The 288,358-nt window shown below is 44.7% G+C and overlaps 1 protein-coding gene across 1 annotated transcript; it reads left to right on the top strand.

The window, feature by feature from the left end:
* Positions 1–91,937: 91,937 nt before the first annotated feature.
* GAS2L3 (growth arrest specific 2 like 3) lies at positions 91,938–281,101 on the top strand. The gene is made up of 10 exons (XM_069229601.1): positions 91,938–92,073; positions 125,070–125,281; positions 139,391–139,440; positions 167,522–167,687; positions 228,617–228,732; positions 235,619–235,760; positions 253,738–253,801; positions 254,338–254,476; positions 263,238–263,345; positions 278,903–281,101. The coding sequence occupies exons 3-10, from the start codon at positions 139,408–139,410 to the stop codon at positions 280,238–280,240; spliced, it is 2,106 nt and encodes a 701-aa protein (XP_069085702.1). The 5' UTR covers positions 91,938–92,073; positions 125,070–125,281; positions 139,391–139,407; the 3' UTR covers positions 280,241–281,101.
* The last annotated feature ends 7,257 nt before the right edge of the window (positions 281,102–288,358 follow it).

Below are 288,358 nucleotides of genomic sequence, written 5' to 3'. Positions count from 1 at the left end.
GGTGAGGGATTAAGGATACAGATTTTCTCTTTTCCAGCATTTTTGTTTACAATTTGAATGTCTTTTAACTTCTCAGCAGTGTGCACGCCCAAACTGGAAAGCTGTTGGACACTTCCACACAGTTTTTTGTCCAAAGCCGTTTTTTGTCACAGCATTACATTTGCCACCAATATACTGACCTAGGCTTGTTAGACTTGGCATCCTTGGTGTGGTCTCCCCTAACTTTTTGCCTCTGTTTGCCAGGTTGTTGATGTATGCTGGACTCTGTTTTTGCTGTTTTTGTTACTCTGGGCACTTTACCACTGATATCCAGTGCTAAAGTGCAAGTGCTCCTATGTAATATGTATATGTAATTGTACAGTGCACTAGAGGTGCCCACGGCCTGTAAATTAAATGCTACCAGTGGGCCTGCAGCACTGGTTGTGCCACCCACATTAGTATCCCTGTACACATGGCTCAGACCTGCCACTGCAGTGTCTGTGTGTGCAGTTTTAAACTGCCAATTCGACCCAAGTGTACCCTTTTTATATATGTAAGGCACCCCTAAGGTAGGCCCTAGGTAGTCCCATGGGCAGGGTGCAGTGTATGTTAAAGGTGGGACATGTACTTATGTGTTTTACATGTCCTGACAGTTAAATACTGCCAAATTTGGTTTTCATTGTTGAAAGGCCTATCTCTCTCATAGGTTAACATGAGGACTGCCTTTAAATATTATTAAAGCGCAAGTTCCCTTTGGGAGAAGATAGACATATGGACTACAGGGTCTCTGAACTCACAATTTAAAAATACATCTTTTAGTGAAGTAGTTTTTTAGAAAATGCTACTGTTAGAAAGTGGGCATTTTCTTGCTTAAATCATTCTGTGACTGCCTGTTTGTGGATTCCCTGTCTAGGTCAGTTTGACAGTTGGGCTGTTTGCACCTCTCTCTAGACAGTGACATAAAGGGAGCTGAGGTGTAGCCTGCATATCCTGATAAGCCATCTGTGCTAGAATGGAAGGGAAGAGTGGTCACTTACACCTGAAAGGACTGTGCCCGCCCTCACACAATGCAGTTCTGTCTCGGGCGTGGCCTTTGCAAGGCAGGATCTTGAAAACAACAGAGACTTTCCTTTGAAGTAGGCTTACTTCAAAGGCAGAAAGGGGTATAAGTATTGGACCCAAAACCCATGAAAATTAGATCACTTCTGGAATCATGAGGAACCTCTGCCAAGGAGAAGAGCTGAAGAGCTGAGGATAAGTGCGTCCCCTGCCTGTGACTGTGCTTTGTTGGGCTATCCTGCAGTTTCTGCTTCTGCCTGTGAAAGGGGATAAAGACTGGACTTTGTTTTGCATTCCTGTTTGACAAGAATCTCCAAGGGCTTGAAATGAGCTTGCCTCTTTTTATTGAAGTCTCAGGGCCATCAAAGACTTCCCCTGCCAGCAACTGGACTCTCTGCTGAGACTCCTGCCCTATCAAGTGTGGCCTATCCAGTTCCTGAGCCCTTGAAAGGTGAAGCTGGCAGACAAGGACTGAAAATCCACGACCAGACAGCTGTGTGGTGAAATTTTCGATGCACGACTGATAAACGATGCGCCACCGGCTTCACGGCTGTAATCAACACTCCACTTGCATCGTGGCTGGAAGATCGATGCAACGTGGCTGGAGAAACGATGCGTAACACCTGCTAATGGAGGCTGATAACGCATCACGGCTTCTTGATACCGTGCGGCTGGATTTCCCACGCATTGTCCCTGGGCATCAAAGTCAACCCGTCTCTGCACGGATTCGATGTGCCCAGTCTGGAAATTGACGCATCGCTCTCATGCGGGAGAAAATGATGCATCGCCGACCCAACCGGAAAAGGAAACAACGCACGGCCTCACTTGCGAGTAAGGAATCGACTCATCGCTACCCTTTTCTGAAGCACACTCGCCCATGCGTCTTTATTTTATGACGCTAACTAGGTACTTTGTGTAACCACAGCATTCTCACTGTTTCCTAAGGATTAAGACTCTTATTTTTTTTTAATTCATATCTTGACTTGTGCATGTTGGATTTTTGTTGTTTTGGTCTTGTTTTGTTTAGATAAATATTACCTATTTTTCTAAACCTGCGTTGTGTCATTTTGAAGTGTTTTCACTGAGTTACTGTGTGTGTTTGTACAAATACTTTACAACTGATTAAGGGTCCGACGCACAATTGGGGCCACACGATTGATTTCGTTTTCTCAAATATCATAGAACTGACACCCACGTCTCCTCGCCCTTTGGCTTTATCTGACCACTTCCTGATAACCCTTAAGTTAGCCACTCTCAGTCCCAGAAAACTTACTCATAATACACCCTTACTTATCAGACGATGGCGTAATCTTAAAGCCAGTACCTGGAATAATACTCTGGAGAGGTTAAAACCATCTACCAACAATAATATTAGAGACATATCAGAGTCTATTAATAGCTGGATCACTGGCAGCCTAGACGTTCTTCTGCCCTCATCCACTAAACTCAAAGGACGCCATAGGCAGAGCCCCTCTTGGTTCTCCCTGCACCTTCTTCATCTCAAAAGAGAATGTAGAAAATTGGAAAGGAGATGGCGAAAGTCCTATGATGATATATAAATTAAGCTACAGGAAAGCCATCCGGTCCTATCATACTGAAATCAAAATTGCCCAAACTGCGTATTATTCGGCAAAAATTGAGTTGGCGTCAAATTCTCCTAAGGAGATTTTTCAGATATTCAATGAAATTACCTAGCCTCAGAAGGAATTGGCACTCTTGGATGCTTCCCAGGAGCATGTCAATAATCTTGCAATGTACTTCCAACAAAAGGTACAAGACATCTATTCCACCCTCCCTACAGCCGCGGCCCAGGCCCAGGAGGTGATGGAACAGAGGTCTCTGGGCTCCGCAACTCTTTCAGAATTTCTACCGATATCCGAAGAAGCTGTGACTAAATACCTTACATCAATCAAATCAGGATCCCCCTTGATCCTGCCCCTCCTCAGGTGCTGACATTGGGTGCTCCAGTGATGGTACCTGTTATGACGAACCGTCAGAATTCTTCACTGTCCTCGAAGACAGTACCAGAACAATGGAAACATGCCATTGTTAAACCAGTTCTGAAAAAACCCAACCTTGACGCCACACAGCTTAGCAACTATAGACCTATTTTGTTGCTACCTGTTCTCGCCAAAATGGTTGAAAAGCATGTCAACACTCAACTTTCCTGTTTCTTGGAGGACAATAATATTCTACACACCATTCAGATGGGCTTCAGACCGCCCCATGGTACAGAGGCAGCTTTAATTGCTGTCACAGAAGAGGCTAGAAGGCATCTCAATCAGGGTTTGGAGACAGCTATCATCCTTCTGGACCTCAGCGCCTCCTTTGACATGGTGGACCTTGATATACTACTTGGCAGGATACAAGAGACTGGAATATCAGGGCACGCCTTAGATTGGATCACATCCTTTATTAAGGATAGATCGTATCAAGTTCTAGACAGATCATATTTTTCTCCCTAATCTCCTAAACCTCCTAACACTCACCCCCCTCCACCCTTAAATCCCCCTCCCCAGCTCTTCTCACTCTACCTGTCCCCCCCTCCCTCGCGCTTTCCCGCCGCGACCTCCTGCACGCCCCCGCCCCCCAGCTCCCATTCGCCCCCAGCTGACCAAGCGGGGGCGACATGGATGTCAGTAAGCAAGTTGAAACTTAATGACAATAAGACGGAAGTGATGATATTTGGAAATCGCACACAAACCATTTCGAATCCATCTATTATGGAGAGTCTGGGAGACTTGCCACTCCCAAAAGCACTCATTAAGAGTTTGGGTGTATGGCTTGACCCGCAACTATCAATGATGTATCAAGCCAATAAGTCACAGCCACCTTTTTTGGTCTCCTTAGGCTTTTAAGGAAGGTTTTTCCAATGCTACCTTTAGTAGATAAAAGGATCATTATACAGGCCTTGATTATTTCTCGTTTGGATTATGGAAATGCGTTGTATCTTGGAGCAGCTGGATATGTGATCAAAAAGTTGCAGGTAATTCAGAATGCTTCAACCCGCCTCCTTTAAAATATACCTAGACATGAATCAGCAAAAGCAAGAATTTCCTCTCCCCACTGGCTGCCTGTGGCCAAACGGATAGAATTCAAGACGCTGTGTCACATTCATAGACCGTTGCCCAATAGAGGTCTGACACTACTGAGGACACTGGCTTCCTTCTACTTTCCAAGCAGGTCGCTTAGGTTCTCCACAGCTTTTTTAGTGGTGATCCCCAAAGTGATGATGGCCAGGTGGCGGGGGAAGATCCCTGACCTATCAGCGGGCACAGTTATGGAACTCCTTACCACTGAGCTTACGTATAAACAGCCACAAATTAACTTTCCGGAAGGCTCTGAAAACCTGGCTGTTCAAAACATAATCCTCTTCTTTTCCATATATCGACTTCTAAGTGTCCTAGCCTTCAGCGCTGGGAGTCCTTCGGGTAGCCATGCGCTCTATAAATCTACATATTATAATATAACATAACGGGGGGCGTGGCCAGGGTCCGGAGCATGGCGGACGCCTAATTTTCCAGCTCCGGAGGGGCCTGCCGGATTAATCCTTCCCAGCCTGCCTGCTCACAGAGTGTGGGCTCCCTGCGGCGGACCGCCGGGAGGCGCGACTAGGCCCCCAGCGCAGTCCTGGGGCGAGAGGCGGGCGGTGCTGTTTGCCCTGTTGCGGAGAGAGGCATTCGGCCCCTCCCCTGCTGGAAGCCGCGGCCTGACGCCTCGCGGTCGGCCGCGGGCGGAGCGAGGCGAGTGACCCGAGACCATCGGCGCTCGCATCGGAGGCTGAATTTACTGTTGCGAGGGGAGGCTGGCGGCCCCTCCCCTCGCTGAAAGCCGCGGCCTGGTGGTGAACGGCCGACAGCAGCAGGAACAAGGCGGGCAGACCAGGTGCGGCTGTGCTCGCAATTGCAGCGCGAGTCCAGATCGCGGACCCTGGGGCCCCTGACGCAGTTGGAGGGAACTGGGGGCCCAGGAGGGACCCCTCCCTGGTGTAAGCCCTCAACGGAAGCGATGGAGCGGGCGCAAGGGCCCCATCTTTGCCAGAGCCGACCTGAGGGCATTGTACTTGGCCCAATTGGAGTACCTGGGCACGGAAGAGGCATCGGGATGGGCTGCCTAGCGGAGTGTGTCATCTGTGGAGGTCCGGTGGCTGAACACGGATCCACAAGTGTTGCGTCTGGAGAGAGGTGCGCATAACGGACGGCCCCAGGCCGACTGTCCGGCGTGGGGAGACCGCGGAGCCGGCGGACGTCTTGGGGCACAACTGACTCCGGAGAGAAGATTACGAACACGATCAGGTGAACACCCATGAGCACGGAAAGAGGACTGGAAAGTGGGTGAGTGCCCCATTGGATGGATGACTGGGCCTTGGCAGTGGCGGGCGCCTGGATCTGGCTGCCGGGGTGGGGCCTGACTGGAAGTCCAAACATAGGCACCGGGGCTGAAATAGGGAGTAATTGGCAGCGACCTACTGCAAGAGTGCCCCTCATCCTGGGAGCCGCAATTTAGACACAACCAGCGGCGCTCTTGGAGTTCGGCCAAAAAGAGCCGAGAGTAGAAGTTTGAGCTCCAAAGCCCGAAAAGAAGGGACAATCCCAGTTGTGGTTCACACAAACGCACGCGGGCCGTCTGCCGGGGCCTCCGAGGCGCGCCCGCTTGCCGGACCGATGCCCCCCAAGGGCCGTCACAAGAATAGAACCATGGACCCCGAGTTGCCGCCTGGGGTGAGCGAAGCGGACTCACTAAACCAATCACAAATTAAAGTTCAGGACACCCTAGACAAGATACTGGGGGCCATAGAGGATACCAAATTAACATTGCAATGTGACATCAACCAGGTCGCGATTGAGGTGGGGCTCCTGAGAGCTGACAATCACAAGTTGGTTAACAGGGTCAAAGAAGCGGAAACCACATTAGCGGACATTGTACCAAGGCAGAAAGACATATCGGCGGAGGTAACTTCATTGACCGGCAGAGTGGCAAGACTTGAACAACGTGGCGAAGACGCGGAGGGAAGAAACAGGAGGAACAATGTGCGCGTGGTAGGCCTCCCTGAAGGGACCGAAGGGTCAAACTTGGTGGGCTTTCTGGAGAAATGGTTGAGCGAGGTGGTTGCGCCGGGATGCCTGACCCCCTTCTACACCCTGGAGCGTGCCCATCGTGTACCATCGAGACCTCTAGCCCCTGGCAGACCCCGTGCTATAATCGCTAAACTTCTGCACTACAGAGACAGGGACATCCTCCTGCAGAAAGCCAGAGAGACGGGCCCATTCAAAGTAGGGAACAGGGAAGTTACACTGTTCCCGGACTTCACGCTGGAGGTCCAGAACAGGCAAACCTCATTCCTAATGGTCAAAAGAGCCCTGCGAGACAAAGGGATCCAGTACTCGCTACTATACCCGGCCAGGCTAAAAGTGATGGTGGAGGGTAAGACCACATTCTTCCAATCGCCGGAGGAGGCATGGGAATGGCTTGAGAGGCGTGGATCCCAAAATGTACGACCTGCAAGTGAAAACCCTGGAGCGAGAAGAGCCCGCCGAGCCCCGAAGGGGAAGAGATCAAGTGACCGCCCTCGGTTGGCACCAACACAAACGCAGAGAGAAACGGACAGGAGGGCGGCCCTAGAGGCAGCGGCTCGGGTGGGTGGTGAGGTGCCCCCACTCCCCCGAGGAGGGTCCAAAGAAGAGTCCGATGATACAATGTTGTCCTCTGCCGAGGACTCGGAGGGCCTGTCGCGAGCACCGAGTGTGACCCCACAGACAGCCGATGAACTCATATAGCCCGGACGGGTAGCGGCGCCCAGAGACATAGCACACTGTTTGAACGAGTGGCCCCTCCGGACCTGGCTCCCCCCCCTGACTCAACTCTTGCCTGTCCGACTTGGCTGGCGAGTACTGCAGTTATGTGTTTGAAAAAGTTGCATTATAGCATAGTTTATTGGGCAACCTACAGTTCCGTAGGCGCCCTGGGGTTGGGGAGTTGGGGTTTACATTTACAAGTTAAATCGGCTAAATGGGTGGAGAAATCTGACTACAGTAGAGGAGTGGGCATGTGGGGGAGGATATTGAGACCAAGGGCGCGCCAGACCGGCCACGAGCAGGTCCCAAGCACTGGATGGCAGACTACAATCTTATAACCTGGAATGTCAGGGGGATGGGCACTCCGGCTAAAAGACATAGGCGGTCATTCTGACCGCGGCGGTCGGCGGTCGCCGCCCGCCAAGCGGTTCCCGCCAAAAGACCGCGGCGGCCATTCCGGCTTTCCCGCTGGGCCGGCGGGCGACCGCCAGAAGACCGCCGGCCGGCCCAGCGGGACAGCCCCTTCAACAATGAAGCCGGCTCGGAATGGAGCCGGCGGAGTTGAAGGGGTGCGACGTGTGCAGTGGCACCTGTTGCGATTTTCACTGTCTGCACAGCAGACAGTGAAAATCTTTGTGGGGCCCCCAGGGGCCCCATGGCACCCGTTCCCGCCATCCTGGTTCTGGCGGTGGACACCGCCAGAAACAGGCTGGCAGGAAGGCACTCGGAATCCCCATCGCGGTGCTGCAAGCAGCGCCGCCATGGCGGATTCCCTGGGCCAGCGGGAAACCGCTGGCTCCCCTTTTCTGACCAGAATCTCCCAGGAAGATGGGCCTCCAAGGTCAGAATGACCCCCCTAGAGTTTTATCATTCCTCAAGAGAAGGGGGGTGCAGATAGCAATGTTGCAGGAGACCCACCTGGCAATGGGCGAGGGAGAGAAACTAAGACGGAGGTGGAGGGGGCGGGTGTTTGCCACGGAGTACTCAGCTTATGCAAGAGGCGCGCTGATCTGGATTAGAGCGGGGGTCCCACTCACAGTTGAGTCTTCCAGCATTGACAAAGAGGGAAGGATTGTGATACTGGAGGGGAAACTACAGGGGATCCCATTAGTCCTGAGTTGCATTTATGCCCCCAACCAAGATCAGATCCCATTCATGATCGGCTTATCAAGTCACCTCACCCGCCAGAGCACAGGGGAAGTACTAATAGGAGGGGACTTCAACGCAGTACTAGATATAAACATGGATAGGTCTACCCCACCGCTCCAAGGGGCAACATCAATTAAAACAGCACAAAATTTAACTGAGTGGTTGAGTACTTGGGGGTTAGTGGACGTCTGGCGGCTGCAGCACCCAACCGCCAGGGACTATTCATTTTACTCGGGCCTCCACCGACTGCACACCAGAATAGACAGGGTGGTCTGCCCTCCAGGGCTGGCTCGTGATATGACCCAGTCTGAATACCTTGCTCGCACAATATCGGATCATAACCCTCTACTACTAACGATGAGGGTATCACGGGACAGGCCGCCCATCCCGTCATGGAGACTGGCTCCTGCGACACTCGAAGATCAGGCATATAGAGAGGCACTGCGCAACCACCTAACAGAACACATTGAAACAAACAAGAGATCCACCCCCTCCTGGGCCGTGGAGTGGGAGACACTCAAAGTGGTGACGAGGGGTTTCTGTCTCGGGCAGTCGGCGGGAGTGAGGCGCACACTAGAGAGGGAACTGACCGCCCTGGAGGAGGTCATACACGAGGGGGAGCTAAGACAGGGCTCTGCAGAGCAAGAGGATGAAAAATATAATCAAGCACGCAGAGAACACTCACAGGCTGAAGAAAGACTAAGATGCCATGACATGCAAAAATACCTAGCATCCATACAATCAGAGGAGGGGAGGTCGGGTAAACTGTTGGCATGGTTGGTGCGCCCAAACGGAGATAGTGAACCCATCACAAGTGTGCTGGATAGAGGGGGAAACCGCAGACTATGCCCAGGCCCCATCAATGACGCATTTAGGGATTACTACGCACACCTGTATAGAAGACCTAACGACTTGGAGACGGCGACATTTGACAATTACCTGTCACGGATCCCCCTACCGGTGCTGGGTCTTGAGGATAGGGATAAGCTAGGAGGGCCAGTGACCATGGAAGAGATAAATGATGCCATAACTCAGCTGGCCTCTGGGAAGACCCCTGGTACGGATGGCCTTCCTATGGATTTTTACAAGAAATATAAATCCTTACTGACTCCCTGCTTGGCGGAGATGTATGTGGAGGCAATACAAAAGGGGGAGCTACCATGTACACTACGTGAGGCGCTGGTAGTCCCACTCCCCAAGACAACCAACAGGGAGACCTCGGTGTCCGACTTCCGCCCGCTATCCATGCTAAATAGTGACTTCAAGATCCTCAGCAGGATCTTAGCCGACCGACTACTTCCCCACATGTCCACACTGACACATGCTGACCAAAATGGCTTCATTCCCGGTCGCAGCACCTCTTTAAACCTTAGGCGATTCTTCTCTGTATTACACATGCCCGAAGAACTAAGGCAGCTGACGGGGACCCTGTTGGCGGTGGATTTCGAGAAGGCATTTGACTCGATTCGGTGGGACTACCTGAGGTCGGTGATGTTAAAAATGGGTCTGGGAGAAAACTGGGTTAGATGGGTGGACCTGATGTACTCGTCCCCGCTAGCAAGATTGAGGACGGGTAGAACAATCTCCAGAGCGTATCCGGTGTTTCGTGGCACTAGACAGGGGTACCCCATTTCCCCACTACTGTTTGCCCTGGCTATCGATCCCCTGGCGACTCGGTTGCGGGAGGGGGGTGTGGTTAGGGGGGTCGAGTGGGGGCCAACTGAACACATTGTCTCCCTTTACGCTGACGATATATTAATTTATCTTAGGGACGGTCCCAGTGGTATCCCTTGGGCACTTGGGGCATTGGAGGACTTCGGGGTGGTTTTGGGACTGCGCCTAAACCGTGGCAAAACATACGTGTTCCCTTTGACTGCAGGCTGCGAGCGCCCACCAACATGCCCGACAGACGTGAACTGGGCCCCCCGGTCCTTCAGGTACTTGGGTATTCAAATATTCCACGAATTGGAAAATCTCAGGGAGGGTAACCTTGGCAAAGCGACTCGATCCTTGAGGTCCTCGGTAGGGTTTTGGCGCTCCCTGAAGTTATCAATAATGGCCAGAGTGGCACTATCTAAAATGATCATGCTTCCAAGACTCCTCTACTACTTTGTCAATTTACCATTGTTGATCCCTCCGGCATGGTTCCGTAACCTGAACGTACTGCTCAGAGAACTAATTTGGGATGATGGACGTAGACGCACTGCACTCACGACCACTTGTAGGCCGACTCACATGGGAGGACTGGGCGCCCCCGACTTCGAGGCTTATTACCTGGCATCCCAACTACAGTGGGTAGCCGGCTGGCTGGCGGGCAAAGGACACCTGGACCTGTGGACAACCCAGGGGGTAATGGACACGTCATGGATTGCGACACACATAACAGGCAAGAAAATAGTCCTGCCTGGAAACAACATAATGTTAAAAGTCGCAATGGCATGCTGGAAGAGATGCGCGAAGAGAGTAGGAGTGGGCCCACCATACTCTCCGACCTTACCGCTCTCAGCACTGATTATGGAGTCTGAGGGGAAAGGACCGAAAAGCCTGGGACTTGGTCCCTGGACGGGTGCTGGGATTGAGACAGTGGGTGGACTATTCGAGGGGGGGGGTACTGAGGGGCTTCGCTGATCTAACGGGTGTGGGTGTTCCCCAGGGTCAGTTCCTGCTCTTCGGGAAGTTAATGCATGCACTGAAGGACCACTGGTGCACGATAAACGCTGAACCCACTCCTCACGGAGTGTTGCACCTCCTACTGACATCGGGGGAGGGCCCCACTTGATAACAAAATTATACCGAACCCAGTTACAATCCATATTAGATCCCTTGCAGTCATTGAGGGAGCGATGGGGAGGCACGATTGGGCGGGACTTGTCTGACTCTGAGTGGAACAAAACGTTGGCATACCCCCGGACGATCACACGGAATGTGCGGTTAAAATACATCCAATATAATTATCTGCATAGAACGTACCTAACACCGCACCGACTATTCCGTATATACGGGGGCCCCCCCAGGGCGTGTCCAAGATGTCGGGGGGGTGAGGCAGACTTTGACCATATGGTGTGGGGGTGCCCAGTACTTCAGGTTGGTTGGAAGGAGATATTGTCTATTCTGTCCCAGCTATTCGGTGGGGAGTTACTCCCTACCCCGGAACTGTGCTTACTGGGTCTCAGGCCAGCAGCATTAAACGGGAAAGTAAGAGGGCGTTTCCTGGACCTAACCCTGGCCCTTTACAAAAGACTGATCTCAAAGGGCTGGAAATCCTCAGACCACCCCTCACTGGCTGATTGGAAAAAAGATGTTACAAAATGGTCCAGGGCTGAACTACAGGTCCTGAAGGCGGAGGAGGCCAAGGGCATCCGTCAGGTTCCTATTGCCCCGGCCTGGGAAGACTTAGTGGCGAACTGGGATGGACTATGCAAGAGAGCAGCAGCCCTAACAGGAATGGTGGGAGATACTTAGCACACCTTGGTGGATTGACCTATAGGATGGGACCCCCAGGGAATTCCATGGGGTAACTGAACACTCGCAGAGCCCACACTGAGGAGCGCGAGACAGAGACCAACGAGCCACCAAATACTATATCACCAATGGATGCGGGGATGGGGCGAACGGCCTATTGTGCTCCTCTCGCGATGGTGCGCCCGGCCTCCCCCTACATGCTGACATGCTTTAACTCCTCAAACACCGTTAGCTACAAATCCCACCCACATAACGCCGTAAAGTTGTTCTCCTATCTTGCTTATTTTCTTCCCCCTCCCTTTCTTTTCTTTTTTTTTTCTCTTTCTCTATCCATTTTTGTATTTTTCTTCTTTTCTCTTTTTTCTTTTTCTCATTTTGCTTCGCTCTCATTCTCCTATTCAAAGTACAGAGTAGAACGGGTTTAAGTTGACTGATCACATACGTGAGTTAAATTGATAGTATAGGATTGCGAAGTGTATAGCACGGTTCATCATAGGGTTGGGTATATCAACACCAAGTATTAACGAATGCATAGAAAATGTTAACAATACCAAAGTAATAAGCAACTAAACTTGAATAATGTGTGTCACAAATGCAGACTGTTTAATGTTCACATACAACAAATGTAAGTTGTTAACTCGAGCAAACGTATAAATGTAAAGCAACAAAAGGTTAATAAAATATATTTAAAAATATATATATATATATAATATAACATAACATTGCTTCTGAAGTTAAGCCTTACTGCTCATGCCAGGCTACCAACAGGGTGAGCGGGGGTTAGCTGAGGGTGATTCTCCTTTACCCTGACTAGAGTGAGGGTCCTTGCTTGGATGGGGGTAACCTGACTGGCAACCAAATACCCCATTTCTAACAGGCCCTCATTACAAGTCTGGCGGTCCTAGGACCTCCAGACTCGTGGTGGCGGTCTGACTGCCACCAAAGCAGTCGGACAACCGCTTTGGCGACAGTCAGACCGCCACCACGAGTCAGACCGCCATATTAAGACCATGGCAAAAGCCGCATGGTCGGACCTCCGGCAGCACCAGTTTCCTTCCACAGGAGGGGCTGGCGGTGCCGGCGGTCCTAAACAGCCAGGTCATCGCTGCATGCAGCGCCGCCCTGGGGATTACGAGTCCCCTCTCTGCCAGCTTTTGCATGGCAGTAGCACCACCATGTAAAAGCTGATGGAGACGGTGTGTAGGGGCCGCCACGGACAGCCCTGTCGCGCTTTTCACTGTCTGCTTACCAGTCCTTATATAAATGTGTTACTTTAACTTTAAATGTGGAAAAACTTTGCTATTCGTTTTGAATTGGGTTGGCAGAGGGGGAGTACGTCCAGAATTTAACACAGTTTCCCTTCTCAAATGTTGTAAACTCAGGATGTACACAAGTTCCACAGTCTGCAGCTCTACATTGTATGTCACATCCACTTTGCCAAACCTTTTGTATTATATTATATTATTTTGTGCCAACCATAGCAAAGCTTTCATTTTGCATCACATGTGTAATAAGGCAATCTCAAAAGAAAGCGTGTTGAAATAATGTAGTGACTGATGTAAATATTATGTTATTCATGGGCTTGGCATGTTTGGCTGGGATTTTGTGACAGCATTGTTGGTTTTACAGTTGGTGAGTAATTTTGTGATGGTATGGCATGGTATACCTTATGTCATATTGTTGTGAAAACAAGCAGATATTTCACATAATATAAAAAAATACATAACTGAAATGCACCAACGCAAGCTTTAAATAAAACAGAAAACAGCAACCAATTTTAAAAGCTGCTAGTGGCACAGCTATTGTGATGTTGGAGTATGTTGCACACTGCTGCAATGTTGCTGTATGTGGCACAGCTACTGAGATGTTGACGTATGTGGCACAGCTACTGCAATGTTGACATATGTTGCACAGCTATCGTGATGTTGAAAAAAGGTGAATAGAAGTGATTTAGTTGTATCCAGGGCCACTGGAATTATGTGGAAGGAAAAGACCAAATTATGAGGCAGGGCTTACCAATTTATGTGGTAAAAAAATCCAGTTATGAATTTACAACGCCAATAGCTCTAACTCTCACAAAAGCAAGACGTACCTCATTCAAATGCTTGTCAGATTAATATAGTCATACGACTGTAAAGAATCTGGATTCAGGTACTAGCAGGCCAAGTTGGTACCCTAGCAACATTTTTCCCCACATCTCTTGGACAGAAAATCCATAACTCCTCTAGCACGGATAGGCCAGTGCCATAGGCAGCTGAGTGTTGGTAATCGAAGGAGGCTTGCTGAAATTAAGTCTCATCCTGGTGACACTATCCTTCCTTCCTCTGAGGAGGAAGCTACAACCAGATGTTACTTAGCTAAACAGGTTTTGTCTTTCTCTTCCCCTAATTCTGTCTTTTGGGCAGAGCTAGGATGGAAATGTAAATAACCAAATATTCAGGCATTTTAGTTCTGGATACCAAGAGCATTGGCTTTTGGCAGACCTGATTAAATCAATAAGAGTACCAAGGTAGTACCCATTCAGCCATTGCTCTGTATGTATTTTTTGTGGTTTGTCTAAGCTTGGATGGGCTGTCAATCACGGCCAGATCCTGTGGCCAGATTTTGGAAAAAAAATTTGCGTAAACATAGAAGTAGGACTAAAATATTGCATTGGCTGAGGGGTAGAAAATAATGTGGGAGAGCATAGCCAATGTGGCACTCAGAAGAATTAAATGCAACTTTTACTCACAGGATCACGTGGGCTAACTGTATTGCTTTTTGCAAAAGGCAGCTAACACACTTAGGTGATCATTACAACATTGGCGGTAAATGCCGCTTACTGCTGTGCAGAAGACCGCCAACACACCGCCGCGGCTGCGGAAATCCGCCACAGTTATTATGACCCACAGCTCGGAATAGGCCAAAATTCAGACACCCACACAAGTCCGCCACACCAAAGGTTAGTGATAAACTGGCGAAAACAAAACCTCCACCGTCACGCCAACAGAAATACGCTCACACTATCATGACACACGAATCCACGCGGCGGTCTTTCAACCGCGGTATTCCATTGGCGGTACACACCGCCGCGCTCAAAATACACACACGTTTACAAAACACAGCCACATTGGACAATTCAAAATACACACACCTGATACACATACACACACCACTCCCACACACCCATTACAATATAAAACACACACACCCACACCACCCACAAACCCCTACGACCACAATTACTGAGAGAAGGCCAGAGAAGGACACCACAAACAACTACCAAACATCCACAGGCACACAATACCATCACCCACATAACTTCCACGCACCTCACACAACACACCACAAGCATCACTACACACACCACCCCACACATCACCCACACCACCCCATGGCACGGCAAAGACACCCCAGGTTCTCTGAGGAGGAGCTCAGGGTCATGGTGGAGGAAATCGTCCGGGTAGAGCCACAGCTTTTCGGATCACAGGTGCAGCACACCTACATAGCTAGGAAGATGGAGCTATGGCGCAGAATAGTGGACAGGGTTAACGCAGTGGGACAGCACCCAAGAAATAGGGATGACATCAGGAAGAGGTGGAACGACCTACAGGGGAAGGTGCGTTCCGTGGTCTCAAGACACCACCTTGGGGTTCAGCGGACTGGCGGCAGACCCCCACCTCCTCCCCCACAACTAACAACATGGGAGGAGCAGGTCTTGGCGATTCTGCATCCTAAGGGCCTCGCAGGAGTAGATGGAGGAATGGACTCTGGAAAGTCAAATCTTAACTATTACATCCCCCACCCTACCTGCATGCCAACACATACCCCCACCCTTACCCTCACCCCCATCACTCCAACTCCTCACAAATGTCCTAACATCACAAACCACACATCCTAACACCAAGCCCTGCATCCAACAACAAAGCATGGACACCCATCACCAAAGCATGGCCACCGTACATACCCATACACCCCCCTAAACCACCATCACACAAGGTCCCACACAGGAATGCAAGAACTGGGGTACACGGTCACCCACCTATTGCACACCATGGCACACACAGATTTAATAAACATCCTTTTATACCCCTGCAGGACCCCTACCCAACGTCACGGGACAGGAGGGTCCACACATGTCCACACCACCAACAGAAGAGGCCCACAGTGATGACAGCAGCTCTGTCCAACTGGATCTAGATGACCAGCCCGGCCCATCGGGGACCTCTGGACAGTTGGTTCCCCTGACACAGTCACAGGCCACTACAGAGCTTCCCCCCTCTGGAAACACCAGCACAGCACCCACCCAGCAGGCCCATACCTCTGTCCCCAGGACACGTCAATCAGCAGTGTGTCCACCACTACAGGGAACCCAGGCTAACCCAGGCTAACCCACCACCCCAACAACAACAGGGACCTGGCGGCAGTGGTAGTGGGCACACGGTCCAGGGGATGGAGGCCCAGGAACACAGGGGAACTGGGAGGGCTGCTGTGCGACAGGGGGAGGACAGGCCAAGGGAACCCACTCTCCACGAGTCCCTCTCCAACATCATGGGAGCCTACTACCACTCCCAGGAGACGATGGCAACGGTACTGGCCGAGTTTCAGGAGACCCAGCGCCTGCAGGAGGAACAGTATTTGGGCTTCAGGGAGGAACTCAGATCCATCAATTACACCCTGGGCAACATCGTAGGGGTGCTGAAGGAAGTACTCAACACCAGGAGGGACACTGTGGCACAACAAGGGGCCCCTGACACTAGCCTGGATGATGAACTGCCCACCAACTCCGCCGGCGCTAGTGGACAGGAGGCACCGCCATAGGACCACCACACCAGCACCCCACCCCCTGCAGAGGGAGAACCACCCCGCAACCGGTCCCTGAGATCCAGGACAAAGACAGAGAACGATGCCAAGACCCCCGCCAAGAAATGAGACCACCCTGAATGTCATCCTTCTGTCCCACTTTGTCACCCTGTCCATCTTCAAACTGCCCCAGCTCCACTTCCTATGCCCATTTGGGCAATGCACCTGTGAGACTAATAGACTGGACTCTGACATGGACATTCCTCCACCATCACCCCTCACCATTTTACAACCCCCTCCAATATTGAGCACTGAAATAAACACCCTTGAAGCACAAAACAATCTGGAGTCAGTCTGTGATTTCGAAATAGTGTATTAGAAATTACAGTGTCAAAATGCTCTTTCAAATTTAATGTCAACATACCTATGTCACACAGCTCTAGTCCATGAGGAAACAAAGCAGATGTCACACTGTGGGACCCACATCTGTGAAATCGTAAGGGAAACTGAAAACTCAGTGACCATACACTGGGTGTCAGTAGAGAGGGAGTAGTGTTAAAGTACATGTAGTAGGCAGGTTTGTATTCTTACCTGTGTCTCACTGGAAATATTGCAGGATCACCGAGTTCCTGTTGTCAATGTCCTCTTCTTCTGCTTCCTCTTCTTCACTGTCCACAGGCTCCACAGCTGCAACAACACTGCCATCTGGACCATCCTCCTGCAGAAAAGGCACCTGTCGTTGCAAAGCTAAGTTGTGAAGCATACAGCAGGCCACGATGATCTGGCACACCTTCTTTGGTGAGTAGAATAGGGATCCACCTGTCATATGGAGGCACCTGAACCTGGCCTTCAGGAGGCTGAAGGTCCGCTCTATTATGCACCGAGTTCACCCCTGGGCCTCATTGTAGCATTTCTCTGCCCTTGTCCTGGGATTCCTCACTGGGGTCAGTAGCCATGACAGGTTGGGGTAACCAGAGTCACCTGCAAATGGCGAGGGACAACTGTTAGACACACACTAACCTGTAGGGATATCCCCAGACCCAGACAACCATTCCCACTGACTTGCTTCCAAGTGCTCACCTAATAGCCACACACGGTGCCTCTGGAGTTGACCCATCACATAAGGGATGCTGCTATTCCGCAGGATGTAAGCGTCATGCACTGAGCCAGGGAATTTGCCATTCACATGGGAGATGTACTGGTCTGCCAAACACACCATCTGCACATTCATGGAATGAAAACTCTTCCTGTTTCTGTACACCTGTTCACTCCTGCGGGGGGGGGGTACCAAAGCCACATGTGTCCCATCAATGGCACCTATGATGTTGGGGATATGTCCCAGGGCATAGAAGTCACCTTTCACTGTAGGCAAATTCTCCACCTGAGGGAAAACAATGTAGCTCCGCATGTGTTTCAGCAGGGCAGACAACACTCTGGACAACACGTTGGAAAACATAGGCCGGGACATCCCTGATGCTATGGCCACTGTAGTTTGAAAAGACCCATTTGCTAGGAAATGGAGTACTGACAGCACCTGCACTTGAGGGGGGATTCCTGTGGGATGGCGGATAGCTGACATCAGGTCTGGCTCCAGCTGGGCACACAGTTCCAGGATTGTGGCACGATCAAGGCTGTAGGTGATGATCACATGTCTTTCCTCCATTGTCGACAGGTCCACCAGCGGTCTGTACACCGGAGGATGCCGCCACCTCCTCACATGTCCCAGCGGATGGTGCCTATGAAGGACAACAGCGAGCACAGAGTCAACCAACTCAGACGTACGTACCCACAGCTTACACAGATCACGAATCATAATCCGAAATTTGGCCTGTATGAGTGTTGATGCAAGGCCTAGGTATGTGTGACGCAGTTAAAAATTAAGCCATGTGGGCCCCTGAAATGGCGGCTGCCTGACTTGTAAAATGGGACGATGGGATGTGAGGTAACTGCGCTGGCGTTGTACACCGTCACGGTAGGCAGTCGAAGACTGCGGCGCAATTCTGCATTGGTTAACATTGGACCCTATGGGTCCCAGGAGCCAATGAAGATGTACGCCGGCGGTGACGGTACGCACCGCCGTGGACGTGACTGCCATTTTCTATCTGTTCAATCACTTGATACCTGATCTTCGACAGGAGAGGACCTACACTGCAAGTGCTGCTGTCACCTTGACCTGGAAGAGACAATGGCTCGTGCGTCTGGGGAATGGGCTCCTGCCTTCACATCGGAGGATTTGGAGAAACTCGTGGATGGGGTCCTCCCCCAGTACACGCTACTCTACGGTCCTCCAGACAAACAGGTAAGTACACTGGGAGCATGCTGTATGGGCTATGCCTGTGTGGAGTGGGGTGGATGAAAGATGGGAGGGGAGATTGATGCGTGCATGAAATGACGGTGAGTGCATGTGCATCATGGCAAGGGTAGGAATGGGGGCCAATTACTGTGATGGTCCATTTGGTAATAACTTTTCTTTTCCCCCTGTACAATTCATGTAGGTCAGCGCCCACCAGAAAAAATATATTTGGTGTTCCATCGCCAAGGACGTCCGGACCCTGGGGGTCTACCACAGACGGAGCTCCCACTGCCATAAGATATGGGAGGACATTCGCCGCTGGAGCAAGAAGATGGCGGAGGCCCAGCTGGGGATGGCCTCCCAATGTGGGAGGGGTGCCCATCGCACCATGACCCCCCTGATGTTCAGGATCCTGGCGGTGGCGTACCCGGAGTTGGATGGGCGCTTGAGGGCATCACAGCAGCCACAAGGGGGTGAGTACACTCTCATTCTGCTGATTTTGCACACAGTGGAGGTGTCTGGGTGGGGGAGGTGGGATGTGGGTTTCCCTAGGCCAGGGCGAGTGTGCTAGTTAGGTCCCCTTGTTCTGGCAGACCCTGTGGCACCCCACCCCACCGGTGTACAGTGCCAAGTACACCTAGTCAGGCTCCTATGTCATCCATGTGTGCAGATGTCGGCCATAGCCTTGTAGGCAATGTCCCAGGGATTGAACAGTGAAGCCCAAGTGCGCGGCGTAGTGCAGGGGGCTTCTGTGCCTGTTGTGTGCGCCAACTGTAGCGGTAATGCATGCACTCAACATGTCTTTCTTCTGTCGTCCCTTCCCCTTTTTGTGGTATCCCTGTTCTTGTGTGCATTAGCATCATCAGGCGGAGGAGCAGTGGCACCGGAGCAGGAGGGAGCTGCATCCCACATGGCCCTGGAGGGCGACACTACAGACTCGGAGTTCACCAGTGGGACGGAGGGTGAGGGGAGCTCCACGGCGGGGACAGGAGCTGACACCAGTGACACGGACTCGTCCTCTGATGGGAGCTCCCTTGTGGTGGCAGCAACATCTGTGCCCCCGCTTCTACAGGTACAGCTGCCACCCCCCCCCTACCAGCACCGCCCTCCCAGCAGCCCCTCAGCCTTTGCCCTGTGCCCGCTCACCCAGGAGGGTGGGCATCACCTTCGTCCCAGGCACCTCAGGCCCTGCCCCAGTCAGCCCTGCTGCCCTCAGTGAGGAGGCCATTGACCTCCTCAGGTCCCTCACTGTTGGGCAGTCTACCATTTTGAATGCCATCCAGGGTGTAGAAAGGCAGTTGCAACAAACAAATGCATTCCTGGAGGGCATTCATTCTGGTCAGGTGGTCCTTCAGCGAGCTTTTCAGACTCTGGCCTTGGCACTGATGGCATCCATTGTCCCTGTCTCTAGCCTCCCCCCTCCAACTTCCTCACCCAGACCCAATCCCTTGTACCTCAGCCTATCCCAAGCACACCTTCAAACCAGCATGCACACACGTCAACACACAAGGGAAGGTCTGGCAAACATAAGCACCACACATCCCACAGGCACTCACGCAAGCATCACACACATGCAGACACACCAACATCCACTGCCTCCACTGTGTCCCTCTCCTCCTTGTCTCCCTCCTCCCTCCCAGTCTCGTCTACACCCACACCTGCATGCACTACATCTACAGCCACTACTTCCATCACCAGCACACCCACCACCACACCCCGATCACGTGCAGTCACCACCCCCACTGCCATTCACACGTCCCCTGTGTCCTCTCCCAGTGTGTCTCTGACGCCACCTCCCAAGATACACAAACGCAGGCACACACCCACCCAATAGCTATCCACCTCACGACAGCCTCCAGCGCATGCACCTTCACCCAAAGTCACCAAACGAACACCTCCTACAACCACAACCTCTTCCTCCACTCCCAAACCCCCTCCAGCTACCCGTCCCAGTGTTCCCAAGAAACTTTTCCTGTCCAACGTTGACCTCTTTCCCTCACCTCCCCCACCCCGTCCGTCTCCTAGGGCCCGACTCTCCAGGTCCCAACCTAGCACCTCAGCCACAACATCTCCGGGACCAGTGGTGCCTGTAGTCACCTGAATCTAGAGTGCACCGGCCACCAGAGTAGCCAGTGTGGCACCCAGCCACAGCACGTACAGTCCCTCACCTGTGAAGCATCAAAAGATGGCCAATGCCCGGCGGGAGAGGGGGAAGACTCCAGCCACCAAAGCCGCTCCCAGGGGTACAGGTGGGAGTGTGGAGTCAGCTGCAACACCTTCCAAGGTGGGGAAGGGCCACAAGAAAGTCAGCAAGTCTGGGTAGAGCAGCACGGCGGAGAAGACCGCCATCATCCCCGCTGCCCAGGAGGCCACCGCCAGCACCAGCCCAGCTGCCCAGGAGGCCACCACCACCAGACCTGCTGCCCAGGAGGCCAACGCCTCCAGCCCTGCTGCCCAGGAGGCCACCGCCACCAGCCCTGCTGCCCAGGAGGCCAACGCCACCAGCCCTGCTGCCCAGGAGGCCACTGCCACCAGCCCTGCTGCCCAGGAGGCCACCGCCACCAGCCCTGCTGCCCAGGAGGCCGCCGCCACCAGCCCTGCTGCCCAGAAGGCTAACGCCACCAGCCCAGCTGCCCAGGAGGGGACCGCCATCCTCCCCGCTGCCCAGGAGGCCAGCACCATCCCCGCTGGACCAGACAGGACCGCCAGCACCAGCCCCGCTGGGCCAGACAGGGCCGCCAGCACCAGCCCCACTGGGCCATGAAGGACCGCCAGCACCAGCCCCGCTGGGCCAGACAGGACCGCCAGCAGCTGAGTCACTGCAAAGGACCCCGCCGCCACAAGCACCGCTGAACAGGGCACCGCCGCCACAAGCACCGCTGAACAGGGCACCGCCGCCACAAGCACCGCTGAACAGGGCACCGCTGCAACAAGCACTGCTGGCCCATGAGCACCAAGGGCACTGACGCTACTGAGTCCGTCACGAGCAGGATGAAGCACTCTGGGCACCAAGCCCCCTCCAGAACCAGTGGAGTATCACATCCACTACCTCTGTCCTTGGCAGGATGAAGCACTCTGGGCACCAAGCCCCCTCCAGAGCCAGTGGAGTACCACATCCACTACCTCTGTCCTTGGCAGGATGAAGCACTCTGGGCACAAAGCGCCCTCCAGAACCAGTGGAGAAAGGCATCCACTTGAGAGACTGTGCCTTTGCACTCCCCAGGATGGAACAGTGGGCAAACCACCCACTGTAGAGACTTGAGAGACTGTGGCTTTGCACTCCCCAGGATTGAACAGTGGGCAAACCACCCACTGTAGAGACTTGAGAGACTGTGGCTTTGCACTCCCCAGGATTGAACAGTGGGCAACCCACCCACTGTAGAGACTTGAGAGACTGTGGCTTTGCACTCCCCAGGATTGAACAGTGGGCAAACCACCCACTGTAGAGACTTGAGAGACTGTGGCTTTGCACTCCCCAGGATTGAACAGTGGGCATGTGGCCCTCTCGTGGATTTGGCGTCGTGCACTCAACCGGCTGAGGTGGCCCCCCTTTCCCTTCCCCCTGAGGTGCCTGTTTTATTGCTATCTGATGCCATTGCAGTGTTCTCTCCATCATGCTTGGGGATTGAGTGTGGGCCTCGCCCATACCGTGTGGGCCCAGTGTTCCACGGACTTCAATGGAGCACTACCTGGACTACTATTCTTGGTGTAATATATTACAATGGTTACACTCATTTTCTTTGGTCTTTGCATTCTTCCAGGGGGGTTGCGGGGTGTAACTGTAATGTATCATGCTGTATTAGTGTTTGTGTTGTCGTGGGTGAGGGTGGGGGTGGGGGTGTTGCGTATTGCGTGTGTGTGTCCCTGTCTTTTCCCTCGCCCCTCCCCTGTGTCGTAGGTGCAGTACTCACCGTTGTCTTCGCCGCCGGCGTTCGTGCTCCTGGTAGAGGAGCAAGAAGATAAGGGCTGGCAGGATCTGGAGCTCGGGTTCCATGGCATCCGGATTCCTCATGGGGTGTGTAGAGGTGAGCGTTTTCCCTTCAAAGTCCTGTTTCCGCCGTGTTTTTGTCCGCGGTGAATCCGCCCCGGAAAAGGTGGCGGATTGGTAGGTTGTGATACTGTGGGCGGTACATTGTCCTCCGCCTGTCTGTTGGCGGTGACCGCCAAGCTGTTTGTTTGTACCACTGTGGCGGTCTGAGTGTTAAAGTGGCTGTCTTTGTTGGCGGTTTCCGCCACGGTCGTGATTCCATTTTTTTTCCCGCTGGCCTGTTTGCGGTTTTACCGCCGCTTTAACACCAACCGTCAGGGTTGTAATGACCACCTTAATCTGTTTTCAAATGACCAGCTCTGAAAACCGGGACATTTATTATATTTACTGAAATTGCCAGGACAGACGGAGGAATAGTAGGCCTGTCCCAGCAAATACATCGTGCCTGTGCCCCCTATTACATTGCTCCTGTAGTGTTTCCATTACAGATAGGTAATAAGGCATAAAGTAATGCTTGTGTTACACTGCAAATGCGACATACGCGTAGCTTGTAATTAAGAGAGTGTGTGCATGTATTTGATGTATTTATTTTGCTGACAAGACAACATTTTAATTGCTGTTTTTTATTTAGAAAATGTATGCGGGTTGGGTTTCTTAGATTGTCATAAACATACAGAGCTATTCACTAATCACCTCTACATGCTCATTTGTTTGACTTTGCTGCCATGTTGTTGAAATTGCAGCTTTGTTGTCCATAAAGTAAATGTGCTCACGTGTATAGGTTTTCTTTAAGATTCAACAAAATACTGGCCATTTGTCGAAAGTATTTATTGTACAATATTTTGCTACACCCTCTACAACACAAACTTCAAATTCTGACTCCTTTTCATGACAATTTTCTTTGAAGGTTCAGATTAACTCTGCTATTGCTGTTTTGGGGGATCCTATTGGGGTATTGAGTTGCTGTCAACATTCACCTCCTGTCCCCTCCTGTCAACTTGAACTAAGTCTAAGATTTTTCTTTCTAGAGAATTTTGCTATTCCTTACTACCCAAAGGCCAGGCAGTAATTGTGATTAAGGGGATATCGCTCTAGGTATCAATAGACACAGTCAGAAAGAAACCTGAAGTGCCTGTAATGGGCTGTAATGATCAAATGCATTATGAGCACCAATGGGCCATCTCAAATTAACCATTAAAGTCCCTTGCAATAGTAAATATCAGCCTTCCATAACAATAGCCCCAGGATAAAATTAGCACTAATAGTCTGTGCTAATAATAAGAGTCAATGAACCTCAATGTACTCAGATAGTAATGAGCCTCAAATTCTCTAGTCAGTAATGACTATCAATATGCCCAGCAAATAAGTAGCATCAATGTTGACTCTAGGCAGTTAGCAACATCAATATTTCGAGACACAGAGAAAGCTTAATAAGATGCAGGCACTAAGAAGGTTTAATAGACCAAGGTATCAAAATGCATCAATGGTTTCAGCTACAGCTATTAATGATTGTCAGATGCCCCATACATGAACATCAAATGGCAGTAGCATTAAGGAGCATAAAAGGCCCAAGCAGTAAAGAGCATCAAAAGCCCCTGCAAATAGGCAGCATAAATGGACCTATGCATTGATGAACATTAACATCACCATTCAGGACTGAATATTAATGGCACCTCAAAGTCATAAGGCTTAATAGAACAAAGCATTAAGTATCGTCAATGGTCCCAGGTTGTAATTGTTTCATATGTTATTAAGCATTAATGTCCTTATTCAGTAATGAAACCCAAGACATTAGGAGCATCAATGTTCCCAATAGATACATAACTGGCCCTAGTCAGTACTGACGGCGAATAGTGGAATTACATTAATAAATTAGCATTAATGGACCCCCAGTCTCATCCTTTGCTCAGTCAGAGGTCAGCTTTCATCTGTAACTTCACAAACATTGGGATTATTTTTTACAAATGGGTTGGTTTACCCTCATGAAAAGAGCATGCTACACTATGGGTAACATTTTCTTTCCCCTAATGTATCTTGCTTCGGAAGCTAAAACAACCCATTGGTCTTGCTTTGATTTATGAACATCTTGATTTTCATTATGAAATGCAATGAAATAGGATCTCTGGGAGCCCATCTAGACCTTCTGGTGAGGTTTCTCACTGTCATGTATACAGAGATTGAGCAGGGATTGGATTGGCTACATGACGGTGTAATCTTGCAGCCTATAGATGAGCTTTTTGGGAGCCATCTGTAGATCACAAAATATTAGTGTTGTCGGCCTATCACTGGGGCCTTTGTCAGTTACACTTAGTGACTGATTTACATAACTGGCTGTGTCTTTATGAGAAAAGGCAGTTGGAGGTTAACACCACTAATTACATTGTTGTTTTGAAAAGCAAAAGAAAGATCTGCAGCAAATATTATATCCTGATTGGTAACTTTCTATGAGGTAGACAGTTGAACCCAGAGTCTTAGACCATTCGAAAGAAGTCTTGTCATTGTGGGGATCACTACACCTAGTTCCATTCAGACAATCTGATAGAAAGGGTAGTTTATGCATGTTACAGTTTTACTTTTGACCAATCTCTGTCACATTTGATAGGTTGAGAGTCTGTTTTCTGTACTGTGTTTTCCAAGCCCTCTTGCAAATCAGTTAATGAGGGAGCAACTGGTGTGAGACTTTTTTTCTGTTGTGTTTCCACTTTATTATTGTATGAGTTCTGCATAAATACTTAACACTTTGCCTCTAAGTTAAGCCAGACTGCTTTTGTGGCCAGCTAATAGAGGGTGAAGCACAAGATAATTAAATGACTTTTGTGGTTCACCCTGACAGGGATTATTGTTTCTACTTGTAAAGGGTTCTCACCCTAGACAAAAAAAAAACTATTTCCTACATGTTACATTAATTACGTTTCTTGTTCTCATGTTATTTCTAAAAATTCTCAGAATCTGCACTGATTAGTAGGTGTTATGTTGTTATTTGGGACTAGGTCAGAGATGTTTCTCTCAAGTTTAGCAAGATTTTTATGTCTATTTTAAAAATTGTCTTTAAAAATACTGCCAGGTGGTTATGTAACATTTGATTAGGAACTATATTTGTTTGTCCCGCATCAGGATCACTGAGTTCGTTAGTGATTGTAAATAAATATTCTGCAGGGTTCTTATTACTAACAAGTGTGGTGAAGTAGTTAGCTCTTGCTAATTAATGTAGGACTTGAAAGTGAGCCAGGGTGAGGCTCCCTCTGCAGCCCCCAACTGAATGCTAACCTGTGGGTGTCCCCGGGTGGAACCAAGACACCCCAAAAAAATAAACATGTAAAATAAATAATAAATGAGTGGCCGGAGCTGCTCATTGATTATTCATTGCTCCTGGCAAGGAGAGCTCCATAATGCCCTTCATGAGTTAATTTTTATATGTTTTCCTGCTTTATGGTGCCACTAGTTAGGCAGCTGCACCATCAACATGTTACAAAAATGTGGGCTGCTGCAGGGAGTGCAACCGCCCCCACAAGTAACTCTGTTTTGCTGAGGTGTATATAGCATAACTGCAGGAAAAGATTATGGTGTTTGTAAGCTTTCCCATAACTGGCAATTTTGCTCTTCAGCTAAGGACTACATGGGCCCATTGTGGTTGGTCTTATGGTTATATTATGTGGCATGAGAAGTGTAAAAGAAAGACTTTAACAGTTTAACATTGTTCATATACTGATGTGGTCACTCCTTGACAAACTCAGTGGGTTTACAGTGTCTATTGATGTGATCGACCCTTGACAAAGATAACAGGCCTTCCTACGTATAATGATGTAGTCATTCCTAGATGAAGCCAATAATCCCTTAACAAAGCCAACAGGCTTGCCTTGTATATTGATATGGCCACCCCTTGACAAAACCAATAGATTTGCATTCATAAAATTGTGTGGTGACCCCTTGAAAAAGCCAATGAACTTGCTTTGTGTATTGATGTGGTACCTCTTGACATAACCAATAAGACTGCCTTTTATATATTGGTGTGATCATCCCTTGACAAAGACAGTAGATCAGCATTACTTAAATATACACCGCTTTACATTTCTGTCCTTGTCTTGACATGTACATGCGGGGATGGTTTAGACGCCCCTGCAGTGGTTGCATGCAAGGACTGTCTGCCACAGGCAAGTGATTTTATAGTTAGGTATGGTAGTAAGATAATTCTTTGTGTTGAAAAAAAACTTTACATTCACTAAAGAAAACAAAGGATAAAGTGACGCTATAGTTAGGCAAGGTAATAAGATCTTACATTACGTTGAAAAAACCTCCAATATTCACTGAAAAAAAACAAAGGTTAATGTAACTTTATAGTTAAGTCTGGTAACAGTATCTTACTTTGCGGGAAAAAAAAAACTTAGAAATCCACTGAAAAAACTAAGGTTAAAGTGTGGCTATAGTTAGGTTACAATATCAGTTAAAATACAATTTTAAACTAGAATAACACTGAAATGTATCAGTTATTGTTTAGTGAACTAACTATAACTTGTGCCCCTTCCATGCACTGCTTATGACCTCACATATTACTTCACTCATGACATGTTCAAAACATTATGGGGGTCATTACGACCCCGGCGGTCGTCGATAATGTGGCGGTAAGTACCACCAGCCACATTATGACATTGGCGGGCTGGCTGAAGCCAACCCGCCAATGTACCACTCCGACCGTCACAGCGGTAACAGCCGCCAGGCTGGAGATATCCATCTCCAGCCCAGCAGCTGCCATTGTGCCGGCCTGCGGGATTATGACGCTGCCTACCACCATGGTTTTTGTGGTGTTCATAATGCCACGAAAACCATGGCGACAGGCCATATCAGTGACAGGGAATTCCTTCCCTGGCACTTATAGGGGTCTCCCCCCACCTCTCCAGATACCCCCTACCTCTCCAAACCTCTCCCCAACATCCACACCCCCTTCACACCCACACACACACATGCATACACACACTCATTCACACATACATACACGCATGCATACATCCAATCGCAGACACATACGCACACACTTCCAAACATACACGCAGACACATATTCACATTTCACAACATACACCCACTCACACGTCCGTACATGCACACACGCATTCAACACTAAACACACACCCGCATACACGCACACACATACATGGACACACCCACGCACACACACACAACACCCCCCAGTCCCCTCCCATGTCAGAGACCCAACTTAGCGGGATCCAGGGGGTCTTCTGGCAGGAGACAGAACGGGGCGCTGCTACCGCCTGCAGCGCCCGCCAGCAGAACACCGGCAGGCCATATTATTTCTCATAATACGGCTGGCGGTGGTCTACTGGCGTGGCCCTGCTGCTGGTAGCAGCGCCACCTTACCACCATCCGCCAGCATGGCCACAGCCAGATTTCCGCCATTCTTGTGGCGGAAATACAGCTGTGGTCATAATATGGCAGACGGCTGATAGCCGCAGAGATGGTCTTTTGGCGACCATCACCGCAGCGGTAGGCTGTTTTTACCGCCGTTCTTAAAATGAGCGCCTATGACTGTTTTTGTTGTATATGGGCACTGTCGCCCTCGTCTCCCCCCCATGTTCTATGACAACATCTATGCCCACCCTGGGCAACCATATGCAGCCACACTGTTGAGGCCACAGGTGGAAAGGGGAGCCACAGTGCCCCTGCGGCCCAAGCCAGATCCCCAGCCAGCACTCATTGTTGTACTGGCATTAGCTGGTTCCATTTATTTGCTCCCCACAAGGCAGGAGCAGCATATTTCTGTTCCTCTGTCTAGGCAGGTGCAGAGTTGTGTTTCCTACCCAGAAGAGTGGAGGCTATACCTTCACTCTCCAGGGCAAGAAACAGTCATTTCCAGGGGATGGGGTCACTGGGACACTGCTCTCATCAGCCCCGGGGTATAGAGTTCCTAGGGGCAGTAAGCAACATGGGGATGGGTCCTTGAGAACTCAGTAAGGCTCAGGGGAGAGGGGGTTGCATCCCCCCTCCCCTAATTATAAGTATCAGCCCCTGGGGGACTGAATCACTGGGGTCTCAATAAGGCTTGGGGAGGGGGCCGCAAAACTCCTTCCCTATAAAATATATAAAAACTACCCCCACTTGCACATCTTTGTTGAGCTGTTGGCAGCCAATCATATCTTATCTAGAGATCTGTCAGCTCTGCAGATCCTCCACAGTGCGAAATGTACATAAATGTTGAACTTTAATTACTCAAACACTACCCTAAGGATTTACACAAAATAACAAAAAGCCAAATTTGGTGTAATTCCTTCAGCTGGTTTGGCTGTCGTTGGGTCTAATTTTCCAATGAAAAAATTAATAGGGAAAACATGTTTTAAGATCTCCCCTTTCTCTCGGTCCCCACTTGACAGATCACCCTAAAACTTTGCAGGGTGTAGCTGAGGTGAATGAACATGGTAAAGCTTCATGAAGATTCGTCAAATGACACCAAAGTTATCAGCAAACCAAAAAGTAAATTTCCTGTTGAAATTTAGTCCTAACTATAACTACCAAGTGTTGACCGCCAGTGGGTAATACATATTATACATATATATTTATGCAATGGCAGTGAAAGTAAATAGTGTCCCAATAACACATATCATTTAGAGTTGCTGTATTAATAAATAAATACACACATTCACACATTTAGTATTTGAGTGCTGAGCTCAGATTTGAGTTTATTACCATAGCACAACTGATATTGAAAAATATTTTTTTCCTGCCTCAGAGATTGCGTGTAACAATTACTTAACACAACTCTCGTAATAGTCATAAGATATCTTCAGTGTACTTTTACCGTACTGCACAAATCTAACCCCTTCAATCTTGGTTTTTGTGAAATACCTTTTGTTAAAACAAGTACACATGGAAAAAAATATCATGACACAAAAAATATATATGCAGATGTGCGGAGTGTAATGTTCTGTTTATTACCATTGTTGAGGGTGTAGGTGGGGCATGATTCACAAGAGGCGAAGTTGCAAGTGCCCCTCCCCTCCCTCAACAATGGTAATAGTATATTGGACTCACTAGATCTACATGTATGATTTATGCCATGATGTTTTATTCATCTGCAGTAAACAATAAGCAGCAGTGTTTAACCATAAATTAGGAGGTTAAATCCATGCAGAGAGGTAAAATCACTATAACTAGGCCTTGTGAGTACAGACCCTGTTGGGTTCTTCTGTAGAGTGTTTTTAGAATGAAATCTGTGAGGCGTTAAGCAATGATTTCTCAAGTCATTTTGGTTCTACTGTGGTACTAACACACTTAACACCGTAGAACTAAATGAGTGAGTCTGTGTTTTATCAGTACACTTGTTCCGAATAATTTCCTATGTGTTATTGGACCCATTCAACACATGCAGACCTTTTTCAAATGCGAATATTTCAAAAGCTACTGAACAGCTTTACACAAAACCAGCCATGGCCCTCCTTGAAGTAAAATTATCATTCAGTCAAAATTTAGTATAATTCCATTGAGTGTTTTCCCTTGGGAGTTAACATGTAAATCACACTGTTTTACAGTGCTCCTTGTTTATTTTTCCCTCTGGATGGATACAAAAAATTACAGTGGGTGGTTTTGGACTCTTTTGACTTTTTGGGTGGTTTTGTGCAGATTCTCCAAAAGGCACTAAGGTTGTAATCAAAAGCAAAAAGAACAGATGACATACAGAATGCTGAACAAATCAAACATTCACCCCCAGACACAGATCTGGGTTTAATCCACTGTTTTTTTGCTCATCGTCCCACCCTATTTTGGACACAGCCATATGCAAATCAGCCTTGACCCTGTTCCCCATGGGAAATGTCCACCCCAAACTGCGGGGCCAGGTCCATCCTGGACCACAAACAATCATCCAAGGACTGGTTTTAGGGAATCACCCCTCATCAGCCATGCTAGCTTGAATTCAGTAGCACAGTGAGCACTGGACCCACGTCTGGGCATACCCTTCACACTCAGGGTGACAAAAGCAAAAAAAAAGATGATGGACGGAATACTGAACAAATCAAACATTTACCCCCAGTCACAGATCTCTGCTCAATCCATCATTTATTTGCTCACCACGCCACCCCATTTTGGACACAGCCATATGCAAATCAGCCTTGACCCTGCTCCTCATGGGAACAGTCCTGCCCAAACTGTCTGGCCAGGTCCTCCCTGGACCAGAAAAAAGCATCCTGGGACCGGTTTTGGGGTATCACCCCTCATCAGCCAGGCTAGCTTGAATCCAGTGGCACAGCAAGAATCAGACCCACGTCTGGGTATACCCTTCCCACTTAGGGTGACAAAAGCAAAAAGAGCCAATGATGGGCAGGCTTCTGAACAAATCAAACATCCAGCCCCTATCACAGATCTTGATTTAATCCATCATTGTTTTGCTCATCACACCACCCCAGTTCAGACCCAGCCATAAGCAAATCAGTCTTACCCTGATCCCCATGGGAACAGTCCAGCCCAAACTGCCAGGCTAGGTCCTCCCTGGACTGAAAACAAGCATCCTGGGAGTGGTTTTGGGGATCACCGATCATCAGCCAGGCTAGCTTGAATCCAGTGGCACAATGAGCCCGGGACTCATGTCTGGACATACCCTTCCCACTTAGGGCGACAAAAGCAAAAAGAACAGATGATGGATGGAATGCTGAACAAACCAAACATTCAACCACAGACCTGGATTCGATACATCACTTTTTTGCTCACCACACCACCCCAGTTTGGACCCAGCAATATGCAAATAAGTCTTGACCCTGCTCCCCATGGGAACTTTCACGAATGCCAGGCCAGGACCTCTCTGGACTGGAAACAAGCATCCTTGGACCATGTAGGGGTATCACCCCTCATCAGCCAGGATAGCTTGAATCACAATGAAAGCACAGTGAGCAAGGGACCCCTGTCTGGGCATACCATTCCCACGTGGAGTGGTAAAAGCAAAAGCAAAAGCAAAGCAATAAAAATCCCTTTTCAATGAAAACTGTGAATTACCCATAACTACAGTTAAATGCTAAATCTCTTTCGCATATGTGTGTATATACACCTATACATGACAAAATATCTCTATATATAAGTATAGGCATACATATAGGTATAGATAAACAGATATAGAGTTACACACTTAGAGTTACACACTTATAACACAATAGTAAATATAACACAATGTTTAAATCCGTTTCCACTTAAAAATGTGTTTTTGATAGCTTATACGTTTGGTGCAATTGGACAAAAGTTCACAAAACTTGTAGCGTACGTGACTACGTTTGAGCGTTTCAACTTTCATGAAAATCTATCCCCCGATGAATAAAGAGAGGGACAAAAGTCAACTGTCCACTTTAACTCACATTCTAAACTGGGGTCACAACTGCAACAAAATGAACTGAATTGCTTACATCAATCTTGCCATAAAAATAAAGCCTTTCTCAAAGGACTGTCTTTGGTTTGGTGTTTATTCATTCCGTTGTATTTGCATTACATATATTTTTGAGTGGGCTTCCAGGGTTAATAAGCCAATTAAGTCTGTTAGTACGTAGATTGTTTGTGCATTAGGATCCTGAAGTCCTCCCAGAATAATAAACATGAAAAATACATCCTTTTGGCAAAGTATTTTCCCTTCTTCTGATTCGGGTTTTCAAGGTCCTCTGACTGGCTCTCAACTGAAATCTCCTAGTGCTACGAACATTACAGGATACCAGGTACCGTAGCCTGCATACAGAAATAAAGTGACATAGGGGATATAGGAGGGCTGGACGAGTGTCGCCTAGGTACACATAGGATGTGGAGGGTTTCATACAGCCCCCAAAACAACAACAAAAATAACAAAAATGCCCCAGTTTTAGTAACATGATTTGTAGATTCAAATTCAGGTCCACGAATTCTCAAATTCGCAGGAGGATTCTCAAATTTTATATAATTTTTCGATATCCTTTACTGTTTCAAAAACACACAGGTAAATTAAAATAAATAAAAAAATTGCAACCATACATGGCAAACACCATGCACAGTGCACGCTGTGGGTCCCGGGCCTGGATTAGGAACTTGCAACAGGCCACACCTTGTGCCTAGAAACTGCTATGCATGGCCAAAGGGCATGCATAGTCAGTTCAAGTGCCTGGTACATTCCAGGCCTTATGCGCACTGTATGTAGTCACTGAGAAGGCCATATGCAACTGGTTCAGTGTCAATGATGCTTGTGCAGAGCCTGCAACCAGAGCACATCATGAATTGTTAAACGCAGGCAAATTGATTATGCAACACAGTGGGACTGAGTGTACCGTCTTGGACAACCTCCACTGCGTATGCTTGAATGCAATACATAATAAAGTTGGGAGCAGGTCCTGCACAAAGATTAGGCCCTATGACCAATTGCTACTGTCTGTGGCCAAAAGTTATGTACAGTTGGAGTTAGGTGGTTGGGAGTTGGACAAAGGGCTTCTTCACAGGCTATGCACAACTGTACTTGGATGTGTTTGGTTTTGGCCATAGGGCTTGGCCATGCTCTGTGAGGATTTGGCACACAAGATTATGTGCACAACAGGGTTGAATGCAACAATATATAAGTATGTAATTAAAAAAGCAAATACTTACTGTCAAACTTCGTTAATGGTAAGTTGGTTTCTTTAGCAGAGATTTTTAAAAAACTAGAAATTCCCTTAACATCTTGTGTGCGTCGGGCAGCTCCTAGCCGTCCTCTCACACGAGTCAGGAAATCCCTCTGTTGCGGGCACCAGAAGGATTGCTTGCTGCAAAAAACAGCTTTGGGAGGTGGAGAACAACATTCACACCTCCCAATGCTGTTTTTTGGTTTTTAGGGAAATGACGATCAGCGCGTGCAGCACGCAAACGTAATTTCTCTGAAAACTAAAGTGAAATGAGACGATTGGCTCATTTCACTATCTCTGCAGTGGTATTCATGGGGCTATCTCAGCCGTCTGAAAACCGATTCAGATGGGAGAGGTATCATTGGAAAGGGGAGAATCTCCCTTCCCAAATTGGATCCCTGCTTGGGGATCGCCCAAGGAGAGCAACCCCCGCAGGGATCCACTCCACTAGACACCAGGGAGGGGAAGCGGAGCCTTAGGCAAGGACTTTGATTCCCCTTTAATTGTTTTGGCCCAATTTAGTCCTCTAAAATAGTAAGCACAGTTGTTCTGCCCCCCAGGAGACAGATCAAGTTATTACCCCCAATCTGCCCCCCCCCGGGGGCACTGGACACCAGACCACATATAAATGGGGACCAAAGTCTTTCTGCTGCCCCCCAGAAGTAGCCCACTAGGCACCTGGGATTTTTTTTAATACATAGGGGTGAGGACTGCCCAAAATGGGCATGCTAACGCCTCCCCCCCTCGGAAGGCAGATAGGGGTTATTACCCCCGATCAGCACCCCCGGGGAACAGAAAGCCCACTAGACACCATTGACTAATTTTTGTTGGTGTAGGGGCGGGGCTGCCCAGAATAGGCATGGCTATGCCCCCACCTGCCTCCCCAAAAAAGGACTACAATTTTTGTGCCCCCTCAGAGGTGGGCAGGTGGGGATTATTAGGCCCGATCTGCCCCGGCCGCCTCCCACCCCAAAGGAAGAGGGTAACATTCTTTCTACACCCCCTCCAGACTAAAGAATCTCATCTCAATGGCAAAGAAGAGGACATTTGACTCTTGTGGGTTTTGATTTTACATATGGGCCAAGAGACCTTGGCTAACTCTAAATATCGTCCCACTTTCAATGGTGAGCGGCTGCAATTTTTGGACTTCGGTACACTGCTATCTGGAAAAAACTACCAGACCCAGACACTGGGTGAGTCCAGTGCTTTACATTCACCCCACACCATTTTCTTACCCACTATGCCCTGCAAACCTCCAATTTTGCCTGAAATCAAGCATTTTCCCCACTTTTCTGTGATGGAAACTTCAGGAATCCACAGGAAATCACAAAATTCCTACCACCCAGCATTGCGCTATGTGATAAATATTCTGCCCCACTTGTGTGGGTACCCAAAGCAGAGTCAACCTAAAAACGTATGGAAAAATACTGCCTTTTTGGATCCACTTTGGTTCCCCCTCAACTCTACTTGTTTTTGTCCCTTTCCTGTCGCAGGCACTTGGCCCACCTACACAAGTGAGGTATCATTTTTATCGGGAGACTGAGGGGGAATGCTAAGTGGTAGGAAATTTGTGCCGGTGCAGTGATGCCCCACAGAAATGTGAGGACAATTTGATTTTCTAGCTACCTTTGAGCCTTGCAGGGTATTCTGGGTAACAAAACTTTGGGGTAACCACATACCCCTGGCCTCCCTCGGGTGTCTAGTTCTCAGAAATGTCTGGGTTTAGTAGGTTTCAGGTACCCTCTTGCAAAATCAGGTTATTTTGTGATAGATAATTTTGATATGTCCACAATTCATTTTAGGCCCTTCCTTGTCGTGGGCACTTGCCTCACCCACAAAAGTGAGGGAGCATTTCTATCGGGAGACCTGGGGGAACAATGGGTGGTAGGAAATTTGTGGCACCCCTCAGGTTGCAGAACTTTCCACCACAGAAATGAGAGGAAAATGTGTTTTTTAGACAAAAACTGAGGTTTGCAAGGGACTCTGGGTAACAGAACCTGGTGAGAACCACACAAGTCAGCTCAGCTTGGATTCCCCTGGGTGTCTAGATTTCCAAAATGTACAGGCTTGCTTGGTTTTCTGTTAGAAATGGGGTCTCTAGTTAGCAGTGGTTTGCACCCTGAACACGTAGGGTTCCTTACTCTAGTCAGGGTAAGGGAGTCACACAAAGATAACCCCTGCTCACCTCCTTGGTAGCTTGGCATGAGCAGTCAGGCATATTTCAGAGGCACTGTGTAAAGTGTTTGTACACACACACAGTAACACAATGAAAAGACCACAAAAGTACTCCACACCAGTTTAGAAAAATAGCCAATATTTAATTGAGTAGAACAAGACCAAAACAACAAAAATCCAACATACACAAGTAAAGATATGAAATTTAAAAGATGACATCTCTGTAAAGTGTCTAGAAACACAGTAGCTCCAATTGGGGCTATTATGACATCTTGAAGGAGTCGTTCCCAACAGTCCCATGCCACTTGCGAGGGAGTGCGGGCCGGTCACGGAGTCACACGGCCCTCAGGTACAGTGTCTTTGGAAAATGAGGAAACACAGACATTGCATGGAGTCAAGGAGGTGAGCCTGTGCGGCGTCGGTTCCTTACTGCTACCGGGGAGGTGAGGCATCGGTCCCTTACTGCTAGGCAGGGGAAGTGAGGCGTTGGTTCCTTACGGTTGCAGGGGAGGTGATTGGGCATCAGTGGCGAGGCATCGGTTCCTTACGATCTGGTGAGGTCAATGAATTCAGCAGGTCAAGACGCAATTCGTCGACTTTGCAGTGTAGCGATCACACCACGGGGGCACAAGTGCTGCAGTGGAGTCGGGTGTCACGGACGCCAGTGATACGGCACTCAGGACTCATGCTGTGGTACGAATTCAGAGGCGCTGCAGCACTGTTGGGCCCGTAGCGGTGTTCCCGATTGTTGCACTCAGCAGGAACCACGGCTCTGGTGCCGGCAGCGACACAGAGTCGAACAATGGCACCGGTTCTGAACTCGCTCTGAAGTCAATGTATTTGGTTTCCTCTAGGTAACACCAGAAAGTACTCCCAAGGACCCACTTGGTGAGTCAGGACTCTCAGCAAGAGAGCCCAGGTGCCTGCAGATGAAGCCTTTGGTGTACCTGAGTCTTCTAACAAGACACAAACTCAGGCCAAGTCCTTGGAGAACCTTTGGAAGCAGGATGCAGAAAACAAAGTCCAGTCCTTTTACTTCCAGGACAGAAGCAGTAAGCAGAAGACCAGCACAGCAAAGTAACAGGCAGAGTGGCAGTCCCTCCGGCATTTAGCTCTTCTTCCTGGCAGAATGCCCTCAATCTAGATGCATTATAACTTTGTGGGTTTAGAGGTATAGTACTCATACCCAATTCTGTCTTTGAAGTAGGCAAACTTCACAGAAAAGTCTTTGTAGTGCACAGGGCACTGCCTTTCCTGCCCTGGCCTCAGACACACTCTAGCTTTGTGTAAGGACAGACACAGCCCTATTCAGGTGCAAGTGTCAGCTCCTCCCACCACTCTAGCCCAGGACGACCCATCGGGATATGCAGGGCACACCTCAGTCCAACTGTCATCCTGACCCAGATGTGTATTCCACAGCCAGGCAGAGGATCAGAATGGTTATGCAAAAAAATGCCCACTTTCTAAAAGTGGTATTTTCAAACTTACAATTTAAAAACCAACTTCACCAAAATATGTGTTTTTAAATTGTGAGTTCCGTGAGTTCAGTTTGCAATAGAGAAAACTGAGTTTAGCAGTATTTTACTATCAGAACATGTAAAACACACCAGTACATGTCCTACCTTTTAAATACAGTGCACATAGCCCTTGGGGTTGTCTAGGGCCTACCTTAGGAGTGACTTACATGTAGTAAAAGGGAAGGTGTGGGCTTAGCATGTGGGCACACTTACCATGTCGACATGGCAGTTTAAAACTGCACATACAGGCACTGCAATGGCAGACCCGAGACATGTTTACAGGGCTGCTCATGTGCTTTGCACAATCAGTGCTGCAGGCCCACTAGTAGCATTTGATTTACAGGCCCTGGGCACACCTGGTGCACTATTGTATGGCCTTACTAGTCAATCAAATAAGCCAATCATGGAGAAAGCAATCACCAATACAATTTAGACAGAGAGCACTTGCACTTTAGCACTGGTCAGCAGTGTTAAAGTGCCCAGAGTCCTAAAGCCGGCAAAAACTAAATTCAGCACAGGATCAAAACAGGAGGTCAGAAGCCAAAAAGACAGGGAATATCACGCCAAGAACTGACAGGTCTAACATTTCCCTAGGTACTGGCTGATGGTAGAACCCAAAATCCACAGCTAGGTCATTTGCAGAAAAAGGGTCAATTTGGGTGGAAAAATGTGATGTGTCCACATTGCGTTTTGGGCTGTTTCCTGTCACGGGCACTAGGCCTATCCATACAAGTGAGGTACCATTTTTACCAGGAGAATTGGGGGAAAGCTGTGTGGAAGGAAGTTTGTGGCTCCCCGCAGACTCCAGAACTTAACATCACAGAAATGTGAGGAAAATGTGTTTTTAGACACATTTTGAGGTTTGCAAGGGATCCTGGGTAACAGAACCTGGTGAGAGCCATGCAAGCCACCAAATCCTGGATTTCCCTAGGTGTCTAGTTTTTAAAAATGTACAGGTTTGCTAGGTTTCTCTGGTGCTGACTGAGTTACAGACCAAAATCCACAGCTAGAAATTGCAAAAAAGGGTCAGTTTAGAGTGGAAAAATGTGCTGTGTCCACTTTGCATTTTGGGCCGTTTCCTGTCGCGGGCACTAGGCCTACCCACACAAGTGAGGTACTGTTTATATTGGGAAACTTTGGGGAACACAGAATAGTAGAACAAGTGCTATTAGCAATTGTCTTTCTCTGCATTTGCGCCTTCCAAATGTAAAACAGTGTGTAAGAAAGAAGTAATTTCAGAAGTGCCCTCTAATTCACATGCTAGTATGGGTACCCCCAAATTTAGAGATGTGCAAATAACCACTGCCTCTAAACTCTATACCTTGTGCTCATTTTGGAAATACATTTGATACATATTTTTCACTCTTGATATTTTACCAAATTAATTGCTGTATACCCAGTACACAAAGAAATACCATTGCATGGTGCAGCTCAGTTATTGACTCTGGGGAGCTTGGGTTCTTTCCCACAAGCCCTTTATATCCCTGCAACCAGGAGAGTCCAGTGGACATAACAGTATATTGTTTTCAGAAATCTGCCATACTTAGAAAAAATTACATATGAAAACTTAGACACAATTGGCTGTTTTTTCAGCTCAATTTCAATTTTTTTATTTCAAGTGTTATTTTCAATTAAAAAACGTTAAAGGGCCTATGCAAATTACCCCTTCGTGAATTCAGAACTTTGTCTACTTTTCAGAAATGTATAGCTTTCTAGAATCCACCACTGGTTTCACACCCATTTCTATCTCTAACTGGAAGGAGGTTGAAAGCACAACAAATAAGGCAAACTGGAGTATGTCCCAGTAAAATGCCAAACCTGTGTTAAAAAATGTGGTTTTCTGATTTTAGTGTGCCTGTTCCTGAATGCTGAGAAGATGGTAATTTTAGGATTGCAAACCCTTTGTTGATGCCATTTGTGGGGGACAACCAGATGCTTTCTTCTACCACCCTTTTTTCCTATTTTCCCAGAAAAAGCAAAAATGTAGCGATATTTTGGCTAATTACTCGGTCCCCTTCAGGGGAATCCCAAACACTGGGTACTCTTAGACTCCTCAGGATCTTGGGGAAAAAGGATGCAAATTTGGCATGGATAGCTTATGAGGACAAAATGTTATGGGGGCCTAAGCGTAAATCACCCCGAATAGCAAAAAAAGGCTTAGCACGGGGCGGGGGAGGCTTAGCAGCAAAGGGGTTAAAAACAGTGTTAAAATGAAGATATAGTTAGTAAACAAAATCAATAAACTCCTGAAATGTCCACGTATCATCAGATGAACAAATCATAACTCGCACCCTGCCATGTAAAAAATAATTTGCACCCAATGTAATGTAATTCTTTTGACTGCTTATTGCTTATTCTAATAAATAATAATAAATTAATTACAATGTTGTATTTTATTATGCAAATGTTAAGATGATTTGTAATGCCTCCTGTCATGTTACCAACACCATCTGTGATGTTCTGTGATGCACCTCAACAACCTTCAAGACCCCAGCACTGCATCCCTCCTAGACAACCTCCACAACATAGAGCTTTGACAGATCGTGACAGAACCAACGCACTCAGCAGGACATACCCTCGACCCCATCTTCACAACAGGAACCTCCATTACCTTCAGTCACACCTCTAAACTCCCATGGACGGACCATCAATGCATCCATTTCACCTTCACCATACCCACCGCCATCAGACCCCAGCACCAACCATCACACAAAAGCTGGACCAAAATCACCAACGACCAGCTCACCGTCATCCTAGCCAACTGCACCCCCACAATCGCACACAACGACGACCCGAACACCGCAGCACGTACCTTTCACAAATGGATCGCCAACTGCGCCAACAGCATAGCCCCCATCAAAAAGCACCAACGCACTTGTCGTCACCTCGAGCAAATCTGGAGAAACACCAAATCCACAAAAGCCCAAAGCAACTTTAGAGCTGCCACCACAGCACACCACCAACCCATCAGGAGCACCAGAAAGAAAGCTATACAAGAGAGAATCTCCTCACACATACACAACAGCAAGGAACTCTTCAGCATCATCAACCAGTTCGCCCAACCCAACAGCGAAACAATGGACATCCCACCCTCACAAGACCTCTGCGACAGACTCATCACCTACTTCCACCACAAAATCAAGACCATCTATGACAGCTTCAGCGAAGACAACCTACGCGCAAAACCCCCTCCACCAAAACCCGACTCCAATAAACCATCAATCACCAACTGGACCCCATCACATCTGAAGACACACTGAAAACAATGAAGTCCAGACACTCCGGGGCCCCCATGGGCCCATGCCCCCACCACATCTTCAACAGAGCTGCGGACACCATCGCCCCCAAGCTCTGCCTCACCATGAACCGTTCCCTAGCTGCCACCTCCTTCCCCGACAACTGGAAACAGGCTGGGATCAACCCCCTCCTCAAGAAACCCTCTGCATACCCCACTGACCTAAAAAACTTCAGGCCCATCTCCCTACTCCCATTTCCTGCGAAAGTCATCAAAAAAGCTGTCAACAGCCAACTCGCCACTTTTATCGAAGACCACAATATCCTCGACATCTCCCAATCCGGCTTCAGGAAAAACCATAGCACCGAAACGACCCTCCTGGCTGCAAAAGACGACATCCGCTCCCTGCTGGACAAGGGAGAGATGCGGCACTCATCCTCCTAGACCTCTCGGCGGCCTTTCGACACAGTCTCCCACCACACTCTGATATGCAGACTTCACGAAGCCGCATCAGAGACAAGGCCCTCGACTGGATCCAATCTTTCCTCTCCAGCAGAGCTCACTGATTGAGACTCGCCCCCTTCCTTGCGAACCCCACACCTACCATCTGCGGAGTTCCCCAGGGATCCTCTCTCAGCCCCACACTGTTCAACGTCTAAATACACCCCTGGCCGCCATCGTCAGAAGCTACGGAATTAACATCATCTCCTATGCCAACAACACCCAACTCATTCTCTCCCTATCCAACAAAACCAATACAATCAGACCCAACTCCCACGAAGGCATGGAAGCAGTCGCCAACTGGATGAGAAACAGCTGCCTACAACTCAATGCAAACAAGACAGAAGTACTCATCATGGGCCCACAGCCCGACGCGTGGAACGACTCCTGGTGGCCACCCACCCTCGGAAACCCGCCACCCCCACAAACAAAGCCCGCAACTTTGAATCATCTTGGACTCCAAACTCAACATCAACTCAACACCAAATCAACTCAGTCACTTGCACCTACTCCGCACCATACGCCTCCTATGTAAGGCTTTCAAATGGATGCCTCTTGAACACAGAAAGACCATCACACAAGCCCTCATCACCAGGATACTGGACTACGGCAATGCACTCTACGCCGGAATCAACAAGAATTTCACCTGCAAACTACAGAACATCCAGAATGCTGCCGCCAGACTGGTCCTCGACCTGCCTGGACATAGCCATATCTTGCAACACCTGCACACACTACACTCGCTTCCCATAGAGAAAAGAATCACCTTCAAGATCCTCACCCATGCACACAAAGCCCTCCACAACACCGGACCAGCCTACCTGAACAGGTGACTCAACTTCCACGCAGCCCAGCTCTCTCTCGCCGAAGTACCCTACATGAGGAAAACCAGAACAGGGGGACGCTCCTTTTCCTACCTCGCTGCCACCGCCTGGAACTCACATCCACTATACATCAGACAAACCACCCCCTCCTCAACTTCACAAAGGTGCTGAAGACATGGCTTATTTAAGAACCACCTCACCGGTGGATGTTACACTCCCCCCCCCCCCCCCCCCCCCCCAGCGCCTTGAGACCCTTTGGGGTGAGTAGCTGCGCTTTACAAACACTAATTGATTTATTGATTGATTATGGGTGAGGTCATTGACATATCTTATTTCTGTTGGCAGCCTGCCAAATTTCTGTGACTAACTGGGGCGTAGCTACAATTTGCACCACAGGTGCAGTGGCATGAGGGCCTAGAGCCTAATGACCCCAGACAAAGCTGTAGCATTAATACCCCAACAGCAGTCAAAGAGGCCATTTTTCGTGTGTGCACCAGGGCCAATGGCATCCTTCCCACACTACTGGATGGTAAATTAGAACGATTGCACAACACAATCTGACTATTCACTCTTCGCTACACCATGCATGGCTGGCTATCTATTCTCTTTTGCTCCCCCGTGCTTCTTCACTTGACTCCACCTAACTACATGATTTTAAAGGGAAAGTGTGCCCACCGGTTGAGGGAGTGTGCAAAGTCTAGACTCTAAAAAGAAGGGACTCATTTGCCAGACATGCCACACACACTGAGCCCCGACCATGCAGTCATGGACCGACTGCAGCCTCAGATGGCTGACGACAGTAAAAAAAAAATAGGAAATGAAGTACAAGTTAATAAGACAATATATTTTATAATACCTTCTTCATATACCTAAATTGGCACTTATAAATATCAAAATATAATAACTGGTTGTATAGGTTAATGTGACCAATACCTTAAAGTTTAATTAATAAATGAAAAAAGCGCTGAACAAATTAACGAATTAATGATCCCAAAACACTTTAAGGAGTCACTGTGATCCGAGAATACAAAGCCTACAATGAACATATGTGCCCAGCAGGTGCAGGAGGTATGTTTACTCACACAGAACGTGCCCAAAAACCAAACCCAACACCATTAAACAGCCCAGTCCCTGGATATTCAAACAAATTGTCAGTGGAACTTGCATTCTCCCCATCAGTATCACCAGCATCAGCAGTTTTGATTACATCAGCGCTATACATCGGCGAAGCTTTGGTAAAGCGTACAGCCTGTCTTTTTGAAATCCTAATTCCCTCGGTGTATTAAACATGACTTAGTTTGACAAAAAAGTTCCAGGATAATTGGCAAAGCAATAATGCAATGGGCCTTAATGTAAGCATGGAAGATGCTCGTCCATACTCTGATTTAGTATCAAAAACAGTTGCAATTGGTAAACTGGAGTGTAGCAGGCGCTCAGACCCCAGAGCCCAGTCTCCACAGGACCCGCTGCATTATTGATGGCTTGGTTCCTTACCAGCGTAGTGACCTAGCTCTAAGTACCCAGTGAGCCCTGGACTTGCACCCAAGACTCTGGAGGCCTCACTGCACCTACACACCTTGAAGGCTGCGATGATTCACTACGCAATGCAGACTCCACTCAAGATAGAAAAGTTGCTAATAAGTGTGATGGCGCAAAAAACGAGGTTTTTCATGTATTTCTGGGTCACCACTTGAATGTGCTATAAAGCAAGGGAGTCGGTGGAAACGCTGCATTCCACAAGTCCTTGTTCTTTCCTGTGCATATGAAGTGGAATGGTTTGAGCTTATCGTGTACTAAAATGATCTCTATGCTGGTTAAGCCAGAAAACGTTTACTACGACTTTACCTAAAACTCATAGGTTTTAATAATTAGTGTAGTGCATTTGCTTAATCTGAGGGCCACCAGACCAGAAGAGAGAGACTGAACTGGTGGCCGTCGTGACAATTTCTGGCTTTGGAGAACCACTTGAACTGGCTGGATTTCAAGCATTTAGAGGACAAAAAGGACCCTTTCAGACAGACCTCTGTAAAGCAATAGTTATGATTCAAATATATCCCACTAAATAAAAGACAACTAAGCTTGTCTTAATAGTTCAAATAACATATCCAGTAAAAACGCAAATCTAGGACTTCATAATCTATGTAGTTGCATACTCTATTGTTAGTTATGATGGCGGGTCTCTTCTATTGTTCAGTTTTCATCCATTTAATTCAAACAGTAAAGCCAGCACTAAAGTCATGTTTCCTGCTCCACCTTCCTACTTTTGTTCTGTTATTCTGACAAACTCAAAAGGAATGTGCCGCATGGGAAATTGGAGGAGAAGGTTAGAATTTCAATAGAATAAGAAAATCCACTGTTCTGCTCAAAGTGCACTGGGAAAATAAGTTCTTCCACACTGAGCCTCAGCAACTTGAGCTCTAGGACAGTGGTTCCCAACCTGTGCTCCGGGGACCCCTGGGGGTCCGCGAAGCCTCCTCTGGGGGTCCGCGATTGCTTAGAAAATTAAATCATATTAACAGATTAGGTCCCCAGCTTTTTCATAATTACTCAGCAGGGGGTCCCCAGATTCCAATAATGATCCAGTGGGGGTCCCCGAGTTCCAGTAATGATAAACTGGGGATCCACAGATGTCAAAAGGTTGGGAACCACTGCTCTAGGACCTCTGTGATGTCTGTGGTGCCGGTGAAGCATGAAGTATGGTGCAAGTACTGCCCGGCATGCCCATCAAGTAAGAAATATAGGGGTGCAATGAAGATTCACTTGTGACCACTGCCACTGGAAGAGGTCCTCTGCTTCTTGGAAAAGAAGGGCAGGAATGTAACCAAAGAAAAGTCGTGTTTATAAGATGTACTCTCTCATATCAAAGATGGCGCTTCACATTTTGAGAGTCAAAGTGTATTATACACATGCTGATGGTGCTTTTAATTTGACGTTTTGGCTTGGCAATAGTGTGTTACATGCCAGGGAAAAGGTGGAATACTGGGCTGCTGTGAAACTTTGCCTTCATTATTCCATGCTTCTTACTGGTAATGTAATAAAGCTTTACAAACTCGAAACAATATTTATACCTGTATGACAATGTGTGCATTACACAGTGGGAACCATGCGGATATTGGTATGGCAATCTCTACTTGCACACTAAGGCAATGTGAAAACAGTCATGGCACTTGGTGCTTCACAGGCTGGAGCAATGTGAACATCAACATGGAAACATCTCTAACTTGATGGACACAACTGTCTGAGGTTTGAGTTATATGATCACAAAACATAGGATTATTAGAAACATGCTAATCAGGGTGCTTGCAGGCTCTTGGCACAATAACACAGTAAGCAGCCCCTTTCCCAGCCTGAGTATCAGTGTTTACCCTGACAGCCCATACACAGAGCATCGTCTTATTAGCACCATGAAATATTTGTACAGTACAATGAATGTGATTGGCTGCACCATGGAATATTTTATCATTGTGTGTGTGTGTTTGGTGGGATGCACACTACCATACAATGACAGTGCCCTGACATATAAGTACATCAATGTTGATGGTATTATATGCACACACAGCCATTTTGATGGGCTATTAAATGGCACAGGAACCGTGCTAGATACTGTGTTTCAGCACTGTACTTAAAACTAGTAATATTTATCTTTGTGTGAGCCTTTTAATGACCTTTTTCTCCTTTTGGGTTAACTGTATCAGAAATGTACTGCTTGTCCTAAAGTGCAAAATTCTGTTTGGTTTGGAGCCACTGTTTTGTAATGGGTACATAATGTTCTTGAATGCGCACCCATGGCTTGCTGTTGTGGATCAATATAGGTTCTGGGATGTGGTATGCCTTGAAGCACTGAAATATTTTCCTAAAACCTATATCTTATTTCTAAGAGACTGAAAACTAATACAACTGAGTTGAACAAAAACCTAGTTCTTTTTAGCCAGCATATTCAGATATTTTGCAACCAAGTGCACAAATAGACTATACTTTTCACACATATTCTTGGAAAAGAACTTTCTAAAAAAATACTTGAAAGGCTGTGTTCATTAGCTACACACACTCACTCTTTCCAAAGAATATATGGCTGGCACAGTGCTTAATTTGTGCATGTTGTTTCCGGTGCTGAGCACTGGCATTTTCAGGGCCGGTGCTTACTCTTCTGCCTCAAGCATTTACTGCGAGCGAAAGGCACGTATGAGAAAGACGGAGGAAGACAAAAACATAAAAGCGTCACAATGGGAGAAAGCAGAAAGCTGCAAGAGTGAGCTGAAGGAGCAGGTAGTGGCTTTAAATTAATTAAAGGGGCCAGAAATGGCTTCAGGATTATGGTGGCTCAGTATTCCGTGCTCACACATTAAAATGCAGCAGCTGCGTGTTTAAGAGGAGAGCTCTGGGCACCAGTAAGTTTTTATTTACATATTAAGCACTGGGCTGGCACTAAAACAAGGGTTGCCTTTGGTTAAGGGTTGGCAGTGTCTGGGAGAGTAATAGCTAGTAAACCAGCACTATTGCTTTACTTGAGTTACCACCTCTGTTTGTAGGGAGAGTAGAGGTCAAAGTGGCTGGTATCAGAAGGGCACGACGTGCCCATTCTTTTCTGATATATGAAAAACCATTCGCCTACTTTTCGCATTCTTTTCTGATATATGAAAAACCATTACCCTACTTTTCATAGTTTAAATGCTTCAGCTGTAGTGTCATTCAGTGAGTCTTCTGCGCTGTGAAACCAAAGCTGGGCAAACAGCTAAACAAGCCTTCCTAAAAGGGTGCCTGCTTGTGTGAAAGAAATGCAAATTTGCTCAATGAGTTAATCTGCAAATGGAAAGGGTAATCTGCAAATATAAAGGATGCTTGAGACTAGGGAATGGCTTTAATAAATCAAATCACTTGAAGCTTATTGACAACAAAGATTTATTCCTTTTGAGTGGTAGTGCAAAGAATTACCAACTGAGCTGTGAAGTGTATGCTTTTCATTTATTTAGCGCTTACTACCCCTGGAGTATTGTACAAAAATTGCATGACATACAGTCTGGGTATTACTAAAATCTATATTTTGGAAGCACCATTTTATCCTAAACCTTTTTGCTCATTTTGTACCTGTCTATGTTACACTATGTGTGCTGCAAGCTTAAAATAATGACTTACCTAGTCATAGTACTTTCTGTCGCAGGCTTTGACACCAACGCACTAAAAATACACAAGTCACTATTCTCCACTGCACCAACCAAGATTTCGGCCCTCATTATGACTTTGGCGGTCTTTTGCAAAAACTGCCAAAGCTGCGGGTGCCAGAAGAGCACCAGTGCTGACGGTCTTCCGGTCACCATATCACGAGTACTGAAGGATTTACGCCACATTTTGGGTAGAAATCCTTCAGTAGTCGGGCTGGCGGTCAGAGGCGCTTGGGCGGTTCCATCACCGTCCCCACCCTGCAAAAAGGACTCCACCAGCTGTATTAGGACCTGTAATACAGCCTGGCGGTGTGCTTATGGTGGGGCGCTGCCAGCGGTGGAAGTGCCTGTTCCCGTTCCCTGCCGGACGACCTCCTCGCCAGACAAGGTAAGTCGGGCATTTCACAGGGGAGGGTGTTGGGAGGATGGGGGTGTTGTGTGTGCGTGTGTATTGTCTGCATGTGTGAATGTCAGTGTGTATGCGTGTTTGTATGCATATTTGTATGCTTGTTTGTATGTGTGTGTATGCGTGTTTGTGTGCGTGTGTGTATGGGTGTGTGTATGCATGTGTGAATGTATGTGTGAATGTATGTGTGTATGCATAGTTGAATGCGTGTATGAATGTTGAACTAAGTGTGTGTATGAATGTCGAGGTGAGTGAGTGTATGAATGTTGAAGTGAGTGCATGTATGAATGTTGAGGTGAATGCGTGTATGATGCTTGTGAGTGAATGTATGTATGGATGCTTGTGAGTGAATGTGTGTATGTCAGTGCTGGTGCATGAGTGTAGGCGGGGTGCGTGTGGGTATCTGTGTACATACATGCGAGGGTGGGGGAGGGGGTGCTGTACTAGAATTTGGGGTGGGAGTTTGGGGGAGGGGCATTGTTCTGGTAGAGGTTTGGAGGGGTTCTGGTATGGAGGGGGGGTGGGGAGGGTATTTGGGCTTGCAGGGGGGAGTCGTCCGCCGGTGACAGGAAATAAATTTCCTGTCACTGGTAGCCTTTCCGCCAGGGTTTTCGTGGCGGTGATACAGACGCAGAAACCCTGGTGGAAAGCCGGCTCCTAATACCACCACCAGTCTTCATTGGACCGCCTAGTCGGAGATGCTAATCTCTGGCCCGGCTGGTCCAATGACCCAAGTGGTACACACGGGGATGTGGCGGGTTGGCAGAGGCCAACTCGCCACATTCATAATGTGGCAGTCTTCACCACCAGCCTGTCGGTGGTGAAACCGCCACCGTGGCGGTCAGAAGACCACCAGAGTCATAATGAGAGCCTAAATTCTGTGGCTCTCTGGTTACACAGGGATCTCTGCAGTGCATTATTTAAGAGAGGTTTAATAGTACTCTATTATGCATTTTCCACCCAGTAACAACTTTTTTATTTATTTTCTGTATGTAGCTATCTGACGTTGAAAGACCTAAAAACTTGCTGAATATTTTGTTTTTTAGCCACACCTTTGACTCCGCCCCCACTGCATGCAGCATTACAGTACATACTTTTTTAATGCGCTTCGACCACTGAGGGAGAGAGAGGTTGGGTTGCAATGGCAACCATGGGCATTTTTCACTGGAATAAGCCACGCTTCCTGTATCTCCACATCTAACTGTGCCCGCAGCGCCACCGCCTGATTGCGTAAGTGGCGATAAGAAGGAGCCGTGGGCCTGGGAGAGCAGTGGATTTATTTCTGGGCTCTGGTCCCTGGCATGGAAACTGTCATCTGTTACCTATGCCCACTAGCAGAATACAGGGCGAATGGAAAGTGAGAGCAGCTTCCCTTCCGCTTTTCTCATTCTCGTTCCTGCCTGGGTGTGAATGCAGAGCCAGCCCTCATCCCTCTGCACTCACTGATGGAGACTGACTCTTCAGCAGCCAATCAGATCGAAGTATTCAGAGGTCGCATGTTGCCTTGATTTGCAATATACGGCCTCGTGATTTAATTTCCTTTCTTGTTGTTTCGCATGAACAATAGACATGAGATTTGACCTGGAACTAGGCTGTATTTCTCCCATACCATGTGCTAGTTTTTGTTCGCCTTTTTTTCTACAGTACACCTCTTGAAAAAATCCAGTTATTGTTTGGCCAAGCTTTCACAGTACAGTCACAGTGTTTCTTGTGCACTGCGACAAAGTTTCTGGCTCACAATGTCCCGACAACACATTCTGCTTGACTGCTTAAATTCCCCTCTGTGCAATGATGTAACAAGCCATTGCTGAGGGATCGCTACATTATCCTCAATAAGGGGTTCTGAAGCTGTTTGTTATGTAGTGAACAGCGTGTGCCCATAATGGTACTGAATATTTTCACAACAATGCTGAAAGTTTCCGTGTTAAAACATAGACCACAAAACAGGGTGAAATACTTACACTGCAAAAATAATGATCAGAAAGCAAATAACAAACAGACGTGGAGTGGGTCAATCTGTTTCTGCGAGAGGGTGTGATGGAGAGACGCACTGACAACTATTTCCAGAGCCCCTTTGCTGGCTTGTGTACAGAATTGTGAAACCCTCTGTTTTATGAAAATGCTCCCACCCCCAGTGCTGTGTTGCAGGGATGGACTGGGGAACGAACCAAAAGCAGGAAGGCAAAAATGTTTATCTACCTGGCTCCCTCCACGCCCTGTGCAGCCTCTCTCTTCCCATCAATCCATTCTCTCTCTTGCCTTTTCTCCTCTTTCTCGACCAGTCCCTCCCTCCCTCCCTCTTGAAGCCTCATGGGCCACCAGGACATGGCGATGGGAGTGAAAGGCCTGCCTTGCCCGCTGTTATGCGTCCCAGGGCCGGGTTGATTAGCCAGTGGGCCCCGATTCACTTGCTGTTGTAGCTGAATAAGGCCGGAGAGCACAGCGGGCGAGGCCGGCGAGAACGTGACCATGCACTACAATTTAATGTGCACGCTGCCCCGACCCTCACTCCAAAAACGAGACATGCACTTTACTCAAACAAAAAGTGGCGGGTCGCCAGGACACTGCTTGAAAACGCGGTAGTGTCCTGGAAATCCGGGATGGCTGGTCACTGTTCTTTAGAGCCCACCAGGCTCTAACACTGGTGGACACAAGTTTCAGGGAGTCAGTCACAAGGAGAGTAAACTATACAATTCCCTGGAGCCTACCGTGGCCACTTTGCAAGCAGCATCAGCCGCAAGAAGTTGCGCACCAGCGGCGTAGCCAGCGCGTCATGGGCGCCAGTGCAAGGAAGGAAATGAGCCACCTGGTCACTGTTTGAGCTGTGAAATGCAGCACTATTCGGCGTTCAATGCCCCCGCCCGCACTCCCCCGGCCTCTGGTGCCACTGCACCTGCGGCACAAATGCAAACCACTCCCCTGCGGAGCAATGCACACGTATTTTGCAGATGTGACCCTGCCAATGTCCAACCTGGTGGCCTTCCCTCTCCTCTCCTGCCTGGGGCTTCACCACGGAGCAGTGGCAGCTTCGCCACTGGACTATCACACAGTGTGAAGCTGACACAATAGCAGTGTAATTAAGCAATCCACAAACAGAGAGCAGGGTTTAAGATGACCTCTGGGTACTACTGCATAATTAATTTCGAATCCAGTACAATGGGGCCTATCTGAGCGCTACGGCATCTGTTGGTGTGCTGAATATTTTAATCAGCTCCATAACATTATGTTACTAGCAACTGGAGGTGGGGATGTTGTTCACGCACAATGAAAATCGGATTACACAACTAATTAGACCTCGAGCTTCCGATTCAACAACATGAATGTGTTCGCCGCCTTTTTGTTCCAAAAACTGACATTCACATAAAATATCAGTTTCAACAATACATTAGTAATAGAAATGATTAATTATACATTCATTGATGGCATCTATATAGATATTCATTATGCATGCGAGTTCCGTGTTTGTGTTTGTGTTTACGTACGTTCTGCATTGATGCAAAAATTTAGCAGAATTAATATGTCTTTTTTTGTTTTTACATAACGAAAAATAGAAAAATACATTCCCCCCCCCTCTTATAAAACTGGAAAGATAAAGTTATGGGGCAAAACCACCTTGCTCGGTTTCTTGTTAAGAAGGTGGCATACACAGAGCCCTGGTAATTGCTTTAACAAGTATTATCCACGGAATAGATTTTCCCTTATATAAAAAAATGTGCATCAAGTTTTTTAGCACATTCTTTACACTCTAGTTGTTTACATTATTACCCATATGGAAAAATTATTATGTAATGTAGAATGGAGAAAAAACTTTTTTTTTCCATTTCCTGTGGTATACGCAGCAAAAACAGTGCAAAAGTGCCTTAATTTTTAAAAAAGGTGCAGGGTCTACATAACATATCCGCCGGTGGCAAAACCTTTTCTCTTTATTTAAATGTTTTGAGGCTGGAGTTTGCAAGCTGTACTCATTCTAGAGCTACGAAACAGCCAGCTACATGTATGACCACGAAGGTGCGTAATTCTCTGTCAGCATCTTATTATAAATCAATTCTTCAATCATGTACCATAAAAAAAAAAAACTGAAAAACAATGCTACTCTAAATCATTGGTTGCAGCTTTTTCCTTTAAACTCCGGCCTTTGCTGCTATTTTATCTTTTATCCGGCACTGTGTTAGTTTATGCATAGGCAAAATCCATTACAGTTTTTAGCTCTGATTATCCTTTTTGGTATTTATTCCATCACACAGAAATGCCTTTGGCCTTCATTAGTGCTGCAGGAACATTTGACATAGATTCACAAACAAGTAGAAATCGTGTGCCAAACTGTAATTAACTGAGGCGCCCCAAGGTAAGATAATGAAAAGATATCTCCTGTGGAGTGCAGTGAAACCAGGTTCACTGGTCCAGAGTAGACATGCTACTGCCATTGAATGACTCACTGAAGATAACAAAGACAAAATCACTTCTTTGAAATTGTGAAAACAATTGAATTTCCAAGACATACCTATCGCACAAAGGTGGCACAGGTTACAAGAAACTAACATGAGTCACCTAGTGACACACATGGAAGGGGATCTACATACGATGCGGCATTCACTACCTGCTCTTTCAGAGGACATTAGGTATGAAAGAAAAGGGGTAACTAGCCCAAAATGGCTATGTTTTTACTCAGTTCCCTCGCTTTAAAAAAGATATACTGTACAGAGCTCGGTGAGTGGCTCTGGAATTGTTTGTGGGCAGAAAGAAGATCTCATTAAACCTAATGCGCCTGTAAGGCGCTTAGGTGGTGGGTGGACGTTCAATACCCGGTCCAGAATCATGTTCATGGCTTCCCATCAGTCTAGAATAGCTAAACATAAGAGGAGGACACAGACAACCTATGTGAGTGGAGACATACCCTAAACTGCAGGTTGCCTTTAATATGCCACTGGGGCTCAGACACAAGTTGGGGTTGCGGAGATTTCACCCTAGGTGGCTATAGAAGGATGCTGAACGTTAGAATCGTCTAAACAGCTGATCTGACAAAACCTCACACTCAAGGATGGAGGGAAAACTTTTATGGTGGAAGGAATGGAACAAAAATCATACACTAAGGCCAGATAATACAGAAATACCAGGCCTGAGAGGTTTGAAAGGCTACTTCTGTGGGTGGCGCAAGCTGCGCTGCAGGCCCACTAGAAGCATTTAATTTACAGGCCCTGGGTATAAGGGATACCACTTCATTAGGGACTTACAGATAAATTAAATGTTCCAATCAGGTGTAAGACTATGCTACCAAGTTTAGAAGGGACAGCACATGCACTTTAACACTGATCAGCAGTGATAAAGTGCCCAGAGTCCTAGAGCTGACAAAAGAGGGTCAGGGAAACAGGAGGAGGAAGGCAAACGTTTGGGGATGACCCTGCAAAAAGGGCCAGGTCCAACAATTATAAAGAGAAGGGAAAAGGATTTTGAACAGGATAAGGCCAGCTCTCCTAGTGGTCATTTTAGGATTCTACAGTTTTATTTTCTGCAGAAGACGTACTTTACCCCACATGGATTGGCACAGAAATATCGGGATAAGCAGGACTCTTGTGGGCGATGTGCAGTTGCAGTTGCAAACTTCTTACACATGACCTAGAGCTGCCAAAGATTGGTGAATTTTGGGGTCCAAGTATACACAGTAGCTTGACACACATATGAAAGGGCCAGAGTTGGATGCATGTATAAAGAAATGTTTGCTAGGTATATTTCCTGTACCAAAAGGTATACAATGAGGGTACAAATGCTAGCACCTGGAATGGTGTTGGCAAGGAGGCGAATTGTAATCCACAGTGCTGCATCAAGAATATGGATATTGTTAAAAGAGATTTACAGGGATGGGCTCAGGCAGATGAGCAACATGTATATTAAAGTGACAAGAAAAGATTAAAAGGTTACTAAGGATGTGGCTGAATGGGCTGAGATGTTATCTATACTGTTGGAGCCTCCAAATAATAGACCACCTTGATTGGTGAATAAGAGTTGTAACTTCTGGGGAATGCAATGCCTCACTGTGTCGGGACGGAGGGGTTTTACATGTGTTTAAAGGCGCATAAGGTACTTGTAACTGGAGATGACTGGGTTTTTGTGGATTGTACATGGTTGACTGTGGAAATGCCAGCCCAACTCAAATGTGATGTAAATGATAAGTAAAAGGGGGTTTTCAGTTTCCTTGGCCGGATCCGACCTGTCACTGATGTTTTAAAATCAAGAAAAAATTAAAAATGACATATTGAAGAGAAGTACTTTCTATTCATTAGAGATAAACGTTTTACGTAACTTTTAAAACCTTATCAGACTTGGTCCTGCATGCAGTGCTTGTGGAAGTAGATTCCAGTCCTTTGCTGCACCAACTGTGAAATCTCTGTCTCAATAAGTGACAGATCTTGTGTTTGGGACCTGGAGTAAGGATTGTTGGGCATACCAAATATACAGCAGAAGGATGCACTTAGGTGAACCTATGTTTTATGAGCAGACAAAGAAACAATCTGAGAGCCAGTACAAAATCACAATGGCATTAGCCCAAACTACCTGCAAAAAATAATACCACATTACATCCTCACTTGTAATCTGTAGTCAATTAAGGCAAACTTGATTGCAAAATATATAGGTATATAGGTTTAATCAAAAGACTCAGAGAGGCAGAACGGTTAGGGTCATGGGCTGACAACTCAGGAACACACAACAACATAACCCAAGAAGACAACCAAATAGCCTGTAAAATACTGAAAACAAGCATTTTATCATGAAAGTCTTCTCATCCCTTCCAGATGGCACTGGGAATACAACCCTCCGTCATGAGGGACAGAGCCCCTCCATTCATACTATGTCGAAGGCCACAGTAAATGATTGGCATCCCACATTTCCATGTTGACTCTCATTGCCTTACTCACCAAGAAGACATGGGCAATATAGTCTGGCCTTCTTTGCCTCTAGCGCTGCAAATTACAACTGGTCACAACTTCCTGCTATATAAACAATAAATAAATATGCTTAAGTCTAATCTAACTTACAATAACTGTAGCCTTGAAGCCCACAAGTGGCAGTTTCAGGCTTGAAACACAAATGTGCTAATTTGCTTTGTTTATTTGTAAATCATCAAAGTAGTGCTAAAGCCTAAGACCTATGGCAGCTTTTTATTCACAAAGCTTGCATTATGCTTACAAAATATATTGACGTATCTTAATTTAGGATAAAGTTGTTTCTTTCAGCATGTTTCTTCATTAGTGAAAATCTAATTCTATGGTGACTGTAAAAGTAGTGTGAAATGTAACAAACAATGGTGGTCATTATGACATTGGCGGTGAGTGATAAAGTGGCTGTCATACTTCCAACAGGCTGGCAGTAATTACAGCCAAATTATGACCATGGCGGTGATACCTCCCACAGATAGCCAATGCACCACACCAGACGCCAGGGCGTTAACACCACTGACCACAGCGCTAGCTGTCAACAGCCAGGCGGATGTCAAGGTACTGCCCACCATATTATGACATAGCAAACCGCCACAATTTCTGGGGCAGTACCAATGCCATCAAAAGCTTGGCGGAAATAATGCACAGAAAATGAAAGACTCACCAACAAGTACACATATGACTCCCAGCTGCCGCCATGGAACCGGAGCTTCAAGTCTTCCCGATGCTCTTCTATGCCATGGCCCTCCTGGAACACCAGGAAACGGAGAGTGACACACACATGCACAACACACAACATACACAGAACCAGCTACAGAGTTAAACCAATGTCACAGGACACACATTAAAATAAAACAAGGACCACCATGAGAATCAACTGACACTGTAATTTGATGCCAACAGCCACCATATTATCCATTTGAATTCAAATGCAGGCAATAATGTCCAGAATGGGCCAATGGCCAGTCCAAAGAACAAAAGGGCCACATGGCCACAGGGCACAGACCAAGGCCCAACTTGACTCCTGACACAATCCGGAATCCACTGTTCAGGGGCATCATGTTGGAAATGGGCAGGCACCTCAAGGGGAAGTGGGGAGGGATGGGGGGCACCTCAGCTGAAGTGGGGAACTTGCCCACTGGTTCTGGAGGGGGCTCCATGCCCATTTGTCTTTGGTGGGGAGTGCAAGGCCGCAGTCTCTGAAGTGGGGACCTTGCCCACTGGTTCTGGATGGGGCTGCTTACACAACAGTCCCTGGAGGGTGGCCAACATGCCCTCCGTTGGAAGTGAGGGCTACTGTGTCTCAGCTGGAGGTGGGGGCTGCTGTGCCTGTGCTGGAGGAGAAGGCTGCTGTGCCTGTGTTGGAGGTGAAGGCTGCTGTGCCTCAGCTGGAGGTGAGGGCTGATGTGCCTCTGCTGGAGGTGAGGGCTCCTTGCCCTCTGCTGGAGGTGGGAGCTCCTTGCCCTCTGCTGGTGAAGTGGGCCTCTTGCCTTTCATTAGTGGTTGAGCGGGCCTCTTGCTTTTCATTGGTGGTTGAGTAGGAACCTTCCATTTCATTGGTGGTCAAGTGGGAACCTTCCCTTTCATTGGTGGTGGAGTGGGAACCTTCCCTTTCATTGGTGGTGGAGTGGGAACCTTCCCATTCTTTGCTGGTAGAGGGGGATCCATGTGTCCCCTCTTGTGACAGGCCCCCTTGGCCTTTGACATGTCACTTGTGTCCTTGCCTCCAGGACTAGGAGTTGCCTCCACTGTCCCTGTCTCCTGTCCCTTGGTTTTCACCACCCTAGTCCTCCCTTTCGGAGCCAGAGGTGTGCCCTCAGTAGGAGTGGCAGCCGTCACACTTTGGGGCCCCTTTGTGCCAGCAGCTGATGATTTGATGGGAGCAGTGGCAGACTGTTTGGCTGAGGTGCTGGGCTGGATCATTGGGGCCCTCCTTTTACAGGCAGGACGGGGGTTGAGGGGAAGGGAAGAGGTCAAGCTGGGCAAGAAAAAGCTCCTTAGGGATGTTGGGGCGGGATGTGGGGGGAGGGATGGGAGTGGAGGTTGAGGGAGTGGTTGTAGGAGGTGTACGTCTGCTGGACTTGGGTGCATGGACAGTGTGCATGTGTGCGGTGGATGGCTGTTGGGTGTCTGAGTGCATGCGTTTGTGTCTCTGAGGGGTGCAGACAGGGTGGGAGAGGACAAAGGGTACACGTGGATGGATGTTGTGGATGTGTCTGCAAGTGAGGTGTGTCTGCTGCTTGATGTGGTGATGGTGGCTGTTGATGCAGTGCATGGAGGTGTGAGTGCGTATGTGACTGTGAGGGAGGAGAAGGAGGGAGACAGTGGATGTGGTTGTGTGTGCAACTGTCTGCTTGTGTGAGTGCTTAAAGCCTGAAGTGTGCTGCCTGTGTTTGACTGTGCTACTCTTGTGTGATGTTTTGTGTCTATCTGTGCCTGGGATGGGTTGGGGTTGAGGAGACTGAGACTGGGAAGTGGTAGTTGGAGGGGGGCGCTAGGAAAAGGGACACTGGCTGCCATCAGAGAGAAGGCCAGAGCTTGAAACAATCTCTGTAGGGCCACCAACCCACCGTGGATGTCCTCAAGGTAGGAATTGCATTGCTGCATCTGGGATGCCAACCCCTGGATGGCATTCACAGTGGTTCACTGCCATACATACATGGATCTCAGGAGGTCAATAGCCTCCTCACTGAGGGCAGTAGGGCTCACTGGGGCAGGGGCTGAGGTGCCTGGAGCGAAGGAGATGCCCACCTTCTTGGGTGAGCGGGCATGGGCAACTCGGTGGGTGGCTACTGGGAGGGCGGTGCTGGTACAGTCGGTGGCGGCTGTAACTATAGCTGGGGTGGTTCCAGAGGTGTCCACAACCACCAGGGAGCTTCCATCCGAGGAGGAATCAGAGTCAGTGTTGTCACCTCCTGTCTCTTCTGTGGTGCTCCCCTCACCCTCCGCCCAACCTGGTCCCCTCGGCGTCTGTGGACTCTGCCTCATGGGTCCTGAGGGATGCAGCTCTGTTAGTCACTGGTGCCCCTGCTCCTCCGCCAGATGATGATAATACTCACATGGACAGGGTGACAGAAGAAAATAGGGAGCAGAGAGAGAGAAAGGGAGCACTGGGTCAATTATAGAACCAGTACCACAGTTGGCATACACATTACCATCACACACGGGGATCAGGATTGATCACTATGCATCGCACTGGCATTCCATTGGCTAGATGCCACAGCAAGATGAGAGCCAACCACCACCAACTCCACTCCTCCTGGGACCCACTAAGCCCTGTCTGACATGGAATGCAACCTAGCTAGGTTATTAGATTTTGCTATACACCCATTTACCTTGAGCTGGATCACGCAGCAATGGCTGAGCTGTCATTAAGGGGCACCCACTAACTGAAACCTGCAACCAGGATCACATGCCACCGAACAATAATTGTTGTCACACTCACTTTATTCACCCCCTTTTGGCTGCTGTGCTGCCCTCAAGCGCCCATCCAGCTATGGGTAGGCCACCAACAGTATGCGGGCCAGGGGGGTCAGGTTCCGATGGGCACCCCTTCATCGTTCGGAGGCCGTCCCCAGCTGGGCCTCCGCAGTCTTTGGGCACAGCGTCTCAGGCCCTCCCACCTTTTCCTACAGTGGGTGCTCCGCCTGCTATAGACCCCCAGGGTCTGCACGTCCTTGGCCACAATCCCTTCTTCTGATGGGTGCTGACCTGCAGAGGTAATACAGGCAGGAGGACACCATTAATCATACAATCCAGCCTGTCACATATATGGCCCACAAATAACATTTTCATCTCTATTGGCACACACATCACCCGGAGCCCTGCATGTACACAACCACCAGGCATAACCCCCACCCGGATGACACACTGCCAGCACACACATCTCCATGCAACCTTGTCACATGCATTGTGCCAATGGTGTACTCACCTGTTGGTCTGGAGGCCCATACAGCTGTCCATACAGGGGTAGGACCCCATCCACCACACATACCATGCCAGGATCCAGACACAGGTCACAGCAGCACATGCAGTGGAGGTGTTGACCTGTGGAAAGTCAGTAATTCAGTGAGGTTTTAGACAGAAAATGGTGGTCACATCCGCTGCGGTGTACACCGTCACCGCAGCCGGGGATCCTCATTGGACACTGTACTCCATAGAGCCCCATTTTAGCCAATGGGGAATAGCACAACGTTGCAAGACCGCCTTCCGCCATGACACCCAATGCCAGCAGATCTACATCACTTCCACCTGTCCATACTTACAGGACAGGCGGTCGCCATTTTATGGTGGTGGACAACATTCAGAAATTGGAAACTGTATCATTGCGGTAAATTGCACATTCATTGCCATTCAAATTGTCCGATTACATACATGCTCTATGTACACTGAGGTGGTGATTCCATTGTTCAGTTTGTGACACCCTACTCACTCTTGTGTCCATAGATACCTACCACTACAGAGGAATAAGAGGAGACAAGACCCCGTGTTCAGACACCTTGTGGACTTGGCTACACTGGAGGATGGGCACATAATACTGACCTACAGACTGGACAGGGCCACAATCACAGAGCTGTGTACTCAATTGGAACCTGATCTGATATCAGCTATCCGTCATCCCACTGGGATCCCCTCTCTTGTGCAAATTCTATCAGTGCTTCATTTCCTGGCAACTGGTTCTTTCCAAGTGACAGTGGGCTTGGCAGCAGGAAATGTCACAGCCAATGTTCTCAATCGTGCTGGCAAGGGTTTTGTCTGCCTTGGTGAAACACATGTGCAGCTACATTGTTTTCCCCCAAGTTGAAGATTTGGCCACTGTTAAGGCTGGATTCTATGCAACGGGACATATACCCAATATTTTTGGGGCGATTGACTGAAAACATATTGCATTTGTCCCCCTCCCCAGCCCGGCACAATGAACAGGTGTTCAGGAATAGGAAGAGTTTCCACTCACTCAATGTGCAAATGGTGTGCCTGGCGGACCAGTACATCTCCCACGTCACTGCAAAGTATCCTGGGTCGGTGCATGATGCCTTCATCTTGAGGAATAGCAGCATCCCAAATGTGATGGCACAACTACAGAAGCACAGGGTGTGGCTAATAGGTGAGCCAGAGTCCCCACCCAATGTATATCAGTGTATGCCTTCAGGAGCCATCCCCCATACCATTGTGTAAGGCTAATGTTTGGCCCTCAATACTAGCAGTTGACTCTGGCTACCCAAACCTATCGTGGCTCCTGACCCCTGTGAGGAATGCCAGGACAGGGACTGAAAATCGGTGTAATGATGCACATGGATGAACCAGGCGGATCATAGAATGTACCTTCGGCCTCCTGAAGGCCAGGTTCAGATGCCTCCATCTGACAGGTGGATCCCTCTGCTATTCCCCTGAGAAGGTTTGCCAGATAGTTGTAGCATGCTGCATATTGCACAACCTGGCCCTCAGATGACATGTGCCTTATCTACAGGGAGGAGGAGATTGGAAATGCCCCTGTGGCAACAGCGGACCTTGAGGACAGTGAGGATGAGGAGGCAGAGGATGAGGATGTGGACAACAGAACATCAGTTATATGTTAGTACTTCCAATGGCACAGGTGAGACAGTGGTACTGACCATTCCTCTGATTAATTTTATTTTCAGTGTGGCTGTAGCAGGATAGCATTCACTTCCTTTGCATCTCATCTGACTGTCACCTATGCCTTCTCATTTTGCAGATGTTGGTGTTATAACAACTGTGTACTGATGTGATGCCTACAGACAACTACAGGTCAATATTTGTATGCTATCACAGAATTCAGGTAATTTGCACAAGATGTAACTGTTACCATAATTGCACATTTGCACTCTCACTCAAGTTGTGTTCAAGGGTGTTTATTGTAGTGGCATTAATAGACGGAATAGTGAAATGGAATGGGGTGATGGTAGAGATAAGTCCAGGGTATTGGTCCAGTCTGTTTGTAGCACAGGTCCAGTGTTCAAGGGACCATAGGAAGGGGAGCAAAGGCAGTTCAAAGTGGACAAGGTGAGACAGTGGGTCACAAGCAGGACATTCATGAGGGACTCATTTACTGGCGGTGGTCTTGGTCTTGGCAAGTGTCTCTGGCATCTGTCTGGGTCACAGGGAACGTTTGCAGGGTGGTTCACTTTCAGCAGGGGAGGGGTGCTGGTGGCCAGTGGGTCCTGTGTCAGGGCCTCCTGTCCACTAGCTGCAGCAGATATGGTGCGCTGTCCAGTTGACTGGCTAGTGGAAGGGGCCCACTGGTTTGCTGTATATTCCCTCATTATGTTGGACATGTCAGTCAGCATCCCTGCTATGGAGACCATGGTGGTGTTGAAGGCATGCAAATCTTTCCTGATCTCTTGATGGTGTACTTCCTGCAGCCACTGGTTCTCCTGCATGATGTCAGGAATCTGGCCCATCTTGTCCTGGGATTGTTGGTAAGCCCCCAGGACATTAGTGAGTGCCTCGAGGACAGTCAGTTCCCTGAGCCTGTCCACCCCTGGTGCACAGCTGTCCTCCCAGTGTCCCTGTCCCCCTGTGCCTGTGTCCCCTGAACAGTGTGCCCACTGCCATTGACCCCAGGACCCTGATTGTCTTGGCTGTAAGGTGTGGACTGGGGTCCCTGTACAGGTGGGCACACTGCTGATTGACATGTCCTGGGGACAGAGGTGTGGGGACATTGGGTGGGTGCTGTGGTGTTGGATACTGAGGGGGGAGGCTCTGTGGTGGACTCAGAGTGGGCTGGGGTGGCAGACTGACCAGTGGTCCCTGATGGGCCAGGAAGTTCATCCAGATCCAGATGTCCAAAGTTATTGTCATCACTGGGGGCATCTTCTGTTGGGGGACTGGATAGCCGTGGCACCTCCCCGCTGGGATTGGCTGGGGCACCTGCGGGAATGTAAGTGATGTATCATGCTTCATGTCTGTGTCATACTCTACATCCCTAGCTTCCCCTATATTGTTACTTTTGCCCTGACCCCTTTGTTTGTGTATGTTGATGGATTGTGGGATTGTTAGTTTTCCATGCTGTGCATGCATAGGTGGTGGGTGCACATGCAGGGCTGGGAGGGCTGTACATGCAGAGGGTATGGAATTCAGGGCTTGGCATTGGGGTTAGTCGTATGTGTAGGTGTACTGTGTGGGATGCAGTGGAGCGGTGGGAGTCAGGGTGAGATGGCATGCAGGTATGGGGGGTGATAGGTCGTAAATGTTGACTCTTCAGTGTCCAGTCCTCCAGCTACTTCAGTGAGTCCCTCAGAATGCAGTATTGCCAAGACTTGCTACTCCCTTGCTGTTAGCTGTGGGGGAGGAGATGGGGGTCCACCACCAGTTCTCTGGATGGCGAGCTGGTGCCTTGCTGCCAGGGAACGTAGCTTCCCCGTAGTTCATTCCACCTCTTTCTGATGTCATCCCTTGTTCTTAGAGGATGTCCCACGGCATTCACATGGTCCACAATTCTCCGACATAGCTCCATCTTCCTTGCAATGGATATTTGCTGTACTTGTGCTCCAAACAGCTGTGGCTCTACCCTGACTATTTCCTCCACCATGACCCACAACTCCTCATCTGTGAAATGGGGGTGCCTTTGTGGGCTCATGGGTGTTTTGTGGTGTGTGTTGTGCAGTGGGTGTTGAATAATGTGGTGGGGTGTGGGGTGCGTGACAGATGGCTGGGTGTTAGTAATGTGTATAGTTGTGTTTGTGATTTGCATGTCTGTCTCTTGGCTATTTTTCGTGTTCGTAAAGGGTTGTGGGTAATGTGGGTGCGTGTTTTATAGTGCGGTTGGTGGGTGGGTGTGGTGTGTGTATTAGTGTCAGGTGTGTGTTTTTGGTATTGACCAATGTTGCATTGTTTTGTATTTGGGTGGCCATTCTGACAGCGCTGGTGTGTACAGCCAATGGTTTACCGCCGTTGTATTTCTGCCGTGGTGGTTTGTGGGTCATAATGTGGAGGGCATTGTTTTGTTGGCATGATGGTGTGGGTGTTCATACCAACACTTTACCACTTACCTTTGATCTGGCGGATTTGTGTTTGTGGCAGTATTCTGTCGGTTTAGTGTGTGTGTGTGTGTCATAATACGGCAAATGGATGTTCGCCTCCACAATGGTATGTTGGCGGCCGTCACCTCGGCGGTAAGTGGGATTTACCGCCAATGTCACAATGAGGACCAATATGTCTTAGTAGGTTTTATTGTATGCCTTCACTGGTTTGTGGTGAAAAACAGTTCTAGCAGCCCAGTGAGTATAAATTGATTTCCACCCGGCCCAGAGCTCGACCCCGAAAGGTGTAAAATAGTGTAATTAAGTTCTCGGCCTGGACAACAATGGTCGATTTTGGTCACAAGACCATTACTTAAATGAACCCACTATCAACAAGAAAAGAAAATATTATTATCGCAGCCAAGATTGAGTTGTAGTGGGAAGAGGAAATGTGCTCATCTAACCAACAGATAGGCAGGCATGGCCTTCTGGAACTTTAACTCATATTTCAAAGAAAGGAAACAATGGGAAAGGGCTTTTGAAGCAAGCATTCCCATAAACACACTAGAAACTCTTTCCCTGGAGGGCACTAAGTAGGTTACTAGTCTAAGGGTGAGACGTTTAAGTGATAGGCTTAAGGGTCATCACCAAGAAGTGCGTAGGTTCTACTACGAAGAAGTCTATCCACTATCTGGGAATCATAATGTTGCTTGAAGCTGATGAAGTCCAGAAACAATTACAGAAGACATGCCAGTGACACCTGAGGAAGTGTGTGCACCCTAAATATTGATCTTAATATCGATGTGACTGAATATTGAGGACAACATATTGACAGGTATTTAGATATCTTATACCTAACTCTAAATACATATGCCCACATGGGCCACACATTTTCAAGGTATGTAGATGTTGATTTGGGAATAGTAAACCTATACTTCTCTATATGCTCTTACCTTTCGATATTTGGTCCATCAACATTATGTTCACGATATTCTCGCATGACAGTATTCTGGGGGTCAATATTCAGAAAGACAATCCCAAGGAAGAAATGAGGGACTCAAGTTTCCTCCTCAATCGCCAAGGATGGCAGTCATTCTCATTTAAAAAGTTCAGCTAAAGTCCACGAGGAGACAAATGACTAAGACCATTTTGGAAGAACAAGTAAACCAGTGGCAATGGCTTTGAGTGGAGCCCTTCTGGATTAAGGTGCTTGAGATTCTGTCTTCCACTGCTGTCTGTGGATTGGTCTCTGGAAATTATTTGTGAAATGATCATACAGTAATTGTAGCAGTGACCAGAAAGGAGATGCATCTGTTGGTGAAACTGTGACCTAAAAATGTTTCTACTCCCAGGTGACCAGGACAAGGTGCCAAGGATAGTCCATAAAAGTGCACTTCAGACAGACAAGATTTCCTAGATCATTCTGCTTGTAGGGAAATGTGTAGCTCATTTAAGACAGTGAAAATTATACATGCCTGTCACAGCTTCAAATCCTGCTCCACTGAAGTGACTAGAGCTCAATGTAAAGCACAAGCCTTGAAAAGCCTGAAAAGTAATGACAGTGGTGAAGTATCTTCAGCAGCTACGATTCAACCTAATCTCACGGAGGCCATCGAAGTCACAGCATCCTGTCTTGCCCCATTGGAAGAGTTTGGCTTTTGAAAATGAGGCTACCAGGGTAATTTAGTTTTGACTGGAGGCCTACCAACCTGCAATAATGTGAGATCCAAGCCTGCTGGTTGCAGCGTGACAGCTTTCAAAGCACCCACCGTTGTAGCTATGGGCTGAATCCACAGGAGTATGCATTCTAGACACTATGGTCCCTATTATGAGTTTGGCAGGTGGCCGAGGCCACCCGCCAAACTCATCCCACCAGCAAGGCACCTGTGCAGCCTGAACCACGCCAGCCCTAATTTGAGTTCCCCGCTGGGCAGGTGGGCGGAAACAGTTTTTCCACCCACCGGCCCATTGGGGAACAGGACCTTAACATTGCAGCTGGCTCCTAGTGGAGCCGGCAGCAATGTGGTGGTGCAGCTGGTGCAGCAGCACCTGTCGCGCATTCCACTGCCTGTAATTAGGGCTGCGGAATGCGTGACAGGGCAGTGCATGGGGGCCCCTGCACTGCCCATGCCAAATGCATGGGCAGTGCAGGGGCCCGCAGGGGCTCCCTGAGTCCCCCATTCCACCAGGACAGGCTGGCGGATGGGACTCATAATCCCCAGGGCAGAGCTGCTTGCAGCGCTGCCCTGGCGGATTACAACCACAGGATTGTCAGGCTGCAGGCTGGGGCAGCCTTGCGGTGTTGCGGTGGGACCGTGGCGGCTCTGCCACGGTCATAATGTGGCTGTCGGACCCCCATGACCGCGGCAGTCCAACCACCACCGTGACCTTAAACACCCAATAAATACCAAACTATTTACTTCATCGAAGACCATTAAGTACAGGTTGGTGGATGAATGGTTTGAATAATTAGTATAGGTCTGAATTGATTTATTGGATATGGGACTTTGACGGTTCTTTTTTACAGACTTGCCGTGGTTTCGCAAGAAATTTGGAAATTCCTTTTTGAATAGAACTGAACAAACTTAAAAAGAATGAGGTATATATAGTTCTAATATAATGAACATGCATGCGAAATTATTGATTATATATTTTTTAACTCTGGTCTTTTGAGGCACCACTCACAATTTCTCCCTTTTGATAATGATTATTATTCATTTGAATGAGGGTATTGTGTTTATTGGTTCACTTTTTTGTCACTTCTGGTTTCGCACTTGGTCCTTAACAGTATTGACACTGATTGGGGTCACCTAGAAGGATGGTTGCTGTATTTCTTGAATTTTATCTATAATTTGGTGATTGTTGTGGCATCATGGTATATTTTAATTACTTGCATACTTTTATTATGTGGAATGACACTCATAGTGTCATTACTATGTTGTTGTATTGTGGTATTTGTTTAATGTTGTGGTGTTAATAAGTCGAACAACCAGTAGGAAAACAGGTTGTAATAAGTGACTGTATCATTTGTTTTGTCAGCCTTGATAAAGTCCTTCACAGGACGAAACACGTGTCGGCTGAATTTGGTTGAATTTCAAGATCAATTCTTTCATTTGGATGGAAAGGAAAAAGATGAAATGTTTCACCATTGACTCAAATATGCAATGTGTGAGAAAACACTGCCAAGATTTTATGTGCAACACCAGTTTTGTACAGTAGTAGTTTTGTCATAATTTACTGTATGTTGTTTCGTGGAATTGTGTTATATTTGTATTATGTATATTAAATTTGCTAATGGGATAATATACTTTTCATAATTATTACTTGTCATATTGATGCCACATTTGCTTCACATTATGTTTTTTGCTTAAAATCTCTAAATTGCTTAAAACTCTCTAAGTTTAAGGATCCATGAACAGAATTGAGAATTTATTAACTTTATTCGTGTGTGCTCCATTCTCATCTTAAATATAAAATGTTATTGGTACAAGTTTTCTTGTTCCATTATACATACTGGACAACAGTTATGTTTAGAATGTATCGAGCACCGGTACAATACCTCACATTATAGGAAAGTGCGGCCTCATATTAGGTTTTCTGTTGTCAACCAGCTTTTCTAATGAAATAGATTTCATAAACTGGCCAGCACTTCTTGAAAGAGGTTAATAACTTAATAAACTTAGGATAGATTTACTAAAATATTACATTTTTCCAAATGATCAATTCAATGATGATAGAGAACAAATTTTCTCAACCATGTTTTCACGACAAACAGAACCAGTCAGTACATTAATAAGAAATAATCAATCAGAGGGAATGAAGAAGCAATATATCAGACTAGAAAAACTACGCAAACTAGAGGTTATCCCGGTGGTGGGATGCCACAGTACTGAAGAAGTATATTACGGACAAAAAAGTTCCACGGGGACTCAGAATAGTAATTTTCCCTTCCTTTGGTGATCTATCACCTAAACACTTACAGGAATGGGAGCAATTGCTCTTTGAAGCATCAAAGGGAATGATGACAATATTGATACAACATGCTGAACAAAAAAGAGAAAATCTACTTAGAGAAATACAAGATCTAGAATTAGAGATAAGTAATTTGAACTTACCGGAAGTGAAGGAAAAAAACGACAAGATACTTAAGGAAGTTCTAGATAAACACCAATCATATACCAAAGATAAAAAAATGACTAAGATAAATAGAGATGAGAGAGATTATAAGGAAGGACGTATTTACACTTTTGCTAAGAGGTTTGATGGCATTTCAATTAAGTCTATAGTAAATGACACCACTGCTAACAGACAAGTGTCGGAAAGCGAATCTGAGGTCTCTGTTACATCTGGTGAACAGGAAAGAGAAACACAAAGTGATAGTTCAAGTTTACCCTCCGATGTAGATCTAAATGCTCCCTCAGGTTTTTTACGAGAGGCCAAGAGATACCGACTAGGCAACAGGAGAAAATTTCCCCAAATAAAACAACCAAACCGAAAAGAACACGTAGAGGAAAGAGAAAGAGGGGCGGTTGGGACAAACAACACAATGGGAGTGCAAACCAGAGCGTCCAGGAACAAATTTTCAAAAACGTAGGAACAGTATACTCTTGTGATGGATGTACAAATGTCGATGATGTACATAATTATGGTATTTCAATTGTTAATTTGTCGGATTATATGCTATCTAGAGAACAAATAAATGTATTAGAAAAAGGCTTGGGATTTTGTCTTGCCAGTCACTGTAATATGACTCAGATACACATTGACTTGTATAAATTCTTAAGGCAATTGAAGCTCAAAAAATACTTTGCAGAAAAAGGCAATAGTGTACATATAACGTTACCAGACGTATCATTTAGCACCCATACTATAGAGATATAGAGGATATTCAAATTCTACTTTCCCTAAGCAGTATGGATGATGAGACTACCAATACACAACAAGTTCTAAGTGATCTAAACATCACACAAGATTTATCGCTAAGTAGTGGATTCAAACCTAAATCCATTTTTACACCTGTGTTATCTAGTGACAATGCTATAGACACCTTTCATAGGTTAGTTGTGAATGACCTAGACAAATTAGAGAAAAATATTGATGGGGGCAAATCACATATTTTATACAATATAACTAAGAGAGAAAGAATGGCACTGAAAGATCTGAGTGACAACCAGGCCATAGTGATAAAGGAAGCTGACAAAGGAGGCAATATAGTCATCTTAAACAGATTAGACTATATTAATGAAATCAACCGACAGTTGGCGGATAATACGTCATAGTTAGAATTGAAGGAGAACCCCCTATCTCGGATTGTCCGTGACTTGGATATATGACTACATTGTTGGCTAGAACAGTGTCTAATCTCTGACGCAGAATATAAATATATTTTCAATGCATATCCTAGGGCACCATGTATATACATACTGCCTAAAATCCATAAACACAAGACATCGCCACCAGGTAGACCCATCATTTCAGGCATAGGTTCGCCCACTGAAACACTCTCAAAATATATAGATAGCTTCTTGCAATCGTTTGTTAGAAACCTTCCTTCCTACTTGCAAGATACACGGGATGATCTGATGAAATTAGAAGACATTACATGGTCAACTGAAATGACTTGGGTAACCTTAGATGTCAGCTCCCTATATACTTGTATACCCAAAAACAGGGGCATGGAAGCTATTCGACATTTGTTGGCGAATAGATCGGCCTCTTATCTGGAACACACAAATATGTTGTTGGAGATGATTGGGTTCATACTTGAAAACAATGTATTCATTCACGAAGGGAGATAGTATAAGCAGGCACAAGGGGTTGCGATGGGCTCTGGGCTTCTCGCCCTCATACGCAAATCTATATATGGGTCTCTTTGAAAAAGTACATGTGTGGTTGAATGGTCCTTCCTACTTGACAGACCATATTTTCTTTTGGCTAAGGTATATTGATGATAACCTTAGGATCTGGACTGGTGATGAACAACATTTGGTGGAACTTATAGACTATATCAACCTCAACGATTTTAACATTAAGTTGACTCATGAATATAATAAGGATCGGATCAATTTTTTGGATCTGGAAATATTTATAGAAAAGAATTGTGTACACTCGAACTTATATCGTAAATCCACTGCCTGCAATGCATTATTGCATGCGAAGAGCTCTCATCCCGCCACACAAATAAATGCTATCCCTTTTGGGGAAATGATTCAGGTAAAAAGAAATTGCAGTAACAACAGACTTTGTGAATTAGAACTTACTAAGTTAGAGAATAGATTCATCCAGAGAGGTTACTCTAGATCAACCATAAGTAGTGCTAGGAAAAAGCTCAATAAGTTGCCCAGATCATCCCTTTTGAGAAATTGTAGGAAAAAGTATCTTACATTGAAGAGATCATTGTCATTCTGCACTTCATATAGCCAAAACAGTCAGGACATTTACAAAATCCTTTTCAAACATTGGGATGTCCTACACACTGACAACACTTTGAAACATGTTTTATCTGCCAAACCTATTATGATCCATAAGAAAGGTACCACTATTAGAGATTTAGTATGTAAAAGCTTTTTACCACTCCCCAAAGAAAAATCGACACAATGGTTACCTGACAAACCCAGCGTTTTTTTCAACTGTAGTAGATGTAATATATGCAATTTGGCTTTACATAAGACCTTCACCTTTAATTTCAATGGTAGCAAAACATATAAGATTCAAGATTTCATTAATTATAATACCAGATATGTAGTGTACATACTGATATGTGAATGCTGTAAGATCTACGTAGGGAGTACCATCAGACCCCTTAAGGAGAGGATTCAAGAACATGTACGTGCCTTGAGAAACAATGATCCATTATCACCTATAGTGCGTCATGTCAGTAGGGAACATTCTACATTGGAAATCTCCAGGCTCAAATACATGGGCATTAGCCAGACACGGGCACAACCCAGAGGAGGGAATCGAGAATTGGAACTCAGAAGAAACAAGGCTAAATGGATACTCAGGCTTAGGAGTATAAAATTAGGCATGAATCTAGACCATGGAATGCACTATTTCCTATGACTGTATATTACCTTGCAAACTTGTTTCTTTAGGTAGATCACGCTACCATAATATGATGTATGTGAATAATATGTATCAAATTGCCTAATACAGCAAACATTCACATATCTAGGCATGCTTCACAACCGTCTGCATGACATACTACCATCCAATTTCACTTCACATATATGGAATGTACTAGTGACATCTAATGGATGCTAAATATATATAATAAAGAAACAATATGTACTTATAAACACCTGTGCACCGGGGCCACCTGTTCATATACTAATGTTATCCTTATACTAAGTTCTGTTCACTAACCTATACATTATAAATGCACTGGCTAGGTCTTTGTCATGAATAATACTGTCAGTAACGTACACTTTATATCTTTGGCTACTATTCGGACTAAAGTACCTTAATCTCATATTGGTACGGCATTTGGCTAATTTTTGGTTTAATAAGGACGTTACTATACGCAGGGGGTTATCATAATAGATTCCTAGATGGTCTTGTGTGACCTTTGTGTGCTTAGGATGTTCCTTTTTCAACTCTCTTAGTGTGACTTAATAGGCTTTGGCTCTGCTAACATAGACGCGACTGATCCAAGATGGCGGCTCAGTTCGTGTATGTTTTCATAATCAGGCTCATCTCTCTTCTGTACATGGCCTGGCAATGTGGCCGGTCTCAAATGGATCTTGTGTTGGGTTCTGGATAAAAGTATTGTGGGGCATGGACAGAGACATCGGTATGGTCCCGTAATCTTGTGGCATTTACGGGTCCTTAAGAGATGGCGCCCGCACCTGTTAAGACGCATTATACATACGTATTGTGATTCAATAAGTTTAGTGCCAGCACTCCAGTATTCTTTTTGTGTGAGTATAACTTTTCTATCTAATTTGGCCCCGATTAGGGTCAAATGTTCTCTTTCGTCTCTCTCCTTCTACATGTCGGCATACTTACTAAGATGCCGCTTTGGGATTTCCAAATGGCGGATGGTTTTCATAACCACCTCTATGGACTCACAATGAAGGGTAAAAAGAATTAGTCCTTCCTCCATTTCCGTCTATTACAAAAAGATGGATTTCGAAACGCTTTGGCTTTTTGATGCCGGTACCCCAGGGCTGGATTACTCGATGCAAGGATGATGGACAGGACATAAAGGTAATTTACCAAGTTAGGGAGATAACGATATGTAGAACTCATATGTCTACATATTTTAAGTTATTTTCTAAATTTTCTTAGCTCTGTTACTCTAAATTACATGGGGAGAGTCTATTGGACTCACCTCTTTAATTGAATGCTCATTAAAATACTTTCTATTTTCGTTTGATTTGTTACAGATACCATACATTTTTTACCTCTGACCAATTCCTGCCAATATAGGTTGCTTTTGTGACCTTAAACACCCAATAAATACCAAACTATTTACTTCATCGAAGACCATTAAGTACAGGTTGGTGGATGATTGGTTTGATTAATTAGTATAGGTCTGAATTGATTTATTGGATGTGGGACTTTGACGGTTCTTTTTTACAGACTTGCTGTGGTTTTGCAAGAAATTTGGAAATTCCTATTTGAATAGAACTGAACAAACTTAAAAAGAATAAGGTACATATAGTTCTAATATAATGAACATGCAGGAAAAATTATTGATTATATATTTTTTAACTCTGGTCTTTTGTGGCACCACTCACAATTTCTCCCTTTTGATAATGATTATTATTCATTTGCATAAGGGTATTGTGTTTATTGGTTCACTTTTTTGTCACTTCTGGTTTCGCACTTGGTCCTTAACAGTATTGACACTGATTGGGGTCACCTAGAAGGATGGTTGCTGTCTTTCTTGAATTTTATCTATCATTTGGTGATTGTTGTGGCATCATGGTATATTTGAATTACTTGCATACTTTTATTCTGTGGAATGACACTCATAGTGTCATTACTATGTTGTTGTATTGTGGTATTTGTTTAATGTTGTTGTGTTAATAAGTCGAACAACCAGTGGGAAAACAGGTTGTAATAAGTGACTGTACCATATGTTTTGTCAGCCTTTATAAAGTCCTTCACAGGACGAAACACGTGTCGGCTGAATTTGGTTGAATTTCAAGATCAATTCTTTCATTTGGATGGAAAGGAAAAAGATGAAATGTTTCACCATTGACTCAAATATCCAATGTGTGAGAAAACACTGCCAAGCTTTTATGTGCAACACCAGTTTTGTACAGTAGTAGTTTTGTCATAATTTTCTGTATGTTATTTCGTGGAATTTTGTTATATTCGTATTATGCATATTAAATTTGCTAATGGAATAATATACTTTTCGTAATTATTACTTGTCATATTGATGCCACATTTGCTTCTCATTATGTTTTTTGCTTAAAATCTCCAAATTGCTTAAAACTCTCTAAGTTTAAGGATCCATGAACAGAATTGAGAATTTATTAACTTTATTTGTGTGTGCTCCATTCTCATCTTAAATATAAAACGGTTTTGTGACTGCTAGGGTCATAATCAGTCCTAATGTTTTTGGCCCCGCTCAGCTTATTTTTTAACCATTTTACTTTGATTTTCTGAAAACCAATAATTAACATAACAGATCTTTGGCTTTCACATATCGATACACTACATTTACTGCACAGCCACAAGTGCAGGATTTGTTACAATATTTGGAGTGTCTTCATCAGAGGCACTGCTTGCATTGGACTCCATTATATGGAGGCCAACTTTTCGGATCAGTTCCAGAACCTGGCTAGGGCCTGTCTCTAACAGTCTATCCCTCCTGATAAATGTTTGAAAAGGAAGCCATGTGGCTTCAAATGTATCTATCCTGTCGTGAAGCAACATGGTTAGTCTCTCAAATGGATAGATAGTCCATAGTTTTCCCACCAAATATTAAGTGGAGGCGTGGTGGGTTACTTCCAAAATTGCACAAGCGCCAAACATGCCGCTACTAACAGATGAGTGATAAGTTTCCCACATGGTGTGGTTAGTGGGTATTCACTGTGTTCCCCAGGGTCATACAGCAGTATTATTAGTGGTTGTAAAAGAATTGTTATCTCCAACATGGCCCAATAGGCTTGGGAGAATATGCAAGACCACCACATACGGAAAAAGGTGCCTCTTTATTCATAGTTGTTCCAGCAAGTCAATGGGCTACCACACATTACACTAACCCATGTGGGGGAATAGGTACCACCTTTTGAGTAATTTGTATACATTCTTTTTGTGCACTGTACAAATGGAGAACTTCACAGCTTTCTGCCAAATTCCATTCCTTGTGTCATCTGGTATCACTCTACCAAGATTCCATTCCCAATATTTGTGTGACTGTGTTTAGATGCAGTGCCATTGTCTGAGATTGTGCACTGCAAGCATCTGATTCCCTTCTGCAGTACTTTGTTCCGGAATATGGCCTCTAATGGGGTTTTCCTATGGTTTGCTCCATTTTTCACCTCTCTGGGGCTAGCCCATTGCAGTAGTTGTGTTAGTTGTAAATCCCCTTCTCTGTCAAGGTGTCGACCCCTTCAATTTCCTCCCGTGAGAGTATCTCACCACCGGAACAGAGATCGCCCAAAGTGAGAGGAGTTTGATTATTCCATCCCCTAAAGCTTTGGTTACTAATTCCTGAGGGAAATTTGGATTATAAATAATAGGAGTTGGTGGTGAAAGCAATGTGGTTGAACCCTTCTTGCTTGTGATTTGGTGCTAAGACTCCAATAGGATCTGTGTTCTGGTAAACATTTGTGATCTCCATAAATGAGCCCATGGAGGGTGGGTGGGAGCCAGAGTAGGATATGTAACAGTATCTGGGAGAAATATTGCTCAATATAGACCCAACCCTTATTTCCAGAATTATGGTTCCAGTCCAGGGCTGGCTGGAGCGACCTGCTTGAATGTAGGATTCCATGTTTGGGAGGCCCAGGCCTCCTTCTTCTGTCTCTCTGTACAATGTTATCTTTAGAACTCTGGGAGATTGACCCCTTCAAACAACAGAGAGACGTTTTAGCTGAATTTGCTCTACATTGGGTTTTGGGAAGCTCAAAGGCAAAGTCTGCATCACATAGAAGAAACAAGGATGGAAGTTAAATTGTACTGATGTCAATCTCCCTGTAACCGTATTGGCGCGTGGTAATCACACATGGACCGGTTGCTCCATGTACAAGGTGTTTATTTGAGGTATTGTGGGTTAGAGTCTGGGTAGTTTTAGGTCTTTCTTCTTTTGTGTTTCTTTCTTCTGGTTTGTTTTAGATGGTTTAGGTATCGGATTATGCTCTTCACACTTCTCTTTTGTCTCCTCGTCTCACAGGTTCCCCGGGAAACGTATGTGGAGAGAAAGAGAGGAACAGGGGTAAGTGATTTATTTAAAGACTCTCTGGGCTTCTTTCTCTTTTCTGTCTCCTTTCTTGTCTTTCCTTCTTTTGGTTCCTCTCCACTTTTGATATCTTTTCATCTTTATATTCGTTTTATAAAACTCTGTTCTATCTCCTTAGGCTGGGATTCTTCCTAAATCTATCCTTTTCCCTTTTCTTCCTTTGTAATGAATTATAACAATCTAGTATTCTCCTATTAGCCTACTTGGCTAGTTATTCTCTGTGCGCGGTGCCTTGGTGCTGCCTCTTACTGGTATTGCTTCTATGCTTTGTGCTCGATGTTTCAGTGATTTCATGCGATGGTACTTTCCCACCCTTTTCCCCTTCGTTCTTTTAGCCTTCGGTTGCCCTTTCTCTTTCTTCCCCCCCCCGCCTTTTCTCTCCTCCCTCCCGCTCCCTCAGGGCAGAGCCCTCATGCACCTGGAACTGCCACGCTTCTCCGGAAGCGTGGCGGGGTGCAGCTTTCCGTCTTCTTGGATTCCTGCTGGTAGGGGTCCCGTCTGTGGTGCCCGGTCCCGGCCCTTGGATGGACACTGCTCTTCCATCTCCAGGCGCCTCTCGCTTCTCCAATCTTCTTTGTCCTTCTCCGCGTCGTCTTCCTTGCCGTCTTCTCCTCCAACTCCGGTTCCGTCTCCACCTCCGACTTCCTTTCCGTCTCCTCCGACCCCTTCTTGTTCTGCTACTGGGTCTTTTGACCTCCCGGCTTCCCGCGTCGAAGGTACCGTCAGCCAATCACGGGAAGGGAAGCCGGGGAGGTCCGGAACAGCACAGGCAACGCCAGCACCAGTCAGTTCTATGTGCGGGAGATCCACAGCTAGCCCGTCACACTCCCTAGCAAAGATATATCAAGTTTGCCTCAATGATGGAGGTCTTTGTTTGAAACCTGCAATAGAAATGGGATATTATTCTGGTATAAATTAGCCATAGTGTTCTGTAAATTAATACCAAGGTACTTTATGGACTCACGAGTCCAAGCAGAGGCGTATTGAATGAGGACTGCCTGGATATCCTCAATATTGGCTGCTAATTCCACACCACAGGATTTTATGTAATTAATAAGGAAGCCAGAGACTTCACTAAAGGGTGCCAGTTCCTTCTTCAGTGCTGGAGCGACATTTCAGGCTCAGTGAGGAACATTAACACATCGTTAGAATAGACTGCCAACTTAAATTCCTGCATTCTCACCCTAACTAAATAAGCAGGTTCATGGTAGTGAGATCAGCGGGGATAAGGGACAACGTTGTCTGGCCCCCCTCATATTGCGTATCTGGTCAGAGAATTCTCTATTGACTTTTATGTGTGCAACTGGTGTTTGAAAATTCAACAGAAACATTTGTTTAGCTATAGAAGGCCAATCTAAGACCTTCTATGTGCCAAGCGTCAATCAAAAGAAGGACTATCAGAGTTTGGACTTTTCAGCAAATCCATGAGGGACACCACTAGTGTGATGTTATCCCTTGTGTGACAATCTTTATTAAATCAGGCTTGTTATGGGGATGTCTGTGTTGAGCAATGCGATTGGATGGTAAACAAAGCAATTTGTCGGATCTTTTTCAGGTTTCAACAGCAGTGTTAGTTGTAATTCCAACAAGTGTATGTGTGACTATTCCTTGGTTTAAAATAGCATTAAAAACTGCTGTTAGTGGTTCCACTAAGATATGTATGAAAGCCTTGTAAAAAGATGCTGGAACTCGAACGGGTCCTGGTGTCTTTCTGCAAGGAAAATTGCTTATTGCTGTCCTGACCTCTTTGACTGAGATTTCTTCGTCCAAAGCAGAGCAGTCATTCTCTGACAATGTAGTCCAAAAGTCCACCAAATAGGCCTCATGCGCTCTGATGACAGATGCTCTTCAGTAATGAGAGATTTGTAGTAGTCATTAAAACAATTTGAGATAATCTTGGTGTCAGAGTGCAGAAAGCTCTTTGTCTATTTAATTTTATAAATTTGATTTTTTGTGAGGACCTGTTTGAGTCTGTAATCTAACAGAATGCCTGCCTTGTCTCTTTTCTAATAACAGGATTGCTTAATGTATAATAATGTCTTGCCAGCGTCACGCATTAATAATTGTTTATTATTCTCTCATGCTTTTCTTAAGGATGCGGGTTGAATTTCAGATCTATTTCAATGTTGATTATTTTTGGCCTCAACACCCTCGAAGTGAAGAAGTTGTATATTTGATTACCAGCTCTACGTATATTTGAATAAATAATCTTATTCTCTCTGGTGTTGGTTCCTCCATTCATCTTCGATGTTGAGGACTACCAAACCACGCAGAATGTAGCGGGGAGCCTTGAGACACTAGGCACACATGGGTTCTATTCTAATCCGTGTAAGGATACAATTAAAGCCCCTCCCACCCCACTATGACATGCCCCAGAGTAGAGTATACTATCTTTGCCAAGAACTCAGCATAAAACTGTTCCTTTCCCTCCTTTGGGGCATAAAGTGAGTATATAGTCAACCCTGGATGCCTAGCCACTTCCCACTCCCTATCCGCATGCCTAGAGTCCAGCCCAAAGGTCAGCCCCTGATAAGAATACCAGTACTATTCGTTTTCGTGTTTTTTGTTGCATGGAACTGAGATAGTAACCAATAATAATGCAGCCTACGGACGTCTCTAGAAAACAGATGGGTTTCTTGAAGAAAGGCAACATCTACCTCATCTGCTTTGACAGGCTTATGGCCCCCTTCCCTGTCGCCGCCATTGAGCCCAGTCAGCATATGTTTTGAGCTTTACAGAAGTAAACTCTCTAAGTGAGAGTTTGTTTTACTAAAACAAAACATAACAAAGGACCTGACACAAAGGTGACTTTTCTCCCTGAATGTGGGGGCTATTCTGAGTTTTTTTCTTCCAAGGTCCACTTTCCCTCCATTAGCGGACATGGCCGGGGACAATGGAGGAGGGTCACCCCGCTCTAAGTGTTAAGAGGTAACCATTGCTGTGACCCAGCTGTCCAGTATTGGTGGGCCATCGAGTCAATAGTTTCTGCGAGCAGAGACTGCTGAGGCTCTGACATCAGAAGCCCTGTGGTTCCGCATCCATTAAAGGGGTAATTGAACTGCAAGCCAAACTCTAAATAAGCCCCTAAGTCAATTGTTACAACTGTTGACCATGGTGAACCTCAAGGCTTTATTCCACCCTCTTTCCATCACTGTCAGCCTCAAAAGGCAATTAGAATGCAGCCACCCGATGCCCATTAGACTAAGATTAATTTTTGAGATCCCATTGTTTTCGATAGACACTTATGGCTTTTCCCTTAAAAAATCATAAGAGTTAACAAAACAAAATTTGGTATTTCATTTATTAGATTCTTCTTCTTTTTATTAGTTTTGGCAATTTTATCTGATTATCTTCCTGACTTTAATGCTGTTTTGTTGCTTCTAAAATGCTTCATATCCACTTTCTCTGTGAGAAACCTGTAACTTGTTCCAAGCTATCAAAGGTAAGTCCTAGATCCACACAGAAACTCATTTTACTCTCTAGACAAAATATTTTATTATCCTACTGGAGTCCAACGACTGATCATATCAAGCCATTTTACAATCTTATTAGTATAAGAATCAAAAACCTCTAACCACATTTAGCACAGATTTTTATTTAAGTGTAATTAGAAAACGTTATTTTTGTTTGACCATATTGATGATTTGTTTTATGCATCATGTTCATGACCATAATGTATTAGTCCATGCACCATTGGTACACAGCCGTGGGGTTCACAAGATGCCATAGTTAATCATTCTTCTTCAATCCTGGACCCGATTGTGGTGGTCCTCCCACCATGTTTACAGTCTACGGCATCTGCCACAAATTTTGCTGAAGCATCTGAAAATTCTTTGCTGAGATCTCCTTTAACTGTTGCTGTGCCTCATTCTCTGATAGCGCTCCTCCTAACTACAAAATCTCTGCACCTCTCTACAGCCCGTATGCCCTGGTATGAAATGATACTGTTGTCTGTTTCTCATATCACCATGACCAGGTGTCCAGCTCTGAACCCTGCTTTTTCAATGCCTACTAGTGAGGAGGTGAAAACCCATGATTGCATCTTCATCATTGCCCATGTAACCAAAGTTTTTGGTGGATTTAACAGATGTGGCCATTCTTAATTGTGAGTTAACATATTTTGTTTACGGATCAGGACTCAGAAACAATGATCGTGTCCTGGTTGCTAATTATGCTGCACGTACCATGTTTCAGATAGCAGAAAGTTGTCATTTTCCACAAATGATATCTGCCCAAGTTGTAGTCAACAGGGCCCCTGACTGTGTACCTGGACTCAGAGTATGCCTTTGAAGTAATGAACAACTTTGGGCTCCTATGGATGCAGAGATGTTTCTTTTTTTATTCATCATCTTTGGTATATACTCATAACAAACATACAACAATCTACATATGTGGGGAAATAAGCATGTACAGATGTAAAAGGCAACATTACATTATAGGGAGGCCCATCCATTCCGGATTGTGACTCACACAGCAAAAAAGGAATATACGCTACAAAGCAATTGTGTCATGATAAAAAAGAGGGGGGGTCAAAGACTACACCTGATCAAGAATAGTTAATCACCGTGATGGGCACATCAATATCAAAAATTTAGAAACACAATAGTGTCCTGAGAATAGCTGTTACTGTTCAGTGGATTCACCATCTGCGCCTTCTTGGTCTCATTGCAGTAGATAGTCTTGTAAAATTGCCATATATTTTTACGTCTGGCAGTAGATGGCTGTAGCAAAAAGTAGATTTCGCTGGTGGTGTTGCAGAAAGAAAGACTTCGTATCCAACCATGGACCGCAGTGAAACGCTTACCGCCCCATTACAGGGCAACTTCACATTTTGCAAACAATAGCGCTAATGCAGTAAAGCGTCTAACCACTTGTGGGAACATCTCGAAGACATCCAACAGTGCCTGGAGTTGGTCTGGCATTAAATTGGACACCACCATGATTGAGAGCTGTGTAATAACTACTGTCCAGTATCTCCCTAAATATGTACATGTCCAAGCAAGATGTAAAAAATCGGCACATTCCGTATGGCATTTTGGGCAGCAAGAACACCTGGTAGGGTTAATTTTGGCAAGGGAGCTTGGTGTGAAGTATGCTCGCCTAAGGACTTTGACGTATATAAGCTTATGTCTGTGATTGGGAGCAATAATACCAGACCCGATCTGATACAGAGTGCTGCAGATCACGTTACCAGTATTCCCTAATACACCAGCCCTGATTTGGGAGAAGGGCAAGATTAGTGTGGTATAGTCTGGAAACTAGTTGCCCTCCCTCTGCATTATCAATCACTGCGGTTAATGGGATAAATTCTGTAGGGACGAATGGATAGGAGAGAATCTGAGCCCATAACGCACTGTGGACGTGGTGCAATACGAGATGGTCCATTCTGGCATCCATTGCAAAATGTACATCGTCTGCATGTGTAAGGACATGGCCATGCGGAAAAAGATCACCAAATGTGAATAATGCATGGCACGTTAGGGTGTTCTTAACAAGAGTCTCCAACATAGGTTGAAGTCACAGGTTATTTGTGATGGGTAGAGATGGAGAACAAAACAGGGTCCCAACTAGTACTCTGATGAGCTTCCGCCATGCCCAGCCGGTGGTAGAAAGTGTCTGGATGTCTGTGAAGTCCAAGGGGATCCCACGAGGTAGGAGGGTGCATAGCTGTGTTTCTTAACATTGTCCGGAACCGCAATTAAAAATGAAGAGTATGTTCAAAATCTTGTAAATAAATGAGAGTTACCTAAGAAGGTGTGGTGGTAAAGGCTGCTGTGCACCAGCATCCTCAAGATGATGGCTCAAGAGTAACATCAAAGCTCAGTGATTCTTAACCTGTGGAACACGGACCTCCAGGGGTCGGTGATGGCCATTCAGGGGTCCCAACTGTTTATAAAATGAAATAAAAATTAGATTAATTAAGGGCATAATAGATACATATAAAAAACGTTTAAAGTAATTTGAACGTTGATATCCTTAACTTGACTTGTGGAAGCAATGCAAGTGCATTAAAATTAAAATGTTCACATATTTTGTGCTTGTAAATTAAAAATAATATTCCATAATTTGTGTATGTGTTTACATATTTTTGTGTACGTTTTGAGGTCACAATCATGGAAATTCCTAGGTGGTATCCCTGGCTTCCAGTAGTGATTCACTGGGGGGTCCACAGAAGTCAAATGGTTGAAAATCGCTGCTCCAGCTGATTCAGAGACTAAAATGCTGTTTTCACTAAAACAGCTAATGTTGTTATGCATGTTAGAAGAACTGACTTATTTCCTGAACGAATACTAAAATACTTTTTTCGGTTGCAGGAGCATGCCTCCAGAACAATGAACTGTGCTGGGTCAAGCAGAAATGTAAATGTGACGCTAAACAGATGTGGAAAGACAGCACTAGGAGTGCAGTTGCACCAAGATTTCTACTCCCCAAACTCACCGGGTTCTATCATGGAGCAGCCCCTATTGCTAGGGACAGCATGATGTCCTGCAGCAATCCATTGGTATGCTACCTTCTTTTTTTTCCATAGCTCAGTTATTTCCACTTCTATGCCATCGGCTCGTCACATAATGTTGGAAAGAGTATTAAGACCACCCCACTGTTCACCCTCTTCCATAGAGCTCTTTTGTGCACCTTCAGATGGATTTCATCCTGATGCTGAGGTGTTGAAACTACTTATAAGTCTTATGAATATAGGACGGGGGAGGCTTATTCTTGTGCCTGTGCAGATGACATCACAGTAGCTAAGCAGTTACTCAGAGATTGTATCCCTAGGTTTGCTATACCGTATCTGATTGCAAGTGAACACGGAACACACCTTGGGCTTAATTAAGAGTTTGGCAGATGGGAAAGCCCGTCTCCCAAACTCCCGACAGGGTGGCCACCGCCTTCGCGGCGACCACCTCGCCGGAGTAATTAAGAGTTTCTTGCTGGGTCAGCGGGCAGAAACCTCTGTTTCTACCCACTGGCCTAGCAGGAAACGGGCTACAACATTGTCTCCGGCTTGCAAATAAGACAGTGAACACTACGACGGTGCTGGACATGAGGGCCCCTGCACAGCCCATGCCAAGTGCATGGCCAGTGCATGGTCCCCCTGTGGCCCTCTGCACCTGTTCTCCACCAGCCTTTTCATGGTGGTATTACCAACATGAAAAGGCTGGCGGAGAACAAGGATACAATCCGCCCCTGCCAGTCTGACCGGCAAGGAATTAATATGGTCGTCGGGCTGCCTCAACAGCAGTGGTCCTGACTGCCACCATGAGTGTGTCGGTCTGAAGACAGCCACACTCATAATGAAGCCCCTAGTGTCAACAAAAGTACAGTCAGTTTGCAAGAATTGAGGAATAGGCCAGTGTTTCCATTGTTCTTATCACCCAGCATCGGCTATTCCCTCCCAGAAGACAAAACTGAACTCATGAAATAGTCATGGGCAGATCCATGATGCTGCCTTCAAATTCCCCAGTCTTAGTCTAAGTTAGATCGACAGTTGAATGATGATGCATTCTTACAGTATTGTAGAAAGCATATACAATGTCTCTACAAGCAACGTTCTCAAGTTCAAGCTACCTTAACTATGTGTCCAACAGAGGCCTGCCACTGTCTCTAGCCCAGTGTCTGGGTGTATATATGCATGCTTCAGAGGAAGACCCATTGCAGCATTACTAGTGTGGATCCTACCAGGTGCTACTCATCACTAAAACAGGTGTTAATATAGTGGTAACACAACGTGGATCCAGTCATCTCACTGCAAGCAAGCTGCTCCTCCTAGATTTAACAGCATTTCTAATTCTGGACCTGACCCTGGCCCAGATCTGGACCGCCTGCTGGAAGTGTTTTTGCTGCTATCCTTCTACCTGCCAGTGGGACAAGTTCACTGTATCCACCATCTCTGCCTGTTCTATCACCACCATGCAATGCTGCCAATGCAGCATACACTTACCTATTGATGTAAAGTGTCCTATCAATTTGATTGTTTTTCTTATCAGTTATAATGAGTTGCAAGTAACAAAGAAACCTGAGGATCACCTAGGACCTTGTAAGTATATTTACAAGAAACACTGGTCCTACAGTTGAAAACAATACAATCAATACAAATGAACCAAATGGTTAGTTTGATCATTAGTTATAATAATTCATTTATAAATAACTTTTATAAAAAAATGTTTACTTTGTTATGGCACTGTGGGTGTCTAGTGAGAAATGTGCTTAGTGCTCCCACCAAAGTGATATACACATGTGAACAAATACAGTGATCAAAGTTGTGCATCTCAAAACAAGAACATATAATATAATCTATCTAGGGTCCGTAGGGGAGTCAATGATATTTTGATCCCTCAAGAAGATGGGTGCACCATCATGGAGACTCGTAAGATAAAGAGGAACGCAAAACAAGGAGAATGAGGGCTGAAAGAAAGAGTAATAGACATAGTACAGAAAGAACAGTGTTACAGTGTGAGGTGTAAGCCTTTAATAAGGGAGTGTATACTCGCAGAGTGAAGACTGAAAGCTTCTGTGGAGAAGAAAGGCAGCCGTCCCTGAAATAAGAGGTCTGAGTTAAAATATGTCTGGTAGGCTGCCCAAAAAAAAAAAATTGCAGAAGTGGGGAGAACAAGCTTTACCTAAATCCCGGTAGGTCAAATGAACAAGTAACAATATTATAACTGTGACATCTGTGCCACCGGTTATCAAAGAATCAGTATTATTTCCTTACCGTTATAATTTTTCTTCTGGAAAATCTGAAAGGTATGGCCTTTTACATTTTATATTTTTTTTATCCACACTTCTTCCCTCAAGGCACTTGTAGACCTTTTCCCTCCTTTCTTATAATTGTCTTTTTCAGCTACACTCCAGTGGGACAGACATCACAGTTACAATATTATTACCTGCTCATCAAACCTATTCCCACTCCAGTCTAAGCAACAATTGGGAAAGCGTAGGACATTGGATGGGTGAAATTCACTAATCCCACTTCAAACAGCGCAACAGTTAGGAAAGTGTTGGACTTCAATGGAGTAAAATTTGCTATTTCCTCTCCGGTCTGTGCAACAGCAGAGAAAGTGTTGGATTATGGATGGGTTTAGTATTCCCAATCCAAACAGTGCAACAGTAGGGAAAGTGTTGGACTTCATGGGGTAAAATTGACTATTAACACTCCAAACACTGCAACGGTTGGAAAGTGTTGAACTGTGATGAGGTTAATATTATTATTACTACTGCAATCAAAGCAAGTGTCAGTGAAGTACTTCACTTCAAACACAATACATATCTAAGTAAGCCTGTGAATGTAGAAAAAATATTAAACTCTTTATATAAAAATTATTAACTAACAAGAATATATATATATAGTATTAAAAAACGAAACACACCTTAAGACAGCCAGGGTCGCAGTGGCGGTCGGACCGCCACATTACAACCGTGGCGATAGCACCACGGTCGGACCGCCAGCACTGCCAGTTTTCCACCACAGGAACGACTGACGGTGCTGGCGGTCCTAATCCTAAACAGTGCCGCCCTGGGGATTACGACCCCCTTCTGCAACAGCTGTTACATGGCGGCAGCACAGCCATGTAACTGCTGGTGGGGATGGAGTGCAGGGGGCCCCCCTGACCTCCCATCGCGATGTTCACTATCTGCTTTGCAGACAGTGAACATCGCGATGGGTGCTGGTGCTCCTTATGCACTACAGCATTGCCATTGGCTCTATTATGAGCCGGGGTCGATGTTGTAGGCTGTTCCCCACTGGGCTAGTGGGCAGAAACGCTGACCCAGCAGGAAACTCTTAATGGGGACCACGGTAATGTGGACGTACTGGCGGCAACTTGACCATTGGGACTTTGGCGGACAGCCTTTTCCGTCCACTGAAGTCATAATCGACCCCTAAATCAATTTACATAATTTTAATTAAGTAACTTCCCATCCTACAAGCCCCTACCCCTACAAACCTAGCAGTCCATATATAAAACATAGCTACAAAAATAAGTATTCCATAATTTACATAATTAAAATCAATGAAATAATGTAACTGTTAATTATTTGTTAATTAATCAATGCTTAATTAACTTTGCACAATAGACCCCTACAAACCTAGCAGCCAGCAACTAAAATATAAGTAAAATAAGTACTAAATATTTAAAATTAGTTAAATAAATAATTAATTATTTGTTAATTAATACTTAATTACTTCTCACCCTAAACTCCTACAAATCTAGCAGCCCGTAACTAACATATAGGTGAAATAAATCAGTATCCCATAATTTACATAATAAAAAATAAATTAAATAATTATTTAACAGTTAATTATAAATTATTAATGAATTAATACTTGGTTAGCTTTCCAAACTACACCCCTGCAAACCTAACAGCCGCAAATAACATATGATGAAAATAAATCAGTATTACATCATTTACATAACTCATATCAATCATAAAGTTACATAAACTGTATTAAATAATTAATAGTTATCAAATTAACTTCCCACCCTATCCCCCTACAAACCCAACAACCTGTGAAAACACTATAAATTATTACTAATAATGCAATAAAAAATTATAATTCCCTCAAAATTACAAGTTTTATATTTGTTTAAATAATATCTATATAAACAATTGTAACACAAAATCAGTATATCAACTAAAACACATCAAAATAATTAAAACAACAACATTACTGAAACAATAATAAAAACATTGATATTCATTAAAATGTTATTACTTACCTCAAAAAACCCATGGTCTTGTCAACAATATTTGTGCATCATGATATTTGTGTATCACAATATTTAATTTCTGACATTTATGTCTCCCAATATTTTAAACTCGATATTTTGTCTAATCATCCCTTTGGTGATCAACCTGTACAGTGGAGTTGGGGTAGGAAGGCAAAGTCTACTACTGCTAGATTCTTGTCTGATTTAATTCCAATATATAAAGGCTGTTTTGGATGAAGTGAGAATAAATGCATATGTCTTTGAAGAGGTTGCTAATACCACTTCATTAGGTTTAGGAACATTGGTAGACCAACTAGATGCCCATGCTACGATGATGGTTCAGACTAGGATGGCTTTAGATTACATTTCAGCAGCCAAATGAACAGTGCTGCCATTGTAGATTTTGAAGGTTATACTCATCTTCCCATTATCTAACTTAGCATTCGTGAGTAAATCGACTACATTAGGGAGATAACTAAGAAGCCACATGAGTTAAAGAATGGGCTAGATATTAATCTCAGTGGCATCTGGACGTGCCCAAGGTGAATACTGGGGTCCTGGGAAATGAAACCATTTAAAATGATCATTGCAATCATATGAATATGTTTTTTATATATGTATTGATAAAATGACTAATATGCAGTTGCGGCTCGCTCCTATTTAAAGGGACGGGTGCAGCGCGGGGGAGAGAGTCTACTGCGCATGTGTGTTTGGCCGGCCCGAGACGGCCAGCCAAACACACATGCAGTCCGAGGGAAGTGCTCTGTGCACTCCCCTCCACGGCTGTCATTCCCAATGCCCCACCCCTTTCACCACGAACAGATAATAAACCTAGTTTACTATCCCTTCCTGTTGAAAGGGTTGCAGCTTCTGCTGCTGGCAGGGGGCCGACTCCCATCCGCCCTAATGGAGGGGTCGCCCCTGCTAATATGCATCATCCCACACATTTGTGGAAGTAAAGGCAATGCAACATTTTTCCACTTGTTAATTTTCAGGATAATGAAGAAAGTGATAATGAAGATGTGAAAGTAAAAGTATTGAGAATATTTGTGATTCAACTATTGAAAAGAAATATTGCCACTAGGAAAAAAAGGGAGAATTCAGAAAACATAATCATATATTCCTACTATTTTAAAGTTAATGATACCTGCACATGATTATTGATACGTGCACTAATATATTTTATAATCAAGCGTGGATGTTGTTTTCTTAATACTTTTAAGTGCCCTTCAGCCTCAACATGCTTGCTAAGCTTCCTGACCCTAGTTAGACTAGAAGCCATTTTTTTCAGGATAGTATATTTGCCCATTTCTTGCCTCTGATAGTAAAACATAGACACATATTCAGTATTCGTAACAAAAGGCATGATTTTAGAAAATGAGTGAAATTAGCTGTGTATCCATGTATTGTATTTTAGTCTCAAGGACGTCTCACATTTTCTCCATGAGAAAATCCTGACACCTGTTCATTAAATAGGTATTGCTGAAGTAACAAGGTTCTGTCATGTGTTTAGTCTCCAAAGATGTATATTAAAAAAACTGTTCGAAACTGAATGCATTTAGCATTACATGCTCCAACTTACCTTTCTGGGTGAGTGCACTGGTCTGTAGAAATGACAATTGTCCTCTCAATGTTCTCTCTGCTGCTTGCTATTTTTGCATTAAATGCATGACAGATGTTTGGCTTCCTGACATATTGTGTCTTATTTTAACACTTTGTGAGAGCTCAACAATAGTTCATATGAAGACTGAGTTTTCTCACCATCCATCAGCAAGTTATCCAAAATAATTAGCTGTCCATAAAACTAAAGATAATAATTGTTCCCATTTACATATCAAAATCATGTACCAAGTCATGCCACCTCCGTGCAACAGGTATTGACTATCCAGCCATTAATAAAAGAAATATATTGTGCAACACATTAATACTACATGATTTGGGCCCCTTTCCTTATTTTGGCTGCTGAATGGTCTCTCTCAGAACCTGAGCACAAGTGGTCACGTGGTGCAGTGAAACTAAATCTCAAAACACATAGGAGAGACATATAACACAAAACACAAAGGAGAAACATATAACAGAATATGCTATTAGTTCAATCAATCAATCAAAAACTTCATTCAGCTGCCATGCAACCATAAAAGTACAGGTTATCAATATTACATAAAACATCCTAAGTATAGCAGCAATAGTTCTTTGTACATCATCTGTCATAATATACAAATACAATCTAAAAAAAGGTTAAAACATGTATAAAATGAACCTTCTACAGTACATTATTCAGAACTTACATAAATACAGATAAAGAACAGCAACTTAAACAAAGTGCACTGAACGTCCAAAGCGTAAAGCAGCCCATTAAAAAGAACTCACATCAAACACATTTTGTCATCAGGAAGCTGCTTTAAAAAGAGTAACGACTGAGAGCCATGTGTTAAAATTCAACTTTTATTAAAAGGAATTAAAAGCATCTTTGCATATTTGTTACAAATGGGGTCTTTGGTTGGCAGTCAGGTTACCCCCTGTCCAAGAAAGGACCCTCACTCTAGTCAGGGTAAAGGAGAATCACACTCAGTTAACCCCCGCTAACCCCATTGGTAGCTTGGCACGAGCAGGCAGTCTTAACATCAGAAGCAATTTGTAAAGTATTTGTACCAACATACACAGTAACTCTGTGAAAACACTACAAAATGACACAACACAGGTTTAGAAAAATAGGTAATATTTATCTAAACAAAACAAGACCAAAACGATAAAAATCCCACATACACAAGTCAAGCTATGAATTTTCAAAGAATGAGTCTTAAATCCTTTAGAAAACAGTGAGAACATTGTTAGCGTACAAAAGTACCTGGGTAGCGTCAAAATAACACTGCATGGGCGAGTATGCGTCAAGAAAGGCCAGCGATGCGTCAATTTCTCACTCGCAAGCAAGATCGTGCGTCGTTACTCCTCCGGTCGGGTCGGCGTGCGTCGTTTCTTCTCTCCAGCAAGAGAGTGATGCTTCGATCTGGACAGGCACCTCGGGTCCGGGCAGGCATTGCATTGTTTTTCCGCGCCCAGCGATGTTGCGTTGAAAATCCAGTCGCACTGTATCACCAAACCACGCTGCGTGGGGTTAGCGTTGTTGTCAGCCTCCGATAGTAGATGTTGCGTGTCGTTTCTTCAGCCACGTTGCATCGACTTTCCAGCCATGATGCAGGTGGAGCGTTGATTTCAGCCGCGAAGCTGTCGGCACGTCATTTATCAGTCGCCTCATGGAAGGTGCGTTGAAAATTTCCCCGCACGGCAGTCTGTGCGTGAATTTTCAATCTTTGTCTGCCAGCTTCAACCGTTCAAGGGCCCAGGAACTGGATATGGCACCACTTGGCAGGGCAGGAGTCTCAGCAGAGAGTCCAGGTGCTGGCAGGGGAAGTCTTTGATGGCCCTGAGACTTCAACAACAGGAGGCAAGCTCAGTTCAAGCCCTCTGAGATTCTTCACAAGCAGGAATGCACAACAAATTCCAGTCTTTGTCCCCTTTCACAGGCAGAAGCAGCAACTGCAGTATAGCTCCACAAAGCACAGGCAGGGCAGCACTTCTCAGCTCTTCTCCTTGGCAGAGGTTCCTCTTGATTCCAGAAGTGATCTAATTTTCAGGGGTTTGGCTGCTCTGCTTATACTCCTTTCTGTCTTTGAAGTAGGCCTACTTCAAAGGAAAGTCTCTCTTGTTTGTGAGATCCTGCCTTGCCATGGCCAGGCCCCAGACACATACCACGGGGTTGGAGACTGCATTGTGTGAGGGGAGGCACAGCCCTTTCAGGTGTACTCCACTCCCTCCTAGCACAGATGGCTCATCAGGATATGCAGGCTACAGCCCAGCTCCCTTTGTGTCAGTCTAGAGAGAGGTGTAAACAGCCCAATTGTCAAACTAACCCAGACAAGGAATCCACCACAGGCAGAGTCACAGAATGGTTGAAGCAAGAAAATGCCTACTTTCTAAAAGTGACATTTTCAAACTATCAATCTAAAAACCAACTTCACTAAAAGATGTATTTTTAAATTGTGAGTTCAGAGACCCCAAACTTCACATGTCTATCTGCTCCCAAAGGGAATGTACGCGTTAATCATATTTAAAGGCTGCCCCCATGTTAACCTATGAGAGAGATAGGCCTTGCAACAGTGAAAACCGAATTTGGCAGTATTTCACTGTCAGGACATATAAAACACATTAGTATATGTCCTATCTTGAACATACACTACACCCTGGCCATTGGGCTACCTAGGACCTACCTTAGGGGTGTCTTACATGTAAGAAAAGGGAAGGTTTGGCCTGGCAAGTGGGTACACTTGCCAAGTCGAATTGGCAGTTTAAAACTGCACACACACACACACTGCAGTGGCAGGTCTGAGCCATGTTTACAGAGCTACTAATGTGGGTGGCACAACCAGTGCTGCAGGCCCACTAGTAGCATTTGATTTACAGGCCCTGGGCACTTCTAGTGCACTGTACTAGGGACTTACTAGTACATCAAATGTGCCAATCATGGAAAGCCAATTACACATACATCTTACATAGGAGCACTTGCACTTTAGCACTGGATAGCAGTGGTAAAATGCCTAGAGTAACAAAAACAGCAAAAACAGAGTCCAGCACACATCAAAAACCTGGGAAACAGAGGCAAAAAGTTAGGGGAGACCACACCAAGGATGCCAAGTCTAACAATATTTATGGTAAAATCTACAATACAAGGTAACATGTAGCATAGATTGTTTGGAGGTGTTATTACAAGGACATACAATGTTCTGAAAAAGCCAGGTGGAAACCATAATAAGTATTTTATTGTGTTAGCGCGAAAGTGAAACAATAAAGAGCATTCCCACCTTCCTCTCCCACTGTGTAAGTAGTTGCTAAGGGTATTTTCAGGATTCACTAACAAATAACTTGAAATAGATGATTTTAATGTATCTGTGCTTAACCTTTTTTTCCTGGGCATAAGTTAGCAATAAAGTTCGGACTTGCTTCCTGCTCACTGTAACATGTTTCAATGTTAGTGAATGCCTGTGGTAAACCAATAGCAACACAATATATATTTTTTTCTTTTTTACAAATGCTAGCCACGGTTTATTGAGGCCTCTGTCACATGCTAGGCAATCTTTAATTATATCCCTTGTTAGCGAGGCCTATTCATTTTTCCAGATCGAAAGCTATAGCATCAGGGGCAAATTTAGATGCTATTAATTGAACTCTCTTAGTACCTCAAGTCCATTTTATGTGAACAAACTATAAATACATTCAGCAAAATAATAATCTAGTTGTGTATGTGTGACTGACTTTCTCTATTAAAGGCATCTTGCATGTGAAAATTGCTATGTTTTATTCCAGTAAGTGTTCACTCTTCATGCACCTTAATGGGATCACTCTTTTAAATGCCTGGTGTTGCCCCCATTTTAGATTCAAGACGTTGACAGGTATGAGGTGTGTTCACTTGTTCGTTGTAATCTATAACCCCATCCATCAACGGTCTGAAGCTGCTGTGGTAACATAAGGGAGAACACGTTAAATAATTAAACATACATTAAGGCCCTCATTCTGACCTTGGCGGTCTTTTCGCGAGACCGCCGAGTTACCGCCGCGGTGAAGACCGCCGACCGCGGCGGTATGCCGCTGTGCGCATTCCGACCGCTGGGAGCGTTCCGCCGGGAAACCGCCAGCAGCCACACTGGCGGTCGGCGGAAAAGTGGAGACTGGTCAACCTCCACCGCCACGCCAGCAGAACACCGCCCACAGAATTACGACCCACATATCTGTGTGGCGGTCTTCTGTTGGCGGTGTTCTGTTGGCGGTCACCTCCCCATGGCTCCCGTCGCCTCCCGGAGGACCAACGCACAAGGTAAGTTGACCGTCCATGAGGGGAGGGGGAGGGGGGGTGTTGTGTGATGTGGGCGTGCATGGGGGTGTGCGTGTGAGTGTGTAGAGGGGGTGTGTGAGTGCGTGTATGCGGGCGGGGGGTGCTGCTGTGTCTATGGGTAATGTGTGCTGTTCGGCAGGTGCGCATGTCTGCATGTATGTGTGCGGGTATGTGTCCCCGTTGTGTATGTGTGTGTAGGGGGTGTGTATATGTGCATGTTGGGGGTGTGTGCATGTCGGGGTGCATGTATGTGCATGTCGGGGTGGGGAGGGGGTTCGTACCACCTCTGGGGGGTGGCAGGGGGGTGGAGGGTGTGGGGGGAGGACTCGGGTGGGTAGTGGGGGGTGGGGGAGACCCCTATCAGTGCCAGGGAAGGAATTCCCTGGCCCCGATAGTGCTTACCGCCATGGTTCACATGGCGGTTCCCGACCGCCAGAAACCGCGGCGGTAGGCAGGGTCATGATACCGTTGGCGGTCTTGGGACGACCGCCGGGCCGGAGTGCGCAAACTCCAGCCCGGCGGTCATGACCGCCGTGGCGGTCGGAGTGGGGAAGTGGCGGTCAATCGCGGCGGTGACCGCCGCTGTCAGAATGCCATTTTTCTGACCGCCGGTCTGTTCGCGGTCCGACCGCCGCCTCTCCGCCAACCGCCAAGGTCAGAATGAGGGCCTAAATGTTCGTGTCCATTTAAACAAAATAAAAGAGAATGCATCGTCATATATAGATACATGAAGTGCAGCTACAGGCATTTAGGGCCTGATTACAGCATTGGAGGAGGTGTTAATCCGTCCGAAATGTGACGGCTATACCACCAGCCGTATTACGAGTTCCATAGAATATAATGGACTCGTAATACGGCTGGTGGTATATCCGTCACTTTTGAGACGGATTAACACCTCCTCCAATGTTGTAATCAGGCGCTAAGTGTTTTAGTTCACGTCTGAATTTGGAGAGAAGATACACATTTTATTTACAACAGGGATGATGCGTTGATAACGGCCGTCATACATATATTTGTGAGTATTCTGTATGTCTCTAACAGGCACATACACAAAATTGATTTAAGGGAGGATTCTGTACAAGCCACATAGGTCTACTATATCCACTGATTTACAAGACGCCATTATGTGCACCACCCCATCCCTCCAGGTTTCTAATGAAAATAATGGCGAATTAATTCAATGTTCCACCCACCGTACCTTAATTAAAACTATCTTCCACTTTTTATTCGGTCTGTTTTCAAAAAACAAAAGGTAAACCGTGAAACTGACAGGAAATCCAATCCAAAAACATAGCAGTTTTCAGAAACACGGAACAGGAGAAACAAGCTCTATTCCAAATGTGCCTACCCCTTTGCTAAAAAAAACAAAAACCCAACAGCTGCATTACAGGCACCAATGTATGAGTAATAAACGGATGAATCACTTCCTAATCAAATGTTTCCACAGTTAAGAAAACGTTAGAAGCATGGAGAACGGCCCCGGGCCAGTAAAGAGCACAGCGAAGTATTTATTTCTGTGATTCTTTCAGCGCGTCCCAAATGACAGCGCATCTGTTTTATGCTAAACACGGTAAAAGGAGTAGAATGGCAGATGTAGTTAAAATTTGGCGGCCATCTTTGTAATGAGAATTACCGTTTAGAGGCAACAGGGAATAAGTGTGCCTACCCATAGTAGCAACATTATTTGTTATAGTATTATTTCTTTCTTTTTAGTGGAAATATAATGCTTGTACATACTGGAAAATAAGATGATTTCCTCTACACTATTGGTTCTAGATTTATGTGCTTGGTTTTTGCATATCGACGTATATGATTATTCAATCAGTGTAAGAAATTAAGCTGTGGAATGCTGTATCCCATCACAGGGCTTCTGCTGTTTCAGATCTGGTATGTTAACTCTGTGTAATGGCCGACAGGTAGATCCACACTCAAGCTGGGGCGGTGTGGCGACTGTCGTTTCAATCGTTGCTCAGTCCTCCAGTCCTCCAGGCAAAGCACGGCAGCTCCACCCACAGCGCCCTCCTGATTGGCTTTTTCGAACTTCGCTGAAGTGAGGAGCAAATGAGTGGATCCTGGGGATGAGCGGCGGGGCATCCGAAGAGTAGCTTAGGACATTCAAACAGCTGATCAGAGCCCGCATGGCAACATGTGAGGGCTGCATCTGGATGTATCACCCACCCTGGTGTTCTTGCGAGCAGAAGAGTAGCACGCAATAGCAAAACAGTAAGTACTCTGTGCTGCAAGCCTGTGCCTCTGGATCACTGCCGCGCACTCGGAAACCAGGGACATCTCTGACACTTATCAGTACGAACCAGCAGTCTGCATGCGTATCGCACTCAGTAGGGGATGAAACTTGCAGGAAGCTGAACAAGCAACAGCTCACAAGGGCAGTGATTTGGGCTGTTAGATTTTCGTCTTTTCATACACAGACTCTGTCATGGATCGGGTCCGTGCTTTTAATGGAGATACAGAAGTGTCGGTAGTCACTCTGGAGTACCTGCTTGCTTCTGAGAGCTGCCGGCACTATCCCATTAAATGAATTAGACCAGTGCTTAGAACAGCAAGTACTGGCCCTTTCAAATTAAAGAAGTACAGGTACTCAGTACCTGCCCGTTTAAATCACTGGATCGGGAGTTATGTGGAGGAGGTATAGAGCACAACTGGAATTGGGAGTACTTACCACAAGTCGGGGTGGGGCGGTAAGACAAGTTGTTTCATGAAAAACAGTCTTTTTGAAAAAGGTGGGCGTAGTCGATGTGGTATAAACTGTAGCTAGGGAGAGGCACTGCATTTAAACATAAGGGAGGGTCACGTGTAAACGGAGGCCTGGGGACTTAAGGGAAGTGTTGTGGGACATGGGAACTGAAGGCAGAGAAGAGCAGAGTATAGGGTCATCACCGTTTGACGCAGAGGTTGGTAACTAGAGCTGCACGAGGTGGTATATGCAAAGGAGAAAATGCACAGGGGGTTACATATGCCTTAAGTAAGATATTGTTGTAAACTGGGGTGTGCACTGGGAGCAATTTGCGAGAGATGTCTTGGGAAACAAATATGAACTTGGGTGGGCTGGGTGGGCGTTCAGAGACAGTAATGTGCCCTTTGGGGGATGATGGAGGGGCTGGTAATGGCAAACGCTGCAGGCGATGTTGTGCTTAGTGGAGGAGTGAGAGCCCTGCAGTCTACTATGTTAGTTGAGAGAAAGAGAAGCAAACATGAGGTGTCTCGGTAGAGAAATCTGCAGGCTGGATGTCCCCTGGGGCCGGAGCTGTTGCATGCAATGGTGTGTTTTAGGAGAAAGGTGCAGTGGGTGGACTGCAATGGGAGAGAAAACTTCAGGGGGTGTTGTGCCAAAGAGGAAGCAGCTAGAAAGGAAGAGAGGTTCCTTCGAGATTGACCCAGAAGAGTTGTGGACGTGTCCATGAGATACACTTCTGCAAGGTCGATGTGCTTTGCATGAGAGCTCCACGGGGAAGGCACTTTGGGAGCTAGATCTGAGTGGTGAGAGCTGCGTGTGCCCTAAGAACGAAAGACACAGGAGGCGAGGCATGTCATGGAAGAGAGATCTGCAGGGATCGGTGCTGCCTAAGAGGGGTCTGCGCTTGGAGATGCACCCTGAGTGGGAGAAACAAATCTTTAGGCTGTGAAATAACCTAGATAGATATCTAAAATGAGTGGGGTTCCTTCAAGAGAGATGCAAACAGTTACAAACAGTTGTGAAGCAGATATGTGGCTGAAAGGAGAGCCAAATAGGTTCTGAGCCTTAAGAGAGGTGCATGGCTGGTGTCTCTTGTGAGAGCTGCAGCTGTAATGTATTTTGAGACCGTTTTGAAACAGGTGGAATATGCCTTGAAAGGGACACCTGCATGGAGTGGCGCATACCGGTAAATACCTCATTGAGCTGCCTTTGGTGTCCGCACACTGTAGACCAGAGGTCTTCAATCTGTGGGGCGCGACCCCCGATGGGGGTGGTGTCCTGGGAAGGGGTGCTTGCGCATTGCCCAGCCTTACTGTCAGCACAAAAAGGATTTATGAAAAACTGTTCTCCTACTTTTTGAAAAACAACTTTCAGGGGACAGTTAATTCAGATATTGTAAATGCTTCAGCTGAAGTGTCATTCAGGGAGTGTCCTGCGCTGTGAAACTGAAGCCGGGCAGACAGATAAACAACTTCCTGCCAGGGTGCCTGCTGCCTGAAAGAAATCCAAATGTGCGCTAAGAGTTAGTCTGCAAATGTAAAAGGTAAGCTTCAAATGCAAAGGATGCTTGGGAGCCAGTACTGGCTTTATTTGATCTAATCTTTGTGATAACAAAGATTTATTCGTTTTGAGTGGTAGTGCCGTTAACAACTGAGCCGCGATGTGAGTGCTTTTAATTGTAATTATATCTACATAGCGCTTACTACCACAAGTAGGTGTTGGAGGGGGAGGTATGTAAAAAAAAAAAAATCATTACACAATCAGGGTATTGCTAAAATCTATATTTTGGAAGCACCATTTTATCGTAGGACTTTTAATACATTTTGTAGCAGTATATTTCATACTGTGTGTAATGCAAGTTTAAAATAATAACTTGCATATTCACGGGGCTTTCTGTCTCAGGTTGTGACCTCGTAGCACTATAAATACACAAGTCACTATTTTCCACTGCACCACCCAAGAATTATTTGTGTGGCTGTCTGGTTACACACAGACCACTGTAGTGCATTAACTAATACAGGTTTCATAACATACTATTGTGCATTTCCTAATGAGTAATAACTTTTTTAAATTTAAATTTCTTTTAAGCTGTGTGTTATTTTATACGTAGCTCACCAATGATGAGACCCCTAAACAAAATATTCTGTACGTTTTTTTTGTCCACACCTTTTACCCCGCCCCCACGCTCACTGACATCACCCCTATTGCATGCAGCATCTCAGTTCCCATATATATTTTTTTAATGCACTTTGACAGCTGATTGGCCTGACTGCCCATTCCTGTGTGGATGGTGGAAGGCTGACAAGAATAGGAGCAGTGCACTGCACACAGCACTGAAACCTCAGTGAGTACAGTTCACTCATCACAATATAGCTGGTACTGGTCGCACTGGTCTGAGGGCAGTCCGACCACAGCTGAGACTCACTCAGCCCGGGCGGCAAGGGCAGTTATGTTTCTTTTTTTGTGCTGCTGCCTGTGCCTCCAGTTTGGTGCATGCCTCATTGACAACGTGCAACCACTGACGTAGTTTTGGGCTACATTGAACCCTGTATATGTGTTTTTTTTTAATGTGAGTGGCACCTCACCTTTAAGTCGTGCAGACATGCACTGTCTTACAGTACTGTGCTCGATGCTGCCGCAGCTGCTCTCGGCCCAGACAGTGCCTGCCTCAGCAAAAGGCTGCACCCAGGCCAGATCTCCCTCCCAGGCAGCAGCAGAAAAAGAAAGTAGTATGTCACAGATGCACACATTAATTAAGCCTATAGTGCATGGGGGCACATCACAGGATATTATACCACTGGGTGGGGAAGCGCTATCACATGGTTCTCCATGTCCAGACTTTCAAGGCCCTCCAGCCCCCCACCCAAACATGACTGAAGTCAACAACAGGAGCAAACCAACATAACTAGGAGTCACCCACAAAACTTTGGTTTGCTAAAAACTGGCTGATATTATTTCTCTACAGTAAAAATGATTTGCTGTGGGAATTGGAGGTGTTTATGGTTGTCAATAATGATGAGTACCAGGTTCTAGAAAGTTTTGTCAGGAGGGGGTCCTTACACCTAAAAAAAAAATTGACAGGGGTCTCAGAATCAAAACGTTTGAAGACCTCTGCTGTAGACAGTTTTACAGTTGTGACATCAAACCTGAAGCTGTCTTCCCTGCCGCATAGAAGGCCCCCTAGAGTGCTGCTTTTGGCCACAGTAGGACAGTGTCTGGTGCGGTGCACAGCAGGGGTATTGTTGGTGATGTTTATTTATTCTTAATTATAAGGCATGTCAACTAGAAAAGTACACAGTAACGGCGAACATTCGCAAACCAATAGGCTTCGTAACAGTTGGGCACCTGTGTGCTTGGAGTACTCATTCAACCCACACTTTAGAAAGAAAACTAAATCAGAATCAATTGTGTGTGTGTCCTGTAATTTGTCTTAGTGTTTTTGTGCCGTTTTCTGTGCCTTTTTCAGGTTTTTTTTTTTCAGACTCTGTCTTGTGCCTTCCCTGTTTTGACTCTGTTTATTTGCCTTTTTTCTATTTCTGACCTTTTGCTGGTTTTCTTCCTTCTCCCGTTCCCGCTGCTGCGTTCCCTGTGGCCCTGCCCCCCTCGTGCCCCCATTTGCCATCGCCTCCCAGCTGCTCCTCCCTCCCACCTCCCCTTCTTAATGGAGACCGCTGTGCGGTGCTGAGAGGGACCCCTGACCTGCCTTAAGGCCAGGCGTCGCTCTACATGCTGAGGAGTTCCACCAGCCTGCCTCCGTGTCTCCGACCCCGCTCTCGCTGCACCCGCCTGCGCCTCATCCCTGGTGTCTAGTGGTTGCCTTAAGTATTGTGTGTTTGTCCTGTAATTTGTCTTAGTGTTTTTGTGCAGTTCTCTGTGCCTTTTTCAGTTTTTTTCAGACTCTGTCTTGTGCCTTCCCTGTTTTGACTCTGTTTTTTTTGCCTTTTTTTCTATTTCTGACCTTTTGACGGTTTTCTTCTTTCTCCCGTTCCTGCCGCTGCGTCCCCTGCAGCCCCACCCCCCTCACACCCCTTTTGCCACCGCCTCCCTTCCCACTTACCCGTCTTAATGGCGCCCGCTGTGCGGCGGCGCCGGAGGCTCGACAGAGGCAAACCCGTCTGCGCCCGCCCGCTCCCAGCGCCAGTCCCCCTGCCCCTTGCACCTCGCATGCTGCTAGATGCCGCTACACCGCAAAAGAACTCCTCGCACTCAACCCCGGCCGCCCCACCGCCTGCGTCCAGACCTCCCCTAGGCACACCCACTGACCCTTCTCATGCCAAACGTGCCACTTCACCTGCGTTCAAGCCACCAAGCACCACAACAACGCCACCCACCTCAACCACCTCAGCTGCATCCTCCTTAACACCCGCTCCGTCCACAAGTACGCCATCGAACTCTGGGACCTGCTCACATCAACATCCCCAGACATCGCCTTCCTCACCGAAACCTGGATGAACCCCTCATCGGAACCCGACATCGCCATAGCCATCCCTGAGGGCTACAAAATCACCCGAAGAGACCGCACCAACAAACCAGGAGGAGGATTCGCCATATTCCACAGAAGCTCCATCAGGATCTCAACCAACACTCACGACGCCCTAGATGCCTCTGAACACCTGCACTTCCAGATATACGTCAACGCCAACACCACCCTGAGAGGAACCCTCGTCTACAGACCCCTGGACCCCCGCCTGCAATTCTGCAACGCCATCGCCGACACAATCACACACAATCAGCGCCCTCGCCTCCACGGACGACATGCTCCTTGGCGACCTGAATTTTCACCTGGAGAACAACGGCAACAGCAACTCCTTAGCCCTACTGGACAACCTCGGCCTGAAGCAACTTGTCACCACGCCCACTCAATCAGCCAGCCACACAGTCGACGTCCTCATCTCCTCCAGCAGCCACGTCACCTTCACTCACACCACGGAACTCCACTGGACCGACCACCGTTGTGTTCATTTTCCTTCCAGAAACCCACCACCCACCACCAACAGCATCGGATCCCTCACCGCAAGTGGAACAAGATCTCCAAAGACCAATTGATCTCCAACCTCACCCACGCCCCACCACCCAACACCAGCGACCCAAACACCGCTGCCCTCAAACTCAAGCAGTGGCTCGACAACTGCGCCAACACCCTCACTCCACTCAGGAAAACCACCAACACCCGCGCCAACAAAAAAGCTCCCTGGTTCACCACAGACCTTCAGGCCTCCAAACGGGAATGCCGAGAAGATCTGGCGCCTAGAACAAACAGAAAGCAACCATGCTGCCTTCAAATTTGCCATCCGCAAACATCACCAGCTCATCCGGACCACCAAAAGAACAAAGAACGAATTGACAACAACGCACACAACAGCAAGGAGCTCTTCGGCATAATCAAGGAACTCACTAACCCCAAGTCCTGCTCTGCCGACCCCCCCTCCCCCCCCCACACACACACACACTCGCAAGACCTCTGCGACTCCCTCGCCACAGTTTTTCACCGCAAGATCACAGACATCCATGGCAGCTTTGCACCGCCGTCCCCCACCACCACCACCGCCAAGGACAATTCCAATGCACCCACCCACACCAACATCCTGAGTTCCTGGGCCCCCACCAACGACGAGGAAACCACCAAGACCATGAGCATCATCCACTCCGGCTCACCCGCCGACCCCTGCCCTCACCACGTATTCAATAAAGCCAGCCACATTATTGCTCCCCAGCTCCGGACCATCATCAACAGCTCCTTCGAGACCGCCATCTTCCCGGAGAGCTGGAAACACGCGGAAGTCATCGTCCTGCTCAAAAAGCCCAAAGCCGACCCCGAAGATCACAAAAACTACCGGCCCATCTCCCTACTCCCCTTCCCTGCGAAGGTCATCGAGAAGATAGTCAACAATCAACTATCTCGCTTATTGGAGGACAACAGCCTACTCAACATCTCCCAGTCTGGAGTCCGCAAGATCCACAGCACCGAGACCACCCTTATCACTTGCACCAACGACATCAGGAGCAGGCTCGACAAAGGTGAAACTGTTGCCCTCATCCTCCTTGACCTTTCCGCAGCCTTCAACACCGTCTGTCACCACACCCTTCGCACACGCCTCCACGACGCTGGAATCCGCCACAGAGGATTGGCTCACATCCTTCCTCTCTGGCAGAACCCAAAGAGTCCACCTACCCCCGTTCTTGTTAAAAGCCAACAAGACCATCTGCGGAGTCCCCCAGGGATCCTCACTCAGCCCCACCCTCTTCAATGCCTACATGGCACCACTCGCCAACATCGTCCGATCCCAAGGCCTCAATATCGTCTCCTACGCCAACGACACTCAGCTCATCCTCTCTCTCACGAAGGACCTCGCAACCGCTAAGACCAACCTCCACACCGGACTTCATGCCATTGCCAACTGGATGGAAGCAAGCCACCTCAAACTGAACTCGGAGAAGACCGAGATCATCATCTTCGGCTCCGACAGATCAGCATGGGACGACTCCTGGTGGCCTACCACTCTGGGGTCTGCCCCAACGCCCACCACCCATGCACGGAACCTCAGCTTCGTACTGGATTCATCACTCTCTATGACCCAGCAAGTCAACGCCATCTCATCCTCATGTTTTAACACCCTTCGCATGCTTCCCAAGACCTTCAAATGGATACCCGTTGAAACTAGAAGAACGGTCACTCACGCCCTCGTTAGCAGCAGACTGTACTACGGCAACGCCCTCTACGCGGGAACAATGGCCAAGCTCCAGAGGAAACTCCAGCGCATCTAGAACGCCTCAGCACGACTCATCCTGAACCTCCCTCGCCACAAACACATCTCAGCCCACCTCAGAGACCTCCACTGGCTCCCCTTCAACAAAAGGATCGTCTTCAAACTCCTGATCCACACTCACAAAGCTCTCCACGATGCCAGACCTGCCTACCTCAACGAGCGTCTCAACTTCCACATCCCAACACGCCAACTCCGCTACGCCAACCTCGCCCTCGCAAGCGTCCCCCCATCCACTGGACCACAACAGGCGGCAGATCCTTCTCCCACCTTGCCGCCAAAACCTGGAACTCCCTCCCCGTCAACCTACGTCTGACCCAGGACCTCCTGACTCTTCGAGCAGTAGCACCCCCACGCCTTGAGACCTTACCGGGTGAGTAGCACGCTTAACAAATTACTGATTGATTGATTGAATATCTTGGTCTAACACAGTATGTAAGCTTGAAGTATAGCTTCTGTGCTGAAGAGACTGCATTAACAAAGGTAAGCTGTACCCTCACAGAAGAGTGCTGTGCAGTGAAATGAAAACATTAAGTTGGCATTGTAGGCGTCAAACTTTAATTTAAAAGGCACACACAAAAGAATGTAACATTGTAGATGCATTTGTCCGAACTGCCATGCAGTTCAAACAAACAATGTCGATGAAATGTGTTGATGAAACCGTGTATTGCCACAGTGAATTAAATTGTGTGATAATTCTGTTTTTTGAGGAGGATGCTGGTGATTGAAAAAGGATTGTGTCCTCACTCTCTGTCACTGCCTCTAATACTAGATCAAGCATTTTGAGTTCACATGCAAGACTGTGGGGTCCAAGTGTTTTCTGTGTTAGGGAAGGTAGAATTGTAAATTAACTTTCAGGACCCCGAGTAGCAGCTAAATAGTGAAAGGATATGCTGGGTACAGGTTGCAAGTAGGAAAAACATGACAACAATCAAGTTTAGGTGCACACAAAGCAGCATAATAGATTGATGAGTTTCAGGTACCGGTGCATCTCACTTCCTCTGTTAATAAAGAAGGAAATTACATTTGGTAATTCTGCAGGTTCTATATAAAATGCTGATGTGAAGTAGGGCACCTGACACAAATGTGTTAATTAATTCTGCAAGGATACACAGATATGCTACTGTGACTCCCATTCAGATGACCAGTGCTGCTATTATTTTGTAGGCACATTAAAGTGGTTTATGATGTATCACACAGAGATGAAAGAAAATTAAAAAGCTATCTGGTTTGGGTAGTACTTTATTTTGCTTTAGCTATTGTTATATGCTATTGGTATGGTTGTTGCCAAGAAAGCATGTTTGTTTTTTTTGACACCTTTATGTAACTTGGTATACAAACCGATGTGAATTGCTTAATGAGTAGAAGAACAATTTAAAAAGAAAGTATAAGTTTCTGAAAAGTAATGTAAAAGGAGTATGGAAGAAAGTGTTTATACAGCACGGCACATGTATGAGATAGTAAAATAGTTTTTACAGTTTAAAAGGTGTATATCTGAGCTATTAGTGCTAGAGAGTTGGTTGTACATTGGATGGTAATACTTTTTCTGCTTTTGAAAACAAATCGAGGTAGACAAAGGTTTTAGCATGTTTGAAAATGCTCAAACAAAATGCGATTCTTTGGATCCCACCATAATACACGTTTTTCAGACTAGGTGTGGATCCAGTGTTAAAGGTGACAAAACTGGTTTGGGTTGATTCTCTTTCAAATGTATTTTTCAGGCTTTTGTGCAGGGTAATGGCTCTCACCACAGGTAGAAATGGGGGTGGCTTCAAGTAAATGGGAGGATCCTTATCATAGAAGTACTTACATATAACTTGCTGCATGGCAAGTCAAATTTGCTTCTCTACAAATAAATAAGCAGCAAATTCTTGCCACTTTTCTCTGTTTTACCCTTCAGTTTTAGAAAACACATGTACATTTGGTGTTTGGCTTTTGAAGTAAGTGCACCTACAGCAAGTACAAATATGGTTTGTTTTTTCAGAACAAGCTGCAGTAAACTTTATTATCTCTTCTTCAAAATTGTCAGTTGAAATACATGTGCTCTGCTCCTCAATACCTGCACCTACAAATTCCTCATTCTCCCTAGATTCCTGTTCAGGACCAAAGAATTGAAACTGAGCATCCTAACAAACTTTTTCTACCTCTTGTACAGTACCATGCAAAACTACTCTATTAATTTCCCCTAAACGTAACACTAGAGTCTTCACAAAGTAAAGTCTCCTAACTAGAGTTGGTATTTTTGAATGGTGAGCTGCCAACATTCTAAAGTGACGAAATGTGCTTTGGCACACTTTCTTCGATAAACATGCTAATGAATGTCCTTGTAGATTTGTAAACTTCCTTAGTTTACATGGATCTAATCCTTGCAAAATTGAAATGTTTTGCTTGACCGTTCTATGGAAGGCCATATACAAAAGTGTGTAACAAATCAATACATTACTGCCAAATGCTACAAATACTAGTGCAGTTCCATTTGTAAAAATGAGCCTGTTTACACCTTCCTTGAACCTCCTCAGCTACAATTTCTTCCACATTTGTCGGAACATTCTCTTTTTTTTTTCAACGGGCCTCACTTCCTTCTTCTCATAACATCAACCAATTGATTCAACTGTATGCACTAATGTGTTCTCTTTTAAGCACCCTTCTTCGCTAAATAAAGGCTCTATACTGGAGGCATGCTTCCATTCATCTCTGAAGATTTTTCTTTTCCTTTGACTGCATTTCTTTATACATAACACTGTTTTATCCAGTGTTCTCATTCAAGTGAGAATCAAAATAAAAGGCTTTGTCTTTAAGGCATGTGCCCTATCAATTACAGCCTGAAGACAATCTTTTTCCTTCACTACTTCCCTCCTTCTTTTGCACTTCTTCATATTTTTTAAATGATTCTGAATGACTCTGGAACGAAACATTCTAACTCTAATTTCTTTGATCTGTTGCTGCCTTCTCTTTAACCTATCTGATTTCTTCAATGATTTCTTACTCTTTATGTCACATGACTTTTCTCCTTACTTGCTTGACTTCAGACTTCCTTTATTATTTACATCATTTTCCACACTTTGCAATTTGCCACTTATAGTTTTAAGACATTTTCTGCTTCTCTCTTTTAACCACAATCTTCTCATCTTGCACCTTTTGTTTTTGTGTTGCAAGTAGATAGTAGTCCTGCCTCCAGTTTTTTTTTTCTTCCAGATTTTTTGGGCATCTTAAAGTCTCTTCTTAGTGAAAATAAATATCTAAAACACAAACATAACTACAGATTTACATTTACAATATGCTCTTAATAGAATCAGTTGCATAACTATATTGAAGGCACTGTACATCATGTTTTTTATACATTGGCTGGCTGTCTCACCATATGTATGAGTATCTCTCTCCAAGTCTCTTTTTATGCAACAATATGTATTTCTGTCTATTACTGTATACATTAGTGTGAAAGTCGACTCTATATGCATTAGGGTACACCTGATACTATTGGTGTATATATCATCATACAGCCCACATGTAAACAGTAAAAGACCTCTTATGTTTGGATTTTATGCATTAAGGTAGGCCTTCCAGCACAAAAGAACATTTCCACAGAATGCAAGCACCCTTGTACCATATTACAGGGTGCCTGCATTGGCGGTAGGTAATAATTTATGCTTCAGCACACAGAGAAACAACATGAATATGTCATATCTTGTGGAAACAGCATACTTCTCCCCTTTCCCAGTGTCACAAGGCAGCACAGCAAGATACTTGCTGCACTGCCCTGTGCCTCATTAATAAATTCTATATCTCTCTCTCCAGAACATATACATTCAAATTTAGACGCAATCTCTATGTACTAAAAAAGTAACTGTATGTTTATCTAAGTGGATGTAAATACCAACTCAACTTGCACCATAAAGTGTAAGTATAAAATCTGTAGTTCTAAACAAAAGGTATGATGTTAAACCTTCTACTGGTAATAATTTTCTAAGCATTAAGTCCATTCATATATATGAATAAAAGTGTCAATATCTCTCTAGTGTAAGTCCGTTAATATTGTTTTAGCTATATGATAGACACTTTTATCATACTTATTTACAAACAGCTTGCTTTTCAAACTAATACTTTTAGTGACATACCTGGTAATAGCTTCCGTTGACAGGTAAAATACTATGACAATATCGCTTTGGGCCTTTTTTTATAATGAAATCTCAGAATAAGAATGGTACACCACTCTCAGTCCAAGGAACTAGTAATGGCAACCTATTCACCTTTGCTCTCAGTGAAACTGTCCTACTTATCAAATCAGAAACTGTGTTTCATGATTTACTCATGTTATCCCACATCTTGATGGCTAGTGACTGTTAACCCTTTTTTGGTATTTTTGGTAAGAAGCCCAATTTCCTACTGTGTGCTGCTGGGTTCGCGTCTCCGTTGCGTCCCTCCCATGTGGCTTTGCCATGGAGTCGCGATTCCAGTCTGGGGTTTGAAAATATATTTCCCAATATTTTCTTGTATATTTTCTGACTACATTATAAAATTCGACATGATAATAAATTGGAATAATTATTTATTTGGAGTTCCTACTCCTCAATAAGCGCTATTTTTATAAAAAAATGTTTGCCTCCTTTAAGAGCTGCTCTTCCCTCCACAATGTATGTCCACAGGTGCCATAGCAACCTCCTGCAGAACACTCTACGGTATCAGGAGTTCAAAAGGTCATAGCATTTTTAGTTCGAGTGTGCAAGAGCTTTGACCTGTTGTAAATATTGTGGGATCTTAACCACCCCCACCTCATCCCAATCACTCTCACTCGTTCGTGGGCTTGCCTTTCAAGAATCTCTTAATGTCATTGGTAATTGCTTTATGTTTGTTCTGCCTTGGAGGGGGGGGGGGTTGTTACCGCCTTGCAAACTGACCCTGTTACATGGATAATTGCACAATTGCAAATATACTTCAGAGTGGATGAACTATTTTTTCTTTAGTCTCGCCCCTTAGTGCTTCATGGCAGCCATGGCCCTCACAGTGCAAACTCCATTGGCGGTATTGGGGCACTAGTCACATTGTTCACCATTTTACCTAATCCAAGTAATTTCTTTTGGCTTTCCCCTTCACTCTCGATAGCTTTCCCAAAAACACTTATAATTGATAAATGCTTAGCTAAAAAACACTAATCGATGGTCTCTCCAAGAACAGCAGGAGAGCCAAAACAACAATATTCACTGCACTCTGGAAAACTCGCCTCATAATGCTTTCCAGGCATTTTTCTTGAAATTGTTTTTACCATGTGGTGGTCCTAGAACAATGGGACCACCACCAAAACATTCAGGTTGACGCACTCTTTCTGTTTGGGCAATCTCTGGGTCATCACACTAAGTTAGTGGGGACTCCAAAATAATAACCCCCCCCCACCATTCAGTCCCTTTTTGAGCTCTTATGGCTGCACTTTTGTTTTACAGCTTTGAGTAGTTTCTGTTTTAAGGGTCTTAGTATTGCAGTGGGTCTATTAGGGCTGAAAATGTGTAAGGCACTACACCCTCTAGGGGCTAAACATTTGGTTGCACTACATTACTTTGCGCCATTCTATTTTCATGTGGTTATGCCCTCTAGGGGCAAATTTTATGGTTATATGACCATGTTTCTTACAAATGATATTTTTATTGTGGTGTCTGCTAGGGGCTGTTCTGAGCATTACAGTCAACATACTACAATATTTGGTACACTCGGTCATCCCATTATAACTTGCAAGGCATTCTTTTACAAAACATTTTTGCTCATAACTCAGCCTGTGGTGGTCCTAGGACAATTGGACCACCTTCAAAATGGTCACCACAACCTACTGTTTCTGTCTAGATCATCTCTGGGTCCCCACACTGGGTTAGTGGGGATCCCAAAATAATATCCCCTCCCTCCATTCAGTGTCTTTTTAACCTTTCTCATGGCTGGAACTTTTGTTTTACAGCTGAGAGTAGTTTGTGCTTTAAGGGCCTTGTTTATATTATCATTGCAGTAGGCCTGCTAGCCCTGAAAATGTGTAATGTACTACACCCTCCCGTTCAGTCATTTTTTTCATGTGGTTATGCACTCTAGGGGCTAACTCTATGCTAACATGACCATGTTTCTTGCAAATGCTATTTTCATTCTGGTTTCTTCTAGGGGCTACTTTCTCAAATGCACCCACTCAAAGACCCATTCAGACACAGACATACTTAGAGATGCACTCAGACACACATTGAACCACTCACACCCACCTTGACAGTCATGCACTCACGCACAGATAGTCAGATACTCATGCACTCACTCAAACCAACTCTGACCATAATGCCCCCACTCACACAAACTCGCTCACACAGTTGCACACCCATCCACAGACCTAGACAGACACTCAGAGTCCCACTGTGCCACACATACATCCACTCAACACTCCCACTAACTCCCTCATGCATCCACTCAGACCCACAACCTCAGGCACTCCATGGCAGACCCACTGAGGTTCTCACTGACACTCACACAAAGACACTTATGCAGCCACTCACGGACCTACTCAGACACTGATGCACTCACAGACCCACTCAGACATTCATGCATCCACTCACACCTCCACACTGACCGTCATGCGCCCAATTTGAAATCCACTCAGACAGTCATGAAGCCCCTCCCATACCCACTCGGACCATCATGCACTCACTCACAGACCCACTCAGACACTTGCACACCTATCCACAGATCCAGACAGACATTTGCACACTCAGAGACCAATTGAGTGACTCATAGATCCACTAACTCCCACAAGCATCAACTCACAGACACATAAAGACCCTCATGCACTCAGTGAGACACCCACTGATATCCTAACTTACTCACTCATAGTGCCACTCAGACACATATGCACTCACTCAGAGACTGACGCACTCACTCACAGAACCACTCAGACACTCATGCAGAGACTCACACACCCACATTAAACGTCATGCACCCAGTCACAGACCCAGTCAGAGTCTCGCTCCTCCACTCACACATTGATTCAGAATATCACATACTCATTTGTAGAGCCACTCTAATTCTTATGGATCCAAATAGAGACCTCATTAGACTTCCACTGAGGTTTTGAGTATTGTCACATGAAGAGAGTGGAAGAAAAACATATGAACAACATATAGATGTTGCGCATTTAAAGTGAGCTTTTGGAATCGGGTCTCCAAATTTTTTGTTAAAAATATATTTATTTTTTCTTTCTAATTTAAAGAGTGTTTGGGGTATAGCGTAGCTCTAAATAGAGCTTTTGTGTTTATTGTGTGTATTTGATAGGGTGAAAGGTCACATCACAAACAGGTTCTGGACCTCGCATTACCAGGGATAGGCCTAGACCTCTGCGCACACATTAGATTAGTGTGACACCAGGTGCTTAAATAAGTTAGGATAGTAATTTAACTTGGAATCGGGCACTCAGGGCAAGGACACACATCAGGTTTCCACGCAGGCATCATTCCCGTCCCAGCGGTTTGCAAGAGTATTTTGATAACGACCTGGCAACAGCATAGACAAAAGTTCAATGTTTTTTGTTGAATTCTTAAGAAGCCTAAGTGTGTGCCTTTCTTTACTTTGTCAAAATGCTATTGCAGTGGAACCTGCACAAAATTCCAGTATTTTTGTGAATGTTTAGGAAAGCCTACGTGCGCCCTTTTCTTTACTTTGTGCACTACAAGTACCCCCAGCAACATGTTACCCTGACTGCAAGTAAAACAAATCAGCGTACAAGGGCCAATAGTGATTACTACTGTGCCCTCTTGTCAGGCAAAGGCATCTAACAGCATCCACTTCCTAAATAGAAAAAGGCAAATAAAATGTTGCAAAGAAAATACATCACAGAACTTACACTGGCTCTTGATTAAAGTTTAGCTCCCAGTATAATAACCTCACAGCTCTAAAAGTTGACTCCCAGAATGATATCCTCGCACCAACAGTTAGTTCCAAGTGTCATGGTTCTGCAGTAAAGGTTTTTTTTCCTGTACTCCGGAGACACTGCAGTTGGATTTAAATAGTTCAGTCTGTCAACTCTGTTTGAGAAGCAATGTTATCCCAGAAGTCGTAGTGGATTTACTGGGCAGAGAAAGCTTTTCCTACCATTTCCCCGCTTGACTTATTTTTAAGAAATGTTTTAGTTTTTTTCTCGAATCGTGCAGGTCTGGAATATCATTAACATGTTCTACACTATTTGCGGATGAGAAAGATACAAAATAATATTTTCGAAAAGTTATCCATATTTATATAATTGCGCTCGGCTCCCCATTCCTGCTCTTAAAGCTTCTCGTGTTATATTGGGACTTGGAGGGCCCTCTTTAGTGGAAGGTCAGTCTCTTCCGGCCTTTCAATGATCGCTGTTGGACCACGCAGACGGTTTCTCGGGCTGGGGGATGGGGTAGTTCTCGCCTATGCCTTCTTTCAGATACCACAGTGGGCGGTCGAGAGCCTTCTCTGTGACAGCACAAAAGCGTGATTTTGCTATTTAACTAGGAGTGAGTGTTTTTCTTGTCAGCTTGCATATGTTATAAACAGTAAATGTACTGTACACTGCAATAGTATTTATGTAGCGCTTACTACCCCTGATTAGGCGACGAAGCGCTTTTCAGCAAGTAGCATGCTACTCCAGAACCTAAAAGGATTAGTGTGGATTAGTATAGATAAATATGAGTTAATTTGCATGGTGGACATGTGAATATGTTAGTTGGATTAAATAGGAAAATGGAGGGATAGAAGACGGAAAACTCTAGGAAGTGTTAATTGGAGCTCATGGTAGTAAGATGAAGTTTGGGATAAGTAAAAGGAGGGATGGAGTAGGAAGAGTCAGTGGAAAGGGATTAGGGAGATCATAGTAGTAAAATGAGGTTTGGGATAAGTCAAAGGAGAGCTACATAAGGTACTTCTCACAGTGGTCATGCATGTTTGAATCGAAAGTAACATTGTACATTGGGAAACATTAATAGTATAAGTTCAAGTAAAACAAACACATTAGTAAAAGACAAGGTCTACCTCCATATTTCCTAGGTATGTAATGTGGTAAACAAACTGTCAATTTGGGTTCAGCGGAAAAAGTGGCATTCACTTTCATGTTGTTAGGTCTGGGAGGTTTTTGTGGCTAAGCTCACAGGCCTAAACCCTCAGCAGAAGGCAAATTCAGCTGTGGAAAGAACCGAAAATCTGTCACTGCAGCAGAAATGCTGAGCCCTGGAACCCTTGTTACTCAAACTCCATAATCGGCAAATATTTTATTACTTAGGACGTGCTGTAACAGAGAAGTGGTAGACTTTTTTAATTAAGTGTATACAGTAATGTGCTGATGTGTTATGAAATTAAAGTAACTTGGATAACTGCAGCATGTGTATAAACATAGATTTTGCTGGCTTATTAGGAACAAATTAATTTGTCATGTACAGTTATATGTTGTAATATGTAGCATCCATTTTTAATGCCATGCTGTTCCAAATTCGCTTTTAATTGTTGATGAACAGGAGAGTTACATCGCTTGTGTTAATAAGTATGGGCAAGTATGATTTGTGTTCGATTACCATGTATATTTGTTTTTGTATTTTTGCTTGCATAGCTAAACAACACAGAAAACAAGCAGGGTATTTTCATGCCAGGTAATTAAATATATCTGCATATCCTGGGTAAAGTTTATGAATTTCATCCACTTAAATTCACTTTTTTGTTGACTTCTTTAACTCAATTTATATTTGCCTTCCTAAGAAGTACATGTGGAAGGTAGAAGCGATCCAAAATGCCACAGAAAGGCTGACTTTCAACATACAAAAGTTTTTCATCCTATCTGAGACCAATTACGCGGGTTACCAGCACACAGCACATTCTATTCAGATCCGCTTGTACTGTTTACAGACAAAATACATGCCAAGACGCACTTTCAGATTGCAAGCAGGTGCTTTGTTCACTCTTCCAAAAACTTTAGTAAAAAAGAGTGGGAAGCAGATGTTTTCAGGGTACTGACAGCTGCGTTAAGGAACATAATTCTTAGCTTCATCTAACAGAAGCCAGTTCAGAAAAAACACTGTAAATGTGGCGCTTTCCTGTTGATCAGTAAAGTTTCCCCTGTGGCTAAACTTCAGCTGATGGATGCCTCCTAGCTTTAGCGTCAAGAGGGTTCATGACAGTGGATGTTTCACTCTATAAAAATAATGACTATATAATATTTTCTATTTGGAACACCTAACGGACAATGCACTGCCATAACATACTCCTGTGTCTCTCTTTTGGTTTAGGGTCCAGGTAAAGGCTTACAGAGAGTTAAAAGTCAGAAGTGTGTTTACCTACGTTATCCTTTTAGTACAGGAAAGAAAAAAGTAATAGTACAAAAGGAAGGGTCGAGGAACTGACCAGCAGAGTTTAGACCCCACAATAAATTATTAAACACTTATCAAAAGGCAAATAGCACTTAAATGTAATAAAATATGCCTATTTTGACTGATGGTTGAATGCTGATTGGTTGACTACAGTTTGTTTCCTATTGGCAGTATCTCCCAAACCTTCTGTGAAGTGTGGTTGTTGGGTCTCTCCTGAAACAGCGCATGCACTGTCACTCGGAAGACATTTCGTTTGCTTACAGGTGCCTTTCAGCCCCTCATTGTTTGGCTTCATCAGTCTTCTCTTTTCTGTGCTTCTATTTGCTCAGCATGTGCCCCTTTTCACTTGCAAGCACTGCTTCTTTTCCACTGCTCAAGCTTTTTGAGCTACTCTTTTGCTTTTAGTTGTAGGACTCCATAAGAGTGCATGTGTTTGCAGGCCATTTCCCCCATCTGCTCCGCATTGTTACTTGCCCACTAACCCTTTGACCACTCACCTCCCATGTTGTTGCTTGCTTGCCCCAACCCACCAGTGCCCTGCCCACATTGTTGCTTGCTTGCCCCATCCCACCGCCCCCTTACGTTGTTGTTGCTTACCCTGTCCCACCTGCTCTGCTCGCGTTATTGCTTGCATGTGTTAGCGCGCCTGGTACTTAATAAGTAAACCTACAAGGGGATGAATATAGCTTGATGAACCTTTTGATTCGCATGGAGTATCCTAGCTAGGCTAATGGCAGTCACACTAATGATTAATACGCAATTCAATAAACATTAGTCATTATCAACAATGAATCAGGATATAACACACCATGACCCTCCAGTCCTGAATAACCACAACTCACTATACGTTTTAGTAGTTTTATTCCCTATTAATTTCATTACTAATTCATGAAAATTAATTCAAACTTTATTAGAGTCAACAAATCCGTATTAATTCATTAGAAGGTGCCAAAAACATAGCCTAATCAAAACTTGCATCAGAGTACATTCTAAAGCAGTAGCATAAGTCAATAATCGAATCAGGAATGAATAAGTCAACATAAATAGCAGAGTTCAGCAAATCAGTTCGTCAATCATTTGTCTCTGTGTTGTCAATGTCATAAGGTAAGAACCTCACCTAACCTAGATTAGCATCAACATGTGGGACGTCATGCGAAAACAGTTTAGAACATGAATTTGGAAAACATCTAGCTAAGGAAAAATTATGTAAACAGCGCAGTTGGTACCTAGAAAGAAAAGGCACAAAAATTAATTGTCACATTGTCACATCTACCTATCCTCGGTATGGACCAGCAACAAGTCAGTCTTGTCCTCAGGTCATCAATCGATCAGCATCACATCAGGCTCTCAAGAGCATGAGCCCAGTGACAGAATCTTGAATCGCCTTGACATCTCTCTCCATCCGTCTCATCTCCTATCTCTCATCTGAAGTTTTCCCCCTTTGTCACGGCATTATATCAGTCACCCAGACTATCCTCCAATTCCCAATTGGCAATTAATCACACAATTTTACTTTGTCCAGTAGTTTTTACAATTCATTCAAAACTCTGAATTCTAATATTACACAGATCTCAGATTGTTGATTGGTTCACTTTGTGATGTTCTCATCATCCGGCTCATCGGGTATCGAACATGTTGCATCTTCTTCTCCAGTCAGTGTCTCTATTGTTCGAGTTCTGGGAAAGTGCGCTCTGAGCACTTCACACAGTAGTTGATACATTCTAGTTCCATCGTCTCCTGTCTGTCGGTTTATGCAAAGGTTTCAGCTAAGCAAATTTTTATTAAACAATAAGCAGTTCACGGTTAGTCTGATTTGTCAGCATCTTTCATTGAACGTTAATATTCAGCTTCTACACGAGGCCTGGCAAAACTAGGCCACAACTTGGGCTAAGTTAAGCTCTACAATATAATGCAAAACATAAGTTATATCTCTCAATATGATATACTTCTCTGTTATTCTAATACATTTTCAATATTTCACATATGTTAGTCGTTCTTTTAAAATAATTCGTGAATCTTGGTGACCACTCTCCGAGGTCACAATTTCAAACATGCACATTATTTTCTACATTAGTCATTTTCTACTTTTTTCGTTATGCGAAATACATAAACATTCATTAATAGTTTCTAATTAAGACATTTGTGTTAACACATGCAATCCTCCTTGCAGTGTCATAGCACTTTTTTTTTTTTTTTACTTTCAGTCATGCTGCACATCAGTCACGCCGCTACACAGTATGGCTGAAAGACCTTGAAGAAACCATTAACTATTGTGTAAGCCTGGTCTACTGACTTTGCCATTGCTTGTTATATATTGTCTGCTGTGTTTAAATAAAGCAGGAAACGTAAGCATAACATGAGCCCCCGGTCGTGCCATAAAATTGCAGTGAAGAATGTCTGTCTTCGTGAAAATAAACAAGTCCCAGTCAGCCAGCTGGGATTCAATTATTACTGTTCCATGCTCTCTGATTTCTGCTGTTTGCTCATTATATACTCCACTTCCTCGCTAACACTGAGATTAGAGATTAAGAGCAACTTCTGCCATTAAATTCTTTATCCACTGGAGCTTTATGTGACACTGTTAGAAATTGCCTCACTTCAGCAGAGCAGAGTGGATTTATAGCATATTAGCAAAAGTATTTGAAATATGAAGGGTAATGCTGCATGAAAGTCAGTCAACACAAAAATGAAAAGGAGAAAAGACATTGCAGCTGGTTCCGATTGACAGCTGGCTGTTAGTGACAGGCAAGACCCCGCCTGGTGCCTAGAGCTGGCCACCCTTGAGAGACCCGGGGCTCTTGGTTTGCACATACAGAGGTCAGTCTCACATTTGCTTCAACTAGTCAAAGTTCTCCCCCTGCTGTGCTGGTGTGCGGCACTAACACAAATTAAGTTGTTGGGTGTTCACATACTCCAGGACTCCCTGTGAACTCTTAACTGGTTGGGACAGGTGTCTCTGCTACCTGGGTTCCATGCATGGGACCTTATTATAATCTCCTGGATGAGGGGTGTCTGGGAACAAGCGCATATTCTCTATTTCGATCAATTGACCCAAAAGTTTGACGTTCATAAGCCTCAGTTTTACCGCTACCTCCAGATCTCCCATGCTGTTGACACCTACCGACCAGTTCTGGAAGCAGTACCGGATTGTAACCCAATGTAAGCTGACCTGGTGATGAAACCATTGGAGTCCAAGGAAATATCTAGACTATTCAGATCCCTTTTGCTAAGTACCCCAGACTCCTTGGGGACAGTCAAGTGTGTCAGGGAAGGTGATGCTGGGGAGTTAGACAACATTGACTTTAGGGAGGCTAGAATGGCTGATTTTGTTTCTAGCCACCCCCTCCAGTCCATGACTTGTGCAGTTTAATTACTTTCACAGGGTCTACTACAGTCCTGGGAGACTTTCGCAGATGAATAGGGTGGACCACGTTTTCTGCACTTGATGCAGTGCATCCTTCCATGGCATTATGGAGTGGTGGTTGAATTCCAGGGGCCCAAGAGCCTTGCTTTGAGTGGCTTTCTTGGAGGCCAAAAAGGATCTTGCTGTTATTAGTGCAGGGCTAAGAACCCCACTCCCTTTTGCAACTGGTTTCAAGGAATGGACTACTGCTGTGTAGTAGAAAAAGAAATCAACAAATAGAGAGGGTGTGCCAATAAACACTGCAAGATCTGGGGTGCTTGGTCTTCGAGACATATGCCACAAGCGATGCTCATTGAGCGGCTATTACTGATGTGCCTAAATCCCTATTGTCATTCTTTTACTGTCATTGTTATAATTATTTACTTTATATTTCTAGTGATTGCCTGAAATTGTCTGATCCCTTGTTACATACTTCTGTTTAACTGTATTACATTGTTATATTAAAAGTATAATACCAATAAATATATATATATTTTAAAAAAAAAGGAAAATGACTGGCTCTTTCCAAGAGGATGAAGGCAGACTATAGGAGGGAGCCTTCCAAAAACATGACTGCAAGCAATGTAGTGGCGTGGCGTGGCTCAATCTCAAACTTCCAAAGGATTCATCCATACACTGTCCATTTGTCCCTTTTTCCCCCAAAAGTGATGCTCGAGCAAAGGGATGCTTATCATTATGTTGTAATTTGAGCAGTGGTTAACGCTGTTCAATCATATCCTGGGTACACTTTATTTTTATTCTTGAAATTCTCATTCTCTGACCTATCCTTTCTGAAGCCCCTTCCATGGATGTTTGCGATCATAAAATGTTGTACATCATGCTTGCTTGGTATATTCAGAGGGCGTGTTTTTATCAGCTACTGAAACCTTACTTCAAAGTCCAGTCCCTTGCAAGCTGAAATAGTATCTATCTTCATAGTCTATTTACAGTGCTGTGGTATTGAGCAGCTATCTAAAGTCCTTAAGGCGTCTACTGCTCTTCAGGAAGAACCTGAAAACACTTTCGCCACACAGTTTCCTGTGGATGTTTGGTGTATTGTTAATCTTTAAACTAGGCGGATAAAAGGCCGGGTAAAAACATCCCAAGGCCTACTTTTGAGTGTACAAGTGCGTAAATTAACTCAGTTGAAAGTCAGTAAAGGGGATGTGGAGGAGGTAAACACAAAATTAGACAATTGGAAAAACCTAGCAGTTAAGACTATCATTTGTTAACCTTCGCCATCTTCTTTCCAAAGGTGGGCATGCAAAATCAGGATCTGACTGACCTTTAGGGCAGTCTTGCAGTGCCTGAAGGGCTGGTCACAGATCAGTGTATGGGTGTTTTTTTTTTTTTTTTTTTACTGTTTGTCGGCCTGTTTTATGGTCTACTAGGCCAGTTTGTACTGTTGATTTTTCCAACATTAACACCAACATTACCTACAGCAAACACAAATGGATGCAGTCTGCTATAACAACACATACAGTTTGTCTTGAGAAGTTTAAAACTGCCATGATTTGCAAATGTGGACCACATTTTTAGTTACCTGATTCACTAATGTGAGCCACTTTTAATTTGGTGCCCAGGCTTATTTTCTGTCCCAGTCCTGCCTTGTATAAAATCACCATCTGAATCTGAAGTACTTTGCTTTTTATCACTGGTTATTAATGTTTCTTATTTTTGTAATTTTTACCTGCTTGCAAATTGTGAGGGAAACGGGGCGACATCCGCAGGAAAAATCAGAAAGCAATATGCATTTCTGAGACTAAATAAAGTTCTGAATTCTGCAAGGAGTCATGTAGGTATATCTGGGAAGGTTTTTACAAGCAAACTAATCATTGAATTCACAAATTATTGAATACAAATGGGCAAGCATAGAAATTTGTCATATGGTTTTCATAGCTAACTGTCTGTCTGTATCAAAGGCTGATCTCCGAAAGTGATATATTGTTATATTTCCAAACTATTCAAGATGTAGAGGTATACAGCTTATGTAGTTTGTCCAAACATGCGTTACTTAACAAAAAATAAAATGTAGTCCAAATTGGTCATCAAGGAAATGCAAGCTTTTTTAATTGTACCCTGGTCTGAGTTAAGTATTATTGAGAATTTTGGAATTCCCATAGTGTCATGAGAGTTTTTTCAAAAAGTGTTTTTAGGTGAACTTTGCTTATAATTGTACATCAAATGTTTTTGGAAAATCACACAATAATAGAAAATTACCTACCATCTTGCATTCCCACAACTTTCCCTCTAAAAACAGTAAGCCACATTTGTCGGTTGGCTTATGGTATGCAACGGGAAAGGGTCAAAACTGGTACCATGCCAAAAGTTCATCATAGAAAATCCCTATGAAGAAGACTGCAGTACTTGGGTTCAGGCTGTATGTATGTGGTATTTCTATAGCGTAAACCTAGCCAAAAGGCAATTTGAAAGTGCTGTTTAGTGTTGAAGACAAGCAGCAATAGGAAAAGTAGCTTGTTTGTGGACTGTTCATGCATTGTGATGTAGTGTGTTTTTTTTAATTTATTTTTTTATTAAGAGGTGCATCTCCAGCTCATTTCTAAATTGGAGCTGCGTTTGGGTAGTCCAGATGCAAGTTGTTCCGGATCCTGGGTGCATAGATGGAAAAGGCTTGCTATCTTGTTTTCTTTTCACACTTCTTACTCTGCAATCTGGTGTTCTGGCTGTGGGTATGCCAAGAACCTCCAGAAATGGTAAACTTCTCAGCAAGATAAATCAGAGTGCTGGTCGTAATGGTTTGGTAGATGACGTAGCTGTTTTTTAGGTCTCGTCTAAACAGGTCATGTGCTACCTCTTAAAGACAGTTTGTTTTCTAACAAGTGCTTAGAGGGTGTCCATTGCTTACCATTGGTTGGCTTGCTTGTCACTCATTTCCTTCTTATTTGCCGGCTGCCGTAGGCTTCCTTCCTCTTGGTGTGTTTGTCCCTACTCTGGAGCATGGGCGAATCATTTGTCTCCTTCTACTGCTCATTTTTTAGGTGGTACTTTTTTCTTAGTCTTTAAGATCTCTATGCAAGTGTGTTTTTTTTAGCTGTCTCCCATGCGTATTTGCGCCCCTCCATGCTCTCTGTTGTCATTAGCTTGTCCCAGCCCTTCCCGCCCACCCTTTGTTGTCTACTCTGACTCACCCTCCTTCCCTTGGTGTTGCCTCCTGCCCTCCTTCCTCCCTCGGTTGCCTTGTGACCCCTCCTTTCCTCCATGTTGCCTCTTGCCCCCTCCTCCTGTGTTGCCTCCTATCCTGCAATTAAACAAAAAAGTGCTATGATGTGCTTTTTTTTTTCCACACTTTCCTTGTCTGTGTTGCCCTCAGTGTTGCGTGCTGCTTGCCAAGCACTACATGTGGAAATGTCTATTGGCACTCAAGTGTGACTGTTATTAATGCCCAACAATTAGTAGTGGAGAGGCACTGGTGACACATGTATTGATCGCAGGTTCTGAAGATATTTTTGGGACAGGTGCTGTACCTAGTAAGCCACACTGCTCGATCCCTGGCCAAAAAAAACCCTGCTTTCCCCATTGCCAAATTAGATCATTTTTGTGACAGGAAATGTTGACGTCTCCACGTTGTATTTTGGGGCCTTTTCTGTCACGGGCACTAGGCCTACCCACACAAGTGAGTTACAATTTCTATCAGTGTCTAGTTTTCAAAAATGTTCATGTTTGCTAGGTTTCCCTAGGTGCCAGCTGAGCTAGGATCCAAAATCCACAGCTACCCACTTCGCAAAAAATGGATCGGTTTTGAGTGTTGAGTAATGTGATGTATCCATGTTGCATTTTGGGCCGTTTCCTGTCCCAGGCACTGAGCCTACCCACACAAGTGAGGTGCCATTTTCATCCGAAGACCTGTGGTGGCATAACAGAGTAGGATTTGTATTCCTACTGTTGGATTTTGCTGCATGGAAGCCAGTGTGTAAGAAAGAAGACATTTTGAAAATTACCCTCTAAATCATATGCTCTTACAGGTACCCACAAATTCAGAGAGGTACAAATGACCTCTGCTTCTACACTCCATATCTTGTGCCCATTGCAGGAATACATAGTTTACCTTGATACCTGTTTTCACTCTACATATTTCACCATATCAATTGATCTATACTCAGTACACAATGCAAAATCATTGTATGGTGCGGCTCAGTTGTTAGTTCTGGATACCCATATATATCCCACAAACTAAAGTGTGTAGTGAACGGAATGGTACATTGTTTTTGTGAATCGGCCATCATAACAAAAAGATACAGATCAAAATACTGCCACAAATGGCTGTTTATTCCCACTCATTTTCAATATTTATTTATTAGTTTATTTGGGAAAACCTTAAGGGATCCGCACATATGATCCCTTGCTAAATTTGAAATGTTGTCTACTTTTCAGTAGGGCCCACTGCATATTCTTCTTGTCACACATAGTCATCCTGCAACTGGTGCAAGGATTCGGTGGCCAAGAAGTGTATGCCGGGAAAATGGCCTGCCATGGAGGATCTTGAGGGTGCTCCAGAGGAGTTCAGGAGGCCCTTGGGGATTGGAAGGAGGATGAGCCCAGGCACCCTGTAGTTATGTTTCAACGAAGCAGTAATGCCAGAAGCTGAATGAAATTCCCATTGCATTCTGTTACTCGGAAGGCCCCGGAAGAGTGTCATAGGTGACTGGGCACCACCACCATAAGCAGAACACAAACAGTCCTGAATAAAGCTATTCCAAATATCCTAATTAACAATTTGTGCACAGCTGCAGCATATACCTTTGTTTTTTTCATAGACCTCTCAAGAGGTTTCCCTGCTGCAGAAACCTCTTGAAAGATATCTTCAAAAATCCTTGTTTGGCTTTAAATTGCTACCTGTAAAGGTGAGGAAACCTTTAGCAATCTCCTCAGTCCGCTGAGACTGAAGACATCCCCAGCCTTTTAAGCCCTTTGGCCTCACTAATATGGATGTGCCACTGGGTTGATCCCTTCGTAGCAGTAGGAGTTCTCATCACGCATTCAGAGATGACTGCGAAACACAACTGGTTGACATGAGGCACACAGGTAGGAAAGAGGGGATCAGAAGGAAACACACCAAGCAGTTGTCCTCTTCTGCGGCACACCCTGAAGGCTCCCGGCATAGGAAGAACAGATGTGAGTGCCCCAGAGGGATCGTGACATGTGCAAGGCAATCCAGGGCAGTAGTATTTACTGTGGCAGCCACATAAAGGCTGCACTGTGCCTAAAACATTTCCCAAAACAACAATAACATAGCCAACCCCAAAGTGAAAACATGCATGTCAAGAACTGTAGGGCACCAATTGCAAGTAAGCCTGTCAGGTCTGTAGATGGCAGGGGTTCATTGGAATGCTGTGGCCTAGCCCTGAATACCTTGGGGCCGCCTGCTTCTTGCCTGGTAAAGACTGGTTGCTAGACAGCCAGGTGCAGAAGGAACAGCAAAGGGTTTGTAGCTCCAGTATAGAAATGTCGATTCTGGCCATTGTTTAGGAGCCTACCTTTGGAAAATACTTTATAGTTATTGTGAGAAATTGGGTTATTGGTTGAGCAGGGTATGAGCCCTTCTCAAGCAAAAACTACAAACCTTTTCAGGGTGAAACACAAAAAGTCTCCCAAGTAACCTTTGCTTAACCCTCTGGTAGCATGGCACAAAGCAGCCAGGCTTAACTTGGATGCAGTGTGTAAAGAATTTATGAAGTATTTAAACAGTGATAAAGCGAAAACACAGCACAAGAAAGACTCTAGAAAGATCCCACACCAGTTTAGAAAAAAGGGTAAAACTTAATAATTTATTTGACACCAAAAAAACAAAAATACACTCAGTAGAACTAGAGGAATGCAATTTCAAAGATTACTGTAAAAATAATGCCTGAAAGCGCAACACGCCAACTGTGGTTAGAAAAATAGATTAAAATGTAATAATTTATTTGACACCAAAACAACAAAAATACAGTCAGTAGAGCTGGAGAAATTCAGTGTCCAGGATTAAGGTAAAAATAATGCCTGGAAGCACAGTGCACCAACTGTGGTTATCAGGTCATGCTGGTCAGGTTGCATATCTCTGTGTCGGTTCGGATAAGGGCCACGGCTGGGTTGGCAGAGCACCTTGATTGTCACTTCCAAGGGTCCAGAATATTGAAGGCACTATTTGGGTTTTAGGATTTAGAGTAGTCAGAGTCTAGGTGCAGGATACAGGGGTCTTTGAGTCACTCTGGTGGTCCTGGATTCAAGGTGCAGGTCCAGTTCTTCTTCGTCAGGTATCAGAGTAGTACTTCTTGTAGGCAGAGCAGCTGGGCAGTCCTCCTTGCTGTTGGGCGTTCCTTCTTGCAACAGGGCAGTACTTCTTCTGAATCTTTCACCAGTCCGGAAGTGACCTGAAGTCTTGGGTCTGAGGGTCCCATTTTTATACCCAGTGCTTCCTTTAAAATGGGAGAAGCTTCTGAAGTTTCCCCTCAAAAAGAGGTGTTTGCAATTCCTGCTTCCCACTCTGGTCCTAGTCTGTCTGGGGCACAATAGGCTAGTGCGAAGTCCTTTGTGAGTTTGCTTGGCCAATGCTTTTGAAGTGCAAGTGTGATAGGTGACAGCTCCAGCCCCTCATTAGGCCACGATGGCCCACTCTGCCTCCACCCAGATCCTCTGTTGTAGTACTGGCTGGGAGGGGAGGAATACACAAAGGCAACTGCCAACTACACCCAGTCATCTGACCCAGGAACAGGCTGCAAGCACCAAATGGTCAGAAAAAGAAAATGCCAACTTTCTACAGGTGGCATTTTCAGAACTGTGACTTAAAACCTGACTTTACCATTAAAGAGAGTTTTAAATTACAAGACGTGGGTCCCGTGCTTCCCATGCCACTGGAGTCAAGCTAGCCTGGCTGATGAGGGGTGAAACCCCGAAACCGGTCCCAGGATGCTTGTTTCCAGTCCAGGGAAGACCTGGCCTAGCAGTTCGGGCTGGACTGTTCCCATGGGGAACAGGGTCAAGACTGATTTGCATATGGCTGGGTCCAAACTGGAATGGCATGGGCAGCAAAAAAACGATGGATTTAGGCCCAGATCACTGTACTGGGGGTGAATGTTTGACAATGTTCAGCATTCCGTCCATCACTTGTTGTTTATAATATGGCTAAACCAATGTGCAGGTGGGCACATTGTTACCATAAGGAGTTTTAATATATGCGTGAGACGTATTCTTCACAGCCAGTGAAGTTGGTAAAAGGCACATGTTGGGCCTGATGCATAGTTTTCAAGGATAAGATATCATTGTGTCTGTTGGAACCATAAAATTGTCTTAACAAAGTTGCCACATAAAACACTTGAGCCTTTGGTTTTGTTGAACATGAATCTCTTCTCCAATAACACTTCTTTATTGGTGGCCATGACATCGTCCATGTGCTTAATTTAGCCTCAAGCCTTTTGCACTTTATAACCATTTGTTGTTTTGTATGTGACAAGGTGGTCCTAAGTATCTTCCCAGGCATTTTGCCAAAGGTCCTTTTAGAATTATATTTGGCTAAGGAGATCTATGTGCCTCCTCAGTGCAGGAAACCTTATTCAACGTGGAAGTATGGTGTGCTCTTGTGATTTTACTTTCCTAAAACCAGGTATCTACCTATCAATTTCTCATAACACTGAGAGGCAATGGCACTGACCATTAGCTTGCTTTCTGTATCACCCATCGCTAAACTGTATGAAGTCCATCCACCAGCTGGTGAACAATTCAACTGGAATTCTCCAGACCTGTACTCCTCAGAGCCACTTACCATCAGTTTCATAGGATAACCCATTAGCTTTCGGAGGACATTATGCTCTCAAGGGATTGTGACAAAATGCAAACAATTGATGATTGCATTCTTCACAAGTTTATTTGCGTAGTTCTAATCAGTATCAGTGCACAACACTCTTTTACCACGTGTTGAAGTGCCACGAGTTTACAAAGATGTCCACATGTTAATAAAGAGCAAAGAGTCTAAATATTTTAAAAAATCATCGTTTTCCACCTACGTCTATACATTTTAGGTATGTAATTGTGTTCCTTGACCTTTAGAACACATCTTCAGAGCAGGTTTAACCACTAACGTCCCAGACCTAGTTAACCCAGGTGTAAATGAACATAGCAGGCTATCCCTTCCTCCTCCTTCTCCGACATCCAGAGTGCAATGAGACAAAACAATCGAGATACATAATACGGTTGTAAGGCTTACCCCCTTTTTAATATCAAATGACTACATTAATGGAATTGGAGACTATGAAAACTAATGCAATTAAATGACGTTTAAAGGTTTGTTAAAATAATACTATCAAAGACTACAACCAACTTTAAAACATTTTAAAAGAACGGAAATGGCTCAAGAAGGTGAGGGCTATTGAAGAGGTTTCCCCAGCTCCCACACCATGAGATAATTAGTTTCCCTTTACAAAACATTTTAAGGAATTCTAATTAATTGACATTTCAGAATAAAGAAAACATTTAGACCAAGGCATAAATTAGAGATATGTCATTTAAGTATATTACCTTTAAATTAGGGATAGAATTTATTATGCTGCGATTAATATCTATTCATTGAATTTTCATAAATGTCTACTGTAAGGTTTAGATTAAGGAAATGAAAGTAACATGAAAAAATAACATTTTTAATAGTAAATGTTGGTTCAAAGGTAGGCTAAAGATAAATAATATTAAGGTGACTTGTGATTTCGGGTTAGAATAAATGAAATAAAATTAATTAAAAATAATCCATGTTTTATGTCTAAGGGTTAAGTTAAAGATAATTAAATAACATTTAATTTAAATGAAGGTTACAATTACAATTTAAAAACAACAAACTAAAAAAGTTTAGCTAGATATATGGCGACTTAGTATTGTTGAGGCAGTGATAGCATACAATATAAACTTATCTTGATGATATATTGGTCGTCAGTTGGAAGCCCTTGCTGCAGTTGTGCATGGAGTAACATACAACCCATATGGAAATGTCATGTGGAAGTGCATTTTGTTGGATACAAATATTAGGGCACAATTTAGAAATATAAATCAACACAACAAAGTTGCAGATATTAGTGAACTTTTTTTAAAGACTTTTATTTTGTTGGTTGTGTCAAAAAGTAACAACTACAGTTACACAAACAGTAGCCATCCCCAACTATGCCACAGAGAGGTACAGATCATGCAACTTGTATCGACCAGTATCGCAGGAGCATTACACCCAGATCAGACTTCTTCACAATCAGGGCATGATTCAGCCATTGTCTATTAGTGAAGACTCCATCCTCAGTCGGGGAATGTAGTTGAGTGTTTCCTGGGTGTACAAACAGGAACAGAAGATCCTCCCACACCATCCAGTCCTCTTTCATCTTGTCATCACGTCTGCATTCTTTCAATCACACCTCTTCAGCTAATGCTCACTCAGCCACATTTGCTATGCAGCTTTCCACACTGGGATCCATCAAATCCAGCTAGGTAACCTGTACCGCCAATTTGCCTGCAGCAGTTGTAAATCCACATATTTAAACTACATTTTGCGGCCCTTCCACCAACGCATGTCACCTCATAGGCAAACGATAGGTTCTGTTGTAACTGGCCCCTGCACCACAGCGTTTACATGCTCCACCACCTTTAACCAGAAAACATGTACCGCCGAGCAATTCCACTCCAAAAGTAATAAAATAAGTCACAGGACCTGGCATCTAGGACAAGTACTTGACCTACTAGGGTCCATTTTATGCAAGAGCACTGGAGTCACATACACGCAGTCTGAAAAGTTAAAGTGTTTAAGTTTGAATCTGGCATTGCACGATATGGACTGTACCAGCGCACACACTCTTGTGCACTGTGCATCCACAAGCTGCATCCCCAGATCACCTTCCCGGGGCGGCAGAGCAGGAAATGGAACCTGTTCACGATCCTCTATCATGGCTCTGTATAGTTGGGAGATAAAGTGGCAGCACCCACTCAACTCTTAACAGTCCTTGAAAAGTAAGCAATGTGCCTGGGGCCACCGGGAAGGGGGGCCATTTATCACTAACTGTGGCTGAAATACTGGCTTGGTGTAAAAATTGCCCAGACCCTACCAGAATGTATTTCTGTGCCCCTTCAAGCATAATAAGCTCCTTGTTGGAATATAGGTCTCCCAGCGTCTCGCTACCACCCTCCCGCCAGATAGACACATCTACTGACTTGCCTCGGATCCTTTATGCTGGTAAATCCTAAAAGACAAAGGTCCTGATTTAGAATTTGGCAGAGGGGGGTTATTCCATCACAAATGTGACAGATATTCCGTCTGCCATATTACGATCCCATTATACCCTTTGGAGATCGTAATACGGCAGACGGGATATCCTTTACATTTTTGACGGAGTAACCTGTCTGCCAAACTCTAAATGAGGCCCAAAGTCCCTGTCAAATGGAACCTTCCCCAATAGTACCTTGACTGTCGGTTCCCACAAAGAGGCCGAGTGTCGAATGAGATAACTAGTGTGCATCCTGCCTCCTCCCCCCCCCCCCCCCCCCCCCACCATGAGACGTCGCGGGAGAGAGCCCCCCCCCCCCACAATCGCCCTGCAACAGTGATTTCTTCCAGTTAAACGCCCCCCCACACTGAATCTGGGAGGCCAAGTGATATATCTGAGGGTGAACTTTAAGTGGCAAGAAAGAATGGGCATTTTACAAATATATATAGTAGTTCGTTTGAGGTTAGGGACTGGAATTGTATGACACCTTAAGGGGAAAGTTCGTTTCTGGGTGATACTTTTGGAATACACGTGGGTTAACAATTTGCATGATTGACTGGGGGCAGAAGGATTATTCCAAAGTACTTACTTTTGCTTTGCTACTGTTACTGTAATCTCACATTTATTTTTTATTTTTTACAAAAAAATACATGAACTAATTTTCTGTGTTCCATACCTCATATAATTACGCCATATGGCTTAAAAAAATATTGGTTAGTAACAGGACAAAGCCCTATTTAAAGTATTTCAGAATGTATATTCGATCAAGGGGATATATTGCAGTCGTATCTTCTCGCACTACCTCCGACACATCCGCAGCATCTCGGAGTGATTTGTGTGCCTGGTTGTGCGTCATGTACATCCGGTGTGCCCAGCGTTGGTCCATGGGGGCTGCACGCTTACCAGAAGTTCGAGTTGTCCGAACGAGATAAATGTACACAAAATTAATGTAAATCAGGCAATTTACATAGTTATGGTTATTTTGAAAATCGGTCAGGGGTCTCGCAAACCAACGTTAGACAACGTTGGTTTATGAGGACACCAGTTTTATAAGGATATTACAAAATATTTCTGTCTTTAAGGAAAAAGACTGGTTCAAACTTGTAACATTTTGTAATGCCTGCTGAGAAATATCACTTTCATTGGTGTCTGCTGTAGGTCCAGGATGTTCAGTACCGCATGTTTAAGATATGCCGAAGAAATACATCGATATACAAAAAAATCTATCTCTTTTGGAGCAGTTTTATCCTGAAAATCTGTCGTACCTCTGGCTCTTGGACTTATGTTGTCCACCCCCGAACATTCTCAGAATAGTATTTCTGTTTGTTTCTCCGTGTTTATGATGATCTATTCACTTTCGAGTGCGCACATTACGTGATAAGACAAGTTCAGTCAGTGTTTCCAGGGAATTGCTAACCACATCTGTTAGTTCTAGTTTAACATGAATTCATTTGCTATTTGCCTGCCACCAGGGCGCCTTATTGGGGCTTTCGATAATGACAACGGATAATGGGGCTGTTACACTGTACATATGCTTCTTCACACAGCCACTCGGTTCTTAATGAAGCAAAACATTTCAGGCATCCTACATCATGACAGATGTACGGCATTCTTACAAAAGCTGCCTTGTGAACTTGTTGCATTCATGTTTTGAGAATTCCCTGCCAATAAATCTTTCTTTTGTTAATGTGCTGAAGGCTGAGTTTATCAGAACTGATGCGATCATGTATGAATTGTAATTTTAATGAGAGCAACTTGTTTACTGGCTTGTCCGCTACATTTTTTTCTCTCTCCCGATAGGTCACGGAATCTTCCCCACACAAGATGACTTTGTTCATTGGGTACAAAGGGCGTTTTTGATACTTTTTCTCAGTATTAGCAGATTGTGCATTATTTCGTCAGTGTACAGTAGCAGCGTGCTCTGGGGGTAGCTGGTGGTCTCGACTCGCCCTGAAGAATTTGAAGCAAACTCCAGTGAAGAGGCGCCTGCAGACAATATTCCCGTCATGCTGGTAGGTCTGTTTTGGTTATTCAGATAGTTGAATACCATAGAAATAATTCTCGATCATGTACTCTGTATTATCACTGTATATTTTTGAAGTCTTGAATAGAAAAATATATTCGATAATTAAATATGATGGGTCACTTAAATATTTTTAGTATAAAATGTTTCTAATTGCAATTTCACTGTTCTCGAATGTGTTTACCAATATCTCTTCAATTTAAAAGTATTCACATAAGGCAAAGTCAAATGTATTTCACTATCTTACGCTATAAACATTTGAGGGTGGTTTTAATTTGTTAATTGTATTAATTTATTGGTGCAACAATTAATCTTTTAGCTTTTACTCGACTGTTGTTTTGATTTTGTTTCCTTTAGTACCTGCAGAATGTTATGTATATGATATGTAAGTAATTTTATGTATTGTAATATGTATAGTAATAAGTTAAATCCTTTTTTTTTCATGTATTATTTTCCAAACTCGGCTTTTTCCACGGTCGTTCGTTTATTGCTACCTAAATGAACACTTGAGTTTTGCCTTCAAATTCCTCCATTAGCATGAGCTGACGTGGAAGATTTTTAGGTCTCTAATACTAAGAACATTTTAGTTGTCTTTAGGGGAAAGGCTCTTGTGGTCTGTACTAAAAATGAACAGTGAGCTTGCAGCCCACCCATTGCTTACTATTGGTTGGCCTTATTGTTACTTTCATTTGCTTCTTATTTTATGGCTGGCCTTTGTCGTCTTGTGTTTCTCCTTTCCCTTGAGTATAGCTTTTGTCATCCTTTCGATTGACAGACTTGTATCCTTCCACGCTAACTTTTAGAGAACTACTTTTTTCATTTTCATTAAGTACCACACAAGAGTGCATGCGTTTTCCAGCTCCCCTGTGTATGGATCCACTCCTTCCTCTCTGGGAGGACGCAAAGAGTCAGACTCCCACCCTACACTTCCAGACCCACAGGAGTCAACTGTGGAGTCTCCCAGGGATCCTCATTGATTTCCACACTGTTCAACGTATACATGGCCCCTCTTGCTGCCATTGTCAGAAGCCACGGTATACACATCGTGTCATATGCCGATGACACACAACTCATCACTTCCCTCACCGAAGATCCGGACAAGACCAAAAGGAACTTTCACTCAGGAATGGAAGCCATCACCAGCTGGGTGAGAGAAAGCAGCCTCAAGCTCAAGTCTGGCAAGGTGGAGCTCTTTATCTTTGGAAATGCCACCTCTGCTTGGGACGACTCCTGGTGGCCCACAACCCTCAGCGCCCTCCCTGCACTGGCCAAGCATGCCCACAACTTAGGAATCATCCTCAATTCCTCCCTATCCATGAGCCGCCAGGTAAACTCTGTTGCATTCTCCTACTGGCACACACTCTGCAAACTTCGGAAGATCTTCAGATGGATCCCAGCACACAATCACCCACGTCTTAGTCACTAGCAAGCTTGATTACGGCAAGGCCCTCTATACTGGCACCTCAACTAAGAACATCAAAAAACTTCAACTCATCCAGAATGTCCCCGCCAGACTCATTCTGGACCTCCCTCGCTGAGAACGCATTTCCCAACACCTGAGGCTCCTCCACTGGCTACCGGTTGACAAGCTTCTCACCTTAACGTACAAGGCCACACACAACGCAGGACCAGCCTACCTGAACTACTGTGTCTCCTTCCACACCACTGCCAGATCCCTCCGCTCCGCCGAGATGGCCCTGGTCACCATCCCTCGCATCCTCAAAACCACTGCCGGAGGACGATCTTTAGCCCATGCTACTGCAAAGAGCTGGAACAACCTCCCCCTGCACCTCAGACAAAGCCCATCGCTCACCATCTTCAGGAAGAACCTCAAGGCGTGGCTCTTAGGATGAGGCCCCCCCTACTTCCCCTCCCAGTGCCTTGAGTCCCTCACGGGTGAGTAGCCGTGCTCTACAAATATTGATTGATTGATTGTGTGCTACTTCCATGACCGATACCAATTTGCGGGTATCCCCCAGGCTGGATGTAGGGTGGTCCTGTATGTATCCAATCATTAATTGGGATCAAGTGTGCCGCTCAGTAGTAGGCTTCTATATCGGGAAGGGCTATCCCACCATTATAGGGGTTTTGTTGCAAGGTCTTTAGAGTTTTCGCCGGTGTCTGCCCTGCCAGAGAAGGGATCTCACATCCATGTCTGTTTTCATGAACATGTTTCCCAGGAGTGAGAAGTATGTATTTTGAAAGGTGTACAGTAATTGTGGTAAAGTAATCATCTTAAAGAGGGCTGCTCTCCCCAGTAGTCACAGGGCCAATCTCTCCATCTCCCTGCATCTTTCTGGAAGTTGGACACGCCCTTCCCAAGATTGTGATGTTAAAAGGTTTTTTTGGGTGTAATAAAAATACCAAAGTATTTCAAAGCCTTGAGGGCTGCCTCTAGGGTACCCGGTTGGGGTGGGGCAGTCTTGTGCGGGGCCCGGCAAGAATGTAGTGGACTTGTACCAGTTTATTTTGTATCCTGAATGCTGCCCATATTCTTCTAGAATCTGAAAACAGTTGGGGATGGTAGTCTGGTGATGTACATAAGAATAGCATCCGCGTAGAGGGAAATCTTCTCCTCTAGGTCATCAGTGGCTGTGGCTCGAAAGCCACGGATATCAGGGTGCATCCAAACCTGGCACGCCAGAGATTCTACAGTTCGGGAAATAGGAAACTGGGTATCCTTGCTGAGTCTCCCGACCAGTAGAAAACTCTGGAGACAGTAACCCCATAACACAGACACCCGCCTTCGGAGCTTCATAGAGAATCGATATCCAGTGTCTATAATTAGGCCTTAATCCAAATTCGACCAGCGTACATTCTACATATGGCCAGTGGACCACGCCAAATGCCTTCTCTGTGTATAGGGACAAAAAGGCACGAGGAGACTGTCAACTTTTAACCTCTGACATCCAGCTGTGGGTTCAGCGTAGGTTTAGTCGTGTTGACTGCCCAAGCATGAACCCCACCTGATCTCTTTGAATGAGAGACGGTATGACCTGGAGCAGCCATGTCGCTAGTACAGTAGCTAAGATTTCAACCTCGATATTCAAGAGCGATGTCGGGCTGTAGGAGACACACCTGTCACATGGTTCGCCCTCCATGTGGATAACTGTGATGGTAGCAGCCTGGAGGTCCTGGAGCACGGTGACTGTCTCATTTACTTTTGTAAAAAAAAAAAAAAAAGATTTAGACCCATGAGGACCCAAGATATCGTTTGAAAAACTCTGTGCGATTGCCGTTTTGCCCTGGGGTTTTACCTGTCCTGAGCTTGAAGACCTCTGCTTCTGTCTTGGTGAGGGTAAGGCCTCTGTTGAAGGCTTCAACCGCCTCGGGCCCCAACCCCGGGTTCTGAATGGCATCTAAGTAATGAGTGATGGGGCGAGGCCAAGATGGCGGTGGGTTAAGACGTGTCTCCCTAGTCCTCAGTCCCCCGCTGTCGGCAGGGATATACAGTGTGGGCCCGAGGGACTTTGCAGAGCGAATAGTAGCCGTTGTACCGCAGCGACCGGGAGGAGGACAAGGAGGTAGCCGGGGAATGGCCCTTGGAACGGAGGCCGAGACAGTGAAGGTTTCCAGCCCTACGGACACAGTGGCGGCCGGGCCATCTTCCCCCTGAGTGTCAAACGAGCTGGAGGAGCGCACCCCTTGCTGGGGGCAGAACTCAATGCTGACGGAGATGAGGGAGCCCAGAGGTATCCCGCAGGACAGACAAATGAGACTCCGAGCAGTGTGGCGCGCACAGAGGTGTGCCACGCAGGAGTGCGGTCGATGGAGGCCTTGCCCGGGGCCGAGCTGGAGGGGCGGTGAGACCCCCACATACCAGGCAAGGCCGGAGCGCAGGAAGCAGCAGCAGCACCGGTCATTGACCTGTAGGGGGGTGCGTCCCACGCCCGGGACAGAAGTGAGTCTCTAACTCAAATATGCGGCGACCAAGTGAACAGCCCTGCATGGGACCCGCAGGTTCTGCCATCGGGCAAAAGGACAGGAGACTGGCCTATGGTTAGAGACCAGAGAGACGGTCCCCTGTTGCTGGGCCCCTGGAGCCCCAGGGGTCACCTCATCGTTCAGCACCAGAGGGCCTGGGGCCTCCAGAGGACTGTCTGCTCTCCCCTATGTTGCGGGGATGCCGCAAATGGCCTACTGGCGAGGGGACGCTGCCACTGTGGCACTGTGGGCCCCACCACATGGGATACAGCAGGAGAAGACAGGAGGTGAGGAGAGCAGCCGGAGAGGGGACAATGGACTGATCTGAACAGGGCTGACCTTGTGGTCCCCGCCGAGCTGCTGCATAGACCCTAGCACCATCTGGCAGCCGCCTTGGGGACACTGGGGCCCCTCCAGCAGATATCTTCCCTCAAGGCCTGAGGAGTGGGAGATCGGGTGCCCGCCCTGGAGCAACTTGGGAGTGTGTGACCCCCACTGGCTTTTCCTTTTGGCTGGGTCCCTACCAGCGCAGTGTGAAGACTCACAGATGCAGAGAAGGGAAAGGGCAACTGCAGAGCACAACCACGGACTCCGAAGCTGACTGAGTTGGCCAATTCTGGAACCCTCTGGCCCTGGTCATCGAGGCTGGGCGCGGCAGCCCCATCTCCAGGGGACATGGTGTGCTACTGGCAACCACAGCTTCCACTCGCTCCAAGAAGGGGTGCTTCCTAAAAGACATGTTGATAAAGGTGACCGCCCCAGAGCACCCGCATCAGTCAACCCTAAGCATAAGCGGAGGGGTGAACGAGGCAGAGCGACCGGTTACGCGCTCCTTTCTTGATGTGCTCTTCACTTCCCTCAAAGATGATCTCCAAAACCTCAAAAAGGACCTGTCACAAGACCTGAAGATCCTTGCTGACATTGGGGACAGAGTTTCAACTCTGGAGAATGATATGGCTAGCAGAGACAGGGAAATAGAGGCCCTAGAACAAGAGGTTATCCGCCTCCGCAATCAACATGTGGATTTGAAGGCACACGCTGAAGACCTTGAGAACAGATCGCGTTGTAACAATATTTCCATATGAGGAGTGCCCACGGCTGAAGAGGCAACTGATATTACTGCATATGTACAGGTTCTCTTCCCCCACATATTGGGTCCTGACGATCCTCTTGTACAGTTGGACAGGGCACCCAGGGTGGGTCTCCCGCGGGCCTCAACCTCTCGCCCAGCGGATATCCTGGTCTGCGTCCATGAGTTCCCCGTAAAGGAGAGGATTATACAGAAGGCAAGGGAGCTCCACGCTTTGACTTTCAGAGACTACACACCGGTGCTATACCAGGACCTCCCCACCATCACACTGCAGAAAAGAAGGGACTTCTTGCCTCCAGGAGAGGGGGGTGTCCTACTCATGGGGACATCTGTTCGGTAGTATTTTTAAATGGGAGGACCAACTATACCAGATCTGATCCCTATCAGTAGCATGTGAACTTCTGGGCATAGGCAAGGATGCGAGCCTAGGAAGCAAGTTGGGCTCACCCCCTCGCAGACCAACGAAGAGACAGAGGTGGCATAGGCAACCGCCATCCGCCGGGGACCTCTGCCTAGGACCAGATGCCATGTCCCAGGTACGGCGGGTGGTGTTGAATCGCAGGTTCTAAACATCTCGGTCTCCCCGCAAACTGCAACACTGCTCTCAGGTTGCGCCCCTGTTCAGTGGGCTGACAACACTATCCCCTACTTGGGTATTCAACTGGCCACAACAGTGCCTACCACCGCACAAATGAACTATAGGGTCTCATGCAACAGGTCAAGCGCAACCTTACTAAGTGGCACCAATGCTCCCTTTCTTGGTTAGGCTGCATTGCGACAGTCAAGATGAACACGTTACCGAAAGTCCCTTTTCTATTCCATGCCCTACCCATTGCTCCCCCACCTGGTACAATTGAGAAGCTACAGAAAAAGATAGCTTGCTTCATCTGGGCAGATAAGCGTCCCCGGATGACCTGGACCCTGAGAAATCCACAGAGAGCCGCAGCGACCTTGGGGTCTTTATTCATCCCCGGTCACGGAGCCCACACTTAGAGCCTGGGACAGGGTGGCCCTAGCGGGGGCCTGAGTACATTCCCGTCCCCCGTGACCCCTTTACTAGACAACTCAGATTTTATGCCAGGGCAAATTTGTCGGTCTTTCAATTGGTGGTGGATTAGCGGTTGCAGGTCCATTGGTCATCTGTACAATGAAGACGAGGTCTGATCCTTCAAACACTTAAAGGCGGAGTTTGTGCTACCAGAATCGGAGAGACACAGATACTTCCAGGTCCGCCACTGGGTCACACACACCCTGCACTCCGATCTGGGGCCCAGAGACCGTTGACACCCTTAGAACAATGGCTTCTTTGGAAGCTCACAGATAAAAGAATGGTGTCCGACTTGTATGCCATCCTCCTCTGAGCTCGATCTATCCAGCACCCCTCAGGACAACTTCGCTGGGAGCATGAGCTGTGCAGAGGTATGATACCCACAGAGTAGGGGGAGATTTACTATAGAGCCTGTCACACATCCCGCAACTCTAAAAGCATAGAAACAGCAGTCAAAATCACTACGTACTGGTATCAAACACCCCACGACTTCGACAATGCTACTCTACTTGATTAGATGAATGCTGGCGGTTCTGTGGAGTACGAGGCACACTGATTCACATTCTGTGGGAATGCCCCAGGATCTCTCAGTTCTGGACCCAGGTCGTACGGGATATAGATACTCACCCCAACACCCAGCTACCAAGGTTCCCGGTCTCCCCAACCCACTCACATTCCCACTCAAAACGAGAGGCGACAGATAGGCCTAGCGCTGGCGGCGGCTCACCAAACCATACTCGCACACTGGGGCACCATCACGCTTCCCACCCATCGAGAATGGCTCCATAGGCTCTGGTATATCTTGGGAATGGAGAAACTCTCCCTGACATTTGCATCCCACGGAGAATCCTATAGCGACCTCTGGAGCCCTTTTATTAAGATATTAACCCACAAATTCAGAGAACTGACATGCCGTAGATACCTAAATTTGCTGCAACTGTTGGAGCACTCGTAGCGTGTCCCACGTTGTAGAACGCAATGCATTTGTTGTCAGCTCACCCTTTTTTCAACACTTTGCTTGAACCTCTACCAGAGGAGGGGGCTCGGGCCCGGGAGTAGGTCACTGGTGTCCTAAGGAATACTTAAAGTCAAGCTCCAGAGCTCATCTAGCAAGTAATTACCTTACGAATTCAGGGAATTGACATGGCCGCGTAAGCCATAAATGCAGCAACTGGGTATGCCCATAGATTGATTTACCTCTCAGGAAATACCATACTTGCTATTCGCCCATTTTACTTCTGTGAATAAGCGTGAGTGCCCACCAAGGGAGCGGGAGTGGGGGGGGTCAGGGCAGGTAAAGGAGGGGGGGGATGTTGATTTTTTTTTTGTGTGTGACTGTTTAAGAATGTCCATCACTGTTTCTTGTTATATGGCTGATGTTTTTTCAACCAGGAAATAATATAAAAAAATATATAAACCATAAATAATGAGTGATGACTATGTGATCACTTAACGGGTAGGCCATGTAGAATGAACCATAATAAATGGCAAATGACTGGACAGTCTGGGTGTCCATTGTGAGAGATGCCACTTCCTCATCTTGGATCTCACTGACCCATCTTACCTCCATTCCCTTTTTACTAATCCAGACAAGGCGTTTCCCGGCCTTCTCTCCATCTTCATGTAAACAGTAGGGTCGCCAACTTCTGCTGTCTAGCTTTATGTTGTGCAAGGTTACGCTTTTCTGCGTGTAGGGCCTCTAGTTGTCTCAAAAGTAGGGGGTCTGGTGAGCAAACCGACCACTGTATCATGGATAATAGTAAATTTTGAAGATTAGTTCCAGCAGTGTAGTAAAGGAGCAGTGAGAGAGAATCATACTGGTGCTAGGAGTATGTTAAAGTAAAAGAGATACCAGTAGAGTATAGTGGGTACAGTGGTTTTATTACCTTGCACATGTGATATTGTACTCATTGTCACTTTTGACACTTGATAAGTATGAATTGTGGGAGTTAGAGCTGAATTTAGTAGCTTACCTGTGGATTTTTGTGGCAGTTAAAGTAAGTTTTGCTTGTTTGAGAATATGTTGTAGAGGTCGAATGCACCACACATATACTTCTTCTTCGGTTATTTGAAACATCCAGGCCTAAAGCCTTTTTCTAAAGGCTACTTATTTTTACAGTATCTAGCTCATTATTAAATAGAAGAGTGTTCACACATGAGCTTCCTGTCCAAACAAAGGTTTGCCAAAAGCTGCTTTTCTTTACTTGGAGAATGATAACACAATACTGTTTGAAAGTCTCAAAGGATGAGGGTCAAACATAGCACAGTTTTGGGGAAGAGATCTGGCGCCAGAAACCTGTTTAGCAGGGGCCCAGGGCACTTAGTTTGAAACTACTTTATTTACCAGGCAAAAAGTGGGGGTCTACCATGTCAAAAGAGGCTCTTTCCCCCAATCAGGCAAGGTGCGCTCCACATATACACATGCTCTTATGGATAAAGGATGCACCAACATTTCGAACTGATAGTGATCAGTGTGTACTGTCTTTCATATAATAGTATGTTACATGCACCATCCCAGATGTGAATAATAACAAAACCCTAAGACAGCTAGTCAGTTCTACGCTTCCAAAGGCATATATGTGGCAAGTATTGCTGCTGAAGATACAGATGTAAAGGAATGTTTTATAGCAGTGGTTCCTAACCTTTTGATTTCTGTGGACCCCCACTTTAACATTAATGGAACCCAGGGACCCCCACTGAATCATCATGGGAATCTGGGGACCACTGCCTGAGTCATTACTGGAAGCTGGGGACCCAATTTGTCAATATTTGTTAATACTTTTTAATTTTCTAGGCTCTCGCAGACCCCCTGAGATGGCTTTGCGGACCCCCTGGGGTCCCCGGACCACAGGTTGGGAACCACTGTTTTATACAATGTGTCGTTTTGGATTTCCAAGGCCTATCATTTCCGGAGCAAGAGTGAACAGCTTTTTATCTGCAGTTAGACATACACTGACAAGAAAATCACCAAAAACTGCATATAATGTGAGAAGATCGGCCTCCAAATATATTATTGATTATAATCCTATAATTCTAAAAGTATGGAATGTAAATATGGTCATACAGCTTGTTGCTTACAACTCTATTGCTGTTGCTCACTATATCACTTCATACATCACAGTATCTGAGAAAACAGGGATGAAGGAAACCTGGGAGGAGATTTCTACAGAAAAATCTCTATCCACGAAATTGTATAATTTCAGCTTGCAAATTCTTTCCCACTGGGAGAGAAGTTCCTTTGAGTGCTGTGATCGGTTGAGTTCAGCTGGCTTGTACTCAAGGGCTAGGGGAATTGTTTGGGTTAGTCTAGGCCTTGCAACTTGCGAAGCAGAGTCTTGAAGTCTTTGCCAGAAATTCAGTACCTAGCACAGTTTGATCCGGAGAGTACAGATATTGTAAAAACAAATATGTTGGATACCTACTATCCAAGAAGAAGTCCACACCTCCAAAATATGTGTCTTTATGAAATTATGCAACACTATAGGTACAGAAACAATGTGACAGGAAACATCAATGAAGAGAAATATGCTGTAGGTTACAACGGTTTTTTGGTTTGGTATGCTAAAGGTAAGTTAATAAACCATAGAAAACCTACTTGTCAAACTGCTGAAAAAAAGAGTTTATTATTTTAGCACTCCTCCAGCATTTCAAACCTTGGTGCTCTGAAACAGAGTTACTTAGGCAATATGACTGCTACAAAAAATGCTGTAAAAGACAGCATTGAGTGTCCAATATTTCCCAACTACCTAACAATATTAAATGATGAAACTGAACAAGAGGGAACAATTGCTACAGAAATAGCAAAGGATAGCTCACAGAGCAGCTGGAGTTCCTGACCTCTCAGTCACGATACTCTTGGACCGCCAATAATCGAAACTAAAGCGATGAATGAGGTGGAGACAGCAATGCAACAAGCAAGAGAAGAACATATTGACTTGGAACAGTTAGTGGCACAACTGAATCATGGGCATAAATAAATATACATGGAAGTCAAAGCAAAAATAGAGCATGGATTCTTCCATGAAAACAATCATTGTAAATGTTCAAGTTTTAAGCCAGTTATTTCGAATGTCAGTGGACAAGCTGGCACTGGGAAAAACCTTTTTATCCAAGTTTAAACCACTTATCCACAGAGGACTACAGACTCCATTTTGTCGAGTAGTAACAACACCTACTGGATTAGCTGCACACAACATCAAAGGAATTACATTGCATTATCTACTTAAGCTACCTGCTGAACACAATAATAAACTGGAATACCAAACTTTATCTGGTCAAGCTTGTCGCAAGGTTTGCAGAGTTTTGAAGAAATTAAAACTTTTAATCATAGATGAGGTGAGCACGTTCTCAGATTTAGTGTTTACCTTTGCGCATTTGAGAATGCAACAGATTTTGAAGACAGAGTAGGTTGTACTTTTTGAAGTAAAGCATGTAATTGTTTTTGGTGATTTATTGCAACTTACCTCTGTGAAAGGACAGCCTTTGTTTAAGACACTTTTACCTAAAGAAACTCAAAATTCTTTAGCAAGCATAGGAAATGCAAACATTTGGTTGAATTTCCAATAGAAAGAACTAATTAGAAACATGCATTTAGCATCTGATGTGCAATGTGGAAAAGTTCTGAAGGATATTAGCGTAGGAACACTATCAAAAGAAGGAAAACATTGCTTACAAACTCGACTTAAAAAGAACATATTTCTTTCCAAAACATCTGCAGCACAGCTAATGTTTGAATTTAATCAACAACAAAAATCCATTGTTTGTCTAATGTCTACTCTTCAAGAATGTACCTGTTTCAATGAACTGTTGCTATAAGTGGAGAAAGAAGAAATATTGCATTTCAAAGCAATTGATCAAATGGAACCCCAAGGAGTGACAATACTATTGACTGAAAAACTACAAGCAAAACTGTATTCTTTGTAGAAGTCTGTTTTCGAAACTCCAGGATTAGAAAATTGTTTGTTTGTAAGAACTGTAGGGTGATTTTGCGGCATTAGTTAAATGTTGAGGAAGGATTTGTTAATGGAACTAGAGGTAAAATAATTGATTTTACTTTCTATCCGAACAGAAATGAGGTTGAATACCTAGCTGTTAAGTTTGATCAACTTGAGGATGTAAAGCAGATAGCAAGGCCTGTTACCTGTTTCTTGCTTGTAAAAATCTTGTATGTTTGCAGAAAGCAGTTTACAGTACTGTGATAGAGTATAACCTTTTGAGAAGCCTCTATGCTCCTCATTTAGGACAGTACCCAGTTTATGAAAAATCTAGAGTCTTAGTGAAATGAAAGATTCAAAAGAATCATAGTGATGTTCCTGAGGAAAAGAGAAGAAAGAGGTTTTGGAGAAGAAAATATAAAAATACCGGTGAAATTGTTGGTTACCATTTCTCAAGCCTCTCTGGAATCAACTGCTATGCCAATGTAGTTCTCAATGCACCATTCCCTTTACCTCCTTGGGCTCATGCAGTTAAACAGATAAAAGAAATAAGAAAGGTGCTCTGAATTCTTTACCTTGTTATAACGCTTGTGCAGTGATAGAACAAAACATATTCTGCATCTTGTATTAGACATGTTGCAAATCTGTACACTTCACTGTGAATACTCAAGAAGATGCACAGGAAAGAATTATTGATGGTCTTACTTGGTGTCTTAGAAGAAGAGATGGCACCTATTGATGAGCTATTTGGACTAAGTTACTCATGGCACCAGGACTGTGAATTTTTTTCTTTAAAAACACAAATAGATTTAGAGCGATTTAGCTACTTACTCTACCAGACTGTAAAAGTGTCAGTTTTGAGAAATTGTTTGAAGATACATCACAGAATAATACCTGCACAAAATGTAACGCTTATTTCCTATTAACTTTGAACATAAGCAGAACTGGCAAGTGGATCACGTTAATGCTACAGTGATGCAATACAGATGGAACTATATTGGAAACACAAATTACAAACTTTAAAGCTGGATAGATCTCTATTTCTGGTAAAACATATACCTGTATAGCCATTATTTTTCATGAAGGAGTAAGTGTTACATCTGGACACCGCACCATCTACTTTAAAAATACAGCTTTATGGACAGAGAGTAATGATAGCTACCTCACATTACACTGATGCATTCATTAAGTCACACAGACACTCACTCATACATAGACTCAGACACCCCAGGACAAACTCATACATATACTGACACACCACGCAAGTACACTGATGTACTCACTCAGACACTCAATCATACAGATACTCACACACTCTGGGACACACACACACATGATACACTCATACACACATACACCCACACACACAGGACACACTCATACACCCACACACACACTCATATGTTACTTGACGCATTCAGACACTCACTGATACATACACTGACACATCCATGCACACACCAATGCATTCACTGGCTCACTCGGACACTCACTCATACATACACTCAGACACCCCCGGAACACACTCATACATATACTGACACAGCTAATACACTGATGCGCTTCAGACACTCACTCATACATACGCCAACACACCCTGGGACACACTAATACACATACTGACACTACAAAGCATACACTGATGCGCTTAGTGACTCACTCAATCTAAGTCATACATACACTCGGACACCCTGGGACATACTTGCTCATATACACACTGACACACCATGAAACTCACTGATACATATACACACACACAAACACACACACACACTTACTCATATATACACTGAGACACCCTGGGACTCACTGATACATACACTAACACACCTACAAAGTTATTCATACATCTCACACCATATTGGCAAAAAATACAGAAAAATAATAATGACTGACACAGCTGTGTTTTTGATTCAGTCGTGGTTTTAACAAGAACATTTTTTGTTATGTATTTGTAAACTATTTTTTATTCTTCCTTGTTTTTTTTTTATCTTTAAATACTATCAAATAGGCTTTGGTGAAAAACTAAATGCAGAAACATTGCATTTCCAAAGGACATCAGTGCTGTACAACAGTTACTTGAAAATAAAATGAAAGAAAAAAAAATCTATTAATGGTGCTTCTTCACCTGCACACAAAAAAATCTGTGACATCCTTCACTTACACAGCCAGAAGCCCTAGCAGGTGGTGCAGAGAGTAACCATACCTCCTAATTTTCTTCAGGTGGCAGGCATTGTGATGTTTGCAGGAGTAGTATGGGCAGATGATGACCCACCTGCAGCATCCAAACCTCTTCATTCCCTCTCTCTTATCCTCTGCAGAGATGCGCATTCGTGGGTTGTGCAGACATGCTTCCACATACTTGACTTCCTGTGGCTCTATGTTTCTTGAATGCCTCAAGACAATTCTTTTCCATTTGACAAATCTTGCTGTGACTTTTCTTTCACCACTATGTATGGTAAAAAACTGCCATACCTCTCTCTTTTCGTGAAGATGAAGGCAGAGGGAGAGATAATTAATTCAATTTAATTTACATATTTTCATGATGGATTTTAGCATTACAGCTTTTCTCCATTTATTCTATGGAAGTGTGTTACAGTACTTCTGGTTGGGTAAGTGTGATACTTGACTTGTTCCAAGGCAGGAGTAAATGTAATACTACTTTGTCACTCTGCAATGTATGATTAAAATTTAAGGCTATTTTATGAATTGCAAGTGTCTTATTCTTATGTGGGTTTGTCTTTTTATTGACCTGTCTTTCCCTAAACCAGTCTTTAAAAATTCTTAAGCCCCTCTCATTTTGTTGTAATTTTTCTCCGTTTTCTCACTCCTCACCCTTTTTTGTCGCACGTTTACTACAAAAACATCTACTTACTTGTGTAGTGATCTCCACACACAAAAAAATGGGGTAACAGAGGTGGAGGCTGTAGGTTCATGAATTGCACTTTAAGGAATGTGAAGTACTGGGTACTACCTTACGTACTCCAAAATGCCTTTTGTGGATCAGGCCAAAATGTATAACCATTTAAGCAGTTTTTAGTTTACAGAATCCGATTAGATTGCATGACATTGAACTAATGCATACATTTTCCTTATTTATAGAAAATAAGTTATATTGAATGAGTTTCACTACAATGAACAAAGGTGTTAAGGTAAGTCTATCAGACCATTTGTTAAAAATGCAAGAAACAACATTTGTAATATGCAGATGATTCTAAATAATAATGAATTGTATGATAGTGCTGTAAAAATATATTTATTCTTAAATAAAACCATACTGCTGAATACACATGGGCATCTGGTGTTGGGTTGAATGATAGGTTTATTGGTTTTGTGAGCTTCACTGAACTACAATCGGGTAGGTCTTGACGGAAGCAATTTCTTCAAGTACTTTCAGATTGACTCAGACGTCACTCATTTGCCAAAACAGTGCAAAACTAAAAGATAACAGAAGCATTACAATATATTTGTTTCGGAGGCAAGAGAGTAATCAAGACCAGTTAGTTTGCGTTTCTGGAAATAGCTGGATTAAGATAATTTACAAGTGTAGTAAGTATTCACCTGATCTTGGCTCTATTTTGACACAGAAAGAAATGCCAGACAGTCTTTTTTTTAGAGATTGGCAAACTGGGTACTCTGTCAAAGCATTATATCCTTTCCACTTTATTACAAATGCATAGATTATTATGTAGTTGTAATATGGCAGAAAGGACATCTGAAACGGTTGACAAAGGCCCTGAGTTGCTTGACTATTTTGCTCAAGTTTTATTCCCTACCTTGCTCTTGCAGCACTTGTTCTTTCTGACATCCTTAATCCCTAAAATTGATAGGGGATTATTGAGAAGGCCAGGTATCTGAAGTGTGACAAAGTGTCATTACTTGCATTGTTTTTGCGAAGGTGTCTTTAGAAAACTGTGTGAAGTATGTGACAAATTTGACTTTGTTGACCAAAAAAATGACTACGAAAGATTATTTAAAAAAATTATTATTAGTAATCTTATGACTCACCTTTCACAGTGCAGGGAAGTATACTTCCCGTTACAGCTTGTTGATATCAGCAACTTGCTGAGAGTCATTGGATTGATTTTAATTTTGGTTTAAGGAGTGGGCAAAATGCAAATGTCACACGACATATGAAGCTGTGATGGAATCTTTTAAAAGTCAATTTAAATGAATGTGTATATTTCGTCCGACCCCCGCTATGCGTTGTTTGATTTTTATTTTTTCTCAATCATCTCTATCACCCTTACAAGTAGCCTGCTAAATTCTGATGCGGGCCCTAATTTATGGTTGCCCACATATCGGAAATATACGTTTTGTGGCTGACACTACATCCCCACAGTTTTCCACAGGTACATTTTGGCAGATCAAAGCTGTTGAAATTTATCAAGAAAGATCCCTAGTAAACAACACAATTTACATTATTTCCCAAAAAATCATTTATTAGGTTTTATTGAGTCTGATACATTCTGCTCTCTTGCACCAAACACCAGGCAACTTATAATGGGAGTGTATGTGCTAATAATCTGTGGGAGATGGATGTGTTTTAATCCTTTATTTTTTTTTACTTATGGCTTTCAGTTAAGTGTTATTTTTTAACTCAAACAAGATGTAATACATTTGTTGTATGGAATAATGTTCTAGCCTTATAATGTCAACCTTATAACCTTTATATATCTTTCCTCTTTTTTCCCTACGTGAGAAAGGCAAACCCTCACTGTCTGACCACCCTCCCTTTTTTGTCCCTATTTTGTTTTCTTGGTAGCATTATTATATCCACCTCTTCTTGCCTGCTGCCACAGAGAGGCAGGAGAAACGTAATGGAACAGAAAAGATATTCTTACTTTATTTGCAGTGCATTACAAGAGTATTAGTAAATGTTCTTCTAAGGTAATAGCTGGGTTTGGGTTTGAAACATTCTGTTCATCTTTCGAAGTTAAACCACATTCAACTTATATAAAGGTGGAATTCAATAGAAGCACTCCATAGTAGAGGATTGTGGGAGGACGGTTCTGACCATCAGGTCCGCCCTGATTTTTTGCTTTTTGACCACCTGGTTTTTTACCTTTTACTGTGAGGGAGCCTCCTAAGTGGGGAGTCACGCCCAGTAAACTCAGGGTAAAATGGACTGAGCGTGTTTACCGGCGGTGCTGCCTTGCTTGGGAAAGGCTGTTTTGGCGCAGCAAGAATAGGAGGCCCCGGGTGGGTTACACGTGATCATGTGTGCACACGCATGTGCACCCAGTGAGGGGTGCGTGGAGAGGATTCCTGGCGTGCACAGCCCAAGAACTACACTTAGGTAAACCTGGTGCAAAAGGGGACTATGCAGAGTGGGTTGTGACCTGGAGTAGGCCTCATGAGATGGGTGTACACATGTGAGGGATAGTCAGTGTACTTACTGTCTTTTCACTGTAGGGACACTCCATTAAATGCCAATGTCAGTGTGCTTATGGTATTTGCATTGTGGGGACACTATTAAATGTCAATGGGAAAGGATGGCCTAGGGGGCAACTCCAGTCCTCTGGAGTTCACAGAGACCAGAGTCACACCAAGGTACACTGTAACCTGTAAGAAAAGAATAATGCAGTAGATTACAAGAGCATAGTTGTACAACTTATTGGTCATCCAGGGATGTCAACTTTCGTTGACTCAGCTCAGGGTTAGGGCCAATTACTACTCTTTCCAGCTGCTTGAGCAGTGCCTTGAATCAATCAGACAGCTGTCATTCCGTGCCAGGAGCAAGCTGGAGAGGCCCTGGGAGGAATGTCAGGTAGAAGGGGCTGAGACTTTCAGAGCACATGTGGCAACTAACTCCTGGATGATGCCATTTTGAGCTATCCCAGCAGACTGTGCAGGAAGGAGGGGACAGGGGCAAGGAAGTGATGTGGCACATCTGGATAGGCCAGAGGTGCAGACCTGCTGGACACTTCCGCCCCCTCTTAAAAGGTCCTGCACAGGGGAGAGCTCTCTCTTGGCTGTGCTTCACTGCTGGACATTGGGACTGCAGACTGTCATCATGGGCAACTGGAAGGAAGAACCCCCCTGACTGCCCCCTGGGGCAGGGACTGTGCCCCTAAAGGACTTCAGGCCGAGTGAGGTGCATGGCAGGGCCAGGTAAGCTGGCCCCCTGACTCCTCCTGAGAACTAGTTGGGGGAAAGACCGGGCAATCGCCAGGAGAGCGCACTGCCCAGAAGGAAAGGAGGGCACCCCGAGGAAAGGCTGGCGCAGGGATCCAGTGGGACTGGCCCCCTATAACCTGGGACGCGTCTAGGCCAAGAGGCCTTAGAAAGGTGCTCCTGGTGGCAAGGGCATGGCACCAGGAGCAAAACGACACAAGAATCACGAAAACTACCCTTGGGGGCCCCAAGATATCAAGGGGAGAAAGATTGCGACCTCTGACCTTTCCAGATGTAGTGATGAAGCACGTGGGGCTCTGCTGCTGTTCCAGACTGTACCTCTGGGGTGGGCCAGGGCAAGGGGGCTGCCCCAAAAGGAAGAGGAGCAGGGGAAGTGCATCACACTCCCCCTATGGAGGAAGAAGGGACCCCCTACCCCATGCCGAGGCCCGTGATGCCTGGTCCGTTCAAGGTGATGGGGCGCACCGTCGTGCACCCCCCCCCCTTGCTGCAGTGGTGTAGGGAACCCCACCCCCTGCTGCCGAAGTAAAGTCGGGGAGTGCTTTCGCTATCCCCTTGAACACAGAGGAAAGTGGCCCTGGACCCCATTCAGGGGCCCAGTGAAGAAGGATGGCTGGAGGGGCGCTATTGTGCCCCCTGCAAGATGGCCGCCGGTTGTGGAAGGGGCCAGTGGCCGAAGAGGAAGCCGGGAGCGCTGTCGTGCCCCTGTGAAGATTGGGACAGGAGCCCCAGACCCCATCCTGGGGCCCCACCAGACAAGTTGTGAAAATCGCATGATGGGCCCCAGACCCCATCCCAGTGCGCCATTGGGCTCCCCGAGAAGGTGAGCAGGGACCACAGACCCCATCCGGGGACCCTGAAGCTGCAGAGGAGGAGTGCTGTTGCAGTCCCCCAGGCGGCCCATCCTGCCGCAGCGCTTGCACGTGTCTGACCGCAAAGTGGGTAGACACCTCTGGAAAGGCCGGCTCCCGCGGCAGCACATGGAGGTGATGGCTGTGCAGGGAGCCATCGGGGGCAGCCAGCGGAGGGCTCCCTGCACCACCCCCCAATGAGGGAGCACTTACCTGGTGTGGGGGTGTCTGAGTAGGACTGGGCACCCCCAAGGCAGCACCCCAACTCTAGCGGCAATGCGGCTCTACCCGGTTCAGCAGGAGAGCTGCTCATTGGATATGCAACCTGCCCCAGCATTCCTTGCGGGACACCCTCATTGGGTTAGGCCCCTAGGCAGCTTGTGGTTGCCCCAGAAAGATGGGACCACCACCAAACTGGTGTCCATGGACAGGGGGAGCTGCAGGAGCAGCACAGCTTCCTCCCCAACGCAGTTTGTGTCCCCACCCTTGGTAGGGTGGGACAAAAGAATGGTAAGCCCCCCCAAGGGTTCCAATGCTAGGGGAAGCACAAGCTTGTTTAGAACTTTGTTCTGGCTTGTGAGACTGCGCCTTCTAGGGGTGTAGAAAGGTATTATGCAATGTTAATCAACAGTATTCTGAATGTTAAGAGTAATTTGGAAGTAATCTTGTTGATGCTAGCTTGAGTAATGAGACTGCCAGCCACCTCTTTGCCAAGTAGATGCACTTAATTGCCAGATTTAGGTGTGCTCTTTCTACATTACAATCAAATGTTGCATTGGGATACAGGGGATGGTTTTGCCAGGTAGGTTGTTGGATTATATTTCCCCTCGGGGGAGACATGGGTGGTTACACAATTTCATCCAATCGTAATTCCCTCACTTTGTGTATATTTGAAAATTGTTGCATGGCATTGACAAGTGTGTGTGTGTAATGAATGTACTTTTACTTTATTAAAGGAAAAAGCACAGACTGGACAATCATTTATTGAGTTTCATGCTTGTATGTTCGTGAATTACTAGCCCACACCACCTCCCTTGAGTAAGCCTTGGACTGCTCCACAACGCTACCCTATGAGAGTCAAGAGTTACGATGGGGTGTTTGGTTCCCAGTGGTGGTCACGTGTGGACCCATTACTTGTGCAGGCCACACAACTAATGACTAAGATATCAAAGGGGGGAGGGGCCGGGAGTTTGAATGGTCCAGTGTACAGTCTCCCAATAGTAATGAATATACACGAAATACACTGTTCCAAAAAAGCTGTCAAACTAGGAGACCAGTGGTCTCAGGAGCAAAGGACCTCAAGCATCACACTGGATGACTAGCATCATCATCGGGAGTTGCTCCTCGCCAGGCCGGCGCTGCAATGCCTGGTGGGCACCCCGACGTGGGGGCTCTGAACCGTACTACTCTGATAGTGACTGGTAGGTTCAACTATCCAGATGCTTATAATTCGGCACCAGTACACAATAGAGAGGAGAGAGACGAGTTACAATTGGTTATTCATCCAAAAAGCACCATCATATTTTTAATCAGTTACACAGGGATGAAGACCAAGGTTAAAATCAAAAATTGAAAGTACCAGATTGATATGTAATGCTCAATAACTTTCAAAAAATATTGCGGGAGACTCTAAATATTATAGGATCTCTGGGTTAAGTTCGACATGTTTCGCGTCTGGTGGTCCAACCGGATCCATTGACGCTTCATCAAGACCAAACATAAATAAAATCATTTTTTTATCACCTCTTCAACAAAAAACTCACAAATTAGAGTAGATAACACCGGTCACTTAAACTGGTTCGAACAGGTCACCCATCCCCAAATAGAGCACGGGTTCCTTGGGAAGCACGTATCAAGGACTCAAAATGACAATATTAGTCACGGGTCCATAATGGTGGACCTACCCTCTGTAACGCGCGCCCGAAATCTATTCGGGGATGGGATGATCCTTTTACTTTCAACTGCTGCTTTTGACACAGTGGGGGATGATATGCTTAGTCTTACAGCGGTTAGCTTTCAGACGGTTGCCCTTTAATGGTTTTCTTTCTTTCTGTGCAGGAGTTCCCCATATGACACCATGACATTCTTTTGTTCTGCCTCTTCTTTAGTTATGTATGCTTGGATTCCCTCTTTCTTCTATGCTTTCTAATATATACTTGCATCCTCCTGGTGATTTCATTTGAGTTTATTGGATGGAAGTTGTTATGTATGCAAAGGGAGCGCTACTGATTTTGTCTGTTTAAATAGTCCTCTTGGAGAGCTCCGAGTGAAAATCCAGTCCCGCCTTCTGGTGCTACAAGCATGGATGACTAGAAACAACTCAAATATTAGTGCCTGTGCTAACTTCTGGAGAAGATGTTCTGTGGAAGCCAGCTGTTTGACCAGTGGAGCTGGTTATATAGTGCCTGACATGATGATCAAGGCAAACAAATTGTGATTTTATCTGGATGAAAACACGACTCTAGCCCCTGATAAACTCAATGGTCTTTCATGTGTCTTTGAAATAAGGATACTAAAAAGGATCTTGTCTCTAACATCTCAGAGGTGTCATTGTGGTGGCCTATAGCTCACTTTGACCTGATTGTGCCAACATGTACTATCTTTGTATGCCCAGGGACAATTGTAGGACATTACAGATGCTGCTAAGTATAACAGTGAGGTTGGTGGCAGGCCTGCCCAAATGTGACCATGTGTCTGATGACCGTAGGACTCTTCATTGACTCACACTAGGGCAACAAATTGATTTCAAAGCTGTTCACATAGTTCATTGAGTACATAGTACTTTCTACTCATCTGGACCACAGTGTTTCTCTACCAGGTTTTTAGGGGCATATTCCCTCCAAATGGTTGAGTTTGGATTTATTTTATTTTTTTAACTCTGGTGTCTCTTCTTTTTAAAAAGAAAGACATGCATTAGGGAAAGAGTATGTTCTGTATTGGCACCACAAATTTGAAATTGTTTGCCCTTTTTTTGTTGTCTTATTGAGAACCATTCTACTTTTCAGCACTTCAGACTTATTTATTTTGGTAGTTGAATTGTTTTTTATGCTGTGTCTCTGTTTTCGTGGTCCTAGCACCATGAAATTTTGAGGTGAAAATTCAGCTCCTCACACCCTCTTCAGTGTCTTTTATAAAACCATAAACATTTTGCAGAGAAGGCTCACAAACACATGATAGGACACACACATTATTTTAATTACTTAGTTTTTCTGCAATAAGGGGGGGGATTGAATGCAGTGAATTTTCTGGAAATAGTATCACAACATGGCATTATCGTATGAGTTGGAGAGATTTGCATGCATTCATGAAGGAGATTGAACATGTGAACAGGAAACAAGTTCCAGTGGCTAATTTAGCTTAAAAGATTGGAAACTAGATGTGTCACATGAGGTTTCGTAATAATTAGGAGATTGTGACTGCTTGGGTGTAGGTTTTGATGGGTATAGTGCGTAAACGTTTTTAAGAGATACTTGCAGGAGGTTCTTTTGATAGTTTTTATCACAAGGAAATGTATTTGACAAGCAGTGTTATAACCACCAGACTTAATGGTGATATGTTGAGGGAAGGGATAAAGTGTAGAGGGTATCCTAACTTATAAGCTGTTCCAGTAGATAAGCTTGTTTAGCAGTGGTGAAGTGATATAAAATGAAAGGTATATTTGCCAGATCTTCTGTATATATGAACTTGAGACCTAGCTATTCTGGTTGTAATTCCAGCCACAAAAGACTCAAAAGCCACTATGGTTTCTGGCCAACAATACTGAAATTGTAGGGGGTGGGGACTAGATCTGGTTGGATAGGAAGGTAAGCTTAGCAGAATAAAAGATTGTCTTTCTTAAACATGCTCAACATGAAGGAGTATAGACCCACTTAGTAGTGAATTGCTTTAAAGATCCAACACAAGTTAAGGGGTGAAAGTATAGCGTGAGAAGATGATTTGGTTATCCTCCACACAGTGATGTGGAATTCCTATAGCTGGACGCCCAAGACATTGGGGTCAGGAGCAACACGTTTTCATGTTTGTTTTGTCCTTGGAACATGTAGGCCCAACCCCCTGCAGCACAAACCCTTTGACTGCCAGTTGACAGAGAAGGGAACTCTTTACAGTTGAGGTAATGTGTGTGTTCATATGTTAAGGCTGTTCAAACTTAAATTTATGGTTCATTTTTTAAAAGCCTTTACTTTGAGGGTGAGTGCTGTAAATAAACGTTTTAAGGTCACACTGCACTACTGACAGTAGTTCCAGTAAAAAAAAAAAGTGTATACATTTGTTTGAAAGTTTAACAATATGAGGCTAAGTTTAATGGTCCCAGAATGCTTTCTGACTAGATGCAAAGTTTGCCGAAGCTTGTAAGCAAGAGTGGTGATTCCTAGCTTTCAAAATAAAATGTAAAATGCAAGTAGGAAATAAAAAGATTTCACTACTATAAAATTTTAGGTGCTATTTTTTGAAATATCATTTAGTAACCTGTGTTGATGCATGCTAGTGTTTCCAAAAGATATTCCAAATGGGGAAAAAAAGTGTAACCATTTTCAACAAGATTATGGAAAGCATGAAAATAAACAAGCATTGGCAAAGCCAACCGATCTGACATTTGATGTGAGTCGTTTGGTTTCGTCAATATGTTTTCTTGTTTTGACATGGCGCTTGTAGTACTTTAATGTTGTGGGTGCTGCCAGGCCCCCACCATTGTAACGAATGCAGGCAAAAAGCAAAAAAATATTTTTTGTTTAAAAAAGCACATATTGTGACCTGTGGCGTAACAAAAACCCCACAGTCCATGTGGGGGGACCCTTCCAAGGGCCCCCCTTAGCACAGCACCAGCCCTGAGTGAGTCTTGAAGAGGTGGGCACTCTCCATGTTCTTTGTTATGCCACTGATTGCCACAGTAGGTACTGGCAATGAACAAAACTGCTTTATGTGCCAATATGCTCCTTGTGGAAGAGCAGAATGTGATCACTCACAGTAAAGCCAACACATAGACATAGACAGACAGACAGACAGATAGATAGACAGATAGAAGTTTAATAAAAAACAAAATGTCTTGGTTAACGCCAGACCTAATTAGGTCTTGGGGCCATATGTACGAACACATTTTCCCATTGACATAGAATGGGAAAAACCCTTTGCTACATCTGGCCCCCAGTTCTTAAAGAAAGTCACAAAAGTGCACCCATGGTGTATGTCTTTGAATTAGTGGCTTTCATGAACTCACAAGAACTTACAGAAGTAGACCAGGAAAACATACTCCTAGAAAATATTTGTGACCTGTAATTTAGCACTACCAACTATGCATGTGTAGATTTGCTCATGTGAAAATCTGTTGAGCATTTACAAGTTCACTTTCCCTCCAACCACTTTTTTCCTAACCCTGGAAGAACTTCTACTTCTGCCATTGTCAAAAGTAAATGTCCAACCTTTTCCAGTATCGGAAAAATTAGAGAAGAGCCAGTGAAAATCCTTAAACATGCAAGTTAGTAGGTTTGCAGACTCAAAGGCAATTCAGCGCTAGAACTATTGCTTCCTGCTTCCTTCAGACATTACAGAGAATTCGACAATAAAAATGGATAAGAGGTGACTGCAGTTGTCAGATGTAATAAAATTAGAAACTTATGAGAGGAAAGTATCTGGGAACTATAAAGGATCAATATGTTCCAGTATTTTCAATAAGACCAGAAGCTAGGATACCGGGCTGTGGGGTTGACTTTTGGGGCTCTCAAATGAGGAGTTGCTTCCTCAAATGGGAATATAGGAGTGATTAATCATCTAAAGGCAGGAGTGTGCAGGCTTGGATGGAGTTTGGGCATAGAGGGAGAGGAGAAAGTTTAGCAAGTCTTTGAGCTGCCATTTTAAAAAGTGTAGCACAGTGTTTTATCTGAATAACTTCACTGTATTTTCTGCTATCTAGATCTTTTAATCATGCGCTTGTCACTTCTCCCTGCCCTCCAAAACTTAGTCTGAATTCTGACTATCTGTCCTTGAACCAAGATTGTTGATCCTGCCCCTTTTGCACACCAGTGAGGCTTGTGAAGAGGGGTCAGAACTACAGACAACTTCTGGACTCCTAATGGCTGGTGGGAGTGAAAAGTGTGTGAATGTGACACACAAGTTGCACGTTAAGAGCTTTGTCATAGACTGGGGTTAGACTGGGGTTGGGGTTTCTTTTCTGTGTCTTTCTAGGGGCACTATGTATATGCTCCTAAGAAAACCAAACTCTTAGGAGAAATGTAAGATGAGTGCTATGCACACATTGTATGTCCCTGTTTTTTTTTCAAAAAAACTAGTAGGTTTAAAAACAAGTAACACAACTAAGGCTCACATTTTGAAAAACAGAAGTGACTCTTCAGATGTTAGTTTCATTAGAAATCTTTTTAAGTAAAGTAGTGTCCCCTTCGATTGTAGGTTTTTCAGTAAATGTTTCAGCCGAAAGCAGCTTAATTGCCCTTCCTTCATAGAGTGATAACCTGCCCAGTGACAATGACAAGAATGTTATTGTGTGCTGCATATTTGGTTAATGGCTCACAAGACCCATGTTGGAGGTTTCACATATCTAGCCAAACTAAGGGCCATATGTACCAACGAATTTCCCCATAGACACAGAATGGGTAAAAACCCTTTGCTACATCTCGCCCTAACTAACCTTATGCCCAACATTGAATGTAACTGCTAAGGTGCTACCTCAGCAGTCAGTTAAACTAGGGGCTACGGGTGGACCTGTTGTAGATTGTAGTCTTATATGTGCTCACAAATGTCACCAAATTAGATTGTTAAAAACAGTTTATATAAGTATCCTAGATACACAGCCCAATTACCTCTACTACTTGCACTTGATCCCCAGTTCTAGATAATCTCTTGGCTCTTCGAGAGTTGTTAAACATAATAGTTACTCTGTTTAAAATGTGCATGTTAGATAAAATGGGGAGACTACTGCCAGAGCAGCTACAAATGAGACTTTAAAAAACACATCTGTGGGTGCATTAGAAAATACCACAGTGGCACACAATGCGGGCAAAAGTAAATCTGCTGCTTTCAGTTCAGGGACCAGATAAATAAAGCTGATAACTTTTTTGGGAAAAGTTTAAGACACAGGAGGTCATTCTAACCCTGGCGGTCCACGACCGCCAGGGCTAAAATGACGGGGGCACCGCCAACAGGCTGGCGGTGCCCCGCTGGGCATTCTGACCGCGGCGGTTCGGCCGCGGTCAGAAGTGGAAAACCGGCAGTCTCCCGACGGTTTTCCGATGCCCAAATGAATCCTCCATGGCGGCGCAGCAAGCTGCGCCGCCATGGAGGATTCTGACACCCCATACCGCCATCCTGTTCCTGGCGGTTCTCCCGCCAGGAACAGGATGGCGGTATGGGGTGTCGCCTGGCCCCTGGGGGCCCCTGCAGTGCCCATGCCAGTGGCATGGGCACTGCAGGGGCCCCCGTAAGAGGGCCCCAAAAAGAATTTCAGTGTCTGCTTTGCAGACACTGAAATTCGGGACGGGTGCAACTGCACCCGTCGCACCTTCCCACTCCGCCGGCTCAATTCTGAGCCGGCGTCCTCGTGGGAAGGTAGTTTTACACTGGGCTGGCGGGCGGCCTTTTGGCGGTCGCCCGCCAGCCCAGTGTAAAACACAGAATAGCCGCAGCGGTCTTCCGACGGCGGTGCGGTATTCAGGAGGGGGGAAGTCTGGCGGGCGGCCTCCTCCGCCGCCCGCCAGACTTAGAATCACCCCCACAGTGTTTCACAATCTAGTTATACACAACATAACTTACTTAGTAGGTCCTTCCTTGCACTTTCTGTACTATTATCTGAGATTTCCATGCCCAACATTATTACTGAGATGTCTTCACTTAACCCTTACAACCATCAGCTCTAATCAGGACCACTTAGGATGAAATGTAATGTAATTCACAGTGAAAGATTAACTATAGTAGCTAATCAACAGCACTCCAGGAAAATTGGAAAAGGCTTAAGGGTCTGCACAGAAAAAGAAAAACAAGACAGTATCATGCACAAAGTTATCAACACTCACCCATCACTTTCAAAGCTTTTCCTGTCTTTGCATACTGCATAAGCGAGAAAAAAACTGAAACTCAACTTCCTTGGATGCTAAAGTAGGTTCTGAATCCCACGGTCTAAATTTATGGATGAAATTCAAAGCTGGGCAGTCCGTCCTAAAATCTAGCGACAGAGGGCAGTAAACTGAAATTGAAACAGTTACAGCATAATATTAAAAATTCTAATTGTAGACCCTTCCTGTAGGTGATACACAGTTGAAAAATGTGAACTCTAATTCGGTTATTAGCTACTAAAAACATTATGGTTGGAATGGCTGTATGTATCAATGGTTGTGTTTGCTTTACTGATGATATATTCAGATTCAGAGCAATCCTATTTGTACAGTGTTGGAAATGGTCTTTCTGCAGGGTCACCCCGCAAACATTTTGCCTTCCTCCTTCTCTTTTTCTGACCTCATTTTTGCTGGCTTTAGGACTCTGCACACCTTACCACTGCTAATCAGAGCTAAAGTGCATGTGCTCTCTCCTTAAAACATGGTGATATTGGCTTATTTAATTTACTTGTAAGTCCCTATTCAAGTGCACTACATGTATCCAGGGCCTGTAAATTAAATGTTACTAGTGGGCTGCAGCACTGGTTGTGCCATCCACATAAGTAGCCCCCTAACCATGTCTCAGGCCTGCCACTGCAGGGCCTGTATGTGCAGTTTCACTGCCACTTCGACTTGGCATTTAAAAGTAATTGCCAAGCCTTAAACGCCCCTTTTTCTACATATGTCACCCCTAAGGTAGGCCCTAGTTAACCCATAGGGCAGGGTGCTATGTAGGTAAAAGGTAGGACATATACCTGTGTAGTTTATATGTCCTGGTAGTGTAGAACTCCTAAATTTGTTTTACACTGCTGTGAGGCCTGCTTCTTTCTTAGGCTAGCATTAGGGCTACCCTCATATACTGTTTGAGTAGTAGTTTCTGATCTGAAAGGAGTAACAAGGTCATATTTAGTATGGCCAGAATGGTAATACAAAATCCTGCTGACTGGTGAAGTTGGATTTAATATTACTATTTTAGAAATGCCACTTTTACAAAGTGAGCATTTCTCTGCACTTAAATCCTTCTGTGCCTTACAATCCACTTCTGGCTGGGTTAGTTGACAGCTCCCTTGGGCATTCCACTCAGACAAACCCCAAACACAGGATGCTCAGTCACACTTGCACACTTCTGCATATTGAATGGGTCCTCCTGGGCTAGGAGGGTGGAGGGCCTGACACTTGCATGTCAAAGGACAGTAGCCTGCCCTCACACAAAGGAGTGCCACACCCCCTACTGGGACCCTGGCAGACAGGATGGAACTGAAAGGGGACCTTGTGCACTTCTGAGCCCCTCTTTGAAGCCTCCCCCTCTTCAAAGGCACATTTGGGTATTTGAGCAGGGTCTTTGAACCTCCCAAGGCAGACACTTCTACTTCACAAGACACTTTTGGACAAGACCAGAAACTGCAACCTGCCAAGAACTGCTTGGCTGCCCAAAGGACTCACCTGGACTGCTTTTCTGAGAAGGACTGCTGCCTTGCTGTTGCCCTGCTGCCTTGCTGCTCTCTGGCTGTGCTGAGAAGTGCTCTCCCAGGGCTTGGATAGAGCTTGCCTCCTGTTCCTTGAAGTCTCAGGACCAAAAAGACTTAATTCTGCAAAAGAACTCCTTGTACAGCGAAAATTCGACACACAGCCTGCAAGAAACGACGCACAGCCTGCATCGCAGTGAGAAAATCACTGTGCGCTGAACCGGATCGCCGCAGCCCGACTTCGCAAGAGAAGATCGACGCAGCGCCAGCGTTGCCACCGCAACTTCAACTCACGGCCCACTGGACTGACGTGAAGCCGAGCCGGAACAATGCAGCCCAACTTCCTGAGAGGAATCAACGCAGCGCCTCCCGTGTGGCAGAAATTTCAACGCATCGCCCACCGGATCAACGCAGCCCCTGTGACTTCGTCCTGCACGCCCAGGATTTCAATGTATCGTCCCCGGGGCGCCGGAAAACCCCGCAACCCGAAGAGGATCCCAGTCTACGCGCCAGAATTCGACCCAAAGCCTGCCCTGTGTGAAAACTCACCGACGCATTGCCTGTGTCCATACCTCCCCGTTTTCCACATAACTCCTCCTCTGCGGTCCCTTGCAGAGAATTTGAACGCAAACGAGGTACTTTGTGATTGCAAGAGACATTTGTTGCTTTTTAAGAACTAAAGACTCTTTATATCATTTTCTGCGTGATATTTCAACGTGTACTTGTTGAACCTTGCTTATTTTGCCCTGCATCTTACCAGATAAGTATTATATATTTTTCTAAACACTGTGTGGTGTATTTGTGTGGTGTTCTATTGCATGATTTATTGCACAAATACTTTACACATTGCCTTCTAAGTGAAGTCTGACTACTCAGTGTCAAGCTACCAGAGGGTGAGCACAGGATAATTTGGATTGTGTGTGATTTACCCTGACTAGAGTGAGGGTCCTTGCTTGGACAGGGGGTAACCTGACTGCCAACCAAATACCCTATTACTAACATACAGCTTGCCCATTCTGTCTCTGTTGCTTAAATATACCAAGGGAAGTGAAATTTAGAATGTGTAGGTACATTTCTTTAAAGAAGATTGTTTGGGAGGCTTGCAAGCATTTGAGATGTAATTTGGATATTGTCACTAAACAGTACTCTGACTGGAGCTGGTTGCCACCTCATTAGTTAAAAAAAAAAGCAAATATATGCCACACCTCCAAATTAGCTGACTTTAATTTGGATTAGACTCAGTGTTCCTTTTAGTCAGAAGTACTTTGAAATGTGTTCCTTGAATATGGGGGTTATTAAGAAAGTTTTAGATGATTCAGACCAGATAATTCCTTTCTTTTGGTATTATATAGTATGTCTTAATGAAACCTGACAACTGATACAACCCAACTGGGAGAATTTAGTAAGGGTAGCTCACACTGGTTATCCATCAGAGGGTTCATTTTTGTTTATTACATCCAGTCTTAACATCAAGGTATATCTACCTGGATTTAGGACTTCTGTATATTTTTGCCATTTCATTGAAGCCCCTTGTTGCCAAGTTCTAGGAAGTATGTAACTGTTCTGGTCATTTACTTGTAGCTTGTATATTAAGCGTGCTGTTGCAAGAAAAAAGAGGACACATAGCAGCTACCAACCATTCATGAGAGACTCCTGACTCGCTGCTGGACCTTTGGAATAATTGGAAATGGCGATTTTGACTGTGATGAATTAACAATTGTTTCTGATAGCTGATTTAAAGTGGCAAACATCTACTCCTCTTATCTCACACCAAGAAGGTGTTACATTGATAAACCTTTTGTGGACGCATTGCACTCTTTAGGGGTGTGGGCATTAACAAATCTTTCGCCACCACACACACCACAGTGCTGTTTTAGATTACACTTGTATTTATGACAACTTTTTCTGTAAAGTTTGGGATTTTAAAGTGTAAGACTGCGTAGATATTGACTTTTTTCCAACAGGCTTTTTCTTTTAATTTTGATTTTCCTTGAACTATTAAGTAGTCGTTGTCAACTAAGGATTGGTTTCATAAGTGGGCTAAAGTCCTTCAAGCAAATGTATTGGGTAGGAATACAATCAGGGAGTGTGACTTGTATTTATAAATTAAGGATTTATGTCATGGTGCATTGTGGATATTCATAACGGCATACCCTATAAATGTTGTGAGTAATCAGGACTAAAATATGAATGGTGTACTAAAATGCTTTTGGCCGAAAGACATGATTAGAGTCACTAAAAAGCTGATGATGATAAGTATATTCAGATTTTGTTAGCAAAAATAAAACGAAGTGGCCCAGAACTCAAGTGTTGTTGTAAGTGGTGGTGAGGTAATTTTCCCACCACTGACCAAGTTAAAGTGGGGGAGCTCACAGGCGAAATGGGGTTCTTATATCTATTTGTAAAGAAAATGTATTTTGTATGGATACTTCTGCTTGCAGATTACTTACCTGTTGACTATTCGCAGGCGCCCAGTTGGATCCCAGGTACCCGATTGGATCTGGAACCTTTTCCATAGCTGTCCCTCTTTTTTTCCACACCCCTTGACAGAGATCCAGAGCTACTTGCCTTGATTTTTGGTCACTTTGCGATTTTCTGTCTATTATTTTTCCCAGTGCAGTGTTTAAGGAATGTCATCACCGCCTTCCTCCCTATTTAAGGTGCTTATACCATTCCAGGCTATCATGGGCAAATATCCATTTCGGAAACCCATGAGGCATGTCTCTGATGCCTGGTGCAGGGCACAGTTTGAGGTCGTTCAAGCAATGCAGCCTCATGCACCCCAAGGTCAGACAAAATGTGTGGCTACATTTTTAATATCCAGCAACAATCTTTGGGACTTAAGTGTGTTGAACTTCATCTCAAAGTCCTCCGCTAGAACTCATTCATCTATGTCATCAGTGTTCTCCAGGAAGAAGAGGTGAAAGCATCAAAGACGAAGAAGCATGAAACTTACTCACTCATACACCTCTGAAAGTTGTACTCCGCCTCCTGCTGAGTCATCATCTTAACCGGATATGGTAACTATTACCCTAACTGATGAGGCACCTCTGGCATCTGCCCAGTACTCTACAGAGTCATCTGATGTTTTATACAGCCCATGTACTTGCTTATCTAGAATTTCCAGCACCACAGGCCGATTCAACCCTTTTTGTCCATGCCATGATGGAAATATTCCTGCAAGCCTCAATTCCCTATGGAGCACCCCTAAGCCCTGTAGGGCCTTTTGGAGCTCTGCTTGGGTTTCTCCCGGTGCCTGCCCCGTTGCCACCTATACCTACACCATCTGTGGAGAATCTAACTTCAAAATCACAGGCTTTCTTAATGAAGTCCAGGAGAAATGTGCCCAGAGGATAGAGGAGGAAGAGAGATACAGAGAAGAACATCACAGACCTCCTCCTGCAATGCTATTGGTGTACGATGGAAGAGGTCTTTAGGACTGACTGATCCAATTCAGATGCCAATGGTGGTTCAGCACAACACAAAGGATAGCAGTAAAGCAGCCAACCTGCTGCCATCTTCCTTGTCTGACACAGTAGGCGTCTTAGCTCTGCAAAATGGAAGTGGCTGAGATTAATTCAAGCATTCCATCCATTACTGTTTTGTATACTTCAGGGAGCATGAAATGCAGCACCAAGTAAATCTGCAAAGTGATTCAGAAATTGATGTGTGAACGCCACTGTGTTTCCAGCTGTTGGGCGTGCTGCATGAAAGCCAAAGATATCTGCTACAGTTATCAAAGGAACCTTAATTTGTGTTAGAAATGCAAACCGCTTGTTCAGTTTATTGAAGTGCATATCTGTTAAATTGACCTGTGCCACATAGCAATATCAAAGATTTGTATTGGAGGAGCATACAATTTAACCCCACATTATTTTACTGTTCTCTGGACAGGCATGAGATAAAAATATCCCTGGTTGAGACAATAGCATGAAGCATTAGTACAAAAAATAGCATAGCTGCCGTTGTTCAGACAAGTATGATAAACAAGCATTTTCAATGCAACGGGCCTCGCATTTGCTCGAGCTAGATGTGTTAGCGTTGTAAACTCCTAACCGGACTTTTCTTGCCACACAAATTAAAAGAAGAAAAAAACACAGCGCAATCGCACTATGTAAAATGCAGCGCGATCGTGCTGAGATTGAAAACGTAAAAATCGAGTGCGATCGCGCAATGTAAACCCCAGCGCAATCGCAGTTCCGAGGAAATTAAACAGATAAAGTAGTCTGGAAACCATGCTGAAAACATCGAGCATCATATGTTTTTAGCAGTTTACCGGTGCTGTGTAGGTGGGCTAAACAGTGAAAAAAGCCTTACCGTATGCAGCCCTTTCACGAATGAAAGCAAGTGGATTTTGAAAGGCAAGCCCACGAACCAATGAAAGTGACTGACGTGACATGGGAATGGTTGGAAGGCCAACGAGAGATTACTACAGGGGACGGATTGCTTTGCCCTCGCCCCTAAAAAAGAATGATTGCCACAGGTGTAGCAAGTAACTTGGAAGCTTGGAGGGGCTTGGAATGGTTGCAAGAGTAAAGAATAGTGATTTTTTCACAAAGATGTTAGTGTCCCAAAGAATGAATGCGCAGCAACATAACAATGAATATAGGATTTCCATTGGAGACAGAAGGAAATTTGAGAGGAAAAATGACAAACATTTGAAGAAACTTATTGTTTTTGACCACCATAGAAATCAAAGGTAGTGATAGGCAAGGAAATGACCCCTTGGAGTAGTCGCGTTAAATGTGGATCATCTGCATGGATAAGGGGTGTAGGCTCTATTTGTCGAGAGAAAACTGTAGGATGCTTCTTTTTTAGAGCTAGTTTGCTCTCATACAGTAAGATTTTAAGTTAGGAAAAGAGCAATTTTATTCATTATAGGCCTAGGGAATTTGTAAGATTTCATTATAATCAATTGAGGTTTCTTCACTTTGCCATGGCTTTGCTGGTTAGGATCCCTAAGCTTCGCCTGGTCAGGGCTGGAGGGTGCTCCTTCTCGGTTCTGACAGGCAAGGCTCAGAACAAACCTCCGATTTCCCTTCGCTTAACCCAGAGTGAGGCCCGCTATAGGAAAGAATTGAAAACACAATTGTTCTCTCTGGCTCATTGTGAGTGGTTTACTGACTGAGGTAAAGCAGTGCTGGGACACACCATTGGAGTAACCGCGCACTTTACAAATCTGGCTTCATTCATTCATTTATTCATTAATTTGAGTGTCTGGAATACCCAGTTCAGTTGTGTTATAGCATACATTTGGGCTTGCTTCCTTAATGCAAACTGTGCTTGTCTAATTTTAAGCATGATTAAAGCAGAAAACGAATTGGATGAGGTAGCGTAGAAACAGGAAAACCATTATCTTTGACTTTGTTTAAAAGCATTTTTTTAAATTCATCATGCCCGTCAGCAACAACCACCAACTGTACAGTACATCAACAAAGGTCGCTGCACTATAAAAGTAGCATATACGACGTTCCGTTGTTAATTCAGAAGCGATCCACAGTAGGCCAGTACCTTGTATCATGTCAGTAACAAAGTAAGAGGATATGAGTAATCCCATATTATCTTTGAATTTGACTGTGTTTTGCCTGATTTTCTTCTGCAGTCTCCTTTGTTCTACCAGCGCTGCTCTTGATGAGTAAGATATTTCTTCTTGCTTTGCTGCATATATCACTGTAACAATAAACTTTTTTTTTTTATCCTAGAAGGATTCTGATTTTGACCTTAAAGAAAATCACCCAAATCCATGTCAGCGGTATTTTCAATAAGTACTTTTCACAGAACTAGGACTTTTTTGTGAGAGCCGGTAGAGGCACAACTTACCTACACTATATTGAGTCGCTGTAACAGGACAATGAGAATACCTATGGTCTGGTTTGTTCCTTTTTAGGTCCTATAGTTCTAAACATGAACTTTGTGTAGACACATCATCATCTAGCAGCCATAGGGCTATTCCATTCACGATATTCAGTGTCATTACCAGTACCTTTTTGAATAATTTAATTTGCATCATAATCATATTTTCATTTTAGTCAAAGTGTGTAAAACTGACTTTAGAAAACGTGTTTTTAAATCTGTACCTGAAGCAAAATCCATGCAGGTAGTTTGCTGAGCAGTCTCATTTTAATCTATGGATTTTGTGGTATAGAAACATGCAGGAAACAGAGTATTAGAACTTCTGATTTGCCAAAGGTTTGTGCCCCCAAACACGCTTTTCTTCAATATTGTCTTGGGAGTATATACAACTACTTAGTTATCGGAGATTTTAATTTACACCTTGAAAATGTAGATGATCCTCTTTGCAGGCAACTGGCAAATTACATGCACATTCTTCAACATAAACAATTTGTTACTAGACCCACTCATATTGCCAGCCACACTCTGGATAAAGTGTTGATCCTCTAACTTGGACTGACCACTCGCTAGTCTCCTTTTCAGTCTCTCTACCGTTAGGGATAAAGATTCCAGCCGACCCGACCCACAGTGGCCCCAAAGTATCTGGAATCTTACAATTACTGCATCATTTATAAATCATTTGTCGCCACCCAAGTATGACCAGGAGACTTCATTAACTAACCATTTAGAAAATCTTAATGTGGCTATGATAAAATCTCTTAACCAATATGCCTCTTGACCAATATATCTATCCATCAGAAAAATGCCATTCACTCTGATGAAGAACAACCAAAAGAAAGGGTAAATCTTTGGAGCATATTTGGAGGCATTCAAACATTTAAAGGACAGACAAATATATAAAGAGGAATTGAAGAACTATCACAAAGCACTTAAACGAGCAAAAAAGTCAATTTTGTTAAAATATTAGAAGAAACTAGCAATTGGGAAATATTTAAAATAGTTAAAGAGCTTGCTCACCTACCCTGCCTCTCTGTCGCTCACTCCTTCTGCGGCTCATTTTGAAAAATGTTTTAACTTCCTCAATGAAAAAAAAAAAAATCTATTCCACTTTTAAGAGACAACCCTCATTAGATGGGTTCATGGGTACAAATTGGTCCCCATCCTGATGCAACCACCCAATTAGGAGCGTTTGATTTCATCTCAGAAGGTCAGGTTGAAAAATGTATGAGGGGTGTTAAGTAGGGCCCCCCCCGGACCCTTCTCCCCATTTTATTTACTCTCAACTAGCTTCTGTAATGAGTCCCCAACTAACTCATTAATTCAGTTTGTCATTATCTGAGGCTGAATATCTAGATTATCAAAAAGAGCATTATTATTAACCCTGGCAAAAAAATCTGGCATTAATGTTTGTATCTGGTCTATATCGCTGGGCCTATTTAGGTCCAAAATTTTGGAGAGAATAGTCCATGACCAGCTCACCACCTACCTAGAAAACAATAATATGTTGGATTCCCCTGAAACAGGATTTAGAGTTAAAAACAGCATGGAGTCTACTGTTCTCGCTATATTGGAAAACATCAGATTAAAAGTAGATTAGGGCAAGGCTGCTGCCCTGATACTACTAGATCTTTCTGCGGCTTTTGACACCGTCTCGCCTAGCCTATTGAACAAAAAATTGCATGAAATTGGACTCCATTCCAAAACCCTTCAGTCTTTTGGATCCTTTTTTAAGGACTCGAACACAATCAGTTCAATTAAACACCTTTAGATCATGCTCTAAGGTAGCCAAATGTGGAGATCCACAGGGCTCATCATTTTTGCCTGACACTCTTTAATATTTGCGTGTCTTCTCTCGCAAAGATTGTCACGCCATTGGTTATATCTATCGGGGAGGGATATGTCGAAACCAGAGATAAGCTAACAAATTGTCTCAAGGAGGTAGCCAAATGGATGACAGATCATTGCATCAAACTAAAAAACATAAAGATTGAGATTTTAGACTTCTGACAAAGCACATCAAATTTGGGACACTACATGGTGGCCTACCTCATTAGGTTCTGCCCAGCGCCTAAGAAAGTAGCTAAAAATCTTAGTGTCCTCTTAGAGAACTCCTTATCTATGCAGGAACATGTTAATGTCACTTGTTGCAAGTTCTTCAGTATTCTCGAATTCCTAAGGAGGCTATTCTGCTGGATACCAGTTGACTCAAGAAGAACCATAGTCCAGGCTCTAATTACAAATAGTCGGGACTACGTGAATGCACTTTATGTGGGCATGGCAGAATATGTATTTACAAGATTTCAGGGTATACAGAACATGGCAGCCAGGCTTATCTGCAATAAAGACTGATATAGTTCGGTATCAGCTTGTTTCCCAACCCTTCACTGGCTACCTATGCTCCAAAGAGCGATCGTTAAACGTCTTTGCCATGCCCACAAAGCTCTTTAAATATGGGACCAGAAAGTCTACAAGTGAAAGTGGTATTTTACAGTCCTACACGTGACCGGAGATCACGCAATCTCGCACTGGCTAAAACAAAACAGTTAAAAAAGGTAGAGTGGACGCTCGCTCACATTTGGCAGCAGTCCAGTGGAACAAACTACCTTTGGATCGCTGCCTTACTGACAACCATTTTAGATTCAGAAAAAAGCTAAAAACGTGGTTGTTTAGAGCATGAAGACTACACTGTAGTGTGCAAGAAGATTGCCTTAGTATCATTTCCTAAAAGACAGGTATCATTTTAACACCGTTATATCCCCCTGGTGATGATTGTCGTGCCCTACAAAATCCATAACTAAAAAAATAAATAGGTACAGCACTGTTCCCAAAGTAATTCAAGGAATTGACGAAAATAAATGCCTTTGTGTCTGATGGTTAAAACATTTTTTTAGCACACAGGAACCTGTAAATAATAATGTCCTGATAATTTGGATTTTTTTTCACTGTTAAAATGAACCTGACTGTAAACCACTATGTAAAAGGATATACTTGACATGACAGTTGATCTATGGATTTAATGATGGTCATAAGTATGAAAGCAATAAAGTTCCTGATAGTTCTAAACATGCAGATCTCGATCTTTATTGTCAAATGAAGTATGAATCAGCATCATTAAAGGGTTGTTTAACTGCATTATTATCCCATGTTTTGCATAAGGGCCTGGTGTTATGATGCCATCCAATGAAGTGTATGAAATATGCGGTATTTGAATGAGTTCATTGGGACCCCAAATCTTAAATGGCACTCTTTCCTAACTCCCAGTTTCCCAGTTCCTATCAGGTCAAGATGGAAATGCAGTGTTGACAGGTTGATAATCTCTTAATTTGTGATGAAAAATGTGATTGTAAAAGCTTGGCTACAAGAGGTGGCAGAGAATTTTGAGGAGGATAGTTCCAATGAACACCCTCAAAACAATAATCAATGTGGCATTCCAAAAAAGGAATGTGTCATTTGTTGTGAAAATCCAGATGTATGACTATGGTGGACAAATATACTTGTCATGGTCCCAGCAACAGGTAAGTATCCATCTATAATGTTGACTTATTTCATACTTTGGTGTTTCCAGGATAGATGGAAGGAAAGCAGTTCTTCTTTCATAGGCTTATCAGTTCATCTTATGACAATGTAATTTCTTGTAAAGGTACTCCATCTGTAATTGATGTAGATGTCTTGCTTTTCTGTTCCTGAGGCTCTGATCAGGAGGCTAGCCAACTAGCCCTTGGAGTCACTCTGGTGGGCCTGGGATCAAGATGCAGGTCTAGTCCTTTCACTGAGGCAGCAGGGGAACTTAGTAACAATCCTTCTTGCGGAGCACTGCAGCAGTCCTTCAGAGTCTTCCACAGATCCAGATGTTTACTGAAGTGTTGAGTTTGAAGATATAATATTTATATCTGGTGCCTACTTTGATGTAGGAGAAGGCTCTGAAGGGTTTCCACCCTCAGAGGTGCCTGGAATTTCCTACCTCCCTGTTCTGTGCCCAGCTTCTCTGGGAACACAACACAAAAGATTAATGTGAAACCCTTGGTGAGTGTGCTCAGGCAGAGCCTTCGTGATGTGCAAGTGTGATAGGTGACAGCTCCTCCGCCTCATTATGCCAGAGATGGCACATCTGCCTGTAGCAACTACCCTTTTTGTCAGAGCAGTACACAAAGAACAACTGCCAGCTACAACGAGTCATCTGCCCTAGGATACAGGATTCAAATGGTTGGGACAAGAAAATGCCAAGCTTCTAAAAGTGCCATTTTCAGAATTGTGACACTTTAGCATTAAAGAGGTACAATTTCATAAACCCCAAACTCAACATTCTTATCTGCTCCTAATTGAAAGTTACGATTTATTGTATGTAATAAGGGAACCCAATGTTATCCTGTGGGAGAGGTAGGACTTGCAGTAGTGAAAAAATTAATTTAAGAGTTTTTCACTACCAGGACATGTAAAAGTTAAAAGAACATTCCCAACTTTTCAAATGCCCTTACCCTGCCATATGGGCTGTTGTGGCCTTATCCTAGGGATACGTTTTAAAAAGGAAGGTTTAGGCCTGGCAGAAGTTTTTTTTAGCCATGTCAAAATTCACACACAGGCTGCAGTGGCAGGCCCACGACATTTTTTAAAGGGTTATTTAAGTGGGTGACACAACGAGTACTGTGAACCTACTAGTAGCATTTAATTTACATGGCCTGGTTACAGGTGGTACCACTTTACTAGGGACGTAAAGTCAATTAGATGTGCCAGTTAGGTGTAAGCCAGTTTCACAATGTTTATAGAAGAGAGCACAAGCACTTTAGCTCAATTAGCAGTGTTAAAGTGCATATGATCCTAAAAGCCAACACAATCGGTTCAGAAAACAGGAGGGTGAAGGCAAAAAGTTTGGGGATGACCCTGCAGAAAGGGCCAAGTCCAGCAACATATGCCTTTGGTGTTTGGGCTCAGAATACGACTTGAGTCATGTGAGGAATGCATCCTCATGAATCCAAAGGTGTTCCAGGAACATGAAGTGAAGCAGTCTGTTTCCAAACACCAGAAGAAATTGCATAAGTCCCCATCCCGTTTGTGTTGAGAGCGCAGACCCGTTCCTGCTTCAGAGGTTGTGCCCCTGACAGGTTCACATCGCAGTGAAAGTCTTCGAGTAAGTATAAATAAAAATCGAAGAGGAAACACTAAAAAAGCCAAGCGGCAGTCATCCACATCCGGCCACTCACTATCTTCAGCGATTTCGCAAGGGTGTCTGTGTGCCATTTATGTCTCTCCCAGTCCACCAAAGAGCCTATTAGACAATTGGATGCAATGCACTCCTGAGTTCCCCAGGTCATTGATGACATTGCAAAAACAATTGAGGCATTTAGGGAGGCCGTCTTGAGCACCTTTGGCACTCTGATGGTCCCCTTTTTTTGCCTTAGAGCCATAAGGATCCGCAGTGACCTTTATTTGGATTACTGCTGGCAGATCCATCCTCAGCACCATCTGTGTATGTACAAACAGCTTCGGTTTCCGCACCTGATTCACTGCCAGTGCCAAAATCAGGGCCTGTTCCTTCATGCCAGCCCCAACACACTGGTGAAAGAGGAGGACCATCTACTGATACTTCGAGCCAAACTCGTCTCAGCCTCAACCACGGTTGCGTCCCGAATCCACTTTGACGCTCCAGGTCCCCATTTAGACAGATTCTGATAAAACTCTGCCTCTGCCATAGATCTGCCTTCAAGTGCTCCACCAACGTTTTGGCTCCAATATAGTAAGACAGCCTTCGGAGATGTCAATGGAGATGGTGATGACTTGCCCCTGCCTAATGATAACAACAGTCTCTACAAGGACCTGCAAGAGAGCAGTGGGCTAAAAACTTTCCCAGGTGCTAGGTTGAAATTCCCATCTGGGCCACCTACAAAGGAAAGTGCTTCATTTGTTATCGTGAGTAGATGTGCATCTGCGGTTTTGGACCAAAACATCTTTCTGTAGAAGCAAAGTACTTCCAGAGGTGCTACAGCTTATGCAGACTTCCTCTCAGCTTTTGCTACAGTTCAATAAAACTCTTATTGACACATTGATGGGCACTTGGGGAAATCCTTGCCCTTCAGTGAAAAGACAGGCTGGCAGGACCCATACACCAGCACTTCGCAACCCTGGTTTTCTGACTCAACATCTGACTCCAGAGAATCTGGGGGTTCAAACTTCCACTAGCAAGGTGAACCCCAATTCAGGGTTCAGCTAGACAATGTGTTGGTCACCAAGGACACTCATCATCTCAGTCACTCACACCGGTGGCATCTGCCTCCAAGCCACTTTATTTTGCCCTTAGTGGCACTCAACCACCCGGTAAGATGACAGATCCAAAATTTTCTTTAAGGGTGACAGAGTGTCACACCTGACAGAAGGATTCTCCAGATTGTTCAGCGGGACTATGCCCGTCCATTAGTTTCTGAATTGCACGGTTACACCCACATCAGAGTGACTTTCAGAGGACCACCTGGCTGCAACAGGTTCAGGCTCTTGTCCAAAGGGGCCAGAGATAGGGTAACAGCCTTGCACATGAGAGCTCGCCACAGTAAGTCATAGACCACCTCCAGATGACTCCTGGTGTCGTTCGGGTTCACAATCAACATGCCAGTCGCACCTCACTCCTGCACAGAGGCTCCCTTTCAATAAAACAATGTAGGAAACACTGCAGTTTACAATGAGTCCAGGACATTTGATCTATGATTAGGATGTTTCGTTCTCAGTCCTGTGTCTCTGTGAGAGTGGGTCCCAGGCTTTTCAACCTCCTGGCTTCCAGTTCTTTGACTATGCCTGGTTGCAAATGCAAGCTTTGTAATGGAACCTGACACTTCAGTGGGCCCAGCACATAGGACTGTCCGATTCCATCCAGAGTTTGAAGGAGACTGCAAAAGATCTTCAGTGCTGGCATGTGGGCCACAATTGGACCAGCCACAGACCCCCTTTCCCTTCAACACCCAGAGTTGACTGTAGTGATAGATGAGCCAATACTGGATTGAGGAGGTCGTCTGAGAGACAAGAAGTTCAAAGGACTCTGGTTTCCAGTGGAGACCCAATTCCACATGAACCTGTTGGAGTTGCAGGTCATTTGCCTGGCATTGAAGGCCTTCCTATCGCCCATCAAAGAGAGGCTGGTGCAGGTCCTCTCAGACAACACCACCACCATATGTTGTACTGCATCAAGCAAAATGGTGTGGGGTCTTGGGTTCCGTGCCAAGGGGCCTTCAACCCCTTCAGTTGACTGAGACGTCAGGGCATTTACCTGGTTGTAAACTAAGTGGCTCTGAAGACTGTGTTTCTTGTTGAGCTTACTTCAGTTTGTTGCATGAGTGAGCTTCAGGCTGTCTTGTTGCAGCAGATCCATTACTTTTTCCCCTAGTCAAACTGGTGTTGAAGACCTAGGCAGCGGTCCATCACCCTCCCAACATGCTTTGGTTTGCCTCACCCCTCAAAGGAGAAGGAGAGACCATCGGCTGGGCCACTGGAGAGTCTTGAACTTTTACATCGATCATGCCAAGCACCATCAGGTGGATGATGATTTCTTTGTTGGGCTTTCTAGAGCCAAAAAGCCAAGCCTGTGCAGAAAAGGACTTTGGCGTGCTGAATAGTCTCTGGCCTCCAGTAGGACTGAGGGCTGAGTCCACAAGGGCCAAGGCTGCTACCACAGCAATGGCACACCGCAGTGCCCCACACTGAGTGCCAGTTGTCCCCATTTGTCAGACTGCAAAGTGGGTGTCCATACACATGTACAAAAAGCAGGTCCAGGTCCGATGGGAAGGGCATTTCACCCATTTGGTCCTGTAGGACTTTTTGGAGTAAATTCCATCGACCCTCTAACTTGGGAGGTACTGCTTTGGTATATTTTTTAAAGGTGAGGAATTTGCAGTTGAAAGTATCTAGTAGAAGAACAAGTTACTTACCTTTGGTACCTTTTCATAGATACTTTAACTGCAGATTCTTCACTTCCTTCCCACCTCTTTGTTCTGTGCAATGTTCTCTTCTCCCATCTAAAAATGTCCTGCACACTGGTACTCTGACAGTTTTTTGGGTTCTGCGTCAGTTTCAGAAGAGTGGCCTTATATGTGACTTCATTAGTCACTTCCATATGGAACGAAGTCAGTGGGCATCCACACAGGCATGCATGAGTTTTGTTGTGTCTCATCTTCCGGATCCAGTCTGGCACACAGGGATATTGTAACCGTGAGGAATCTGCAGTTACGTAGTGTACCCACCAGAAAGAGCATTACTGAAGGTAAGTTACTTGTTCTTTTACAAACAAGGTAGTAAATGCAGCTAGCAATATCCCAGAGGAGAAGGTAGAATTAAAGACAGTATTGTTTACTTCATGACAGTATGGATTGAGCCATATCTTATTTATGGAAACCCTGATGTTGTGCACTGCAAATGTGATGATGAATAAACCCGCAACTTGAGTTTACATGTTAACTGAACATACACAATTCCCGCTGTTAAACCATTTCAACTGTGATATCTTGCAAAAATACGTATATATAATTTTTTCTTAGTATTGAGTAAGGGACCTGCACTTAGTGTTGGTTCATTTATGTTCAGATGTTGTGTCTTTAAAAAAATAAATAGAAGCTGTCTTGAGGCTCATGCTATGCAGTTGTCATTATTGAAGGTCAGCCTGGTTGTTATAGTTCACTTTTCCACAGAGTACTAGGCAAACATACCTGATTATGCTGTAAGATCTGGTACATGTGTACTTATGTTGAATCCAACTGTATGTCACAAGATGCTTCGTAAACAACTAGGACTTCAGCACCGCTATGAAAATACAGCTGTTGTACATGTTATGATTTTCTGCATTGTATCTAGGTGCTGTTTGAAAATGATGTGTCTAGTCCACGCAGCCCTCTGACGCCAAGGCACGGACCTGGACTGGCAGATGTTTACCAGTATGATCAATGGTTGTCTGTACGACATGAAGCCACGCTTGTTCCGATGCAAGAAGATTTGGCCATTTGGCTGTCTGGCCTACTTGGTGAGCTTTATCCATTCTCTACAAATCTGAATATAACTTGTTAGAATATATTTTAACTAGATTGGTCTGGAAAATAAAAAGTAGTTTGGCAACACAACAAAGGGCTTGGATCTGACGGAAATGCATGTCCATGGAACTGGAATTTTCCAGAGTAGCACACAGTAGTAACTGTGCACATTATTGTCGATATAGCGCTGTGGATGTGGCACACAAGTCCCTACAATAGGAAAGTGAAGAGGCTTCAGCTTGGCCCTTATCTAGCTTTGAGAACTGAAGATCATCGACACATGTCCATCTTGACTGATGTGTTTGTAGTTTTGAAAGCATAGTAGGATTCAGGAACTTTCTCAGTAGCCACCTTTTCACAACATATCCACAATCATAAACTGCCATCGTTGATTGTATCCTCTCCAGCTTCTGCCTCACCCTGCTGTGATTGTGTTTGCCACGTTCTCTCTAAATGAACACATTTATTTGTCCTGAGTTCTCCCTGCAAACCTTAATCATAATATTTTAGCTTTGTATTCTGTTGCTGTGTTCACAACTCTTGGCTAGGTTTACACTTTAATAATAGTCTCAATAAAAACTATGATAAAAATATTCCACTGCTGTCTAGCCTGTCGTTTTAGAAAGTTATGTTCATATGCAGGATTGACTGTCCAGGTGTTAGTGTTTCATTTGCTTCCCTACCTCAATATTTCCATCCTGCCTGGTACTCTGTATTGTTTAGGTAGGATAAAATGACATTATATCCCAATCTGGTGTGCTTTAAGTGGTGTCCTCTATTTTGAATGTCCGTACTAACAAGAGCAAGTGAGTAGCAGCACTTCCACATCATAATATTGTCAATACTGCTAAATAGAATATTCAAGCCTTCCTGTGAAGTTTCTGGATTATTTGTGATGTATAAAGCATTAACCAATGATGTCAAACCTTTTTCAAATATATTTTTTCATTCCTCTCTACTGAGAAGCATCTTGAGTAAATTCCTTTCTGTATGAGAGACTTTAAGCTGCTGTTTTGAAGAACAATGGTTTATTTCTGTAACAAATGGAGGAGGACATTGGTTATTTTCTTTTGTGTTATTGTCAGGGATGAAACCATGAGTCGTTGAGTTTATGTTGCACAGTAATCAGCACCGTTTTCGTTACTATGCCATTTTTTAAAAATAGAACTATAGATTCCCTCCATTTGCTTCAGTGGCACTCGATTGCAAAGAAGCATGGAGAGTCATTATCGTTTGTTAAACAGAGGCTTCCCTACAGAAGATTACTTCTGCTGTGAACCTCTAACCCTGGACAATATTCTCTGATGAAAAGAGTAACATTGCTCAGATTGCTCCTTTATTCGTGTATACCCAATAAGTGGTTTGCTACTGAGGGTGATCCCGCCTGTCTAATTGTTTATACTGTAATTTAAAGAATTTCCTTTTTTCTTCTAGAACCACTGCTTTCATCTCAGTCTCACTTTTCATTCATTGCTTTTCCTCAACTGCATGCATACCAAAATGGACTGCACGTGAGACTTGTCAGAAAAGGGGAGCAAAGAGCCTAGTAATGATCTCGACTGTAAGGTGTCTGAGGTCATTGTAGCCGCTGTTTGTTCTGTCTCCAGCAGATCTTTCAAATTTGCAGCATGCTTTAAAAGACGGTGTTGATGATTTTGACTCTGTGGTTTCATCTACTTTCCATCATGGGAGAGAAGGTATTTGCGCTGCTTCCCTCATTTTCTGTAAAGATGGCTCAGTCTGTGAACCAGAACGCCTTGGGCATTGGTAAATTAGCCTGAACCGCAGGCAAAGCAGGAGAAATAGCTGGTGGCTGAGTATGAGGCAATGGTAGAGTGGTGGAAACCGCAGATGTAGCACGAGTGAAAGGTTGATGGATTGACACTCCACTTGGAGGGGACAGAAACCAGTGCCCACTCACAATCACAACTTGTGGTGAGCCCCAATGAGGGTGCAAAGACTAGTGGCACCTGCAGATGATCTCCAAAAGGGATAATCATTTATGAGACTGACCACTCAAGAGAGGCCATTGAGAATGGACTACAAACTAAAAATTCCTGTCTACTGGCGAACCTGTTCACCTCTGTGTTAAAGTAACAACCTTGAGTAATGAACAGAGTGATGTGACTTAGGTCTTTATGCCTTTTGCTGATGCTCTGACATCTAGCGAATAAACGCCAACTTGTGTATAAATCACAAATCTCTTGGTTTTGAACGCTTTTTCTCTGTTGACTTTGTACTGGTTGCTGTATCTGCCACTCTCTGTGTTCAGTGTTGAGACAATAAACCTCCAAATGGCTTACATGTCGTTACTGTTGGCGCCTTTTTCTTTACTTGACTGTCCCTCTGTAGTAGTGCTTCAGTGAGTTACTAAGGGATGAGAATAGATTCCCATTAGATGCAATGATTCTCAAGTCATTCTGTCACGCTCCTTTTGCTCATCTTTAGTCCGCAAGTAGTCCTTCCTTCCAAGGCTGATGTTTCACAATCTCAGAATCGTGTGGGATGGTTTTAAGCAAATTTTCATTGTTTGAAAGAATGTGACTAAGAAAGACCAACCAAAACACACTGAGTGTGGATCTTTGGTTCTTTTATCCACAGGCACAAAACACTGAAGGTAGTGTGGAAACATTTTTTTTAAATGGAAAGGGACAGAAAACCAGCTGGAAACTGATCCAAAATGTTAAAGATGTCAAAGTCTGAAGCCTGGCTGAGTAAAGGCAATACTCCACACCTCCTTTCCTGATATTTATAACTCCTATCACCTGCTTAACAAAAATAATAGATGAAGGAAGCATGTTTTCAGGGGGAAAAGTGCAGTGGAGAACAAATAGAGACCAAAGAAGGATAAAGAAGGCAGTGAAACATCAGGGGAATACACCTATCAGAGCAAAAACAATGATTAACCCAGGGAAGAGTGCAAGAAATGATTATATTCTTCTTCAGCTATTGATAATCAATTAATCAATTCATCCACTGTTCCTGATTCCATCAGGTCCTGTTTTCCCATACGTCTGGGGGTGGTGGCTCGAAGAATCATATGATTTAATACAATTGTAAAATTGAAAACAAACAGAGCTCCACTACCAATGGCGGTACTAAGCAGAAAATCATTGAGACAAACTGTTTTGAAAATGCTATCTGATGGAATCTCAAACAGTGGATTAAAACATGCTTACTTAGTGAAATAATCCATTAATATCAGTATGGTGGTACATTAATTTGATGGTGGTAAGTCTGTTATAAAGTCCATAACAATTCTTTTGGATGGTCTTTCTGGTGTGGGTAAGGAATTGAGCAACCCCGTGGCTCTTTGATGTGAAAATTTCATAGGGGATTCTTTAGTGACTTACGCCATTTTTTCTTGCCTTGAGAGCACATCTGCCTATCCATGATTTTTTCCAGGTCTTTGTGATCTCCTGCATGAAGTGTGAGAATAGCATCCTTTTGGGATATTGAGAATTGGTACATTTCATGGATTTCAAGAAACCTAAATTCTTAGATCTCTTTATACTGCTACCGGAAAGGAGGAGCCCTCCAAGTAATGAATACAATTACAATAGGAAAAAGAGCCGGTGTTAGCAAACTGTTTTATCTTAAATGATATAGCTTTGTTCTGCAGGAGTCCAGATTCCTGAGTAGTAAGCTTTTGAATCCTGGAGTCCTCAAAGGTTTTTATGATAAAATGGCTCCACAAATGAAAGACGAGGCATCTGTCTCAACTGTAACTGTGGTGTCTGCATTACCTAATATAGGAGTTGAGGTAGAAGCATGGTTTATTTGTCAAATGCTGCTTGTTGCTTAGTACTATGATGGAACGTAATCTTGGCTTGCATAGGTCACAATGGTGGAGAAGCCTTCAGTGAATCTATAAAATTAGAGAAGCCTAAAATCTTTGTGTCGTTGGCTGTACAGTTAATGGGCCATACTGTTACAGCAATTGCTGTTCATATCTATACTAATATCTTCTCTTAAGATTACTAAGCTGAAAAGGAGATGGTGTTCGGGTTTAAAAATCCAGTTCTCCGATTTTGCATACAAGGACTGTCTTTGTGATCACTCCAGAACGTCTCGCTCATAAAAACAGTGTTCTTCTAAAGTGCTTGAAAGTATCAAAATATCACCTCATGAGGATGAGTATATTGCTAGTGACACTATCCTGTAATGAATCATTTAGAAAGTGCTGGAATGCCACGGGTGCATTACATAGCCCAAAGAGCAAAGCAAGATACTCCTATTGTCCGTAGCAGGTGTTAAGGTCAGCTTTCATTTCATCCCCCTTTTTTGATCAACATAGATCAAGTTTAGTTAAAATCATAGCCATGTTGATTTGGACCGATATCAAGGTAAGCGGGTAGTGGTTCCACGCAGTGATACAATTCAGTTCTCTGTAAGGCCTATATTCTACTTGAGGTTTGGGGATAAAAAAGATATATGCTGTTGTTGGGGAGCTTGAAGAATCTATGAAAATCTTTCCCAGATTCTCTTTAAGTTGATTTGTAATACTTCATCTTCAACGCCATGGAAACTCAATCATGCAGTATTTCGGAGCCCAGAATCATTTTGATAGATCAATCTTATTCTTTATGAGAGTAACTTGACTGCAGCCATTTCACTAACCACATCTGCAAATTGTTCATAGGCATACGCTAGGGAGGGTAAAATGATCCTTGCTTAGCGGAAGAGCAACAAATTTAAGATTAGGTTACTGATATTTGCTGGTGAGGAAAGCAATGAGCTTCCAAGCATTCTGAGATTAAGCTAATGTTCTCCTTTTGCCAGTCAATTCTTGAGTTATGTTGTTTTAACCAAGGTGTTCCCAAGATAACATGGAAAGAGTATCAATTAGATCACAACCTAGAGATTCACAATGTTTGTTTCTGTTTATATATCTACCACAACTGGGCATGTTGGCATGAGGGTGCTTTACATTACAACAGAGGCAAAAACAATTTAGGATCACATTGAGATAGGGAAAGGATAAACTCTTTTTGAGAGACCTAGATTTAGTCAGAGTTCAGTGTTACAGTAGGAGTCAGTTTAGGAATTGTTTGAAAAGGTGAACCTTGAGCTGCTTGAAAGAGTTTGAGTAGGGTTAATATTTTGAGGTTGAGAAGCAAGGAGGTACTGCCTACTGTTTCTATCTTGGAGAATGGCGGGTCTAGAAGAAAGGTTTCATGACTTCTAAGTTTTCTTGAACCCTCTGAGATAAGTAGATTGGCTCGTTGGAGAGAGGTGTTTGCTGGAATGTTTTTTTTTGTTGTTTTTTTTTGCACTAGACAGAAAATGTTTAACATGATTTTGGCTTTGATAGATAGTTGTGGAGGTTTCAAACTATGGGGGTAATGAAGTCATGTCTGCCTTTACAGTGAATTTGTCTTGCTGTTGAGTGTAGAAAGTCTCTAAGAAGAGCAATGGATATTTAGTGTTCTCTTGCTAAAATGGCATGTTTTAAGTCTATCCTTGATACAACTAGGGAGTTAACTGTAGTATTCAGATGATTGGGGAGGTGCAGGTTTGAGGAGTTGTTGTTTTTTTTGTGTATGTAGATGAAAGTTTGATGATTAGGCCACATTGTTGATGTAAGGGATTGTGTTTGGGTTTGAGGTCAGGATGAAACCTATGAATTTGTCTGATGGTGCTAGTGTAAGTGGAAAAAATAATTAAAAAAACCACAAGATTTATAAACATATTTGCTCTTGACGGATGTGTAGAGAAGGAGAAAATATGTTGTCTGGGAGGAAATTCTCTTGCTTCTCATACTGTAGAGTTAGTATCTCAGAGTGGAAACAACTGTCATCATTGAGGTTTTTAACTTTAGTGTAATGTTACCTACATATTGATGTATTGCTACACTCAAGGTTTTTTTAGGATTAGGTCTAGATGTTCCATGAATAGATTTAATACAGTTGGGGATTGTGTTGATCCTTTTGGAACATTGCAGAGCATTTTAGAGATGATGGAGGTATAGTCTCTGATCTTCACTAGTAGGAGTTTGTTGCATATGAAGGATTTGAGCCAAGATTGCGGATGCCATGCAAGTTTGAAGTGTCAGAAATAGTCTTCAGTGATCAACTGTGACAAAGGCAGGCAGAATGTCTAGTAGTAAACATAAGCATGAGTCACCTTTACACAAAGATTGGAATATGCCGTTCAGTACTTTTAAAGCTTCATTTATTTGCAACACTGAAACCTGATTTAAATCCAAAATGTTAGTTTGCCAAGAGATGTTCTTCAGAGATAGCATTATATAGTTGATTGGCCACTGTTTTTTCCAAAGTTTTCCCTGGCCACATCAGATTGTATATCAGATGATAAATTGATGCTTGGATAAGGGCACACTTGGGTTTTTTGACTGTAGAGCTGATCTGAGTGGTCCACAGCGTGGTCATGAAGATACTTTGGTCAAGGGAAGCAATAATCAAATTGCACCATGTGTCTGGAAATGTGGAAACGTTGGCCTTGATTATTTTAACTGGTGTACCATTCCAAAAAGAAATGGTTGGTTATAGTTTTTTATGGTTGCAGCCAGTTCCAGTATGGTGATGGATGAGATGTTCTTGGTTTAAGATTATTTTCAGTAGGATGGGGAAGCAGATAGGGTATTTATGTAATTTATTTCTTATCAGTTGTCCTGTGACTGTGCTAGGTTAAAAAGCAGAGCAAGTGAGTTCCCTCGGCTCTATGATTTTAGTTTTATCCTTGGGTCTCCTTGTAAAATCCTTGTCTTAGCAAAACTCTGGTCCATACAGCACCAGAATCAATTAATGCATTGTGGTCAAGGGGCCCAAGATGGTAGCTGTGGCAATGCTCAAGAGATAATGTGATTGATTAATAGTAGACACTTGAAATGTAGAAGAGCAGTGCTCGACCTGGTTCTGCTGTTTAAGACCAGCTGTTCACTCCTACTGTGGTTATTGAAGAATAAATTGTTCTGCCATGCCACAATAAAGACATAAACCATTATTCCTTCTCTCCATAGTATTCCTCTAAACTGATGGTTTTCTGTTGCTTCCTAATAGCCTGGGTTCACTTCTTGTGCAGTCAGAAGGGTTCGATGAAGATGTGGAAGGCAAAAACAGTCCTTGTGTTCATCTTCATTCTGACCGTCCCTGGTCCTCCAGGATAATCCAGCGGCAAAATCAAATCAATTAAAGCATTCATGGTGGTTGAGCGATTCACTACCATTGAAAGAGTATCACTTAATCATTCCTGAAGATTGTGGTAGAAAACAGCATCTACCACTTCATCCATCAAAACTGCTTTAACTTTCATCTGACTATACTCATGACTGGCTTTCAAGTTTTTTGCCTTAGAGTTAACAATACAGTATATGCTCCCTGTATAGTTGTTTTTCCTTTCCCAATACTGCCCTAAAGTATTCCTTACAAACATCACAACTTTGTACCCAAGCTTTCTTATGGGCAGGGTGGCCCCCTGCATCATTTGGGACAAACAAAAGAGAAATTAGCGGAAGGTGTTGGAAACAGGGCACGTTGGGACAAACATTGTAGTCTGCTTTGGCAAGAAATGGCAAGAAAAAAAAGAAGGGTCTAGATTGATCAAATTTCGGTGGAGGACGATGCCCCTCCCTCTCAAAAAGTAACTGATTAAGTCTATCTAAACGACAACACATTTCATTGAAGGTTGTCTTAGGGTCTTCCTGGATTTCAGAAACGGACTGAGCTATTGCTTGAAGTATATTAGGGATTGAACTAGCGCTGGATAATTCTTTGAGCCTGACAAACTGTAAAGAACTTGAAGCTTAACTGGGTAAGGATGATGCTCCACTTGTCTCACTAGATACACTCAACATCCAATTTCTATAATAGTAAGCAAAGGAATAGTATTTTCAGGAAGAAGAAAGTAAAACTAAGAGGGAGCAAATGTACACTAGACTCCAGTGATCAGCATACTTCCTTGAGGCTTTAACTGTGTCTTTAGGTGTCTGATCGGTATTCAGATAAGAGTGAGGTTCTTCGTCCACAAGGAGTGGTATAGGATCAGCGATTATAGTTGTCAGTGTGTAATTCTAAGAAACCAATAACATAATGTATATAATGCTGCTTACCAGCTGCCACAGGGCAGGATATCAAGCTCCTGATACTGCAACTCATGTGGTCCCAACAAGCTGGAAGATTTGTAGAGCTACTGAAAACAGATGCTGATTCCAGAAAGGTAACAGGAAAATGGAGACGAAGACATGGTCAACAGACCACCTAAGGAGAAACAGTCAATTATATAAAAAAGACACACTAATTCCCCAAATAAGTCTTGACCTCCACAAAGGAACAAAACTGCAGAACAACTAAAAAGGTGTGGGCATTCAGGCCTTTGAACAAACTAAATAGTTGGAGTTTGAAGAGAAACCACACAGCACAATCAGTGTTGCCAGGCGGTGTACATCTATGTATGACTGTTTAAATCCTGTAGTGCTACCCATGACCCAGAAAAGCCCTACACCCCAAAGGCACGGTTCTCTGGCAATGACTCTGGATGTGAATCTTGAAGGCTTAGTCAGTTCATGCTACAATGTGATTTTATATACAGAGTTTTATTTCTGAGGAAAACATTGGACATTTCAGGAAAAAGCAAGCTATCATGGAGATCTTTATTTACAAATATAGGGAGTTATTTTTCTGCACAATTTAAGGATTTATGTGTGGTAAAAGTGTTCCAGGATCCCATCATTTGTGTAGGAATGTTTTAATCTTTATGACTGCAGTGAAACTTCTTATGATGCTAAATCAGGATTTACACTTTTCCTTCTATTTTACACTTCAAGGTGAAATATTTTGGGGATGCAGACTCACAAATGTACCACTTGGTGAACCAAGTGGCTACTGAGACATCGCTTCTCAATGTCCTGTTGGATCTGTTCCTGTCCCTCTCGAATCCCTCTTTCAAACCTTACTTCCTCCTGTCAGTTTAAATTAGTTAGCTAATGTGATGAGCTGTTCTCATCTCATGAGGGAGGCGTGTGCTGAAAGCTCTTCTATGAATATATTTTCTCATGGAAATAGGCATGTTTGATAACTTGTTATACAAAGGCTCTTTCTATAAATGTATTCAGTGCTTCTTTGTTTCTTTAATATCTTTACATAAATGTGTAATACACCAGATAATAGCCCAAGTGAAACTTTACTGTTCTACTGGCTTTGGTTTTGAAAAAGTATTGTTTTCAGATCACTAAATTACCATGTTCTTTTCTGATTTTATTTAATTATTTAATGCAAAATTTGCCTCACTAAATTAAGTGAAAAAATGAATGCAGTCAACTGTTTTTTGTTTTTTTTGTAAACTGCAAAAAACGTTTTACAAGAATTTCTTTAAAATAAATACTGTTATTTTGATCTGTAAGAGCACAGAGCATGAGGGTGGAATTCCTAGACTCTGTGGACATTCAGGACCAGTGGAAGAAGATTAAAAAAGAAAGGATAAAATAGTTGGCAGTATGAGCCAATATGACTGTTAAAGGCTACAATAAATAGTGTAATTCTCGTGTATCATGTCTCTGAGACCTAAGAAGGAGGGCTGCACCTAGAAGACTGAGATGAGCCGACCATGACCATTATAGAAGGGTTTGTTTAAATGCTTCCCTGCATTTGAACTAGGAAAGAGTTTGGTAGAAGACATTGGATGTGCGACATTCTACATCAATAAACTATTTTGAGTGCACATTTTAATTTGTCTGCATTTTAAGATTTTTGCACTTTTTAGATTCTTTAATTTCCAACCAGCCTTAAATGTAATGAAGTAATAGTACTGTAGGACCTCCTGATCACACACTTCTCATGCATAATACACATGGTATTCTGATATTGAGATGAAGAAAAATAGGAGTGGACTAGCAATAGCTTTAATCCCATAAGAATTTTCATTTCATAATAGACCTTCTGCCTGCCTACCTTGTTGTGTTGATGCATGCTTTGCCTTGTTGGTGGAACAAAGAAGACCAGGGCAGATGTAATGTGCCCCAGTCTATTCTCTTCGAGTTAAGATTTATGCTAGAAACTCCTCATGGCAGCCTACCTAAATCAGGAAAAATAGAAAATGTGCTACAAGTGCTCCTTAAATGGCATCAGAAAACATCGCCCTTGACTCTGTATCTTTAATTTTTGGTGGGGCATTGTCGGGGAAAGGGCCAGGCCCAGACTGCATCTACAGAATGTCAATCCAGAAAGTTTGTCAAGTTCAGTTAGAGTTCAAACACCAAGTAGAGAAATGTCTTTGTACTTGAGGCCATGACTGTTACTTTCTTTCCACCCATTCCCTGCACTTTTTCTTGAGAGTGTCCAACTGGTCTTTCTGTCATTTTCTGAGGAGAATATATTTACAAACCTACGTTTCTAAAACATTTGTGACAAATATTGTTATCATAGGCAATAGATTGTCCCTTTTCTTGAAGATATCAGATAATGCTTTTCTATATGTGCTTGCATATGGATTCCTTCATTCATAATCACAACAAAATAAATGCTTTATTGCTGCATGATGGCCATTACCATGCACTCCACTTCTATATCCAGCAGAGAAACGTCATGACCAGCTAAGAGAAAGTAGATATATAAAGGAGTTGTTTACCACTGCAGTGAGAGAGAGGTGACTTATGTCACCACAAAGTTCTGCAAATGATAATGCACAAGTAACTTGTGCAAGAAGAGCTTCTAGACTTGCCTTGTCATGTTACATTTATTGACAATATCCATAATGTGATGTTACATCGCCGTCGACTTTGTCATCTGGAAAAACTGTCTACCCTAGTCTGTGCTTACAATAGCTGAGAAGTCAGATGTAACCACGTGTAACGGAGTCATTTTTATCTTATTTTATAGCAAGCATCAAATTTCTGATTGTATCAAATGTGTGTTTCAAAGAGAAGTTAATTATTAGCAAATTACACTTCAATTCATATCAAAAGAAGGGATGATAAATACCCTTTCTGACATTTACTAAGCACTGTTTCGATTTTTTGCACTAGTTCCTAATTGTTTTGTCACAAACAAGTGTGTTTAAGCCATTCTTTAAATTTATTATGCAGTTATCCCCAAGCACCTTCCATAGGTTTTATCCTTCCCATCTTTCTTGTTTGGTTTTTCCTTCTTAAACCATTAGGGTCATTATGAGTCAGGCGAACGGAAAAGGCCGTCCGCCAATCTCCTGCGGTCAGGTTGCCATTTATGTGGTTTATAGGCAGTGCCCTTAATGACGTCATCATAACTTTGCCCTTCTTATCTTAGACTCTATTATTTGAAGTGACACAAGGTGGGGAAAATCTCTCTATTTCCATGTTTCGAGAGTCGAGCTACCTTTGTTTCTCTATTTCTTTAGTTTCATTTAATCAAGGAAAAAACTTCCATTCTGTTGTCTTATTTGGATTTGACACTGACACCTCTGAGAACCTCGTTTAAATCTTCGGGCTACTGCGTGACATCAAATGTGACTCTTTTACTCATATGAAATTATCTATTTCTTTTGAACCTTTAGATGAATTTTATCAGTTTTTGTCACATCCTGTTGATGCAATTACTGTGGGGCCACCTGGCAACACTACCCAGATGTTGGGTGTTGAGTGTATTACTTGCCCCCTTGGACAGGCTTCTCATGAATGCCGTACTTTGAAGTACTGATGTAATCTATCTGTTTGAGCCTGTTAAGGTAAGACACAGCTAAGAGTATGACCTCGTTAGGTCAGGAAGGGCCTTTGGCCTTAACCTCTGTTCCACTGAAACATACAAGATAAGATAAAATAATGTGCTGCGCCCCAAATGGCTAATATCCACTGTAAAGAAATGGCTCCCTGTTGCAGTTACCCCCCACTTTTTGCCTGATACTGATGCTGACTTGACTGAGAAGTGTGCTGGGACCCTGCTAACCAGGCCCCAGCACCAGTGTTCTTTCACCTAAAATGTACCATTGTTTCCACAATTGGCACAACCCTGGCACCTAGGTAAGTCCCTTGTAACTGGTACCCCTGGTACCAAGGGCCCTGATGCCAGGGAAGGTCTCTAAGGGCTGCAGCATGTCTTATGCCACCCTAGGGACCCCTCACTCAGCACAGACACACTGCTTGCCAGCTTGTGTGTGCTGATGGGGAGAAAATGACTAAGTCGACATGGCACTCCCCTCAGGGTGCCATGCCAACCTCCCACTGCCTGTGGCATAGGTAAGTCACCCCTCTAGTAGGCCTTACAGCCCTAAGGCAGGGTGCACTATACCACAGGTGAGGGCATATGTGCATGAGCACTATGCCCCTACAGCGTCTAAGCAAAACCTTAGACATTGTAAGTGCAGGGTAGCCATAAGAGTATATGGGCTGGGAGTCTGTCAAAAACGAACTCCACAGCTCCATAATGGCTACACTGAATACTGGGAAGTTTAGTATCAAACTTCTCAGAATAATAAACCCACACTGATGCCAGTGTTGGATTTATTAAAAAATGCACACAGAGGGCATCTTAGAGATACCCCCTGTATTTTACCCAATTGTTCAGTGCAGGACTGACTGGTCTGTGCCAGCCTGCTGCTGAGAGACGAGTGTCTGACCTCATGCGGTGAGAGCCTTTGTGCTCTCTGAGCTCAGAAACAAAGCCTGCTCTGGGTGGAGGTGCTTCACACCTCCCCCTGCAGGAACTGTAACACCTAGCAGTGAGCTTCAAAGGCTCAAGCTTCGTGTTACAATGCCCCAGGGCACTCCAGCTAGTGGAGATGCCCGCCCCCTGGACACAGCCCCCACTTTTGGCGGCAAGTCCAGGAGAGATAATGAGAAAAACAAGGAGGAGTCACTGGCCAGTCAGGACAGCCCCTAAGGTGTCCTGAGCTGAGGTGACTCTGACTTTTAGAAATCCTCCATCTTGTAGAAGGAGGATTCCCCCAATAGGGATAGGAATGTGACCCCCTCCCCTTGGGAGGAGGCACAAAGAGGGTGTACCCACCCTCAGGGCTAGTAGCCATTGGCTACTAACCCCCCAGACCTAAACACGCCCTTAAATTTAGTATTTAAGGGCTTCCCTGAACCTAAGAATTTAGATTCCTGAAACTACAAGAAGAAGAAGACTGCTGAGCTGAAAAACCCCTGCAGAGGAAGAACAGAAGACACCAACTGCTTTGGCCCCAGTCCTACCGGCCAGTCTCCTGCCTTCCAAAGAACCCTGCTCCTGCGATGCTTTCCAAGGGACCAGCGACCTCTGACCCCTCTGAGGACTGCCCTGCTTCAAGAAAGACAAGAAACTCCCGAGGACAGCGGCACTGCTCCAAAAGAACTGCAACTTTGTTTCAAGGAGCAGACTTAAAGACCCCTGCAACTCCCCGCAAGAAGCGTGAGACTTGCAACACTGCACCCGGCGACCCCGACTCGACTGGTGGAGAACCAACACCTCAGGGAGGACCCTCCGGCGACTCCGAGACCGTGAGTAACCAAAGTTGTCCCCCCTGAACCCCCACAGCGACGCCTGGAGAGGGAATCCCGAGGCTCCCCCTGACCGCGACTGCCTGAACTCCATTTCCCGATGGCTGGAAAAGACCCTGCACCCGCAGCCCCCAGCACCTAAAGGAACGGAACTCCTGTGCAGGAGTGACCCCCAGGAGGCCCTCTCCCTTGCCCAGGTGGTGGCTACCCCGAGGAGCCCCCCCCCTGCCTGCCTGCGACACTGAAGAGATCCCTTGATCTCTCATTGAAAACCATTGTAAACCCGACGCGTGTTTGCGCACTGCACCCGGCCGCCCCCGCGCTGCTGAGGGTGTACTTTTTGTGCTGACTTGTCCCCCCCGGTGCCCTACAAAACCCCCTTGGTCTGCCCTCCGAAGACGCGGGTACTTACCTGCTGGCAGACCGGAACCGGGGCACCCCCTTCTCTCCATTGAAGCCTATGTGTTTTAGGCACCTATTTGACCTCTGCACCTGACCGGCCCTGAGCTGCTGGTGTGGTAACTTTGGGGTTTCTCTGAACCCCCAACGGTGGGCTACCTTGGACCCAAACCTGAGACTTGTAAGTGATTTACTTACCTGACAAAACTAACAAAAACTTACCTCCCCAGGAACTGTGAAAATTGCACTGTGTCCACTTTTAAAACAGCTTATTGTGTTTTATGTAAAAAGTATACATGCTAATGTAATGATTCAAAGTTCCTAAAGTACTTACCTGCAATACCTTTCAAATGAGATATTACATGTAGAATTTGAACCTGTGGTTCTTAAAATAAACTAAGAAAATATATTTTTCTATAACAAAACCTATTGGCTGGATTTCTCTCTGAGTGTGTGTTCCTCATTTATTGCCTGTGTGTATGTACAACAAATGCTTAACACTACTCCTTTGATAAGCCTACTGCTCGACCACACTACCACAAAATAGAGCATTAGTATTATCTCTTTTTGCCACTATCTTACCTCTAAGGGGAACCCTTGGACTCTGTGCATACTATTCCTTACTTTGAAATAGTGCATACAGAGCCAACTTCCTACATCCACACTTGCACCCAGATATAGACAGACATTCACCTAGCTTTTGTACAACACATAGACCCAACCTCGTACGCATTCCTCTAACTACCACATTCCCTCAAACTACAGAACTCACATACCAACTCATTCTAATTAATGCTCTCTCTCTCTCTCTCTCTCTCTCTCTCTCTCTCTCTCTCTCTCTCTCTCTCTCTCTGCAGAACTCCATTGTGGGAAACTGGCACCCTGTTGCAGCAAACCCCTCCACACACACACACTTTTCATCTGGTTTCGGAATGCAACTTGGACTGGAGTGCACTGGGATCCTGCTAACCAGGTCCCCAGTGCCAGTGTTCTTTCCCTAAAAAATTGCAAAGACATTGATACAATTGGCAACACCTTTAGCTCCCACTATAAGTCCCGAGTAAATGATACCCAGGGCAGGGGGTACTAAGGGTAGGCCCTTGAGGGCAGCAGCACATGTGGTGCCACCTTCAAGGACCATGCATCCAGATTCACCCCGCACTGCCATTGCAGGCTGAGTGTCCTGATGAAATCCCAAAATGCAAACTCGACATGACACACAGCCTGTGTGGCCAGTCCACTACCCGCTGCATGCAGTATAGGTATGACACCCCTCTTTCAGGCCTTCCAGCCTTAAGGCAGGGTGAACTACACTGTATGTGAGGGCATGGCTACATGAGCAATATGCCCCCACTGTGTCCCTGCCAAACCTGGGACATAGTGACTGAACAACAATTTTCAGTGCATGTTCTGGACACTGGTCAATACAAGTTTCACAGCTACATGATGGCCACTCAGGACCCTGGTTGTTTGATATCACACATCTCAGAATAATAAGTCCAAGCTGGTACCAGCATTGGATTTATTGCAAAATGTACCCAGGAGTCACCTTAGAGGTGCGGTGCCCCTACAAAAGCTAACTACCCTGGCATGGTTGCTGGCTGGTCACAACTAGCCTGCCACCACCAGACAAGAGTCTGAATCACTGGGGTGAGAGATCCTGCTCTCTGGGATTCAGAACAAATCCCTTCCAGGGTGGAGGTGCTGTCACCACCTCCCTCAGGAATGTGCACTGCCCTGCTAGCGAGCTTCAGAGGGCTTACCGCACTTGAAACTCGACCCCCGGGCCTGCTGCTAGCAACAGGTGGCTGCCCCCGTTGCAAACTGCCACTTTTGGTGGGAGCAATGGTGGGAAACCAGACAAAGGACAGGAGGAGTGGTCAGACCTGCCTTGCACTACCCCTAAGGTGTTGCATGCAAGGTGACAACCCCACTTCGTTTTCCTCCATCTTGCATGGAAGGAAAATAACCAATCAGTTGTAGGGGAAGTGACCTCTGCCCACAGAAAGTGTTCACTTAGTGGATGTAGCCACCCTAAGGTAGACAACCCAATGGTTACTTCTAGGTTCCCCCCTAAAACACCCACATTCAATGGACAAAATAGGACCAGCAACAAAGAAGAGCCAAGGCTTGAGAACTGAAGTCCTGCTGCACCATGAAAAAGGTGCCAAACCCGGCCTTCTGCACCCAGGACTCAATAATTGTCACTGAGGGGTTGCCTGGACATCAGACTGACTCTACAAACCCCTAGAGGACCTCCACTCCTCAAAAATCGCCAAAGATCTCCCCCAAGAGTGAAGGCATCACTCTTCAACTCCAAGGAACCAAAAACCCAGTGAAGGTCACTTCACTGACTGGCTGCTGACCAAGGAACTGGATTCCACAGCAGGAGCACACTTTACCTGTAGAACCGTGAGGACAAAACCTACCAGTGTGGCAAATTTGGTGACACTGTGACTTCCAGTGGTCAGACCGTGCAGTAGCCCCAGGTACTGGTCACCTCACGTCGGACACCCAGAAGGACAGTCCATTCCAGACTGAAAAAGGACCAAGATGAAGCCTCAGTCGAGGGACTTTAGGAACCACCCTTACTTCCACCAGAGTGCCCCTGCTTACCTGCAAGCGATCCTCAAAGAAACCTACCTTCTGCTTCCAAGGGCACCTTTGTGCACAGCTCCTGGCTCACCGATTCGCTCTGCACCCGGCCGCCCTGTGCCCTGCACGAAGATCCAGCTGTGCCTTAAGGTTCCCATACCCCTTGTGACCTCAACACCCCAAGGGAACCCACTGGATTTACCTTTATGTCCACCTGTGCCTTGCTTTTCCAAGTGGTCCGCCGCAGTACACTGGCACCAGCCCCATCGATTTTTCTGCAGCTGCTACCGCCTCGATCTACCTGCAGAAGGAGACATTGGTAAATGCATTGCCTGATTTACTGTGAATTTTCCAAGTACTTCTCCATTGATTCCTATGGTGCGTAATTGCGCACAAAAAGACTAACTTTATTTAAACTGTAAAAATTGATAAAGTTCTTAACCAATTTCGATGATCTTGCTCTTAAAAATTGTATAAAACTCAGAAGTATTTTTGTAAATTGGTCTTGAGTTATTCTTTTGAGTGTCTGCCTCAACTAATTGATACTGTGAGTACAACACAAGCCTTGCACTTCTCCAGGATTAGTCTAACTGTGTGACCAAGCTACCATAAACATTAGTGCATTAGATGGTCTAGTTTTTACCTCAGTAAACCAACGTGTGGTTGCTTGGACCCCCTGCACAGTGTGCCTAGCTTTGCACACTACAAAGAGGGCCAGCCTCCTACATGCATGCACCAGACATCACCGACCTCATTACCTATCACAAGCATCACAGAAACTAGTTCACCCTTACCTCCCAACAAATCCTAGACACCCTTCTTCCGACAGGTTACAGCCCCTGTTGTGTGGAGGGGACACAAAAGAAAGGAGGAGGCCTAGCTGTGATTCATAAGTTCTCCTGGCCCTACACCCTACGCAAGCAAGCATTATTCCCATCCAGGTAGCTTCAGACATGGCATTTCCGATTCTCTGCAACTCAGACCACCACCTTCCATCTCATCTACAGGCCTTCCGCGCAGAATAATTAATAAATTGACGAATTCTTGATCTCTTCATCACCTTGTCATTCCAACATGCCTACAACACCATTTTGGGTGGCTTCACAAGTTACCAAAAAAAAAAAAAAAATCAAAAGACACCCATGTTAACCTCATTAATATACTCCTTGTGGTACAGCTTGCACATCCACAACACAGCCCAAAGGCCACATCCTTGATCGTATCTTCTCAACATCACCAGGCATACAATGCAAACCACACATTCGAGTGGACTCACCACTTTTCCATACCTATCTCCCAGCTCAGTGTCCCACCAGCAAACCCAGGTCAACATAAACAAGAAGACCAAACCTTTAGATCCTTAAAAGAATTCTCTGTACACAACCTAATGCTTGAACTCATCTCTCACCCTATCAACTCCAGTTTTGGTGCTAACACCCTTCTAAACAACTTCAGCCCTTTTTTTGGTGAAACATAGTGAACATCCACACCCCAACGGGTGCAAGTCAAAGTTAAAACAAAATACTGTACTAACATCATCAGTGAAGCAACCAACAGAAGCCAAATGCTTTTCAAGGCAATCAAGCACTCATCACTCCCCCTTCCAGGACCATTCCTCACTCCCCAAAAAAGAGCACTTCCATCAAACTATGCTTCAGTGAAAAAATACAGGTCAGACAGCACATTCATAGCAGAAAGCCTGCTTCATTTCGTATGCCTGTGCCCTCCAGTACAATCTTGCATTGGTCGTACTTCAAAGAACTATGGCCCTCATTCTGACCTTGGCGGGCGGCGGAGGCCGCCCGCCAAAGTCCCGCCGTCAGGTTACCGTTCCGCGGTCGAAAGACCGCGGCGGTAATTCTGACTTTCCCGCTGGGCTGGCGGGCGGTCTCGTTCAGACCGCCAGCCAGCCCAGCGGGAAAGAGGCTTCCACGATGAAGCCGGCTCGGAATCGAGCCGGCGGAGTGGAAGCTGTGCGACGGGTGCAGTTGCACCCGTCGCGTATTTCACTGTCTGCGCAGCAGACAGTGAAATACATGTAGGGGCCCTCTTACGGGGGCCCCTGCAATGCCCATGCCAGTGGCATGGGCACTGCAGGGGCCCCCAGGGGCCCCGCGACCCCCCCCCTACCGCCATCCGGATCTCGGCGGTCCGACCGCCGGGATCTGGATGGCGGTAGGGGGGGTCAGAATCCCCGCGGCGGTGCAGCAAGCTGCGCCGCCGCGGAGGATTCAATGGGGCCGCGGTACACTGGCGGGACCCCGCCAGTGGTGCCGGTCCGACCGCGGCTTTACCGCCGCGGTCGGAATCCCCAATGAAGCACCGCCGGCTTGTCGGCGGTGCTCCCGCGGTCCTCCGCCCTGGCGGTCAAAGACCGCCAGGGTCAGAATGAGGGCCTATGTCTTGCAGATCTTTCTGACATTCTCAACTCCTTCAGAGCCATTTCTTATGAAGGTGATGTCTTAAACTCGCCCTTCATTAAATTCCTTTTACCCCCTTCTCACTATTTCAGTTCCTCTCTCTGCCTCTGAAAGCATCTTCCCAGAAGCTCTCAAAACAGGACAGATCTTCCCATTCGTACAGAAACCTACACTACGCCCTGATTATCTCACCAACTAGTGACCCATGACTCAACTACTACTCAACAGTCTGTGTTCAACTTCAAGGTCACATCAATGCAAACTGCCTCATGTACGACTACCAGACTGGCTTTAGATCATGCTGCAGCATGAGGACCACTACCTTACACATTGTAGACAATGTCCTCTTAACAAATGATTGCGGGAGCTCTCAGCTTCCTTCAGCACAGTCGTCCATCCCACCCTTAAACTAACCCTAGAGTATCAAATGGGATTCAAATGCAATGTCCTTCATTGGCCTTCCTCCTGGCTTTCCAGCCAGATCAATTTTGTTCACTGGGCACACCAAGGTAACAAAAGATTCCTGTGATCTATGCAGTCCACCATGATTCCATACTGACGCCTGTCATCTTCAACCTCTACACAGAGCCACTTGGTGCTCTACTCACAGTTAACTGCATCAGGTTTCACCAACAGGCAACTCTACCTAAAAATATCTTCTTCTTCAGACACCCAGTGCTCTACCTGCACATCATCCAGAAATGGACGTTCAGCATTTACCTGAAGCTCAACCCAACCAAGACAGAATCCCTTTTATGTGCCAAGAACAAGAAACAGTACAAACCTTGTTCAATGACATGAACCTGGATGGCTTTGAACCCCAACTTTCACTGAAAGTCACGTGACACCAACCTCACTCTCAAGGAAACAAGGCCAAAACAACAAGTACATTCTGGTACCAGCTCTTTCTTAAAGAAAGAGAAACAGTTTCTCTGAGAAAGGACTTCAGAATTGCTGTTCAAGCCCTCGTACTCTTGCATTTTGATGGTGGTAACACGCTCCTCCATTCCCTCCCATACTCCACAATGGCACCCTTTGAGGGTATAATACATGCTGCAGAAGGTCTCATCCAGGGCCTGAAGAAATATGATAACATCACACACATTCTGAGGGAACTCCGTTTGCTCCCCTTGCTGGCCTGCATCATCTTCAAAACCAGCTGCATCGTTTACAAAGCCATCTTGACCTGAAACCCTGTTCATCTTGTAGACAAGCTCACCATCTGTTATGACTCTCGCCACTCTCACAGTTGTGACATCATCAGATATGCAGACTAAGAAGTGTGAAAATGCAAAGACAAGGCAGCAGGCCTTTTCCATCTATGCACCCAGCGTCCGGCTCAACATCCAATAATCCATCAGGATCACCCAAACGCTGCTCCAGTTTAAGAAAGAATTGATGACACACCTTTTAAAGAAAACTATAATTACAATGTAATTGCTCTCTACTATCGAGCTACCTCTGCTATCATTCATTGACTTCATGCTAGTCTTTGACCTTGTTAAGCGATTTGTTGCATTTTGGCCAAGTTTCCAATATAGAATTACCACATACATAAATGCATGCATGCATATATACATAACAACGTACCCATCTTCTTTCTTTCAGCATGCATATTCTTGAGATATTTCCACATCTATGACCAACCCCAAACTGCCTTCTAGTGTGTGGCCTTCTCTCTTAATTGTTGCACCATAGCAGCTTATAATCTCTGTTCTAATACATTTGCCAACTTTTATATATGTGGAGGTATAGTTAGTGGATTCCGTTCACTCATTATTGAGAGGAAGTGATTCTGAGAGAAGAGAACCACCTGCCATTGATCTTGCAAACGTTCTCCTTTGAACCACATCTGTTTCTGTGATCAGTGTGCAAATATTAGGAGTCCAGAAGTAGGGAACCAGTCTGCTTAGAAAAAGAAGAAAGAAAAAACATTATCAGAATTCCTTTGTGATCTGTTATGCCACATGTCTTCTCTAAACATTACACCACAGGCCACACAGGGTGTAGTAGCACACAATGAGGAGCACTGACTTTTCACAGGCTGCCTTCAGTAGGACTCCATTCATTTTAGATGCAGTCCTTGAGATCCTGTACTTCCTGTTTCAGTCTTTATTTATCCCATTGGATAGGGTGTCCCAGGGTTCATCCCCACCCATTAGCTCATGCCAGACATAAATGTGGCATCTCCAGGCACCCACTGCAGAACACTCCTGGCCCTGAGAAAGATCAGAAGAAGAATGAACCTTCTGTCTGCAACCTGAGAAAAGCCCTGGAGAACTGGACCTGGTCTCTCTTTCTCGTGCCCTGGAAGCCTTTAGCTACAACATCCCAGCTGACCAGTGGTAAATGGACGTGAATTGGTCCCGCCTGTTGACCTCTGTCACCCTGTGAGTCTTTAATTGCCTCCCCTGAGGGCCTGGGGACCGTAAGAAGTGTACTTCTTTGTTGACTCTGTGTTGACTCTGACTTAAAGAACTAAAGTCAGAAGGTAACATCAGGGTGAATCTAGTAGTGTATCTGACCCGCACTCCATCATGGTCAATGTTAAATTGCACCTAGGTCTGCAACCATTGAATATCATTAGCACTTTGTGCTTTTTGGTGCTATTTTTACTTTAAACGTTTTTCATTTATGTATATGGTTCCCCTTATTGGAATATTTTGTTTGTTAAATTTTACTTTCTTTTTCTGTTTTGTTTTGGGGTTTTCTGGTTTTGCACTTTACCGTTATACCATTTTGGTACGGCATCAATACTTCACACATTGCCTCTAAATTAAGCCTTTATGCTCTGTGCTATAGCTACTAGGGCACCGAGTGCAGGTTTTTTTAGTGACTTTAGTGGTTCTCCATGGCAAGGACTGGCATTATTACTTGAGGTGGGTAATTACCCAAATCAACTAACAACCCAATTTCTTACAATTAGCATAAACAAATACCCAAGGGAGAATATAAGAGATTAACCCCAAAAAATAAAAAAAGGACAGTAAAAACAGAAGTGGTCAGTTAAAAGCATAAGACATTATCACTTTTTGGAGAAATTGTGGCCCTTGAGATGTCAATTCTTCCGAAGATCTTATATATCTTCCAAACACTCACTTTACACATCCCAATGAAATATATACAGAAACTCCAGATATTCTTCTCTGCTTTTGTTTTTCAAGGTAGGACGGAGTGTATAGCTAGACACCAATCCAAATTACAGCCATGCTAGGGAGTTTGGGGGGTCCCCAACCCTTTGAATTATTATACTGCACCCCACTTGCACTTCCTGTAACACTGGAGTAAGAGGGAAACTGAAAAGGGCTGGTTTTTGATAGATCATACCCTGACTTGTGGACCACTTTTGAAGATGCCTTGGCAAATAAAAGCACAAGGGACTCCTACATTATATGTATCACCAGTAACAAAGGTCACACTGCAGGTAAGGGACAGCCTGGCAATCAAAAAAGAGTTGACCTCCTTCCCCTCACCCTTTATGCCAATATAGGGAACATTATATTTACACCCGACCTGAAAAGGCTAACATACCAAAAGTGACTAAACATTGGTTGTAAAACACTGAAAGACATGTTTGAGCAAGGATAGGGTAAATCATTCAGACATCTAAAGGAGGAGTTTGAACTGCCAGAGTTTGAACGTTTTAGATGTATACAGCTATGACAATGGCTTTATCACCCTAGAATCAAGCAGTGTGCAAGTGGAAAATGGTCTCCTTTCGACAAATACCTGCTCACGGGTACTGGTGATCAGCATTCTGCTTCCCGTATTGGATCGCAGCCTACCAGACAGCACAGCCGTCTGGTTCGGTAAAGATATTTTGTGAAGTTTCAGAAAGTTGGCCTAGTAATACATTCCACCTAAAGCTTACCATCAGCTTTGTGGTTTGTAACTCACACTTTCTGGCTTTCTATGTACTGGCTTGTGCTGTTGCCTAAACTGTGTTTTCCGTTTCCTTCCACAAACTCATTTTCTGTTAACAGGCCTTTAAAGCTTGCTCTTTTCTCATCACATTTGTTGTGGATTCAAAGAATGAGGTCAAAATGTCAACCGCTGTCTTCCAAGAACGCTTGTTTACTTTTGTTTTTCCTCTGACTTCAAAGTGCGAGGATTTATTCGACAAACTTGCTGGATACTGGGGGTAGCAAAGAGTGTTTTTCTAGCACACAACAACATTTAAATATATTTTGAAGTATTTCAGAATATGTCAGCAATATGAACACACAAATAAAGCACAGTTTTAGTTATTTCAGAAGTGATGGAAACAAATACTTTAATGTGATCAAAAGGAATTATTAAAGTAGGTGATGCAATTTCCCCTCATTTTCGTCTATGCACTGTTTAGTGTTATTAGTAAAACCGTATGTCTGTGCAAATGTAGTGGTCATTTCAATTGAAAATGTGTAGTTTGTAATGTCAGTGTCCTACCACACCATAAATACTCAAATCTGTGCCACTCCACTGTACTCTGCACCACTCCACACCAGTGCACTTTATTCTGCACCACTCCACTGTACGCCAGTACACTCTATGCCACTTCAGGCTATGCCTCTCTACTCTACCCTGGACCACTCTACTCTAAGCCAATGCACTCTTCGACATTCTACTCTACATCAGTGTAGTCTTCATCACTGCACTCCACAACACTCCAGGCTAGGCCACGCCAACCCACTCTGCACCACTCTAGTCTACGTCACTGTACTCCACTCTGCACCACTGCACTCTATGCCAGAGCACTCTATGCCAATACACCTTACGCCAATGCACCTTACTCTGTAACACTCAAGTCTAGGCTCCTGCACTACATGCCAATCCACTGTATGACACTCCAGTCTACTCTGCACCACTGCACTCTATGCCACTGCACTCTACACTACTTTACTCTACGCCGTTATATTCTATATGACTCCGCAACTGCAGTCTACTTTGAAACAATCTACTCCACGCTACTGCACTCTACCCCACTCTACGCCATGCCGCTGCACTCTGTGCCACTCTACTCTTAACCATTGAACACTAAGCCAGTTCACTGTACACAGCAGCACTGTCACTGCACTCTACTCTGCATTCTACTCTGCATCGCTCCACTCTACGCCACTCTACTTCACTAAACTCTACTCTGCAACAGTGCACTCTCTTCCTCTAAACTCTATTCCACTCTACGCCACCGCACTCTATGGCACTATACTCTACTGTGCACCAGTCTGTGCTACTCTGCACCAATGTATGCCACTGCACTCTACATCACTGCACTTTACGCTTTTCTAAACCACTGTACTCTACACCACTCCACACCACTGAACTCTACTGTTCACCACTCTAATCTACGCAACTGCATTCTATGACACTGCACTGTACCCTGCTGAATTTGATGCCAGTGCACTCTATGCCACTATATTATGCAATACTCTATGCCAATGCACTCTACACCAGTCCACTCTATTCCACTCCAGTGTATTCTACTCTGTGTGACTCCGCACTATACCGCTCTGATACACAACACTCTTTGCCACTCCACTCTACAACACTCTTCTCAATTATACGCCATTCCACTCTGACATTCCATGCCACTCTCCCCTATGCCACTAATGTTTAACCATGCAGAACAGCAGCCACACTGGTCAGCAACATGGCTAAAACATATTGGCAAAGCTAACAGCTCTTGCATAAGCGAGACCTATTGGCTGTGCCAGTGCTTGTTTAAACTTCACTCTGGACCGAAAGAAGCACATCGCCCATTGTAACGGACATGGAAAAGAGACCTGCAGATAACCCTGAATGGGAAACAGTGGGATAATAATTTCATCAGCTCAAATAACTTTAACCTCCCCTGGGGAAAGGGGAAATACGATAAAAATCTTATATATGGCACTTAGCCCGGTGAGTTTGGAACGACAGGGACACTGGGGTGGTGCATACTGCTAGAGGGGTGTAAGAAACAAGGGATCCTGACATACATTCTCTGGTCCTACCTTCAGGGTCACACATTTTGGGACTCACTGCTGTCTACAACTGAAGAAATAACGGGCTTGGCACTCACACACTGTCCTGAGTTGGTTCTGTTGAGATGGCCTTGAGAAGAGATCTACTTTCTTCACAACAAAAAAGGGCAGCTTATCTTCCATCTGCTGCTAGCAGCAAAACAAACAATTCTGTCAATCTGGGGTCAATAGATGGCCCCCGCAAGGGAATAAATGATTAGACTTTCTCTGGTGGTGGATATTGAGGATGGAAAAACAATCTAGAGCAGGCCAATGCAGGATAAAAGAATTTACAAAACTGTGAGGTGTGCTGTTGGATTTCTTTGGTAAATCCTTGGAGAATTGCAGTACCCCAAGAGATTCAAAGCACTTAACATTTTAGAAATATGTAAACTGGGGGTGTACTATCAAAAGTACTCTGAAGATAACCGCTTAGCAACATTCCTTAGACTTTGGCCAGACCCAGTATGAGCTATAATGTATGGGAGACTGGCAGCTTAACAAAGGGGGCAGTGGTTTCACAGTTTCTGGGCCAGATGGGAACAAGGTGTAGCCACATCCAGGGTGTTGGTGTATTATTAATTGACTTACATACCAATAAAATATGTTTACACCTAAAATGGACATCAGCTCAAAGTCAAGCAAAGCTTACTGACACAGTGACTTGTAATGTATGGTTACTATTTTTAGGTCGAGCGCCCAAGAGCTCTGACCTGTTGTAAGTATTGTGGGCTTTTAACCTCATGCCCATCACTTTAATTCGTTTGTGGGGTTGCCTTTCAAAAATCCCTTGATGTTATTGGTAATTGCTTTACGTTTGTTCCACCTTGGGGCAGTTTTGTTACCGCCTTGCAGACTGACCCTGTCACATGGATAGTTGTAAGTTTGCTGATATACTTCGGTGTGGGTGAACTATTTTTTTCTTTTGTCTCCCCTTCGTGCTCCATGGCGGCCATGGCCCTCACAGTGCCAGCAGTGAAAACTCTGTTGTTGGTATTGGAGCGCTGGTCACATTATTCACACTGTTACCTAATCTTTTCTTTTGGCCCTCTCCTTCACGCCCCATAGCTTTCACAAAAACACTTCGTTTAGTTGAAAAATTGTAAGGAAATGCCTCCTTAGCATGGTTACCCCCTGACTTTTTGCCTTTTGTTGATGCTAGTTATGATTGAAAGTGTGCTGGGACCCTGTTAACCAGGCCCCAGCACCAGTGTTCTTTCCCTAAACTGTATCTTTGTTCTCACAATTGGCACAGCCCTGGCACCCAGATAAGTCCCTTGTAAATGGTACCCCTGGTACCAAGGGCCTGATGCCAGGGAAGGTCTCTAAGTCTGCAGCATGTCCTGTGCCACCCTTGGGACCCCTCACTCAGCACATGCACACTGCCTCACAGCTTGTGTGTGCTGGTGGGGAGAAAATGACTAAGTCGACATGGCACTCCCCTCAGAGTGCCATGCCCACCCCACACTGCCTGTGGCAGGCCCCTCTAGCAGGTCTTACAGCCCTAAGGCAGGGTGCACTATACCACAGGTGAGGGCATATGTGCATGAGCACTATGCCCCTACAGTGTCTAAACAAAACCTTAGACACTGTAAGTGCAGGGTAGCCATAAAGCGTATATGGTCTGGGAGTTTGTCGAACACAAACCTCACAGTTCCATAATGGCTACACTGAAATATGGGAAGTTTAGTATCAAACTTCTCAGCACAATAAATGCACACTGATGCCAGTGTGGAATTTATTGTAAAATGCACCCAGAGGGCGGCATCTTAGAGATGCCCCCTGAATACCAGTCCAACTCCTAGTGCTAGGCTGACCAGTCTCCGCCAGCCTGCCACAACCAGATGAGTTTCTGGCCACGTGGGGAAGAGTGCCTTTGTTACTCTGGGGCCAGAAACAAAAGCCTGTACTGGGTGGAGGTGCTTCTCCCCTCCCCCTGCAGGAACTGTAACACGTGGCGGTGAGCCTCAAAGGCTCATGCCTTTTGTAACAGCACCCCAGGGCATCCCAGCTAGTGGAGATGCCCACCCCTCCGGCCACTGCCTCCACTTTTGGTGGCAAGGTTGGAGGAGATAATGAGAAAAACAAGGAGGAGTCACCCACCAGTCAGGACACCCCCTAAGGTATCCTGAGCGGAGATGACCCCTGCCTTTAGAAATCCTCCATCTTGAGATTGGAGGATTCCCCCAATAGGATTAGGGATGTGCCCCCCTCCCCTCAGGGAGGAGGCACAAAGAGGGTGTAGCCATTGGCTACTGCCCTCCTGACCTAAACACACCCCTAAATCTAGCATTTAGGGGCACCCAGAACCCAGGAAATCAGATTCCTGCAACCTACAACAAGAAGGACTGCTGACCTGAAAACCCTGCAGAGACGACGGTGACACCAACTGATTGGCCCCAGCCCTACCAGCCTGTCTCCAGACTCAAAGAACCTGCACAGCGACGCATCCTACAGGGACCAGCGACCTCTGAAGCCTCAGAGGTCTGCCCTGAACCGAAGGACCAAGAAACTCCAGAGAGCAGCTGCACTGTTCAAAAACAGCACCAACTTTGCAACTTTCAAAGACTTCACTCTTCCCGCCGGAAGCGTGAGACTTCACCCTCTGCACCCAACGCCCCCGGCTCGAGCTCCAGAGAACTAACACCGCAGAGAGGACTCCTGGGCGACTGCAACTCCGTGAGTAACCCAAGACAACCCCCGCACCCTCCCCCAGCGAAACATGCAGAGAGGATCCAGAGGCTCCCCATGACCGTGACTGCCTGGCACAAAGAACCCGACGCCTGGACCAAGCACTACACCTGCAGCCCCCAGGATCAAAAGGAACCAAACGCCAGTGCAGGAGTGACCATCAGGCAACCCTCTGCCTAGCCCAGTCGGTGGCTGGCCCGAGAAGCCCCCCTATGCCCTGCCTGCACCGCTAGAGTGACCCCCAGGTCCCTCTATTGTTTTCTATTGAAAACCTGACGCCTGCTAAGCACACTGCACTCGGCCACCCCTGTGCCGCTGAGGGTGTGTTTTGTGTGCCTACTTGTGTCTTCCCCAGTGCTCTCCAAACCCCCCTGGAAGACGCAGGTAGTTACCTGCTGGCAGACTGGAACCCTGTTCTCCATAGGCGCCTATATGTTTTCGGCCCTCATTTGACCTCTGCACTTGACCGGCCCTGTGTTGCTGGCGCAGTGACTTTGGGGTTACCTTGAACCCCCAACATTGTGCTGCCTATGCCATGGAAACTGAACTTGTAAGTGCTTTACTTACCTGAAAAACTAACCGATATTTACCTCCCCCAGGAACTGTTGATTTTTGCACTGTGTCCACTTTTAAAATAGCTTATTGTCATTTTAACTAGAACTGTGTATGTTACTGCTCTAATTCAAAGTTCCTTACTTACCTGTGTGGAGTACCTTGCATTTTATGTATTTACTTCAAATCATGAATCTTGTGGTTCTAAAATAAATTAAGAAAATATATTTTTCTATATAAAAACTATTGGCCTGGAGTTTTAAGTCTTTGAGTGTGTGTTCCTCGTGTATTGCCTGTGTGTGTACAACAAATGCTTAACACTACCCTCTGATAAGCCTACTGCTCGACCACACTACCACAAAATAGAGCATTAGAATTATCTAATTTTGCCACTATCAACCTCTAAGAGTAACCCTTGGACTATGTGCACACTATCTCTCACTTTGAGATATTATATACAGAGCCAACTTCCTACATAAATGCATTACTAAAAAAAAACATAGAAATCCCCAGCGCGGCGATCCCGGCACAGCAGGAGAGCCAATACTGTAATATTCACTGCACTATGGAAAATGTGCCCCATAATGCTTTGCAAGCATTCTTTTTCAAAACATTTTTGCCTATGGCTCAACCTGTGGCGATCCTTGGACAATGGAACCACCATTAAAACGTTCATCATGACACACTCTTTCTGTTTGTCATCTCTGGGTCCCCTCACTAGGTTCGTTGGGACCCCAAAATAATAACAGGCTGCATTGTATTTATTATTATATGATGCTTTCTTCTGGTTTGGGCATGGGTGCAAGGTGCTATAGGCAGTATTGTGGATTATGAGTTGATTCTGATAGCTCTTAATGGCTTACAACCTTTGCACCACCTTTTTAAGCAATTGTTGCTAGGAGAGCTAAAGTCAGAGGAAATGTGTGTTTTTTCGGGGTTACAGTTCACACTAGCTTATTATTGTGTATTTTGTTTACCATGTGCTAAAGCTATACTAATATTTACTGGGAGTCATAATTTTGTAAATTGCTTAACGACTCGTAGGGACTTTTTTCATGTATGTATATTATATTTATTGTTATCTAGGTGATTTTAATGGATTTGATCAATTGTTTCTGTATTATATGATACTATGCAATGGTCTTTGATGTGTCTCTTTTTATGTGCTTTTATGGTTGTACCGAATAAAGTCAAATTGAAAAAATGACCCCTCCCACCATTCAGTCCCTTTTTAAGCTCTCTTACTGCTGGAACTGTTGTTTTACAGCTTGGAGTAGTTTATGTTCTAAGGGCAGTACTGCAGTCTTCTTGCTAGGCCTGAACATATGTAAGGCACTACACCCTTTAGGGGCTGAATAAATGGTTGCACTACATTACTTTGTGCCATTCTATTTTCATGTGGTTATGCCTTCTAGGGGGTAATTATATTGTTACATAACCATGAGTCCTACAAATTATACTTATATTGTGGTGTCCTCTGGGGCTGTTCGGATCATTACTGTCAACAGACTACTATATTCACTGCACCCAGCCATCCCATTATGCTTTGCAAGCATTATTTTACAAAACATTTTTGCTCATTACTCTACCTGTGATGAACCTAGGACAATGGGACCACCTTCAAAACTTTCACCACAACCTGCTCTTTCTGTCTGGATCATCTATGGGCCCCCACCCTTGGTTAGTGGGGACCCCAAAATGATAACCCCACCCTCCATTCAGTTGTTTTTTTGTTGATTTTTTTTACCACCCTCATGGCTGGATCTTTTGTTTTACAGCTGAGAGTAGTTTGTGCTTTAAGGGTCTTGTTTTTAATTTCATTGCAGAAAGCCTGCTAGCCCTGAAAATGTGTAATGCACTACGCCCTCTAGACGCTAAATATATGGTTACACTGCAATACTTTCAGTCATTTTCTTTTCACATGGTTATGACCTCTAGGGGCTAACTATATGGTAACAAGACCATGTTTCTTACAAACACTACTTTCATTGTGGTGTCCTCTAGGGACTGTTCTGAGCATTACAGTCTAATGCCCAAGGTTTATTTCTGGTAAAGGTTTTTATTGGGTTTATATGATAAGTGTGCATTATTTTTTAACCTCTCCTAATTGCAGTTATGCCCATGATTCAGGCCAATTTAACAACCTTATTACATTACAACTGTTTGAACACTCTTGATATGTTTGGGTGACCCTTCTAGTTTATTTTTCTAGTTACTCCCCCTTCTGTGGTTGCCTTGTTTTGGGAATTGTGTTAGCCAGCCATCTACTCCGATAGTGGGGTGGTGAAAGTGGTATTTTATTGGAATTAGCGAGGCATATTTAAATTAGGATGCTAAATGGCAACATTTTCAATTTTGGCTGTAGATAGAGGAAGAAGGTAAATGGAAGAGCTTTAGTTGTATACAGGGCCACTGTAATTATGTGGCAGGAAAAGGTCAAATTATGTGGCAGGGCTGAGCAATTTATGTGACGAGAAAAGTCCAGTTATGAATTTATGATGCCAATAGCTCTAACGCAAGCAAATGCGAGACCCATGGCATTGCAAATGCTTGTTTGTAATTAGAGTCGGGCCTATTGATTCCTACGACCTTCATCTGATGAGATTTTTTTTTTAGTTCAATAGCTGTTTTGGTGTTTTCCAATGAGCAAGAACAGAATTTAATACAGTCATATTTACATGAATAAAATGACACATCTACTAAATAATTGAATGCATTGCATTTGCTGAAATCTTATTTACGGAACCCACTAAAATTACATATGTGACCTAATTATATAAAATGAAGACATAGAAATATTGCTTAGAATTTGTCTTTGGTCTTAACTACAGACAGTTTTTGCCGTCTTAAAGACCTTGTGTTAAAATTCTTTAAGCAAACAGAAATCTAAGAAGTACAGCGAGAGAATGGGCTTTGGATCAGTCCCGTTTAGCCATTAACTCTTTTTTAAAAAGTCTGCCATGCTTGGAAGGGTAAGACCATGCCGTTCTGTGGAATGTTCCATGTTTGGCGATGGAATAACAAGAAGCAGTCCTACACACTTCTGATGACTGTCCTATCAATGCTTTCATTTTCGCTCTACCTCACTCCATGTGTTCTGCTTTCTCTTTGTTCCCTTTCATCAGCTTTCTCTCTGCTCCTTCCATCTTCACTTCCCTCCTTCGGTTTTTCCTTCTGTTCCCCCCTTTTTTTTTTTAAAGTTCCTTCACTGTCTTCCTTCAATTTCCCTCTCAGCCTTCCTTTACTTTTTTTTCTCGAGAAGAACAGATGCTTACCCTCCCTGCCTTACTTAATAGTTACCTCCTTGCATTTTTGCCAGGGCTTTTCCTCCCATCCTTCTTTTCACCGTCTCCCGGTTTCCCCGCGCTGAAAACAGCGTGAAGAGCTTTCTCTGGGACTAAACCCGTGGCGGAGATCTGCACACTGAGCAATGGGCATCTTGGAGGGAATCGCACATCCTAGGTCACGTGATGTGGTTTCAGTTTAATTTCACACATCTTGACATCCACAGCTTGGCCCTCTCTTTTATGAAGCTTCTCACTTCTTTATTCTGTGACTGTAATCTGTCCTAGTATTCCCTAGTTTTTTCCTCTTTCTACATATCGGTGACTGTTCGGGACATGATAATATTGTACAATAAAACAGCTATATAAACGTGATGTCTTTGAAACAGAATGTTGCTCTTTTCTACGTGCAATATTAGGATGCCTCCCAGGTCATAAATGAATGCACTTGGAGCCTTGCTAATGGCTAATATTATCACAGCCCCACATTAATATACACGAACAAACCAACTAAAAATCATTGAGCTTACAGTGCGTAAACATTTTTGTCACTCCCTGTTTATGATCTAGTTTGCTGAAAACAAAACCACATTCAGCTTTTTAACAACTGTTTCTTTCCCGTTTCGACAAAAAAGCATTCAAGAACATCTTTTCCATTCATAATCCACTGGTACCCTCAGATTGAAAGGGGAGTGGTAGACACCTGTGAAACCTTGTAACTGCATAAGGTACTTTAGTGTGGTTGAAGCAGCTAGGACACGTTTGACTTGTGGGTACTCTAGGAACAGTTACTACGCCATGATAAAGAAAGCATTTGTGCCAAACCTAAGGACCTCTAGCAACGATCTAAGGTAGTGGTTCCCAACCTGTGGACTGGGGACTACTGGCGGTCCGTGAAGCCTCCTCAGGGGGTCCGCGACTGCTTAGAAAATAAAATAATATGAACAGATTAGGTCCCCAGCTTTCAGTAATCACTCAGTGGGGTTGGGGGGTCCTCTAATTCCAGTAATGATTTAGTGGGGTGGCCCGGGTCCAGTAATGATAAAGTGGGGCTCCATAGAAATAAAAAAGGTTGGGAACCCTGATCTAAGGAACTGGAGCCTGCACTATTAAGGACTTATGCCTGATTGAAGGGACCCCTACTAACAAGAATTATCAAAGCTCCTAGGTCTGGCTGTCATTTCAGTTACTAATTAGACCTATTGGTTTTGGCAATACTTTTTTTTGTATTTTTTTCTTTTATTAATACGAGGCATACTGATTAGCCAATATTTGTTAATTTGATTCCCAAAAGTAGTTTTAATATATGGCCTAAAAATAATCCAGCATAAAAGCTCCTCGCAACAAACAAATACAAAAAGTAAGACAAAAAATTAAACAAAAGTTTGGAAAGGAGATAAAAAAATAAAAGGGAAGAGTGGAATAGAATACGTAGTAATTGTTAAGTAACCTCCAAGGCACATGGCCTTCGGGTTGAACTTGTGGCAGGTTGGGGAAAAGAACATGAGCAAAGGCCAGTGTCCCAAATGCTAGCCATGATACAAGGCTCTTAAGGTAGCAGTAGTTCTGTTGTTATCTAAAGATAACCTGCCTTTGGCAAATTCAGTCTGCTTAGACCTAACAATGGATGGAATAAACCCTTCAATCTGGATGCCAATATTTTAACAAAAATCTTAAAACCACTAAAGTGTCTGTAGTTTTAACAAAAACAGTTAGCCTTTTGTTTAGAATTTAGAGTAATTAAAGGTTCTTCAGATTTAGGAATTTGGTAGATCGTATATTTGAGAATGAGATCCATGAGTTCTAGTTAAATTATTTCAACATTGTTTGTGAGGATATTATTATTGCTTTAGAACATCTTTCACGTAAATATCTAGCTTTGAAAAAATATAGCTTTGAAAAAACACATTTCTTAATTGTTTGGTATGAACCCAAAATGTTCAATGTTAGACCTGACATTGTTGAGATGGTATTCCCCCAAGCATTTTACCTTCACCACTCCTGTTGGCTGATTTTGTTTCTGTTGTCTTTAGTAATCTGCGCACTTTACCACTGCTAACCAGTACTAAAGTGCTTGTGTTATCCCCTACAAACATTAGTAACATTAACATACACTTGATTGTAACATTTAACTTACTTGCAAGTACCTGGTGAATAGTACTACATGTTCCCGGGCCTGTAAATTAAAGTAACACGCTAAAAAATGTCTAAGGCCGGCCACTGCATTCTGTAGTACAGTTTTTTAACTGAAATTTCGACCTAGCAAAGTAAACTTTTTGCCAGGCTTAAACCTCCTTTTTTAATACTTATACGTCGCTTGTAAGGTAGGCCCTAAAGGTTCACAGGGCAGAAAATGAGACATGTATTTCAGTTTTCATGTCCTGGCAGTAAAAACCTATCTCTTCTATTGACTAACACTGGATTACCTTTTTACATTTAATAAGTGTAAACTTTAGATTGGTAGCAGAGACAGCGATACTGTTTATGATCAAATGAATTTTTTAAAATTCTCTTTAATTGTAAAATCTGATTTTAAGATACAATTTAGAAAATGGCACTTTTAGAAAGTTGGCATTTTCTTTTCCCAACTATTTATACCTCTGCCGGTGTCTTGGGTCACATGACTCTGAATGGCTCTGCTGTTGGGGTTTATGTATTGCTTCCAGACAGTAACACAAAGGAGGCTTAGGTGTGGATATGATGGGCTATCCTGACAGGATTACTTGGGAGGGGCTGTAACCAGCCCCATTTAACTTCAAAGGGCTTTGCTTCCTGCACACACAAAGGAACCCGGGCTGCCCTACCGTTTTCACCCCAGATAGTTTAGAGCCTTGACAGGGGAAGGGGAAGAACTTTCCAGAACCAGATGTGGGGGTAGAGCACGGTGTCCCGCAACAAAGGCTGGCACAAGGTATAAATACTGGGCTTCCAAAGCCACTCATCAGAACACCCCTGGACCTGATGAAGTTACAGAAGGGGCTGCCTTCCTGCCAGAGGACTGTCCTCCAGCTTGAGTGATTGCCTTGCTGTCTGAGAAGGAAGATTGGACCTTCTTGCCTTCATTCCAAGCTACCCAGAGTGACCTCAAAGGTCACTTGGCTGACCTCCTGTGTGACCTTCAGGGACACAACAAACTTCAGAAGCCTCTCTTTAACTGCCCAGCTGGCTTGCTGCAACTATATCTGCCAGAGGCCTGCTACTGGCCTCTGCTAATGGGAGTCCTGACCCATAAGAGGTGCCACCAAGTGCCTGGACCATTGACTGGCATCAGTGAGAGCTCTTTTTAAGAGAAAAGGAGAAAATCCAGACGTTTGGGCTCCTCCTGAAGGGGCCAGTTCGCATCAAAACTCTGCTGCCCGCAATTACTTCAAACATGAAACTACAGTGGGACCTGCTCTTCACGCTGACAGTGAATGTCCACAGTGATCAGCAGCGTGAGACCTGCAATTCGCATAACAGCAAAGACAGCCTGCGGTGACTGCCAGCTCAAAGCTAAAGCAATGGCCATCTGCAACACTTGACCGGCTCTTGTGCGCAGTCAGGCTTAACTTAGAGGCAATGTGTAAGTATTTAAGGAGCACTGCAACCACTGATAAAAGTGAAAACACAGCACACTTGGAAATCCTGCACCAATTTAGAAAAATAAAGTTAATTTTAATAAATTATTTGAGACCAAAAACAACAAACATTCTCTTGGTAGAACCAGAGATATGCAATTTTAAAGATTTAAGTACATTTAGTGCCTAGAAGCACAAAGCCCCAACTGTGATTATTTTGTTATTCCATAGTGGGACAAAGTCACAGATTTCGGTTAATCACGACTGAGCAGGCAAGATAGAGGGACCGAGTTAGGATGGCTGAAGAAAGTACCTTAAATCTGGGTTGCATGGCATTGTGAGTTTCTGCTTCGAGGATGTGTCGTGAAGCAGTGCTCCGGGGTCCTGCTTCAACAATGCATTTCACAGCAGTGCATCTTAGGAGCTGTGAGGATGCAATGCGTGGTCATGTGGCAAGAAGGCATCACGCAGCGACGGTTCCGAAGAGCTGCAGTTCGAGGTCCTACATAGAGGATGTGTTGTGCAGCAGCGGTTCCAAAGAGCTGCAGGGTCCTGCAACTGTTCTACCCAAGAGACCACAGCTGGGCTGGCAGAGCACTTTCAGGCCAGCTTCCAAGGATCCAGGACTGGGGTGGCACCACTTAAGGGGCAAGACTCAAAGGTAGCAGAGCCGAGGTGCTTGGTTGAAGGTGGTTGGAGCCATTCCTGTCCTTGAGGCTCTGATCAGGAGGCCAGCCAAATAGCCTTTGGAGTCACTCTGGTGATCTTGGGTTCAAGATGCAGGCCCAGACCTTCTCACTCAGTCAGCAGAAGTCCTTGCAGAACAGCACAGCAGTCCTTCTGAGTTGTCCACAGGTCCAGAGTCATATTGAGGACTTTGGTCTGAAGGTCCAATATTTATACCTGGTGCCGGCTTTGAAGTAGGAGATTCTTCTGGAGGCTTCTCATCCCCAGAGGTGTCTGGAGATTCCTGTCTCCCTGCGCTGGCCCTGGCTTGTCTGAGGGGACAAAAGACTAGCGTCATACCCTTTGCGAGTGTGCTCAGAGGCTTTGTGATGTGCAAATGTAGTAGGTGACAGCTCTGCATCCCCGCTAAGTCACAGATGGCCTATCTTGCCAACAACTATTCATTCTTTGTCTCACTGCCTGGGAGCAATACACAAAGACCAACTGCCAGCTACATTTAGTCATGTGACCCAGGATACAGGCTACAGACACCAAGCTTCTAAAAGTGGTATTTTCAAAATAGTGACTCATCGTGGAGGGATGACTGCTCACAATGGTTTGGGCGCAGTGCCTGACTGTAGGCCAAAGGCCATGCACAGCAAGGTATTGGGTGCCCTCAGGGTCAATCCTCCACTGCAGAGGGGTTGGCTGTAGGGCCTGCCTGCTGCCAGGCTCTGTGCCCAGCACCCCTCCGGTAGCCACATCCTGTTGTGCACGTCCTTTGGCTGTGTGCAGCATGAATTAGCCACAAGGCCACCTATCCGTTCGCAGCAAACCCACAGTGGACACTCCGGCTCAACCACCCCATCACAGTCCTTAACATAAAAAAAGAGATATCTGAATTGATCCCCAAGAAGACCCATGATATTGATGGGTTCCTAGTGGAATTTTATAAAATATACTCATCCCTTTTGGCCCCCAGGCTAGGTCGTATTTTGAAAACTGTGACCGCCGATGGCACCTTTCCTTTCAGGAAGCACTGTTTATCCCAATTCTAAAGCTGGAAAGGACCCACTGGACGCTATCTGAATGCTGAATACTTAGTAAGATCCTTGCTGACCGCATTCTCTAAGTGCTCCCCCACCTCATTCAGGAAGACAAGAATGGCTTAATTTGGTGCTGAAGAGCATCACAAAACTTAGAATGATTGTGCTCAATTATGGAGGCAGTTCCTAAGGGCCAGCACAGCGTGGCCTGTGCTGTACTGGACCTAGAAAACGCCTTTGACACCCTCTGATGGCATTCCTTATTACGAGCCCTGAATTGATATGGTTTCAGACCTCGTATTATCACACTCTTACATCTCCTCTACAATGCCCCCTCAAGCCAGAATCTTCCTGTGATCGCTATGTATCCGCCTCCTTCCCCATTCACTGAGACGTGCCAAGATTGCCCCCTCTATCCCTCGCCTCCTCTTCACCAGGGCCATAGAACCACTTGTGGTGCATGCAAGAATAGAGGCAGTGGCCTGGGGAATCCCATTACATACCATGTGTGCCACCTCCCTCTATGCCGGTGACTTACTCTTATACCTACAAAACTTACATAACCCCTGCTCTAGTATAAGCAGTCTTTTCACTGACTTTATACAACACTTATCTTCATGTCAGATGGAGAAAGTCTTGCCTTTTCCAACTAATCTCATCAACCCCTCAGACAAACTTAGACATGGGTGGAGGCTCGCTCCGATGGCAAGGCATTTCCTTTCAGTACTTAGGCATTCAGATTTATCAGGTTGGCAACACTCTCCTTCGAGGTAATCTCATCAAGACAGTCAGGGCCCATAGAACACAGGTGGACTTCTGGGAAACAGCTTTTATATTGTACCACGCATGCCATGAAGGCTCAACCACACATGTGACATTACCACGCATCCCTTTACCACACATGCCTTTAACACACATGCCATTACAACAAATGTTATTGTAAATTATTTGTTGTAAAGGTTTTGCAGGGTGTGTGTGTGTGTGTGTGTGTGTGTATATATATCTGACAGAGACTTCTAGCTGCAGATTCCTTACCTTTGAATTCCCTGGCGTCTGTTCGAATTCGTATTTTTTTGCTGATCAGTAATACCCTGCGCGCGCCATCGGGTGGCGTCGTTCGGCCTCGCGTGGCGTTCTCAACTTTGTTGGAGTCATCTGTGACTTCACAATCACCTATAAAGGCACCACCCTGGCACACGTACGTCAGATCTTTTCCATCCGTGCCAGTTAAGCGCAGGTCTGGGATCAAGCTACCCCCTGCCTTTTTTGGCAGGCTTTTTTTTACCTTTTGTCGAAGATTTTTTCGTCTGGGCGAGATGTCCTCGAGGAAGACGGGGTTCAAGCCATGTGGCGCCTGCCATCGCTCCATGTCGGTGATGGACCCCTATGAGGTATTTCTCGACAGAGACCACGACTCGAAGTCGTGTTCCGACTGCCTGGCCATGGCCCCGAAATCTTTGAAAGAGCTTCTGAAGCTCATGGCAGCCCAGCAGTCGACATTGGTAGACGCAATTCCTAGGAGGTCACGGTCCTGCTCGAGGAAGAGGTCGCCGGACCTCTCCAGGAGCCCGAAGTCCTCTTCTTCGCATCCGAGGTCCTCCGGGCACTTGGGGAAGAGGCACAAAAAAAAGAAGTCGTCCCAGCAGACTTTGACTTTTTCACACCCGTCGGCTGATGAGGCGATTCGGGAACATCAACGATCCGAGCACGGTTCTGCGGTGCCAATGTCAGAGCCGACTTCCCGTCTCCCCCCCTATCCGGGAGCCAGTGCAACCCCCGCTTAATTTAAAGAATTTTTCAAAGCCATGTGTCTCGTATTTGAGTGGGCTGCTCCCGCCGGTGGGTCTTTTGACGTCGGTCCTGACGTTGGCGCTCCCCCCCACCACCGGCGCCCACCGGTGGTGCGAGCCCTATCCTCATTCCAGATGATCCAGAGCCGGAACAATATCATACGATTCTGACTTTGATGGCGCAGACAAGGTCAAAGCCTGAGGCCTATTTCGAACAGCCAGGCACAGGTGAGGAATTCGAGGGGTCTGAGGACCCTTTACAATATGGATCGGAGCAGGACTGGTTTGAGAATCTAGGGGAAGCCAGTGGACTGGATACTTCTCCAGATTCTGGCATACTGGCATGCTGTCACCTCCTTCTGTGGCTACGGAGGGAGGAGCTTCATATGCCATGATGGTGCGTAGAGCAGCCGAGGTATTGGACCTAGAGTTGCCTAAGGTGCTAGTCAGGACTAACATCCTGACAGAGGTGCTTTAGCCGGGGTTTCCACATCGGAGCCAATGTTACCCTTCAACAAAGCCCTTACTGATGTCCTGCTGGGGACGTGGTCCAAACCCAGCACAGGGGCTCGTTTAAATAGGGTAATCGGCCGCCGCCATTGACCAGCTCCTACTGACCCTAGTTTCCTCACCCAACACTCCTCCCCAGAGAGCTTGGTGGTCCAAGCCTCCACTCCCCATGGTGCCTTCCCTTCCGATCCCCCGGATAGGGAATCCGAGAAGCTGGACCACCTTGGGAAGAAGATGTTTTCTTCCTCTAGCCTGGCACTGAGGTCCGAAAACACCTCATGCCTTTTGGGCCATTTTTCCCATACTTTATGGGCTACAGTGGCACAGGTGCTGCCCCAGGACCCAGAGGGCACTCAGGACTCTCTCACTCAAGCCGTCGAAGATGGGAGAGACCGCTGCCAAGTTTACGATTCAGTCTGGTTTGGACACCACCCACTCGCTGAGCAGGGCGATTTCATCGACAGTGGCCCTTCGTCGCCGTGCCTGGCTTCGTATGTCTGGCTTTTCGGGGGATGTCCAGGCAAAGCTGATGGACATGCCCTTCGATGGCTCACTCTTTTTTGGAGAAAAGCCAGACTCTGCGCTCGAGCGGTTCAAGGAATCTCGAGCTATGGCCAGATCCTTGGGCCTCTCAGCACCCGCTCGCCAGTAGTCTGCCTTTCACCCCACGCCACCCACAGGTCAGCCACAATCCTCCATAATCTCAGCATCCAGTGCGAGGTCGTGGTCGTGGTACCTTCAGACCCAGAGGGTCTAGCCAGAGGTCAGCCACCATCCAGCCAACCACTCCACAGTGCCCAAGTCCTCCTAGTATGATTCTGCATGACCATGCTCATCCAATTGGAGGGACGATTCAGTTTCATCTCCCTCACTGGCGGTCCATAACATCGGACAAATGGGTCTTGCAGATTAAACAGAAGGGCTATTCCCTCCCCTTCCAGTCTTTCCCTCCCTATATGCCGCTATTAAAAGAATGGCTGATGGAGAATCATTTGATCTTGCTCCACGAGGAAGTTACAGCTATCTTGGCCAAGGGAGCCATAGAAAGGGTCCCAATGTCAGAAGTAGGCAGTGGTTGTTATTCCCGCTACTTTTTGATTAAAAAAAAAAACAAAGGTCTTCGCCGTATCTTGGATTTGATGGACGTCAATCTCTTCTTCAAAAAGGAGTAATTCAAGATGGTCACTCTTGCTCAGCTCTTGTCTGCCCTAGACCAAGGAGACTGGATGGTAGCGTTGGACTTGCAGTTTGCGTATTTTCACATCCCCATCCTGCCTGCCCACAGGCGCTACTTGCGGTTCAAGGTGGGTCACAAGCACTTTCAGTTTACCATGCTCCCCTTCGGTCTCACCAGCGCCCCTCAGCTGTTCACCAAGGTGATGGTAGCAGCTCATCTGCGCAGATTAGGGATTTCAGTCTTCCCCTACCTTGACGACTGCATGTTAAAAGCTCCTACGCGCAGGCTCTCGTCATCCACCTTCAGACGACGGGGAACCACCTGCATTCGCTAGGGTTCACCATAAACGTGCCGAAGTCAGACCTCTCAGAAGCTCCCTTTCATCTGAGCCGTTCTGGACACAGTGCAGTTTCGGGCTTATCCTCCCGAGCAGCAAGTTCAGGATATTCAGGTTATGATACCAATGTTTTGGCCTCTATCCTGAATTTTGGTGAGACAGACTCTGAGGCTATTGGGACTCACAGCCTCCTGTATCCTGTTAGTCAAGGATGCCAGATGATATATGAGGGCTCTGCAGTGGGACCTGGAGTTGCAGTGGGCGCAGCATCAGGGAAATCTTACTGATGCAGTTCAGATCTTGGAGGGAACTGCAAAAGTCCTGCAGTGGTGTTTAGTGAACTGCGATTGGGTCAGAGGCAGACTCCCCTCACTTCCCAAGCCAGATCTCACAGTAGTTGCGGATGTGTCACTTCTGGGATGGGGCACCCATCTGGGAGAGGTGGAGATCAGATGTCTCTGGTCTCCGGTGGAACCTGGACTCCATATGAATTTACTGGAGCTCCGGGCAATCCGACTGGCATTGAAAGCATTTCTTCCTGTTGTAAAAGGGAAGATAGTGCAGGTGTTCAAGGACAACACCACCGCAATGTGTTACTGCAGTAGGCAGGGCTGTGTGGGGTCATGGAACCTTTGGCAAGAGGCTCTGCTTCTCTGGACATGGCTGGAACAGCAGGGCATAACCCTGGTGGTTCGACACCTGGCAGGTTCTCTGAACACCAGGGCGGATGAACTCCGCCATCAGTGCCTCGCGGATCACAAATGGTATCTGCAACTGGAGGTGGCGCAAGGACTCTTTCAGCAGTGGGGAGAGCCTTTGTTACAATTTTTCACCTCCGCAGAGAACGTACAATGTCAGCAATATTGCACGTTGTAGTTTCCAAGGCGGAAATGGCTCGGCACTGCTTTTCATCGCAAGTGGAGTTCAGGTCTCCTGCACGCCTTTCCGCCCATACCACTTCTGTCCAGAGTTCTCAAGAAAATCTAGAACGACCGGGCCCAAGTAATCCTAGTGGCTCCGGATTGGGCACAGAGAGTCTGGTATCTGAACTTCTGAAAATGAGCATCAAGACTCCGATCAGGTTACCCCTTCAGGGGGATCTTCTGTCGCAGCAGCAGGCAAAGGTTCTACACCTTCATGCGTGGAGATTGAGCTGCAGCAGTATACGCCTGCCATTGGACAAGCTTTGTATATTATTGTACAGAAAGGTCGATTGATCCTCTTTCTGCTTCTCTTTCTGATATCCTTTTCATTATACTTTCCCTTGCCCAGCAGGCTTCTACCTTGGGTACTCTCAAGGGCTATCTTTCTACCTTATCGGCATTCCTTTGGCTGCCTGACCATCCTTCACTTTTCAAATCTCCCACTGTACATAGATTCCTCAAAGAGCTCGTACATATGTTTCCCCCTCCGCTCTTTGTTATGCCCCAATGGGACTTAAATCTGGTCCTCTGATTTCCTATTTGTGCTCCCTTCAAGCTTTTAGACAACTGTCCCCTCCGACTGCTCACCATCAAGACAGCCTTCTTAGTGGCTGTAACATTTGCCAGGAGGGTGAGTGAGATGCAGGCCCTTTAATCCAAGCCACTGTATCTCACCATATTTTCAGACAAGGTGATTCTCAGAACTCGTGCCTCTTTCCTCCCTAAGGTGGTGACCCTATTTCATCTGGGTCACCTTCACCTTGCCCACCTTCTTTGCTCCACCGCATCTCTCAAAAGAAGAGGAGCGACTACACCAGCTGGACCCAAAAAGAGATTTGTCTTTCTACTTTGACTGCATAAAAGAGTTCCGGTTGGATGACCAACTCTTTATGGGGTACATGGGAGCAAAGGAGGGTTGGGCAGTGCAGAAGCAAACCATTTTGCTCTGGGCCATTCTCTGCATCAAGACCTGCTACGCAATGGCCAGGAAGTAGGTCTCCTGAGGGCTTGAGGGCTCATTCTACCAGGGGAAAAGGTGCTACCACATCGCTGCTAACCAGGCCCCAGAACCCGTGTTCTTTCCTAAAATCTGTACCTTTGTTTCTACAATTGGCACACAGTTAAGCCCTTTGTACCCATGGTACCAAGGGCCCTGTGGCCTGGGAAGGTCCCCAAGGGCTGCAGCATGTATTATGCCACCCTGGGGGACCCCTCACCAAGCACATGTATACTGCCCTTGCAGCTCGTGTGTGCTGGTGGGGAGAAATAGGCAAAGTGGGCATGGCACCCCTCTCAGGGTGCTAATGCCATCAACCACTGTCTGTGGCATAGGTAAGCATTGGAGAACCCATACTACAGCGCAGCTACGTTTAGCAGGTGGCCCTCCTCCCTGTCTAGCTTGTGGTTTACCCGAGTCGACCCCCTGGACCTCGCCTGCTTTATCTGAATGACCCCGGGGTCCCCTCAAAGAGAATCATTGGAAACCTGACGTCTTGTTTGCACCCTGCACCCAGCCGCCCCAGTGCAGCTGAGGGTGTATGTTTGGTGCCTACTTGTGTCCCTCGCCCCCCCCCCCCCCCCCCCCCCCCCAGTGCTCCTGTAAACCCCCCAGGTCTGCCCTCTGAAGACGCGGGTACTTACCTGCCTGCAGATCTGAAACCGAGGGCCCCCAGTCTCCATAGGAGCCCATGTTAAATTTGCCTCCAATTTTACCTCTGCACCCGTCTGGCCCCGTGTTGCTGGTGGTGGGTGTTTGGGGTTAACTTGAACCCCAACCTGTGGACTTCCTAACCTCCGGAGACTGAAACTGTAAGTCAAGTACTTACCTGTAAATTGTATTAACTTTTCTACCATCTTCCCCCAGGAACTGTTTCTGAAAATTGCATTGTTAACTTTAAAAAAAGATAAATGCCAATATTTCAAAAACTGTATAACTTATCGGTTTCAAACAAAGTGCTATTGATATATGTGTGAAATACGAATCTATTGAAGTAGTTCCCTGCAACTTGAATCTTGTAGTTCTAGAAATAAATTAAGAAAATATATTTTTGCTATATAAAACCATTGGTCTGGAGTTAAGTCATGGAATGTATGCTTCTTCCGCTGTCTCTGTGTACAACAAATGCTTTGCACTACCCTCTGATAAGCCTAACTACTCGACCACTGTAGGAAGTTGGCTCTATATGTACTATTTCAAAGTAAGAAATAGCATGCACAGACTCCAAGGGTTCCCCTTAGAGGTAAGATAGTGGCAAAAAGAGATAATTCTAATGCTCTATTTTGTGGTAGTGTGGTCGAGCAGTAGGCTTATCTGAGGGTAGTGTTAAGCATTTGTTGTACACACACAGGCAATAAATGAGGAACACACACTCAAAGACAATTCCAGTCCAATAGGTTTTTGTATAGAAAAATATCTTTTCTTAGTTTATTTTAACAACCACAGGTTCAAGATTTACAATCAATACTTCAAATGGAAGGTACTTCACTTAGGTATCATAGGAACTTTGAATCCGCAAAATAGCATGTACAGTTTTGGCAAAAATGGCAATAAGCTATTTTAAAACTAGACACAGTGCAAATTTCAACAGTTCCTGGGGGAGGTAAGTATTTGTTAGTTTTGCAGGTAAGTAAACCACCTACAGGGTTCAAAGTTGGGTCCAAGGTAGCCCACCATTGGGGGTTCAGGGCAACCCCAAAGTTACCACACCAGCAGCTCATGGCCGGTCAGGTGCAGAGGTCAAAGTGGTGCCCAAAACACATAGGCTTCAATGGAGAAGGGGGTGCCCCGGTTCCAGTCTGCCAGCAGGTAGGTACCCGCGACTTCGGAGGGCAGACCAGAGGGGTTTTGTAAGGGGGGGGTCACAAGTCAGCACAAAAAGTACACCCTCAGCGGCACGGGGCGGCCGGGTGCAGAGTGCAAACAGGCGTAGGGTTTGCAATGGAGTTCAATGGGAGACCGGGGGTTCTCTTCAGCGAAGCAGGCAGGCAAGGGGGGGGCTCCTCGGGGTAGCCACCACCTGGGCAACGGAGAGGGCCACCTGGGGGTCGCTTCTGCACTGGAGGTCGGATCCTTCAGGTCCTGGGGGCTGCGGGTGCAGTGTCTTTACCAGGCATCGGGTTCTTAAAAGCAGGCAGTCGCGGTCAGGGGGAGCCTCTGGATCCCTCTGCAGGCGTCGCTGGGGGGACTCAGGGCGGTCAACTCTGGCTACTCACAGGGTCGTAGTCGCCGGGGAGTCCTCCCTGTAGTGTTGGTTCTCCGCAGGTCGAGCCGGGGGCATCGGGTGCGGAGTGGAAAGTCTCACGCTTCCGGCGGGAAACGTGCAGTCCTTTAAAGTTTGTTTCTTTGTTGCAAAGTTGTTTCTTCTTTGGAGCAGAGCCGCTGTCCTCTGGAGTTCTTGGTCCTTTTAGATGCAGGGTAGTCCTCTGAGGCTTCAGAGGTCGCTGGACCCCGGGGGACGCGTCGCTGTTGCAGTTTTTCTTGAAGTGGGGAGACAGGCCCGTAGGGCTGGGGCCAAAGCAGTTGGTGTCTCCGTCTTCTATGCAGGGCTTTCAGGTCAGCAGTCCTTCTTTGTCTTCAGGTTGCAGGAATCTGTCTTGCTAGGTTCTGGGAGCCCCTAAATACTCAATTTAGGGGTGTGTTTAGGTCTGGGGGGTTAGTAGCCAATGGCTACTAGCCCTGAGGGTGGCTACACCCTCTTTGTGCCTCCTCCCATAGGGGAGGAGGGCACATCCCTAATCCTATTGGGGGAATCCTCCATCTGCAAGATGGAGGATTTCTAAAAGTCAGAGTCACCTCAGCTCAGGACACCTTAGGGGCTGTCCTGACTGGCCAGTGACTCCTCCTTGTTTTTCTCATTATCTCCTCCGGCCTTGCCGCCAAAAGTGGGGCCGTGGCCGGAGGGGGCGGGCATCTCCACTAACTGGAGTGCCCTGGGGTGCTGTAACAAAGGGGGTGAGCCTTTGAGGCTCACGCCAGGTGTTACAGTTCCTGCAGGGGAGGTGAGAAGCACCTCCACCCAGTACAGACTTTGTTACTAGCCACAGAGTGACAAAGGCACTCTCCCCATGTGGCCAGCAACATGTCTGGTGTGTGGCAGGCTGGCAAAACTAGTCAGCCCACACTGGAAATCGGGTATGTTTTCAGGGGGCATCTCTAAGATGCCCTCTGGGGTGTATTTCACAATAAAATGTACACTGGCATCAGTGTGCATTTATTGTGCTGAGAAGTTTGATACCAAACTTCCCAGTTTTCAGTGTAGCCATTATGGTGCTGTGGAGTTCGTGTTTGACAGACTCCCAGACCATATACTCTTATGACTACCCTGCACTTACAATGTCTAAGGTTTTGCTTAGACACTGTAGGGGCATAGTGCTCATGCACCTTTGCCCTCACCTATGATATAGTGCACCCTGCCTTAGGGCTGTAAGGCCTGCTAGAGGGGTGACTTATCTATGCCATAGGCAGTGTGAGGTTGGCATGGCACCCTGAGGGGAGTGCCATGTCGACTTAGTAATTTTCTCCCCACCAGCACACACAAGCTGGCAAGCAGTGTGTCTGTGCTGAGTGAGGGGTCCCCAGGGTGGTATAAGACATGGTGCAGCCCTTAGAGACCTTCCCTGGCATCAGGGCCCTTGGTACCTAGGGTACCAGTTACAAGGGACTTAATTGGATGCCAGGGTGTGCCAATTGTGGAAACAAAGGTACAGTTTTAGGGAAAGAACACTGGTGCTGGGGACTGATTAGCAGGCCTCAGCACACTTTCAAATCATAACTTGGCATCAGCAAAGGCAAAAAGTCAGGGGGTAACCATGCCAAGGAGGCATTTCCTTACACAACACCCCCACCCCCCAAACGAAAGAGGATGAGTCTAACCTTTCCCAAGAGAGTCTTCATTTTCTAAAGGGAAGAACCTGGAAAGGCAATCTGCATTGGCATGGGCAGTCCCAGGTCTGTGTTCCACTATGAAGTCCATTCCCAGTAGGGAGGTGGACTACCTCAACAGTTTTGGATTTTCACCTTTCATTTGCATTAGCCATCTGAGAGGTCTGTGGTCAGTTTGAACTACAAAGTGAGTACCAAAGAGGTATGGTCTCAGCTTCTTCAGGGACCAAACCACAGCAAAGGCCTCCCTCTCAATGGCACTCCAAAGCTGCTCCCTGGGGAGTAACCGCCTGCTAATGAAAGCAACAGGCTGGTCAAGGCCATCATCATTTGTTTGGGACAAAACTGCCCCTATCCCATGTTCAGAGGCATCAGTCTGCACAATGAACTGCTTGGAGTAATCTGGAGCTTTTAGAACTGGTGCTGTGCACATAGCTTGTTTCAGGGTGTCAAAGGCCTGTTGGCATTCTACAGTCCAGTTTACCTTCTTGGGCATTTTCTTGGAGGTAAGTTCTGTGAGGGGTGTCACTATTGATCCATATCCCTTCACAAACCTCCTGTAGTACCCAGTCAAGCCAAGGAATGCCCTGACTTGAGTCTGGGTTTTTGGAGCTGCCCAGTCCAGAATAGTCTGGATCTGGGTTGGAGTGGCTGAACTTGGCCTCCACCTACAAGGTGTCCCAACTAAACCACAGTTCCCTGCCCTATCTGACATTTGGATGCCTTGATAGAGAGACCTGCTGCTTGCAGGGCCTTCAAAACCTTCTTCAGGTGGACCAGGTGATCCTGCCAGCTGGAGCTAAAGACAGCAATATCGTTAAGATAAGCTGCACTAAAGGACTCCAAGCCAGCAAGGACTTGATTCACCAACCTTTGGAAGGTGGCAGGGGCATTCTTTAAACCAAAGGGCATAACAGTAAACTGATAGTGCCCATCGGGTGTGGAGAATGCTGTATTTTCTTTTGCTCCTGGTGCCATTTTAATTTGCCAGTACCCTGCTGTCAAGTCAAAGGTACTTAAGTATCTGGCAGCACCTAGTTTGTCAATCAATTCATCTGCCCTTGGAATGGGATGGGCATCTGTCTTGGTGACAGAATTAACTCCTCTGTAGTCCACACAAAACCTCATCTCTCTCGTTCCATCTTTGGTGTGAGGTTTGGGGACTAAGACCACTGGGCTAGCCCAGGGGCTGTCAGAGTGCTCAATGACTCCCAATTCCAGCATCTTGTGGACTTCCACTTTGATGCTTTCCTTAACTTGGTCAGACTGTCTGAAAATGTGCCTCCTGTGTCCACATCATGGGTACACAGGTGTGTCTGACCAGGCGTTAGGGAAAAGAGCTCAGCAAACTGTTGTAAGACCTTCCTACAGTCAGATTGCTGTTGGCCAGAGAGGGTGTCTGAATCGATCACTCCATCTACTGAGCCATCTTTAGGGTCTGGAGAGGAGATCAGGGAGAGGTTCACTTGCAGCATCCTGGTCCTCATCTGTTACCATCAACAGATTCACATCTGCCCTGTCATGAAAGAGTTTGAGGCGGTTCACATGGATCACCCTTTTGGGGGCACTGCTAGTGCCTAGGTCTACCAGGTAGGTGACCTGACTCTTTCTTTCTAGCACTGGGTAAGGGCCACTCCATCTGTCCTGAAGTGCCCTGGGAACCACAGGCTCCAGAACTCAGACTTTCTGCCCTGGCTGAAACTCAACCATAGCAGCCTTTTGGTCATACCACATCTTCTGGAGTTTTTGGCTGGCCTCAAGGTTTTTGCTTGCCTTTTCCATGTACTCTGCCATCCTGGAACGTAGGCCTAGTACATAGTCCACTATATCTTGTTTAGGCTCATGAAGAGGTCTCTCCCAGCCTTCTTTTACAAGAGCTAGTGGTCCCTTACAGGATGGCCAAACAGAAGTTCAAAGGGGGAAAACCCTACTCCCTTCTGAGGCACCTCTCTGTAGGCGAAAAGAAGACATGGCAAGAGGACATCCCATCTCCTTTTGAGGTTTTCAGGGAGCCCCATGATCATGCCTTTCAATATCTTGTTAAATCTTTCTACAAGGCCATTGGTTTGTGGATGGGATGGTGTGGTGAATTTGTAAGTCACCCCACACTCATTCCACATGTGTTTCAGGTATGCTGACATGAAGTTGGTACCCCTGTCAGACACCACCTCCTTAGGAAATCCCACTCTGGTAAAGATACCAATGAGTGCTTTAGCTACTGCAGGGGCAGTAGTGGACCTAAGGGGAATTGCTTCAGGGTATCTAGTAGCATGAACCACTACTACTAGTATGTATTGGTTCCCTGAAGCTGTGGGAGGTTCAAGTGGACCCACTATGTCCACACCCACTCTTTCAAAGGGGACCCCCACCACTGGAAGTGGAATGAGGGGGGCCTTTGGGTGTCCACCTGTCTTACCACTGGCCTGACAGGTGGCACAGGAGAAACAAAACTCCTGTACCTTCTGGGACATGTTGGGCCAAGAGAAATGGTTAACTAACCTTTCCCAACTCTTGGTTTGTCCCAAATGCCCAGCAAATGGAATATCATGAGCTAAGGTTAGAATGAACTCCCTAAACTCCTGAGGCACTACCACTCTCCTAGTGGCACCAGGTTTGGGATCTCTTGCCTCAGTGTAGAGGAGTCCATCTTCCCAATAGACGTTTGTGTTCCAGTGATTTTTCCTTTGGTCTCTTCAGCAGCTTGCTGCCTAAGGCCTTCAAGAGAGGGACAGGTTTCTTGCCCCTTACACAACTGTTCCCTTGTGGGTCCCCCTGGGCCTAAGAGTTCAACCTGATAAGGTTCCAACTCCATGGGCTCAGTTCCCTCAGAGGGCAGAACTTCTTCCTTGGAAGAGAGGTTCTCTTTCTCTTGTTGTGTTGAAGCTGGTTCCCCAGTCTTCTTTCCTTTTCTCTTGGAGGGTTGGGCCCTTTTTCCAGGCTCCAACACCACTTTTTCACCGTGAGCCTTGCATTGTGCCCTTGTCTTGACACATACCAGTTCAGGGATACCCAGCATGGCTGCATGGGTTTTGAGTTCAACCTCAGCCCATCCTGAGGACTCCAGGTAATTTCCAAGCAAACAGTCTACAGGGATATTTGAGGAGACCACCACCTGTTTCAGGCCATTGACCCCTCCCCACTCTAAAGTTACCATAGCCATGGGATGTACTTTAGTCTGATTGTCAACGTTGGTGACTGGATAAGTTTGTCCAGCCAGGTATTGACCAGGGGAAACCAGTTTCTCTGTCACCATGGTGACACTGGCACCTGTATCCCTCAGGCCTTCTACACTAGTCCCATTAATTAAGAGTTGCTGCCTGTATGTTTGCATATTAGGGGGCCAGGCAGCCAGTGTGGCTAAGTCCACCCCACCTCAGAGACTAATGTAGCTTCAATGTGAACCCTGATTTGCTCTGGGCACACTGTTGATCCCACCTGGAGACTGGCTATTCCAGTGTTAGCTGGAGTAGAGTTTGAAGTGGAACCTTTCTTGGGACAGGCCTTGTCTCCAGTTTGGTGTCCCAGCTGATTACAGCTACCCAAAATTGGATTGAGAAGAGGCTTTGGACCCTCACTCCTGAGCAGGTTTTTGTGGCCCTGTAGAAGACTCTTTACTTCTTCCCTTGGATGTCTCAACACTCTTCCCCTGGGGAGTCTTTGTGACCCCTTTCTGTTGTTCACCCCCTGCCAAAGTCTTGGTCACCCTAGTCTTGACCCAATGGTCCGCCTTCTTTCCCAATTCCTGGGGAGAAATTGGTCCTAGGTCTACCAGATGCTCATGCAGTTTATCATTGAAACAATTACTTAGCAGGTGTTCTTTTACAAATACATTGTACAGCCCATCATAATCATTTACACCACTGCCATGAATCAAACCATCCAGTGTTTTGACTGAGAAGTCAACAAAATCAACCCAGGTCTGTCTCGAGGATTTTTGAGCCCCCCTGAACCTAATCCTGTACTCCTCAGTTGAGAATCCAAAGCCCTCAATCAGGGTAGCCTTCATGAGGTCATAGGATTCTGCATCTTTTCCAGAGAGTGTGAGGAGTCTATCCCTACACTTTCCAGTGAATATTTCCCAAAGGAGAGCACCCCAGTGAGATCTGTTCACTTTTCTGGTTGCACAAGCCCTCTCAAAAGCTGTGAACCATTTGGTGATGTCATCACCATCTTCATATTTAGTTACAATCCCTTTAGGGATTTTCAACATGTCAGGAGAATCTCTGACCCTATTTATGTTGCTGCCACCATTGATGGGACCTAAGCCCATCTCTTGTCTTTCCCTTTCTATAGCTAGGAGCTGTCTCTCCAAAGCCAATCGTATGGCCATCCTGGCTAACAGGAGGTCATCTTCATTGAGGCTGCCCTCAATGCTTCCAGAGTTACTGGACTCTCCTGTGAGAGAAGCAGCATCTCCATCTCTGACTATCACTTGTGGAGTCAGGGTTGGAGAAACCCTGAGCTCCCTAACTAGGGCTTTCCCTCCTCATCACTAGCTTCCCCCTCTGTGAAGATCTCATCAGAGGGGTTGTTTTTAGCAAACTCTGCCAAAAGCTCCTGGAACTGTACTTTGGTAGGGTTTGAACCAGTCTTTATCTTTTTGATTTTGCAGAGAGACCTTAACTCTGACATCCTAAGATGCAGGTAAGGGGTGAGGTTGAGTTCCATCACTATCTCTTCTGCAGCAGACATTATGTTTCTAAAAGTTGGAATACTTTTTAAGAATCTAAAACTATCTCTAGAACTTAATTCAAACTTTTACAAAACTTTTAAACTCTAAAAGAAATGCTCACAGGGACTAACACAAGGCCCTAGCAGGACTTTTAAAAATTTAGAAAAATAGCTCAAATTTCAAAAATCAGTTTCTAATGACAATTTTTGGAATTTACTTGTGTGATCAGGTATTGGCTGAATAGTCCAGCAAATGCAAAGTCTTGTACCCCACCGCTGATCCACCAATGTAGGAAGTTGGCTCTGTATGTACTATTTCCAAGTAAGAAAAAGCATGCACAGAGTCCAAGGGTTCCCCTTAGAGGTAAGATAGTGGCAAAAAGAGATAATTCTAATGCTCTATTTTGTGGTAGTGTGGTCGAGCAGTAGGCTTATCAGAGGGTAGTGTTAAGCATTTGTTGTATACACACAGGCAATAAATGAGGAACACACACTCAAAGACAATTCCAGGCCAATAGGTTTTTGTATAGAAAAATATATTTTCTTAGTTTATTTTAAGAACCACAGTTTCAAGATTTACAATCAATACTTCAAATGGAAGGTACTTCACTTAAGTATCATAGGAACTTTGAATCAGCAAAATAGCATGTACAGTTTTGGCAAAAATGGCAATAAGCTATTTTAAAACTAGACACAGTGCAAATTTCAACAGTTCCTGGGGGAGGTAAGTATTTGTTAGTTTTGCAGGTAAGTAAACCACCTACAGGGTTCAAAGTTGGGTCCAAGGTAGCCCACCGTTGGGGGTTCAGGGCAACCCCAAAGTTACCACACCAGCAGCTCATGGCCGGTCAGGTGCAGAGGTCAAAGTGGTACCCAAAACACATAGGCATCAATGGAGAAGGGGGTGCCCCGGTTCCAGTCTGCCAGCAGGTAGGTACCCGCGACTTTGGAGGGCAGACCAGGGGGGGTTTTGTAGAGCACTGGGGGTACACAAGTCAGCACAAAAAGTACACCCTCAGCGGCACGGGGGCGGCCGGGTGCAGAGTGCAAACAGGCATTGGGTTTGCAATGGAGTTCAATGGGAGAGCCGGGGGTCTCTTCAGCGAAGCAGGCAGGCAAGGGGGGGGCTCCTCGGGGATGCCACCACGTGGGCAAGGGAGAGGGCAACCTGGGGGTCGCTTCTGCCCTGGAGGTCGGATCCTTCAGGTCCTGGTGGCTGCGGGTGCAGTGTCTTTACCAGGCGTCGTGTTCTTAGAAGCAGGCAGTCGCGGTCAAGGGGAGCCTCTGGATTCCCTCTGCAGGCGTCGCTGGGGGGGCTCAGTGGGGTCAACTCTGGCTACTCACAGGGTCATAGTCGCCGGGGAGTCCTCCCTGTAGTTTTGGTTCTCCGCAGGTTGAGCAGGGGGCGTCGGGTGCAGAGTGGAAAGTCTCACGCTTCCGGCGGGAAACGTGCAGTCCTTTAAAGTTTGTTTCTTTGTTGCAAAGTTGTTTCTTCTTTGGAGCAGAGCCGCTGTCCTCGGGAGTTCTTCGTCCTTTTAGATGCAGGGTAGACCTCTGAGGCTTCAGAGGTCGCTGGACCCTGGGGGACGCGTTGCTGTTGCAGTTTTTCTTGAAGTGGGGAGACAGGCCGGTAGGGCTGGGGCCAAAGCAATTGGTGTCTCCGACTTCTCTGCAGGGCTTTCAGGTCAGCAGTTCTTCTTCATCTTCAGGTTGCAGGAATCTGTCTTGCTGGGTTCTGGGAGCCCCTAAATACTCAATTTAGGGGTGTGTTTAGGTCTGGGGGGTTAGTAGCCAATGGCTACTAGCCCTGAGGGTGGCTACACCCTCTTCGTGCCTCCTCCCAGAGGGGAGGGGGGCACATCCCTAATCCTATTGGGGGAATCCTCCATCTGCAAGATGGAGGATTTCTAAAAGTCAGAGTCACCTCAGCTCAGGACACCTTAGGGGCTGTCCTGACTGGCCAGTGACTCCTCCATGTTTTTCTCATTATTTCCTCCGGCCTTGCCACCAAAAGTGGGGCCGTGACCGGAGGGGGCGGGCATCTCCACTAGCTGGAGTGCCCTGGGGCGCTGTAACAAAGGGGGTGAGCCTTTGAGACTCACCCCCAGGTGTTACAGTTCCTGCAGGGGGAGGTGAGAAGCACCTCCACCCAGTACAGGCTTTGTTACTAACCACAGCGTGACAAAGGCACTCTCCCCAAGTGGCCAGCAACATGTCTGGTGTGTGGCAGGCTGGCAAAACTAGTCAGCCCACACTGGAAATCGGGTATGTTTTCAGGGGGCATCTCTAAGATGCCCTCTGGGGTGTATTTCACAATAAAATGTACACTGGCATCAGTGTGCATTTATTGTGCTGAGAAGTTTGATACCAAACTTCTCAGTTTTCAGTGTAGCCATTATGGTGCTGTGGAGTTCGTGTTTGACAGACTCCCAGACCATATACTCTTATGGCTACCCTGCACTTACAATGTCTAAGGTTTTGCTTAGACACTGTAGGAGTATAGTGTCCATGCACATATGCCCTCACCTATGGTATAGTGCACCCTGCCTTAGGGCTGTAAGGCCTGCTAGAGGGGTGACTTATCTATGCCATAGGCAGTGTGAGGTTGGCATGGCACCCTGAGGGGAGTGCCATGTTGACTTAGTCATTTTCTCCCCACCAGCACACACAAGCTGGCAAGCAGTGTGTCTGTGCTGAGTGAGGGGTCCCCAGGGTGGCATAAGACATGCTGCAGCCCTTAGATACCTTCCCTGGCATCAGGGCCCTTGGTACCAGGGGTACCAGTTACAAGGGACTTACCTGGATGCCAGGGTGTGCCAATTGTGGAAACAAAGGTACAGTTTTAGGGAAAGAACACTGGTGCTGGGGCCTGGTTAGCAGGCCTCAGCACACTTTCAAATCATAACTTGGCATCAGCAAAGGCAAAAAGTCAGGGGGTAACCATGCCAAGGAGGCATTTCCTTACAACCACACTACCACAAAAGAGAGCCTTACTATTATCTACTTTAGCCTCTGTTAATCGTCTAGGGAACCCCTGGACTCTGTGCACACTCTATCTCATTTTGATATAGTATATACAGAGCCAGCTTCCTACAAGAGGTATTCACAGCCCACCACCAGGAGGTTATGGCTTGGGTATCTATTCAAATGTAAGGAATCTGCAGCTAGACATCTCTATCAGGTGAACAAGTTACTTACCTTCGGTAACACATTATCTGGTAGAGACTGTCTAGCTACAGCTTCCTTACACCCACCCGTGCCTCCCTGCTCTGTGGATCTGTCTAGTAGGGTTAGGGTTTATCCCTTTCAGGGCCCTAGTTTTGCACAGACAAACTGTTGGTTCATCCATGACTCTGCGCTTCTGGCGTGGAAGTTTGTGAGTAAAAGGACAGAAGTACGTGCATCGGAGTGGTGCCTTTATAGGCAACCGTGACGTCACGGACGACTCCAGTGACGCTGACGATGCCACGCGGAGCTGAACGATGCTCGTGGATCTGAATGATTCCAGCCGACAGCCCGCGCAGGGTATTGCTCAGCAAAAAATTCCAGATTCAAAGCTGATGCCACGGAAATCTACAGCTAGATAGTCTCTATCAGATAATGCGTAACCGAAGGTAAGTAACTTGTTCATATCTTAAGTTTAAAAAAACAAAGGTTACAGGGACCATTATAGTTACGAAACAACATGAAAAAAATCTAAGAAAGGTACTGAAATAACCAAAGGTTACAGGGATGTTATAGTTAGGAAATAGATTTTTAAGAAAACCTTAGGATATGAGAGAGAGAGAGAATGACAGGACCGCAGGGGGAAGCTGAACGCCCCTGCGGTCGTAGCCACCTCCTTGTGTCCTGCAGGAGCCGGCATTGCTCCCAGAAGCAGGGAGGCTTTAAATAGCAGCTCCCTGCTTGCAGAAGTAATGTTTTTATTTGTCTTCCCTGAATGTATATTTGCGTGCTGGGATGACAGTTGAAAACTCTGCTTTCTGACAGTGGGAGAAAAGAAAGCAGACTTTGTTTGCTTTTGCTTGGTGGGGCTGTCAGCTCCCACCAAGCAAATACAAACACTATTTCCGGGGGATGGGCACTCCCGGACATAGCAGGAGCCAACTCTTGGGGGTGGTGGTCCCCAGGGCCATCATTGGCTCCTCAAGGGGTGCCGTGCCTCCCCCTCTAACGTTGGTGGGGTGGTGGTCCCAAACGGACACCCTTCATTCTTTTTATTATACCTCTGGGGAGGTGGTGCTCGCTGAGACTGCAGGGGGCTGCGCAGGGCCCGCATCATGTTTGTATAAAGCCCTGGGGAGGAGGTGGTTCCCAGATTTCAAGGGAACGGCGAAAGTTTTGGGGTGATCCGTCAAGCAGGGAATGAGAAAAAAGGGGGGTGAACAAACTTGTATTTCCCATATTAATTCCCATAGGACCTTTAGTCCCAACTATAGCCAGAACCACTTGGCGGAATTACACCAAATTTGGCAAAAAGATAGCTTTCTGTATGCTGATTATTTGTTCGCTTGGTGTAAATCTGCTCAGTACTTTTTGAGAAATGTAGGGAAATTCGAATTTTTATATCTCTGGCCACAAAGTATTCGCGAATAAAGACAAGCTCGTGCAGGGAAATGCACAGCTGTGATTGGCTGCCAACCCTTCAAACCATGAAGTGTAGGCAGCCATCTTGGGACTCGGCATTAGCTGAGTCCCGGTAAAAAAGTAAAAAAATATTTAATTTTCTTTAAAGTGAAAGAAAGGAAAACAAGCACAGGCTCTGGCGCTTGTTTTTGATAGGCCAGGTCCCGGGGGCATTAATAATTTTAAGTGTGGGGGGGCCTCCCAGACCCTCCAAAGCTCCAGGGACCACCACCTTCCAGGGGCGATTTTTCCGATATATGCGGGGAGATCACATTCCCCTCCCATTTCGAACCCCTTTAGCCTTGGGGACCACCACCTCCCTGGAGCTATGTTGGTTGGAGGGGGTCTGTGCAGCCCCCCCCCCCCTCCCCCGGCAAGGAGCCACCGATTGCCCTGGGGGCTGCCAACCCCCAGGGCCAGCTCCTGCTATGTTCCGGGGTGCCCATCCCCGGCACATAGCTGTTTGCTGTGGCTTGTCTGCAGCTTTAAACTGGTTTCAAACAGCGGGATCTGTAAAGCAGGTCGCACTGCCAGGATGCAGACCTTTCATCTCTGTCCCCTGCACGTGTGCAGGGAACAGTGATGAAAGGTGTGTTTCAGCAAGCATGGAACTGCTGTTAAAGCAGCTCCTTGCTTGCTGAAGCAATGGATTTACGAGGAGAGCCTTAAAGCGTTATCTGCTGTGCCAGTTAGCCGGTAAAGGGCATTTTGTTAACATTAATAAAAAAAAAAATATGTAGGGACTGTGGAGGAGCCCTTGAGAGTTCCCTCGCGGTCCCAGATAGCCCGTAAAGGGCTAAAAAAAAAAATAAGCAATAGCTCATTGTTACGGTCTGCAACCTTCACACTGAGCATTGATGGTTCGAGTCCAACCGGACAAGTTATTATATTTTTTTAAATGACAGATACATTTTTTATTTTAAATTGTACACAAATATTTCATTCTAACAATATCAGAAATCAAAGTCTAAAAAACTCTCTCTCCCTCTAACTTTCTTTCTCTTTCTCTCTTTCAATCAATTTCTTTCCACTCACTCACCTACTGAGTCACTTACGCACCCAGTCACAGACACTCACACACCCACTCAGACCCACCAACACCCTCATGCACCCACTCATAGACCTGTGCACATACTGACACACCCACTAAAACACTGATGTACGTACTCTCACACCAAGACAGACTGACAGCCACGCTCACCCCCAGATACAGCCTCTCACTGCTATTCTCACACCCATAGAAGCCACTGCCGACTTATGCTGTGCACCACCAAAGGGTTGTGCACAGCATGGGGTTGGCCACAGGGTCTGGCTACAGGCCAGCCCTTGCGGGCAACTCCTTCTGTGCATGGGCGAAGGCCATGCATGGTGCAAGGTTGGGTGCTTACAGGGGCATGGTGGTTGGGGTTTAACTAATAGTAATGAAAATTACTATAAGTTAATAAAACCATAGAAATTCACTGAAAATAACAAAGGTTAGAGGGACGTTATAGTTAGGTTCTGAATTTACTCGCACAAAACCATAGAAATTAGGCAGTTATAGTTAGTTATTTCAAGTAATTATAACTGCGCCCTAAGGAACTATAACTCGCGCCTTCGCCATGCACCGCTAATTACTCCACAAATTATATCATTGATGACAGCTATGCCATCTTTCATATTATCACTGCAACATTTGCAATAAAATTATTGATGATACAAATGTGCATAGCGGGGGCGTGAGTTAAAGTTACCTTTAAGGTGCAAGTTCTAATTACTTGAAAGAAATCCAACTATGACTGCTGAATATCTGTGGTTTTGTACGAGTAAATTCAGAACCTAACTATAATGTCCCTGTAACCTTTGTTTTTTTCAGTGAATATTTATATATATATATATGTGTGTGTGTGTGTGTTTGAGGGGCATAGGATTTTTTTAGGGTGGGTATGGGTTTTTGGATGGCAAGGGATTTATAGGTTTTAGGGTGGGTATGGGTTTTTGGGTGGCAAAGGGAATTTATAGGGTTTAGGGTGGGTATGGGTTTTTCGATGGCAAGGGATTTATAGGTTTTAGGGTGGGTGTGGGTTTTTGGGTGGCAAAGGGAATTTTTAGGGTTCAGGGTGGGGATGGGTTTTTGGATGGCAAAGGGAATTTTTAGGGTTTAGGGTGGGTATGGGTTTTTGGGTGGCAGGGGAAATTTTAGGGATTAGGGTGGTTATGGGTTTTTGGGTGGCAAGGGTAATTTTAGGATTTAGGGTAGCAAGGATAATTTGTAGGGTTTAGCGTGGTAAAATGTTAAGTTTGGTATGGTTTTTTTTGGGTGGTAAGGGGTTTTAGGGTGGATAAATAATTTTAGGATTTAGGGTGGGTATACATTTTTGGGTGGCAAGGGAATTTTTAGAGTTTAGGTTGGATATGGGTTTCTGGGTGGAAAGGTATTTTTAGGGTTTGGGGTTGGAATGTTTTTTTTGGGTGGCAAGGGACTTTTGGGGCCTTAGGGTGGATATGTGTTTTTGGGTGGTAAGGGTGTTTTAGGGTGGGTGTGTTTTTTTGGTGGCAAGGATACATTTAGGTTTTAGAGTGGGTATGGGTTTTTGGGTGGCAAGGGTAATTTTAGGGTTTAGGGTGAGTATGGGTTTTGGGTGGCAAGGGAATTTTTAGGTTTAGGGTGGGTATGGGTTTTTGGGTCACAAGGGAATTTTTAGGATTTAGGGGTGGTATGGGTTTTTGGGTGGCAAGGGAATTTTTGGGGTTTGGGGTGGTATGGCTTGGGGTGGTAATGTGTTTTTTAGGTTGGGATTATGGGTTTGTTGGGTGGTAAGGGGTTTTGAGTAGGTATGGATTTTTGTGTGGTAGGTTTTTTTTTAGGGTTTAGGGTGACTTCTGGAAGATTTTGCATCTATTGGTCGCAGGTCGGATTTCCCTATCAAAAATGGTTATGCTCTTGCGTCTCTTCTACTATTCTTACCTGTTGCGGTGGACCATAGAGGTCAGAGTGCCCCTGACTTTAACCACTAATATGTCACTGCACAACTACGGTACTGTCCTACTGGATTTCTGGTCAGTCACTGGAGGAGCTTTCGACCTGTGAAGTCACTTGGGGTAGCCAAGACCTCTACAGCGTCATACTTTTGAAAACAAGGATTTCTTAAAATGAGCCTCGTCTTCTTAGAGTAGCACTACAGTGCTTTGTTTAAAGCCTTCACTTCACTAAACATGCTTCTCCTTATTCCTCCTCAATCCTCATACTCGGGCCCTCCTTACGAGTGTGGTGGTCTTCAGACTGCCACACTTGCGGTGACGGTCTTACCGCCGCGGGGCCGGCAGTAAAGACCGCCGTATTATGACATTGGCGGTTTGGCTGAAGCCAAACTGCCAGAACGCCGCCAGTACCGCCAGGGCTGTCAGAACGCCGGGCCGGAGGTGAGCACCTCCGACCCGGTGGCAGCTGTAAGACCACGGCGGTATTTTGAGTCGCCGCACCATCAGGCTTTCTGTGTCTGTTGTACTGCCACGAAAACCCTGGCGGTAACGCACGCGGCGACAGGAATTTCCATACTTGCCGCCGGCACACGCACCCCCCCACTTCCACACACTTTGACATCCCCTCTCATCCGCACACATCCACACAGGCACCCCCAATCACTGGCAGACTTGCACACATCCACCCCCACTTGCATGCGTCACAGTACACACACCTTCTCGCTTGCACCCCGACACACCCTCCCCTCTGCATACATGCAGACACCCCCTCCACACACATGCAGGCAACCCCCGCCAACCCCATGCATACTTCCAAAAACCCCCACTCACTCATAACATGCACTCAAACACCCTCATTCGCACACATACACGCACTCAAATACCCTCACCACTCTGCATAGAAACACACACACTCGCACCCCGAAACACACCCCTCCCCTCCGCTTCCTTTTGGACACACACACACACACACACCCTCCATGCACACATACATACATACACACACACACACGCACTCACACACCACACACATGCTCACAACACCCCACCCCCTTTCGAACCAGCAGGGCGGTCGTCTGGGAGGGGGTGGGTCTCAGCATTTTCAAGGACCGCACCGCCATTCAGGACACTGCTGTGCCGTACTGTGTTTCGTAATACAGCGGGCAGTGTCCTGTTGGCGTGGTGATGCTGGCGGTGGACATGCCTCTCTTATGCCGTCGGCCCAGCCGACGGTGTCGGATGTCCGCCCGTAAACGGGCAGAAATCCAGTTCAACTCGTAATATGGTGGTCTTTGGACTGCCAACACTGGTGGTCTTCTGGCACCCGCAACTTTGTCGGAATCGTAATGAGGGCCTGGGTCTTTTCAGTTTTCAGGGCTGAGTTACTATCTCTGACCCACATCACTTAGATTAGGCTAGCATCTTGTCACTCAGAGACCCTTTGCTTGATGACTGTTATCCTTCATCTTTCTTGTAGAGCAGTCTGGAGTCCATGACAACCAATTTTTGACCTATGATTTATTACGTCATACCCCCCAAACTGACTGAGCTATCACCGACTCGGAACCTGAAACTTGTGCCCTAGCACATGCCGTATACACTATGGGAAATGAGAAAAGAATAGTTAGTTGGCTTAATAAGGCCATCCTGACCCATACCCAACTCCCACTTCAGTCTCTCCAGGACACTTGGGAACTTGAGTTAAGCAGAACTCTCCTTAACAAGGTATGGGTGAGAGCCCTAGAGTACCTGAGTACAGTGTTACTCAATGCTTGCCTCGGCTTAATAAAGTTCTTCACCCTCCGTAGGGCCTATTTCTCTCTATTCAAGGTAATTATTCCCCATGGCCTGTGTGGTATGTGCCCGTTATGAGGCCCTCAGAGCAGACTTCTATCACATTTAGAGTTGCCCTGAGTCCTGTAATGGATCATAGAGGTCCCACTACCTCCTGTCATCCAAAGACTTCACAATAGGGGCTCCCTTATTTCTGGCTCCACCCCTACAACATATCCAAATATCTCTCACCCTCATCGGCACTACCAATCACTGTATTACATAACCCTGCATGACTAGTTTTAGGCCCTCTAACTATCTCCTGAATGTAAACTCAGTCTATCAGTGTTGTATTAGTTAACCTCCTTAGCAGTCTAGCTTGTCACCTTCATAACCCTACTACAGGCTCTAACACTGTTGATAGAGACATGTTAACCTGTCATACTGTCTAGACAGTACATGATCCTGCCATACATAGCTTAATCTTGTAGGCCAGTCAACCGGTAATAAGTCTCATGTTACATTGTAGACTGTTGTAATAGATTAAATGTTTTGGAATGCTAAGCACTGTGTTTTGGCCTGTACAGTGTCTATAGATGTTAAACTCTAACAAAAAAATGTTTTCAAAGAGACGTTAAACCATTTATCTGAATAAAACCTTTTGCTTCTGTAGGTCTAGGAATTAAAGCAGAGAAGTTTATGCAAGAACTTGATAACGGTGTAATTCTTTGCAAGTTAACCTATGCCATTGAAAATTTAATAACAAGATGTGAATTTGAGGATCTCAAGGTAAGCCATTTACTAACCATCTAACCTGGTATAAAACAGTGTTTTTTGTAACGGCTAACTGAACACTTAGTACGGTCTAAAATGTATTTTTTGCTCTTCAGACTTTATAATCTCATCTATAAATGTTTCTTTTTTCAGGCTGTTGGTTGGAGGGCCCCTCCAACCACTCACTTGAGACTTTGGTTAGGATTTCTTGTCAAGCCATTGTTTACCAGTTTACTCTTGAGGTGTATGACATAAATGTGCACAATAATGCTGTGGGTGTATGTTCACATGTTTAACAGGCTATGTAGAGATCAGAGTTGATTAGTAGATAGAAGAAGCATTTTTCTGATTTGACTTGTTTGACAAATCTGCCTGCACTGAGAGACCCAACTTTGAAAGCCTTTATTATAGATCTTTTTTCAGACATAATGGGAAGACAGCAGCAGGAGGGCCGAGTCGAGCGAGTACATTGAGTGGGCCCTTCACAAAGGGGAGAAAGCAAAAGACTCAGAGACATACTAGCAAACATACACTCCTTCAAAACTAAGGAATTGATTCTCCATGCAGCTAGGCAAGTAGACCAGATCTCCTTCCAAGGAGCGACATGCAAGTTATAGCCCCCGCTACGCTGGAGCGCAGACTATAGTTCAAACCAGGGCCGAGGCCCTTCATAAGACTCGGATATAGGTGGACTTGTCTGTTTGGTATTGCTTTTGAACTTCACAAAAAAACCACCACTTCATGACGATTAAAGAAGGGGCCACCATACTTGACTTTACAATACAGGAGTCTAGAGATCTTGAGGAACCTGGCGGGAGCTCGTCCCAGGAGCCTCAAGTCGACCTTCAAAAGGGAACTTATCAGCTTCCCAGTAAAGGAAGACATGACAGGAAAAAATGAAGACCCCTTCAGCAGTCTCTGCACTCCAGCTAACTAGATAGGAAATGGGGCTTTAGGAGATAAGTTGAAGCAATCCAAATTTGCCCAGCCATTAATTGACCCTGGGCTGGGAAGATACATTCACCATATCTGATCGACAGCGTATTATATTAAACACGGATTCAAGCCCATCATTTTATGCCCAATAACAGGGGATCCCGACCCGGGACGCCTTAAAAATTATTGGTATCCTGACAAGGGGATGTGGGGTATGCGAGTGGGTGCCTGTATCACACACCGAGTCACATTATGGTGACCTCACGCTGCACACCACATGTGAACCATTTATATATTGTTATTAACTGTTCATCTTTGTTATTTTATGTTCTACATTTTGATTGGGTGGCAATGTTAAGGTGGAGGCACTCCATGATGGGGGGGACATGTTGATCTCCTGGGCAATTCAGTATATCATATGAAAGATTGGCTACATAACAACACTATTATGACAGCGAGAGCCAATATAGACCTCTTTATTCATGTAACGACCCATGGTTCTTAATACGCTCTCATGGAATGTTAAGGGCTTTAACTCCCCTCATAAACTTCAACAAGTCTGGAAATACATATTGGACAGACCCATTGTTATATTAGCTCTCGAAGAAACTCATTTGAAATGGTCTGATGACCACAGACTACACCATAGAAGCTACCCCCTACACTACACATTCACAAAAACTACAAAACATAATGGCGTGGCCCTCTTTTTTCACTCCTCTCTGCACTTCTAGTTTATGATATGTGATGGTCAGGGGGAATATAGACGGCCGTCGATGCACCATAGCTACAGTATATGCTCCCAATACAAATCAGGCTGAATTCCTCTAGGAATGCCTCACAGAGCTGGAAGGTTTTGCAGAAGGAGATATTATCTTAATGGGAGATTTCAACCTTATATGGGACCCCAATCTAGACTGTACCCATTTACATCGGACACAGGTAGGCACATTTTCCAAGGCTACAAAATCCCTACTACGCCATTTGGGGTTAATTGAAAACTGGCGAACTATAACTTCCTACACTACATATTGGGATTCCTTAAAGGCGGTCCTAAAAGGGAAATGCATAGCGCTATTATCCACACTATCACTACTCAAAACAAAAGAAAGGCATCTATCAGAAGTTGATCTCACCACCTCAGAAAAGGCCCTTACAGCGACCTCCACTCTTCCCCTCCAATGACATGTGACAGCCCTTAGGGGCAAACTGAAGGCCTTCTATAGCAACAGAGCTGAGTTTACACACCTACACTGTAAAAAGACAACTTACGAACACAGGAACAAAGTGGGATCCTACTAAGCATGCCAGCTATGAGTTAAACAAGAGAAAAACGATATCCCCTCAATAAACTAACAAGATGGTACATGTCTCGTAACTGAGTCAGACAAAGCAGCTCAATTTCAAGACTTCTAAAGTCAACTCTATTCTGCTGAACCTACTGATACAGAAGCTCAGAAAGAATACCTTGACGGGGTCTCACTCTCTCTGCATCCCCCAGATGCTCGGGAGACACTTGATGAACCCATCACTAGGGAAAAGATTCTAGCAGCTATTTCTACATTTAAACCCCAAAAGCCCCCAGTCTAGATGGACTGACTGCATTCTTTTATAAAACATTTAGTTTTGATTTTATCCCACACCTAATAATGCTGTCTAACCACATAGCAGATACACAAGCATTTACCGCCTCCGGGAGCGAGGCCCTCATCACGATCCTTCCCAAGCCAGGGAAACATCCCCATAAATGCTCCTCCTATCGGCCGATCACTTTATTAAACTTAGATGTTCTGCTTTACACTAAGGTACTAGCCATTAGGTTGGAGGACACCATGCCCGACCTGATTCAACCGGATCAGTCAGGCTTTATTAAGGGCCAACAAACCCATGACAATCTACACTGTGCGGTCCATCTCATAGGAAAAGCAACGAATAAAAAGATCATGACACTCTTGCTAGCACGCCGAAAAGGCCTTTGACCGGGTGGACTGGAAATTCATGTGTTTTACTCTTCGCCACTTTAGTTTGGAGAACTCTTTCAATGATATCTGCAAATTACACCTGTCCCTGCTCTTGAGTACTAGTGAATGGATCGGCATAAGGACACTTCAAGTTGACGAAGGGCACTAAACAAGGGTGCTTTTTGTCACCAATATTGTTCGCACTCAATATAGAACCCTGGCGTCACAAATTTGAGCATCTGAATCCATCTCTGGCCTTCTGTTGGGCCAGGAGGAGCACAACATTTCCCTGTTTGTGGACAATATTCTGATTTCTGTTTCATCCCCTGACACCTCTTTGCCAACCCTACAGGAATGCCTCCGGCATTTTGAATCAATAGCAGGCTTCAAGTTTAATCTTCATATATGCTCAATCTAACAGCTCCCCCCAAACACATGGAAAAACTAGTCATGTCTCTCCCCTTTCAGTGGGCACAGAAGGAGATCACTTATCTTGGTTAAAAAACAATTGCTCCTAAACTGGCTGGTCTTCACGCAGCAAACTACCCTCCCCTACTTCGCCAACTTAAAATATATTTGAAGTGATGTGCCCGGGCCCCATCATACTTGTCTTTGCAGAGATGAATCAATGCAATAAAAATGATGATACTCCTACGTATGTTATACCTCTTTCAGGTCCTCCCTATAGAACCTCATAGGGATTTCTTCTCAATCCTTCGCTCTCTAATAACCACATTTATATGGCAGGGCCCATCTCTCTTGAATGCTCCTGACTCTCCCTAAAGAATACAGAGGTCAAGCCCTACGGGATTTTCTTTCCTACTATAGAGCAGTCCTACTGAGAGTCATCTTAGAATGGTCACTTAGAGAATCAGACAAACTAAAGCTGCACATGGACAGAGCTGTAATGGGCCGAACCGTCTGGGGTGTCTTATGGAAACCCAAGAAAACCCACCTGCGCATATCTAAGCACCCTGACTGCCACCATGCTGACCGTATGGGACAGAGTAACTAAATCCCACGCCCTAACCACATTTCCCTCGCCATACACTACCATACATGGTAATGCTGATTTCCCACCGGCACTTCATCCTGGACCCTTTGATTGCTGGCGTGAGGGGGGGAAGCTTGACGATCTCAGACTTGTATCATGGGGGTGCCCTCTTGACATTTGAAAATTGCTGCAGAGAGTTCAACCTACCAAACTCATCCGATACACACAATTGATACACTAGGTCATGCCAGCCCTCGATTTGCTTAGCAGCCACTAAGGACTGACAACGGATTGAAAACTTTTGCGACAACCAGGCAGTACTCGAGGAACTATCCCCTTCTTATATTCCCTATTGGTGACCACCAAGAAGGCCTACACACCCCCTCATATCTCCTTCTGGGAACACACTCTCTCCCCATTAATCACTGTTAAAAAGTGGCAGACCCTTTGGCAAGATATTTCCAGAAATAACCATTCAACGACTGGTATCTATATCCAGTCAAACTTAAAAGGATATTTCTGAACACTTCAAACCTATGTTGGCAAGGATGTGGCCTCCAGGGAGACTTCCGTCAAATATGGTCGGACTGCACTACGATCAAAGCATATTGGACTGAAATAATAGCTGAAATCAAGGAGATACTCGGCCGTCCTATACCTAACACTCCTGAATGCATTCTACTGGGACTCGAGATCCCTCCCTCCAACTACAAACGTGAGGAGATGGTTGCATCATGTGGTTAAGCCTGGGGTGGCTGAAATGGCACTAGCTGCAGTGTGGAAAAAATCTGAGGCACCATCTATCACGCAATGGCATGCACGACTCTGGAACACCATAATCGTGGAACGTTTGTCAGATATCCTACCAAATGATAGAGCAAACTTTGAATACATTTGGGGACCCCTAGTCCAATTCTAATCCTGTGGCCTCCCTCTTTTCTCATGCCCACATGAACTAGAGCTCTACATCTCTTCCAGATTTGAACCACACCCTCCGCTGGCCACAAATCACTGCCTCACCAACCTGCATAGATGCAGAAGCATCCCATCACCTGCCACAACCCATTTTTAGGGCTAACTCATATCACCACACCCAATCTTTATGTTGTTCTTTACTGTTCACGTTGTCTTCTGCTGATTTATTAGTTCAACTAGGACCACAGTTGGAGAAGTTAACAAATAATTGTGAAGACATAACTAGGTATGCACTCGAGCCTTTTTTTCTCCTCTTCACACTTTCACTGTCCTCCTGTGGTCTTTCTTTCTTTCTCGCTTTCTATTTACCTTAGCAAAAGCTTGACCAAGCAATATTCTTTCTGACGATGTATTCTTTCATTGGCTTCCACTGTATGCTTTGGCCTCGCTGATAATGTCTTCACTCTAATCTTGTAATATCTTTGTGTCTTGAAAAATTTCAATAAAAACGATTTGACAAAAAAATGAAATAATTTACATTGCTTATTGTCTGCACTGGCGAAGCCAAAAAAAATAGAACGATTGGCTTTGCCAATGCTTGTTTTTTTCCGAGGTGAGCAAATGTACCTATTAAAAATGAACCAGTTTTCTATGTCTGCTTTCCACCTTGAAGCAATCAAGTTGCATTTTGTGCAAAAAATTAATTTGCTTTTTTTGGGGAGTGAGAAACAGACTACTTAATATGTCGGCTGCTATAGGCAGCGTGTTAATTTGACCTGAGATGGATACTGCAGGCATATGCCTATAAATACTGTAACCTTCTCACGGAAGGGCTTGTGCTTTGAAATGTCTGGCGTGCACATACAGCACCACTTTGCTGTTACATTTGGAGGCAAGTATCCAGCGATCCTTTCTATAAAGCACATTTTATGATCTCTGTATCTTGATGTATGTATGGTTCATTTTTATGCTTTTTAATGGTCTAATTCTAGACCGAATAAACTAATAAAAAAAATAAAAAAAGCACATTTTAACATTATGCTCACTTGAAATTGATACATTTAAAAAGATGTCCACAAATTACAGACCATTCGATCCTGTGCGGAGGTCTGGTCTTGTAGCTCTTAAACGCTCAAAGAGTCATTAATAAGGGGTTTTAGCTTCCACCCCAGAGAAGGCCATCTCTGTAGTGTTGTCCACTGGTAGTAGTCCCCAGGTGTTGAGAGTGTCCACCTATGCCCTCCGGCTAGGGAGTGAACAAGTGAATGAGGCCTAAATTGTGTGGGGGCATTGCATTAAAAATCAGGCCTCCAGCCCTGTGACATTAAATCAAAATAAATTCAGCATTTCTCGTAGGCTTTGTTCGAATATACTGCTGGAGTACATTACCTTTTACTGGTCTTTTCTTGGGGCCGGTGAATGGACCTGTGTGGTTCTCCTGGACACACTATAGCATATGTGGAAGAATTCCAGAGAATGCTCCCTTCCCCCAAACTTCGAAGACGTGCAACCTCCTGTCTGTGGAAAGAGACCTTTTGCCCCTTTCCGCCCAACCATCTTGTTCCATTCCACCCAGCGGAAATGTCTCCACCTAGTAGGGCAAAAGGGGGATTATTAATTATAATCTCTCTCCCACCTAATTAATCCCAGGGGAATGAAATGAGGTCCGTGCAAATGAGCAATATTTCTGACGTCGAACACTGTTACTTGCTTCCTCTATGTTACTAGGATTTGGTATTCCAGAGTGATCAACCAATGAGAACTATCAATAGGCATACGTTTTTGTAAAATTTGAATGTTTTTGGTCACACACAAATTAACAGTTCAAAGTTTTCGGTTAGGAGGCATCGGACTAGGAGGTTGTCCTCCCACGACAAAGAAACCATATTGACGAGGAGCATTGCAGAGCCTCTAGTTCCACTCCAATGAGGACATCTGTCCTTGCATGCGTGTAGCACATCAAATAGTCGCCATATTTAAGTTTTACAGGTATTGCATGCACATAACAGTTTTGTTTACAGTGATTTGGCAGTAATAAAAGAGAATTTCCGAACCATTTTTAAGTTCTTGTTTGTTTTATGTGTTTTTTTGCTAGCTGATCCCTTCAAGAAAAGTCCGATGTAAGGAAAATGCCCCGTCTGGATCATTCTTTGCTCGCGACAACACAGCCAACTTTCTTCGCTGGTGCAGATACGTCGGCGTAGACGAGACCTATCTGTTTGAGTCTGAAGGCTTAGGTACACTATCACAATTTAATCTTATTTGCCACAGGTTCCTAATTTTTTTATTTCATATATACTCTACTCTTTATATATCAGCAATTAACATAGTTAATCACTTTGGCATGCACTGGATATTTTGTTAATAAAGGAACACCATTCAAGGTCACTGTTACATAGCAATAATCCCACGTGGGAAAGTACATTCACGCAGGTTGGGGTGGTGACACTAGCTATTTGGAGAAGTAAATCTTGTCTATATTTGTTTGATGTACATTGCACTGCTAAACAAGATTGTTAAAAAGCAAGTTGTTCATGTGTCCATATGTTCACCCCGAGCCTTGGAACTAACAGCTGTCTCATTGTGCTGGGAGGCTGGGTTAATTGACAGCTCATTATGGAGATTTGTGTGCTTCACATACAGCTGAGTCCTTTTGGTTTGCTTCACTGACTGCGTTGAATACTTGAAAGGAGAGATGACGTCCGGGTAGTTCAACTTTATTCTCATTGACAGAATTTGGGTTACTGATTATCAGGTTATGAATATTACTAGTAAATGCTGTTAAAACTGCAACTTTGAACTTTATGTGCATTTGTTCTTACCTACTATCTTGAGTTGTCCAATTTGTTGGGATTTAGAAAATCAAATTATTCCTGTCGGGGATGCTCTTTTCTCGCTCCGAGTGTGCTTGCTGAGCCCATGCCCCCATAGAGACACCAGTGCTCACTACACATGCATTTTTTTTCTTCTATTTATTAAACCATTTCTTAAACACATCTGTCCTCATTAGATTCCAGCAGGTGTTGTAGAAGTTTCCATCTTCGTTTTTCTCTTTGATCTTCTGATTAAAGAAGCAGCATACTGAATCTCTGGCACACTTTAGAGTCCCATATTATCGGACATCAGGCTTAGGCGTGAGTACGAATAATTGTTCATGCACATTTAGAATGTTGCCATGTCCAATGGCAGCCTCCAACATTGTTCCAAATACTTCTTTTTGCTGTTCTTCCCACTTCTATTTTTTTTGTTGCAAACTTAAGAGTACTGGAATGTGTGTTGACTACCGAAGTGTCTAGCTTCTCCGCATGGTTCCTTGTGGTAGCTCTACTGTTTAAATGTAGACAACAAAAGTGGGCCAGTTGAACCAGTTTCTTCTGTCCATATTTGACATTTACTTCCACTTCAGTGAAGTGCTGTGTTGCAGTTGATAATCTTTCCCACTGTCTTCAAATCATACCTCCTTTGACCACGCTTACAACTGGCTATGGTTTGTTTTGGCTCTTCCCCAAGATCCAAAACTTAAAGCCCGTCATCAAGCCAGCCAGAAGATACCGGAGATGCAATCAAAAATTCTTCAAATGTACTTTCTGGCCTATGGTGTCGTGTGTAGGGCATTGTGGGCGTCTGGTCATTCTCATTATGAATCATGCAATAGGTCTCTAGTTAGCATATACTTTTGGCAAACCTGAACAATACCAACCCAGCCACTAGATGGCAAGAGAATGTACATTTTTTCTAAATAGTGTTGCAAATATGCAACTGACAGCCCTGTCAAGAAGCTCGTGGACATAAACATCTGTTGTTATGTCTGTCACAAATTTGAATTCCGGAAAGGCCATCTCCATCTTCCATGCGTCAGTAAATCGAGTACCAGAGAAGTGGGGAACAAATGGGCTATTTTTCAATATTAGGTTTCAATCATTTTATTAAAATCACAATTGCGGAAACAGGGTACCTCTCCTATAAATATCACACATTAATCACAGTCTTAGATCCCTATATCATGTATTAATCACAGTCGCACATCCCCCGGAATGCAAGAGAAAGAAAATTTTCTGCTTGGGAGTATATGATATTAACCATTCTCAGTGAAATAGCACATATGTCCGTCACAAAGGGCCCTTGGGAAAAGGAAGGTGGTATTTTGAACAGTGTCAATTATGCCAAAGACAGAATCCGTCCACCTCATACATCCCTCCCAGCGGAGGACACCCTGGTCTAGTAGGGGTTTGACTTGCTGTCCAGAGCAGTGTGCAAAACACTCCATGACATATGCCGTGCTCTCATATTCTCGGTTTTCATTTGATATGTTGTCCACAAACGTCTTTGGTGAGTCTTCTCGTGAGTACACAATCTAGAGAGTGTCCAGGTTGAAGTTTGGGGAAAAGAAGTCTGGCTTCACCAAGCATCACTTTACCTCTCATGACAGCAGCCCACTGAATTTTACTCTGCGGCTCTGCATTAGGTAAAGTTACCATCACAGTGCTGCCAGCCCTCACATTGTTTCTGCCCATTTCTGTATCGTGGTGTGATGGTATTGGCCACCATTCAAGTCATTCTCAAGCTTTAGCGATCTCCCAGAACTGTACACATTACTCCTTGTCGGGGTTCAACCAGTATCTGGTCCAGATCTCCTAAAACCTACATCAGTGGGCCCGTGGAGGTATTAAAAATGTTCCTTTTCAGAGTTCAGTAATACAAGGGTGTCAATCACAGTAATTTCGAAGGCTTCGAGGTTCTCCACAGCAGTGGTTACCTCTTTCATTTTCCTTTTTTTTTTTTTCTCAAAACGATCCTTACCACTTCCTACTCAGATCCCTCTACTTGTTATCCCCTACAGTTTCTCCTCCATAATCCTCACAGCTCTCTCAATAATATTTTAGGGTCCCATCATTTCTGCCTTGATGGAGCGCAGGAGAATTTGTTCCCCTGGCATTAGTTCTTAATTCCCACTTGTCTAAACTAACCTCTCCCTTTTCCTTACTTTTCACCTTAACTTGTGGATCAGAACAGTCCTCTTTCTTTCATTACATCTCCATCATGCGCTCTTCAAGTTCGTATTTTGTACGAGGTAGTTCAAGGCCAGAACATCAGCCACAACGATCCCAGTTGTTGCCTCACATCTCCCAGTTGTGGCGCCCTGGGCGGAAGGAAGGGTCAAATGAGGTCACCCCACATTCTGCCTCAGTGTAAGCCAATGTTTGGCCCCTTGGTATAGGCCAAACTTCTCCCGTTAGGCTCACTGGCTGCTGCGGTCCACGGAGAGCCTCCAGAGAGCCACTGTGGTCCCGGCTGTACCACAGTGCTCGGCAGGTATGGCGAATCCACCCATGCTCTCAATGTGCCCTAGCAGTACCCACAGGCCAGGGGCTTCTCACTCCTCCCCGCGACATGCGGGCCTGTCATTCACAGGTCTGCAGTCATCTGCAGCAGTCTGCCGCTGGCTCGCGTTAGTGGAACACACGCACTTTCTCTATGACGAAGGCCCATCCTTGACTTAAATGTACTCCACAGTTTTCCTGTGTCCCCCTCATGGCCTCGGCAGCATAAGAGCTCCCAGGAGTCGCGTAGAGCCAGAGACCTGGGACCAGCATCAAGAGCTCCAATACAGCACAGCCATCTTGGGCTCTGGTTGACCCTGCCCCTTATTTTTTCATGTTATTGTTTTTAGGGTCGAGCCTGCGTTGCATGCGCTCACGCATGCGTATCGCAGCGAGACGCTTTAGTATTTAGAAAAGGGCTCGGAGCCCTGTCAACTTCACGTCAGTGTTTTTTATTGGTTCGTGGGCTTGCCTAATAAAATCTGCTTGCTTTCATTAGTCGAAGGCACGCATACGGCATGCCTTTTCCGGTGGCTAGCCCTCCTCAAGCACAGCGACCAAGTACAGAAAACATGCGAGGCTCGCTGTTTTCCATCAGGCTCATGGACTTCTTTTTCTCTAATTTACGAGCGCGATCTTGCTTGGCAGAAGTCGAGCGCTTTACATAGTTAATTTCACTTTTTCGGGTTACGTACATAAATGCACTTTTGCCCGATAGGTGAAAAGTCGGGTTAGGAGTTTACAACACGATCAGCTCTAACATGAGCAAACGCGAGACCTGTTGCATTGTAAATGCTTGTTTTTATTGTTGCATCTATATGATGTCACGAATGACCCTCATTCATTAGTCAATGTGTGTTAAAATACTGGTCTGCATTGCAAGGAGCCGAAGCCCAGCTCAGTTTTAAACCGCAGTTGTCTGGTTCGCACTTCATATTTGCTGTGCCAGTGCATTCATTTCTCAACCTGCCGCTGTTGGGCAGAGCAGGGTTGCAAAGAATCAAGGCAACAGCAGGGATACTAAGGGATACTAAAAATGCTGAAAGTACGTCATACTAAACTGCGATGTCTAAATGTCATGCTGCCTGACTCTATGGGAATGATTTATAACCTGGCTGAAGTCAGTGGGAGACTTTCAAGGTGGATAGAAACATTACTACAGAAAGATGCCTGTGAGTGATAGAGGCCACCACTTCCAGTTCAAAACCAGGGGGCATATTTATGAGCCCCTAGTGCCACCGGAGCATCACTTTTCGTGGTGCTCCGGTGGCACTATGCGTGCGCCGTATTAACAAGGTGGTGTTAAGCCACTTTCTGTGGCTTAACACCACCTTGTAAATACGGCCCCTTCACACACAGCACTTTGCGTGGAAGGTCTGTGCAATGGGTGTTGCTGTGGGCATGCCACAGCAACACAGCACCCATTGCATTCTGACGCTGCCCCAGATTTACGTGTTTTTGTAAACCTGAGGTACCCCCAAAATCTAATGCCACCCAGTGGGTGGCATTAGAGCGGCACAACGAGGAGAAATGCTTTAATTTCTCCTCGTTTTTTTATCTTTCCATGTGTGCTGTATCCTGCAGCACACATAGAAAGAGCAAATTGCCATTTAACATTGTTTTTGTGCAGGAATGTGCCCCTTCATGCACAAAAACAATCTCCCCCTCAATGCAGCCATCCTTGCTCCACGGCGCCACCGTGGCTGCATTGGCGCTCAGCTGTGAATTTAGTACCGGTGCCTGGATCAACACAGTGGTGTGCTGTATTCAATTAAATATGGCGCATCCCTGTGTTGTGAAAATGACGGACCGCGGGCTGCCAATTTTGGAGCAGCGTCGCACTCCGTCATTTTCTTTTAAATCTGGGCCTATGTACTTGTGTTTTTCTCCCATGCACTTTACCAAATGTGGTAATATTTTTAAAGATGGCACTCCTCATTATTCAGAGTTGTTTGAAGTTCTGTAGAAGTAAAAGCTTGAAGCGTCCTTTAGAGCAAGACAACGTGTACTTCTTATAATCTCATGTGTTCAACTGTTTATTCAAGTATGGAAAAGTTTGAAAGGAAAACCAGCATTGTTTATAGGGAAGTACCTTTCTGCAACATGCCATCTCCTCAGTGATCTTAGAAAGCCATCTCTGGAATTAAAATATTTCCTAATAAAGATTTTGGTTGTTGCCCAATGGAGGTGCTTGTTATGCTGTCAACATTCCTCTATTTCTCCTCAATATTTTTTTAAAAATTAGGAGTCCTGAATCAAGTCAAACATCTTAACCTATGGATTTCTTGTATTGTAGAGTCCCAAACACAAATGAGTGGAATGTATATAGATTTTATGTTACTAGTGACATGTTAAATATAAAGGCAACAAGCATGGTCTGAGTTAGTATGATAGTAAGTACAGTGTTGTGTTTTTTGAGCCTGGGTAAGAAGATTTTGTGTTCGTTTTCCTTTTTAGGGTCTCGCATGCGAATGCATGCACTAGCGCGTGCGTCTCACATGCTAAACACTGTTGGGTTCAGTAAAGGGCTTGGAGCCCACCTGTCGCTCACCATTTGTTGGTTTGGGTGTAACTCTTCTTTGCAGCCTCGTAATTCGTCAAGGCATTCCTGGAATCATTTCCGTTCCTCTGTGTGGAGCAGGGATCAAGCACTAATTGATTTCCACTTAATTAGTGCCGTCTAGTGCTCCAGATGTAATCGAGGTACTATTTTGTTCCTTTAAACTTTCAGTGCACCCCAAGCAGAAGGCTTGGGACTGGCAAAAACGTGCCCATCAGGACAAACAAAATTGCAAAGTTTTAATTTTTAAAAGGAACTTTCTTTTTTGAAGTCCTCTTTTGTCAGCTTCCACTCATGTTTTTGCTTGTGGGCGCTGTTGTCTAAAGATGGCAAATAACTTGTTCAAAGTATGCGAGACCTATTGCATTGCAAATGCTTGTTATATATCATATGGGGCTTTAAGCAGAAACTGTATATATTTCAACAACTATAAAACAAACAGTTAAGACCAAGAATGGGAGAATGTTTATTCATTTGCCTTTGCATGCAACCCTGCTGCTGATTGTCTTGAAAGGTACTGCGTCTCAACCCAGGTCAGAAGGAGGGTTAGAATGAGTTATTTCATACAGTGCGACACTGGTTGAGCATGAGAGCTGGCAGGTTTCAGTACCCGGTGAAAGGCATTAGCACAAGGAGGCGACCCAAGTCTTGCCCTGAAGACCGTGTGGTTGTCAGTTTCAGGTCGGCCTCATATACAGGGCACGATGCACCGTCACGTCTCTCTTCCCAAGCACTACATGCTAAAGGAATTACGGCGGTCCCCTTTGACTATTTTTGTTGCCCTGATACTGTGAGAGATGTGATTTATAGAGATCAGCAGGATGCTGTAGCAATGGCAAGAGCGCTGACACGTCATGAAGTTCGCTCGATGCATTGTGTTTCTACTTCTTCGCCCACCTTAGGGAGCTCCCAGAACTGGTTTACGCCTCCAAGTGACCCCCAGGATCAGGATTGACAGACAGTGAGTAGCAGAAGGACGCAAGAAGAAGGTATCCTAATTAAAAATCTGTATGACTGGTCAAATTAAAGGATGGTTTGATGTATCCTGCACTAAGGCTTATAAGTCCCTGAAAACAACTTTTAGGAGTAACCCCTAGGATGGAGCGTTGATTAAGTTGTGTAGGAAGGAATATAAGCTATATCTTGGTAGGAGCAGAAATAGTGTAAAGAGAACGCATGGAAATCTCTCCAGGCAGCAAGTTCTTATTCTGATTGTGCAACTTTTTTGACAGGGGATTAATGCCCCTTATTTTATTCACGTTGCTCACCCATCTATTGATACAGTTATTATGGCTGAGGAATGGGTTGAGTACTTCCAATCAATTTATTCCTAAGGAGCAGAGGAAGCGTGAGGGGAAATGATCAACTCACAGCACATTTCAGATTTCAGTGCATTGGGTATTATCAATTTCAGCCTCACAGAAGTGATCAAAGCAATAAGGTCTTGGAGAAGGAGGAACACACCAGGCCGGGATAGCATTCCTTTGGATGCCTTTATTGATAATAATTAATTTTGGTCCCCTTTAGTGACAAATATCTTTAGAGCAGTAACTCTGTGTGGTCCTGTTCTGACCTGGTTGCAGTCCATTATAGTGACTATTTTTAAAAAGGGGAACAAATCCGATCCAGGTTGTTATAGGCCTATCTTATTTTGGGATTCAACCCTTAGGGCGATCAGTAGGATTGTATTAGAAAGGCTTGAAGAGTAGGCAAAGAAATATGACATTATTAGTGATATACAGTATGGCTTTCATAAAGAACTGGACTCAGTGGAACAATGTCTTAATCTATATCGTCTTGTAAACAAATATGCCATAGCTAAAAAGGGGTCCTTGTACTTGGCCTTTATGGACTTGTCCTCTGCATTTGCTAGTGCAGATCATTCAATCTTGTGAGGAATTATGTCACACATGGGCGTTGATAGGCCACTGATGGACCTTGTACATCAACTGTATGGGGATACCAAAGACAGAGGACGATTTGGTAGATTGGGAGAGTGTACAGAAATATTTGAGGTTAGTATAGGAAGAAGACAAGAGTGTATTTTAGTGCCATTTTTGTTTACATTGTATATTAATAACCTGGAATGTTTTTAATGGAAAAAGCTCAGGATATGCCAAAAGTGGCTTCTCGCCGATTACCTGCACTGTTGTATACTGATGACGGTGTCCTGATCGCTCAGACAGGAAATGTCCTTCACTGTCTAGTTGAATTTGTTTGTCTTTTTATGGATAAATTGGGCATGTCAGTGCACTGTGAAAAATCTTTTACAATGTAAATTGGCACACAAAAGAAGGTGGCAGGTGTTCGGTTCTTGAAGGGTAACAAGATTGTTATAAATGGGGTCTCTAGTTGGCAGTGGTTTGCACCCTGTCAAAGTAGGGATCCTCAGTCTAGTCAGGGTAAGGGAGCCACACAGCTAAGATAACCCCTGCTCACCCCTTTGGTAGCTTGGCTCAAGCAGTCAAGCTTATCTCAGAGGCAATGTGTAAATTGTTTGTACACTCAAATACACACACACACACACACACAGTGAAAACACCACAAAAGTACTCCACACCACTTTAAAAAAAGCCAATATTTATCTAAGTAAAACAAGACCTAAATGACAAAAGTCCAACTTACACAAGTAAAGATATGAATTTTCAAAGATTAACTCCTAGTAGAGTGTTTAGAAACACAATAGCTCCAACTGGGCTTTCGCAGCGTATTGACTGAGTCGCTTCTGTCTTTGAAGTAGGCAACTTTCAAAGAGCAGTATTTGGCCTGCTCAAGACCCTGCCATTCCCTGGCCTGAGACAGACTCCAGGGGGTTGGAGACTGCTTTGTGTGAGGGCAGCAAAGCTGTATTCTGGTGCAGGTGTCCGCTCCTCCCACCACTCTAGCTCAAGAAGATTCAGCCTGTTAATGGGCCATCATGTTATGCAGGGCACATCTCAACTTCCTTTGTCTGACTTTCTAGAGTGAATGCACAAACAGCCCAACTATCATGCTGACCCATAAGTGTATTCAGCAGACAGGCAGAGGCACAGAATGGTTAAGCAAGAAAATGTCCACTTTCTAAAAAGAGACATTTTTAAATTTACAATTCAAAAACCAACTTCACCAAAAGGTGTATTTTTAAATTGTGAGTTCAGATACCCTAAGCTCCATACCTCCATCTGCTCTTAATGGAAAATTACACTTGAAAGATATTTTAAGGCAATCCCTTGATACCCTATGAGAGAGATAGGCCTTGCACTATTGAAAACCAAAATTAGTAGTATTTCACTTTTAGGATGTGTAAAACACACCAGTGCATGTCCTAGCTTTTAAATACACTGCACCCTGTCCATGGGGCTGCATTGGGCCTACCTTAGTGATGACTTACAGGTAATAAAAGGAAAGATCTGAACCTGGTACGTTTGCAGGGTTACTCGTGTGGGTGGCACAATCAGTGCTGCAGGCCCATTAGTAGCATTTGATTTACAGTCCTTGGGCACACATAGTGCACTTTACTAGGGACGTACTAGTGAATTAAATATGCCAGTCATGGTTAAACCAATCAACTATACAATCTACACAGAGAGCACTTGCACTTTAGCACTGGTTAGCAGTCCTCTGTTTTTATTTCTGGCGAACTAGTCCCTGAGAGTGAAGACACTTGAGGCACTTTCCCATAAGATTGGTTGCCGCTGATTGTTACCTGTACTCTGAATATCGTATGTGTAATTCCTTTCTGAGCACAGAATGTCTCATCACTGCCTTACAATTGACATATTTTGTTTGTGTCGCGTTTGACATCATTGTGGATGTACAGACATTACGGTGGAACCTCTTGGGAATCCAGTTACGGCTGCAGCAATCTTTGTTGTTTTCGGGCATAATTAACATGCCCTGATGATGATCCCGGATTTTTGCAGGGATCAAAACACCGTCTGTAACTTTATTATTGGAATGTATCATTGTCACACATTAGATGCCTGAATATCTAAACCTTGAAGTCTCTGTATGTTGTTTTCCCACTATAATAGTTTTTAAATCATCTCAATAAATATATAGCACTACCCATTTAGGCTTCACCATAGACTTCACTGGATCACTATGTGATATCTTATGTTTCCATTTTCCCTAAGGGATCCTTATTCCTTTACAAAATAGTTATATTCCTGGTCCCTTGGTACCTGTGGGCATGCCCTGCTTGTTGCAAACAAAGATGTCATCTACAGTTATATTTTCCTATTTAGGTCTATTATTTAGTGCTAAAACACTTGGAAAGCCTTGCTTGAAAATAGAATATTGTATTTTGATTAGGCTGCTTCTGGGCTGTTTAGATTTGCTACAAGATTGGGCTTTAAACATCTGAAAGAAATGATTACCATTTATAAGGGCAAAAGTGGACCGGGGACAATCTACGGGGCTTGCATCGGGGGAACTGCAACACTTACATGATTCAGCAGGTGGAAAATAGATGCCTGAAAAGGTTGCGTTCAGTTCCATCTAGATGCTCCAATTACATCTGTCATGTAGAACTTGATGTACCTTTTATAGAAGATAAAATTCATGTCCCACCTCCTTTATTGTGGAGAGCAGTATGGATAAAAGAGGCCACCTCTTTGAACAGGAAGGTAATAAGTGACTGTTTGATCCTGGAAGAGGCACAGCAGGTTACCTGGCTGAATCATATCAAGACTTTGGGCCTCATTACGACTCCGGCGGTCCTTTCACAAGACTGCCGAAGCCGCTTCAGGCAAAAGACTGCCAGTAATGGAGGTCTTATGCCCGCTGTATTAGGAGTGTTCCGCTGGCCAGGCGGAACACTCACCACAACATTGACGCCAGCTCGTAATTGAGCCGGCAGCAATGTTGTGGTGCGTCGGGTGCAGCAGCACCCGTTGCACATTTCACTGCCCGTAATTCGGGCAGTGAAATTAGCGAAGGGGCTGTGCATGGGGCCCCCTATTTCACCAGCTTTTCCATGGTGGTGTTTACTGCCATGAAAAGGCTGGCATATAGGGACTCGTCATCCCCAGGGCAGCTCTGCTTGCAGGTCAGCGGTTTGACCGTGGCAGCTTTGCTACGGTCACAATGGAGCGGTCGGACTGCCCTGTCTGCAGCAGTCCGACCATTATCGTGAAGACCGCCAGCCTCCTAAAGAGGCCCAAAATGTGCTAGTATTGGCTTGCTTACTTTCTTTGAGAATCCAGAATCATTGACAGGAATACATAAAAGGGATCTCCTCTCAAGAATAACTTAAGTTGAGAATTGAAGAGAGAGAAGTTATTGAACATAGCAAGGCAACCGTGATAGCACATACCAACGGGCTAAGTGTCCGGTCTGCAGCCTTAAGACGATTCAGAATGTGCAACACAGATTTTTATTGACAAGATTAGGCCTTCCATCCATTATTTATGTGCTCTTAACCCCTTTTCCCCCTCCAGTGCCAAGCCTTTTTTTTGGCTATTTGGGGTAGTTCGCGCTTAGGCCCTCATAACTTTTTATCCACATAAGCTATCCACGTCAAATTTATATCCCTATTTTCCAACATCCTAGGGATTCTAAAGGTACCCAGTGTGTGGGCTCACCTGGAGGAAACCACAAAATTAGCCAAAATACAGTTAAACTTTATTTTCTTTTTCAGAAAAATGGGGGAAAAAGTGCTGCAGAAGAAAGCATATGGTTTTCCCCCTGAAAATGCCATAAACAAAGGGGTTGTGGTGCTGAAATTACCATCTTCCCAGTTTTCAGCAACAGGCAGACTTGAATCAGAAAACCAAATTTTTCAACACAATGTTTGCATTTTACTGAGACATACCCCATTTTAAATATTTTTTGTGCTTTCAGCCTCCTTCCAGTTAGTGACCGAAATGGGTGTGAAAGCAGTGGTAGATCCCGGACAGCTAAACATTTCTAAAAAGTAGACAACATTCTGAATTCAGCAAGGGGTCATTGTGTAGATCCTTCAAGGTTTTCATACAGAAAGGAACAGCTGAAATAAAAAAATATTGAAATTGAGTTGAAAAAACAGCCATTTCTGTCCATGTTTTCTTCTGTAACTTTTTCCAGGTATGGCACATATTTTAAAGCAATATACTGTTAAGTCTGCTGGACTCTTCTGGGTTCAGGAATATATAGGGTTTGTAGGTTCATCAAGTACCCTAGGTACGCAGAGCCAATAAATGAGCTGCACCTTGCAATGGGTTTTCATTGTATACCAGATATACAGTAATTCATTTGGTGAAATATAAAGAGTGATAAATAGGTTTCAAGGAAACCTTTGTGTCCCCAAAATGGGCACAAGATAAGGTGTTGAGAAGCAGTGGTTATTTGCACATCTCTGAATTCCAGGGTCCCCATACTAGCATGTGAATTACAGGTCATTTCTCAAATAGACTTCTACATAGTGTGTTGCATTTGGAAGGAAAAGATGTAGAGAAAGACAAGGGGCAATAACACTTGTTCTTATATTCTGTCTTTCCCCGAGTCTCCCGATAAACATGGGGCCTCACTTGTGTGTGTAGGCCTAGTGCCTGCAACAGGAAATTGCCCAAACCACAACGTGGACACATCACATTCCCCCCCAAAAAAGAATAAAAACAGACCTGTTTTTAGCAAAGTGCCTGGTTGTGGATTTTGGCCTTTAGCTCAGCCGGCATGTAGGGAAACTTGGCAAACCTATACATTTTTTTAAACTAGACACCTAGGGGAATTCAGAATGGGGTGACTTGTTGGGCTCTCACTAGGTTCTGGCACCCAGAATCCTTTGCAAACCTCTAAATTTGTCCCAAAACACTTTTCCCTCACATTTCGGTGCTGCAAAGTTCTGGAATCTGAGAGGAGCCACAAACTTCCTTCCACCCAGCATTCCCCCAAGCCTCCAGATAAAAATGGTACCTCACTTGTGTTTGTAGGCCTAGTGCCCGCATCAGGGAAGGGTCTAAAACACAACATGGATGCATTATCTATTACAAAAGAACCCGTTTCTGCAAGGGGGCACCCTTGTTTTTGTTCCTGGGCTCAGCAGCAATCTAGGGAAACCAACCAAACCCAGACATTTCTGAAAACTAGACACCGGAGGGAGTCCAGGGAGGTGTGACTTGCATGGATCCCCCAGTGTTTTCTTACCCAGAATCCTCAGCAAACCTCAAATTTAGCACAAAAAAAAAATCACATTTTCCTCACCTTTCTGCGTGGGATCACCGCACTGGCACATATTTCCTACCACCTAATGTTCCCCTTGGTCTCTTGATAAAAATGATACCTGGTTGGGAGAACATGACGGGCTGCAGCATCGCTGTAGTGTGCTGAGCACTCACCGTGATTCCCGGGCGGGGCAGAGATTCTTGCTCGCACCAATGTGCTGGCGCATTTTACAGGAGTCTCTGGCACTGGGGGTGCTTCCAGGCTGCTCAGACGGGCGGAACAGCACTACAGGATTCACATGCTGGGACAGAGCCGCCCTTGAGCTCCTTCGGTCAAGCAGAGCTGTGGTGCAGGCTCCCCTCCGTGGAGTTAGAGGCAGTGTCAGCACAAGCAAAGGCTGGGTCGACATAGAGCCTGCTAGACCGATGGTAAGGAGGAGTAAGCTGGTCTGGAAGGGGACTGAAGCACCGGAGGGGACCAGGAACTCGCCAAGACACCAAGAAGGGGGGGCCCTGGCTCAGCTTACTAGGAGATGAGAGCAAAATCAAGGTAGAAAGGTTAGTGACCCTTTGGGTGGTGGATTGGAAGGGGTTTCTTTTCCTAATAACAATGTTACCTTAAGGCAGAGTGAGGGCTTTACTCATAATTTGGGGTCCGTATGTGAAAGGTAATATTACTGTCTTGGGATATGGATCCAGAAAGCAGATACAGAACCCAGGTATTAAACATAAAACTAAAATTACTCCCTCACTTAGATCATATTTCAAAATTAAGCCAGTGATAGTGGATTCATCATCCAGGAAGTTGGAAATGCAACAGGAAAATTGTGTTCAAGGTCCTTTAGTTATGAAGTGGCCGAGAGAGTTAGGTCAAGAGGCCCCCTCCATGCAAACCAGTTAAGTCTAAGGGTTGGTGAGGAGTTAACCCAGGACTATGAAGGGGACCCCAATACAGCCACTCAGAGAAATGGTCCCGCCTGTCAGAAGTGCAGGCCAGAGGCTACCAGAAGATTTTGCTTCTGATCAGGCTTCGGATTGTCACATGATGGGCCCTCAAGCTGGTCCTGTTTGTGATCTCTCCGTGGAGACAATGATTCTCTCCATCTCTAAAGACATTAGAAAAGGTTTTTAAATATCTGAAAAAAATCAGGGAGAAATAAGAGAAGCCTGTGAGGCATTGGAGAAGAAGCTTGATCTCCTGTCTTTGAGAACTCAGGCTCTTGAAGAAGCGGTGGGAGCCATGAAAGATGAACTAGGACTACATAAAGATGAAATTCAGGTGTTGAAGGAATATGAACATGTCTTACAGAGTAAACTGGAACAGTTGGAGAATAGCTCGAGGAGGAACAACTTGAGAGTGTTACATGTTCTGGAAGGAGGAACTCTGAAAGGATTTGTGGTCTCACTTAAGTCTGCACTCTTGTTAGAGGAGAGTGAAGAAGAAATCATAAGAGACATTCAAAGGATACATAGAGACCGCTTTGAAAAAAAAAAACAAATAATAGTAAGCCTCTAAAGATTTTTATTCACTTTTTAAGAAAAAATTATTTCCAAGGCATTAAAGTTGAAAACTATTAACGTTCAGGATTTTTTGTTCGAGATTAGATCAGACCTGTCTAAGATCACCATAAACAATCAATGGGAGTTAGGGCGGCGGCTAGGGGAATTCAAAAGGCTAGGAGCGTCTGCACAGTTTAAGTTCCCCGCTATCCTTCGAGTTATGTACAACAGCAAAATATACCATTCTTTATAAATTTGGAGACCCAAAATTTTCAAAAATATAAAATTGAATACTTTGTAACCTCGCAGTGAGTTGGTACCAGTTAAGACTAGCAGCGGGAGTTAGTTACTATAGTCAATACACCCCCATTTTGGATTCACCAAGCCCCACTGAGTGCCTAAAGGATGTCTTAGCATTGCCTATTAAGAAGGCTGGCATAGCGGTTTGGGGAGACCTTTTCAGGGAAGGAGCCTTAATATCTTAGGAAGAGCTTGAGGATAAGACGGGAGGGTCCTTTTCAACTCTGAAATATACTCTATTAAAAGGTTGGGTGTTGAAGGCCCGAACGACTCCTGGAGCGGCAAACATTTTGGAGGATAGAGTACTTTCTGATTCCCCCATACTCAAGAAGGGTTCGGTCTGGTACTGGAAAATTCTAGAGGGTTTGGATGGCGGATTTGCATTGGCTGGCACTCTCTGGGGAAATGTTATGCCTCAAGAGAAATATGTCAAAAGTGAATGGCGAAATCCGCCCCCCCCCCCCGCATCTGGACTGGCGTCACGCTCTCCTCTATACCGCAAAAATTGATTTAGAGGCGGGTGGTTTAAACAAGAGGAAGGAAGAAATGTGGAACCCTTTGGTAAAATGGAGAAGAGATCAAGGAAGGTGGTAAATGTTTAAGAGGGCTTATGATTTGGTTTCCGCAAACCAATGATTACACTCCCTCCCCCCGCTCTTCAGCTGTGTCGGTGTTTACTCACCGCTGGATGGCTGAGTGAGAGAAAAGGGAGCTGCATGCCATGGGTCATCTCCATATTTGAGAAGGTGCAAGGTGGAAATATGGAGTTGGTTCAGGATTTTGAGGTGTATGAGGACAAAAAAATGATACCTCACTTGTGTAGAAGGGCCAAAAACATGTTGAAATTGAGAGGGAACCAAAGAGGGTCCAAAAGGGCAGTTTGAAAAAAAGTTTTTAGGCTGACAAGTGGGGCAGAATTTTTATCAGTATAGATGCGACAATGCTGGGTGGTAGAAATTTTGTGGATTCCTGCGGATTCCGGAAGGTTCAATCACAAAAATGTAGGGAAAATGCATGATTTCAAGCAAGGTTTGCAGGGCATTGTGGGTAAGAAAATTGTGTGGGGTGCATGTGAAGCATACCACCCTGGACTCGACCAGATGTTTAGTTTTCAAATGTGTCTAGGTCTGATGATAGATTTCTCTAGGTGACAGCGTCCCAAAGTCCAAAAAGTGCAGCTGCTCACCACTCAAAGAGGGACTATATTGAGAGTTAGCCAAGCTCCTTTGACCCAAAAGTAAAATCAAAACCCCAAATAATCAAATGTCCTCTTGCTTGCCGTTGGGATAAGATCCTTTAGTTTGCAAGGCGTGCTGAAAGGCTGTTACCCCCTTCATAACCATGCCCATACTGGCTGGCAACTCCCACCGCTCTATTTTGTTTTTTAATTCCCTGGCATCTAATAGGCTTTCTGACCTCCCTACCCCCTACCCCCCCTGGAATGGATTGGGAGTAATGGGCAGAACAACTTTGTCACCATTTATTTGGGGTGGGGGTAAAAAAATAATTCTTCCTTGGTGTCTAATGGGCTTGGGGGCAGATGGACCTTACAAAATTAGACCGATCTGCCCCCTGGGGGGCAGAAATAGCCATCAGTAATGTGCCCTCATGGTGAGTGACCCTTGCCCAAGGGGCCGCCCCCCCAGACAAAACGCACACACCGATCCCTGGTACCTAAGTGGTTTCTGCCCCCTTGGGGGCAGATGGGCTTAATAAAAATAGGCCGTTCTGCCCCCAAGGAGGGCAGAAATGGTCAATAGTAATGTGCCCCCATAGGGAGCAACCCTTGCCAACAAAACACACACAGACACACAACAATCCCTGGTGCATAAGCGGTGTCTGCCCCCCCTTGGGGCAGATGGGCAAAATAGAAATAGGCTGATCTGCCCCCAAGGGAGGCAGAAATGGCCTAAAATGATATGCCCCCATTGGGGAACGGCCCTTGTCCAAGGGGCTGTTCCCCTTATGTAAAATAATTTTTATTTAAATCCCTGGTGTCTAGTAGTTTCTGCCCCCCTTGGGAAAATATTGGCCTAATAAACGTAGGCCGATCTTCCCCTAAGGGGGGCAGAAATGACCTAATATAATATGCCCCCCGGGGAGCGACCCTTGCCTAAGGTGTCGCTCCCCTTTAGTTTTTTGTTTTTTTTAAATCACTGGTGTCTAATGGTTTCTGCCCCATGAGGGGAAGATTGGCCTAATAAAAATAGACCAATCTGCCCTCAAGGGGGGCAGAAATGACCTAAAATAATATTGCTCCCAAGGGAAGCAACCCTTGCCGAAAGGACCGCTCCCCCCTGTAAAAAAGAAAAAAAAAAAAAAGAAAAGAAAATTAGCCCTGGTGTCTAGAGGTTTCTGCTCCCCTTCGGGCCAGATACGCCCAATTAAAATAGGCCATTTAGGGGGCAGAAATGGCACAAAAAAAAAATTTCCACCGTTGGGGAGTGACTCTTGCTCAAGGGGCCGCTCCCCTTCTTTGTTTACTAAAAGTAAACAAAGTCTCTGGTGTCTAGTGGGCATTCCTCCAGCACAATCGCTATGTGATTGTGCTGCAGGAATGCTCAGAGAGACATGAGAGGAAAGAAGTGCTTCCCCTGCCATCCCTGCCCGAGGGGTGTGGGTGGTTGGCCCACAGGGGGAGCGCTAGCGCGCCCCCCATGAGCCAGGTGCAGGACGTAATGGTTACTTCCTCGGCACAGCAGCGCTGCAGCCGAGGACATAACCATTACGTCCACGGCACCCAGGGGGTTAAGGAGGGTAATAGTAAGCAATTACCACTGTGCCCATGTGATTCCTCTTCAGAGCAAACAACTGTCCATCTCATCTTTTTTTGTGATTTTTATGTTGCACTGACGAAAAGAGGCATCTTACCATTGATACGATCTTTAAATTGTTTACAATGCGGACCGGCTTTGCAGTTTCTCTAGCAACTAAATTCCTGTTTATTTCCTCTTCGATTTTGAATTTTTTTCTGCAAGTTAGGAAAACTAGAAAGAAGGGCATGGTATGTTAGAATGGACTTTTATTACGAAATTGAATTTTAGGATACAATATGATTTTATGTTGGAAAATATATGAAGCTTTGGAGTGGGGGGCAATATACATTTAAATTCATTGTGACATGTACAAATCGTTGTAGGCTGACTTTGCATGGCTTTGGTGAATGGGTATACAGGTACATTTTTATATCATTAATGTGTATTTTACATTTTTATGAAACATACTATGCTATGAGACTTTTAGGGGTAACAGGATTGTTTTAAGCAATATGTGTTTTTTAAATATTTTCTCGTATGAAACACGTTGATGTGTAACTTATATAACTAAGTTACCTGAAAAAAGTTGACTTGACTTGACCAGATAACTTTGTTTCAACAATTTGTTTGCTTTGATTTATATTATTTTCTTTCAGTTTTGCACAAAGACCCAAGGCAGGTCTGTCTTTGTCTTCTGGAACTTGGTCGCATTGTGTCAAGGTGTGTATTTTTAGTATCTTAACTCTTTCCTTCTCAAATACAGCTTAAAATTAGAAACTATTGAGAGCATTTACAAACCTCTCCGGAATTTCAGAATGAACATTAATATTGTGGTAACCATATTTAGAAATTATTTTATTAAAAGATTTGGTAGGTTTTATTGTAATAAAAACATTGACTTTTATAAACATCAGTTTACACAGCTCTGATGTTTCTGCTGAGATCAAAATTGGACTCAAAATGTGTAGTGAGTTCGCTATATTTAGTAGTATGGTTTTCCAATAAATATTGAACATGATTAAATGGAAGAGTTATGGTACTTTAAGTGGATTGCACGTGTTAATTGTTTTATTAGATTTAAAAATGATGATGTAATTGGACTTAGCCCAAGTGCATGCCTAATGAAGTCTTGCTTAATTTGCTGGATAAAAGGTGATGTAGGTGGTTGCAGTTCGCGGACTACTATTTACACTCCTTTAATTTAATGTTTATATTATTCACATAAATATGCACCTGTCTCTTCAATTGTTTTCAAGATATGGAGTTGAACCTCCTGTTCTGGTCAAATTGGAGAATGAAATTGAATTTGAAGAATCCGTACTCATTTCATCGGGATCTGTAGTTCCTTCCAGTGCCTCCAAGTCATCTTGTCATCATGGAGAATTGCATGAAGCGGTAAGCCTGTGTTTCACCAAATTAAAATTAACTGCATACTCCTATTTATTGACAATTATGATCGCCATCATTTGTACAAACATGTTTACCTATATAGAATTCTCGCTCACTAGCGTCTTTTTTTAAACCAGTGCAAACCTCTTTTCCCCTTAAAAACATCTTCCTGTATTTAGCATTGAACATAATATATTAGTTAAGGTATTACATATGGGTTTCTAGTGCATAACTCCACTTTTCAGTCTTTCTTTCTTTGAGCGTAGCTTTTCTCCTGTATATCGGTCCTTATTGTAGTGCTCTTTGAAGCTGCCTTGCACTTTCCCTAAGGATTATTGCAGACATTTATCTAAATTAGATGTTCTTTCAGCATTTTCTAGACTTAGGTTACACTAGCTGATCTTGCTGGGCATCCTTTTAATGCCAGAGGTGAGAAGCTGTGTGTTCCTCCAAAGTGCCATTGTGTTCTGTCATTTCGTAAACTCACAATTAAAGTTGTGAGCTTCTGAGTGCCATGTTGCTTCATCCTAAACCCCTGAAGTGTACAATGTTCTACAGTGTCAGTGCAGCATTGTTTACTTTCCAAATGCCCCATAGTAAAATCCTTCAATCTTTGAAGCTGTTGTTTGAGGGATCTGTATGTAGTTGTTCTGGTTTGTGTATTGGTGTTGTGTTTAAATGTGATTAGCCTGGCTTGTAAGAAACCTGTGTGTATTGTAACTGTCTTTGGTTTTGTTTCTATATTTATTTTCCAGACAGTTCTTGAACTGAAATAAGCCCTCTCACCCTTAGAGTTCTCAAGCAATGTGTATCTGATGTGGTGTCAGTTATCAAACCATTCAATAACAAACCATTTATCAAACCCATCTACTAGCTTTTAAACCGTGCCTTCCTTTTAATCAGTAGAATAGATTTAGTTACTATGTGCCTGCTGGGCTCCTAGAGTCAGAAATCCTCCCTTCCTTCCCAAGCACCTTCTTTCAGTACAGTTCAGGAAGTGTAAGTTGAGGGATACCAAGTGGGATTTTCTGCCTTCCTTACAGGAGTTTTCACAGCTCTTTGTTTAGGGAAAATGTCTCAATTGTGATGCCTAAAGATGTTAACACATGTGCAAAGCCTACAATCAGAAAATGTAGACTACCAGAAAGATGATTTGATTTTCGTAGGATTTCAATCTGAAGAAACACCTCAGTACAGTAGTTAGAGAGTTGGAAAAATTCAATCCACTCTTGCCAGTGCTCTTTGGAAGATAGAAGACCTTTCCAGACTTTCCTAGAAAGCCTTTCTGGAGGGGCTTGCATCCGCTCCAAGCCCCATGTGTCAAATCTCATGGTAGCTAGGATGCCTCTCTCAGGGAGAAAGGTGGACATCTGGGCAAAACACCCACAATGAATTGTTTCAATTCAAGATACTAGTTTACCAGAATTTGCATTGTCAGTCATTGAGTCATGTGAGGTCATCTGTCAGCAGCACCCACCTCCTAGTAGTAGGCAATTGAAAACAAGATAAAATATGTTTGGAAACAAGTTTTTTTTTCCTTTGCTTATTGGCTCAAAGGAATTTTTTGAACAGTTTTCAGTGCTCTGACAGTTGTTCCCTTCTATCCAGGCTACTGGTCATTCTGTAATGATCGTATTTACTACTTTATCGTGATGCTTGTTTTGTTATGAAGAACAGTTGAGTCATATTTTACATCTTAAAAAGAATTGCCATTTTAATAAAAATCCAGAAGAGTAGCTGTGAGAAAACTAGAGCATTTGCAAGAGCAGTGTCTAACAGTCTCTTGCCACGTTGTACCAGAGTTAGCCTCTTTGACGGACTTGTTCTCCTCTAATCCCTTCCCAAAAAAGGCTGTGCTTGAAAACAAGAAAATAAGTGGATGCATAAAGTTGATTGACTTTTGTTTGTTCTTCACAAAACTGCCAGTCTGTAAATCTTTTACGGTTCTTCTAGATTTTGACCATGTTAACAAGATGTAGGATTTGAAATGTGTTGACAGCTGTCAGTAGCGTAAAGTCCTGCAAATAATTATAGGAATGTAGAGATGTGAAGTAGGATCAAAAGAGTAGAACTACAGTTTTATAGGAATTTATAAGAAAAAATCAGGTGTACATCGAAGATTGAAGAGCAGAACATTAAGTAGACTGATGCGGATGGGGCCTGTCATCAAAAGAAGGAAATAGTTTGTCAGTCTTCTGTAGACAAATAATACAGAATGCAGTACTAGTTGCTAGGAGTGAGTACATCAGATGTATACTGACAAAAAAAGAAAGTGTTTGGGGTGAGGGGCAACGCTGCACCACAGTGTGATTGGTGGATCCCTGAGAGAGCTCTAAAAGCACCAGGTATCCTTTGTAAATCTCTGCAGTTCTACATGTGTCTAATTAAGCCTGACAATGGATAGCTGTCCTTGAACTAGTAGAGGGAGGGAAAAAAGAGAAGTCAGAGGGGAACATCTGCTTTCCTGAACTAACGGCTCAAATTGGTGTGGCAATTCCAGGCCACGAAATATGTGACAAAAGAACAGGTTAAGAAAATGGCCAGTGACTGACCCAGTTTTCTCCCGGCAAGTGCAGAAATGTGAGAGGTGGGAAAGCAGAGAGGGTTAAGGAAACTTCCTTTAAGAACACACTGCAGGAGTGCTGATGTTGCTGACTGCTTATATCTCAGGATGCTGCTGCCCGTGCACAAAACAACCCCGATCAGTCCACCGTCTCCAGTAAGAAATGGACCCTTCTTGTAGGAACTTACTCTGACCTGCCACTCTGGAACTGGGATAGCAGCATTATTGTCTGGTGGGGATCATCTTGGATTGGGTTGTGACAGGTCATGCAAGGTCAGGTATGCAGCCATGATTCCTTCTTGGGCTAATTCATTTTGCTTTTCTTGGAAGCAGTGTAGGCAGTTGGCTCTGTATATAGTTTCTCAAAGTGAGAGATAGTGTGCACAGACTCCAAGGGTTCCCCTTAGAGGTAAGATAGTGGCAAAATTAGATAATTCTAATGCTCTATTTTGTGGTAGTGTGGTCGAGTAGTAGGCTTATCAGAGGGTAGTGTTAAGCATTTGTTGTACACACACAGGCAATAAGTGAGAAACACACACTCAAAGACTTAACTCCAGACCAATAGTTTTATATAGAAAAATATATTTTCTTAATTAGTTTTTAGAACCACAAGTTCAAGATTTGAAGTAAATACATAAAATGCAAGGTACTCCACACAAGTAAGTTAGGAACTTTGAATTAGAGCAATAACATACACAGATTTTGTTAAAATGGCAATAAGCTATTTTAAAAGTGGACACACTGCAAAAATCAACAGTTCCTGGGGGAGGTAAGTAATGGTTAGTAAGTCACGTAAGTAAAACACTTACAAGTCTACGTTCCTGGGCATAGGCAGCCCACTGTTGGGGGTTCAGGGCAACCCCAAAGTTACCACACCAGCAGCTCAGGGCCAGTCAGGTGCAGAGTTCAAAGTGGTGCCCAAAACACATAGGTGCCTATGAAGAAGAGGGGTGCTCTGGTTCCAGTCTGCCCACAGGTAAGTACCTGCATCTTTGGAGGGCAGAACAGGGGGGTTTGTAGAGCACTGGGGAGGGGCACAAGTAGGCACACAAAACACACCCTCAGCAGCACAGGGGTGGCCGGATGCAGTGTGCAAAGCAGGCGTTGGGTTTTGTATAGGATTCAATGTAGGGATCCAGGGGTCACTCTAGCTGTGCAAGCAGGGCACAGGGGGGCTTCTCGGGCCAGCCACCGACTGGGCTAGGCAGAGGGTCGCCTGGGGTCACTCCTGCACTGAGGTTCGGTTCCTTCTGGTCCTGGGGGCTGCGGGTGCAGCACTTGGTCCAGGCGTCTGGTTCCTTGTTACAGGCAGTCGCGGTCAGGGGGAGCCTCTGGATTCTCTCTGCATGCGTCGCTGTGGGGGTCCTGGGGGGTCGTCTCGAGCTACTCACGAGGTCGCAGTCGCCTGGGAGTCCTCCCTGTGGTGTTGGTTCTCTGGAGCTCGTGCCGGGGGCGTCGGGTGCAGAGGGTGAATTGTCACGCTTCCGGCGGGAAGAGTGAAGTCTTTGAAAGTTGCTGAAAAGTTGCAATATTGTTGTTGTTTGTTGAGCAGAGCCGCTGCTCACAGGAGTTTCTTGGTCCTTAGGTTCAGGGCAGTCCTCTGAGGCTTCAGAGGTTGCTGGTCCCTGTTGGATGCATCGCTGTTGCAGTTTTTCAAGTCAGGAGACAGGCCGGTAGGGCTGGGGCCAAAGCAGTTGTCATCTTCCGCCGTCTCTGCAGGGCTTTCAGGTCAGCAGTCCTTCTTGTTTCAGGTTGCAGGAATCTGATTTCCTGGGTTCTGGGTTGCCTCTAAATACTAAATTTAGGGGTGTGTTTAGGTCTGGGGGTAGTAGCCAATGGCTACTGTCCTGGAGGGTGGCTACACCCTCTTTGTGCCTCCTCCCTGAGGGGGGAGGGCACATCCCTAATCCTATTGGGGGAATCCTCCAATCTCAAGATGGAGGATTTCTAAAGGCAGGGTTCACCTCAGCTCAGGACACCTTAGGGGCTGTCCTGACTGGTGGGTGACTCATCCTTGTTTTTCTCATTATCTCCTCCAGTCTTGCCGCCAAAAGTGGGGGCAGTGGCCGGAGGAACAGGCATCTTCATTAGCTGGGATGCCCTGGGGTGCTGTAACAAAAGGCATGAGCCTTTGAGGCTCACCGCCAGGTGTTACAGTTCCTGCAGGGGGAGGTGAGAAGCACCTCCAGCCAGTGCAGGCTTTGTATCTGTCCTCAGAGAGCACAAAGGCTCTCACCCCCGGGGGGCAGAAACTCGTCTCAGTGGCAGGCTGGCCTGACCAGTCAGTCCTGCACTGAAGGATTGGGTAAATTACAGGGGGCATCTTCTAAGAGGCCCTTTGTGTGCATTTTGTAATAAAACCAACACTGGCATCAGTGTGGGTTTATTATTCTGAGAAGTTTGATACCAAACTTCCCAGTATTCAGTGTAGCCATTATGGAGCTGTGGAGTTCGTTTTGACAAACTCCCAGACCATATACTTAGTATGGCCACACTGTGCCTACATTGTCTAAGAATAGACTTAGACTCTGTAGGGGCATATTGCTCATGTAGCTATGCCCTCGCCTGTGGTATAGTGCACCCTGCCTTAGGGCTGTAAGGCCTGCTAGAGGGGTGACCTACCTATGTCACTGGCAGTATTTTGTGGGCATGGCATCCTGAGGGGGATGCTATGTCGACTTTGCCTTTTTCTCCCCACCAACACACACAATCTGTAATGGCATTGTGCATGAGTTAGGTCAGGGGGCCCTAAGGGTGGCACAACACATGCTGCAGCCCTTAGGGACCTTCCTTGGTCACAGGGCCCTTGGTACCACTGGTACCTTTTACAAGGGACTTATCTGTGTGCCAGGGATGTGCCAATTGTGGAACAATGGTGCATTTTTAAGTGAAAGAACACTGGTACTAGGGCCTGGTTAGCAGGGTCCCAGCACACTTCTCAGTCAAGTCAGCATCAATATCAGGCAAAAAGTAGTGGGTACCTGCAACAGGGAGCCATTTTCTTACAAGCAGTGAACAACCAAAAGAAACCACAATGAGGGAAAGACAATCCAGTCTAGTACAGTGTTGGAAAACAACACCCAAGCATCAATATCATCAAGTAATTAATTAATTCCCGGGTTTTTCATGTTATCCTTTCATGGAAAAGGCCTCCAAACTTCCATATATGTTCAAATTAGCTCACAGATATATATTCAATAAGTCCACAGAAGAGCGTGCACTTGTGCATGAAATTTCTTTATTCATTTTCTACATTTATTCCACAAGAGTGCCTTCAACAGGTAGCCAACACGTTTCGTCCTACTCAAGGACTTCTTCAGGGATACAAAGGAAATATAAAACCACATTTTAAAACCAAAGCCATTAAAAACGACAAAGTATTGTCCATTAACAAAGAAAGATTGTAAAAAATAAAATAACAAAAGAGGGTATGCATAGAATCAAACAAGTCAAATGACTCTTTAGTATTGTTATACACTTGTAACAGTGAATGAATTCTTAATATGTACATGTGAAACTATGAAAATAAGGTATTGAATACATACCATTGGGAGGTATTAATACCATTAATATTTTGGGCTATGAAAGCATATTTTAGCTTGTTTCCACTAATTATATCTACATGAGTGTGATTTGGGTAAGTATGGATCTATTGAATTGCTTATGGACTTGCACCAACAGTTCAAATGTTAGTGTACTTTATTCATGCCTTGATAAAAACATTTTTTGTGGACATTTTATTATTGTTGCTAATGAATTATAGGAGGTTACTTGGTGTCATTGTATATGAAGTTGGGACTGGTGGTGTTGATCAAAAGTTTGTGGATTCAAGTACTACTGACTGGATCGCAGTACCATAAATTATAATTGGATTGGGATGCCCCCAGCCAAAAAGAGCATACCACGAACCCTGCCCCTAAAAACAATTCTACCCCTGCCCTACTACCCCCACGCCTAAAACTTAAACTACCTCGACCCTCCATCCCCCTAAAAATACCCTGAACCCCCCACCCCTACACCTAAAACTACTGTGACCTCCTAAAACCTAAACTACCCCGACCTCCCACCCCATAAACTAAAAATACCCCAACCCCCACCACGCCCCTAAAACTACTGCGACCCCCCCACTCCCTAAAAACTAAACTACCCCGACCCCCACACCGCTCCTAAAACTACCCCTAAAAACTAAAAATACCCTGACTCCCTGCCCCTAAAACTACCGCGACCCCGCCCCCTAAAACCTAAACTACTCCGACACCCCACCCACCCCCCTAAAAACTAAAAAAATACCCTGACCCCACCACCCTGCCCATAAAACTACTGTGCCTCCCCACCCCCCAAAACCTAAACAACCCTGACATCCCACCCCCACCCCTAAAACTACCCCACCCCAAAAAGTTGGGGGAAATTAGGGCCCTCATTTTAACCTTGGCTGTAAAAACCGGGTGTGTGTTGGGCATTGAATGTGTGTGTGCATGTATGGAAGTGTAAGTGCGTGTATGCTGTGAATATGAATGCGTGTCTGTGTGTATGTTTGGAAGTGTGTGTGTGTGATTGGATGTATGCATGCGTGTATGTATGTGTGAATGAGTATGTGCATGTGTGTGTGTGTGAAGGGAGCGAGAATGTAGGGGGGTGGGGGGACTTGGAGAGGTAGAGGGGTAACGGGAGGGAGGGGGAAGGATATAGCCTACCGCCATGGTTTCCGTGGCGTTACGAACGCCATGAAAACCATGGCGGTAGGCATGGTCATAATCCCACAGGCGGAACAATGGCGGCCGCTGAGCTGGAGGTAGATATCTCCAGCCTGGCGGCTGTTACCACCGTGGCGGTCAGAGTGGTACATTGGTGGTAAGTACCACCAGCCTTTTAGCCTTTTAGCGACACTTACCGCAACAATATTGCCGACCGCCAGGGTCATAATGACCCCCTAAGTGATTTGCCCAGAACCACAGGATGTTGACTGGATGCCGAGACACGAACTTAGGTCCCCAATTCTGAAGTCTGCAGTGTTTCCCGTTACATAACAGCTGGAGAGCTGCTGCCTTTTTTTCCAGTCTCGATAGCCCATGTTCCCCTTCTTTACCGCCCTGCATCCCATCCGTTATCTGTGTTTACACCACCAACCAGCTCTAGGGGAAAAAAAGCACTATGACTCCGCCTGCAGTGGCCGCTTCATACCACTTTTATTCTAACACATAGCGATGCTGCACAGCAGCCATGCTGCTGTACAACTTAGCTAAAAGACATTGGCAAAGCCAATATCTCTCACATAGGCGAGACTTATTGGCTTTGCCAGTGCTTGTTTCCTTAGCTCGTAGGCTTGAGGTCACTCTAGCATAACAAACCTTAACTGGCTAAACAAAATGTTGACTTCCAAGGGCCATGAATATTTTCCCCTTTAGTCTTTGCTGAATACAAACTTGGACTGTTTGGTGTGACTACTTTGTACACGTGCTTCTGCGGTGGTTGGGAGTGGAGATGCAGATTTTAAGACTTGTCATTCACATAAAACCTGCAGGCAATTCAGGGAATTCTCTCCATTTCAAAGATAAATACTGAATTCAGATTAAAATTGGCAGAACAAAGTGTGAAGACGTAGAATGAGAATTGAAGCGGTTTTCCAAGAGTAAACAAGAATGGGGGAAGAGAGAAGGATGCTACCTGCTCTTGGTTAAATGGTGAAGACAAGGTTTTTTGAGGAGGACGTTAATGCAAAATGACCTTCAATTAATATTTCCTATATACTTTTATTGTGAATGTTCTAGATCGCAGCTAATTTATCTAAAATGATTGCGCTTTGAATTCACATCATATTTAATCCAGACTGTGCAAACTAACATTTTTCTGTTTGAGATTTTTCAGATTTACGTTTGTATCTGTGACGTGTAAAGTTGAAACCACTAAAGCGCATTAATAGTAGTGACATTACACAAGTATCCGTGTTTGTAGAAGTGAGTGTGGGACCTTTCCACGCTCTGTACACTAACCGAGTCAGCATTCTATAGTTTATTACCATAATTCATGTGCATGCTGACCATATGGGGACTACTATCTATTTAGCTATTTCTGCTGTATGAGGATATTTACTACACTGAAACGCTGTGATCCTCACGTCAACGAATGCGTACGGTTCATACTCGGTGGAGTGCTTGAAAGAATGCGAATAAATAACTGGCCATGTTTTTCCTTTTTTTTTTTTAGGTTAAACATATAGCAGAAGATTTGCCTTGCAGTTGCTCCAATCGGTTTTCTATAGAGTATTTATCTGAAGGGCGCTACCGTTTGGGGGATAAAACTATTTTCATACGGGTAAGCATGAACTTTAATTACAACTCGTAAACATAGACCTATAAATATGTTTTGTTTTATGAAGTTGTCTATTCCATCACTGAGCTCCACAGGGAAGGGACCTGTACATCTACCGCGCGGCTGGTGGGTAGGACGAGCAGGCGCTTTACGCTTGAAAGGAAGCGCTCCCTCGTAAGATTTAGGCCTGTCCTTCATCGGCCTGTAGCCCGCTCCGGGGCAGAGGGAGGGACTGGGGCAGGAAAGATGGGATACAGGCCAGTAATCAGATTCCCATTATCGCCCTCACGGCCTCTGCCAGGCCCTGGCATGGACTACTGCATCCATATTGGGCAGACCCTTCCAGGAGGGGCGGGCGGGGTCACGGGGATACTGGGGTGGCAAGGTTTTACAAACTGAAGGGGGCATGTAATTCGGTGAAAACAATCTACGTGGGACAATGTGGATGCAAAATAAAAAGTATTAACCATGAAAGCCTTTGAATAAACATTGAACGGTTAACGTTTTGCCGCAACCTCCAGTCTAATGCGACCTGATATAATGTGTTACTGCCCCAGTTTGAATATAGGTGCTCTGTTTTTTGGGGGGATTTGCTGTGTATGGAAAACAACTTATCAATACCACCAGCATTGGACACAGGTCCTTGAAAAAAGCAATCGATTCATGGGGAGTTAATGATCGCAGCCGTCATTTCATTCTTTATCACTGAGCCCGTTTATTGAAACTGTACACTATGTACAGCTATGTAGCGTATGTAGATTATCAATAAAGAAGTGGTTACCGCTATAAATAATTGTTTACCACAACACGGGCTCTTCAGCGCATGAGCAGAAAGCCTGGGGACGGAAGCAATATGGCGCGATGAAAGCACTGTAGCCGAAGCACTGTTGCAAGAGGTCATGCACATTGTGCTGGTTCATACACTTATCATGTATGAATGATGCCTTAACAATGATCATTGTAGCGTTGCCAGTTTACAAGCCATTATGAACATTTGTGAGCTAACAAGATGTTAGAAAAACATTGAGGAGGAACACCTTACTGGTAATATAACATGGGCATGATTCTCCGTGAGCCCACTCAGCATGGCTACTAATGTGGCCACACCAACCCCGCCAACAAGACAGTTTATAGAAAGCCATCAGAATGATTAATTTGCAGGCTCTGGGTTTTGGGGGGTGGGAGGTGATTGGACCTGGGTATATCTTCCCCATGTAGTTTTCAAAGAACATACAACCCATCTTAATCTTGTATATAGGCAACAGCTGCTGTTATTTCAGATATACTTTACCCAGGAGAAAATGGCACTGTAGCTGAAAATTATGTTAAGGATGTGGTAAATGTCCAACTTTTCCATTCTGCATGTCATGGAATTGAGACTGAGCTTTAGAAGGGTAAGTTTGATGAAATAAAATAATCTAAAAAGCATAAACTGAATTAACACTAACAGTGATACTGTGGCTGTCTTCTCGTTTGAAACTATACATTTTTTAGGCTATGATGGTGCTGTTGAAAAATGATGGATATGTGAAAATGAAGGCTGTTGGAATTTGCCTTTTCGCAGGGTCATCCCCAATCTTTTTGCCTCCTTCCTCCTATTTTTTTCTGACCTGTTTTTGTTGGCTCAAGAACTCTGAGCACTTTACCACTGCTAACCATTGCTAAAGTACATATGCTCTCTGTGTAAATTGTATTGTAATTGGTTCATCCATGATTGGCATATTTGATTTACTAGTAAGTCCCTAGCACAGTGCACTAGAGGTGCCCAGGGCATGTACATCAAATGCTACTAGTGAGCCTGCAGCACTGGTTGTGCCACCCACATAAGTAGCTCTGTAGTCATGTCTCAGACCTGCCACTGCAGTGTCTGGGTGTGCAGTTTTAAACTGTAAATTCGACTTGGCAAGTGTACCCACTTGCCAGGCCTAAACCTTCCCTTTTCTTACACGTAAGACACCCCTAAGGTAAGCCTTAGGTAGCCCCAAGGGCAGCATGCAGTGTATGGTTAAGGTAGGACATATAGTAATGTGTTTTATACGTCCTGACAGTGAAATACTGCTAAATTAGTTTTTCACTATTGCAAGGCCTGTCCCTCTCATAGGTTAACATGGGGGCTACCTTTAAATATGATTAAAGTGTAGATTCCATTTGTGAGCGGATAGACATGGAGTTTGGGGTCTCTGAGCTCACAATTTAAAAATACATCTTTTAGTAAAGTTGATTTTAGGATTGTGTGTTTGAAAATGCCACTTTTAGAAAGTGAGCATGTTCTTGCTTAAACCATTTCTGTGACCCTGCCTGTTTGTGGACTCCCTGTCTGGGTCAGTTTGACAGTTCGGCTGGTTGCACCTCTCACTAGACAGTGACACAAAGGGAGATGGGGTGTAGTCTGCATTTCCTGGGAGAGGAGGAGTGGTCACTCACACCTGAAAGGGCTGTGCCTGCCCTCACACAATGCAGTCTCCAACCCCCTGGTGTGTGTCTGGGGCCTGGCCTGGGCAAGGCAGGATTTCACAAACAAGAGAGACTCTTCTTTGAAGGAGGCCTACTTCAAAGGGCAAAATGGGTATAAGAAGGGCACCCAGAACCACAGACTTTAGAACACGTCTGGAAACCAAGAGGTACCTCTGCCTGGAGAAGAGCTGAAGAGCCGAGGAAAAAGAGCTGCCCTGCCTGTGACTGCTTTACGGAGCCCTCCGGCAGTTGCTGCTTCTGCCTGTGCTAGAGGACAAATACTGGACTTTGTGTTGCCTTCCTTCTTGTGAAGAACTCTCCAAGGGCTTGATTTAGAGCTTGCCTTCTGTTGTTTGAAGTCTCAGGGACAGCAAAGACTTCTCTCTGCCAGCACCTGGAGCCTTTGCTGAGACTCTTACTCTGCCAAGTGGTGCCCATCTAGTTCCTGGGACCCTGAAAGGAGAAGCTGGCAGGCCAAGAGTGAGAAATCCACGCACCGACCGCCGTGCGGGGAAAAGAACGACGCAACATCGCTGGGCGTGCAAAAACGATGCAAGGCCTGCCTGGGCCTGAGAGCGCGGTTCAAATCGACGCATCGCTCTCCTGCGGATACAAGAAACGATGCACGCCGACTCAACTGAAGGAGAAACAATGCAAGGTCTTGCTCGTGAGTGATATCGACACATCGCAAGCCCTTTTTGACGCACACTCGCCCGTGACGGATTATTTTTGACGCACCCAGGTACATTTCTACGCTAACAGTGTTAGCGTTGTGTTACATGAAGTCTCTTTTTGGTTTTTAATTGATAACTTGACTTGTGTATTGTGGATTTTTGTTGTTTTGGTCTTGTTTTGTTTAGATACATATTTTCTATTTTTCTAAACCTGTTTTGTGTAATTTTGTACTGTTTTCATTAAGTTACTGTGTTTGTTGGCACAAATACTTTACACCTAGCACTCTGAAGTTAAGCCTACTGCTCGTGTAGATAGGATGTGGGGTAACTGCCAGAGCTGCTGAGTTTGGAGCTGGGGAATCAGGTTTGAGTCTGTTGGCTCAACATACTGTGATTCTCAGCAAATCACTTAATCTCCCAGTGCCTACCAAAAAATGAATGTGTCCTGGTATAACGTAACTGGTGCTCTTGTAAAGCACTCCAATACCTTCAGGTCGAGTTCACGCTATATAAAACTGGAAAAAAAACATAATTAGAAGATAAATATAGGTTGAAGTGTGAGGAGAAATGGGCCTGTATTATCTAATGGTGCGCTGTCCCTGTTTGCTGCATGGCACACCTTAAAACAGGTGCACCAGGCATAGTGTTCCCATTACAATCAATGTGCAGCACTGAGGACAGTCACAAACGTGTGCTGCCCAAGGGGCAGAACATTAGTGAAAGACAGAGCAATTGGTTTAAGCACCGCTCTTTTTTATGTCGCAGCGTACCAGACAGCAGAGCTGTCTGCTTTGCTATCGACATCCTGGGGACATTCAGAAAGTTGACTTAGAAATGCATTCTGCCTGTTGCTTGCCATTGGCTCTGTGGTTTGTAAATCACATTTCTTGCTTTCCATTTGCTGGCTTAATTAGTTTTAAACTGGCCAGCTTGAGTTTGGTTCTTCCCTTGCCAAAACCTTATTCACAGAATCTTTCTGAGTTCTCCTTTTCTGTAAACAGCTGTAAATCTTGTTCTTTTCTCTGTACATTTGCTGTGCATTCAAAGATCTAGGCCTAATGATAGGCGCTGTCTTTAAAGGGCACTTGTTTACTTTCCTTCTCTAATTTCACAGAAAGAGGATATATGTGACAATCCTGCTGGATAGTTTGGGTAGGAAAGAGTTTTTTCTAGCACACAACAACATTTAAATTAACTGTGTATTTCAGAATATATCAGAATTATGAACGCACAAATGAAGCACATTTTTGTTATTTATGAAGCTTGTTGGAAACAAATACTTTAAAATTGTCAAAACGAATCATTAAACTAGGTGACACTATTTCAACACATTTTTGTATGTGCACTATATAGTTTTATTAGTAAAACTGTTTATCTGTGCAAATGTAATGGTCTTTTTAATTGAAAGTGTGTTGTCTGTAATGCCAGTGTGCTACCATACCATGAATACTATACACTGCACCACCCCACACCACTGCACTGTACTCTGCACTACTATACTGCATTCTGCACCACTACACTCTACGCCTCTCTACTCTACCCTGTATCACTCTACTCTAGTGCACTCTTTGCCACTCTACTCTACACCACTGTACTTTTCACCATTGCAGTTTAGGCCACACCACTCTTCTCTGCACAACTCCACTCTACTCTGCTGTACTCTACTAATTTCTACGACACTCTGTGACACTCTGACATTGCACTCTATGCCACTGCACTCTATGCCAATGCACTTTACTCTGTAACACTCAACTCTATGCCCCTGCACTCTACGCAACTCTATTGCACGCTACTCTAATCTACTTTACACCACTGCACTCCACTTTACTCTGTGCACTCTACCCTGCACCACTTCACTCTACTCTGAAACAATCTACTCTACACCACTGAACTCTACGTCACTCTGTTCCACTCTATGCCACTGCACTCTATTCCTCTCTACTCTATGCCACTGCACTCTACTCCACATTACTGCACTCAACACCACTGCTCCCTATGCCACTATATTACACTCTTCTCCAATGCACTCTGACACGCTACTCTACAACACTACACTTTCTGCCACTGAACTCTCTGCCACTCTAATTTCTACTACACCACTCTGTGCTACTCCAGTCTATGCCATTGCACTGTATGGCACTATACTCTACTCTATACCACTCTATGCTATTCTACTCTGCCCCGTCTACACAACTGCTTTTTATGCCACTCGACTCTAGTCTGCACTGTACACCACTGCACTCTATGCCACTTGACTCTACTCTGTGCCAGTGCTGTCTGCATCACTCAACTCTACACCACTCTACTCTGCACAACTGTACGCCGCTGTTCTCTGTGCCACAAAACTCTTCAACACTGCCTCAGTGCCAGTGCAGAGTGGGGCACTCTAATCTGTGCCACTCCACTCTGTGCCACTCCATGGCGCTGCATTTGACACTGCTGAATTCAGTGCCACTGCGCTCTACTCCACTATACTCTGCAACACTCTAGGCCAATGCAGTCTACACCAGTCCACTCCACTCTATACCACTCTAGTGTATGCCACTCTGTGAGACTCCCCACTGTGCCATTCCAATTCACAACCCTCTCTGCCATCCACTCTACAACACTCCACTTCATTCTTCAACATTCCTCTCTACAATACTCCACCCCATTCCTCTCTATGTTGCTAAATTTTAGCCATGCTGAACAGCAGCCATACTGGTGTACAACATGGCTAAAACACGTTGGCGAAGCCAATAGCTGTTGCATTGGCAAGACCTATTGGCTTTGCCAGTGGTTGTTACTGTGCAGATGGCAGTGATATGCACTTCAAAGGGTCACAAATTCCCTTTGCAAGCGGGTACTCCGAGTGACTGCACTTGCCTGCAGTGTGACATCAAGGTGGTTCAGGGAACTCCCTTTTCCCATCCCTAGAGGTGTGCACCTCTTTGTGGCGCACAATCAGTGTTGCCTTTTGACAGCCTCTTTGCCTCTACCCCTGCGTTCCTAATATGGAGTGGGCGTAGAGGTAAAGTGTTTCCTTCATTTGCATGGGGCCACGCCACCATGAAAATAAGGGAACGCCACCATAGAGGTTCTCTGGCACTGTATTTGTGCAGGTGCTATTTATATTACAGAAGGGGCTGCACACACATCTTCGGCACATTTTGTAATACTACAGTTCCCCAGGGATGAAGAAAAACAGTGCACGCTCCCCTTGTGCACCAGGGGCACTATATATAATCCTTCCCATGATCATCAATTGAATCTTTGGTTTCTTAGAAGAAAAACACATTAGGAAATTAGTGCACTTCGTTGAAACCAAATATTAGGGATTTAGAATCTGGCCTCTATTACTTTTTACAAAAAATATTGGTTTTAATAAATATGTAACCTCCAGTAATTGAAGTATTACCAGAGCCTATTGCGGTAGACCTGGAAGAGGTGGGAAAGTGCATGACCCTACCTTTAAACTAGAGATTGGTCTAGTGAGGCCCGCTCCGCACTGCAGTCTTGGATATATAACAATAAATAGTCAGGAGGCAACTGAGGAAGGAAAACCTGTCCCTACTCCCTCTCCTCTCTCTCTCTCTCTCTCTCTCTTTCTCTCTCTTTCTCTCTCTCTCTCTCTCTCTCTCTCTATATATCTCTTTTGGTTCTCGCTCTCTCTCTCTCTCTCTCGCTCTCTCTCACTCTCTCTCTCTCTCTCTCTTTTGGTTCTCTCTGCTTCTCTGTCTCTTCTGCCTTCCCTTTCCCAAACCCCCCTCCATCCCTGCTGTAATTAACTTCGGTGACCAGGGGAAAGTGACAGAGGCACCAGCGACCCTTGGCCTTCTAAACCGGCCTCCTGTGACTCCAGCCCACTGGGAAAACACCAGGTGGAATAAAAGCAGTGCTTAATTTGTGCTGGTGGTTTCTGATGCTTAGCACCAGCACTTATTTGACTAAGCCGGGGCTATTGAATTTCCCCCCCCCTATGCGATGGGCCCAGTAAATATTAAAAATATATGTACCCACCTGTCCTGTCCTCCTCCTTCAGTTCATATACCTGTTCTGCAAACCACAGGTATTGTCTGCATTTCATGGAGTGTTCAGAACACTTTCAGTTTGCTGTGTTCCCCTTTGTCTGGCATTGTATTAAAGTGTCTTGAGGTGGATATAAGACCAAGCAGCGTGGTACTCGGCGGGCCACTGACGCCGCCGGTTTCTGAGCTGCGCTTTGAGCACCAGCACTTATTATTCTACAAATTAAGCACTAACTAAAAGGCCAGTGCGGGCCTGCGTCGGCATACCCCAAAATACAGCATCTTCCATCTTTAAATGGGATCACCCATGTTTTCTGCGCTCTAGTTGCAAATGGCCAATATGAAAAGGGGGGGGGGGCCTTGTCTAATGCTCCTGCCCACTCTATATGAGTCTGATTATAGTTTGCCAGGCTAACTCTTGCTGTGAGCCTGGAATAAAAGGAGCGAAATAGGATTTCTCATCTTTCTTCCGACTCTAAATCTTTCTAGGGCCTTAACATTTCATTTTGAGCCCAGCATACCGGAAGCTTTCTCCAGATCACGGGTGTAAAGGATGAGGTTTAGCCAGCGAGTTGGGACCTCCTCGAGGCCCAGAATAAAGCTGTCTTAGTGTGTGTGTGCGCACTTGTTCGGCCAGGCCTGGGAGGATTCACATGGCAAGTATTTTGCACATAATTTTATTATCTAAGCCGGCTACATAATGGGCAGAAGAGGCAATGACAAATGGGCCCCTGTTAGTCATGCTTCTGTAGTAAAACCATCAGGGCTTACCTTGCTGCGGGTTGACGGCACCTAGTTTCAAAAGTGTATGTAGTGCAAGTATGCCTTGGTGCTAATTGGGTCACAAACATATTGTAGAATTCAATAGGGAGACCATCTGAGCTCGGTTTCTCACATATCTGGCATCTGTTAATCATTGTGATTTGTCTATAACGCATTTTCAATGAATGGCTATTAATTATGATTAAATATGTAGGACAAAATTATTTTTTACAAATTTGATTTCATGGGTCATGTTATTTTGGTGCTCAAGTTTCAATTCCAGTGTTGGAAAATGCTTGAAGTGAGGGTAAGCCCAAAAATGAGTCCGCGCTCTGCTCACTATACAATAGTCCTCAAGTGGCACCTCTGATAAAGGCTGACCAGGCCCAAAAGCTGTCTGAAGTTGCTTGTGCTTCTATTCAGAGAGCTTGTGGCCTAGAATTTCCCACTGGACTGTTCTATTGGAGAAAGGCCAAGGCTGATCTGCACAAGATTGGCTGTTGTCCAAAGTGGCACAGCGTGCAAACACTGTACAGCCAAGTGTACCTCTGTGTATTTGAGATTAATTCCGGCTGTCCATTCATCATATTTTTTGTTTTTCTGATAGCTTTTTTGCTATCCTATCGCACAAACTGAGATGCAATTTTTGATAGAAGTTAGAATTCGAATATTTTGCTGTATTTCCCTCAATACCAAGCTTATAATGGGCCCTAATCTAGAAGAGGCTTAGATCGAAGACAGCTTCTATTTGGCACATTCCACTTTTGTATATATTCAAACCAACTGCATTGTCTTTTGTAGATGCTTTCCACAAGCAATACTTCCTGCTTCGTTTTGCAATTCAGCCTTGTGTTGAGTTGTCTGCGCCATTTTCATTCGGCCTGATACCAACTGAAGAATGTACTTAAGGAGATTAAATTACTTTTCTTTTATGATGAGCGATCTTTCACTTAATACGTTTCCCATATTGTCTTTTATGTAGCATGGTGCTGAACAATGATTGGGGCAAAATGAGCGTTAAATCTCAATTAACTTACTATTTGAGATAGTTAAATAAACTGTGAACTGTCGTGAGGAATGACATTTTTACAACACATTCAGGTTAAGTCCATTATGCAGTTAGGTTGGATGTTACAAGTTCTGAAAAGTGGTCACATTCCCTGAAAACCCATCAGCTCCAGGGAATTGCTGCATTTAACCTGACGTGAGAGCAACAAATAATGACAACGTATATTTTGCTAAACATCAAAAAATTAGAAAAGTTGCCTTCCACTGTGGCAGAAATACCATCTGCAGTTTGGTTAATATATGGGGTTATTAATTTGCCCATTTCAACCCTTCAGTTCACTTGGTGTTTGAAACACATTCCTGGTGGCAGATTTGCAAAGCTAGGAGATAGTTACATCCATGAGGTGTGGGAACTACCCTTTATGTATAAATGTTTCAATAGCATGAATGAGATCTTTCTTAGCGGTAGCGAATGTGAGAGTTCTGTAAGTCATTCAGTGATTTGTAAACAGCTGCCCTTGCATGGAGCATGTAATGCTTAAGCTGTGAATTTAGCCTGTTATCTGAAGGGGGCCATGTCTCTTTGATTCGTCCGGCATTCCAGGTACTCTCGAATGGAAGTTATGAGATGCTGAACAAAAGAAGTTATTGTGGTATGTGAGCGGGAATTGCCTATTATAGTTTCGGTCTCCAAAATTGTTACATGTTGCAGAAATTTGCATTTTCCCCTCAAGCAAAAGATAAAAGTAGCAGAAATTTGGCCTCGTATTGCTACTTCAAATATAAAGTTTGACAAGCTGAGTAGAGTAAAGGCTCTTTTGTTTAAAAAACACATGGCGCTTGCATCTGCCCTCAAGACCTACGCTGTCCAAGTGGTGAGGTCATCCACATAGATATAGTCGCTTTTAAATACAAACTTTCCTAGACATTTCTGTGTACTCATAGGTCACATTTTAAAACGCGTCTAACATCGCTGGGATTGTACACTTCTTTAAGGCAGTTGGTTCTGATTTTGTCAGCACCCTCTCTATTTTTGGCATAATACCTTCAGCCATACACCCTATTTTATCAAGGTTCTTTGGGGGATTCCCTGTTACTTTGGCATTAATTGGCCACATTTTGTTGTTGCAACTTTTCATTCTCAATGGCTATCCCATCTCAGCAAGGAGGACTGATGGCGCTTCCACAAGCCCAACTGTGTCATGACGGCATGATGCAGTATTTTGGAGCACTGCTCCTGGAAAAACTGGAGTCCAACTGGTTTTTGTCATTCAGACTGGTTCTGAATTGCATGCAGCCAGTCTTTCCATGTTTGTGGTGCCCATTTGAACATGCACCCGAAGTGTGTCTTACCATGTAGCGCATACCTTCTTTGGACGCTGATCTGCCTGTGTTCTTGATGAGGGTTTATTACCAGACATGCCCATTGAGATTGTGATTGGTACGGGAAGCTTCATATGAGCCGTCCTTTGTGGATCAAGTGGCTCCTTGTGCTACAACATCAGGCGCTGTACAGGATACTGCCACCTCGGCCAGAGCTATGGCTGAGGCAATGGAACATGAGTGCTCCCTCGCTTTCCTTGTGAAGTAACTGGTTACTTTACCACCTGCCGAAGTGGGGTCTTCCCTGGAGTTCATAAAAATTGGTGATTATTTTCAAAGATCATAATTATTGTTGATATGTTGACATTTGTCCTTATATGATATTCGATTTTTAGAAAATCTAAATTGACCATTTTAATTTGGCTCAGGTTTGGTCCGATTTGCTTGTTGACATGGATATTTTATCTCATTCCATATATGACCCTCATAATCACAATTCATGCCTTTTTACGTGGAACGCAGTTGCTTCAATAAAATATATAGTGAACCAAGATCCTGCTTCTGTTTGTCTTTGCATGTATGAGACTTGTATAACGGAGAGAAAGGGGTACGATCTTTTCCCCCAAGACTTCCCTGAGGAGTCTGAGTGTTATGCGATAGGCTGCAAAAAATTACTCTTACCCAGGGGCAGCTCCTTCGCAATGGCAGAGGAGCATCACCTCCCTGGTCAAGAGCCATGAGATGAATCCTCCCTTCCCCCCCTTTTTCCACCCTACCTCCCTCTCTCCTACCTTCCTTTCCCATGGTTTCTCTTTCCCCTGCCCCACCCTCTCTCCTTATCCACTCCCCACTCTTCTAATCATTACCCTATCACCTATTATTCAGTATATCCATCAGATTGTACACACCCATATACTCATTGTGCAATTATTTGTTGTAAAGTGGAATGTTGAAAATATGTTTATGTATACTCTACTGTCCTATACTCTTCCTTAATAAAAACTTTAATAAAAAAAAAAGCCATGAGATGAAAAATAAAACAATAGTTGGCTATTGTTTTATTTTTCATCTGCTGGCTCAGCCAGCAGTGCAGGAATGGGCGGGGCTGGGTCATTGGAAGGGGGAGAAGGAAAGAGTGCATCTAAGTGCTCATGTGTGTTTGGCCAGCCATCTCAGGCTGTCCAAACACACTTGTGCACTTAGGTTTCTCCAGCCCAGCTGTGTTGAACAGCTGGGCTGGAGTAACTTCACAGATACCAGGGCTGTGTCTGAGCGGCAGTCTGAGACGCTCAGACCAATCCTGGTGCTGCATTCATGCTAGGTTTAGCATGAAAGCAGTTCCAGGATTGCTGGGGAGCCTGTGCTTGTGTCCCCGTGTATGCTGGGACACCACAAGAAGAGGAGCAATGAGCGAGGTGGCAGGAGTCGGCGGGAAAGTTACGTATTATTATTTTTTTTCATTGTTTTCCTGGTCCCTGTCATCTCCCTGCCTCCCCGCTGACATTTGCAGCAACCGCCACTGCTCTGACCTTTGGTATTGGCGAGGTGCTGCTAGCTAGCCAGAAGAGTTAGGCCGACAGCTGTCACATAGTGTGGGATCAGGCTCAGTCCCCCTTACTTGATGGTGCTGCCACCCAAAATCCAGCAGTCTTGTTACTATAACAGGAGTCTACAACAGAACAAGCAGCTGGAATCAGGGTCACCTTATCATGTCTTGCCTTGTATTTAGGGAATATTAAAGTGTTGATGAACAGGCTGCTTACCTTTGGTAACACCTTTTTCTGGTAGAGATTCTATCTAAGTGAAGATTTCTCACATTAGAATATTCCCTAGACAACAGACTGTATCCTGTAAATCTCATTCAAGTACCGCTGAGCACCGGTAAGTGGCATTGATCAGGTCCATGCCAGCGTCATCCTGTATTGAAAGTGATGTTGCAGTGTCCATATGAGAGACACCCCGGCACCCTGACATCTGTTTTTTTCATGATTGGTTCCATTTAAAAAAATGTGGAATCATGTAAAAACCAGTGTGTAGTAATTAAGGGTGAACAGCCCAGGTTGCAGAGTGGAAAGGATGGGAGGGTCAGTGAGGAATCTGCGGCTAGATAGTCTCTACCAGAAAAGAAGTTACCAAAGGTAAGTCACTTGTTCTTCTGATAGAGACTTCCAACCACAGATTTTTCATTTTAAAATAGGTACTCAAGCAATAAGTCCGGAGGTGGGTCTGCGAACTGGCTCAGATAAAAAAAAAATCCTAGATGACCAAATGGGCAAAATGCCCGTCTCGACGGACCTCACTATCCAAACAGTAGTGCTTTGTGATGAGAGACACCTACGTAGCTGCTTGACAGATTTCCAGGACAGGCACCCTGCGTGCTAACTCCTTAGTGATTGCCTTGGTTATAGCAGAATGGGCCCACAAGCCTTCAGGAGGCTGCTTCTTAGCTTAATGTGTCGCAAATCTTAATTCAGAGTACAAGCCATCAAGAGATGGCCTGCTACTGCACAGGCCTGCCCTTTTTTCACTCCAGTGAATCCAGAGAAGGGCTGATCGTCCCCCTGAAGGTCCTCTCTAGGATCAGAGTGGTGCAAAATAACTCTTTGGGTCCAGTCTCTTCTCCTCCTTGTAGGGTTGATGAGGAGTGTAAAATTAGCAAGAGTAATGCTCTGGCCAACATGAAATGGGTGACAACTTTTGGCAGAATAGAGGAACCAGTTTGTCAGGGGAAAGAGCTGGTTCAGGAGTGTGAAATGAGAGAGCTTGAAGCTTGCTTATCCTTTTGGCCAATGGCATGGCCGCCAGAAAACCATTTTAATAGTCAAGAGATGCACAGAACGGCTGTGTAGGGGCTTGAAGGGGGAGCACACAAGAAACATGAGGACTAGTTAGAGGTCCCATTTAGGCCTCACAACTTTCAGCAAATGAGTCAAATAGGTGATTTGAACAGGGAGGGTTGATGTAGCAGCTGCAGGAGAGCCGAAATCGCAGATAAGTACTCAGAGTAAGGCTGTGCCAGGCTAGAAACAAAAGAAACAGCAACACCCCTGACTGCAGTGCAGAAAGGGGGTTCACCTGGTGTGAGAACACCAAGTCACAAACTCATCCATAAGGCAGGCTTATACAGTCCTAGTGAAGGGACGCCTGGCTGCCAAGATGACATAATAGACCTTGGGAGGAAGATCAAAAACTCAACTGTTGCTGATCAATCTCCATGCATGAAGCCGGAGAGTGCACAGGTTCGGGTGCAAGACCCTGCTCTTTAGCTGCGAAAAGAGATCCTCCTGAAGGATCTCTTTTCAGAAAGTAGTTGCGAGGCTGTAGATCTAATATAGGACAGAGGCCTCCATTGTGTTTGGGCACCAGAAAGTAGTGAGAATAACAAACATGCCCTACTTCTGATGCAGACATAATCTCAGTGGCTCATTTGGCCAGAAGAGCCTGTAATTCCTGATGGAGGAAGGAGGATGTCCTCCATCACCTATTCTTGGGATGATTGCAAAAGTGGAGGGGTTTTCGTTAATGGAGGGGCCTACCCCTTCTACACAGTCTGAAGGACTTAGTTAAAGCTTAACCGGATCCTGGGTGAAGCACTGCCATCAAGATGTTATTCTTGACCTCAACAGAAGGAAGATGAAGGTCAAGAACTTCTATCGCCCTGTACTCAGTGATGAAGGATGTGCCTTCCTTTGACAGGGCAGAGAGGAGTAAACGTGCCAGAGTCCGGTGAGGTGTTCCGGCGCCGGCACCACCCAGCTCCTCATACTAGTTTTCTGGAGGCACAAGATTCTCTTCTAGAGGGCCAAACCCTTTCTCCTCATCTCCTTCTTCAGGAAGGTAGGGTTGATCTAGGTAACGGTAAGCCCAGTAGTAGGTCGGGTCTGGGTGGCATCAGCTGCGATGTAGGACAGTGCCGATTTGAAGTCAGGGATAATGATGGGCTCACAGTTGGGGATGGCACTGGAATGGAAGGTGCCAGCGTGGAAGGAGGCACCTGTGATGGCGTTGGTCTGGATCCAGCGGCAGATCCACATAGCCCAGCTTGCTTGGGAGTGAACACGCTGGTGGTAACCCAACAATGACACCTCCTTGCTCTACGGAACCTGGATGCACACCAGAGGAAGTTGGTAGTGCAAAGATGGCATGCATGGTGTTGTAAAAATTATTTAAGCTGGGCAGGCATCGCTCTGGCTCCAGGACACTCTGGGTACTGCGGAGCAGGCCTGGAAGCTGGCTTCGCAGGTGATGTGTGCAAGCGAGGCCTAGAAACATGGTGTTTGGACGGGGGAGAAGAAGAATACCTTGACTTATTCATCTTGTGCTTCTTGGACTTACCCGATTTGAAGGATGAAGTCTTGGGCTGTGAAGATGATCGTCCACTGTGAAGGCTTCAGGAATAGCATTGTGACTTCCAGGGGGACTGGGATCGGTGCAGAGCCGCATTTAGCCGCACCGCCAGGAGCTTCAGTGTCTGCTCGCAAATTGCTTTTAGAATCATAGACTTGCAGTCGGGTTCAGGCCGTGGGTCATAGCTTCACCCCAGGCACCATAGACAAAGGAAGTGAGGGTCAGGGACATTCTTCACATGGTTTAAACCCTGTGGGTATGTTGGGAGACATGTCCTCAGCACCCGGGGAGAAAGCTTAAAAAAATAGACTTGACAAAAGTCATAAAATGTTATTAAAAAAATCACAAGGCAGCCTTCTGGATTCGCACCTTTGGTGTGGAAAGAAAGGAAATTATGTCATCATTTACATGGGAACTGCGCCAGCACTTTTAACCCGTTTGCCACCTACCGGCACGCAGAGGTACTGTGTAACATTTTCCAGATCCAGTCTGACACCTGGGGAATATTCTAAGGTGAGGAATCTACGGTTAGAAGTCTCTTGCACAAAATTTTGCACGAATAATACATCCAAGATGTACTTTATATTTAATAACACTGCCAGTCATAAAAAAACACTAGTCAAGTACATTTTTAAATGCCGGCAGTGATGCGAACATGGGTCACTGTTTTCTACTGCTCTCTCATTGCCACAGCAGCAAAGAGGTTTCGTCATTATGTAGGTAGTGCTAGCACACTTGACAAGTAACTGGTGGGTTTTATTAGCCTCTGGATATTTAATTCCCCTTGTATGTAAGCTTTTCATGAGAGCGTTTTCATTGTCATTAACTCCAAATTATGAGCTATTACTAAAATGATCAATGTCTGACGCCAAGGGCATTATGTGCTATCTAAAAATGCTTTCATAAGTGTTTGAAACTTCATATTTCAGCATTATAAAATGTGACTGTACACTTTGACAAAAATAAATATATTTTTCTGTTACAGATGTTACATGGCAAACATGTGATGGTGCGAGTTGGTGGAGGTTGGGACACTCTCCAAGGCTTCCTCTTTAAATATGATCCTTGTCGAGTAATGCAATTCACAACTTTGGAACAGAAAATCATGCAGTACCAAAAAGGAGGTCCAAGTTATAACTCCCTGCTTCCACCAGTTAAAACACCAAAAACCCCTGTAATGGATCCTTTGTCAGCTGTTAATTTCTCTGAAAAACAAGGTTCAAAACTAGCTACTCCTGTTTCAAATCAGAAGGGTCCCCGAGGTATGAATCAGTCGCCTGCAGTTGCATCAAGAAGAGGAGCAAGACATCATCCTGCGAAATCCATGCAAACACCTCCAGTATTGGTGCCAAATAAACTGGAGGGGTTCCCTTCTGCAAGGTCCCCTGTAAATTCTGAACCACACAGGAAAGTACCAAAAAAGCTAGAAACTCCTGCACAAAACTCTCCTTTGCAAATGAAAGCTAGTAAAAGCAATTTCTCACTCAATAATGTTCATACTCGTTCAGAGCCAACAGCAAAGCTCGCTCCATCACCTCGTACTCCTAAACTAAATAATAACATCAAACAATCTTCACAGAGTTCTACTCCTGCAGTGTTGCACACGGTTCAGAGTAGCAGTTCTAAGACAAGTGGTTCACAGACTACTACTCCAACAGTGGTTTTGAAACATAAGCTTACACCTTCCAAACAAATTGCTGGAGAAAAGTCAATACGTTCAATACGAGAAGCTCCAACAAATGCAAATTCACAGCATTGTGGTGTGTTTAAAAAGACTGAACCGTCTTCTAAAGACTCAACATCGGCTCCACCAGATCTTTCCTCTATTCAAAAGCAGATAAAAAGCTATAGACAGATGCCTCCAAAACCAGAGATCTTGAGCAGCAGTAGGAAGCTTAAGCCTTCCGTGAAAACCATCCAGTCTACAAAGCCGGTTGTACAAGCTGATCACATTCCAAAGTCGTCTCAATCCATCAAGCAGTTTGGGGTGGAATCCGTAAATACATCTGGCAAATTTAAAGGTCGTGTTTTAGGTGTTCAGACTTCAGCAACAAAAACACAGACAGTGATTAAAAAACATCAGCTGGAACCGAAAACCAATAAAAGTAGGCATTCCTTTGGTAGAAAGGGAGCTGCTGAGATGAAAAACCACAAACCAGTTTCTGTACGCACCCCGCTGGCTGTGGTGCGGTTACCACAGTCTTTGACCAAATCTCAAACATCAGCTAAAAGCGCACAGATTACGACAATTCTGACTTCTTTAAGCAAGGCTGAAAAGATTGGTAAATTTCCAACATCTAAACAAGAAAATGGACTGGCATAGAAACCAGCAATAGGCAGTATACCTGTATCTCTGACAGATCAAGTTTTTAATCTAAGAAAATATCATGTGTATTGAGTGGCAGCAGAAAAAGCAACTGGTATTGTAGTGGTTTTTGATTTCCATTTCTGCAGTTTCTCTTCATACAGTGGTCCCACTAAGCATCAGCCCTTATTTGATTTGGGAGTAACACCTGTTTGACCCAAATAGGGATTACGTGTAACACTGTAAAATCACATTCTCAGTGTTCTGTCTCCACCGCAAATGTCACTAACTAAAACCGGGTGAAATGTGCAGTTAGGAAAAAGGCCTGGAACGGGGGAATAACTCTAGGAATCTGGTTTCAAACAAATGTCTTTGGTTGTCCCCAGTTTGTGACAGGATTCCTTGTAATCCAACATCCCATAATGACCAAACACTACAGTATAGTAAATACGTACGGGTTACCACTGTGGTTCTCCTGTGCCATTAAGAAAGTGGAACGTATTCACCTCCGCCTATAGTTGCTCCTCAGCACTGATCCTTCCGATGTAAGGCTAAGTACCTGATTTAGATATTGGCTGATGGGTTACTCCGTCACAACGGTGACGGATATCCCGTCTGCCAAAATCTAAATTCCATTATGTCCTGTGGGATTTAGATTTCGGCTGACGGGATATCCATCACCATTGTGCCGAAGTAACCCGTCCGCTAATATCTGAATCAGGCTCGGAGTCATCCATCTCTTTGAGGAAATGCCAGTCTTCTCCCTAAAAATGTCTCACAATAGCCTGCATGAAGGACAGGAGCAGGCAGACGAATTAGACATGAGTCAGGGTATCACTGACAGAAGAATCTTTGTTGTGCTGAGTTGTACATTAATGTAAAAAAAAAAAAAAAAAGTATTTCTGCTGAATATTCTTTGGGTTTACATACTCAGACATACCTGCTCTTCATCTAGTCCTAAGAGTCGACAAATCTAATCTCTTGTAACAAATAACACCCACAGTTTTTACTTTATCATTATTTAATTAAAAAAAAAATGGGAGCCTTGTGTGAAAATATGCTGTGGTGATTACGTAACAGTTCCCTTCAGCAGCAATAATTTGAATTAAACATTTTATTGTTTCCCAGTCTCTTCCATCCAGGCATTTCTTCACAAAACTTCTCGGGCCCAGTGGTGTTTCAGAACATATGATTGCACGCAGCTCTCTTAAAGTCCTGCCACAGCAACTAAGGGTTGAGTTCTAGACTGCCTTCCCCTTTGCAAAATTCTGATTCTTTTTTCTAGCCTTTCACTTGTAGACTGACTACTGTGATTTGGATCAGTGTTTTGTTGCATGATGCATTTCTGGCTGAGATTTAGCTTTTGGGTAGCTGGGTCGACGTTTTTCCTTTAGAATGCACTGGTTAAGAGAGGAAGTCATGGTGGACTAAAAGACTGAGAAAGTATCCAGGTCCTGTGGCTGCAAAATAAGCCCAAATTATCACCTGTCATTCTCCACGCTTGACAGTTGCTCTGGTGTTCTTGTGGTGATACGCAAAGATTTATTTTTTCTTTTTTCCCCCAACGTGCCCTTGTGCAATTACAGCCAATCAAAATCAGTCCAGAATTCTTGTGGTTCACTGGGGTGCTCTTTTGTAAACCTAAGCCATGCAGCTATGGTATTTTAGGAGGGTAGGGCTTTCTCGTGGCTATGCTTCCACGAAAACTATTCTTGTTCAGTTTTTCCTAATTGTAGAATCAGGAACTAAAGCATGTAGAACATTGACGTAGGTATGTAGATCCTCGGATGTACCTTGTGAGCTCCTGGTATCTCTAGGAGGATCATATTGTCAAATATCGGGGTGAATTTGATGGGACAGCCATTTGTGGGTAGAATATCTTGACATTTCTGCATTTGTAAGTCATTTATGTCACTGTGACATACATTATTTCGTATTGCTTGAAAAGGCTTCATAAACCTTTCCAGACTAATGTGTAGCAATGATTATTTTCTGACAGTTCTCTTTTGACCTGGAAATGTTGTGCTAACACAGCTCTGAATGTTCCAGACCAAACCAACAGTGTTTGTGATATTCATTTAGGAGGTAGCGTTTCCAGGTGATCACGTAATTATGTGCCCTTCTTGACTGATATGGAAGCAATAAACTTCCACCTACTTTTTCACACAACGGTTCTGAATGTTAGCTGCTTTGTTTAATGAATTGTGAGAAGGTAAACCTTGCATGTTATTTGTCTCATAACGTTCAATTTAGCTGCTGTTTGTGAGGACAACATGAAGGTCCAGTGTATATTAATATACATGAGAGGCTGTTAACATTGTTTTACTTACGTCCTCTTAGACACATCAGGTTATTTTTATACTTTTTGATGCAAACCTGCGCTAGTGCAGGATTGCGTCAAGATGTTTACCGTCGGCTAGCGCCATTCCTGGGCGCCATATTTATGGAATGGGGCTAGCAGGCGGTAAGGCCCAGCTAGCGTCTTTAAAAAGGAAATTAGCCGAGTGGGGGAGGCATAAGGGGAACAGAGGGTTTAGCATCAAAGAATGACACCAGTACGGGCAGAGGTATAAACATGCCTCTGACCATACTATCGCCATTTAGTGACGTTAAAACCCCATGGACATGACTCCTGTCTTAGTGAAGAAGGAGTCATGCCCAAAGGCCTTGCCCAGGGGTCTTATGTCCCCTGGGCATGGCCATTGGGTACAGTTCCATGTAGCGGGACCCACGTTAGGCCTCCCATGGCACTTTGTAATTAAAAAATGTTTTTACTTATCTCACTTAGCTGGGATGGGGTCCCCCATCCTCCGCTGTCCCTCTAGTGTGGGTGGGGCTGTCCCTGGGGCCAGGAAGGGCACCTGTGGGCTCTTTCCATAGTTTATAACCATGGAAAAAGGCCCACAGACCCCCTAACGCCTGCCCTGACCCAGGTGTTAAATAATGGCGCTAAGCAAGCTTAGTGCCATTATTTAAGGCCCCCATCCCTGTGCTTGTTTTTAGCATGGGGGATAAATATGGCGCTAAGGCCATCTCGTCATTTTCTGCACGGGAACGCCTACCTTGCATCTCATTGATGCAAGGTAGGTTTCCACATCCAGAAAATGATGTTAGCTCTATAACTTTGGCGCTAGACAGGTCTAGCGCCAAAGTATAAATATGGAGTTAAGTATGCGCTGGATTAGCATAAAAAAAAAATATATGCTAATCCAGCACAAAGTAAGTATGAATATGCCCCAGCTCTGTAGCAGTTTTGTAACAACACAAAAGAGGGAATAAGAAAAAAAAGCAAAGGGAGAAACTGAGGCATAAGGAGCAAGATATTGGAGTAGGGATAATGGCTGATATCTTTGGAAGAAAGGGGGATGTGAGGGCTGAATTGTGGGGTTTATTGAAAGACAGCAGGTTGAGATTCTGCTGAAAATTGGAAATTATAACACAAAAACGTTTGTTTATGCTGTATCGATGCAGGCATGCATTTTTTCATTTAATTAACTGTTTTCACTGGATGTGTGTAGTGGGAGGCACTTTATTTTAGACCCATTGACGATCCATTTGCTACTACTGTGTGCTGCCAACATGAAAAGCCAGTTTTAGTTGTATTTTAATTTTGGGAACGTGTCACAATAGGTGACACTGTCCCATTAACAATGTTTTATGAATGGGTGGGCAGTGGGTTCGAAAGGTGGGGGGGTCATATTATCCAATATGCAACGTTCTGTTGATTCCTGCCATTAGTAGATGGTTTATAATAAAAAAAATGTTGAAATGTGGATTACATTCAGATGGCTGGTCAGCAAGCTTTGATACTAATAGATTGTAATTGTAACTGGATTTTATTATTTGTATTAACTACTTGAGGCTCTTAGGATAAATAAACTGTATAAAAAATGGTCAGTATTACGTTTAGGAAGAAACATTCATTCTGTTTTTTACTGTATCGAATGCCCTTTTGAGCTTGATTGCCTTTCTTGTGAGGTCTTCATGAATCTGTATTTTCGGCACCGGCTTAGTTTGCTGTGGATTCTATTCATTCTCAATTGCACATCTCCCAATTTCTGTGTCTCATTTGTCAGCAGTGCAATATAAATATTATTAAATAAAAACATATCTCTCAAGGTATGAAGCAGTATGTTTTCCGAGATGTGGAAGTGAGATGTTTCAGGACTTTCAAGTTTGGCACATTATTAGACAAGGATGTTTACTGCTTTTACAAGTGCTGGTATTAGTTTGTTTTATAACTTGTATTTGGTTGCATAGTGATATTAGAATGTCAGATGTGCCTAGTTATTACAAGAAATATGAACTTGCAAATCTTTTTTTTTTTTCTTTAGCTAAAACTGATGGATTTACCCACCTACAGTTAAGAATACCCAAATAAGTGTCTCATTTTAAGGAAACCATTTGACATAGCAAAGTTTATCATACTGAGTCCTAATTTCTTGCCTTTTTTACCACATGGTTGTATGTTGAAGGTTGCTAGTGGGCAGTCTCTTTAAAGTCTAAGAACAGTAAAACTCATGCATGTAAACAGAGGTAAGCAACATTATTCCATCCCTTCCCTCCCCCGGTTTATATCTAATATTAGAGAACTGACATAGCACAGAGTATGAAACCTGTTCGTTACTTGTATCAACAGTTCTTGGATAATCACAGCAAACGCAGTCTTAACAAGCAAGAAAAGCCACAGAACAGTGTTCATTTAGGAGCACTTTCATCTCATTGAAATACATCTGAACTTAAACCTAGAAGGTGAATGATCTCTGAACTGCAAACCTAGAGGCCAAGATCACTTCGATTTTGAAGCACAAGTATGAAGGGATAACAAAAAGGCAAGTCACTTAACCAGCAAACTGTAGTTACTGGTAAGAAATTTATTTATTCGCCAGCACCGACACATACTTAAATTCACATTTCCAATGGAATAGAACACAGTAGATTAAAATGTCCAGCAAAGTCTTTAGCAGAATGTGTGAAAGCAGGTTCAGCTTACTCAAACAGCTTGTGAAAAACTCCTTGCCTCACTGCCCAGTCTCTCGTGGCTTACGCTGCCAAACAGAAATGTTTTGTGAAAGAGCTTTTCCATGTAGCCACTCTGCTAATGTACCAAAGTAGTACCCCTGCATAAAATACCACTTCCAAGACCCACATTGAATGATCGGTCACATCCTCAAGAAAGGTGGTTGGCTGAGATGTGAACTAAGGCAACTGCTGTTGTTTGCGTGCCTGGTCCTTACTAAGTAAACTTACAAGGGGACGTGTAAAAGCCGATGAACCTTTTTGATCGCATGGAGTATCCTCATCAAGTAGTGACCAGTGGCATCAATAATAAATGTACTTAATCAGTAACCACTAAGAGAATCATTAATAAATCAACAATTATACCCATCAATCTCATAATAACCACGACTCAATAAAGCGTTAACAATTTTTATTTCCCTATTAATTACAATTCTAATGCATTTGGTTAACTCAAACTCTATTTAGTCGGTTCAAAGTTAATTCATTAACAACCACCAATAACACAGTCACCCGAAGGACCCTTAACTAACCCAGGTTGGCATTAGCATGTGGGACTTCACGCAAAACAATTTAGAAAACATGAATTTGGAAAAACATCTAACTAAGTGAGACTATAAACAGCGCAGTTGGTACCTAGAAGAAAAGGCACAATAATTAGTCAGTCACATTGTCATAACTACCTATCCACGGAATGATTCAGCAACAAAGTCAGTCTTCGACTTCAGGTCATCAATAGATCAGCAACGCATCAGGCTCTCAAGCATGAGCCCAACGACAGAATCTCAAACCGTGTCTCCTGACGTCATCAGCATCTTCCGCATCTCTCCCTAATAATAATTCTTAGCCCCTTGTCATGAATTTTTAATAAGGGTTTTCCAGTCCATCCCCTTAATTCCTAATTGGTCAGTCAATCAGCAGATCTGACTCTAGCCTATAATATAAATTTTTCAAATCTTGAGTTCTAATATTTCTTCTTTCACAGTACACGGATTGGTCCACTGTACGATGTCTTCATCATCAGGCTCTTCAGGTATCGAAAATGTTGCATGTTCCTCTCCAGTAAGAGCTCCCATTGTTCAAGTCCTGGGAAAGTACATTAGGCCTACTCTACACATAATTGTAACAAATTGACTTCATCATCTCCTGTCCGTCGGTACATTTCAGAAAATTCTAGCTAAGCAACTTTAATATAGGGTGGCTCAAGGTTGGGTCATGCACCAGCTTCTCTGCAGCACGCTAGAAATGTAGCTCTTGTGTGAGGCCTGGAAGAAGACTAGGCCATAGCTTCTGCTAAGTTAATTATACAATTAATGCAAACATAGGTTATACATCTTATTATGGCATATTACTACATTATTCTTTCATATTTTTTATTATTACACACATTTTTAGTTATTTTAGTACAACTTCGTATAAGTGGTTGCCACTCCCCGTGGTCACAATTTCAAACGTTTAATTTTCTCTACAAACTTTTCGTTAATTAAAACACATAAACATTTATTAATAATTTATAAATAGCATATCTGCGTCAACAGTCCCTCCTCTGATGTCTAAATATGTCATCACACCTTTCTTTTATCAACATTTCATAACTCTCTCAGCTGTATTTTGCCTTTTTCTCAAATCTCCCCTATAAATTCTTCCCCTGTTTCGTTCTCCCCTCCTCATTATTTTTAAACCTCTTCAATTTTATCTTTTGCCATAATTTACATGTACCCCATAATCCTAATATGTAAGCAATCACAATGAATATTCACTGTATGATTTTTAATAATACCCCATTCCAGATTTGACTAAGCCAGTTGCCCACTGAAGCAAATTCTTGTCCAACCTTTTCCCAAACACCTGGTTCTTTCAATTCTTTCAGATCCTTACTGGTATTAGGTAAGTTAGTGAGTAAGTCTCTTACCTCCTTATCATTGTTTGGTATACATGAACAACAATGCCTAGCATTAATCATTTTACTGACTCTGCTGTCTTTCGCTAAAAGAATGTCTAAAGCAAGCCTATTCTGAAGCGTCACAGCTCTATCCGTGGCTAATTCAGTATCTCACAGGAGTATTGCCCCTGTAAAATTTGTCAGCATGTTATCCACAATAGTAGACAACTTTCATGTCTTGATTGAATTTAAAATGACTCCTACTGAAGGAATCACTGCACCAAAAATATCTCCCACGATTGCAGAAGAGGTTTCCCTCCTCTGTCGCTTATGATGTAATTCAGTCAATTTCGGAAATTTCTTTAAGTCATCTATCTGATAAATTTTAGGGAAAACTATCCCCAAATAATATGTCCCATACCATCCTCTTGGAAGACGGTAATAAGCATTAAGTCCACTAATATAGTAGATTCTAGGAATCACAGGGTCCTGACCATTCAGCAGAAAAGTCCATTTACTCTGTAACAAAAACACATGCCTACATTCACTCGTTCCCACAAATAAAGTGTCAGTGCATGATTTTGGCCTATATGTACAAAGCTTCCCTACGTGTAATGCATCTAAGGTTAATTTCCCTTGCATTTTAATAGCAGTGTAAGCATAATCATTTTTATAGGTCCTTTTCTCTAACCCTTTTTCTAATTTCTCTTTCAATGCCTTTCTTCTATCATCAGTATGCCCTATAAAGCTCTTTTCCAAAGGTGTGAGCATGTATGTCAAGTTGTTTTTGTGCGCTTCCAAAATTTAGTGTTGGTTCAAAGAATCCTCTAACTAGTACTATATCATGTTCTTTAGCCACCTTACTCAGGTATCTAATAACAGGAACAAATGAAAACACTACGTCATAATTTGAGTAAAAATACTGTATATACTCTTGGTTATAGAATCTTGTTAGCAGCATACTACAGGTTATTCCATAGGTTAAGGGAAGACTATGGTACGTAACTCCTTCCTCTACTGATGGAGGAATTTGTGTACACACAAAACAATTCCTCGCATCCATTGTCTCAACATACTCACTCAACAATCGATAGAAAACGTTAGAGGAAAGCTCTCCTTGAGCATTAGTATAATCATGCAAGTATTTTTCATCTAGCTTAAGCCTCTCTAAAGCTGTTAGTGTAGTAGTTTCAAGAGCAGAAATAATATTAGCTCTTTTCATATCATGGACAGAC

Source organism: Pleurodeles waltl, chromosome 4_1, assembly GCF_031143425.1.
Source record: "Pleurodeles waltl isolate 20211129_DDA chromosome 4_1, aPleWal1.hap1.20221129, whole genome shotgun sequence".
In the NCBI taxonomy this organism is placed as follows: domain Eukaryota; kingdom Metazoa; phylum Chordata; class Amphibia; order Caudata; family Salamandridae; genus Pleurodeles; species Pleurodeles waltl.
This window is presented reverse-complemented; position numbering and strand designations above follow the sequence as displayed.

Bases quoted from the DNA above. Each gene is read 5' to 3' on its own strand.
- GAS2L3 (XM_069229601.1), top strand. From the start codon at position 139,408: ATGAGTTTCACTACAATGAACAAAGGTGTTAAG. The intron at 228,733-235,618 runs GTAAGCCATTTA...TTTTTTTGCTAG, and splicing joins GTGAATTTGAGGATCTCAAG to CTGATCCCTTCAAGAAAAGT. The intron at 253,802-254,337 runs GTGTGTATTTTT...ATTGTTTTCAAG, and splicing joins CTTGGTCGCATTGTGTCAAG to ATATGGAGTTGAACCTCCTG.